The 288,358-nt window shown below is 40.7% G+C and overlaps 2 protein-coding genes across 2 annotated transcripts; one reads left to right on the forward strand and one right to left on the reverse strand.

The window, feature by feature from the left end:
• Positions 1-48,211: 48,211 nt before the first annotated feature.
• LHFPL6 (LHFPL tetraspan subfamily member 6) lies at positions 48,212-181,411 on the reverse strand. Its single transcript, XM_062514726.1, has 3 exons — positions 181,027-181,411; positions 61,812-61,910; positions 48,212-49,119 (listed from the first exon to the last, which is right to left on the reverse strand). The coding sequence occupies exons 1-3, from the start codon at positions 181,409-181,411 to the stop codon at positions 49,001-49,003; spliced, it is 603 nt and encodes a 200-aa protein (XP_062370710.1). The 3' UTR covers positions 48,212-49,000.
• An 18,404-nt stretch (positions 181,412-199,815) lies between these two features.
• On the forward strand, positions 199,816-255,076 carry COG6 (component of oligomeric golgi complex 6). Its single transcript, XM_062487656.1, has 19 exons — positions 199,816-199,944; positions 200,524-200,667; positions 201,011-201,082; positions 204,428-204,486; positions 214,987-215,098; positions 217,275-217,357; positions 217,593-217,663; positions 218,768-218,861; positions 223,365-223,493; positions 223,611-223,702; positions 227,998-228,062; positions 231,789-231,880; positions 233,538-233,655; positions 242,384-242,515; positions 243,064-243,231; positions 245,186-245,293; positions 246,707-246,760; positions 249,121-249,200; positions 252,706-255,076. The coding sequence occupies exons 1-19, from the start codon at positions 199,816-199,818 to the stop codon at positions 252,851-252,853; spliced, it is 1,950 nt and encodes a 649-aa protein (XP_062343640.1). The 3' UTR covers positions 252,854-255,076.
• Positions 255,077-288,358: the final 33,282 nt, after the last annotated feature.

Consider the following 288,358-nt stretch of genomic DNA (forward strand, 5'->3'; position numbering starts at 1 on the left):
CATCCAGAATGTGGTGGATGACACAAACCCACCCTCTGAGGAGTCAAATCCTACTTCCTAGCAAAATCATAGGCAGGAAAGAATATATTGTCATAGAGACTTGAGGAGCAAAAGGCACTGTTATCAATTTTCACTTGTAAATGCTTCACCCACACTAGTAACCAGAGGAATGGCTACCAGAAGGCAAGGAATGCAATCTAACCAGCATGTGACAAACACACCCCTACAATCCCTGCTTCCTCACCAGCCTCCTTCTGTGCCCTGTACCACAGCAGAACCCAGCCTGCTTGCTGAAGCTTGCTAATGCTCAAAGGAAGAAGTTGATACTGTTTATGTTCCACATTCTTCCATTGCTCAATCTCCAAATATTTCACAAGGTAGATCTAGTTTCAAAAGTTCATTTAAGAGAGAATTCTTGTTCCAAGCCCAGTTTCCTGTTGCAGCCTGAATCCCAGAGCAGATCATGTGCAGCAGTTGGCTCATGACTTCTGGAGATGCTGCACCACTGATTTTATAAACAATATATAGTGGGAAATGGATGAATATGTTTCTTATTTGAATAAATTAAATCTGGCAAACGTAATTCAAAACAAGAATGCTCGTTGCCCATGGTTTCCAGAGCATGCTGTGCAGCTTTCCCAGGGGGAACCCAGAGACAAATCTGTCTCTACACAAACAAAACTCCCTTGCACGTCTGTTGGAGCAACGCCAAACAGAGAGAAGGTTTTGATCCTGGAGTCTGATTCCCCACAGAACAGAGAGTGAACTCTGACTTGAATAATGGAAAGCAGCCTTGGCTCTCAGCAGCCAGGCTGCACACAAGGAGGCTCTGGTGTGGTGAAGATATAAAATTCCAGCACTGACAGGAGCTGCTGCCTGGCTTGTCTGGTCTGCCAAGAGGGGGCAAGTGCTGCCACAGCCACATTTGAGGGGAAGTTGAGCCCTGACTCCTTGTGGGAAAACTAAATGAATTCCTGTCAGGGACACTCGCTGGCAGCAGCAGGAGGCACCTAAAGAGCCCAGTCAGAGCATGAATTTGTTTATGCACATGCATCCCTGAACATGCTTTGGTGGATCTGAGCTTCTGCTCAGCGCTGTGCTCAAATGTTGCTCCTGCTAGCAGGGACAGACTCAAGGGCTCAGTGGGGTAAATCATCTTGTTGGCCCAAGTGACAAATAAGTCAGCTCAAGGGGCTGTGTTGAAACCCCTTCTGGGGATGTGACTACACCAGTCCAGAAGAACTACCTGACACTACCACTTCTCCAGGACCTGATGGTGGCTGTGGAGGTACCCAAGTGCAGCCTGAGCCATTTGATGATCACATTGTAGAAGAGCATGGTCATTCTTGGCTTTTGCAAGGCTCTTCCATGTGCTTAAAGTGGAGCAGAGTGTATTTTTTTTTGTCAGTATCAAGGTAAAATCAAAATGTATTATTGTTTTGTACCGTAGGCTCATGCTCCTGTTCTGCTCCTGCCCAGGCTCCCCTTTGCCTACTCTGCTGTTTTTCCCCAGGAGATGAGCAACTTGTTCCCTATCAATGTATCTCATTGCCTACAAGTGTGACTATTTCCTTAAAGACCCTCTCATTTCAACCCCCCTGCCATGGCCAGGGACACCTTCCACTAGACCAGGTTGCTCAGAGCCCCACCCAACCTGTCCTTGAACAATTCCAGGAACAGGGTATCTACAACTCTGCTGGGCAACCTGTGCCAGTACCTTGCCACCCTTACACTATAGAACTTTTTTTCCTAATATCTAATCTAAATCTACTCTGTTTGAACTCATTCTGCCTTCCCCTGTCACTACATGTTCTTGTAAAACTCCCCTCTTCAGCCTTGCTGTAGACCTACTTCAGGTACTGGAAGGTCATAATTAGGTCACGCTAAAGCCACCTCTTTTCCAGGATGAACAAACACAATTCTCTCAGCTTTTCCTCATAGGAGAGATGCTCCATCCCTCTAAGCAACCTGATTACTCTCCTTTGGGCTCGCTGCAACAGGTCTACGTCCTACCTGTGCTGCCAACCCCAGAGCTGTATGCAGAACTTCTGATGTAGACAATGGGGAGATGTACACTTCTTGCCAGATTTTTTATTATGGTCTTGGGAGATTTTCAGCATGGGAGGGAGTCTGTGATATTTCCAAGTCTGAATTTTACAGAAATTTTGAAGAGTGGCTAGTATAAAACATGTTTATCTGAAACTTGGGCATGAGTGTGCTGTTAGTGCTTGGGCATGGGTTAACCCTGCCCAGGATTTTTGGGGAGTTTGGATGAATGTGTCACACACTCCAGTGACCCTGTGAGAGTTTCTCCTGAAACAAATATGTCCAAAGGAGGTCAAAATGACAGTGACATCCTACAGCTGCCTTGTGTTCATCAGAGTCCCTTCTGCTGCCCATGGTGCCAGTGCTGCCTCTCTCCCCTGACTTTCCCAGAACTTCTTGTACAGTCGTGACTTTTCCATTTTCTCTGTGACCTTGTGATCAGCTTTAGTGGGCAGAAATATGGAACCAGTACTGGGCAGAGTAGCAGGCTGTTTCTTTTGATGTCCCAGTGCTCTGAAAGCACCTGGGATTTTCCATGGGATGGCACAGCAGTCTCAGTAGCTCCTACTTTCTTCCTGTTTTTCTAATTAGGAATTTTCTATACTAATAATAATTTTCTAATTTCCTAAGCTTTCTTCCTAATTTTCTATTTTTAAACAATTGATACAGCCTTCTGTGTGTGTAGCACTTCTGTGGGGTCATGTGTGTGGAGGAGAGGGGGTGTGTTTTTGTGCATGCACATACACACTCACACATACCCCACCTTAATTATGCCTCAGGTCACATCTATTCACCCCTGTGAGCCCAGCTTATCTCTTACTCCCATGAATGCAAATCCAAAGCAATTCCACTCGTATACCATGACTTCAAATAAGCTGCAGAACATTGAACTGGGCAAAACCAGACTGATTAGGTATTTATTTTTTGAAGATTGAAATAGAAGAAGTCTTTAATCTTTTAACAACCCAGCTTCTGGCCTTTGAACACTGCAGGCTGTGCAAATGTGCCACCTCCTTTGGGAAATGCAGCTTGCAACAATTTTTCACCATTTCACAATATTATTTGTTCAGGCATCGAATGATATAGACTTAAGGAATTAAAAAACTGGAAGAATACCACAGTTAGCATGGCCTGTTGCCTTTATAGCCTAGAGAAAGCTTTTACTTACAGACAATGGTGGCTTGCAGCCAATGTTAACATGACCTCTTGACCCACAGGCCTATGGAAAGCTTCCTCTGTCTTTCCCAGGAGGTGTCACAATGAGCTATCACTGCACTGCCATACAGTTCACAGACATACAAGGCCTGGCTTATGGATGGAATTGACTGCCAGAGACCTGGCATGTAAGTTTTCTTCAGCTTTCTTTCTGAAAGAGGGCATGACTGAGAGTCAAGAAGTCCTAAATATTAATGTTGCATCTTGGCTTGCATGGATTTTGCGGTTCAGATGGGTTTCTCATATCCACGAGTCTCGATGCTGGAGAAGATCTCTGATTCTTTAAGAGAAAAGGAGACCACTGCTCAGTATCTGAAACAGCATACAAAATCTCCACAAACAGTGGTGCAAGTGCAATCCCTTACTCCAGCTGCTTTACTGGAATCTCTGGTTCTACTTCCCATTCCACCTACTAACTTGGTATTAGACTTCACCTCTCTGCTTCCCCACTGCCTTCACTTCTCTTTCAACCTGGAGCACTACAAGCTATTTCTCACCACATGCCAGTGAAGACAAAACAGGCTCATGACAGTGGTTGAGATCCCAAAAAGCCCAAGAGGTTGCTATCAACAACACCTTTGTGTCAGCATCTGCAGCACTTATGAGGAGCAGCACTCAACAAAAGACACCTTCCTCCAGGGAGAGATCCACGTATCCTTTCCAGTGCTTAACAAGGGACCTACTGTCCTGAACACATAAGAACAAGGATTTGCCTCTTGACTTTGTTTTTCTTCCTCTAAGCCTACTGCAGGAAAGTTCTGTTTTATTTGAATGCAGCATTGTTTATTTATAATTTTGTCCTAGTTGTGTGACAGATAAAGAATGTTTCACCCAGCAGGGGAAGAGTAGTAGGCTGGAGAGTTAACAAATGCACTGCAGTGAAGCCAGATGGCCTGTTTTCATAAGGAGCCTCTGAAAGATGCTCTGCTGCATAGATTTCTTGTTTCTTTCCTTCCTTTGGTGTCCAAAATTCACTAGAGCAGTGTTACTGCATATTAACTCACCCACCAGAGCTTCACAGGTCTAAGCTCCACTCTGTATCTCATCTAACACCTCCTGTGAACAGAAAAAACACATGACCTGCTGCAATGACTCAGCCCCCCTCACCTCTCTTCAGAAGCAAAGTCAATTAATGACAGGCCCCTGAGCACCCTCTCAGTTTCGGGGTACTGAGGTGTGGGTGAGGTTCTTGTGTTTACCAGTGGCCCCTGGATGCCTTCAACCTGGCTGGGGCACAACCAGCCCCCTCTCTCTGCAGTCAATGGTTGCAGAGTGCAGCCCCAGCTCCAGGAGCTCCCACGCCTGTCAAAACATCCACACACAGCAAGGGGACTCAGTGCTCAGCTCCTGGGAAGCAGCTGACTTGAAAGCAATCTCAGAGCATATACTAGTGAAGAAGATATTTGCTGGAAGAGTATGTAGTTGTGTTTACATTTTCCCCAAAGGACCGTGCCCCCGAGGAGACAGAATTTTTCCTTTCTTTTTCAGGATATCATTAAAGAATGTTTCATCTTCTTCCTTATCTTCTTGTTTGTTTCTCCCTCCAGTTCCCCATTGGGATGCTTCCTAGTTTCTCAGAGCTTGCATGCACTTTCCTTTGGAAGCCATTAATACCAATTTCAAGCCTTAGCTTTGACTTGAAAGAGATGAGAGAGAGTCTCACTTTTCAGGCTCATGAAAAATGGGGCATGATATGAGCTGATTAGGTATTTGCAGCATCAGTACACCAGAAAGTCTGATAATAAAAAAAAAAAAAAGATGGGTAAACTAACTGCTGTTATACATGATATCACAGCATTTGTTACAATCAGCAAAGAAAATCTTGATATTTGAACAGGAATTACTTTAAAGATGGCATGTTTTTTCCTCTACTCAGCTTTGAATTGCATGTCTGAATACAAAGGGTTAAATAAAGGGAGGCTAAAAGTGCCTTTTTAAAGAATTAAACTTGAAAAGAGCTAAGAACGAGTGATTTATTATAATAGATAAGACAGCATAAATCACATGGGTTTGTAGAAGATTTTGTTCTCTTTTTCCCATCTTTGCTCTAGGGGAGAAGCTATCTGCCCACCCAGATATCCTCCAGCCTAGAAGGTGTTAAGATGTTCCTCCCAAGGCTGAAGGAAAAGCTAGAACTGAAATTACCATGGGAAGGGAGAGTTTTGAGGCAGGTATGGAGAGGCTGCCAAGGGTAGATATTAGAGAGCCTGGAACATAGGACAGCAAGGGGCTGCAGGAATGGCTTCAGCACGATGCAGAAATACCAGAGTTAACTTTAAAGGACTCAGTGGACACTTAAAACAGGCAGCCTAGAAATGGAAATAACTATCTGTACCAAAGATTGCTGGTGTGGTGTCAGCCCAGGCCCTTGTGGGGCATCACGCTCTGCAGAGCACAGGCACTGCACACTCCATGAGCCACTTCCACTTGTCAGAGGTGAGCTTAGAGAGGCCCAGAGCCCCTCATGTGTGAGCAAACTCTGCTGTTGATTTAGATTTCACTGTAAATGCTTTGAGGAAAAAACAAGTAAGGTGCTGTTTTGAAGACACAGGCTCTGCATTTCTACAAGTTGCTCCTGCATATTCTTGAAGGAAAGGTCTTTGAAGACAAGGACTATGTAAATTAGTGATTAATTTTATCCTTTTTTGAATTTGACAAAGAAGAAAACAAACAAAACAGCATACACACACACAAACACACACACACACATATATATGTATATATCCTTAAGTCTGAAATGCTGAAATGCTGAAGTCCAGGGCAAAACCAATTTGAGAGGATGTATTTGAAAACTGAAACTACTTATTTGGAGAAACTGCCTTTTGATTATTTTCAGCTTTTCAAAATAATGAAGAAATAAAGGACTGTGCTCAAAAGGAATTTGTCTGTCATGCACAAAATAAAACATGCAGCTGTCAGTAGTGAGGAAGGACAAAAGGCCAGAGCTGATACTTATCATTAAAGTCTTGGGGCAGTTACACACTGTCCACACTGTTTAGGGCTAGCTCTTTCCATACCAGATTTCTCCTGGAGAGAGACCATTAGAGAACCAAAAGAAATGCAGGGAGCAAAATAAATATTTAGTATTGTGGATGATCAGGGCTCAGACTCTTTCTCTGGATTTATTTCATTTGGCACTATAGATTGTTACCTGCTTTCATTTGAAGCTTTATATTTGATATACTTACCTGGGCTATATTTAAATTATTTTGCTAATTGTTTGATTGGATATATCCTAGTTATTCAGGGAATCTCCAAATCCTTATTGTGAGGTGAACCATTCATTCACACATTCCCAGTCTATCCTGTAGAAGCTGCTTTTTTTTTTTTTTCATTGCAGACTTACATATTTATTTGATTGAAAAAGGAAAAAAAAAAAGGCAAGGGAAGAAACTACATCTTCACCAATGCAGGTGAAGATCTGTCAGTATGTTTCCAAAATCACCAGGATGGAAGTTATCTGGTCCTTTCTTCACCTGGGAGTGATACCATCCATCAGCACTTGTTTCCTGGTGGTTTATCTATCTGATAGTTAAGTACTCTTTACTGACACTAGCAATGGTGATTCTGCAAGCTGTTCCTCTTCTTCAGTCTTCTCTTCTCTGGATTTAACAGTCTGTTTTACCTCAGCAGCCTTTGCTTGTCGATCTTTATTTCATTCAGCCTTAAACTTTCCCACTATTCTCCCCTTGACAGTCTTCTTTCAGATCCCCAACTTCACAGTTCGTGGCACCCAGCACTGGGCACTGCACAGCTTGACAGGGATAAAGAGAGTGGAAGAAATTCTGGCAGTATCCTGGAGACTACGTTGCTGTTTCCCCACTTTTTTTTTGCGGTGTTTTCCTCCTGCGTATGACACTGGAACCTGTGTTCAAAGCCTTCCATAAACTTTTAAAGATAGCACCCATCTCACAACTTCAAACAGCAAATGCTTAAGCTTGGAAAAGCTACTGTGTTTAGGTGGGCTTTGAAGCAGATGCCTCCCTTAAAGTGCACGTGTTTATGCTGAACTGAATCATGTAATTGTCAAAAGTTTTGGAAATATCTTGAGGACATTTGCCCAAACTAGAGCCCACTTAGGAGGAAATAAAAGGAGGTAGTCCTTACATTTTTCAACAATCTCACCTCTATTTCTGTCTCTGACTGAGAGGCAGGAATACAAGAAAATGTGTGGAAATGACAGAAATATACCCAAAGAACATTTGGGGTTTTATCACATTTGGGTGCACACTCAAAGACATATGAATTTCCCATGGTGTCAGAGCAAGATGATTACTTTCTGCTTTGTCTTAAAATAGGCAGTGCTAAATTATAATGAAAAGAGAAAACAAAAAGATGATTAATTCTTCTTACATTCTTTTCTATAAATATTTATATTTGTATGTCTGTACAGGCACATACATGTACACATGTTAATGAAAGGGATCTGGAATATTCTGTCATGTGCATTAGTCCATGTAACAGCAACATCAGGTATTTGGTTTAGTGAACAGATTTACAGAAACTTTTTTCCTCTTCTATGTAGGTAATCACTGATAAAGTAAATGTATGTCAGGTGTACTGATACCGTCGCTCACAAGGGTGTTGTTAGAGGTGCTGCAGCATATCAGGATGGTGTTTCAGGCATGAAATAACCTTATTCTAATTAATCCCTGTGCTTCCAAGCATAAATGAGTAGAGAAGCTCTGAAAAACTGTTTCTAAGATCCAAGGTTCTTCCTGGGAAATGCCAAATAAATATTGTTTAGATTGATGACCAGGTTTACAGTTAAATGATTTCTATAGGTCATGCCACAACATCATAGTCATAAAATTGCCTGCAGAAAGATGGGAAGACAGGAGTCTATGGACAGTTAATCTTTATTTTTTTTTATCTGTTGCTACCTATTCTTGGAGAAAAAGAAAGTGTTTATAATAACTTTTGTTCTGTATTAATATGTTATTCCTTTGGTCCCTTGGGACATGGGAGTTAAACAGTGGCAGTCTTACCCAATGTTTGGTTCCTCCTTGTTTCTCCTGTTTTCTAACTCCTGTGAATGAATTGTGAAACAAATAGTCAAGTGGTTTCCTTCCTTCTCATGCCTAATTGTTCAAAGAAAAGAGTCTGTTCAGGATTTGACTGTATTAGATTGTAGTGCAAATGAGATCATACAAGAAACAGAAGTTTCATTGCTAAGTTAAGAAACAATTTTGGTTATCAAAGTAGGCATGTTGGGCTGTTCCAGGTGCTTAAATATAGCTTTAGCTGATGTTAATATGTCCTTCATATAAGATACCTTTTGCTCTGTCTTCATTTCCTGGGAAAAGAAGGGTTAAGACAGACCAGGTACAACCCATCTCGCTGGTGCAATTGGACTCACCAGGTTTGCTGCTCCCAAAGACAGCCTGATATCTGATTCCCCTATTTTTCATGAGCTAATTTTTATTTTTTTTTCTTTTCTTTTTAAGACAGCTTTCTTAAGATTATTAGGAAAGAGGCACTTGGAGAGGAGGTGACTGCTTTCCTCTTTTTACCTGTATGATCACTCCTGGGTCAGTTCTAAGGGGAATATCTAATGAATATTGGACCTTACTGGTCTTTGGTAAAGTTTCACATGACTGAGGAGCATGCAGCTGCCCTTTACACCTCTGCAGGACCAGAGATGTGTAGCAAACAAATAGTCTTGATTATAACTGGTTAAAGAAAAACACCAAATTTTTCTTATTGCAATGAGGTGGGACAATCATCAATTTGGGAGTTTCCGGCCTGGAAATTCTTTGTCTTGATATGCCTATCTTTGCTTTACTTCTTGCCTCCTACCCCTGCAAAATATGTTACAGGTAGCAAAACCTGGATTCCAAACCTAAATGGCATTGGATACCAAAGGGATATTTTGTACCAGCACAGAGCTGTTTCATTTCATTTACTCCCGGCAGGTAGCACAGAATTATCAGGTCATACCAGCCTGCATCTCAAACAGGACTTTGGACAGGATTCCACATCTGTACATGATGTTTCAGCAGATGGTGCAAGAAATCTTCACAGCAGATAACAGGAGAATAATGGACCAGACAGTTTGGTCTCAACCTTCTGTAAGCTGGTTTGTGTGCTTGCATAGGGATTTCAACTGGTGAAGCTGCAGCTCAACCTGAATGCAATGGTGTTATTTAAAGAGGAAATTCAGACATTAAGGGACAGCTTCCTTTAGTCTCATCCTTTTCCTGTTCTTACATTTTAGCCAATCTGTTTCCACCTACCATAAAATCCAGATTAAATATTGAGCTAGTACATATACTTTGCCTACTAGAATTTGGTGAGAATCCTTGTTTTCATAAACTTGCTTTTGAGAAATGTCTTTTTGAATGATATTTTTCTAAACATGGAACTTGGTGTGTATAGTTTGAAATGGAGTAGGAATAGGTAGAAATTCTTCAGTATAACAGTTCCTCTTCAGAAACAACCTTTCTTCTCTGATGTTCATTTCATCATCTCCACCTGGAGCAGTTCCACTTCCTATAAACAAAGAATAATATTTCCTGAGTTAGAAAACAGCTGTCTCCAGAACCTAAAGTTGGGGTACACATATGGGTTGAGGGAAATGTCCCTGTGGCAGTGAATATTTAGTTAGTTATGCAAAGTTAAATAAGTCCAAAACACATCAGGAGTCCCTCTGCAGGCCAGGGGGAAAAAAATACAAGAAAGTATTAATGAGGCACAAAATCAGGTTTTTACATTCCTTGCAATATGACTCTTCTGTAATGGCTTTTGAAGCTCACAGATGCTCATAGTAACAGTGTCTTTCTGCACTTGGAATATCAAAAGATTTTATTTTAGATACAATGGTTGCTTTGGAAGTGTGAGTTATGCACATGCTAAAAGGATGTACTTCACAGTACATCCTTTTTTTGGATGTTTTCTATTTCCATCTCCTTACACTGTGAGCTGAAATAAAATGCAAACATGACCACTTAAGCAGTTTGAAATAATGACATTTGCTTCAGACCTGTCCATTCTGTCACAGTCTTCATAATTTTAGTTATGTCCATTTGAATATAATCATTAGGTGGTACCCTAAAACCGTCTGCCTGCTCCTGAGATTGCAAGACTTCAGAAGATTGCAAGACTTCACAGACCACTTCTGCCTTCAGAGCTGGAGGATGAAGTTAGAGGTGAATCTTGCCTTGCAAAAAATATAGGTGCAAATTCAGTGATACTCAGTGGCAGAGGTTTTACTCTCAATGGAAAGACATGACACATTATGCTTCCAAGGAAAACTGTTCCCTCTCAGACTTCCTACCTACAAAAAGGCTTTCTGCCTAAAACTGTTTGTTTGGGGGTTTATATGGAGCACTGTGGCAATCTGGAGTTGCAGTATGTTTGGCTGCCAGGTTCAATTTAGGCACATGGTCTTTCTACAAGGTTTTTCAAAATGTAATGCAGCATGAGGCTGGATTCCTTACCACTTTACCTGATTATCCTTAGCAGAGGCCATATGACAAACTGTCCTGCTTATCTGAGACACCAGTCCTGTATTAAGTTCAATAAAGCCACATCTTCAGATGGCACTTAAAAAAGTTTTCCTCCATAAAGCTTGGTTGCTGTATAACCAAGACACCTAGGGCACAAACCCCATAATGCTGAGTGCCTAGATAAGCAATTTCTTGCGCTATCAAGTAGAAACAGGTTTCCGCAAAGGGCAGTTCAGAAGAGACTGGCATTCCACACTGTCATGCAGAGAACTGTAGTCCAGCCTTCTAGGCTTTGTAGTTAGGTACTTAAAGTTAGGCAGAGTGGAAATATTTTCCTCATTGGAAATTGGGCACCACTCCCTGTGAGTAACTGAAATTCTTCTGTAACATGTAAATATATAAGCACTGCGCAGGTAGACATTTCATGCTTGAAAAGTGTCTTCAAGTTAGTGGGATGCCCAGCTGTCTGAAAATGCCTATTACTCTACATGACATGGAGAAAACACTCAGGTGGCTACACATCTCAGATCCACAAGTTTTCCATTGCTAAACTCTAATTAGCTGCATCTCCCTAAAGGACAGCTCTGTGACACACTCCAAATTACGTTGGCAGCCAGTTGAACGTTCAGGGTAAGAGCATGTATGGTTCAAATCATCAAAGTTGGGTTTTCCATATGGGAATTTCTTTCTCCGTGCAAATCACTACTGAAGCTTGTGTATCTTTGTATGTTTATCAAGGGTATTGTCATGCCTCGGACTTGAAAATGATGCAAACATCAGTAGGAGAGGAGCACCTTGTCTTTGAAAGAGAAATTACACAGTTTTAGGCCCAATGCTCTTTATTATTTTTATCAGTGATCTGGACACTGCAGTTGAATATATGTGAAGTTTGGTGAGGAGGTGCTCTGGATTTCCTTGATGATAGAGGTCTGGAGAGAGCCAGACAGTCTACAGCTGTATGAAACTGAACAAGAGCAAGTGCTGGATTCTCCACCTGGTATGGAGCCATCAAGGTTATATACACGAATTAGGGGGCGAGAGGGTGGACAGCTGCCCTACAGAAAGGGATCTGTGTGTTTGGGCTGATGGGGTATGTTTAGGTGGTAGGACAGAGAGGGAAAACAAAAAAAAGGGATCAGACAAAGGCACAGGCTGTTTGGGTTTTCTTGCAAAGATGTAATTCATTGTGCTTCCGTATACAAAGTGCAAGCTGTATCTCCAAAGGACTGTCCTCTGGAGAGCAGAGACTTCAAAAACAAGCAGGGTTATAGAGGGCAAACAACATGAATCTCCAAAACCAAGGGAACACAAAATGAATGCAATCCTTCTGGACAGATTAGTAAGCACATGGAAGACAATTTTACCTCAGTATAGAAGCCTTGAGCTATGATTTCCTATGATTCTTCTAACCCCAAAGTTTTCTGCATCAATATGCCTAAACAAACCTTACACTCAACATTCAAGAGCTGTGATAGGGCAAGAATTCTCCTCACCCATGTTATGAAGATCTGCTTGGTGAATAATCTCTAAGTATCACTCAATTCCTGATAAGTTGCCATACTTAGCCCAAGGACAAGAAACTGTCCAGAGATTTGCATATCAAATTTCTATTGATGGCTTTTACAATAGGACTTGGAGCTGGGCAGTTGCAGCACACATTTATAAAGCTTGCAGCTGTGTTCAGTGATAAGATAAGAGGTTCTTTTGTAGCCACCACAGCAAAATCTTTGTCAATGACTGAAATTACACTTCTATCTCATCATGAAAGATGCCTCTTCCAGTGGATGTGTAGCTGGCATGACACTATCATTTGAATTGTTTTTTTTTTTGTTTCTTCCATGATTATGAGAGGGAAAAATCTTGTGATTTATGAAGCAGTCTGTTCTTTTTTTTATTATTATTATTTGTAACATTAAAAGAAAAAATTAACTGCAGCAAAAGGATTTTATAACCATATATAAGCTTGGTTATCAGCATACCAATATTATTCAATAAATACGTAAAACAAATCACTCCAAGGCTGGAAATGGAAAATTTAACATTATGCTGCAGCAGGGGAGATTCTCTGCTATGGCTGAGTAGAAACTCAGCCTATATTTTATGATTATTTTGATGCTTGCAATTTTTTGAATGCTTCTTTTCTCTGAACCTGGAGGATTTTAATTTGGGTATTAATTCATTAAAAGTCTGTGACCTGTTTCTCATTTGCTTAATAAAAAAGGGAAGGACTGAGAAATCACCCATATTTGTAAATTCATCTATTAGGGAATGTTCTTTTGGGTTTTGTATACCATACACATTTGTTCTCCCCTAGCTTTGATTGGGCATCTAGCTTGAGTCCATCATGTAGCTCTGTCATTAATAACTGAGAGAAATAGTAAGAGGACAACTCCTTTCACCCATGCTGACACCTACTATTCTTTACTTTTGAAATCTCAGTGTCAAGACCAGATGAGCTAGTGACTTAATACATAGTTTGAATTAAATGACTTCCACCCAGAATTTAAAGAATGACTTTGGTTTCAGTTTATAGGGAAAAGGTCCGGGACTTCTGTCTACTTAGCCTACTGAAGAGAGCAAACACAGTGATACAATCACAGGTATATGAGTTCTTAGGGGATGTAACCTTTGATTATGTCTGCTTCAGTCTGTCAGGCAAGCATATAATGGCTGGAGGGTAGGGCTGAAGAACAGGCTTTAATTGAGAGTAATTAAGGAATGGAATGACATATCAAGGGTGGTGATCAGTTCTTTACTGCTGGCATTTTTAAATTAACTCCTAGCTGATTTGTTTTGGGGTTTTTTTGTTGTTTTTGTTTGGTTGGCTGGTTGTTTTTTTATTGTTGTTTTTTTCTTTTCCTTTTTAAACCATAGCAAGAATTAAGTCCAGGAAGCCCTTTGGTCTTGGTTTATACCTTCTGTTCCAGGTTGTATCAACCCACCATACCACCCACACTTGAATTAACAGTCACATTTATCTTGCTCAGCTTTATCAATTTAGCTTTAACAGAGTCAGGCAATCTATGGTAAATGGAGTGAAATAAGTATTTCCATACGTTGCTTTCCAAGACCATGTTCCTTTCATCATATTATAAAATCCCCCATATGATCAAAGAGACAAAAATTGCCTGTGATACTGCAAGGCAAATCATGACAAACTCAATCAAATGCTATTAGTGCAATTTAGAGGAAATTTCTGCTGAAATCCACATGAGAAATGACTAAGGATGCCCAATGTGCAAAATGTAGATTCCTGATATATAAATCATAGATTTTTATTTTTCTTATCCATACTAATTCACATTCACTGCAGTAAAAACAATACCTGAAGCCTTTTGTCATGTATAAAGACAGAGTCGGTAAGAACTGTGTAAATCTTCGTTTCTTTTAAATGGCTTGAAGATACTATTCATCTACAGATTATTAAATACACTTTACCTGGGTAAAAATTTAATATTTCAGGGTATGGAGATAACTACTGTATAATATGAATGACAAGTAACAGCGTGCCTCATTATTGCACTCCTACATTCAGTGACAAGATAATTTACCTGTTGTGCCCCTCTGCTGTGGTCCTCACACTGTAATTAATTTGAGCATTAGAGTACAGAGGAGACCTCTTGCCCTTTAATTTTGAATTCTCAGACTTCTGTTCAAGTAAGTAATACCTCATTGGGCCAGCTACTGAATTTTCAGTCATAGGTACACAGGAAGAAAAAAAAATCCATCTTTGCAGCCCATCCAGCAGCATGGCTCTGCAGGGCAAAGATTTGACCTTCTCTACTCTGACAGTGGGGAGAAATATTCTCAAAGAGATTATGTGAATATTATTGAGCCCCAGAGTCCACACTTCAGCTAAAGGCTGTTTTTTGGCAAGCCATAGGCAGGAAATTTCAAGACTTCTCCCATTACTTGTGTGAGTGCTGCCTGATGTATGCAGTCCAGCGCAGCATATCAGTGTGATTTCATGTTTTATCTTTATCTGTTCTCACATGGTCTAAGTCCCATGGCCTTTGCTTCAGCAAAACTCCAAAAAAATGGCTGTATAAATTTTGTTAGGACAAGGACAACGAGGTTGGCAAGCAATGGCACTGCACAGCAGACGCAGATAGTCCTTTAAAAAAAATTGGATATCCTTTTCCATCACTTCTGACACTTTCTTTCTTTTTAAATCAGGTCAAAAACCTGAAAGAGAAGAACAAACTCTGAAAACAGATCTGAAAACTCTCCAAAGGATTTTTTTTTTTTGATACATGGAAACAAAAGGTTCTGCTATTTCCAAATTGAAAAGTTTGATTTAAAATAAAGGTGATATTGAAGTGCATCTACCCAAGGAGCCATGGAACATATTACAATTGCAATTGCAATGCCTGAGATGCTCATTCTGCCCTTGGATGAGGCTACTTGGCAGATGATGAGAGCTCTATGCACTCAGATGAGACACAGAGCTTAGTCAAAAAGAAAATTTACACTGTGTTTTAACCTCAAACTGCTCACATCAAAACATTTCAGGGGATGACAGTGCGCTATTTTTGAGTATAATCAATTTTTACTAAATCAAATATATCTGGGATGTATTTTTCAGAATAAAAATAGAAAGGCAGAAGGGTGATACAAGGAAGGCCATACTTCCTCAGAAAGTTAATTATTTTGCTGAAACAACATTATCTCTAGAAAAAGTGGAAAATTCACAATATTCAGAATGACAGAGAACTTTTTCATCCTCCCTTTCCACAAAGAAATGAGATACTAATTCATTCCCGAGAGAACCAGGGGGATTTGGTTTTTGTTTTCTTTTTAAAGAAGGATGTATATTCAGTCCCATTGGAATTAAAAGAACATCTTCAGACCTGAATAAAAATGCATTCCGAAAGATGCCAAGAGGAAAGTTTTTGCAGAGCCAGCCTCTTCAAAAGCTTGTTACAGCTAGTGATCTCAAGCAAGAGCTTTAATAAGGGCTGAATTTACACACAAACATTTAGAAAGCAAATAAATAAATAAGTAAGTGGGGGGAAAGAGAACTTCACAGCACTCCGTTTAATATTTGGGTATAATACTACGAGCACAGCATCAGGATAAACCATGCATCTGTTTTATAGCTGGTTTATATTCTTCTCTTGTGTGTGCATTTTATGCACATAAAAATTAACAACCTTTGACTACCCATTTGTATTTATAACATCTGCAGTACCAATGGGTGCAGTTCTAGTTTTTCTGTCCCAGGCTTGCTAAGCATCCTAATTTGGAAAGAAAATGCCAGATAACTCTCCAGGGGAACATTCACTATGTCAACGTCTCTTGATTCCTAGACTTCCTAATTCTAATGTCACCAGTGGGAAGTCTGTAATGAAGGAAATCCCGATGGCAGTGAAGCAGGGTAAAGATAAAAAATGCCAGTCTTTGCTTTTTCTGTTTGAACCAGTTGAGGTTCATACCTAAATATAGTCTGAGGTTGGAGAGGCCTTTCTGCTTTGGGGTCAAGAATGCATTTGACAATGAAAATGAAAGATATCACTGAACAGGATGAGTTCAGGAAATTATTCACACTACAACTGTCACCACAATGGTCACAATCAGAACTGTTTGGATTCCCCCAGAATCTTTGTGAGTACCTGGATGGCAAAGACTCTCTACTCCAATATATTCTCTGAGGGCACTGGAATTCACCACTGCCTTACAGAAAGAAAACTAAAACCAAATCAAATCATAAACAAACAAACATACAAAAAACCCACAAAAACCCTCCAACCCAACCATACCAAACTGAAAAACCCCAACCAAACCAAAACCAACAAAACACATCAAAACCCCAGGGCCTTCAGAGAGCCACTGGCACAAATCCCTGAATTGAGCTAGTGAGACTATTGCTGTGATAATTTTAAGAGAGATTTTTAAAAAATATATAATTTTCTCCTCTGCTACAAATTGCTGCAGTGAAAGTGTTCCAGCTGGTGTGCAGCTGGTTCAATTCAACTATTTCCATTTGCAGATAAATTCTCTAGCTGGGAGGAAGTTGCCAGTTGTTTTGCTGATAAATTTAAGATTTCTTTTGAGCCTGCTGTGCTTTGGGGGAACAGGGGAGTATCTCCAGAGGGAAAATAAAGTTTCTGATGAACTTCATGCAATAATACACTGAAACTGCATCTTCCTGGGATTGCCACCAGGTAACGTTTGAACTGACAGGAATGAGAGAGTGGATTATGATGAAAAGCAGTTTTCAGGGAAGTGTTGATGTGGAAAAGGCCATGTCACTGAATTCAGGTGAATTTTGAGTCAGTTAAACTGGGAAATGCCCTTCCCAGTCTGTGGGTACATCTCAAAAGTGTGTTGTACAATGAGACTATTTGATAAGAGTGTCTTTGAGACTGCTTTTGAGATTGGCTGTGTCCAAAGCCTGTGTTTCTACACAGGCACTGGGGAGTGCACTGGAGCTGTCTCTGGAGCACAGAAGGTCTCAGAGCACTCCATAGGAAAAAACCAGCCCAGCAGCAGACCTCATGAATGAGGAGGTAATGGCCAAGGCCTCCATGTACCATAGAAATATGGATTTACGCAGAATTTCCTCAATTTTAGTCCTTCTTGTCAGCCATGGAAACCCTGCAGGTCTGCTTAGCTGCTATTGAAATTTTTCTATACGATACCAATGGCTCTTTTGCAGAATTCACATTAGAGAAACAAGAGCTATATTTTGGCCTGAAAATGCATTCTGCCAAGCAGGGGTTTCTGGTTGTTTATTTCAGAAAGATGAATAGCACACAGCTTTAAAAAAGCCATAAGCTTCCTATATGTATTTATTTTGTTCATGTTCACTGTGCTGTGGGATGAGTTTACCTTGGCTAACACATACAGGAAATTAAATAAAAACATCATGGAGAGGAACATCTCCAAAGTGGGCAGAACAACACATGTTGTTCTTAGCAATCAGTGCTGGCTGTGTGAACAGTGGAAAGGAACTAGGGCTTGGTGCTACAATCTTACTTCTCATCTTGGTCCAACATACAGTTAGTAAGTTAGAGAAAGAAAAATGTTAAAGCAAAGAAGTAAATTAGAGCCTTTTCTCTCAGGAAGAATGGAAACAGCCATTTCTGCAGAGGTTAAATCTCCCCTATTATTAAAAAGCAAAGAGAAATAGCTGCCAAAGAGACAGAGCTGACCAGTTATGTAAATGGCCAGTAGTTGAAGTCAGAGCCCACACAGCCTTTCCACGTGTGCTGTGACTAAAAGCTGCAGTCTCCAAGCCATTTGTTCTCCTCCACAGTTCCTCATACCAAATTAATCTCATTTTTAAACTTGCCATATTGCTATGCAAATTTTACGTTGGAGCAAGTCCTCCTACCCATAGCAGCCAGGTTGTAGCAGGAGTGGAGGAGAGCTGCAGGGCTGGGAAAGAGCAGCAAGGGGCTGGGGAGAGCAAAATGTTGCTTTTTTGGGAAATGCATCTATGGAGGGTGCTGCTCAAGTAACCTGAAAAAGATTCCGCACTCATTTTTCTGTTGAAGTAACTGAGGTCAGACTGTATCTGGTATGTACCCACAGAACTCTGGGACTCCCCTTAAAGAAACTTTTCCAACTCTGCAGAAGTTCTGGACAGAATTATACAGCATAACAGCTTTGCTTTTGCCCTTACTGCATTTCTGAAGTTGGCTGTTACAGTTAGTGCAAGGTTGCATTAACCAGGGAACAAGTTTGATTTCATGGATGCAGCTTTTTCACTCTTTTTTCATCTGTTGTCTCCAAGATATTTTCACCAGATACCAAGATGCTGTATTCCTGTCACTAATCCATCCAGACAGCCAAAGTCTGCTTCCAGCCCCAAATTTGAAATGACTGAGCTCTTTCTTTCTAGCCCTTTGGTATCAACTTAAGCTTCCTGACAGCAAATTTGAACATACTGAAAGAAGTTGCTCTCTTTCTGTCTGATGTGTTACAATCACCTGCCCCCGTGCTAAGCCAGGTTTTGGGGGCTGTAGTCAGCAAAACATAAAAGTACCTGCAGGGCAATATAGCACTGCTAAAACTTTTTTGACTTTAAGGTGTGTTGGAAATTACTTGCCACTTACATAAAACAGAATATGAAAGCCTCATAGCTCTGTTTTGCTCTTTCAGATCCCAATATTTGGACTTCATTTGATTTAACAAATGCTTCACTAGTCTAAGATGAACACTGAAAACAATGAATAGAAATTCCTATAAGCTGAATCCAGCATTTAATTGAAAATAATTACTATTAAACAATCTTCAGAAATTCATTTTTGCAAAATAAGAATTTCTCCTAGACTTTCCTATATAAACATTCACACTTTTGAAAATTCATGCTGTTAGATTTTCTCACTCCACAGCAAAAATTTTCCCAGGCTGCAGTTGGCAACTCCAGCAGTTTTCTCCATCCAGTGAAGCCAGGAAGTGTGAAAGCCAGGGAATTGTTTTTCCTTAAAGTGTGTTTCTGATCATTCACATATGTGGTGCTCAAGATTTGGGCAGAAGTCTGTTTTGCCTAGTCGAATATCAGAACTGGGCCTCCTGCCACTATCACATCCTCACAAACAGGTTTGGCTGAAGTTTTAGCACAGCTAAAATGGTGGAAAACAAACTACTTTTTATGTCTTATAAAACCTACTTTTTATGTCTTGTGAATTAATACCTGACCCTGTGTCTTGCCTATACCACCTTAGGCTGCAACTTCTTTGAAGCATAAAGAAAAAAAGCAGTTTAAAAACTTAAACTCCTTGAGGTTAATACTAATGTGGCAAATTCTTCTTCTTTTGGCTGCAGGCAGGAAGTCCAGTGAATGTCTTGAAAAGCAAGATTTTGCCAGCTTTACCACATGCTTCTCACATTTTTGATGACTGTACCATTCATGTGTCAGAAATAACCGCAAGGAGTGTGAGTACTTCAGGCAGTACAAGTTTTCAAATGGTTCTACAGTAGTTTTTGGAAGAGAACCATGCTCCTAGCTACTCCTAGACATATGCCAGCTAGCAAACAATCAGTCCACCCCTCTCCCAAACAAGTATTTTAATTAAATTACACTGCAGCAGGTTCAGCTGAAGTCCTTGAGAAGAGGCAACTCTCATACTTTGAATAACAGATGGTAAACTCAGAGGAGGAAGCCTGGTGTAGACTCAGCTCCTGATTCCATACAATTTGCAAGAAACTTTTGCCATGATGTTTCAAAGCTGTCTTCTGTTCTAGCAGCATGTCAGAGAAGGGAGTATCTTAAAATGCATGTGTATTTTTATCTCTATGTGCATGTGCATGTGTATTTTAGCTCTATGCACATTCTGCAATGAGCAGCTTACTGTAAAGCTGGGCTTTGGTATAAAAAAGGAGATTGAAAACATTAGAACCAAATTGAATCTAATTCCTTCAATACCAAGTTCTATGGAAGGGTCTTCCATGGAAACCATGTTTATTTAGATGAATGAAAAATAAGCAAACGGACCCTTTCTAAGTAGAAAAGACTTCTAAAACAGGAGATAACATGACAGGGTGGGATGTAGAGCACTTAGGGCTGCTCTTACACTTGACAGCAGATCCAAAGCTGTCCCCCTGCTTTGTCCACAGCAAGCCCAAGCAAACTGATTTTTCCTTAACATGATTCAGGGTTTGCCCCTTTATTACTTGAGTGAAACTTGTCCTTGCTGCAATTGATCCATTCTATTTATTTTCTCTCTATGAATCCATTTGTCAACATTCTGGGAAGGTTAACCTTCCAAAAAGTTTGCAGCCCTTCTCAGCTCATCTATGAAATGTCACAGTCCTGTTTTATAGTCCATTAGACAGGTCACCAGTGAAACCTCTGAGAAAATCCTGAGATGGTTCATGGCAGAGCTTGATCATTCTTCCTGACACTGAAACATTTTATACAGTCCACAGATCATCATATATTTTTGGTCCCCACCTGTAGGAGGATTTTCTAGGCCATATTAGCTTCTCTTTTAGGGCTTATATTTCAGTTCCATTTTATTTTTTCTGATCTTGTGGCCATGATAAAGCCCTTACCTATGCCTTTCTGACCCATTGTCAGGGAAATGAGGGCAATGCTTTGTTCTCCTGAGCCTCACAGTTGTGCTGCAGGGCTTCATCATATGAACATGAGATGTTCTGAAAAGAGCTTTGGCAGTAAGTGCTCCAAATTGATATGAGTCCTAGTGGAGAGCATTCATCTATACATGGGGAAAGAACAGGATTCAACTTTCATTTCATATGAAGGCTGAATTATTTCATTTTATTACTTCAGGCAATACAAGCAAGAAAACAAACAGTAAAAAGTTCTTAAATCAAGGCAATATTAACCCCCTCCCACCCAGCCATAACTCAGTTCAATTGCTGAGTTTGCAAGAACTTCATATGCTTTCCTTTGCCTCAAAACACCACTTCTTTATCCATTTTATCTCTCAAAATTTTAAGATGCTCCCTCTCAGTATACTTGCTAACACCTTGCACTGGACTCCTCTGCTACCCTCTGACTGACTTTGAGCATAATTTTATGAATGACAAGAGATGACCTCTCTCTTGCTTCCTGTACAGGCTGGTCTCAGCTGGCTTGTTCTGGTCTTTATTGCACTGTGCTTTATCTGCACAGCTCTTATCAGACATTTATATCACTTCCCTCATGTGCTGGGTGTATTGTTGGCAGAGGGTCCATTGTTCAATGTATCAAACATATACTGGAAAATTGCTTCTGGCAATGATTCTGGATATTTTTTGGTTTAGCAATCAGGCTGCAGCACACGTGATTTATGCTTGTTGCTTTGTGTGGGCTTGGGACTTAAAATGTAGAAAGACATCCATGCTTTTCAAACCAGAATCTTCAATTAATCCTTACCACTGCAGCCTTATACTGATACAGCTCAGAATGGGATTGGATATCTGACATACACCCAAAATGTCTGCCGTGTAGATCACAGGTTTTTTTTTAAATCCTCAGTGTCTTCTAAATCAAGAATAAAACTCCTGAAATTAGACCTGTTCCTTTAGCACATCTATCATCTGCATGCTCTTGCCTGTTCTTTCCTGCTCCCTTTGCCTCATGAGGATGAAAGGGTCAGGCTGGACATAATACCACCCTAAATACCATGGGAACTTTAGTAGAGACTAGACTATTTCCTCTCAAACTTTTCTCCATGGCACTTGATCTTAGCAGAGCTTTAGACTGAGGTTGAAGGCAACCTTGTAGATGGTCTAGCTAAAATTTCCCAGTAATGAACAGAATGTGCCTTGCTTCCCCTCCCATGTGGGAAGTCCACCACACAGTCTTACTGAGCCTGCTTTACACTAAAACACTTCATGAAGTCAAAGGCACATGTGCCCCTCTTAGGTTGGCAGTTATTCATCTTTGCTGCTGAAAAAGCATGTTTTACTCCTAACTTTCATTTGATTGGCATTAACAGCCTTACTTTGTTTTATATCACATTTTTTTCTGACACATTAAGAAAAATAATAAAAGCTTGAATATTTTCTCATCCCATTAGAATGTATATTGTCCCTTTATTTTGCATGCAATGAGCAAAAGGATTTCCTTACGTCTCTCATTATAAGGCATTTCTCTATTCCTCAAAAGTTGTTACTATTCTCTGTATCATTTCCAAGTTTTCACAACGTCTTTAATGTATGAGCTACTTATACAGATAGTTCTTTCTAAGAAGCATTGTTTGCAACTCAACATTTCACACTCACTGTCATCAGCAGCAGCAACATCCTCATCGACAATATCAGCTATTAAAGACCAGGTCATAAATTAAAGTAGCTTGGAAACTTCATGGATCTATGTTTTATAGATTGCCCAGAAGTATTAGAAGTGTTAAGGTCAGCCTTTTAAATGTCCTTATTATCTTCTCTTTCCAACAGATCAGGCTCATTGGAAGAAATGAACCACTGGTACATTTCTTACTACTCTCTGCTCTGTCCTCACAAGGGAAAGAGCTTTGGATCCCTGCTCCACCTGAGAAGGAGATTATCTGCCATGCCTAAAGGGCATGGCAGAGTCATAACGCCCCCATCAGAAAGACCTGTAACCACCTAGATCAAGAAATCCCTTAGTTTCTTGAAAACAGCACCTGTTTTTCAGGTACTGTGCTCTACAAAAGGTGCATTGTATCAGCACAATTTGGCTTCACACATTACATCACAAAAACCAGCACATCTAAACAAAACAATACATCTAAAACATTCTACTAAATGATGTCTCAAGCTGCTCACTGTTGTTTTTTCTCCATCTTTCCCGTTCTCCTTCCATTACTTTACCTACGCTAAAATTCTGGTTACAAAGTCTTTGGGAGAGGAGCTTTTTATGTCTTTGTAGAGGAGCTGGCACAATAGATCTGTCTGATCTAAACAAGACCTTTGAGTGATAGGCAAGGCTCATGAACAGTGATTATTGCTTCCAACCACTAGATAACTCAGCACTTTTTCAGAGAAGCTGACCTACTTATATTGTATATACAGGTAGTGCTTGCCACCTTTTATTAAATTGCTCCAGCAAACAGTCAGAGAGAGAAATGTGGAGGATACACAGCTATCCTGTAGGTCAAGATGTGCACTAAGAAATGAGAGCCTGCAATTATAGCACAGGTTTTGTACTGAGGCACTTTACTGAGCGCTTGAGATTGTCCTTATGAGAGTTGAGGGATCAAATGCAAAGTACTAACACTGTATCTTGTACCCAAGACAATTACTGGTTCAATGGACTAAAAGGGATGGGAAATTAATTATTCAGAGCAGGTCTACCTTGCCAAGCATCATTCATGTAACACAGATTTAGCATAGACCCACACAGAGTAACAAGGATTTGGCTTTAGTTCAGTTTTTCTCTGACCTCTGTCACTCATTCCATGGATTTCAGGGTCTCAGTTCATCTTCAAGGCCCATGAAAGGAGCTCCCAAGATTTTGAGGAAAATTATATGGTGGGCAGCATCTGAGGTTTGAAAATGCTGACAGACAGCAAATCTACTTACAGGCTTTCAGTCTGCTTTCCCCTCCCGAATTATAACAGAAGACATGGGGGAAGAAAGTAGAAATAACAACCAATAACAAGTGAGACATTAAAGAACTCCCTTTCATAACTGAGTATATTTTCAGAAAGGTAGAGGTAAAAAACAAGAAAAGGAATAATCAAACTCTATGTGCATGTGTTACATAAACTCAATAGAAGAAGGAAAAGAGACAGATGTCACACTGAAAAATAAACCACTAGGGTGCTTATTAAAAGTGACAATACTCCTACAGAAAAATATTGCTGCTTTGCTGCAACAGACATTAGACAGTTTTCCATAAGCAAAAATAATTGTCTTGGTATTTAATGTCAACAATTTACCACCTCCTACAGAGATGTCAGCAAATTCATACCCAATCCAAAACATTTTACATATGAAAACAGGAAGCCAAGTTAGGAAAATAAGTATTTGGCTGGATGAAATGTAATGGATGAAATGCTGCTAGAAAAGAGATAAGTTTGTTGAAACAAACTGGGTTAGGGTCCGGTGGTAACTGGGGCTACTGGTAAAAAATACATGGTACTACAAGCCCAGTTGCAGACCTGAGAGTGTGCTAAAAAAAAAAAACAACAAAAAAACCCAAAACAACAAAACAGGCCTACAAGGAATAAGACCAGGTATTCACAATAATATTTTTGGTTCCCTCACTTCTTTAGTGTTGAATGTTTGATTTTACAGGAGCAGAAATTTCACCGAGTTTTTGCTCATTAGCAAAAACCTGCGAGATAAAACATGGACAAATTGTTGTATGTTTCTGGAAATCATACTTCAAAGCTATAAATAAGATGCTTCTCTTGTGTATAACAGGGCTCCTGCATTTCCATAATGTGATAAAATGTCAGACCCATCTTTCTATTTACAATAATTTGGTTGTATTATATATGTAGAGATGTGTCTGGGCATTTTTTTGTCTCATTTTTGTTACAGGAAACAATGGGAAACCATAATCAACAGCAAGAGATGGAAAATACTAATATCAGCAAGAGTACAAGCTCAGCAGAAGGGGAATTTTCTAACTCGTAAATATGCAGCTAATATATTAATCACAAGGATACATAGCCCTTGGCCAGGATCCAAGGATGAATGATGCATTACTTTTGCCAACAGGGCACTCTTCACCTCCCCCAGCCATGTATGCTCCAAAAAGATGCTGAGAATGGTTCTAAGAGTAGTAAAAGCAACATAGCTACAATATATTTAGTCTATAAATATGAACTTCCATAGCGCACACCAAGTTTTAACAATATATATTATGGTTTACTTTCAAAAAGTGATTAAAGTATTTAATTATGTACAGAGCATTCTTTCAAAACCCCGAGATTATGAAGTGTTGGGAACACAGTGATCTATTTTGCACACAGGCAAAAAAAGATATGAAAAATTTCCAATAACACCATAGCTTGCAGGGGAGTTTGAATTTGCTTTGGCTGCACACAGTTTAAACATGATGTTGGAAGGTCAGGCAGTGCTCTTCTAAATAAATCTATCAGAATAAATGGAATTGCTTTGGATTTGCCCTGGATTCAATTAAAGCAGGATCTGGTCTATGAAGTTCATCACAGCCAGTAATACAAGCTAAAATGAAACTCCAGGAAGTCCTTTGCATTTTCTTCTATTTTATTATGAAATTATGTAAGAATGAAAAAAAGAAAACAGCTTGGTTTCATTAGGGACTACAGATTTTAAGAGAAAGGTTGTTTATTTGTATGTTTTAGGACCTCATTCTCACCTCATCAATTGTCATTTAATTGTAATTGCTTTGTAAATTTCATTAAGCAGTGAAGTAAAAACAGCTCTGGTCTAAAAGCTCTCCAAACTTCTCCTTCTGCTCAGATTGATATCTGTTTTCTTACAGAGGCAACAAGGACGAGGGACATGTGCCTCTGCAGCCCTAGAATTGGGAGGAAGGAATGAAGGAAGGAAGGAAGGAAGGAAGGAAGGAAGGAAGGAAGGAAGGAAGGAAGGAAGGAAGGAAGGGAGGAAGGAAGGAAGGGAGGAAGGAAGGGAGGAAGGAAGGAAGGAAGGAAGGAAGGGAGGAAGGAAGGAAGGAAGGGAGGAAGGAAGGGAGGAAGGAAGGAAGGAAGGAAGGAAGGAAGGAAGGAAGGAAGGAAGGAAGGAAGGAAGGAAGGAAGGAAGGACTCCTACACTCCTACAGAGCCTTTGGCCAGTTGTTTCAGCTGCAAATAATTATTATGCATGTCTTGTTAAGTGTGCCATATATCCTAGGATCTGTCTATGGAAGCCTTATAGTAATTTAGAGTAAAACATTTTAAATACATTGATCAGAGTTGGCACTAAAGCTCTTTTGAAATGGATCTGGATGGCAGTGTGACATGACACCATCTGGGTTCTTCTCCTGTTTGGACATAGAGTGGGTGTATGCTTTGGCACTGATGAAATAAGAATGTTATCAGTGCAGTCCATGTTGACACTTACCCAGAGAAGTTGATGCCAAATCTCCCTGAATGAAAACCTGGCCTCCTTGACATCAACAGGAACTTTGCCATGAACTTCAGGATGGCACACATTTCCCTTCTGTCTTGAGGTAGAATAAGCTGTAGTCTCGTATCTGGAGTAATCTCAGAGGACAGAAGAATTGAGGAACAGACCATGATACAAGTTTTCATGTGGTCCTCTGGCACAGATAAGACAGCAAGGAACAGTATTCTCCTAAAAATGTACAAGTGTAAAGCATTTATTGGAAAAAAGCTTATTGTATACAGTCTTTCTGCCAAGCAGTTCATTGTGTGCACAAGCTTGAAAATGATTGAAAATAGCCATAACTAGATGAAATGTAAATGTTTGCATTAAAATCCTTTATAACAGCAGGACTGGTAAGCCTACAAAACAAAAGAAGAAAAGAACAAAATGCTCTCACTTGGCATGACTGCTTACAGAGTAAACACAAAAAAAGGCAAAACCAACAAATACTACAGCGTGCTCTTCTTCTCCAGTTACATTTTCTATTTACATTGGCAATAGTCACTTAGCACCAGTACATTCTGACAGAGGAACATTAGTGATGACTAATGGAGGCAGGTGGTATGCACTTGAACTTTACAGACATCAAGCAATAATCACTCACATAGTGCTGTGGAAAATACAATAAAAATAGAAAATTCAAAATTACTTATATTAGAAGAAAAATAGCAAAACCCACCAAAATAAAGAAGATTCATGTGGCTTTCATTCTGGTAAAAAAAAGCTGCAAATGTGGACTTTGAATACGTTGACAGCTAATTAGCTAAACCATGGCAGTGCAAATCATGTGCTTCCAAGCAGTAGATGAGAAATCTCTTGCTGTAGTATGGAAGTTGTTAAAGGCATGTATGGCTTGAGAAGGGAATACCAGATTTGTGTTCCTTAGTGTTCTAGTTCTAGTTCCTTAGTTCCTGTTGTCATCAGCAATGCACTTTTAGCTTACACAGAAAAATGAGGAAAAAAGGGACGTTAAAATATCTGTAGAAGACCACCTTCTTTGAACATCAAACCTTAATCAGAGTATTTAATTGCAATCTTTGCATACCACACTTCATTGTACGCATCACTTTTCATGCTGGCAGATGCACAGTGCTTTCTGTGTGAGGGTTGCAGCTGCTCAACATCAGCCCAACAAAACTCCTTAAATATGTACAATTCTAATTCCAATAAAACCAGCAAACAGAAGTATAAATTAAAATGTGACACCCAAGGTGGTGCTCAAAGGACAAACAGCTTCTGACAGCAAAGCATAAACATTAACAGAGACTAGGTATAAGTGAAGGCAGAAGCCCATGTAGAGTCCATGCATCTAGCAGTTAGGAAAGAACAACTAATTAAAAGGAGGAGATTGAAGACAATCAGAATGATATCAGCCTCAGTTTCAGCCTCTGGAACAGTGAGTGGTTCCTTTCCTGCCTGATAGCCATGATCAGGTACTCCAGAGGGAGATAACAAAAGGAGTTGGAATAAACCCCAAAATGGTGGTGTCTCAGCACTAGATAAAAGAGTACAGTATAATAGTAACACAGCGTGAGACCTTCTATTCCTCCTGCCTCATGATGTAAAGACAAGGAAAATAGTAAGAAATTCAAATGTGCTTCTTTGCATATCTTCCAAATGACAATGCAGGGAATTTGTTGAAAGGAGTCCTTAGAGGATCCAGAGTGCTCAGAGAGCAGGAACAGTGAGAACAGTCTGAATTAACAATACCTCAACATTTCTAAGGTGTATTGAGGGTCATCCTTCAGAACTGAAGCTGCTGGTGGCTCTTAAAAGACAATTGCAATGAGACCCATGGAGGCAGCCAGTGCCTGTTTGCCTGCTTCAAGCATCTGATGCCTCTGCTGAAGGCACCAAATTGTTTCCTTGTCAAAGCCGGGACTAGAGCCTGACCAAGGGAGGATGGTCAGATCTACTGGGGTGCCACAAGCACTCAGCACAGCCATAGGATGTCACTGGGAATCATCTGCGCCCCACATTGCTCAGGTGGCAGGGAGTTCAGGAAAGGATGACAGGTAACAATATTTTTTTTCTTTCTGGATGAGATGCCATGTTCTCAAAGCCCCCCACATAGGGAAATGGAGCTCAGCATACAAAACCCAATCACATGCAAGGCTGTTACAATCTTAGCTGTGTTTTCAAGGAATCCAAGCACATAAAAAGCTAGCCCTAGGCCCATAAGTGAAACTAGACAGAAGTATACATAGATCCCAAGTTCAAGTAGCCTAGTATGCCCATGTCCATGCAGGTACACCCTCTTTGCCTCACTAAGCCTCTCATCCCTGTTTCAGCCCTTCCAATGACAATATCCCTATAAAATTCTCTATCACAGGGCTGTGCCTGGGCAAAGACTGAGAGAGTGTGGGTTGGCAAAAGTGAAAAACATGCCAAGGAGCCCTCTGGAAAAGGTACAGGTAAGCACATGTCAGCACTGGGGGACACTGGCCTAGATTTTTTCATGGGTACAGAGTTAATCTGATAAACACTCTTTTAGAAACATGCACTCCCAAGGAGTATAGATTGGGAATAATTTAATTTCAGCCTAAGGTAAGGAAATAAATTATGATCAAGCCCTTAAAAATCTTATTTCTCTTCACTCACATCAAAGAAGATTATCTAAGGTATAAGCATCTATCACTCAGACACTCACTATTAAGTGACATTCCTACTAGGAGGCATCTGACTCTAACTGAATGAATCAAAACCCTGTAATTTGCAGGAGAGGCTGCAGTGCTGAGGACTATGGACTGGTGTCTCAGTTTACTTACGAGCAGCAGCAGTTAGGAATTATTATATCCTTCTGCAGCATTCAGCTATAATAAAGATTAGTTAATGAATGTGCCCAACAATAGTTTAGAGAAAAGAGGTTATTAATCAAGTTGAATACTCCAACAAGTTCTCTCTATTGTGTTTTAGCTATAGGCAAGCACATCAAGCAACAAAAGACAGGGGAGCTGCAGACATGCCATCAGAAACTCCCAGTAACATTTACACTACATACCATGGCAACCAAGTTATTTTGGCTTTGTCTACCCCTGGTGTGTGCCCTTGTTTCACAGGCTTACTTTGCCACCAAGTTGGATTGCCAGGTTTCAGGGTCCTGCCTCTAAGTGAAGGCATCCACCCTTTCCAGCTTGACCTCTCCCACTCAAGCAATTGTGGGATTTTCCTAATGAACCCATCCATCTTTGCTTGGTAACAATTCAAACATGTAAGTTCTTTGAATGGGAGGAAATATCTTTAAAACATTTAGGAGTTTCAAAGCATTGGGATATCTTTGCTGAGTTAATTAATACCAAGCTGATTTAACAAAAAAAAAAAAAAAATCCCAAACCCCCCCAAAAAACCACCACCACAAAAAAAAAAACCAACCAAAAAAACCCCGTACATATGCAGTCAGTGATGCCTCCATTTTTTTTTACAATTGTGGATAAAAATGGTATTTTATATTCTTATTTTAATTCCAATTAAGAATTATTTAAACACATTTTTGTGAAGTGGAAAAATAAGTAATCCTCAAAAGAAATGTATAGAATATTTCTATTGGGGGGAAGTAGGAACCCATACTTCTGTGCCTCTTGCCACATGTCACCCATAAGCATGAAAGAGGTGATAACAGTTGGGAGGAGAGGCAGAGGCATTATATTTTTAAAGTCCTGTGAAAGGTCCAGTTGCTTAGATTTGGGAAGGAGTTCACTCATGACTATTCACAGAATGCTACCACTTGTGCTGTGAGAATTTGCCTGCCATTTCAAAAGTACATCAGTCAGAAAGCAAAGGAGAAACAGGGCTAGTGTAAAGTGAACAACTCTTTTTTTTTAAAGTCTTCACAGGGGAAAGGCCGAAGAAAGACAGATGGCTGCTTTCAGGTGATGCAAGAAGAATTCTTAGCACATAAAGTCATTTGTAAAAGTTTCTTAGCAGCCTAGCTAGAGTAGTTAGCTAAAAAAGATTCACTGTTTTGTTTTGAACATGACACAACTCTCCATGAGATTCAGGCTGTTCATAAAAAAGGGAGTCCTTACTATAGTAACCATAAAATGAATACATACTGCCAGTTGAAACTTCTGTGCCAAGAATTCCCTTCTAAGGGACCTCTAATACTCTGCATTACTAAAAAGAGACATTTTCCTCCGTAGGATTATGTGTTTCAGCAAACTGAAAAAAACTACTCTAAATTGTTTTCATACAAGAGTAACCTGATGGCTTAGAAGAAAATGTGGTTTTTCTGTGTCTTAAAATGATGCAGGACTCTGTGAACCTTGCTAATATATTTGAAATATTAAATAATTTTCAGGCTAAAAATAACTTTTTATTATCCAGTACTTGTAGAGAGGAGGAACCTTAATGGATCATTTTTTATCTACTCATTATTATTGCTGTTGTTGTTTTTAATGGTGTTACTGCTGTATTATTATTTCAAAATCTATTTTAAACCACAGTCAAGGCTGAGGTTTCACTGTAATTTGTAAATTTGAAAACTTGATTCATAAAATCTACATAATAGATTACTGTCACTGCAATACAGTAGAGTTTGCATGGAGGGAAAGACTCTTAACACTAAATGTTTTCTGAAAGGACTATGGAAGATATTTAGGATTAAAGCATGAGCAAGCCTCCTGCTCGCACGGCACATCTCTGTGGCTTCACAGGGGCCAGATGGGACAGCTTGTCAGGTAACACTTTCTTCTGAGGTTTTTCAGTCCTTAAAAAGGCTTTGTTTATTGCATACTTGGGCAAGGAAATGGGATCTTCTCTGCCCATCTGAACACATCCCAAGATATTTTCAAGGACATGTAGTGATAGGACATAGGGGAATGGCTTTAAAAAAAAAGAGGGTTGAGACAATCTAGCTTTAGACTAGATATTAGGAAGAAATTCTTTACTCTGAAAGTGGTGATGCATTGGCACAAGTTGCTCAGAGAAGCCATTGATTCCTCAGATGTGTTCCAAGGCCGGGCTAAATGGGGTTTTGAGCAACCTGGTGGAAGGTGTCCCCACCTATGGCAGTGAGGTTGGAACTGGGTGATGCTTAAGGTCCATTCCAATCCAAACCATACTATGATTCTATGTTAGGGCCTGGTATTTCATTTAGAGCAGGGTTTTCTCAAGGGTTTAACACCCTTTTGCATTGGCTATGAAATTCCTTTTCATCAGTATATGTCTTTCAGTGTCGGCTGCTGCCACACTGAGTCATGTGTGCAATGTCTCTGGTTCGAAGGGATTGTGGTGTGGTAGTAAAATGCACAGTAGCAGGGGAAAGGGAGAAACGTGCCTGTCCTTGCTGGGCACAGTGGGGTCAAGACACAGCTTGGACAGCTAGGTGGAAGGCAAGAATCTCCCAGACACTGTGGCATAGGCAGCCAGTTCAGTGCTAATTATTCACCCAAAAGTGTTAAGGTAGAGGACTTCTTCCATTAATCTGTTTCTCTCTGTGGAAGCCAGGTTAGACCAAAGCAGAACCAAGCAAACCAAAGTGCTTAGCTCCTTCCTTGCTGCCAAACCTTTGATGCCAATGCACTGAGTGCTTTGCATTATCTGGTGGGAGGTTGCAGAAAGCCAAATTCCCCTTGTTCAGGGATAGGTCAGGCCATGCAAGTGTTTTAGCCCCTCAGTCTCCATGGCAAGACAAATGAGGGAAAAAAAGAAACTTGTTTCCAAAACATCACGGCTCTGACACCAATATTTCAAGTGAGAGCATATAGCAAGGCCAGTTTTATTTCATGATCAGATTCGGTTATATAAAATCCTCACCCCTATGTCTATGGGATGAGCTCAGTTGGTCAGAACATGGTGCTAATAACACCAGGGTTGGGAGTTCAATCCCTCTAAGGGCCATTTGCTTCAGAGTTGGACTCAATGGTCCTTGTGGGTCTCTTCCAACTCAGAATATTCTGTGAATCTGCTATATAAAAGCCGGAAAACCCTCTTAATCCTCATGAACACTTCTCTGACACAGGTGACTAACATTTCCTGTTCCTAGGTGGGAAAGCCATAGTATAGAGATTAGTCCCTAACCATGCAGACTGAGTGAAATAAGATTAAAACTGCAGGCATTTTGCCAGCCTACCCATCTCTGAATCTCTGGGTTTACCTACTGCCACAAGTCTGAATATTTGCAGCTTTGTTTAACTCCTAAGGGTGACAGATGAATCTACTGACTGTATGATGTTTCTGAATGAGAATTTGTATCTGCTGATACAAAGGCCCCCATGGCATTTTCTTCTTTTACCTGCAGCACCCAGATTTCCCTCCTTTTGGTGTGCATCAAAGGCCGCCAGGAAACTTTGAGACAGGTTGAGAAACCCTTGGTGACCTGGTAAGGCTGGAGATCAGCCTGCCCTGGAGGTGAATCCCACCTGCAGCTGCAGAGCCTCCATGGAGAGGGGACATGCCCTGCCATAGCCACACAAACCTGGTCTCACCATACTCCAAAGCATGGTGGAGAGCTCCTGGTCCTCTTCCAGCACAGACACATGCATGGCCACTAAAGGAATTGTTGCTGCTTTCTTGGTTAACCAGGAACAGAAAAGAAAAAAAACTGGAGAAGTGACAAGAATTGTCCACCTAAGCTTTTTAAAAATTTGCTCTTCACACAGTTTCAGCAATTTCGTGTTGGAGACACATATTTTGTGTGAATATTTCCTGAAAAATGCAGAAAAAATATTTAGAGCACAGCCCAGTGTTCATATGGTATACTGGAAATGTTTGACAGACAACAATATCACATCCTCCTGGTTTTACTGTGAGTCCTTGGCAATGCTGCCATTGTTTGAAATATTGCTTGTGTATTAATAAAAAAGCTGTAAGGAATGACTGTCCCTACTCCAGCCATTGCTAAAGATGTTTATTTTTCAGTCCCTTGGACACTATCCACAGAGCAGACACCAAAACTCCCTGTTCATAGTATATCCTCAGGCTCTTTTGAGGTCCTCAGCTCACATCTGTGTTTCCTTCTCATCACTGGGCCTCTTGCATTGTATTTCTACCCTGGATGGATGTCCAGGCAGTTTCTGACAGGGAAGAGACACCATGATGTCCAGTCTGATGATGAAACTCTGCTGACCTGGGAGTGTTCACACTAACTAGTAACACAGAAAATATTCATGAAAATGGCCGTGAATCCATTTCTGGCAATCTGGGTAACACCACAGGCATAGTGCTCACTCTTCACAAAGATGGTATGTTGGCTATGGTCCTTTCAGGACCAAGAGGCAAAGTAAAATTATCAACAATGATGAAGCAGGGTAAATTAAACATATCAGCTAGGGCTTGATCAGAAAGACTTATCTTCACTTGGGAACCAGCCACATGGCGCCAGAACTCTATGGACCTGTCTCTTATTCTCCCTTTTTTTTCTCATGTTCACATGGGACAAACAAGTCTATAATGTCAAGCAATTAAGTTTTGCTCTTTTTGAAACATAAGTAGACCAGAGATGGGATATAGTTGCCAGTGACACCTGAATTGCAGTAAATTCTGAGCAAAAACATGATCCAAGAAAGACTTGACAGTGAATGAAGGAAAGGGCAAAGAATCCCAATCCTTGTATTTGCTGGCAGCTGAAAAGGCAGCAGACGTCTTCATAAAACAGCTTTGCCCCTCCTGGGCTGACACGGGGCTGTCAGATTGAAAGGGCATGAACGCCAACTGTGCTGCCTGACATGCTTCAGCAGGGGGAAATGCTGCAGCCTGTGTTTGGCAGTGTGATTTGCTGTCAGAGAATTTCATAGCCTTGGGGTGCAATTACCAAAAGCTCTGGCACCTGCTGTGTTCAATCTGTGCTTTGGTACAATCAATGGGTGGATACCCCAGGAGCATCCAGCAAGGGACAGCATGTGGCAACCACCCCATCCCATACAGAGCCAGCACTGGAATGTGGACATGGTGCAGAGAACATGAAGCAGGCAGTGGAAGCACTGGGCCAGGTTTGGCCCACGTGGCTGCTAAGCCTCACCAGCTGCGTGCACAACTGGGACAGAGGGAATGAAAAATGAATGTATGCAATAAGACCTTGAAGGTAAAAGAGTAATAGGAGGACAGAATGGGGTCCGGCAATCTTCCAAGGGAAAGGGTTTTAATCTGTGGATTTTGATTTATTTGAAGGCCTCTGATCCTCAGGTAAGAAACAGATAAGGGGTCTGCAAGATTTGACATGTGTACTGTGCATGTTGTCATCCCATCCATCTGTACTGGTCATGGCAGGAATAGAGTTAATTTTCTTCTTAGTAGCTGGTACAGTGCTGAGTTTTGAGTTTTGTATGAAAATAATGGTGGCAACGTGCTGATGTTTTGGTTGCTCCTGAGCAGTGCTCACCCTCAGTCAAGGACATCTCAGTGCCCCGTGCTCTGCCAGTGGGCAGGTGCACAAGAGGCTGGGAAGGAGCATGGCCAGGACAGGTGACCCAAACTTGCCAAAGGGATATTCCATACCTTAAAATTCCATGCCTAATATACAAACTGGGGGAGCTGTCTGGAAAGGGTTGATTGCTGCTCAGGGCCTGACTGGGCATTGGTAAGTGGGTGGCAAGCAATTTTACTGTACATTACCTGTCTCTTGGGGTTTATTCCTTTCTCTTTCTGTCTCTCCTTTTCATTATCATCACCATCATCATCACCATCATCATCACCATCAATATCAACATCATAATTATAATACTTTATTTAAATTATGAAACTGTTCTTATCTCAAGCCATGAGTTTTGCCTTTTTCCAATTCTCATCCCCATCCCACCAGAGTGGGGACAGTTGAGTGAGTGAACACCTGGTGGCCCTTGGTTAAACCACACAGTCCCAGCTGCTGGGCTCACAAATTTTTTCCTGCTTCCCACCTGCAGAGTGAACAAGCTTTGAAATGAGAGCTGTGCTTGCTCCAAACTGGGGTATCACTGAGTTGTAGCTACAATGTGAAGATTGCTTTAAGCTGGTGAGATGCAGCTGATGCACTGAGGACCTATAAGCAAACATGGCCTTTTACATGTGCAAGGACTCCCAGGAAGACATGAAGACAATGCTGTAAGTGAGATTTAGCTTTCTTTTACATTCTGCAAGGAGGACCCAGGATAAAGCTAATTCCACTCTGTCTTGTGCTCAGGTTCTCAGTTCCACTGCTCCTAAGCTCACTTAAAAGCACTCAACAAATAACGTATCAGAATATGTGTCAGATATTTTTTAATCTGAGAGCCTAGGAAATGTAATCAAAATAAAAATTAAAAAAACGCCCAAGCATGTAGTTCAGGTTGCTTGCTTATTTAATCTCAGTGGAATATTTTTCTCTGTAGTCTATGAGAAGAAAAAACAGGGGAGCAACTGATGATCTATTTTTTTAGACTTCTTTTACTGAAAAATCCTGAGTGATTGATGTTACTAAATATAAATGCTGATATTTACAGTGACCACATTAACAGATTGCTAATTTTTATGAGGCAAATGTGTCTGCAAAGAGCTGCAAAGAGCAGAAGATAATGAAAACTTTGGAATCAGATAGAGGTGACCAGAAGGACCATGAGTCAGTAGTCACTGTACGTGGACTCAAAGCCAGCACAATCTGGAGGAACCAAAACAAACTCTGCAGTATTTTTGGAAGGGGAAGGCTGGCAAGCATAGATTTACCTGGGCAACATGAAATGCAGCAGATGGGAAGATCCTGGGGGGAAGAGAAACTCAAAGGTGGGAAATTAAGCCTCATAGTCCTTGGCAGTCAACCAGGAAGTTGAGAAAACTCAACTGAGACTGTACAACAATGGCAGCAGCTTCTCTCCTGCCCCAAACACATGCTCTGAAAGTGTGCCCAAAGACACAAGGGACCAGATTCAGTGGACCAGTAGCTGCATGTATTTCACAGAATTTGCTGGGGGCTGTGGCGTACAGCCAGCCTTCTCCTCTTTGGCACTGGAAAGCTTCCTCCCATGAGGGGTTCTGTTCAGACTCAGACTGTGCACACATGTTGCCAGCAGACAGGCAGAATGATCCTTGCACAGCTGACTGGTTGCTTGCAGGACAAAGCTGTTGGTTTAGAGGGTCCAGTTTTGTCTTACAGCTTCTGGAAGGCATAGATGTAAGTGAATGGCTATTACTACCCTTGGTCAATCTCTTAGCTGGGTTCCTCAGTCAGAATAGGCTGAGATCTAAGCTAAAAGCTAAACTTTGCTGAGAATGGGGAGGTAACAGTTACAGAACTGGGGGAGCCATCATCAGGGTTCAGGGATGAACAAAATGTAAATGTATGCAGAGCATATCTGAGTGTGTCTTGAAAACCAGGATTCTGGGAAGGGAAGATGAGTAGAGCAGTTCCCATCCCTGGCAGGCATCCAAAGCATCTAAGATAGTCAGCTTGCTCATCGTGGCTTGGACCAGTGAAATAACAATGGTGGTGAAAGCAAACAGTCACCAGAATCATCTGCTCCCCTGCATCACCTTGCTTTAGTTTCCTCCCTGTACTGTGAGCTGAGGGCAAGGAACTCAATCAAAGTTACCATGGAGAGCAAATCAAGAAGAGGGTAGAACAAACTAACTGAGGGAAGGAGAGTTATTAACATGCAAATCAATGTAGATAAGTCAGGGGGCAAGGGGAATCTGAGTTTAATTCATTTAACAGCATGGAGATGCGCAGACCAGAGCTGACAAGAATTTAAACAAAGATAATGCCCATGTGTTATTGTGAGTTTGTGTGCTTCACAATGGCAACAGAGGACGGTGAAAGAATAGATATCCCTGTGGGCTGCAACATTTGCTAAAATCACTTTTCTCAACACCTTTGAGTGACCACTCCTGCATGCACAGGCATTCTGCCAGTCCACACAGAGTTCAAGTTCACAGCATCAAAAATGCCCAGCAGATTTCTTAGAAGGAAGGTTTATGGTAACTACTTCCAGTTAAGAGCACTCAAGCTGCATTTATTTGCCAAGTAATGTTGACTTCCTGATTTTTATGTGCAAAAGCTTTTGTTTCAAAGGCAAACCATAAAAGAATATTCCCCAGCCTCTCTTCTCAGCAACCTAAGCAATCCAGCACTCTAAATCTGTCATTGGATGAGGTGGGGGTGTTTTTTTCTGAAACCTGCTGTTAAAATATTGGCAGCACATGTCTGCTTTAACATCACTGATTCCAAACAAAAGGAGACACAGACATGAGAAGATTAAAAGACTAAAACAGGAGCATATTTTGATTTCCTGGAGAATACAAGATATGAAAGAGTTGTGTTTGCAGAGGACTGGCAGGATGAGGATTTGCCAAACCAGGATCAGCTGTCATAATAACCACATCCAGTCTGGTTTCAAGACAGACGTCACCTGGAAGGACATTTCCCCCCTCTGAGGAACATTGCAATAGAAGAAAAATTTTGGAAGCTATTGGTCAAGGAACATTCTGGAAGATGCAGATGAAGACCCCACCAGAAAGCAGTGATGCTTCATGGAAAAGTCAATTGCTTGATAGAGCTAGATTCATAGGTCTATTTCTGCCTTTGGCTTGCACAGGCAACTCTTGGCAATATTATATGAGCATTACCTCTTTTGCTCTGCCTCTCAATTGGGGAGAGCCACTAGGCACTTTCTCGAAGTCCATTGACTACTGCCAATGGAAAAAATCTGCATTTGCTGATGGAAGTGCCAAGAAAGATGCCCAAGCTTCATTAATGGCATTTATTCATTAATGTGGGCTCCTCTGCCTCCCTTGTGGGGTCCTTTTGCATGGTCCCATGGTGGAGCAATGCTAAGAGCTGCTCAGTGAAGTAAGCTTCACTGCTGCATGTCCTCATAGTGCTTTTCTAGAGCCCTGGTAGAGTTGTTTTCAGCATGGACTGCCTGGGCTAGGTGAGAAAAAGGAAAGCCATGGTGAACCAGACCCAGCAGAGTCCCATGCCCTGGAAGGGAGCAGGGCAGGAGCTGGGTGGCTCTGGAGACACACGCTGCAGTGAAGAGGGTGACCAGGTGGGAGACAGCATCTGGTAGGCACACCTGGCTACCCTAGGACCAAAGCCATCCCCAGATCAGCCTGCCTCTCCAGCTCCAGCCATGCAAGGTCCCACGTTCGTGCACATTTCCCTGGCTATGCTAGTAAGACATGTGTACATCCTAGTACCCTGGGGCTTTTATCAGCTTGTGCTCACTTTCAGTTTTTCATGCTCTGGTCCTTTTGGAATACCAAGGCTAGTTTATCTCAATTCTCAGAGTGGACATGCCCAAGGCCATGAGCCTCAGAGAAGTCTCAATATTTTTCATTTAGTGGTTTTAATTTAGTGTAGATGGGTGTATGAGATATATTGATATGAGAAATCTGTTCAGCCTTTTGTGCTGAACTGTAGGATGCTAAGAATAAGTGGGTACTTTGTCAGCAGCAGTAACACTTTAGAAGGCAGTCCAATTTTCTTCTTGCCTCCCTCAGGTTGCTCCTCCATTGCTAAAGCTTCCCTGCATGTCCCTTCATCGTTCAGCTATTTTTAGATGCCCTTCTCCACAGGCAGTTGATCCACAAATCAAAAAAAAAAAGCTATGGAATCTCCCAGTGTTATGGTGATTTTTGGAGGCTTAGTCCTGAACTGAGATCAGACAACAGTTCAGAATTCCTTGACTTTTTCCATTAGACATGACTCACAAGACAGAGCCCATGCTGTGCCTGTAATCCAAAGCCTCCTTAAGAAACCTTAAGTTCTGTCAGTTCCCAGAAAAGAAACATCTTTCAGGCCTTAGGAATGATAATGCATTGGGATCTATCATCCTTTCATACTCTGTGCAAAAAGCATAGTTTTCTACCAGATTCTAGTTTTTATACTGGTAAAGTCAACAGCTACATCCTCAAAGCATTGCAAGAGCTTATTTAACATGTTTGTGGCCATTTTCTGTTTAACTTGTACTAATTTTTGTCACAGAGGTGTACTAAGAAGCCAAGAGATAAAAGGGATCTGACACAGCTGATAATATGGGAAAGTTGCTGCTATATCCTTCAGCTACTTGAGGTGACATTGTTTCCCCACAAAACAAATGGCTTATCACAGATTCCATTATTAAGGAGAAAGTAAACAGTTGCCACAATGCATGCCTCTTAGGCATTAAAAAGGTCCTCAGGACATTTGTCAGCCTTACTTGATTTTTGGAGGGGGGTGGATTTTTTATACAATTAAGCCTGAGCAACATAGGAGTGTTTCTTTTTCCTAGAGGTAAGTAGGCAGGAAAAAAATAGTGCTAATATGGAAAATTTTCTTTCCTTCTTCCCATCTTTTTGTGGTGCTCTGAAGCTCAGTTGGTAGTCAGCACAGTTAGGGTGGCAGTCAGAGTCCAAGGCTATCACTTTTCCAGTTCAGCTGTTTCAGAAAGGCTGTCCAAAGTGTGCAGAAAAGTTATTAATCACTTTTCTTATTTGCTCATCTTATATGTTTGGTGGTCTACAGTCATCGGGTGTCAGGTACCCCAGCCTCTCTTTGAGCCCATGATGCAAAGGAGAAAAAGAAGATCTCCAGTTTACCACTGCTCCTGAGATCTTTCCCCATCCGCAGTGTTGTAGCTGGTTATATTATCAGCATGAGGGAATAATACCTGTGCTCCTTAAAACACTGGACAGCTTAAAAACACCTGCCCCAGAAGCTGGGCTGTGAATTGCTGTATAGCTTGAGCAATGTATTTAGGGTCTGTCAGCACCTTCACTCTGCACTGCCATGAAAGGAAATAAATGTTCAGATTGACTGAAATGGCTCCAAGCAGCTCAGAACATTTCTAATTGTGCTGAGGCAGCTCTGAATGGTCCTGCTGTCTGAGAGACAACAAAAAAGGAACAGCAGGCTTTGCTTCTAAGTACATTTACTTCTTGGCTGTTGAAATCATCTGTCTGAATGAAGTTCAGGCAGAAATGTTTCCTAATTATGTAGGCCAGTGAAGTACAAAGCACTGAGTGCTGCATTCACAGGAGTTTTGCTGTGGCTCCCAAAAGAAGCTGCCTATGAAATAGGCTGCTGAATCTTTTGTAAAAATCGTTTGCTTTAAAAAAAAAAAACAAACAACAAAACCACAAAACAAACAAACAAAAAAAACACACACAAAAAACAAAGAAACAAACAAACAAACCCCCCCAAAAAACCTCAAAAATCCCCCAGTCCTGAATTGTCTGAAATGTCCAGGTATGTAATGACAGAATAGTGGTGGAGTACAAAATGGAAAGGAAGGAAGAATGGAGAAGTGCAAGGTTTAATAAACATTTAATTAGACATCAATCTTCCTAATATAGGATAAGCTGGAAACAAAACCATATCTATTACCTGGAACAGAAGTTACTGAAAAACTGAGTGTCAATACATTGCTGATGTACATGTTTGGAATTTCTATACAGTTATTTTCATTCAAGTGCCTAAATTTTCATACCAGTATTGCTTAAAAACAAGTTTTCAGCTTATATTACTTGCTGACACCTATCATTTTTCAACAGCTTCTATCTAGTCATCTATTAGGTCTCTGATTTCTGGTTTCATAAGTGCAAGTTAAGCATAGCTATACTGCAAGTCACAGGTCACACAAAATCAGCTCCTGGAAACATGTGCTTCAGTGATCTTACTCTATTAGCTAAAATATCTTTCAGATCATCCTTGAGAGTCAGGCTGGCCCAGAAAGCTGCCCTATATTCACATTCTTTGATACTGAGAGTATAAGCAGGTGTAGCAACGGACTGAGGGGCCATGAAACTTCTCACCAGTACATGACAAAAACAGAGTAACTCTTCAGAGAGAGGTGAATACCACTGCTACACATTGACAGCAAATGCAGATTGATTAATATTTCATTGCAGAGCTAAACATTTAATGTTATTCCTCTTTGAAATGTCACTGCACATCTGGGCCTGGCTGCCTTTGCTTTCTATGTGCTACTTCTAAAAAGTTAATTTCTTCCCTCTTACTGCAGATGGGTCTGTTGCCCACAGTGTGACTTCTCCTGGTACTGCTTCCCCCTGGACTTTAAAAAGAAATAGAACAGGTATTAGTGATGACAACTATTAGGTCAGTATTGTTCAATGGTCTTCAAGACGGTGGGGTGTAAGAAATACTCTGGAAATGAAACACTTAAACTTTTGGTAATGGATTATCCCAAAACAAGGTACTCTGATCAGCTAGGGAGGAGCAGCTTGTAACCTTCTATTAGTGGCAGCCACGCTCTGCAGCAGCAAGCTGTAGCAGAGGTCTGGAGAGCGTGTGATGTGGAGAACAGAGCAGACACCCTGCTCACAAGCATGCCTTTGAGTAGAGGCACTTCCTGCGGTGGCTGTCAGGCACACGGACCTGCTGGAGCCACCATGCAGGAGCAGGGTGAAGCAGTTTCTGCAAGCTCTGATTTTAACCAGAGAGAGAGGTAGGTTTAGTTATTACTAAGGCACTCTAATGTCTTTTTAATTTCTGTGTGCACCATACCTATTAAGTATTAATCCCAGAAGTATAGGAAACAAATTATATGTTGACAGCTACTTGAAAACAAATATCTCACATTGCAATTCTTATTATAGCCACAGAGCCCCAGGCAAGAAGCACTTCATCATTTGAAATGTACTATCCTAATTATAGCTTGTGTTTTAATTGAGATTTCTTTTCTCCATTTCCCTACCAAAAGATAGCACCACTGAGTGAAAGAAAGTCCTTTACTCTTGCTATAAAGTGGAGTTACTTTACTTTAGGGTGGGACTTGAACCCTACTGGTAAATTGGGAAATATATTTCCTAGGTGCTGGTCCAATAGAAAGCTCACTGACACTTTTGTTGCTATATTATGGAAGAGAATAATCCAAATGCTTTATATGGAGAGTTCCTGAGCTACAGTGAGCCACAGGTGTAGAGCATCTACTACCACCCTGTAGTGGGTCCTCAGTAAACCCCCCTGTACAAGGACATGTTTCTACTTTCTATTTGTTATCATTTCCATTTGGCAGTAGAAGGAGTCCCTCTGGACCCACCCATCCTGGTAATATTAGCAAAGAACTGCAATCTGACATCAATAACAGATTTTACTTTATACCTTTTGAAAAGTTTGTTATGTTTGTTAATCCATTTTGTTTTTTCTTTTTCTTCAACAGGCAAGATAAGGATGCACAGCTGGCTTCCTTTGCAAAAAAAAAAAAAAAAAAAAAAGTTATTTCCCAAATACAGTAGTTTGTTTGTCTGAAAAATAAATACAAAACATTATTTTATAAGACCTTCTGATCTTTGAAGATCTAACTTCTAAATAAATACTAATTGCCAATATTACATGTCACATAGATTTTGCACTGGTAGAATCTTTAGTTAATTCTCAGATCAAAAGAAACATTTAGATAAGTACAAAACCAAGAGGATATAGGTATTTTTTGCTTATAAAATGTGTGTCTGTGTATGTCTGTATGTTTTCCATAGGGGAAAAGATAGACACTTTACCAAAACATAATATAAAGTCAGATAAAGAATAGCTACTGAATTTTTCCCATTGAATCCATACCTGAGTTAAGTCAGTGGACTATTTGCCACAGGCTCCTCTAACTTTTGGACCAGGGTCATGAAGTTTGGCCCAAGCCTACGGGAATGAACGAATTCCTTAACAGGAAACAAAGTATTCACATGAAAATTTGCTTTCCCTTTAGCAGCCGTCATGCTCTCAAAAACCCAAGGTTTTGAAAAGTGGTCACATCTGGCAGAGGTTTAGGGAACAAGATAAAATTCTTGGGCTTAGAGGCAGAGTAATTTGTAGAAAATCATCCACTCCTGTGTAGAAAGCCTGCCCATTTCTTTATTAAATATTCACTTCTTTGGTGACGTGCTTCACAGCATGACTCTGTCTACAAACCTAACAAATGTAACTTTATTTCTTTATTAAATGTACTAATGGCTATTGTGAGGACAACCAAAGCTACCTATAGCTCCTGGAGAATGACAAGAGGATGAAGATATTCATGCATGCAGAGCAGGGCTCCATGCAGTTGGCAAATGAATATGGAGCACACAAAACACCTTGGCTTCTGTCCTGGAGCTGGGGCTGGTGCAGAGGTGTCATACAAGGGCTGCTGCAGGAGCTGTGCAGAGGCATTGCTCTCTGCCTCAGGTGGCACTGCCTCTGAGAGGGACAAGCTAGATGGGAGCACTCTTTGTCCTTAATATGTTCTCTTGGGAACCCAGGCGCTGGTCTCCATGTGTGTTCAGTGAGGAAAATGCCTGTAAAGTTACCTGAGTGGCCACAGACTCACAGCCTCACTCCTTGGGCTGCCAAGGAGTCTTGCTGCAGACAGGAGCATTCCATAGTGACAGCAAACTTCCCTCCCATGCCCAAGGCATGAGCTGCTTTCTGCCTGCTAATATAGACCTGCCTTTTGTTTAGGCTTCAGGTTGGATGGGGCTTTTCTGTGCTCTAATGTTGCCTTGCCATTGCCACTCCAAGCCAACCTGATTTATTATCACTGGGGAGACAATCAGCCTTGGTGCACAAATAGAGATGATCATGTATCTGGTGACAGACAGAATGGCTACAGTGAGGAGCTTTGAGGGTCATGAGAAGTCCCTGTGTGATGGAAGATGCTTAGACCAGAGTTACTTATAGTTCATTTACTCTTAGATAGCCAGGAAATCAGGCAGCAATGCACTGGGCCCTAGTGATGTAGATACATATAATGAAGCTGCTCCATATGTCCCTTTCAGAATCCCTATCATTTTCCACTTACCTAATTTAATATGCTTGGCATCACATAGAACATATACCAACATACTGACATTCACAGCAGATACTTCTAGCAAAGTAAAAGGTCTCAAAATTGTCCACAGAAGGAGTCAGAGGCTGTCTTCAGTCAGCTAAAATATCTGTATAAATTTCAATGAACATTCTGTTTCTTAGTGAGGAAAATGAAAAAAGGCCATCTATTTATATCTTAGCCTAATAACCATCCTTCTGTCACTAAGACAAGTGAGTTTGGAACTATATCAAAATTTTCCTTTTTTTTCCCTCTGATCCATCATTATTTAAAGAATAATAATAAAAACACTAAATACTCAAAAGCATATATTTAAAATCCTGTCTTCTTAAGGGATTACACTTAAATGTCACTTCCAAAAAAAGACATATCTAATTTCATCATTGTCTCTCTGAAAGGTTAAGTACGTAGAGAAAAATTAATGCTTATGTTGATGTACAGATTATCTGTCTTGTCATTCAGTTTGATATTTTTCACAGACTATTTCAATGAATGACAGATAAATTGCAGATACAACTGATTTCTGGATTTTCCTTCAAGAAAAAGGAAGTAGAGGGGTTAAAACATCTCAGGAGTTAGAATTTCAAAACATTTTTAAGGGCCAGGGATTTTTGTCATAGACATATATTTGTGTTTTGGGAAGAGTGCAAACTCTACAGCACATAGTGAAAATTTGTTTGTTAATATGTAAGTCTTGAAAAGCAATGAATTTTTTGATAGAAATAGCTCTCTCAAACTCCAGACAAGCCTTCACATGCCTCATATTTATGCAGATAGGACTGACTTAATGCTTGAAAGACACAACTTGCATTTTCCCTCTCAGGAAATACTGTGTTCGTGCTCAGGACTGGAGTCTTGGCAGTGCACATTAAGCTGCATAGGGAAAGTCCCCAGCTCTCTGGGATTTGGGTGGGGGAAAGTGTTCTCCCACAGTCATTCCCAAAAACTAAACTTATGCAAATGAAGTTGCATCAAGTTCTTCCATCTCCACTTGCTCCACTCCAGCTTATATGTGAAGTACCTTTCCTGATATTATATTTATTCTGAACAAGTTGTTCTGACTCACCATGGTGTAATGACTGGATTTGTGACTGAGGGAAGAGCAGTGGAGGTTTGCGTGGATTTTAGAAAGGCTTTTGACACAGGCTCCCAGTTTTTTCACACCAAGTTTGGGCTAATATGGTCTGGATGGGGAGGTTAAAGCCTGATTAAATGATGAGGCTCAGAGGGTCATGTTTCCTGGTTGAATCTGGATGCCTGCAGTGACAGGGGTATCCACTTCTGTTCGGGAACCTGTCATGTCCAATGGCTTCACCAGTGGAGGAGTGTACTCTCATCAAGTTTTCAGATGATACCATGCTCAGATCAGGCAATATACTGAGGTGTAGGGCTGCCAGTCATAGGGACTGAGACAGTCTGGAGGAATGGCACAACAGGAACCTTAAGAAATCCAACCAGGACACTTGCCAAGTCTTGCACACATGAAGGAAGAGGGCCCTGCAGTGATGTAGGCCAGGACTTACTAAGCCTGGTGAAAGGATGGCTGTGGGGGCACACACCAACCCAAGAGAAGCCACCCAGCACCCATGGGGAGGTGGCAGGAGATGGAGGTGAGCTCTTCTCAGTTATTCTTGGTGGGAGGATGAGAGACAGTTGTCATTAATTTTAAAAAGAGGTCAGTTATAAGGAAAAGTCATTTCCTCTGGGAACAGTCAGGCAGTGGCACAGGCTGCTCAGAGATGATGTGCATCTCCATCAAGGAAGTTTTCAAAATTGGGTGAGAAAAACTCCTAAGCAACCTATTGCAGCCTTGTGACTGACCCTACCTTGTGTAGGAGGTTGGACCACAGATCTTCTGAGGTTGTTTCCCACCTGAATTATCCTGTGGTCCTACAACAACTTGTGATAATGAACAGTATTCTGCCATTTTTTCTACATATATATAGCTCCTGTACTAGTTGGGAGTGGCAGATGAAACTTGCAGCTCCCACAGTGTTTTTTTGGAAGTGGACTAAGACTTCTGACATGTGCATTGACAGTGGGCTCCAGAACACTGGGTGGTCTGGAACATGGGAAGTATTTTACTTCCCATTATTGGAGTATAATTACTCCAAGAATGAGATTTTGCAATAAATTTCCAAATGTATTTGTTGGGGGCAAACTGCTTTAACAGTTCTAAAATACAGCTTGATAAATTTATGAGCAGGATTATGGGGTACGATTGCCAGCAATGGCAGGGAAAGAATTCAATGACCTAAGACTGTGTACACGCTTACCTCTTTTGTTTAGACAGGTGCAAGGCCAAGCTCCTCATCTTCAAGAATAAATAAACTGAAAATTAAACATGGTAAATATTGTAAATATTTCATTGACACTTCCAACTGTGAAATCAAAAACAATCTTTTGCCAGTTCAAAGTTATTAGTTTGTAGCTGTGAGGCATGATAACCATTATAATAAATGGTATTTATATTCTAGTGCAAAATGGATATCAGAACCAAAATGTACATTTATGGACAAAACTAATTAAGCTGTGATTGGTTTATTCATATCACAGCAGCTGAAGGCTCTATGATAAACAGCTTCAAAGTATGTCCAGCATATGTCATAGGCTTGATTAATAAAAATTGACATTTTATTCAAGTCCAAATTTAAAAAAGGAGATTGTATACAAATTCAGTCATGCTATAATGGCATTGCATTGCAACAAAACCCTAATTTTCTTCATGAAGTAATTGCATAGTTCCAGTTTGTCATGATAAATCAATCCTGAACCCAAGCACAGGAAGATCTATAAAAAGGCAATGATGCATTGTCCAGGATATAACCTTGCAAGAGTCAAATGTGGAACAGTAACGCACATATTTATAGCCAGGTCACAGAAACTTTTTATAGCCAACCACAGTTTCAGTGGAAGGAAAGGCACATTTCCACAGTAATGCAGGTACAAAGGCAGCATTTTTCAATTGAGATACACCTGCCAAAGATCTGACTGCAGTCAGGGGAGACACAGTCACAGCTGTGTTTATATCTCCTTCAGTTTTAATAAAGCAGCAATCCACAACCCTAACAGGCACATTTCATACTTACTGTGAGGATATATGGGGTGCTGCTGACCTCCCGCAGCAGATTTGGGTATGGTCCTGAGTGCTCACAAGAAGGGATGAGCCTTAAAACCTGGAATCTGGAGGGAAGAGCTCCTGCTTCTGCTGGTGCTACTGGGAGAGTATGCAGGGTGGTAAATCCCCACTGCATGGTTGGTGTGCTCCTCAGCAGAAGTACAGTCAGATGAGATGGGGCTATTATGGGCTAATCTGGGAGCGGTAAGGTACAATTTTGTTTTCACTGCACAGCACCATAAAGCAAATAAATAGTGCTCAGCCAATAATGAAACTTGATAAAATTCCATTGAGTGAATCAGGATTGATCACTGTAAGCTGGCATTCCTATTTCCACATTCCTCCGAAAATCTGTCCAGTGCAGTGTACAAAGCACTGGAATAAAGCCAGATTTGTTCAGCTCTAAGTGTTACTAACCACCAGAATTGCAGCTCAAACATAGATGGTAACCTAAATATACACAACAGAAATCTAATACTGGGAAAACAGTATCAGAAAAACAAATTTTAAAGGGAATAACATTAGTTTAGTTATGATTAAATAAATTAGTTATGATTGAAAACCCCTTACAAGTTCCCATGAATTAAGTTAACATTGCTTTAAATAAAAAAAAAATAAAAATTGATTTTTAAAGTTTTTTATGTACAGGCATAGTGTACCATGCAGAGAATGCTGTCTGGTGGGTATTTGATCAGAGTTACTGGTGTTAAGGAAGTAAAGGTTTATTACAGCTGGCTAAACTGGGATTTACAGTTTTGTGTGAATTCTGAGTCTGCAGCAGCCAGGACAAAATGGGGAAGGTCTTGCTGAAATCTTACAGGACACCTGACAAAGCAGGCAAAAATGTGGAATATGCCTGAATGTCTCCAGTGGCAGTAGATGTCTATCCTCAGGCAGTGTAACTAAACCCTAAATGTGCCTGTGTTTTACAGGGTAAAAAGATACAGTGTGGTTATTAAAGTCATGAGTATTTCTGAGAATTTTTCCAGTGGGGATTTGGGAAGGAACTGTTTCATCTACTGGCACAACTATACATTGCAAATACTGATCAAAGAAAAGTTTATTTACAGAGATTTTTCAAATACAAACATAAAATAGCACATATTATATATATATTTTACAAAAATGAATATCGAAATAATAAACATGGTACAGCACAATACAACATCAATGAGCTAAACATAACAGCAACAGAAATCTATGTCTGGAAGAAGTTTGCTGTTAGTTGTATGTAACCAACAGAGCTCTACAGTACCATGAGTGGAATTTCCAATGGACGGGAAAACGTCCATTTACTGCATTTCAAAAAAAGTACTATAGTAAGGGTACATATGCCAAGTAATTAGGTTGCATTTTGTAATAATGCTGAAAACACAGAGTCTTAACAAAAGTTATATAGGGCTGAATAAGCAGTGGATAAATGTTTGGGGAAGAAAAATGTATAGAGATTATACAAAATACTGATAAAGTGGCTTATTGGTCCTTTTATTAAATTTAATGTATAGATTAAAAAAGTGTTGCAACACCAAGTCTTAAACCACCAGAGAGAAGTAAAAAAAAAAAAAAAAAAAGAAAATAGAAAGGAAAAGAAGAATCGCACCAAAAAAAAAAGTTTCCTCGCTACTTATTTTGTGCCATGGTCAACATCTGTGCGTGCGTGCGTGTGTGCTTTTGGGAGCGCCGCACTGAGGGGCTGCCAGGCGCTACCCCAGCACGTGGGCGCTGCCACCACCCCTCACCAGCCTGTTCAGTAATTGGTGCATGCAGGATTTCACCATTTGCCAAAGCAGAGTTTTCCTTGCTTATATTTGTGTGGAGCAGACCCTGAGCAGGCTCGGGTGAGAGAGCCTGTCCCTGCCCAGCCCGGACGGGTGGCTTCGCACTGCCCTTCACCTCCCTGCCACCCTGGGGCCGTCACCGTCCCGCTCCTGAGAAAAAGCACTTGAAAATTCCTTGTCCGTCACTGCTGTCCAGTAGACCCGGGTGAGCCTGGCAGGGCCCGTGCCCAGGCTGCCTCAGTAGGGGTATTGCTTCTGCTTCTTGCCCGAGAAGCAGGCGAGCCAAGTGCAGAGCAGCATGGCGGCCGCCGCGCCGCCGCCCGTGCAGTAGTAGGCCCAGCCGATGTGGCAGGTCCCTGCAAGGCAAACACAGGGACATGGGGGAATGTCAGACGGGGGAAATGCCGCCGCCACCACCCTCCCCTCCTGCCCGCCCAGGAAAACGCTCCTCTGAGATTTTGGCCCACTTGTCTCCCCACCTCCGACAGGGAACACGGGGTGCAATTCAGGCCCTGCCGCTGCAATGGGGGAGTTTGAGGCAAGATGTGGCCGGGAACTGCCGAGTGACCATAACCCAGGGCATGGGGCACCTGCTCACGTCCCCCTCACACACGGGCATCGACCCTGACTGCCTCCAAAGGAATGTGCTGTCAGGGGATCACCTGCATGGGGGCTGCTGTGACAAGGAAAGCACAAAGACCAGAAATAAAAGTAGAGACAAATTTCCCTATCCCCACCCGAGGTCACAACCCACTGTTTAAAACTTCACTGAGCTTCTGTCTAATGAGTGCCACAATATGGCTTTGAATCAATTTAAAGGCCTCAGCATCTTTATACAGTCAAACTCATCACCAGTACATGGTGCTGGGGAATCTCACAGTGGACCATAAAGTGATTCTTTCCCTTTCAGGCACTGTGCTTGCAGCAGGGGAGGAGATCAGGAAAACAGCAGCTGCAGCAGGGAGGAAGCCTCTTTAGAGAGCTCCAAAAGCAAGGAGATGGATGATGCTGCTCTTCAGGATTTCAACTCATCTCAAAAGTAAGTTTCACTTGGGCTGCATCATCTTTGTCTTTTTTCAGTGCTTGGGACTTGTTACCACTGAGGTTCTTCCTGTATTGTTGACACCTCGGGTGATACCACCCTGCTTTGAGCAGTGTGTGCTCTCACTAAGGCACAAGCAGCAATGCAACACTTCTTTCCCAGCCTTCCCAAAAGCAGCAGAAGCCATTTTTCCCTTCAGAGAACAGACAGTATCAACAAAGTTTCCATCTAGAAATAAGTGTCATGTTGGTATTCTGTCCCAATGGCATCCCCAAAGGCCAGGCTTGAGGTTCAGAAAATTATCAATTCAGTTAATCCTGCCTTAGGCACAAGAAACACAAAATGTCTGTTCATCTTAACATGTCCAAGGCATTCACATGCCTCAAGGCAGACAGCATTGCCACCGACTGTCTGCAGGGTATTGTCTGGCAGGCTTTGTAAGGAGACATTGGTGGGAGGCAACACTTATGCTCCTGATCACTTTGAATATCCCAGGCTGACACCACAGCAGGAAGCATAATACTTGTTTTGGTTTTTTTCTTCATAACCCTCACAAATTTTTATTTTAAAAAGGTCCAGTAAAATAAAGATCCTGATGTGACCAAGAAGACTTGAGGACTTGCTGCCTTGGCTTGAGCTCACTAGCCACTCTCCTTAATGTGCTGGAGCAGACAGAGAGATTTACCTGGCTCTGTCATCTAGTTGTGCTCTGTAGGTAGCACCATTCTTGCCTTCCTTACAGAAGACCACACTGAGAGTCTGACTTCCTGAAAAGAATGCCACCAGAAACTCTGGAGATCTGTCAAGTGCCTGGCAATGTCCCTGATGCTGACACTTGCCCAGTCATTCAGCAGTCCATGGAGAGACCTGTCTCTGGGCCTCCTACTGCTTTGCCTGTGTACACACCCTGTCCTTAGCTTCTGTTGGGAATTTCAAAAACAGTCTTAACCCTGCACCAGATGTTTAAACTCACTGGATTGTTGCATATAGGTAAAACCTTATAAAAGAAAGGCCCTATAAAATCAGGCCTTGCTCAGCTGAATTAACAGCTAGCCTGTTAAGTTCCCATGAGAAAGAATCTAAGAATGAAAATCAATTTGCATAACAACCTATTCTTGTGAGAAAAACAGGTTGAACCTGTGAAAAAGAAAAAAGTCTATGCCATGAGAATCCGTGAAGAAAATATGTAAACAGCTGTGTAAAGAGTCTTAGCACGTACAGACACAAGCACCTTCTAACCAATGAACTGAGTAGAAAGAAAGTTGTTGCCCAATTAAAATTAAACACAATAACTTGGAAAACTGGATAAAAATAGGCTGTAACACTAAAGTGGGGCTTTTGCCACTGAAACCTTTAAGTGTTATGCCCGTTGTTATTCACTGTTACTGTTATTCTGGATTGCTTTGAAAATGATCATGTTTATACCAGGGTAGGGTGTGCTACAGCATTTCTTGAGATGAGATGGACATCGTCTGATAGGTCATTTGAAATTGTGAAATATTCCAAAAACTACTAAAGAATTGTAGTTGCAGCTTGAAAAAGTAGCTTTTTTTTCATCATGATATTTCCTGGTAGAGTGGTAGAGTAAATAAATGTTAAAATACTACTTTTAAAAGAGTTTAAAGATTCATCTGGTAGCACTGCCCAAAGCTGTAACCCAAGCAGGACAGAATGAAGTAAATTTGACCTTTTGCATCGTGTGATTTCAACTTTTGTACTTTGACAGTGGGAGAGAGTATGTGTGATGCATATTAAGAGGAAAGAACTGTTAAATCAATGTCAGAGATGTGTTCAATGGATACAACACACACATTCACTCTTGCCTGAAGAGAATAACATTTATTTCTCCATACCATGCTTCATTTACCTAAAGGACTGTTGCCCTACTTAAATGCTCTGACACACAGCAGGCAGGCAGCCTCTTGATCTAACAAATGCAGTGTAATTCACAATTGTGAACTGGGTCAAGATGAACAAATGAAAGAATGGGAGAGCAGGGGAATGTATGAAAGAGCTAGGAGCTTGAACCTTAGAGCAATAATAACACAGCAATAAACTTGGCCATTATTTCCAGCCCATGTCAAGAGCAGTGGGAGGCCTTGGAAAGAATAGCTTGATCTGTACTTGGATGATGCTGAGCAGAACAGAATTTCAAGGTGCTGTGCTGAAAAAGAGCCTGCAGCATGGCAGGCACCTGAGGGTATAGGCCTTCGCTATACTTTTCATTGCAAGTATAGTTAAGGATAAATACAAGACCAGAGATAATCCACCTCAAAGGTACCCATTGTAATGAATGCCTACATTGCATAGCCACATGTCAAAATGAAAGAATGATGGGCTTTTTATAACACTATATTACACAAGGATGAAAACATTTTGGAGTTACTGTTTCTGCTTTGGTGTTCTCATTTTATGACATGTATGGCCTATTTTAGTCTACTGCATCCTAGAGATTGTTGGTTATCAATAATTGGGTAATTTAGTTGCAGTTTAAATTGCAAAATTATTTCTGCTTCACATTGATATAAACCACTCATTTAAAAAGGAACAGGAAGCTTTATAAAAAGCAGAGTTGAGAAGCTATTACTGCACTGACACAAACAGAACTGGCCATGTTTCAGTGGTAAGCAAATGTTGAAGAGATTTGGAGAACTGGGGCTTAAATTCAACCATCAAAGAGAGCAGTTTGCTCATGGAGCCTGTCCTTTCTAAAAGATTAGAAATCCAGTATTGCAGTTTCCTTCTTTTCTTTTTTTTTTTAATGTCAAAGTTCTAAAATAAAAAGCAACACTGCCTAAATACTTGATAGAATTAAAGCAGTCATTGAAACCATGTCAATTTTCGCACACATAGAAAAGCACAAAAGCTTTGTTGTTCCCTGAAAGTTGCATAGGAATACACACATATATATATTCATAGGTAGAAGAGTCCCTATCCATTGAGGGTGTGGAGATGCAAGCAAGAATGTGTACATGTTCTTGCTTCTAAGATGGGCTAGATCTGAGTTTGTGCCAAAGTAAATTCCCAGCAGCTAAAGTGCTCTTCTAGCTGATGGAGATGACATGCATCACAGCAGCTTGCTTCTCTGCACAGAACTGGTGTTGCTTTTAGCAAATCAGTCTTCACCTGACAGGTCCGTACTGAGGGAGAAGCTGTGGCTTCAGCACTTCAACACTTAGTTAATTCCAGATTTTTTTTGTTTGTTTGTTTTTAAGAGAGCATAAATAATTGGAACTCTTGGTTGTTCAGTGAAGCAGGACTGTCTAAATTGGCTCAGATAAGTTTGTAGCCAGCCATTAAGAACTTTATTTTCACCTTTGTTTTACTGGGATTGGCAGCAAGAGAGTGTGACGATGAACACTGAAATAACAGAATCATGGAGCTGGAAACTATAGGCATAGATGGCCATTTTTCAGGCAAGAGAAGGAATGAAAGACTGAAAACATTGCACTCTTTTTTTAAGAAGATTGAGAAAAATAATGATCCCTGAGGACAGAGTACAAAAATTATGGTAAGAACACTATCAAAAGAAGATTTGCAGAAAAGAGTCCCATGAAACATAAGACAACATTTACTAAACCAAAAGAAATCAGTAAATGCGGAAAGGTAGATTTGCAGTGATGAATAGGCTTACTATAAAGCATTTCCATTCCTTTACTGATTTCTAATGTGATCTTCAAGGCCAGGATATGCATCCCCTTGCTCCCCTCCTCCTCTTAAATATATAGGCAAATAAAGATCAGGACAAATTTGGAAGTGAGTAAAATTTGCCAACAGAAAATATGAAGATGCTTGATCTACCATGGCGCTGTGCCAGGATCCAGTTGCCAAAGCATAATTTTACCAGGATTTCTATTCATGATGTCTTATAAATAATTATCACATATAGTTATCAAGGTCTTGGAAATAACATATGGTTTAATCTAAAATAACCAATAATTGCCACTTATGAAAAAATATCCTGAATATGAAAGTGTCTTGGATGCAAACCTGTTAATTGCAAGACTTAGTATCTTAAATATTTGTACCTTTTTTTGGTGTTAATTTTAAGACTATCCTGCACTTGCAGTCTGGAGTATTTGGCAAACTCTAATCAATTAACCTTAAGTAAAGCCTATTTTCCAAGTTGAAGGAGAAAAGGTTTCAGAATTATCCAGACTGCAGAGAACAAATTATATACCTTCAAAAATAAAACCTACAATTCCTACTTCCAAGAAGTTGTGCAGGAATTCTAATTAACAGGTTCACATGAGAATACAGTACTATAGAGAATGGGAATTCATATAATCAATCAGGGTGTTGGAAAAGTAGTTAGAATAAAAAATAGAGTGTGATGCTAAGCAATATAATGGGATTTGGAAATATAAAAGACATAAATGAATGTAAAAGATAATCAGCTAATTAATAAGAAGGAAAAATTATTTTGAAACAAAGCCAAGATAAATTAAATAGCTGAAGATCTTTCTCTTGACACAGCAACAGTGAAAAACTGTCATGTGAAATCAGCAGCAAAAACAGGAAAAGAAGTTGAAACTTGGAATGCATCCAGAAGGAATTAAAGTAGTTATGTGAAACAAAAGATAACACTATATAAGGTAAAACTGCAGCTCAGCAAGCAGCCTGATACAAAATAATGAATTCAGTAGAGCTGGTTGCTTTTTCTGTTGCACAGATATGACTTTCACAACGGGTTTATCTTCTAAAAAAAATATGTTTTTTTAATGTATGCATTTTTTTTTTCAAGCTATTTTGGTTACTTAGAATTGGTCTGTAACTAAATGCATAAAATCTCATAAAGTTCTGAAGGGTAAAAAAGTGGGGAAAAAATTGCCAACTTGACATTCCTGAGTCCTGCTGTGTGCTGATACTCACTCATATATATGATCAAATCCTCCTTTCTTTGGAGGATCGCATAATTTTGTTTAATCAAACCTCAAATTTGCTGTAAGTGTGCATTTATAATAGAACAGTGAAGGAGAAACCAATACCCAGTGTCAATTACGATGTTCAAATTCCCAGGAGCAAATAGCTTATGTGCTGCTAATGAGGAGCTCTCTCAGCCTCCCGCAAGAAGTCAGCAAAAAGCTCACCTACTGCAGAACTGAAATCAATTTTGCCTCCCTTTGAACATACACAATGCTGAGATTCACACTGCATCAGTACCCCAGACTCCCTTCAGAGATGATGAAGAAGAAAAGTCACTTACAAAAGTGTGTTGTATTTCCTCTAAAGTAAACATGTAAAGTACAGCAGATGAACCCTGCTCTGGTAGCTCCTATTTTTCTCCCTTTTAACTGGGAAAGGATTCCAAACAACCAGTTCAGTTGCACTTTTTGAATAATAAAGAACACTAAATACTTGGTCCAGATGGTCTGAGTCCCTTTCTGGATGCTCCTGACTGCAGAAGGTGCATGACCATGTCTAATTCTGGCAACAAGTGCATGTGCCTTATCATAGAATGATAGAATGGACAGGGCTGGAAGGGACCTTAAAGATCATCTAGTTCCACCCCCTCTGTCGTGGGCAGGGACACCTTCCACTAGACCAGGTTGCTCAGATCATCCAGCCTGGCTTTGAACACTGACAGGGATGGGGCATCCACAGTTTCTCTGGGCATCCTGTGCCGGTGCCTCACCACCACAGTAAAGAATTTCTTCCTAATATCTAAACCTACTCTTTCAGTTTGAAGTGATTCACCCTTGTCCTGTCACTACATGCTCTTGTAAATAGTCTCTTCTTGTGTTAGAGAGAATGTATGTGGACCTTAAAAGCTTACAAAGAATGGAAGCTGGGCAGCACTAAAGAGGAAATGTTTCTTGATGGAATACTTCCTTTTACTAGCATGTAGTTTACTCAGTCATTTATCTAAGAACGCAGCAGCTGCAGCTCAAGTGTGCTTGTAAAGGTTGTGCTCAGCACCAGTCAAAAAATGAATGCATGAAATCTCCATGCTGTTTGCAGAGGATATGCAAACAAGAAAAATGCCTTTTTCAGACAGATTGCTCACAGAAAAACACCTTTGAATATTTTGTCTTTTATAGGATTCTAACAAATTGTCCTCACTTCAAAATCCTTTTCTTGATTCTTTGGCACTCTATGTCAACACTCAGCCAGATGATGAAATTATGCCACCTAAGAAAAATTAAATAGTTGACAAAGCCTTTTTTACATCCACACTGCTTTCTGTGGGGTTTTTATGCTGTTTCAGTAACTGCACTGTTTGCTTGGGAAGTGCTTTAAAGATCATTCACTCTAACACTTCCACAGCAAACATAATTATCAAGTCAACAGTTTTCCTTAAGATATTTCAAGCCCTCTAAAAGTGGCAAAGAACCTTACTAATAATGATTTTTTTAAACAAATATCCATCAGGAGAGAAATTCCTGAGAGTTTTTGAGGCCAATCCAGCTGCTTGTTTAGTTCAGGATGGGAGCCAGGCTTTTAAGTCTCTCTCTAGACAGCGACTTTGGCCAGGTGAGCCCTTTCACAGCAGTCTACAGACAGATGACCTGCCACAAACAGCAAGCAAAGGTGTGTGTTTGGAGCTATTTGCTTTGGTTGCTGCTGCAGCTGGACCCCCCTTGTTTAGGTCAAGGATATCTCTGGCTGTGAAGGCAGAATATTTTGCCGAAAAAAGAAAAAATGCCTTCCAATTGGTTCAACAAAATTCCCTTTAAAAATTGCATTTATCTTAAATTTTGTGTCTTCATTCTTTTTGGATAATAAGTACCTCTGGTATCACTTCATACATCTGGTGGTTGGGAAGCGGCAGCTGGTGGCATGTGATGACATGAATCATCTATGTTTCAATAAGTGAATCCTACTCTAGATAAACATTTTGCTGTTTGGGCTTTTAGGTATTGGTCTTGTAGTGCTGTTTCACCAGATGCCAGCTGAGGCTCAATTTTGTGAATTAAATTGAGCATGCCCTGACCTCTCTGGGACCTTCTGTGGAACTTGGCTGCCTCTGCACCTATTGCAACAGAAATCGGCGTGTAAAACTGAGCAGTTTCTACACGCACATCCAGGCAAATCAATGGACAAAAATGAAGTCTCACATTGATTTTAGACTTTCAAAACTAATACAAAGTGTTCAAACGTGTATACTCACAATGCCCCTTTAAAACAGACATGTAAGTTCAGAAGGTTTCTTCACACAGCTTAAATATGCCGAATGTGGAAGCTTTTGCAAATGTCTAGTGCAGTCTTCTTTTTTGTGCATACTCTCATGTTAATGCAGAGTCCCTCACTTTAATGAATTTTCTGATAAAATACTCCTTTTTCATCTGTTTTTCTAGTACATTACATTTAGAAATGAAAACAAAATGGTGTAAGCGCCTCTAGCTCAGCAGAATTGAATGTGTGCTATATGATATGCCATAATGACAGTTACTTCTGGGAAATTGCCTGCTAATTCCTTTTGCAGACCCAGGGATTTTGTAGATCTGACTCACTTTTACACCCTTCAGTCAGCAGCTCTGTCCTTCCTGCTGTGCCACGTCACTGCTTCCCTGCATGGGCCCACAGGCAAGTCCAGGGTATGAATAATACAACATAACAGTACCAGTTTGCATGGTGACAAGAGATTAAGATGATTTTGATCCATCCTCAGTGAAAGGCAGTCCCTTTGAGCACTGCTCATTCCCTACTCCAGTGTCTACCTCAGGCACTATTAGCCTCTTGCCAGATTAGAGTACAGACTTTGACTCAGTCAACGAGCAAGCAACTTGGCTGGTTTTAAACATAAACATCTCTTTTTTTCTTGCCCCTATTTATTTGTATTGCCCTATTTCTAGGAGTTAACACCCTAAACAGAGGTAGAAGATTTCTCCTGTTCATAATCTAGTGTTTCAGTGAGAACTCTGCTCCACGTGTGACTTGTGATCCACATGAGACACTGCAATAGGAAGCAGGGCTTCAACACCTCCATACAGGTCATGCTGACTGCTGGGAAGCTGGGAACTGCAAGCAGAACAACACAGCACAGACCTATCATGGCCTTAACCTCTCAACAAGATTTGCAAGAAGTAATTTCTCAAAGGCCTAATCTATCAATGTGCTTCTTTTCATGATGGCAAAACTATTTCTAGAGAAGAACAGGGAGCAAGCCCTTCTACAGGTGCACCAGCCTCTTTATGGAGGTCTTTATGGTGTCTATTTATGGAGGTTATTCCCTGTCCCTATTTGCAAAACAGCTCATCTATTGAATGTAATTTAATCAAAAAATTGAGTTGTCCTTGGCAGGGTATCTTCATTTGAAGAATAAATCCTCTTTGTCAGAGATTGAGCTATACAACCACTTTTATTTGATTGCAAAAAATTAGCCCAATTAAATACATAAAAGTTTAAGTAAATCCTTTGGATATAGTTCACTTAATAAAAACCAAATAAATATCCATTTTTAAAGACAGCAGTAAACTGCTGGGTATTTCCCAATGTCAGCTCAGGTTTTCTAGAAAAGAATACTAAAATCCACTTAAATTAAAGTCATAGTTATTTTTCCTGCAGCTTTTTTAAATACTACTCTGGAATCTACACAGAAATGTGTGTGTTTGTCAGGGTGGAGGGAGAGGTCCCCTCTTCACAATTATTTGGAGTGCCTATTGGTCTAATGCCTTTTCAGAGTGCCTGAAGACATGGAGAAGCATTTCTTATCTAGCACACCCACTAAAGATTAGGCCTTTTTTCTGGGTTCTTAGCATTGCTATTTATTTATTCTCTCTAGTTATGAGCATGTTATGGGAATAGGGGTTTGTCATGTTTACATTAAGCAAAAATTTTCATTTAATTACTAATTCTAGTATATTTCTGGTTACCATTACATATCATGGTGCTTCTGTGAATATATATTCAGCTGCTTCTCAAGAGAGTTCTTGTAGTGCCTCATCTGTATCTGCCTCTTGCTCTTCTTCATCCTCCTATAGTATAGATTGCAGCTCCTGGCTCTTATTTTCTACCTTCATCCTCAACAATTTTCCCCTCTTACTTTTTCTAAGTCCGGAACAAGCACCAGTGCTGAACCTCCACCTTTGTTGGCTCTGTGGTCAAACCTGTTGAGCTTTGACACTCCCAGCTGCACACACATGTTCCCTGTGGCCCAGGCTGCAGCACTCGCTCTGCCATCCTGGAAGAGAAGGCTGAATGCTGTCTGTTGATCAGCATTCCTGTGAACACATCTCCTGTGAGAGCAACTGTGAGCTGAATTATCCTCTCTGTGTCATCCTCATTGGCACCCACAGCAGCAGGGGTTGCAGGACCAGCACTCCCATCACTGCCTTTTCTCCCATTAGCACACCAGTGCAGGGTTCACAGCAGCTCAGATTTTCCGAGAGCGAATTTTGAATGCAGCATGGTTCTTCAGACAACTCATTTCACTCAGGAACGGAAAGCATATCATTGCGGCTTAATCAAATTAAATATTCAAATGAAAGCAATAATTACTTAAATTTGTCTTGAGACTTAGTAAGATTAAGTCTTTGAAATATCATTTTTGGCCTGTAGGCTATAATGAGTATGCCAGTCTCCAATGATTCAGAAAAGACCTAGAGGGTTGGGGTTATCACCAACCAAGAGGTATTTATGAAAGACGAGCAGCATGGTGATTAAATGGCCCTCGGACAGCACCTCTTCTTTACAGATGGTTTTGATAACACACCATCAAACAGATACTGACATTAAGTAAAAAAAGTATCACACCCAAGCATTTAAGTTCACTGCCAATGTATGTGGAAAGGAGATGTTTAGTGGCAAGGCTGCCTAGCAGAAATCACTGCAGCAAATTTCAGCTCTCATTATGATCTGTTAATTAATGTGTTGACATATGATTGCAGCAGATCAGTGAGACCAGCACTGCTGTCAAGCCTAGGCATGTGTCACACATGGGCTGTGTGCTCCAGGTCCAGAAAACACAGTGAGAGCCTTCACAGTTAATGCAAGACTTCTCATGGTCTTTATGCATACCTGGAAGGAAAGCTGTCAGATGACATTTCTCACATTGGTTTCTTCACTGACTTTTAAGGCAAAGTGACAATTTATGCAAATATCTGACTCATGAGTCGAGATTGAGACAGTGAAGGTGGTCTTGGAGATTCTGCTCTGACTGTGGACCCAGCAGTGTTTAAAGGTAACAGTTTGTAACTGCCCAAGTGCTTTGAAGAGCTCACACTGACACAACATCCACCTTCCTGAGACTCTGCAGAGAAATAACCTAGAAGGTAACACTCTTCTGCACCTGGGAACAAACATGGAACACAAGCTGGAACCCCAGAAGCAGAGCTGCTCACTTGCTTAGCATGGAAGAGCAGGAGCTAGCGTGCACCAGTGAGGTTCTAGCTGGCCTTTCAAAGGGAGTGCTGCTCAGTGGGCTGGCCAGGAATTACTTCAGGCTTCCACACAGGAGTGACCATGGGCAGTGATGAACCTGAATCTTCCCTGCAACAGTTACCATGGAGCTTTGCCTGGTCTTTCTACTACATCCTTTGACACACCTTTCCATGGAGCTGGGAATCTAAGTTCTGGAACATTTCTTTTCCAGCTAGTTAACTATACCTTTCTGTTCTTATTGTTCTTTCTCCTCTGTGTTTAGATCTTTCTATTATCACGTGAATAAAAAATTTGCAGGAACTTTTTATACTTTGCTGAAGAGCAAATTCAATATCAACAGCACAGAAGGATATTAGAGTTCAGAACAACAAGGTAATGTAATGCTTCTTAGAGCACACTACACAATCCCTGAGCAATCCCATAGGTGGTTGCTCATAAGACATCAGTGGCACTGTAGGGATGGGTGCTGATATTGGTTATGAGAATTTCTGGTTGCTTGCCAGATCAAATGCACTCAAAACACCACAGAATTGTGTAGGCGAGAGTGGCCTGGAGCATCTCTCCCAAAGAATAATTTTTTATCTTTCAACCTCAATTCTTTTGCATATCTTGACAAGGAACACCTCTGAGATGGAAGCAAATCTCCTTAATCCTGAAATCTGACAGAAACATCAGTGTAAAATCAAGAGATGATGCAGCAGGTTTGTCTTTAACCCTAAGAGACCATTTTTGTCTACTACCACTTTCACTGAGATTACTGTCAGGTGCTGCACAAGTCCTACACGCACACCTATGGAAAGAATTTCTAAGATTAACTAAGGTTTAGCTTGCAAGGGCTGGAAATGGGGAGCTCTGTATGATTCAGAGCAGAAGCTCTCAAGTCTGTGGGGGCTCAAGGTGCTCAGTCCCTCATGCTCCTTCAGGAGGATTGCAAATTCCCCTCTTCCTCAACTGACACAGAATCAGAGAGTACTTATAGAGAAGGGTATCAACAATTGCACTGATCCTTCCAGCTAAGCAAGGACTGGGATGTGCATTCAAACATCAGGTCCTGATCATCCCCATTGCTTAATCCTTAGGTTGCTGCTGCTTCCTTGTTTTCTAAAGCCCCTGCAGAGAAAGCACAGGTGTGAGCCCAGTTTGGCTGCATCCCTGGCTCTCATTCCAGATGCAGTGCAGTCAGCAGCAGTAAGACAAATAGCTTGTTTGGGAGAAGGCAAACAGGGTGCAAGTGTTATTTCCCAGCTTCCCAAGTATGTGAGTAACATGCAAATACACTCTAGGCTTGTGTTAGAAAGCATCCCAGAATTCAAAGACAGCCAATTGCACTTATGGAGAATTATATTGACCTGTGCTGCAATGGGATGCGTCTGTCTACCCTGTCATGACCACCAGGAGTGTTAGCTCCCATACTGCAAGACTATTAAATATGATTTATTTATTAAAATATGCATAAATACATACATATCTACATATATTTTCATTTATAATGTTCTTCTGGAAAACATTTCAGGAGATCCATCTGGAATCCCCTGCCTTGGCACCATTCCAGCATTATGCAATACGATTAGCCTACACACACAGCTAGGTTGGTTTCCAAAACTGTGCTTATGTCCTAGTTTGCTTTTATGGCCAACACATAGAAGAGTCTAATGCAGCTGAGATCCTCTGGTGATGACTCACCCAATTCAAACTGGTTGGAAATGTTACCACAGGTTTGTCTGACTTCTTCACTGTCCCAGCCAAGAGGATAGAGGGCACAACCAGAGCCGATCAACAAACCTATGGAGAGAAAAGGAAATAGAAGTTTATACATGCAATTGCCATTGGCTTAAACCCAGGCTGCCACTTGGGAATCAAAGTGTCAAACTGCAATTTGTGAATCCCAGATAAAAAGAAGTCTCTTCTCTTAAAAACAGATGAAAACCATTTGGACTGCTGCCTTCTGCTGCAATTTTAGAGCTGGTCTGTAGGCTGGAGCCAGTCTGAGTTGTTGAGCATCAGAAGCTATGCTCATCTTCTGCAGCTTTTATTGGAGAGCTTTTAGACTCCTCTTCTACTCTCCAGAATAGCTAAATATGCAGTTTGGAATACAAAATATGTGGTTAAATAGAAGCATGTTAATGAAAGCATTTACAAGCTGATTGCTTCAGATTAATTAAAACAACAATCAACCAGGGTCCACCAAGGTTTCATGAAGAAAACTGACAGTTGTGCTAATCTATTGCCATTTTGCTTTGTTTTTCACACTTTCAAAAGCAAGGGAATAATGGCTTCATACCACTTGATCAATGCATACTACAGGTACACATTCCACAATATTTTCTTAATTCATTCAGCTGAAACAACTGAGGTCTTGAGTCATTTACCTGTTATCATACTTGGTTTAACATTCACAAGAACTTTGCTTTCTCCGGCCCCAGTGCTGGCCTAAACATATGTGTTTTGGCAAATCCTGTCCCTTCACAAGACATCATAGGGAATCAGCAATGCACCCATGCACCATGACTATTTTGCAGAAGTGGCATTTTTATCATATTGCATTCTCAGCTGTCACTGCAGCAGCCGCCAAAAGGCCGATATAGCTGGCAAAGCATTTTACACACACAGCCTAGAGAGAACATTTCAATGTATGTTACAAGATTTAAATACTGTCTCCTTTGTGTCAGATCTTATTTATGAGATTGGAAACAAATCGCTGTGTAGATAATGGGCTAGAAGCACCTGACACTTCACAGGCTGTAAAGCAAGCAGGCCCTCCCGAGGTTTGCAGGGGTGCCTTTTACCTGCTAGGCAGAGCACAAAGTTTCAAGCCCTTCAGCTGTCACTTGCTGCCTTTGGGCATACCTCTTGACCTCATATAATCTTGCTCCTCCACTCTTGACAATAAGGAGCAGTGCTCCCTGGCAAAACACTTCTGCTGCCATGCTCCCAGTGCAGAAAAACCCTGGGTGTTGTGAGAGTCACTGTGGAAATCACACCAGTCTTACAGGAGTCCTGAGAGGGATTATGGCTCAGGGCCTGGAGCTTGCCATACCTTTCTACTCTCTCCATTCTCAAGATACCTAAGCTTCTCATATTGCTGCAAGATATGGAAATCATTTTATCATGTTCCTGATTTGCTCAAAGACACACCGAATAAGGCACTGAAGTCCAGAAGTGGTATCTCATCTTTCTTCAAAAGATGTTTAATGCTCTTAGCATTTTGGCTGTTAGCAAAGTAGCTCAGCAGCTTCTCTGCTGCTCCTCCAAGCACACCTGCCCATGTTTAAGCCAAATATTAGCTCCCTGGATCTTCCTCCACCAAGTTCAAATTTCTTCTTGTTGGTCAAGAAGAGCAACACTTCTTCCTTCTTATTTATTCCTTCCCTTGTTGAGCAGTCATTGCCTGCTCCTGTCTCCATATCTACACTACATAATGAAAAAGAAATCCCTGAGGCAGCCCTCTCTCAGATGGAGCATTCACCCAACAGCTGTGACAGAAGAAAAAGCAATTAAGGACATGTGAATGCTAGGTATTTTCAGAATTTTGCCTGATATGGGTTTGGTTGATTCTAATGTCCTCACTAATATCTTTCACAGTATCATTTAATTTTTTTCCCCCTAGGGCCATAAAGCTAAGGGCAGCTGGTAGAATCCATGTAAATGAGAATCACTTCTAATTAAAGTCTCAGAAAGGATGTTTCTCAGACAAGAGAATTTAGGCCAAAACTGGGTCTACATTTGTTAAAGACAGCCTAAGACTCTCAAAAAAAAGCCCCTGCTGATTCTCTCTTGAAATGTTAAAGTAAGAAAGGTGTTGTGAAGCGCTGACAGCGTGGGTGATGTGTTAGGAAGGGGCAGGACCCCATAGGACAAGGAGGAACATCACCACAGATGATGAGAATGGCTGGAGAAGGGAAGAAGACCCAAATGCCAGAGTCAGATTCACAGACCAGTGGACAGTGGCAGCCCCAGCCAGTCCTGCCGTGGCTCTGACCCCTTCCCACACTGCTCGGGGTGCCCGCGATGCACCCAGTGCCAGCCCGGGCAGCCACAGCTCAGGAGCTGCTCTGGCCCAAAGCAAACCAGCCTGTCTGGGCTGTTTGCAATCAACCTGTGTACTTGAACAGACTGTCTGGAAGACCTTGCAAATGCTCAAAGGGCTCTGTTGCGAGGGGCAGGGAGATGTATGCAGGGGGTAGGGGGGAAGGCAGGATTGCACCCGCCTGCCTTGGACCAGATTAAACGGCGGCCAGCCCTTCCTCACAAATAGGTCCTGGGAAAGCCTTCTGCCCAGTTCTTCCAGGAGAGCACAACAGCAGCACTGCAGGCAAGTGAAAGCACTATTAGCATAACAATGCTGCTCCTCCTAACCCAGAACAAGCTCTTACTCAGCCCTTGCCAATTACTCTCCTCAGGTGGCAAAAGCGTCTAGTGCCCATTGCATTCACAGACTGTTTGTTTTCAGCTCTCTTTAGGTTTTGTTGCAGCAACAGGTTGTTGTTTTGTTTTTTTCCCACGAGTATTGCTCACAGAACTTTCCACTGCCACTCTCCAAAACTGCTCGTCCTTTTCCAAACATGAGTACCTGTTCACTCTTTCTGCCTCTGACGCTACAGTGGATCAGTGATCACAAACCTTGGCATTTTATCTCCTTCCCTATTCAGACTCCTTCAGCCCCCTGTCACGTCTCTTTTCCCATTTCTGTACACCCATGGCTGTAAGTTCAAAGCCCAGTTTCAGTGAAAATAAACTCTGGAACTCAGTCAAAAATTCCTTAGCAATATAATATACTGCAATGTTGAATTGCTCCAAAGGAGCTCACATATGGATGCTTGTCCTTCAAGCCATTCCAACACCCTCTAACAACCACCTCACAGCACCCACCGATGACCTCACCATTAGCTGTGCCTCTTATTAAGAGATAAACCAAATAAGGGAAAACTATGTCAGAAAGCCTCCTTGTCCCAGTGACAGCTGGCTCTCCAGCTGGGTAGGGGCTTTATCAGTGCTGAGTTTCACTTATGGAGAACCAGTCACCAAACAGTGCATCTTCTTTTCCTCTTGCAGCCTGGGGTGACTGGGATGATGAGATCAAATGGGAAACTTCTGCCTATTGCCGCTGCTGCCACATGACCCTGAAGCATGACTGGCAGCATGCTTATGTGCAAAGGACAAAGTATAAAGCCACAGGCAAGCTCACACACTTAGTTGGGTGAATGCAACACCTTTCAGAGACCAATGGTGTGCCACGAGCATGGGTTTGTGTTCCCATCTGGCAAAAAGGCTTATATAAATATTTATTTTATCACAGGTACCCACTGGCCACAAGACTTAAAGCTGTTGCTCTGACATGTCCTTTGACATCACTGGTTTTCAGCTGGTTTTGGCTGACCTTCGAACAGTACCCTTGTGTGGTGCATACACACCAGCTGTGGATTTGTTTTGACAAAACAATTGTGTCCTCCAGTATTTCTTGCAGGCAAGGTTCAGGCCAGACTCAGGGTTTTGCCTTTAGCATAAGACTTCCACAAAGAGACCTCTATTCAGCAAGAAAAGGTTTTACCAGCTTTGCTTTATGCCCTGAGGTTTATTTATATGTATGAGCATGAATGTGCCATGTCCCATTGCTTTCAGCTGGTTTCTACATGACTTCAACAGGGCTGATGATGCCTTGGTCTGCCTGGGCACTGAAGCTGAGAACTGATATTTTGGCTCCCTTATTTTATGCACTGAGAGTGTGGAGTGTTCCTGAAAGCCTGTGGAGTTAATAGGACTTGGACAAAAGCCCCTCAGTCCCTTCCTTCCCTTCTAATCAATCCATCCCTGTTTGTAAGCAACTGTGTGGATCAGATCCTGCAAAAGAAAAAGGCTGCATACTATTACCACTAATAATTCATACATGCTCACAGGCAATTTATTTAATCACAGAGGATGTAGATCCTGCTGAACAGCTGCAAGCTCTATTGAAAGATACAAGTTGAATCCAAGTGTTGCAAAGCCAGTGGAAATCATTAAGCTAATTTTTCAGCTTCAGTAAAGAGCAGTTACTAGTTTAGCTCAAGAGTGGTATTCTGGCCTGCTCTACAGCTATGTTACCCAGGACACCACACCCTTCTTTACAGCTGCTTAAAATGCTTAGGATGCCTATAACATTTTTTTAAAAAGGAAGAAAACAAAAACCAACAATGTGCTGTAATTACCATCCTCTGTTATCTTCCATTATCCACTACAGTCGTGAAAAGAAATTGAAAGGAGAAGGAAATGTGCAGATAGGTAAATGGCACCTTCACTAAAGGGGCTGCAGCCTCGAAGTGTGAGGGACCCAGTCAGTGGGATGGGGTGAATCAGCAAGTAAAGGTGCTGGTAGCACTTGGCAGCTGTTTTAGATGATGTACCATGTACCACTGAAGGTGTTGGCACTGTCACATACCAGCTTTTCTGGAGAGGTTCCATATTTGGGAATGAAACAGGCTCCTTGCCCTGGTCTGTGAAACACTTCTATTGTGAATGCTGCATCTGGCTCAATGTGCTAGCAAGGCATGGGGAGACACATGCAGGGCTGACTGAGCACAAGCAGCCTTAGCAATCCAAAGCTGGAATTAAGACTTTGGCTTCAGTATTTAAGAGACAGCCCCTAGGCTATTTGTGTGCGTGGTCCATGCAGAATAATGGATCCGTTAAAAAAGTGATCTAAAACCAGCCTATGCGGCTAAGTGAGGAGCTACCCAGACCTACAGATTGCAAAACTGCAAACTAGGGGGTCAGACAGTGGATGCCTTAATATTAAATCATCCAGAGTAACCCTTTTCTCTCTCAGACTGCCTTTCTTATCATTCTTGCTGTAAGTATAATGCATGATCATATTTTAGCAACACTTAGCACTTGAAAGATGATCTTGTCTGTCTAGAGTGGTGCTTGTGATTGAAAATAATTACATATAACAGGTTCTGCATATGGTGGATGCGGCAGGAAAGGGACAATAATTACATTAGTGGCTTGGCACAGATCTAGGTCTCATCTTCGAAGTGATAAAGAAATGATTTGTGGCATGCAGCAAACAGCTTACTCCAAGAGGTAAAATATTAACCACTATTAATATCTTCAAGAATAGCCTGGATATGAGCAAGTCCTGAACAATAAATACAGAAGGATTAATAAACCAAGAGACGTTAACCAGATTTTGCTGCGGGCAAAATGACTGCGTTCATAAACACCAAGACCCATCAGCAAAAGCCAATGCACAACAAAGGAAACTTGCAAATCCCAGGGGTGAGCTGTCCTCAGATTGCTGCTGTGGCTTCACTGGGAGCCTCCCCTCAAGGACCTGATGTGCCTTAAACTACCCATGCAGACATCACATCATAAATTAATGGCAACTGTCCTGACCATTCATAGCTGAAAGCCCTGTTTTACAGCTCTTCCTCTTACTTGTTGAGGGCACAGCATTCCCTGATATCTAAGTGGCTCATTCTTGATTATTTTCTCAGTCCATTTGATGATTGCATCCCCCAAAAGCCTGTTAAATAAAGCCAAACCTTCCATAGTCCCCTACCTTCTTCCTTGCCTAGGGTGAACCCAAGCATATGAGTCAGCTAAGTCTGATGATGAAAGCCATCAGTTTGATGAATAAAGAGAGGTGGTGATGGCAGTGAATGAGGCACTTAGCTTTGGACTCAGCCTCAGAGTCTTCTGCCACAAAATGCATTTTAAAATGGTAACTAAGCCCGTGGTGGCTTTCCTTGTTTATGGGCTTGTTAAGAACTTTTTACATGCCTTCATTTTTTGTATATCCTCAGCTCCAGACAGTTATACCCTATGAATGCAGTGAAAGGGAGACTGCTGGGCACCATAAAGGCCTCCCTGCCCAGTAGTTAGATGGGTCTGCACTGCTGTAACAGGGACTCTGCGAAGCTGCTGAAGAAGGAAGGACCCCTTCATTGGGCCTTGTCATTGTAAAAACTCAATTTGTATTTTCACTTAGAAAAATAAAAGGAATTGGCCAGACTTGATATATGTACTGCAGAGAGAAAATAAAACCAAAACTGAAGGTTTATTTTTGTACGGTCACTTTTTAGTGAGAAATATCTGCTCCAAATTATCTCCCTCTTTTCTCTCCCCCATCATCTACTTTTCCCCTTTTATTTTCAGACCTGACCAAAAAGAAAACTTGCCAAATTTTTTTGTTTGTTTTGTAAGGAATTTCTAATGTATACTGTTCATCTGACAGATACTCAGGCCATATGGAGAAGCTGACAGACAATAATTTGGAAGTCATCACTTTCAAGACCATTTTAATGATGATTTTTCCTTTCACATTTTTTCTCTATTAGCCAGCCTGAATGTTCAAGGATGATAGAAAGTTTTCACATTCCCATCTGTCACTTGAAGGTATAGTAATCTCAACAAGCAAAACAAAACCAATTTTTAGATGCAGCACAGACTTTGACTCACTGTTTCTTGTGATTTAAAAACTTACCTCTCTGTAAAGCATTTACCTCCTATAAAAGTGACTCCAGAGTGTGAAAGTAAAATGGAGCTGGCACCTGAAGCTGTCTGCTGCTTTCATACCTTGGTCAACAATGTGGTGAAAGCATTGGTTAAAAACTGGGATGTGAAATACTTCAGTAGACAGTTTCTGAAGTCACTGTTCAAAGAAACCTCTGGGAGCTGATACCAAGCAGCAACTGAGTGATAGAAGAGAGTCAGAACAGATTAAGACAAACTCCAGAGCCTGGACAGAACAGCAGGACCCAACAGAAGAAAGAGAGGAGCACAGCCGTGCCAGCTGCAGGCAGCCTGGCTCCCATATCTGTGGGAGCCTCAATTCAGCCAGCAAGAGACAGAATGTCTTTATACTGACAGCTCCCAGCACTTCACCCAGAACACCCCTTCTCTCAGGATACAATTCTACCTTCTCTCAGCACCATCACTTTGTTCTTTGGCCTCTCTGTTGTTCTTCTGTTAGAGAAATGTTATCACACCAATCCCTGCCATTGCTGTCAGTATCTGCCCCTCAGGAAATCCAGACATGGAGCTAAAATGGGCTTTTATTTAGATCAAACACAAGATCAACGCTTTTTGGGCAAAAGTTCTATCTTTAGTTAGTAGTCACTGAACAAGGGGCATTTGACTCCTTCCTTATTGAGCCTGAGCTTTAATGCGCCTCATTTGAGAGAGGGTACAATCCTCTGAATTCACAAATGTGAATGAATTCAGTGAGGGACTCCCTCATCCCAGTGCCCAGGCAGCAGGGGCACACAGACAGAAATAATTCTATGCTGCTCCAAATTTCCTCCCATTCCTCCTATAAGGGTCATGACATGGGAGACAGCAAGTTAATTCAGAGTTTCACCCAAGATCAAGGTGCTTCTGCCACAGACTTGATACAGCAGGACATTAGAGGGATTCTTACGTGGAAAGCAACAGGAAGCATAAGAACAACACAAACCAGAGGGAATAAAATGCTACAACCTTCAGCTTGCAGATCTTGCCTCCAATAAGACTGCTTGATCTTGAAAGTGATGGAAATAGGGTTTTCAGCCAAGGGCAAAACCCCACCACCCTTTCTCTTCTGGTTCTGGGCTCCAGGTTTTAATTCACATCATTTGACTTTACTTAGCCCCCTTTTTCTGACTGTCAAGCCCCATAGCTTTAATGAGACTTTTTGTGTTACTCTGGGTTACTCCACACCACAAGCATGCACTGCCTGGGACCTGCTTGACTCCCAACCTCAGCAAACAGGCAGAGTGAAGAAATGCCACATGCCTACCAGAGCTCCTGGAAAGTGGGGCCAGTGGCAGAGGAAACCTAAAACGGTATTACAAATATGTGACAGCATCCAGCCAGCAAAGTTCTGTGTCATGGGCGAGTCACAGCTCCCACTTTCACTGTGACAGAGTATGGGGCAACGGAGGGTGCAGATGGGAGCTTTCTGATGATGAAACATCAATTTAGTTTGTTTTTTCATTTGATCAAAGGGGATATGCTCATTACTACAGAGATGCTTCAGGCTCAGAGAGGGAAATCTCCCCACCCAGAGATGCTTCCTTTCTAGATGCCTCTGGTGATATGGGGAATATCAAACCTGTGCAGATGCCTCTGCAGTGGCAATTGAGCTCTTTGTCAGTAGAATCAGGGGGGTCTAGAAGACATTTTTTCTCATCTTAAAGAATGCATAAACATAGGTATGTGACTAGGACACATCTAAGTTCACATAACACTGAAGACGGCAAAGACATTCACATGGGACTGGCAGACATGACATAGAGGCAGCAGGGAAAGCCAATGCATTTGGATTAGCAGCTGGAGGTGGAATAGCCACAGGCATCTCCAATGGCATTAGGCATCTGTAGGTCAATTACTTGAATCGTGTTCCACTGGTAGTACAAAGCCAGAGTGGGATTTAGCCATCCAAATGTCACCTTCTGCCAGTTTAATTGTTATTCAGTATCTTGCTCTTTTATCTGCCGCTCCAGAGCAGTGCAAAGTTCCCCTAAGTCTTCTGTCATACCTGCCAGCCCACACAAGGATTTTGCAGACCCTAGGGTATCTCTAACAGTGCAAGGCATCTAGATTTAGCCTAATGAGTTCCACCCTGGATATCTATTGATCTTAATGTGAGCTTAGAAATCTACCTCAAGGGAAAAATAGCTGTATAGTAAACACCTTTAAAAAGTGTATGAACCCGGCCCAAAGTTACTTGCACTTTTCTTTATCCCTTATCTTCTATCCTTCTGCCCTCATTCTGCCCTTAAGATGCAAATATCCCAATTCCTGTCATCAGTTCTCTTCCTTTATGGGAAATTATCTGAGTTTTAAGGAAGAAGGAAAAGATTGAAGGAAAAACTGTGTTTTGTCCTGAGTGTAAACCAGAATGCTTGACTTTAAAATAAAACAAATTGTTTGGAAAAAAGTTACTGCTACAAAATGGCCTTAGTCTGCTTCAACTGCTACCACTCAGAACTAGCTTTGGCAAGTCTCTGTGTCATTTCTCCCAGAGTTTGTCACACAATAAAATGATAGACAACAATTGTTCTGAAAAGTATGTGACATGGTCCAGTTAAAGGCAGAGTGAGTCTGCAGAGTGGAACTGAAATGCTTGAAGAGCTCCAGAAAACACTCTGGAGTTTAACTGTCAGCTCATTTTTGTTTGGCAAGCCATGATCAGTGCTTGTACATTATAAGCTTTAAGGAAAAAAAAAAAAACAAAAAAGCAAAAAAAAAAAAGTCTGAGCATTATCACATGCCATCAGACTTCCTTATGTGACAACCCATCTGTGTGCTCACCCCATCGTTTTGTGACTCAGAATCAAATGCTTGACAGTTCAAAGAGTCTAGAGCAGCATATGGCATATGGCATAATGTATTTAAATAGAAATCGTTCCATTAGAAACACAAGGGTGCCTACTGTAATTAATAAAATGCAGTTTAATAACTAACTTCACAAAATATATAACTCTCCATGTAGTCATAGTAGACAAGGCATATTCCTTTTCATTAGTATGAATTTCAATAGCAAATGGAGACTGGCCAAAACTAGACAGAACTTTTCAGAAGCTCAGTGCTTGAAGGATTTCCCAGTATGTGAACTGATCTCATGAAAGACTGTAGGGAGGGAATAAAGGAAATATATCCTGCATCAGTGAAGATGCCTAAGCAGAAAAATAAATAAATGGACAGCCATATTTCAACAACCTTCAAGACAAAGGTTGTTACAAGCATTAAATATGCAGCACCCTGACTCTTGAGCACTACTCCAGTAATTTCACTGCTAAATTGTAGCTGCTTTTGGAATGATTCAGTCATGGATTAAATCAAATAATTGCTTTTACATGTCTATCTGTTCACTAATTTATTAAAAAGCAATAGTTTGTAGATGATGAATAAAGCAACAAAAGATGTCCAGCCAATTCCTTCACTTTGGGAGCATATCCCCAAAGTTACACGGAAACTGGAATGGATGCAATGCATCCAGTGGGGGAGTGCTGCAAACCAGGCTTTTGCCTTTTCAAAAAAAAAAATTTTAGTTGATTTTATTTCACTTGAGCTGTCCATGGATTAATAGAAGATCAGCTATGGCATGTCTCGGTAAAACTTCAGCTATACTCAAGACTTTAAAGTTGTATTTCTAGTGCATGCTTTGCAGACCCCCTGGCAAGTCCCAGAGTACTTTCCAAGGAAGTTCACACATGCTACTAGGAAATCTACACCTGCAATAAAGACTGAATGGCCCTGCATTTCTCTTGGAGAGTCTCTAAGACCCCTCAAATCGAATGAGTTTGGAAATCACTTCTCTAGATAGGAAATACAGTAAGATAAATAATGCTGTAAAAGTCAGTGGCAGTCATCAAGCTGAGAACCACTTTTCACTTTATGTTTTTCTCACTGATGCTTCACAGGTTTAAGTCTTCTACTCTACAAAAATGTTCACACCAGCAGTGTGGTTGATACACAGGCCTGCAGCCATCAGCTGCATATCCACTGCTGATGGATAATGCTCAGACAGCAAAGTGCTGTAAAATACACGGGAGCTGGTGGAGAAGAGGTCAGTTTCATTTAGTGTTTTCATTTGCTGCTGTAGCTGCAGCATTTTTTTAGCAGCTTTTTAAATACCCTTTGCATTCATAAGGCTACTTGCAGAGCAAGCAGCTAAGCACATGAATTAATCTGTGCATGAACAAAGGTGCATTCAGGGCTGTTTGCCTTTGTGCTGAATTACGGTGGGAAATCAAAAGAAATGAAGTTAAATCTAAGCAATAATAGACTCCATGTGAAATCGATTGTTTGTTTGGCTTCCTCTATTAAACTAAAACCAACTATTACCCCATTCTCAGCTACTTTGTTTTCAGTAAGAGGGATGGTAAGATTCAACACAGCTCAAATTAAAACTGTGCGACACTCAAAATACTTTTACATACTGTTAGACTGTCTGTTTTGTTCTGCATGATTTCCACATGCTGAAAAGCTTGCATCATGTGACATATCCAAGAAAAAAAAGTATTTTGATTTTTAAAAATAAATAAAAGTACAACTTTTTCTGTGCTTCCTATCCAAAGGCATTCCAACTCAATAACTGACCCATTTTGCAGAGGGAAGAAGTACTCTACTGAGTCCATTTTCCTCAAATAGATCCCATTTTTCAGTTTGCCACAAAATGTGATAGATATAATTTTGGATAGGAGATGCAGTTTGTTACAAATATATTGCACATCTGCAGCTCAGAAAAATTTGGCACCACCACTTATTCCCTTCAGAGAGAATCCATATGGACAACCTTACCAACATCTCAAACATACTTAACTCTTTCTGTTAATGAAAACCACAGCATTAGAGGGAAGACCTGAGTAGATGGGTTTGCTTCTCCCTTCTCATGAGCCCACCTTTAAAATAATTCTGAAATGAGTTCAGTAAACTTTAGTTAAAAAACTAGGGCTGGAAGGGACATGAAGAAGCTATTTAAATCATCCTTCAGCCTCAAACTCAGGATAAGCTCTATTTGTACCTTCCAAAAGAATTGTTTGCTGAATCTGTTCTTAAGAGGCCCCTCACAAAGGAGATCCCACACCTTCTAAGGCATTCTGTTTTTGTGTCTCTGTGTCTAAAAGATACAGAAGCTTTTCACATTGTCTAACCAGTATTTTCATGTGGCAATTTCAGTTCACGCCTTAAACCATGGCCTCTGCTAAAACCCTACTGGGACTCTGAGAAACCATTTAACTTTCTTCCTTTTTTGCACAACCTTACTCGATAATAAATTAAACAGGCCAAATTTATTCAATTTTTTCCCCTGCTAGAACTGGCCATTCCATACAGCTTCCTCCTCCTTCCCAAAGGATTTCTGTGGCTGGTGGCTTCCACAGTCTGTTGGAATTTTCCTTGCAAAAAACAAAAAGCCATGCCAGAATACTATGACAGCAGTTGAAAAATGAATCAAACTTGTTGCTTGCAATGGAAAGAACCCAAATGAAATTAAGTTAAATGAAATTAAGACCTTGAAGATGATGATAATACCATGTAGCAAAACCCTAAAATGAACTCTTTGACTCTTGGATCTCATCTTTGTCCCTTCTTCCAAAAAAACTTTTTAGAAATTATGCTTTATGAGCAATGGAAGACTCTTCTAGAAACTCCACACTATAAAGGCTGTCCTTGGTAAAAACCTTCCAATGCTTTGATACCATCCCCAGCACTCAATAGTTCTGCTCCAATTTACAAGATCATTGGCTTAATGGATTAACACTTAGTGAATGGAGCATGCAATTCCTAGATACATGACATGAATTTTTATTTGGACCTAGGAGTAGGGAATGCTAAGGAGCAATATTAGTATTGGCTGGACCTCCTACAAGGATTGATAGAGAATTTAAGTAAAAAATTGAGCAGAAAATGAACAAGCTATGAGGTGAATGTTAGATGGCTGCAGGACTCACTAACAATGGACCATTTACAAAGTCTTCAAGGAGGGAAAGCCCTTTATTTTCAACTCTCCTCACACAGTAACTATTGTTTACATTCTTTTTTCAGAACCAGTTGACTCCTGTGACCTGTCCAGCTCCACACTGGCCACTTGTGCCACTGGTTCCTGCTTGAGTCTCTGCAATTTTTATCTCAGATATTGAATGAACATCCTGTGATTTCTGTGATGCAAATGGAAACACCTGCATGTGATCCCAAGCCAAAGCTGCTTGACAGAGTTATGTATTCAGCAAACAGCTCCTGACTGAAGCTGGAGTGCAACTTTTGGTGTGCAGGCTGAGCCAAGCAACTTACAGAGGCTGCAATCCCTCTTCTGCTCCAGGAGTCCCAGCAGCTGCCTCCTGCTTTCCACAGTTTTCACACAATGCTGTCCATACAGAACACTGATCTGCTGAAGCATTCCAAAATGTGAGCTCCCTTTATGGCTTGGACAGGGACTGCTGCAACCATGGTCTCATAAGGGTTGTAGGATATATTTTCAGATTTTGAAAGTAGTACACTTAATATGCAAAAAGCACAAGTAATTTACACTGCTGGAAATTGTTGAAAACCAAGTATATTTTATCATGAGAGAAATCCTATCCTCCTTTGACTTTGTATTTAAAACTAGAATAATACCCAGCAGCTGCTTTAAGGGAAGAGATATTCCCTCCCTCCTGGATCTGACAAGATTTTCCTTGTCTAACTAAGGTACTCCAGGGGCACCTCCATTGTGACAAAAATTATACCCAGAAGCATTAGAAGAGCCCTATAACTAAGTCAGAAAAATGGAGATCCCATTAGTCCTGTCTTTTCTAAAACTTAAATATTCATTTTGAAATTATACCATCACAGCTTCCAGGACCAGCTGTTAATATTTTTTTTTCTCCTGTCTCTTTTACTGCCACAGAATCCTTGTTTTGAATTATCAGAACAATAAATAGATTCCAGGAAGGAGGAGGGGGAAAAAGCATTCTTGTCTCCCTGAGAGGAAGAGATAAAAGTTTTATTTCTGAAAGCCGATGTGCCAATGGCAGATAATGGAGAATTTGGATTCCTGTTTAGCAGCATGGGAGAGTTCAGTGAATTTTATTAACAAAACAATTTAGATAAACTCTATGCATTATTTGTACTATTATCTTGGCAACTGCTTATTTAGCATCTTGAGCACATCAGGAATTTTAAAGAGAAATAGTGAAATCTTCCCTCAGACCATAAAATATTTGACAGAAGTGGGTCTGGGAAGTACTGAAGAGTTTTCTTTTTCTGCTTCTCCTTATTTTTCTTCCTCCAACCAAAAACAATTTTCTAATATCCTTGGCATAACTACTATAATTAAGCATAATTTATTTGATCCTTACACAGCCCCCTTAGGATTACTTCTTGCAGACAGCCAATTATAAACTCTTACATACTTTATAGCCCTCATTATGTCTGACAGAGGCACACTAATAAATAATGCAAAACCCCTTTTGTACCCAGTCTACCTTGAGAGAATAGGGGGGTCTGCTATGGAGGGGAAAAGCACATTGTAATCCATTCTTATTTCCAAATGGACTGAAAAACTTTCTAGCTTCAGCTTGCTTCCTTGGGACACTTTTTTTTTTTTTCCCAGACTGGACTCCTGTGGCTTGATTCATTACTAGATAAAAATCAAGTTCAAATAGAAGTGGACCATGACATACAGAGTGTCACTTCCGTGTCACTTCCTCGTGACACCCTGTCAGCTGCAGACAAGAAAGGAGGTCTGAAAGCAGAACAGCCAGGTTGAATACAAATGAATGAATATTTGGTTGTTGGCTTTTCACAGTAACGAAGCAGAAAGAGTCTGGGCTCAAGGAGCACATTTCACCCTGCTCATGCTGCTTTTCTAGTGCAACATCCAGACACTTTTAGTGCTCAGGTTAAGGCTCTAGAGGAGAGCAGAACAGCTCTGACCCTCCCTCAGCTGTTAGGATTTAAAGAGCAGCGTGAGCAGCTCGGCAGAGACATGGGGTTGAATATACATAGATAAGGTCCTGGTGGACTGCTTTATTTTTGCCTTTAATTGACATGGTACTGCTTTTTAAAGGCAAAAGCTGCAACTATGACTGAGAAATGTTACTACAGAGATCACTACAGAGACCTGGGGGGTCCCAAAGGTTACAGACGACTTCTGAGCCTGCCAGGGACTTCCATGCAACCACTGAGTTACTCACAATGCCTCTCGAAGCCTTCTTTTACCTACATAAGGAAGACAGGATAATAGTTCCAAAGGGCACAGGGATTTCTTGCCTCTGTGTGGTGCTTTGAGACCTTGAGAGAAGGTGTTAACACAAGATTTAAAAATCAAAACAGCAAGCAAATAAACAAACCAAACTTTTCCAAGGGCATAGCTCACCACAGCCTTCGCTCCCAGAGGAGTGGGAACAGCAACTTCCACAGACTGTGAAATGGGCTGCAGAAGCCTGGAGGTTCAACCCCTGGCACCAAAACTAAGCAATATTCACTGTACCTCTCAGCTAGTGCATTGATGGCCGCAGCAAATTACACAGCCTGAGATTCCAGCACACTTCCATGTCTACAGTATCTTTGATGTCCCCATGTGGCTCAACAAAATGTGGATTGAGTGCATAGAATAAGTCTGTATAGTACGAAGACCTTAGCTATGGTTAAGTTAGATCCCTGCCATTGAGCCCTGCTAAATTATGCAATTAAATCAGCAGCCCTTCATCACTGGCTGTGGAGATGACAACAGACAAGGGAAACAGAGACATTTGCCTTTGCATGCAGCTACAAGGAAATTATCTGCCATTTTAACTACAGGGTTTGACTAATGCACACCGAAGCACTCACCTTCAATTAGCCATTTAACCCAGCAGATCCAGCTGTGATCTAAAGAGGCTGAGATACCGCTAAGTGCTTCTCTCCCAGGAGCCGTAGGGAATGGCCAGAGGATGTGATAAGCAGGTATAATCCAACTGGCTGACAACTCCTGTGCTCCCAGGAATGAGCAAAATCCACAGTTATATTCTCCATTTTGTGTACCCCTCCACTTATGGAAATCTCAGCACCTACATACCTCATTTGGGAACAATATAACCCTGGGAAACCATGCAAAAGTGTCACTTGAAGATTTGATACTCTAACTCATGGTTTATGAATGTATCTTTTGTTTGCTTTTTTTTTTAAAAAAAAAAAAAAACACGAAATAAGCATAAATTAAATATTAGAAACTTTTTTGCAGTTTGCAGGGAGAAACAACAACTAAACTTAAAAGTGTAAATACCTGCTACTTTTGGTTAAGATGATTGCGGAAACAGCCTTTACATAAAACCTGATCAAGACAAGGTTGGGGTGTCCACAGTCTCAATATTCTCACCTGAAAAATCTGTTGGCAGTGTCAGGGTAACTTCAACAGGACCAAAACCAGGAACCAGAATAAAGCCATCTTCCCACCTGGCTGTCACTGAGGAATGGTTTGAAAGGCTTTTGAAAGGCTCCTCCCTGTCTGCACCCTTCTGCTCTTAACACTCCCATCATCTTCACTTCTTCCTCACCTGCCCCAACAGGTGACTGCCACAAGCATTTACGTGGCTGCTTTGTAGAATACAAGCATTTCTTGCTTCCTGAAGTCAAGGAACAACATAGACTCAGAAATGAAAGCTTGGAAGTGATATTTAATCCAATATAAAATAACAAAAAATAAAGATTGTGCCACTGTACTCTGCAGCAGATGTCTGTGTTCCAGGTCTCTGAGTCTAACATGCAGCAGATCTGCAGAAACTGGAGATGGAAATGTACAATTTGCATCCAGGCCCCTGCTCCCAAGGGGTGGTTCATTCCCTGAGGTAGTATGCTTTGCTCCCTGAAGCACATTGCTTTAATCTCTGCTGAACACCATGGTGTGTCCAGTCCAATTTCAAAGGTCTCCAAGCAATAAAGGTTTATGGCTTTCCAGGGGCAACTGTTCCACGGCATTCCAAGCTTAATGGCTTGCTCTGGTGTGATTTCAGGGGAGCAGTTAAATTGAGGCTTGTATCTTCGTCTCACCAGGAAAATACATCTGCACTCAAGAGCTCTCCTAGAAGAATGTTTTTGTGCATATATACACACTAAAGCAAGGTTGTTTCCCAGTACTGCTTGAGAATCTTCTGTCCCTTCATATCAACCTTTCATTTCCACTGAGGAGAAAAAGACTCAGCTTGCCTCTTGTTGCCCACCACATAAACACCCCTCTGTGAACACAACCAGCACAACAAACACCAACAGCATCCCTGGGCACAGCAGCATCCTCTGGAGCATGACAGCTCACCACTGCCTTTGGGAAGTGTTCAGTGCTTCTTGCTGTGGCCATGTGGAGAGCTGAGCAATGGGGCTTCTCTCTCCCTGGGTTGAATCCCAGGTGTTCCAGCTCACCACGCGCAGTGCGTCATTGCCTGCACTAACAGGCACAGGTGGCAACACAAGGGGATCCCAACAGGACTGCTCCTCCTCCCCACAGCTGCCAGCTACTGTACTGGTTAATGGGCCACAAATCATGCCTTCAGGATAAATTTCATGTCACAGAGGATCTTGTGTCATGCCATTTTTGAAAATAATAGTTAGGCATTCTTACACATGCCCAGCTACATCTTCTTACCCCATTTCTCCCCTTTTCCTCATGCAATTTCAAGCTAACATCAACCAGTTCAGGGAATTACACTGGCCAAACAAACAAACAAAAAACAAAACAAAACAAAAAAAAATCACCATTTTTATAGGGTTATTATTCTGCTGGTATTAACTCTCCAAGTTGGCATACTGATGGATAACGTAAGTGCCATGCCAAGGGCAAAGGACCACCCCTTCCCAATTACCAGTAAATCATCCTGAGCAAATTATCAAACCTCTTTGGAACCCTACATCCAACGACACAAACAGGTTGGGAATCTGATATGGACACATCAAAGGAACAAAGGGCATCTCAACAGAGCTCTGGCACCTGAACAAGTCCTGGAAAGGTCAGCAGAGCTGAGGGGACCTGAAATGCTGCCCACAGCTGAGAGTAGCTGTGGAGAAACACAGTAAATGGGGCTGAGATAAAGCCTTGGAGACAACTGCACAGAAATGAGACAAAAGAGGGAACTGAGTGCTGCAAATGTGACATTGAGGGATATTCAGAGACATACAAAATAGGAGCAGGATGAAAGCTGAAAGCTGAAGGAGCACAAACTTTCAAGAAGATGGGAATAGCTTCTATATTCAAGGCAGTTAAAAGGCCAAGGAGGAAAAGATTGTGACAGGAGCCATAAACTTAGATTACTTGCATCAATAAGGAAGAATAAACTGTTGTGTTATACGAAGGGGCCTTGCAGACAAAAGGCAATTGGTGTTGGAAAGGGGTTTCTTAAGAGATAATCCTGTCTCAGTTCTCTGATGTACAGCCCTGCTACCGTACTTCTCACGTTTGTTCGTTACAATGATCTGCCTAACTGCCTAATGAGCATCATTCCTCCTGTCATCGCAAAAGGAGTTCATGGCTGCAATAAAAAGCTTGGATGCAATTCAGCAATCCCAAACACCACGGCTCTAATTTATTCATTCATTTAGTCTTCAGTGGCGCAATGACACTGGCCACAATAGTATTACATGAGGCTGGTTTAAGTATCCAGGAGAGCTCAGAGAGCAGAAAATTCAATTCCCATTGCCATGGTGAGAGATGTATGCCACTGAGGAGAGCTTAACTCCCAGGGTAAGAAGGGTGGTCTCCTTGCAATATTCCTTTTGAGCATAGCCACTGTACTCACAAAGAGCATTATTAAAACTCAAAACTCATCGCTCTGACCGGGGGGGGGGATGGGGGGGTGACAATTTCTCCAAATCTCATTTTTGTGAAAATTCCTTCCAGAAAGCAGTAGCACTGAAAACATGCTGCTGAAAATCATCAAATAGATCATCTGTATAAGGCACTAAAAAAGTCCTCCGCAAATTTGGTCAAGGGCAATGTTTTCTAATTCCTTACAAACTGTGCCAGGACATGCCTTCTGAGGACTATCATTATCTGCCACTCAACTGACACTAATTCAACTGATTTGGGGTATTTCCCAAAGGCAGAATGATGTAAGAACATAAACAACTTACTTTATTGACCCTTCACATCATAAAAAGGAGTTGGGTGGACAGTTTGTAAGAGTAGGTATAGCTTCTTTCTGCTCTGCAGAGCCATGGCAAAAGGTGCCTTTGACACCCCCCTTGTAGTGCTTGCTCTGATGCAGTACCTCCAAGCAGGGGTGTACAAAATACCACCAGTGACACACTGCATACCCAGAGCCTGTGGTGCAGCGGATCAGGGGCAGCTGCATTGTACCCAGCTTTACATAACTCCTGGCAGGCCTATGAGCACAAGTCAAGGCAATGTTATTCATACAATTGTAAAAAACAACAGAGGTTTGCAAATGTTTATGTGTTCAATTATATATAAGCCTTCCCCAGTGAGTACATCTGTCTCTTTTTGCTTTTCTCTGTCAGTCAAAATGTCCCTTGAATGCAGAAGTTGAATGCTGCAAATGAACATCAATGGAATTCTCCTTCCAGCAGGGCCCATGAAAAGTGAGGACAGAAACATTTGTACTTGTATTCTCTTCTGAAGGGTTCTCTGGGCTGGAATTGCCTCAGTTGGCAGCTTGCTAGTTTTAGGGAGCCATTTTGCTTTGGTGAATACTATGTATGATTTTTTTTTTCTTCCAGCATTTGAAATCTGGGGCACCTGTTTATCTGTTATCACTGCCTAGGACAGATCCTGCAGCCACACCTCTTTCCTCAGATAGATGATGTTTTCCAGGTAGATCCAGAACACTGATGCTTTTTGATGGGAGTGGAAGGAGAGAAAGGTGGCATATTTTACTAAAAGACCACTTTAAGTCAGACAGTAGGAAAGAGCTGCCTGCAAGAGCAATCTGCCTGATAGCAATGGGAGAGAGGACAAGAGACTGTCAGGGCAAGTCAAAAGGTTTTATATATGTGACAGGTAAAGTGCCTGCCATGGGGTTACCGCAGCTCCATTTTCAAGGGCCAAATAAGGGCCTTATATTTAACAGCCAATGTTATTCCTGCATTTCATGGATATTTCCATGTCTTGGGACATTGGAGAGGGTCTGACTTTATGCAGGTACTATGGAAGACAAGAGGGATTTCTATGTCCCCTTGTACTCACTCAGTTTTTGCTCATCTTTCCCAGCTGTTACAGGGGACATGGGAAGCTGGATGGCTATGACATTCCAAGGTGGAGGTGTCCAGAGACACCCTGACTCAGTCTTTAATGGGGAGGTGGTATCAGCCACAGGTGCTGCTGTTCATCAGCAGGAAATTAAATGCTTAAGACATTCCCTCAGCAGAGTAATGAAAAACTCTCTTTTGCCCTCAGTAAAAGAGAATCATCATAAGGTTAACCTTTCCTTTTTATTTTAATAAAACAATTTTTCCTCAGTTTCTGTGCAGGAAGATCTTAGCTAACCCACTACAGGTTAGCCAGTGTGACTGATTTAATACAGGTGAAAGAAGCTAGAGACATAGCAAAAGAATGACATCATTATACAGTAAAATTTATTTCAGCTCCTGGGAAGAATATTGCATTCATCAGAGAGCAAATTAAATTCTTATGTCAGGAGAGAAAGATTTAAAAAGTTTGTGTGTCTCCTTCCTCACCTTACCAGAAGGAGAAGAGTCCTTGATGCTTGTCCTTGGCATCACCTTTAGAGTCAAGGAGATTACTGTGATCCACTTACACAGCACAGCACAGCAACACCCTTCCTAAAAGGCAGCAGTCTGCAGGCTGCACCAGGATGGGATATGCTGGGTGGGCAGCCCTGCTCTCTGCCTTGTGAAATCAAGGGTAGCCATTTGACACTCAAAGAAAAATTAGGTCAAATCACTGCATTAAAGCCAGGCCAGAAAAAAAACAGTGCTTATGAGGAACAATAGCTATGTGACCAATTATAGAGAATGTTGTGATGTGTGCAGGGGCTGTGTTAGATTTTCAGCTAAACTCTTGGGAGAAATGCATTATTTATTGGCATTACTTTGCCAATTATTTTAATGCAATATTTATTACTGCATTAAACAATAAGCCTTAGATCTTTGTAATGGAAGAGGAAGACGCTTGCTTGGTCTCAAAGCAGAGCACCAAAGCACAGCCAGGTCCCAGTTGTCCTCCCTCAGAAGTTTATTAATGAATGAACTGCTGCTAACAACCCCCTCTCTTCTTCTTCTTCTTCTTCTTCTTCTTCTTCTTCTTCTTCTTCTTCTTCTTCTTCTTCTTCTTCTTCTTCTTCTTCCCTGCCCTCCCCCTTTCTGTCTTGAACTTCCAGCAGAGAATTGAGTCTTTGTTATCACTCAGGCCGTTGGTGAACTTTAATCCCTTGCAGCAGCCTCATGCTGCCCCATGGACCATGTTCCAGCCCAGAGATGGGTGAAAACATTCCCTGTCCACCCTGCCAGCAGGATGGGCACCCAGGGCTGTCCTGTGCCTGTGTCTGCATATTTCTCAGGCTTCTTCAGCACAGAAATGGGCTGGGTATTTGAAGCCATTGGGATGGTATCAGAGGATTTAAAGCATTACAGGGGGAAAAATAGGTTTAATAGATGTTCCTTCATTTCTAGGCTCTCTCTCCATCATATGAGGCCCACACTAAGTAATACACTGGCAACAGTGATGTGGGAAGGAGCATAAGAAGCCTTGGTAACATCAAAGTGTTTCATTAATGGATCTTGTTTTTTCCCCTTGAACTTCTTTAGGACATTAAAGAATTGCATCATACCACAATTTCCTTTTCTAGACTTGAAAAATGCTGTGAGGGCTTCATGCTAGGCAACTCAATTACACTACTCATGCATCTCTGAAGCCTAATTTACAGGCATATTTTCAGATACATGGCTGAAGGATAGAAATGCAGTTTATTGGAGCTGTAAAGGGAAATACTGTGGGGTTAGTATTTACATTGCAGTGGCTTTGAGGGTTCAGTGGGAATGAGCTGGAGTGCAAGGACATTTTAATGTGCTTTGGATCACGCCTGCATTAAGAAAGAGATCACAATGGTTCTTATCAATGGTTATGGAAGCCAGATGCCAGTGCCTGGTTATTGAGGTTTTATTTCCAGGAAGCATGTAAATTCTGTATTTTATCAACACATCTCCTTTTTATAATATGAATGACAGATGGAGTTAGAGGAAATTGCATAATAAAATGAGTAAAAGCTGATATCAGTTTGAATTTGTTCAGACACTGATGATTATCTCATGCTTTGAATAACAGACATCTGCATGCCTCCCATTAAAACAAGAGTCTTCGAGCTACCATGTCATAGCTGCAAGTTTTCCTGAGGTTTTCAAATAAAATAACTGGTTTAACCACCAAAACCACCATACTGTGGTATCTTAAAAAAATTAAACAGCTTTGACTTTTTAGGACTCACTGGCTTGTTTGCATCAACATCAAAGTTTCACAAAAGCAAAACCCCTGTGGGATTTATAGCATGTAAACAGTCACATTAATCCCAATCTTGGTGAGAGATTGACACAAAAGAGTAGAAAGGAGCAAAGCACAGCTTAACTAGATCATTATATTCCACAATGACCAGCACATGGATTATGGAAATCCAGCTTTATTAAAGTCCTGGATATGCTTATTTTGGTAGAGAGCTGACATTCCCATTTAATATCAAATTCAGAGAGTAATAATAATAATAATAATAATAATAATAATAATTACATGGACTAGATCCAGTATGACCACCTTACGCAGGGAAGCACCCATGTTTTACCTTTCCAGCACTCAAAAGCACTGAGTAAAATATAATTTGCCAAAAGTAAGAGCTAGTGTTTTGAGACAGGGGAGAGGGAGAAACATGCCTGAACTTCACCAGAGCAATCCAGAGCAACCCAGTCCTAAATCATATCCGCTTGCACTGGGTCCGGGCCTAAGTCATCTTTAGTTATCACAGCTGGGGTCGTGATCAGTGGTTCAGGGACAATGAGGTTCATCTTGTTTTTTTCATTTCTTGAGGGTTACAGGCTGCTGGGATAGTAAGGCCAGCTGATAAGCTAGGTGGACTTGCTAGGCAATTTTAAGAAGAAAGCTGTTCTTCAGAGTAGCCTAAACCAAACATGGAAATTCAGAAAAAACATGTACAATTTGAGGAGGAGTGATAGGAACAAGAGCCAAAAAGATGCTTGTAAGTAGGAATGTTTGTAAACTAGGAAATGTAGGTTTTGTGAACTGAGCAGCAACCCTGACAAAAGCATTTATACAATTCTCTCTGGCACTTGGGGTGATTCTTTGGCAATGGTGCTGTGTAAGGCCATGAGTTAGACTCAATGATCCTTGTGGGTCCCTTCCAGTTCAGTTTATGCCAAGATTCAGTGAGATGTCAGATAACTGGTGTGAGCTAGCAAAGATGTGATGGAGAGGAGAATTCATGTGGAAACTTCCAGGAGGTACATGGGAACAAGAGATGAGCGCAGAGAGAAGCGTTTATTCAGTAGATTAATGTAGAGTCAAGAAACTAAAAGGAAATTGTGGGAATTTTTTTTTATGGATTTTTTTTTCTCTCTGAAGGTTAAGCAAAACAGTTGTCCCATAGGACTATTCACAGGATTAATCATGCTGTTGAATAAACCCCCCTTCAGGATGCAGGATTGCTGCATTTTGAATGTCCACACCATCCACCCTTCCGAAGCTTGAAACCTTTCTACATGAGCCATGTTGCCCCCTCCTAGCAGCAGCTCTGCATGGTCCTGGCAGAACCAGCTGTCCAGAAGCCAGCTCAACAACTCCTTACAATTCTGCTAATTCAGGAGTACTTTTAACTGATAATAGTCGACCCATTATGCCTAACTCATTGCTCTTTAATTTCATCAAAATGGAAGAAAATGTTTCTAATGCACATAAAAATTCAAGCCCTGAGCTTCTTCAAAGACTCCAACAGCTTAGTTGCTATGAATCGCTCTGTTATGAGTCATTATGAAATCTATAGGGCTGCTTTTTATCCAGGAACAATCAAAACCTTCATCGCAGGACTCCCTTTGTGCAAGATCTCCTGGTGTATTGAGCGGTTGCACATTGTCACACACAAAAAAATTCTGAGAATGATTTTTTCCTGTAATAGAGTATTAACTGCATTTGTACAATACAGAATTATATTATTTTCAGCATGGTTTTGTTTCCAGCCACACTACCAGGCAGAAAAAAAATACTTACCATTCACAAATGTCAGCTGAGAAAAATAAATCTAAGGCACATTAAATCATACAACAAAAATGCTGTAAGAAAGCCCCTTACTGCTCCATTCATGCCCTGGAGCTTGCTGATCATTACATATAAAACACATGCTTATTCTCATAAAATGCATTAAGATTTTATGGCACAGTGTCTTGAAATCACTTAGAAACAACCTAGAAATGTCATTAGTGGGTGACTGTGCTATGTGAATTATAACTTTCTCCCAGTATATTATTTCATACCCTGAGAAATTTGATCTACTCAAATCATAATTATTTTCGTTTTCATCTGAACATTAACCTTGCTCCATCTATGGGTGAGTAACTAGCCTGGCTCAAAGTCCATTCCCCTCGGAAAGCAAAGCATACACCAGCACATTAGGAAAACAAAGAGCCAGTCTCTGTTTCATGTTAAGCTGAAAACATCTGGAAAAATTGGTCTTGTTATATTTGGTGCACACTGCATGGCTGCTCTGAGATAGCAAGGCAAGCACCACTATTTGAGATTAAAAAGAGAGTAATGTGTTGTTTTCTGACTTGGCAAAGAAGATGCTAAATAAATCATGTGAATTATTCAGTGTTGAGAGACAGGTTATATTTCCTATTTCTGCTCTTTGCTCAGTCTCACATGACTTTAATAAATGCAGAGGTGAGTAAAAAAGCCCTTTCTTAATCTCTGAAGTATGGCCTTCTCAATATTGACTGTAAATTGGGTTTTTCTAGGTGAATGGTCAGAATCTGGGTCTGCTGAAGCAGCTGCCAGAATGACAACACAAGGTTAGATTGTCATCTCCATCCTCCTAAAACTTCTATGCTTGGCCAAGTATTCCCCATTTCCCTCCTCTTCCTTCTGCATCCTTCCAAATGGTGTGCTGAGACAAACATTCATGTTGGCAAATCTCTCTGTATCCTTGTATCACCCCAGAAGTCCTGGCGAAGAGGTTGCCTACCAAAGCTATGCACACGTGCTGCCAAATCCTGCTGAAGACGATTCAGCAGGAGCAGCCTGTTCAGCAGGAACAGCTTTCTCCTGGATATTTATGCCTCTCTGCTCAGAGCTTAGGTCTGACAAAAGTTATGATACCTGAAAGTACTCCATCAGAGTATCAATAAACATTCCCTAAAGCAACAGAATGCCTGACTTACATGAAGCCTTTCTTCACAAGCTCTTTAAACAGAAGATTACAGTCCCCTTGACACAGCATAAATCCTGGGTGACATGCTGGATGCCATGAATCAAATCAATGCCCCAAAGGCTGCTCCAGACAGCGGCTGGCTCCTGAAGGCAAGGGGAGAGAAGAGCCAGAGGAACACCCCTGCCCTGCTTTGTTGTGCTCATTCTGCACAAGAGCTACAAGGCCATTCTACACAAGAGCTAATCACCAACATAAAAACATTATTTCAGTGCCTCTTACATGTGAGAGCATCCTTTACTACCCTGCCCTGCTAATTTGTCTCAGGTCTCTTCTTTGGTTTTCCTCACTCTGAGAGATACTCTATCAGTATTGGGCATTTTGGGTAACTAAACCTGCTAGGATGCCTGCCTTTTGTCCTGGAACACACGTCCATCACCAGCTGAACACACAACAACTCCATCCATGGCCTTCTGCAGACCCATGTTTTGATGGACAGCGAAGATGACACCTGCCAGCTTTCACCTTCTCTGTGTGACTTTTGCTGTGTCTTTTTGTGATATGCTGGGACAAGGATGGATATGACCATTCTCTGGCTTAAGCCAGGGACATGTGAGGGAAGAGTTTGGATCAAGACCCCACAGGGCATTGCAAACACTGCGGGTCTGTTCATCAGAAAGGCTAATCCAAGAACTGGAAGAGAGGGATATTTTTTTGTTTCACTGGCTTTATTTTTCTCTCAATTTTTTCCCAACCACCTTCACAAATGCATCCAGGTTTGCATTTGGGGAAGGACAAAGACTCAGCTCTTGTTTCAAAGGTAAGGATTTTGTCTTACATGCAGCATGAGCTTCAAAATAAATGTTGTTTTAAATCACAATGTTAGATCAGGTGTAAACTTGAACGAGGGACTACAAGTTCAGCTAAGAAATACATGTTTTTCAGGTGCTTATTTGGCTTGCTGGATTCTGCTCCTTTTGCAATGATTGCAAAGTAGAGTTTGATAATTTCATATTATACAAATATAAATCAGTGAAGTATAAGTGGATCAAAAATAAACAGAAGTAATAATGGCAATAGATTGTATTTTGACTTCTTGTCTTTCAAAAAAGGTGATTACAATATCATCCATATTCATATTTCTTCCTTCAAAGAATTTAATAATGGCTGAAAACGCAGATAAATGTTATAGAATCAAAATTACAGAATCATGGAACAGTTTCAGCTGTAAGTGACCTTTAAAGGTCATCTGGTCCAACCCCCTGCAATAAGCAGAGACATCTTCAACAAGATCAGTTTATCAGAGCCCTATTCCACTCAACCTTGAATGTACCATTTTCTTCTGGTGTGAAACCAGAAAACTTGTTTAGTCAGTGTGGATATTTGTAATACATTAATTGTCACATTTCATAGGTATATGGCTTCCCTGGTACATGATGTTACAAAGACATTTTTAAAAAAAGAGTGTCTTGTAATGCAAGAAGAAAGTCTAAGCAATTATGTAAATGGTAGAAATTATACAAAGACATTGAAGGAAAAAAGTAAACTAAACCTATGCAGTATCACAAACGCAAAATATAATTTCAGACCTAAGAGAATACGATACATAAGAGACATAAGTAATAGCTGTACAGCTATGTAAATATAAAAATGTAGAGATATGGAATTCATATTATAATATCCTTTCCACCTAGAAAGTTGCAGTCAACTTAAGTCACATTTCTTTCTTTAAATAATGCAAGTGAAACCCCCAAAATGCGTCTCTAAGAAAAAGAAGTACTTGAATATTATAATCTATGGTGAAAAGTAAATAAGGAGAAAGTTAAAGAATTAGTGGGGAAGGACAGAAGAGATGCTGGAAGAGCAGTCTCTTTAGTTCAACAATACCAGAAGATTCATATTGATCTGGAAATAAGAAATCCATCATCTGTGGTGATAGTACTCCTGCTGCAAAAATAACCTTGGAGCAACAGAGACGTGGAATGCAATTATAGATGGTGGAATAAAATAGATTGAATTAAATTATTTTATACTGGAATCTCTCATTTGTCAAAGAATAAACTTTTTCCCTTTTCATTCTTAAATGTTCCTTAGGCTGAAGATCAAATCACTGCCGTAAAATGAGGGTGAAAGTTTCCCTTCTGCAAGGCCATGCCTCACAGTTAATTAACAGGATATGAGAATCCCAGGAACTCATAACAAAAGTTTAAATTTTCTTTCCTGGGGATAAGTGTCCTCTCAGTCAGATTAGCAACTCTTACCTGACTGATTCCTCTCTTCTTAGCATCAACTGATCTTTGTCATGTCACAACCACCACCCAAAGCTCACCTTTCATTTGACCCATGGTCCTTTTTCTTAATGCAAATATTGAGACAAAACCTTATCATTTAAAGTGTGAGAATATTTTGAATTCTAAGAAATTGAAATGAGGAAAACATGGTTCAAAACAGGATGCTTCCTCTCCTAAAATCTTCCACAGAGCAACACGTAAGTCCCTACAGACTAAAGTAAATTTAAACACCTTTTGCATTTTTATCAGACATTTCTTTTTAGGTTTTCAAAAAAGATATTGCTTAATGTGCCTAGTTTCTCTTTCTAGGCTGACACAGGGGCTAATGTGCTAAACATTTTGTGGACTCCTCACTCTTAGGTAGAATTGGCTCATTTTTTCCTCTTACTGAATTAGCTACATAAAAGAAAGAAGATCTTTTACATTCTACAATCTGAAGGCAAATGCAGTGAGGCAGTTGCAGTTTTAGAGAGCATCCTTCATTAAATGAAATCCTAACAAATGAAAGTTCAGCACTTAGAAATACGTGTCTTTTCAAACTGTCATGTAAAATCTTTTGCCTTTAACTTGTGCTATATCAAAGTTTCCACTTATATCTAGAGCTACAAACTAGATTGATTGCCAGTGTTAGAAATGGACGAGTCCTTTAAAAGCTTTTCCTTTAAAATCATTTTATGCAGTCTTCAAAGCTATAGCATCAGAGATATTAACAGCCCCAGAGGCTTTATTTTAAAGATCACATAGAAAAAAGGAAATATTTTAATATTAAAAAGTCTTTTATATAACCTCCTCAGACAGGGAGAGGGGGGAGAACCTCTGCTGAACATTTTCAAAATATGCAAGCCAGCTTTTGCAGCAAATCCTAGAGTTTCTTGGCCTGGATGTCAAATTGTATTACCTACCCTTCTGTTGCTCCATCCATGAGAAGGGAAGCTGAGGGTGTTACTGCGGTTGGCATATGGACTGTGACAGCATCAGTACAGGAAGGTGTATCCTGGAAAGTGCAGCAGTCAATATGCAAAATATAAATCGATTACACTTCTTTGTAGCTTTAATAGCTGTTGTCTGCCAGACTGAAGCTGTTCAGACTTGGTTACACATCCCTGATAGCACTTGGGTGATATAGTAGGAGTTGCTTTCAATAGACATTACCTATCTTCTGTCAAATCTTCCTCCTGTCAAATCTTTTAACCTGTCTGTGAAGCTTCACTTTCAGAAACCACGAGAATGTGAAGGGGCACTACCTTGCTGCAGGCTAAACTCCATGGAGAAATACTGCTCTATGAACAAACAGTTAAGTAGTAACCAATGCAATGTCAACAACTGAGGATGATGAAAGATTATCAGAATGCTCCTTAGACCTCTCTGATGCCTGACAACTCACTGCTGGGTGAGGTTTGAATCTTTTTGAAGCTTGTGCATCACAAATATTAAAGGGTTTCACATTCTGAATCTGAATTAAGCTTTAATTCAGACACATTTTTCTTGAGGAGTGTGAGTTGTGCTGCACAGGGAGTTGCTTCAGCACTCAAATATGTTCAGGAAAAGATCGTGAACTTGTGAAAATCAAAGCAAACAGCAGTTTGCACTACAAATGATCTGAGAAAAATGAAAGGAAGGTTACAGTGATTTCACAACCAAATCATACCAATTTCTACTTTTCAGTACATTAACATCTCTAAGACACTCTCAGGAAGCTTTCTGTCTAACTCTCATAGATATTATCATGTACGAGCAAGTATGCAGTATGAGATACCTTGCCCTTAACACTTTTTCCTCAAAAGCTAAGGTAGAGTTCATGATGAATGTGATGATGTTAAGAAAACACTTCTGTGACGCAGTAGATGTCAAGTCATACTCACTCATCTCAGTCCGTGTCCTTACTTGACACAGGTCAAGGCAATTGACCTGCAGAGTCATTGATCTGCAGTGGAACTGAGGACAGAGCCATGCAATGACTGCTCCAACATCCACGGTGAAGGGCCCTGTCACAGGCTGAGTGATTACATGCAAACCATCTCCCTGCTAGTCTGTAGCCCCTCAATCAGATGTCTCCAACAGAGAACAATGGAACAGGAAGGCACCATTTCACTTTGCTGCAATGCTCCTGTAGCTCTACCCTGCTACTCAAGGCTGAAACCACCCATTCTGACTGAAACACAGATTTATTTCTCCTGTCCTTATTTATTGTTGGTTCACCTTGCTTGGAAAATGGCCACTTCCCATCTTTGAAAGGTGTCTGATGTTTTCTAACATTGGCTAATGGGCATTCTTATCAATGGCTGTAATGTACTTGGCATCTCCATAAAGCAGCACACCTTGCTGGATCACAAGAGGAAACTGCAAACATCTAAATATTCCTGTCTTCTTGTCATTCTGTTCTCCAAGGATGACACAGAGAGACAAGAAGCATGGACTGTGCTGGGAGGTGGAGCAAGGAGTGAGAAAAACCCACTGTGCTATCTCAGGGGTCTCCCACCCAGAGCTGTCATACAAGCAATCCCTAATTCCAAATGTGCAATCAAGAGAAAAATGTGAATGCTTAGATGTGTTCCTTAACCAAGCCATGGGTCACATGGGTTTGCTTTGAACTGGAAGAGAAAAATGGGGTACTAGGCACCTGGGACTTTCCCATTCATGTAGCAATGCATCATCTGGATCTCCCCCTCACCCACTCTGCTGCAAAATCTGAAAGAAAATTTACAGAAAATACCTGAGAATCCAGCTTCATCAAAGGGGATCACAATTCTACCGCTCAACCATCAAGTACTTCAATTCTAAGAAGTTTTCCATTTCCCTTCTTTTTCCAAAGCTTGTGCCAGAAAATGTCACAAAAGACACACAAATGAGACATGGCAAATAAATTTGTAGAAATGCTCGGCTAAAAGATCTTCTCTTGGAGGTTAACAGGTCTCTGCTGAAGAAAGAAGGAAAGAACTTCTACCCCACAGTGTTAAAACAGATGTGCTGGGAGCAGATGCCTCAAAAATGGTAGGAGCTCTGGCCAGAGTGAGTAAAGTTCTTTGTCATGGACATTCCCAAAAGAGAGAAAATACAGTTCACAATCTGACAGGAAGCCTGCAGACCTCCACAAACTCTTCAAGTTTGTTCAAGATGCATATAGTACTCTAAAATTCATACTCTAAAAAGGTCTTGAAATATAATAGGTTTCTATGAAGCTTTAAACTTAGGATCTACATTTATCACACTTTAAATACAACAGATGGGTCCACATAATTAGCAGTTTATCTGCATATATTTGTAGATAAGAAAAGAAAATGCTTAATGAGCAAGAAAAAAAATCTATATTTTTCTAAAACTTCCAAGCCTTTGGGCCACAGTTCTATCTTTGTCCCAAATATAAGAATTCTACTGGCATCACAATGAGCAGTGCAGGTAGAGGATTCTTTAATTTTTTAAAAGTGAAGAAGGCTTTCAGATACTCTGCCTCCCCATCGCCACAATTTCTGTAATTCAAAATATGAAAGGACAAGAAAGAACAACTCTAGGAAAGAATTAGCCTTACTTCAAACACTGCTAGACCATCCAGTTTTAACTTTTTTAAGCCTCCACTAATTACACAGAGCTTTACAGAGCTCCTGCTATGAACCTGACATACTTAGGTTTCTGTTGTAGCCAATTGTTCTCAGAAGACACAAACCATTTTTGCTGGTATGCTATGATGGATGTGCCAGGCACAAGAAATACCAATGACAGATCATTTTACTTCTTTGCTCAGAGATCAAAATTAATCTTATCAAAACAAAACAAAAAAAAAAAAAAAAAAAAAAAAAAAAAAAAGGAAGAGAAGTCAAGAGATTATATGGGCTTATAAAAAATGTATGAAGGAGAACTTAACCTCGATTCCTGAACATTCAACCTTTTGTGCTTTAGACCAACCACAATTTGGGCTCTGGTATCACCAATATTCATACACTGACTGAAACAAGCCTATAGTTTGTTGACTTTCATTTATCCTGCCTTGAACTATATAAGCAACGGAACCAAAAGTCTCACATCAATGAGCAAGTCAGGCAAGAGGTAAGAAAATAGTTATAGTTATCTTACCCTTATTCAGATAGGAATAATATCCACCTGAATGTCACTATAGCTGAACTTTGGCCCCAAGAACACTGTGAGACAATAAAGCATTTGGGAGGAATGAGAGGAAAAGAAAGCTTGTGGGCTGTTTAGAAAATTCCATGGGTGCAAGAGGTAAAGGAAACACTCGTGACAGCTGGGGAAAGAGTTGGGGACAAATGAGTGCAACCAATTAATAAATGAGTCCAATCACTCTTGTAAATCCTTTTAAGTTGGTTCTTCTTGTAATGGCTCTATATAGAGCACAAAAGTGAACACTTCTCATATTTTAACTTGGAAATCAGACCAGTTTTTTTAATTGGCATTTTAGTAAAAAGAAAAAATTATACTTGAAATTCTGAATTTGATAGTTTCTGACAAACTTTAGAAGGAAAGTCAGACGTAAAGTTCAGATTTGAATAATGCAAATACCAAGCAGCAGGTACAAGCAGTTACAGACATAATGTGCTGAAGATGATTAAAGTCAAAAAGATGTATCTTCAGCTTCAGCATGACAATTCTTCTACCATTTTTTTTTATTTAAAGAAAATTAAAGGAGGCACTGTAGGCCAGCAAGGGAAACTGGAATAGTTACAGCTAAAATACCTTTTTTCTTCTCTTCACTCTTCTCTTCTCTTCTCTTCTCTTCTCTTCTCTTCTCTTCTCTTCTCTTCTCTTCTCTTCTCTTCTCTTCTCTTCTCTTCTCTTCTCCCTCTCTTCCTCCCTCATCTTCTTTTGTTCTCTCCCCCTCTCAAAAATCTCTTAAGCAATTGTATAAAAAGAGCAACTGAACAAAAGAACTATCATGTGAAACTATATCAACAACCAGTTCAATAGTTTTTGGCACTTATTCAGAAGAATTTGAATCTATTAAAATCTGTGAGTTTCAATGTATTGAAATTTTATAGGATTAAAAAATCTGAAGTTTTTTATTGTTTTATGTCAGGATTTTTCATCCATGATTTTGTTTCAATAAGTAAGTGATAAATACTATCTTTTGCATATTAAATGGTTTGATCTTGCAGAAAAACTAAACTTATTGATGATGATATACTCTTCCTAGGGAACAGATAAAACTTCAGCTAATCCACCACAAGAACCTAGTACAGAGCTTAAGAGGCTATTAGCCAACACGTGACAGCGCAGAGAGCAGTGCTTTTGCTGAAATGCAATTAAGACACCTCTGTAGACACCTCTTTTGACAAAGCCATGCATGAGGAGTGCAGCCTAATTCCAGGCCTGTGTTGTGCTGCATGTCTCCCTTGGTGCCAGTAATGGGGGAACCCACAGGCAGCTCCCATTCTGCAGCAGTGATTACACACCTGTGTGGCCTTGCCTTCATCTCACTGTGAGCAACAGGCTCTCACGTGAATGTCCCCTCTCTGTTTGGCATTGGAAATGAAGGATGGAGTTGTTTTCTCATAAGAACATCCTGTAAGAGCTGAAATGACTAAAATGGGGTGAGCACTGCAGAGACAGGGTCTGCCTGGAGTGCTGCACCTGGGCTGGAGTTCCACACTGCACACACAGCTCAGCATCCCTAGCATCTCAGCAGACAAGATTCTTTATGCTACTGCCTTTATACTGTTGGATCCACCAAATGGCATCTGAAGTGATTCTTTGCAGAGCCTGAGTACCTTTCTTTCCAGCGTTGTAACAAGCCAGCATCTCCCAGCACAGCACAGGTGCCTATGCCTGTGCATCAAAGGCCATTCTCCAAGGCAGCCTTCTGTCTTTAAAGAAATGGGTTTGAATGGAGCTATAGTAGGTCAGTGCCAAAGAACAGAAAGGAGAAAATAATTCACTGTTTTTCTGTACAGACGGATGTTGATAATGTTACAAACCATATTTCAAAGTGACTTGCAACTAGTGAAAACACCACATTTGCCACTTCACCCTCCGCTCTAAATTCCTATCAGCTTTTCTTCTCTTTTCACTATCAAAAGGAAAACACAGGTGATGAAAACCAATGTAAAGAAAATAATGTCCCTTTTCAGAAAGAAAAAAAAAAAAAACAAAAAAGAAGAAAAAAGGCAGGGATCAAACTGCTGGGAAAAAAAACCATCTGCTGCTGGGTCTTATGTCTCCCCACAGGAAAAGTTAAGACTCATTCCACCAGGACACGGTGAGACACAAGTCATGATTAGAGGAAGGCAGAGACTCACTGTGTTATTTCATTTGGCAGCAACAGCCGTGGGACCTTCCCCAGTGACAGTAAGACACCTGGATGGAGGGAAGCTTGCAGCAGCAGAACAGCCTCAGCTGAGCCAGCCTGCAGCTGTATGAATGGGTTTTAGGGTTAAAGAGGGGGTGGATTCAGTCGTAATTCCTCAGGACTGGGTTACAACTACTTATTACTGCAACTTCACGCACTCCAGGGGTTCTCAAATCCACAAATGCCATTTCGATGTCAGGCTTGCCAGAGTAGGCTAACACACATTGCAAAGCCTTGTAAGGTAGCTCATTCTGCTGGCACATATTCAAGTAGGTTTCCAGAGCAGACATCTCAAGTCCACGCAGTTTCAATCTCTAAGCCTTGGACCTCATTTTTTTCCCCTGAAGTTTGCCATTCTCCTAGGCACATACACAATATCACTCAGAATGTAAAATAACATTGTGTGAACTTCCCAGCTAAAGGCCACATGCTTAAATGGTGCCTCTGTAGCTCTTGGCTTCTTGGTCTGCTGCCATGTGAAAGAGAGATGATTATTTGGGGACAGTTTCAGGAGAGTTCAGTCCCAGCATTGCCAAATGCCACAGAGGATACCCTGATCCTCATGAGGGCTACTGACACCTTCAGACACAGCTGAGTCTGTTAAAGAAGTGCCATAATTAACCAGGCTCAAAGTAATTTATAATTAGAGTTCATCCAAAACCATCTTTTTACTTTACTGATAACTGTCTGCCTTAACAGTGACTAAGTGACACTACAACATTCACACAAAATCTCCATAGATCATGAAAAAATCTACTTGAGAAAAGTTTGCCATTGAAACAGGAAAGCTGTTACAGACATGTGATATTTCAAGTACCATAGAAATGAATTGTATCTATGAAGGAGAACTCATAGGAGACACAGTAAACAGTTTCCAGAACTTCAATTTTTTATTCTATTTTCTAGCTTGAGTCAAGTTCAAGAGGCACAAATGACTTATCAAAAGGGATCAAACTTGAAGGAAATCAGTAGTACAGGACAGGCTCAAAAACAGCTTGTGGAGAATCAGATTATTTTACTCAGGTCAGTCAGAACTGGCTAGTGAAATACTGATGTGGAATTCACAAAAAAAAAAAAAATAGGAGTTGAAAAAAAATAATGCATAGGAAAGATTTTGGAGGCTATAAAGAATACTGTCCAGAACACTTAGCATGTATAAGCCCTCAAAAGCCAGAGATGCTGACAATGATGTTTGAACAAATACAGAGTAAGTTTTAGCATTCCCTTGCTGACTGATGTATTTTCCTTCCAGCATTCAGTTTCAACACAGACAGGAGAGTCATTAAATGTCAGGAGAGATCCTGTTTTGGAAATGAAGATGTCTGTGTGGGTGTAAGATTAAATGTTCTCCCGTCTTTCAAATGACTCAGTGTCTGAAAGACCCAAATGCAATATTTTGGTTGAAATGCTGTTTAATCCAAGGCTAGCCATAATTTTAAGAGTTCATAAAGATCTGTGAAAGTACAAAGCCTGCTATATGTCTTTCTACTGACTTAGGACATTTTACATCCCTTCTGTTTGGTGCTCGGTTCCCTTGGCTGTGTTGTCAAGATTAAGTAAAACAGCACAGACAGCAGGATTTTATAATATTCTTGACATGGCTGCTACCACCTCAGTTATTGTTGGAAAGCTATTTGTCTGAAGTCTCAATCTGTTTAGCAAATGACAAAAACTTGAATCTGGGAAAAGGAGAGCAGAAGGAAATTTTCGACAGAGAGCATGAATTGTGGTTACGGGGTGCTGTTTGTGTACTCAGGATTTGAAGTACTGTGCAGCATTTTGTGTGAGAATGGGTCCACAAGATTCTTTATCCAGTTATAAGGTGCCTTGTATCAGAGCAAGAATTGCAACAGCCACACAGTGTAAAGTAACAGATAAAAAATCACCACATTTATTCAAATAGGACTGAAATTTTGAAAGCATTACTTTTTACTTGAAGACTTTGTTTCAAAAGACCTAAAGCAACTTCTGCCTGGATGACATGCCATCTGTCACCCAACAGCCAGCACAAAGCCCAGTGTGCACCTTGGCAAATTCAATTGGAATATGACCATTGCTTGGTGCCTGTCCTGGATCCCCCTGGTAAAGTCAGGTGATTTTGCAGTGCAAAGACCCAGAATTAATGAACGTGGAATGGTGACCGGATTTCTGTTCCAATAACTAATTGGTGAGGATCAGAGCTGCTCCCCCAGAGCCTGTCTGGACATGCAGGATGCATCAGGCATCATTAATGAAATGAGGGGGGCTTAACATACTTCAGCTGAGCCTAGGCCTGACATTAGGTGCTCACACTCTGAAATTCAGCCTTTCCTGACAAGATTTCACCAGCTGTGAGGCAACATAATCACTGCTTAATTTTGAAATTATTGGCCATGGGTTGTGACCTCTGAATTTCAGAAAAAAACCACCTGTGACTGGGATTTGTGGTGAGCTTCCTTTACCAAAACCATTGCAGACTGTGGAGATTAGAACAGCATGCCTCAGAAACTCAGCCATTCACCCTTGAGGCATTTGATGGATGGAGTGTGTTCTTGCGTTGTTAGGTCAAATCCACCAGACTCCAGCAGCTACTGATACCTGGAATAGCAGAGCAAGGATTGCAGGTGTGAGGCCAGAGTGGAGGAAAGCCAATCCCAAACCCCTGACATTCACAGCCCTGCATGAACTGCTGCAGGCATAGAAGGCCATGCTGCTGCCCCGAAGAGAGACTTGAAAGTGACCACCAGCCACTTGAAAACTCACAGCCCTTCCCCAGGCAGCAGCTCCGGGGCTGAGCTGCACTCCTCTTTCCTAGCTGGAGACAGAGGGCTGTGCTTCGTGGAAAGTGGGAGTTCAGTCCCACAGACTGCGAAGCTCCAAAGTCATTGGGCAAGCACATTCTGGAAACAATTACAGTTTCCTTTCTCCAGGGAACAAAGCTCTCAAATATTGTATTACCCTTCTTCCAGCAAACCCCGTGATATTTATTTTCTGTTACGCAGTGTATATATTATCTACATGAATCATTAGTGCTAAACAGTGTTACAAAACGAAAAAGCAGATGATAGTGTTGTCCAACAGCATTAAGCTATGAAATGAAGGCTGTTTGTCAAGTAAGTAAAGGACCAGAATTGAAAATGAAATGGTTCTGCAATAAAAGTGCAGAGAGAGAAACAATGAGTAATTATTTCTAGCAGGGTTATGTAATAATTGGCCCCTGAATAAAAAATTAAAACAACCTTGACTTGTTAAAAAATTGTAACAAATCAGGTGAAGTAAAAAATATGGTTCCTTGGGTTTCTTTAAAGTATTAATTAATAAAACAAAAAATCCCCAACAAATTTATTTCTGTGTCAACACTCTGAATAACAAGAAAGGCCACAAAAAAGCTCATTTTTTTGGCAGATTCACACAAGAGTAGGGTCAATAGCCCATCAGTTCACACATTCAACCAGGGCACCTCAGCAGCAGATTTTGTTCCCTCCTGGCCTCCCCTTCTCTGTGTTGAGGTCAGCCCTTGTGAGTCCCTGGGCTTGGGCTTGCATGGAATAAATAACTATTCAGTGAAACAGAGTGAGAGAGACTGTTTGGCAGGGGAAACTCCTATTTTTCCATCTAGTGTGACAACTATTTAAGTACTTCATATTTAACAGAACTTTCTACAAGTAGGACAGAAACCAGCCCCCCAGGAATGGTTTAGCTTTCCCAGGGTACAGAAGCTTGCACACCCTTGGCATTGAGGGCAACACCTGGTTTGGGCTCTCCCTGTTTCCCCCTTGGTGACCCTCATCCTGAAAACATCTTCAGCAATCTCAGGGCAAGCTCCCAAATATTTTAAGAATGACTAAAAGTCATGCTTTTCAACACGGCAACTACTCAGCAGGGGGAAGGGATAGGAGGGACAATGCTTGATGCAGAGGCTTGCATGAACTGGACTGAGTGCTCTACAGGCCTGATTTTGTCATCATCTGGTTCACTGGCTGCTGGGCTTTCATTAATCAACAGGAAACACCATGCTCGGCTAATTTGGAAAAGTCAGTCTGTTAGGAGCTTTTGCTTGTTTAGAAATAATCCTGGATGAAGAGAACAGCATGGCTAGAGCAAGTCTTAAAATCAGGCTTTCAGCAGCAACCCCTGTTGTCAGGTGTCAGACAGCAGGGGAGTCCCCTGTAATGCCTTTTACAAGCAAATCCTCTTCCCTAACTGCAATATATATCTGTATCACTGTTACTGCTTTCCTGACAATTCCTCTGTCTCTCCAAAGAGATAATTGAAATGTCCTGCTGTTTCTCTGAGTTTGTCCTTTGATGCCCATTAAATCTTACTCAGCTATGTATACCTTAGAGAAAATAAACTGCTATGCTGTGATTAATCATATCAGATCCTGGCTTATTTGGGAGGTGGAGGTATACTGAGAATGACTGAGGATGTTGAAGAGTATTAAAGCAAATTGAACAAGAAGGAGAAAAATGAAAGCCTCTGTGCACGGACTGGAAGAGGGGGAATAAATAACTGAAAACCAGGATTAGAACAAAAAGAACCACAACCCAAACAGAACCTCTTCCTACTACTTGCACAATGATGTCACTGAACATCCCACTGCTCTTAGGGAGAAAGTGAAAAGGAAAACACATGGAAATGATTAGTCACTTGAAGGAAGTGTGGATAAACATCACTTGGATAAACAGTGATGAATACTGTGTCAGCAAGGGAAGACAGTCTATAAGGGAAAGCAGAGCTTCATGTGAAAAAGGAAAGGAGAAAATTATGTGATTAAATTCTGGTACTTAAAATGAAGAGACAATAATGGTTGTAAGGGTTAGATTCCTCTCCTTTAAATAAAATCCCAAAAAATCTGAAAAGGATATTGGTCTAATCGTGCCTTGCTTTTAAATAAAAAAAGCAACTATCATCCTAACTGACTTTGAAATTCTGTTTTCAAGCAAACCCCACTGTTGTAACAGCTGCTTCCAGAAAATTTATGTGCCTGAAATGGTATATACCTGCTATGCTGCTCCACTGGCAGTGATCTAGTAGGAAAGCCACTGTGGAGTTAAACCAGATGGCAAGACAAAAATAGGAAGTCTCTGCAATTTCTTTAAATAAAGGGAAAAAAAAAGAGGGGGGAAAAATAAAGAAAAGAAAATAATAAAAGAGAGCGAAGTAGCAAAGTTTGGTGGATAATGAAAGGAAATGCAACTTGAAATCAATGTGAGACAATCACTCCTTATCTGCACACAATTAACAGATAACATGGACATCAAAGGCAAACTCTGTTTTTTGCAGTTTGCATACGCTTGTTAACACAGACTTCTTCATTTAGTAACTTTTCCTCAGTTTGACTCTTCAGATAACATCCCATGGCTTTTTGCCAGTTGTTGGAAATGAGAAACCACTAAATCCTATTTTTTACTTGTACGGGTCCTCTTGCCCTGCTTTCCTTGTTAGGCAGTTTTCACACAAAACTTTCACAAGGAGTGCTGTTGCTCAATAATTCAAAAGGTTTCCTATACAACCAAGGTTTGAATACATTAACCTACACACACTTGTGATGCCCTGGTGTTGCCACAGAAGGAGATGCAGTCCATGTCAGACCAAAGTACCACGGAGTTCAAAAGTCTAACACAAGCCTCCTCTGAGGTACTGTGAGCTTGTCTTCTTAAATTTTCTTGTCTTGTTTTCTCTTTACGGAAAGACCACCCCAGCCTCTTGTTTTCACAGTTACTTTTTAAACAGTGTCCAGTGGCCCTGAGAAATCCCAACTCCAGCCAAAACTGTGCCTCCACTGCTTCCAGTGCAGATTGGAGCAGCGAGGGTCATTGCCAGCCACTGACCATGCTGTGCCTGGCACAGGACCAGCACCATTGACCTTGTTCTACCTTCCCAAGAGGCTGGGTTCCTGGGTCACAGAGTCACATCAGAAAATAGGATCATATCAAAAGGCTTAGGACTGGTGCCAAAATGATACTTGAACTATTCTGAATCCCTGCAATCAGCTTAAATATTACAAACGAGCAAGATGCATCCTAATCTACATACCCTCTCCCACTTCATTTATTTTACATTAAGTGATACATTTCTTAAGTTGCTATAGAAATCATTTCTCTGAGCACCATAACTAATTAATCCCTCTGCAAACTGATAGTGTTGGTCCAGAGAAACTGCAAATATGATGCTTGTCAGTTTACTTGATAGTGCCTGATATACATGGCAAAACCTCAACTTTTTGGTCAAAGTTGCATCAACACTTAGACAAATTAAAGTCCTCTTGGAGGTACAGGGGAAATATGTCCAAGGCCATAAGCAAGCACATAAAAATTATTTCAACTTTATTGATTCCCTGAGCTGGCACATAGTCCCATGCCTTTCAGAGATGTGCTGCCACTGCATATTACAAACACGCCTCTTATTTGGTTCCACCTTCCCCTCAACAGCAGCTGCCTTGGCAGTAAACAGAGGATGTAAAACATGAATCCTATCCTGCAATGAACACACATTAGAAAAAAAGGCATTGTCCCCACTGGCCATCATGACATAACTTTCAAGAAGTCCCAGGAACAACAGTATTGTGAGGCCAAGAATTGCTAAATGATTAAAACTCAACCAGATGCACTGTGCAGCAGAAGCAGCAGCCTCTGTGGAAAATTCACGAAGGTTATCCTTTGAAAATGCTAATCAAAAGAAAAATGATTCGCTTTGGTACCAGCCACTCTTTAAAATAACAAAGAGTGTTCTCATTTGGATTGCAAGATTATTTGTATAAAGACAGGAAGAACATGGGTTTAGCATAACGATGAGGTCATGTTGTCAGAATCCAGCCCAGACAAACGTGTCCCCAGGGGCCACCAGTTTAAGGCAACAGAAAGAATCACCATGCCGGACTGCAGGGATTATTTTTTGCTCTGCAAACACCACGCTCCACTCTGCATCAGTGAAAACATTTTCACCATTCAGCAACACGTGGACTTTGGCACTGCAAACTCTGTGACTTTCTCGAAAGACCAATGAATAATAGGTGTTGATAGGTATTACAAGAAGCATGTGTTCAGTGTTTCAACCAAATATGGTTGGCTTTGACATGCAGGACTCTAGATGTGGGCACATGCCAAAACAGAGAAGACATTATCTTTGTTTTCTAGTAGGTCATCATGAAATTCCCAGCTTTCTCCATGCTTGTCATTCTTAAAGCCACTACCAACGAGTAAAAGAGAAAGAAAACCCTACTCTCAGACCTGAACTTGACCAGTATTTGAAAACTACTTTTAAGACAGAGCTTCCACGGAAAGCATGCATTGTTCATTTCTTAGGATGTGCACAGGCACAATACAGCCAAAGCCTGACTTCACCAATTGTTTGAGGAGACAAAGCAGGTTTAAGTGCAAAACTATTAAAATATATTACTGTATAAAGAAGCACTGCTGGGAGAGTGCAGTCCTCAGAAATACATCTCTGCAGAGGTGAGGCAGTGTCATGCTATGGGCTGTACTGGGATCTCCATTCCTGAAGGTATTCAAAATTCACTTGGACAGAGCCTGAACAACCTGCAGGAATTGTTTTGAACAGGAGCTTGGACTGGAGAACTCCAGAGGTCCCTTCCCATCCCTGTGAGTCTGTGCCTCTCTTAAACACTGAGCACCTGCACCTCTGCACAAATATCTGTTTAGCAGCAGAAATAGAGAAGGCGCCATTTCAAACAGGAAAACCACTTAAATGTTCTGGTTCCACATGAGCACAGTGTAACTGTTAGCTGCATGTTACAATTCAAGAAAGCAAATTGCTTAGGGTTGGAGCAATATACCCAAACCCACACAGTAAAAAAAAAAAATGTATAGTCCTGGATCTCAGGGCATTTCAGTTGATGACCTTGCCCTTAATCCTTTATTCCATGCTATATCAGAAGAATCAGGGATTATTAGAACATGACAGTTAAACAGGCAACGGTTCATATTTTGACCTCATTCAAAAGAGTTGTTTGAAGTGATTAACTTATTTGTGCACTGTAATTTCATTTACATACAGTGCAAAGGTGGAGCATTCTATAAAATGGAAGCAATTAGATCCTGTGCTTTTTTCCAACTAAGTGACCTCCATCTCATTCCATAGGAATGTAAAACCAGAATTAGGATGATTCTAGGCAGAAAAAACCCAAAACAAAACTATAATAGTAATTCATACTAGTTATCTCTAGATGAGATACTAAATTCAGATGATGAGGTGAATTCCTCTATCAAAGGGTCTTATTAAACCGGAGTGTGGGAATACCCTCCTGTGATAAAAGCACATATTAGTCAAGAAATAACTTTCAAGGATGGCTGCTGCCAATGAGCATAACTCAAGGACTGAAATTGATTAACTAATTTAAACACTAAAGACAGCTTTGGTTGCTATGGCAATAAAAGAAAGGTCAAAATCCTGATGACCTTGGAGGCTCATGATCCTCTGGAGATTTCAGAACCTAGTCTGGAAATATATTAAAAGATATAATGCTAGCCAGATTGCCTTGTAATAGCTTGGCTGTTTTTTCAGCTGGAAGACAGACCCTGCAGCATGTTTCACACTAGTCTCCAGTATGCAGCTAGCTCTGACTACCTGATTTCTTTTCAGCATCAAAAATCAGCTGGGACATCTGAAACCCTCAAACATTTCCTTTGAGCTCCATTGTTGGCATATTACTACTCTGAAATTTCAGTTCCCTTTCTCATCGAGCACTTTATTATCAAGTTCTTATTGCTAAGTTAGCTTCCTGAGTAGCTGCTCCTAAATCCGTTGTACTTTTCATCCTGCATACTACTTAGAGGTTTGATTCAGAGCCTTTTGATGCATAAAAAGCCACTGTAGAAAGTGGCAGAAAAGCAGCACCTGAACATCCCAGGAGAAACCAACACAGGCCACTGAGCTCAGTCATCTTCTCTATTTTCAGGATCTGAGGATGTGACCTGTGATACTCAGAAAACCTTCTGGACAAATGTTACACCTGACTGATCTTTGTCCTCCACTTTCTCCAGTAGAACTTCATTAGGATCCTCCTGCCTTTACCCACCCCAACCCAGAGATCAGCAAGGAACCCACAAACTCTGTCTGCATTGTGTCCAAATTCAGCTATCACCAAATAAGAGGCATCTGTGAGAATCAAGCAAAAATAAACCGTAACAGCCCTATTGTATAAAGCATTTGCCAAATTTCAGTAATTATATAGAGGAGCCTATTAGCCTTTTTTTTTGGAAAACATGGTCTTCATTTCAAGACATACTAAACAGTCATATGTCATGTTTGAGTGAAAACACTGATTTCTTTTGTCAAGATGGTAGGCTGTTTTTCTGAAGACAGGACTATCCCTACACAGAAGGGCTTCGCTGTTTCAAAATAGATGCTGTTTCTATGAGGAATTTGTCAGAACATCAAGATTAGCTGTTATTCCCTATTGCATTTGTAAGGACTCAGATTACATTCCAATCCTACTTTCTAGAAAATATTGAAGCATGCTTTCCTCAGTTTTTAATTAAGATGTTTATCTGTAATTGGTATTACATTAGTATTGTGTTGTATGTCTACCAAGGTAGAATCCACATTTGTTCTGCCTGAAACCACAGACACCAAAATTGCCAGCTGCAAACTGGCAAAAACCTTGAGACAAATGCATTCTTGATCATTTTTCTTTAGACTAGTCCCTTAAGCTTATTTATTTGTTATGGGGTTTCAAATATTTTAAAAGCTGATCAGTTAAGTCCTTCTTACCTACTATGGGGTTTTTACAGATTTCACAAAGAGTATAGAAAAAGTGATATTTGATGGGCATCATATCACAAGATATGACAAGAGGGAATCAGTCAATTCAGTGGCTGAAGGAAGTTGAAAAGATTAATGGTTTGAGGATGACACTTGAAACTTTGTGTTACAATGACACTCTAGACAGTGCCTGATTCACCTTCAGCATGCAGGCACAGGGCACCAGAGAGCATCAATTCAGCTACAGAAGTCAGTTTCTTGAAGGGAAAGCATCCAGTTGGCAGGCTTTGCTCTTCCTAACAAGAAAATACTCTGGGTCAGCTCCACAGGACATCAGGCTCAATGTTTGAGGCTAATATTTTTTATCAGGCTAATATTTTAATATTAAGTATTTTAATGGCTACATATCTTTACATGTCCTCTCTTTTTTCTGTTCTGAGTCCATGAAAGCTTTTGTGACGGCTGCATGCTATTTATTTATGTGAGAGCAGATTATAGCCCACTTGAGAATGTCAGTCTTGATGCACAGAGCTCACTCTGCATTGCTCCAGCAAAAGCAGGAGTACTGATCTTTCCACCATAAAACTGGAGAGTGCTGGGAAGAATTCACCCATAAAATTTATAGCTATCGACATATCCACAACCTTTGACCTTACTGCATAGTATTCATACGCTATAAACCTCATCTCCATCCACAGGAGAGCTGGTGTCACTGGGGGAATGAAGTTTTCCTTGATAACCACACAGGTATCCACTTCGTTTTTCGTTCTGCAGAGGAAGGTGTAGTGGTTTGACCCTTGCTGGATGTCAGACAGCCACCAAAGCCACTCTATCACTCCCCTCCAAAAGTGGACAGGGGAGAGAAAATATAATGTTTGTGGGTTGTTCATGAGAGATACCTCACCAAATACCATCACAGGTAAAACAGAGTCAAAATGGGGATATTAACTGGATTTATTACTAAAAAAAATAAGAGCGGGCAAATGAGAAGTAAAATCCTAAAAACACTTTTCCCCTACTCCTCCTCCATCCCAGCTCTACGTCCTACCCCAGCAGCACAAGGAGAAGGAGAATGGGGGTGGTCAGTTCGTCCCATGTTGTTCCTGCCACCACTCAGAGAGGAGAGTCTTTTACCTGCTCCAGCAGGGGGTCCCTTTCACAGGAGACAGTCACCCACAAACTTGTCCAGTGCGATTCCATCCCACGGGTAACAGTTCTCCATGAGCTGCTCCAACACAGGTCACTCTCCTATGGGGTGCAGTCTTTCAAGCACAGCCTGCTCCAAAGTGGGTTCCCCCAAGGGCCACCAGTCCTTCCAGGAAACCTTCTCCAGCGTGGGCTCCCTCTCCATGGGTCTGCAAGTTCCTGCCAGGACCCTGCCCCAGCGTGGGCCTCCCACGGGGTCAGAGCCCCCTCTCAGGCATCCATCTCCTCCACAGGCTGCAGGTGGATCTCTGCATCCCCATGGACCTCCATGGGCTGCAGGGCAATGTCTGCCTCACCATGGTCTGCACTGGGGACTGCAGGGGAATCCCAGCCCTGGCACCTGGAGCACCTCCTGCCCCTCCTTCTCCAGTGACCTCGGTGTCTGCAGAGCTGCTGCTCTCACATATTCCCACTCCACTCCTCTCTGCCCACAACTATATCTGCCCAATAACTTTTTTGGGGTTTTTTGTTTGTTTGTTTGTTTGTTTCCTTTTTAAATGCATTATCACAGAGGGCTTACCACTATTCCGATGGCTTCAGCTTTGGCTAGCAGTGGGTCCATCTTGAAGCCAGCTGACCTTGGTTCTGCCAGACATGGAGGAAGCTTCTGGCAGCTTCTCACAGAAGCCCCCCCTGCAGCCCCCTGCTACCAAAATATGGCCATGCAAACCCAATGCACAGGATTTCTAAAGCTTCTAAGGAGAAACACTGCCCCTGGTCCATCTCTGCAAATGCTATTTCTTACCACGGACCATCCAATTACTTTTATTTGACAAATACAGCCTTCTCAAGTAGTCAGACCCAAGCAGGGAGTACCTCTCAGTTGTTCTCAAGTATTTAAAAGAGCTTCTGCTTTGATAAAGGAAGTACCAGTGCTACAAACCTGCTTTTGTCTAGAACATTGTCTCAGTACCACTAGCAAAACTGGCAACATGTTGTAATCCATTGCTGGACCTTACCCCATCAGCGCCAAATTGTTATAATTTATCACTAACCCCAGGCAGTCCAAGTTTATTCCATTCAAGATGCAGACTGACATTCACAGTCCTGGGATATTAGATGGTTTTTGCCAGAGTTTCCCATTTTCAGAGCATGTAAGAGCTATACATTCAGCTAGCAAATCATGGTAATAATATTAAGACAAAAGCCATCTTACGCAGTTTAGGCACAGGCCAGTTTGTACAGCAGAATCTGATGCGTCTAAGCCTTGATTGATGCTCACCACATAAATTCCCCTAGTAATTAACCCAGACTAATGACTCCCAGCCATGCTTAGGAGACCACCCTCTTGCCCTCCCCAGCTACAGACTCATCATTTAAAGTCAAATGCCTTAGTGGCTGCTCCTGGCAGGCTGGGGAGGAATGAAAGCATAAACATTTCTGCAAGTGAGAGAGACGGTGGTGAGGTGGGAAACCACGTATCAGTCAGGCACCAGTTGATATGTTGTTTTGTAGGAATGGTATGGCTTGTTCATTTTGCTGATGTGAAATAGAAAGGAGGAGGTGGGATATAGAGGATGAATTGGTGATTGTGAGAATGGAAGAATTCCAAATGACAAGACAAAGTAGCTCTGAAAATCTCCTTGACCAATTTGCCTGCAACAGTCTAGCAGGCTTGATTGTCCATTAGGCTAGAAATTTCATCCTTCTCTGACAAACTGAGTTTTGCTAACCAGTAAGATGCTGCATTTTTAGAAATACGAAAATCCAAGAAGAAAGAAAAATCCCAAAGGTATTTCAAACCAGGAGAAATCACCCCTCTGCTACCTATACTGGGCTTCCCTCCTTTCCTCCCTCTCTCCCTTTTGCTGTGCCCTCTTAAGTAGCAGACACAAGGAGCAAAGAGAATAAAGGGTGTCATGCTTATGGTCCTCAGGATAAGAAGTGCATCAAGGGCATAACTAAAGTTTGCTGCCCTCTTGTTACTTGTTTTCCAAAGCCTGTAGAAAGAGAAGCATAAATTAGAGCAGCTCTGAAGTGGCTATCTTCATATCAGGGGCTGACAGTCCTTGCAATACTCTCTGGAAAACACTGGACCCAAGAATTTCCCATGGTAGCTTATGCTATCTATCTTTACCTTTCCATGACTTCCCCCAGCACAAATACAGACAATTAAACCCAGTACACTTAGCTTATCAGCATGGGGCTGTGGGTTCATGATTGAGAGGGGAAAAAAAGAGACAATAAAGAAAAAAAGGTGCTTTAAAATGCACTCCAAACACACTTTAAAAGCATAACCACTAAATTTTGTTCCTTTGTGCTCACCAGTCTCCCAGGACACAGTGTGCAATCCATACGGCTAAACCAGCAAGCAGCAACATGCATGTGGAAGAACAGGAAGGTATTTGAAAAAGTTTCGAGATGATCCTCCTACAGATGGGTCTTTGAAAGAGATGCAGCAGGATAGAAGCTCTTCCTGAACTTTAAGATCAAAATTAGGGTTTTATTGGGTCACATCAAAGACCCCCCCTAGATTCCTATCTGGCCATCTGAAGAAAAACAGAGCAAGTCTATTACAGACCCTTCTCCAGATCATTCCTCCAGGCTAGCAGACTCTGCAGCTCAAGGACTTTCAGAGCCAGAGGCAATGCCCTTATATTCAACAGCCCTCAAGGAGCTTTCCTGACATGAATTAGACTCATAAAAGAGACAGTTCAGCATTTTAAGCAATGCTATGCACATTTCTCACTACGTGGGCAAAGAAACACCTCCTTTTGTTTGTTTTGAATTCACTGCCTGCTAATACTTTTTGATGCCCTTCCGTTTTTTCTAATGAATAGGAGAGACTTTTATCCACTTTTCTTTCTTTCACTTTTTTTTTAAGTCTTTCTGTCTTTTTAACCTTTTCAGTAACCTCTTTTCCAGGCTGAAAAGTCCTACCAACTTAACCCTTATGTAGTAGTTATTCAGTAAATTTTACCACATATTACAACTTCTATTAAATGCTACATTTTTTCACATTCTAGTCCATGTTTTCAGGGAAGGAGGGAAAAGAGAACCAATATAAAACACAATATCCACAACCTGTGGAAACCACAGTCTAAGTGAGGGTCTGGTATGTCCTGGAGTCTTTCTCCCACACAGAATCGGGATTGAGCCATCCCAGCCCCTGCATTTTAATTATGCTTCCAGGACCTCAACAGTCAACTATGAGAAAACAATATACCTGTTATTGAAGAGGTTTAACCCATCTCCATCTTAGCTCCAAAGAACTTTCTGGTACTCTTTCCCCACAGGCCTTTGGTTCTTCCAGTGGCTGTGGTATTCTCAGTAAAGCTCTGAATGGGACCCCCAGGAAGCCTTATTACTTCTTCAGGCTCAGCACCTTCTGGGTTACCTCTGTGGTTACAGTAGGTCTGTCTCTCCTCTAGACATCAGCCACACAGATGGCTCCACACCTGTTTATCACTCATACAGTATTATAAAATATTATACCTGTATTACATTTCAGCATGCTTCATAACCAAGAAACATGAAAGGTTCCATGAAATCTTTTCTTTCTCTTCCCAAAAAATCTACTTGATACAAAGAGATTCCCATTGCTGCCCACACCTTGCCCCCTTCTCCTCTTCTTTCCATGCAAGTTCAATTCCTGAGGCAATCTTCCTTGCAAATGAGTGAGTGTCCACTGAAGGTGTTCCAAAGCATTATGGAGAGCTGGGAATTAAGAAAAACAGAAAGTGCAATAAAATAGTATAGACAAAACGTGAAAAATATTGATTGTGGGCCTGACATTAAAATATTTGAAAACTGTTCTTTCTATGCTTGGAATTGCCCATCACCTGATTTTGGACAAAGCTTTCATTGAATATCTTAGTTCAACTTTCTTTTTACTGTTTGTGATCAGCTGTGTATGCTTGTGATTGCTGTAGTGGTGTCTTTCAACAAGACAGATTGAATGCTTGTCAGAGCATTAAGTATCATCAGTTATTACTGTGGCTATATAAAGAGATTTGAGGGCCCTGGGTCTGTTAGGATTTTTACATTTAATTGTGTTCACCTTGAGAAGGAGAGTTACACAACTACTCTACTTCCACACAGCTAGGATTTCTTGTGAGCAGGAACTAGCTCTTTGGGGGATTCATTTGCACAAAGCCTTAATAATAAAAGCAAAATAATTTGATCAGAATAACGACATTCTAATGAAAGAAAATTTGGTTGTTGTAAGGAATGTGGATTCCACCTTGACAAATCACCTACATTCTTTCTTGTTGATTTAGCACTGTAATAAAAGACGGTCTGGGTTTTTGGTTTTTGGGGTTTTTTTCTTTTTTTCTCCTGGGTTGTAATAATTTACAACTGTTTTTTATTTCCTTTCACATAGTGCCCTGGAGCTGCCTTCAACCTTTTCCCCATAAGCAGTAAGAATTTGGATCCTCTGTTACACAGAAATAAATGGAATATTCCTTGTCCAGTGGTGTGATAATTGGTGTGAGGCCACTCAGACTCAAGGCAGCCTCTGCATTCCCTCCTCACTTTGAAGATTGCTTTCCTCTCCTGTATCACCAGCAGTTTGCACCGTCATCTACGAGACAGGGAATAAATGCATCCTCCAAGGAACTGCTCTCTCCTCTATCACAGAGAAACCAGGAGACGCAGGGAAGTGTGGAACCTATAGCAAGATGGGCACAAGCACCTAAAAGACACAAGTCCTCTATGCAGCAGCTGAGAAAAAGGCAATATGTTTCCCAAGGGCCTCTTTGGAGACACTAGGTTAAAAATGACCCCTGGCTACCATGGATTCACAGCAGCATGGCTAGTAAGGGCACATGGATCAAAAACACCAAGAACCTGGCTTCTGCAGGACCTCCAGCTGGAAGTCCGATGGCAACTTCTAACCCCAGTGCCTAAAGATTGTAGTGAAGCCCTCACTCCTTTTCACCTGCACCTGGCCATACCTCACTTTTAAGAAGTCTCCATGGAATCTCCTTAAGCACTGAACAAAGCAAAGCCTACATCAGGACTCCATGCCAGACAAGGCAGAATAATTGATCACTTTTGTTTGCATCACTCCTTTGTCCCATCTCTCTATCCTGTCATTGCAGGTAACAAACCTACCACCCTTAAAAGCCAAAGGGTTAACAATATGCATTTCAATCCATATTTGACACCCAAATGAAGAGATTTTACAGTAAGGGCAAGGATCAGAGGAGATTAAAAAGACTCCACACCTCCAAATACCAAATGCCTTTGATTTAGAGTTTATGGCAGTGTCAGATTTTGGATTAAAGGTGCCTAAAGAGTCCATAAACTCTACAGAGAAAATATTCTCACTGGCAGACAAAGTAGACCCAGTAGAAGAGAGTAAAGAGTGTATGCATCTACTTCCATAGTGAAAAGATCTTGCCTCCCCCTATATTTTGGTTTGATACACCATTTCAGTAGTAAATAACAACTGTAAAATCTCAGAAGTGCACTGCTCAGGCATTCTTGCATTCTATATGAGGGAAAACCATATTCAGCTCTTAAACAACTGAGTATGGAATTGTTCCATAACACTGAATCCACAATGTTGAAAACAAGTTAATCTCACAAACAAAAGACAAGGCTACGGGAAAGCAACTCATCCCTGTGCTGTTACTAATGATAAATGTATGCACTCTCAGCCTTGGCAATACAGTGCACTCTCCCCAGGTGAGTAATATGCTCAAACAACCAGCCTTGGAGACAGGAAATGGGCAGTTTATTTCATCTGTATTTAATGGTCAGCAAACAACATATTACAATTAAAGCAGGTCCCATCTTTCATGATTTGCACAAAGGATTTTAATCCCATGGGCCTACACTGTAAAGCAAGAGGGAAATTTCTGAAGAACTTCATTAGTAGAAACGACCTTTTACAAACTAATTAAAATATACATGCACTGGCTGAGACTACAGCTTGGAATGCAATTCTTGCAAGGGATTAAGAAACTCCTCTGCTCCTTGTTTTTCTCCTGTAGGTTAAGAAGATGCAGAATATAAGATGTCCCCTCCCTTTACAGATCTTGTAGACAGTCAAGAATGGAAACGGGTGAAGAAGCCTTCAAACCTACTGGCCAGTAACATGAGATTCTTTACTGCTCATTCAGGGCAGCAGCAAATTGCTTCCCAGGTGTCTAATCTGGGGCATGCTGCTGAAGGTCATGGATGCATGCTCACAAGACTGCAGATAATGTCCATACAAAAGGTGGAAAAGAGAAGAGAGGCACCAGGTCATCATGAGACCTCCTGACTACTCACTAACAGCTCTTTTCTGCAATTCTACAAAACTTCAGGAAGATCCAAGGCACTCTTCACAGGAATCTCAGATTGGGGGCAGGGGGGAGGAAAGGGGTTTTGGTCATCAGCTCTTCTTTCATGAGAAAAGTTAGGAAATAAGGATCATCTTGGGCTTCCACCATGAACAGTAAAAGTATATGGAGAAACACTAAACATATTCATTTGTTAGTTATGGGTGAAAAATATCCAGGTTTTGTAAAAGTAGAAAAAAGCCAAAACCAGTATTAAAAAATCCCACAAAAGTTACTTAATTTAATTTTTTTCTGCCAGTGGAAATCAGATACTTTCTGAGATTGATTGTTTTTTGTATTGATGTGCATTAAGACAAACTAAAGAATTTCCAGTGCTGGTGCAGAACAACTTGTCCTTCAAAGTCACACAGAAACTAAAAAGGTGCTTCTGGTTTATGTCCTTTGATTTCCTGTTTGTTGCAAGTTTTCAGTTTTTGTCAGATAATAATGTTGCATAACAATGAAGACTGCCTGCACAAAATAGAGTTAGTGATATTTACAGCAAGAAAGAACCCAGTAGCAAAATTTCAATCTCCTCAACTAGTTACAGAGAAAGTAGACCTCATCACTCTAGTGACTGTTTTCATTTAGTTCTTTTGCACAACACTCAACAACACTCCAAAAAAAAAAAACCCAAAAATGTGTTTGATATCACTCAGACATTCCTCAGTCCAACAGAGTACATGCTTAAATTTCTAATATCTCCATCTCTCCAAGCCAGTCAGACAGTCAGATGCAATCTGGAAGCTATGTAGTCCTATTAGTCTGGCACAACACTTGAACCAATTAAGTAGAGACACAGCAGCTTTGTGATTTCCAAATACAGATGGAGAATCTTCAGTTGGCTTCAAGGCTGCACATACTGACCCTTCTGTACATTGGTGAGATACCTAGAGAAAGAGGGAAGTATTGCAGCATGTACAAATAGAAGTCTAGAATATGAGTTTGAATGGCTCCATACTGTGCAGAAACATAAAAGCAAATATCTCACCTGGCAAGGGGTTTGCATTTTTTAGTGAAATACTCATAGGAACAACAGACTGGACCTGTTTTCCAGGAGTCTAAAGAACAGGCCAGCAGTTATATTTAGTCTTGGTGCTATTAAACCAGTAAAGTCTCCTTTATGTTTTTCCCCTAGTCTCACACTCATTTTCTCATTTCCTGAAGTCCAGCTGAATTCAAGTTTTTATTACATATGCTGTGCTGCAACATTCTTATTTTTATGGAAGACTTTTCACACACACACACACACAGAAGGGTAGACTACACACACACACACACACACACACACACACACACACACACACACGCTGCAGTTGCTGTATATACTGGGAGAGGATTCAGTTCCACGTGGATGTGCTCACCTGGTCTTCCTTTGCAGTCAACTGACAGAATTTCTTGGTGCACAAACTGGAGTTTCTGCACCAAAGCAAGATTATTACAATCAGCCAGATGAATTAGAGCCCAGAAGCATCTTCTTCTTATTCTAGAGTGTACATCAAAGTCTATTTCAGACACAATCATAACGCTGCAAGCATTCAAAGCCAGGATAATGAGTCCCTAATCTAATATTTTAGCCTAAGTATTTTTGTAACTTACTTACACTCTTTCTAGGGCCACCAGTTCTCAGTTTGACTCCATCTCATAAATACACTAAAAATTCCACCTCCCTCTGATATTAAGTACACTAAATATAAGAAAGGTAATTTGTGAGTAGGTTTTTGTCATTAGACAGCAACACATGGGTGAGATTCTAATAGGCTTCTGGTTTGGCAAGAAGGCAGAAAAAGTTGGGATTGAGACTTCTGCATATAGATAAGGAAAGGGTACCTCTTCTTGGATCCCTTCTTCACTATGGCTCAACACATCTGCAGCCTCTCTGAGGAGGTTCTGCTTTCAGGATGTACCTGGCAATCAGAAAGTCACAAAGGTGGTAAGAGGTAATAGGTCCAGCTATAGGTCCTGCTCCCTCCTAGCCACTGAGTCAGGGATACAGTTCATCCCTGAAGGGATGTACCAGGTGGGTTACCTATCTTCTGGCCTTCCTCATTCAAGAGGGATGTACAACACTGAGGCATCTTAGGATGTAGAGGAATTTATGGGGCTTTTTGGTGCATTCTGAAAATACCATTTCATACAATTTAAAGAGAGTTTCCAAAGCAATCTTTTCAAAGTTGTCAAAGCTTGGAAAGGTTTCCTTTAGAAAGACTGAAACAATTTTCAGAAACTGTCAGCCAGACTTTAATTATCCAATCACATGATACGCCTGTTTGCAACAGCATCTACCATAGTGCTTTCTTAAGAGCTACCAATAAATAATGGATGGCTCACTCATTGCCTTAATTCTCTTTAAATAAGTAAAGAGGCACTGAGCACACCAAATTACTGCATCATTTCTGATGTCCTAATGGAGTCCCCACTTAAATCAGTTTGAGATAGGAAATCAGGGAAGTGCAGTGATCAAACAAGTTTTCCAAGCACTACATTAACATCAAAAAAAAAAAAAAAAAGCTCAGGAGTGAAATTATTTTACCATATTATGAAAGGCTTTTCCTGAGCCCTCTGAAGCTATTCTGGTCAACCCTTCACAACTGCTGCATTCTGGGTCTCAAGTAGCACTAACAAGTAGCAGCTTATAGTAGCACTCATCTTGACAAACTTTGGTCATCTGAAAATTAACCACTTAATCTAAGCTAATCATCAAGCATCCCCCTTCAATCAGTGAAGTGAAACAGGTGCCTGGAATGAACAAAATTTCACCGGACTATTATAAAAGTGATGCTGATGCTGACTGCAACAGCAAAAATTGTTTATAAGGATTCAGTTTCCTACTACCCTAAAGTCAATTTTTCACACTTTTGTGGTCCAGTTTGCCACTTCTTAATCCTTCCATTACAGAGATTTATGGGCCCATGCTTTTAATCCTGATTTAAACAACTGATGTGACAAGTGTAAAAGGAGCCTTTCTGTGGACCAGTCCTTAACCAAGGAATAATTGTACAGCTGATATTGGAAAGCATCTCATGAAATTATTTATCCCAAATAATAATTATAATTTAGCCCAAATGTTACATTTTTTAGCCCAAATGCTCTGCTGAATTAGGGTCAGCTAGACCAAGTTGTCCAGGACAGTGTCCAATCAGGTTTTGAATATTTGGCTACAGTCTTGGGCAATCTTCCTCAAAGCATGACATAACCTTAACTCTCATCCAGTGACTTTGAAGAATCTGGATCCATAAGTCATTTTGTATCCACGAAAACCCACACTACTTCCAAGTGGTCTGGCCCAACCTCCTCCACGCTCTCTTCTGTGACCACCAGTGCTGTCATTCTGGTAGGTGCAGCAACAACAAAATCAAGATCATAGTGTATTTAAAGACATTATTATGCTTGGTAGTGCCAATATTCCATTTGATAGTTTTCCTGGCAAGTTCATCCATGATGCAAGTACAGGAGCTTTATGCTGACACAGAGAGTGGGTGGAAACACACAGCTGGACCTGTAAGGGAGGACCACACCATTCTGTCAGAGAGGCAGAGGGAAGATCACCCAAGCCTTCACCTTTCAGCGTAAACCAGCCATTAAATCAGCTCAGCAGGCTTGCAAAACCATATCCTTAATTTCCACAAGAGTCTCTTGTGAAGTTAAAAATGGAAATAATCCATTCTGTTTCTCTCTTCTAGCATGGTCCCAGCAACAGCTGTACCAACACATCCAAAGGGATGGGAATTACAAATTCAGGAGCAGAAACTACTTAAACCAGGTCTGTCATTGAAGTCAGCATCTTGGCAAATGAAACCTCTAAACACACCTCTTTAGGATGAAATTAATTGCCCTTTGGAGGTTCTTTTTTCTGTCTACAGTGACAAAAGACAAATCCTAGGTAACTAACTCAGCTTAGGCAGCTAGCATGTAGACAATTAAAGGCAGCTGAGATAAATCCCCCTCCTGTAGTTGGGGGGAACTAAGAAAGCTTAGCCTTCAAATGCTCTTGCATTTTGCACTTTTCACAATGAGAGCTGAAATACCCAGCACCTTAGCAACCATCAGAGGCCATTTATTTAAACTTGTAAAAGCTTTTGACCAAGTCCCACTCTAGAGACTTACAAAAAATGAGTAGTCATGGGATGAGAGGTAACATTTCATCATGCATTGGAAAGTGGCTAAGAGGCTGAGATCAAAGATAGTCAGCTTTCTTTTACTGTAGCAAAAGATTAACAGCAGGATGCCCACAATTTCCACACTAGAGATGTTTGTTATTGGATTTTTTAATGATACAGAGGCAAGAGCAACAGCTAGCACTGAAGGAATTATTTATGCTAACCTTTCAGCAACATGGGCAAAAAAACCATGAGGTATTTTGTATGACACACGTTTCCAACTGATAAAGTTTTGAAAGTGATCTTCCCTTCAGCACCAACATGAAGCATCCAGAAGTATCTTCAGGTGCACCAAATGGTGAGAGGATATTAGACGAAATTCACTTAGAGCATCAGAATAGACAGTTCTTTGCTCCTGTGCAATGTTGAAGTGGGCCACTAGACAAAGACAAAGACATAAGGCTTTGGCACAGAGAAGACAACAAGGAACACCCACAGATTCTCATTCTAGTATTTATTGCTTAATGGAATACCATTAAATTAACAACATTGTGAAGTTTCCTGTGAAAGCCAAACTTCTTCACCTTCTGCCACTTTGCTATCTAACCTAGGTGATTGTCATCCAAGCCTCCCAGTAAAATCAGCAACTTATTTTCCTTTTAGTGCCTCATAACGTTAATCTGCTTGAATTGAGTGTTGCATGTGGTGATGTTCATTGGCTGGGCTGCTCTTTAGGCTCATAATATACCTTGGACCCCAGTAAGACAATTCTGACAGACAAAACAGCCTATCACAAGGAGAAATTCACATCCAATTCCTTAAGCTGCAGAACCATCACAACATAGCAAAGGCCAGTCTATTGCTGAAGAATGGCAAAGTAATAACATAGAGAATGTTTCTCCCCTGTTTCATGTGGCTGGACACCTCTAAAACATTCTTTTCAGACACAAAGACAAAAGCTTCAGTTACCCGTAGGGTATAATTAATTCTACATCATATTACACCACAGGAAGCAACAAAGTTGTCCCAGAACCCAGAACAAAAATTGCCAAGCTTTTTAAAATACAGTCTGCAGGTGGATACATGAAACTTGCACTAAAATGATGGGGCTTTGCCATCTGAAATGCATAAGCCTATACAAAATCTAACTACCTGCTGTAAATTGAAGCACCATAAAAATAAAATTGAACAATTACTTTTTGTGGGCAGTGTAGATTGAGCTATATATCAGATTTAACATGACTCCAGTAAAATTCCACCAAGCACAGCTGAAAGAATTGCAGTCAGCACCTGATTTAAACTTTGGACTGAGGGTACAGAGGGGGTTCAGGAGATAAAATTATCAGAGGGATCATGCCAGTGGCAGGGGGCACGGAAAGCCATTGTGTCACCACATCTATTCACGATCTTAAAAGAACTGGAGGAGATCAAAGCGAGAAAAAAAATAACACAACAGGGAAGCCACAAACGATGAGGTAAAATTCTGCTGCCAGATACACACACAAGATGCCTACAGATTTCACTGTTCTGGATGAAGGGAAATGAAAGTGTTCATGCTTATAATAGCTCGTCTTTCTTTCACTCCTTCCTTTGATATCTCTCCTTAAGCAAAACTGGAACTGGACAAAATCATTCTTCTCAGGAGCAATGGAAGGACTTCAGAGAGAGTTCTCTACCACTAGACAACTCTCCACTAATTCAGAAGGTGCCTCCATTTGTTCTTTATCTCGTTTTCTAAATTATGCTGACAATCCTGCTTAGGCAGCGATAGCTGTGGCTGGGAGTTTAGGGGGCTTGGATTTCTGGTTTGGGGCTCTGTAAGGATTCTCTGTGGGATCTCACCTGGCTGAATGAGAGTGTTTTGTCACTGCAGAGGCACAAATCCTCCAAGGCAATGATGCTAGGTGCAATCTTATCCCATCTTGCAACAGAGAGAGATGTTTAATACATATCTAACAAACCAGTGTGCATACCCCTGAGCTCTACTACATGTCATATGGGCTGAGCAGACTACATTGTGCTCTGATCTGGAAGCCCTTACAGCCACATTACTGAAGTAATGTCCCTAAGATCAGTCCTGCTGCAGGCCTTTGACTTAGTACACTATGAAAGAAGCCATGTTAAACTCAGACACAACCTGGCACTAGAGCAGTTTTACAGGTCCTGAAGCCATGATGCTATTCTGCATCTGGCCAAACCAGAGAGAAGGCACAAGACCTCACCTTAGCCTGCCCTCACCTGCATGAAAATGTTGTTCCTTGAAATCCAATGAAACAATTAGCCCAAGGAAGGCTTATTCGTGGGAAGAAAGCTTGGCAGAAACAGGCCTTGTGAAGCTGAGATGGAAGCATATCTATCGCATGCCACTGTGGAACAATTCCCATCTTAGCCCTGACAGTCTATCTCCAGCTGGAAAAGCTCCTGATCCCCAAAGGACTTTGTCTAAGACAACCACCACAAAATAAATGCAAACTACCACCCATAGTCAGCTGCAGGCAACTTCAGCTTCTGCCCACATGTACAAATATTTCCATGCCAAAGTATGCAGTAGGTTTTTTTGTTATATATCCTGGCCAAAGATAATCCAAGAAGGGAAAAATAAAACGGGGGTGTGTGTGTATGTTAACACTCATTATCATTTACATTCCTCACAGCACTTAAAATACCTATCCCTCCCCAAGCTTTTGGCTGTTCATAGCTGTGATCAGGAAACCTGTTTGCCCATCCTCAGAAACTCCTGGGATTTCAAAATTGTTTCCTTTCCTCCTTCAGAATTATCTCAGTACTGACTCTTGAAAAATCACGAAATGGGGACACCAAACCTCTAAGCACTCTTTCTCTACAGCAGGCAGCAGACAGGTTGGTTAGAGCTTCTCTCTTGGTTAGAAGGTTGCAACTGATGTCTCAAAGTCAAGAGATTCAGATCAAAGACCTGAGCCAAAGCTTCTCACATCTGATTCTGACAAAATGAATTTGTTTCCCCAGAAAGCCCCCAGCCACCATTGCTTGCTATGTCTGTTATATTGGAGGCAGGCAAATGTTTTTACATCTGTTTTACGAACAAATTAGCTAAACTGCAAGAGAAAAGGTTGAATTTTCTAGGGTCATCTTGAAGATAATGGTAAGGCATCTTCTCAGCTAGAAAGATGCTAAATGTGACTTTGTGACCCTTTTAGAGACAATTGCTGCTGGTGAGCACTGCAACAGTGACCTCCAGCTGACCTGCCATCAAGCACAGTTTGACCAGGTCTCCAGGAGTCCAGAAGCTCTGCTTCAGGCCATTTTAGCCAGCCCAGATCAGGGAATTTATGTTCTGTGATGACCAATGAAACAGCGCCATCACTGAAGGTCTGCAGCCTGAGGCTGGAGTTCGTAGCTTGGAGCAATTGTGTTTTAAACCAAAGGGCAGTTAGTTCCTCTCCTCTACCTGCAGTGATTTGTGTGCCACATAGAGGGCAAATGCAGGGATTCCCAATACCTTTATTTTTTCCCTCCTTCCTTGCTTTTGGGTTTTGTTGTTTTTTTGGGGTTTTTTTTCAGCCTCGCCAGTTCCCTGGCTCACTTTGCTATGTATTTTCAGAAACACCAGCACCAGCACAAGGCTGGGACCACCAAGAGCTGTGGATGGGAACTCCCTATATCCAGTGAAAAAGACTCATGTGAAACAGTCTGGGCTGGAGAGCACCTAGACCAAGAAAGGCATGTTCAAGCCTGATAAGAAAAATTTTCTATGCCTGTATTTTAAAATGTATTTGAGACACTCACAGATTTGAGATTGATTATTTCTGAACAGCAGGGTAGAGTCTACAATGGACTAGACTCTCACATCAAGTTTGGCTTTGGGAGTTAGCTTGGAAGTTTATGTTAGTATACTTTCCCAAAAGCTATTAAATCTAGTAAATGGTAGTACAGACTATGACCTGCCCCTCAAATAATAGGGTACTTAATAAAGATTGTCTGAGGTGCTATCTTGCTTGTTATGTGTTTAGGTAGCAATTCAGAGACCTACAAGAAATATATTCAATGAAGTGATTGCACCCTATCACAGTTCCCTTTGAAGATACTTTTAAAAGAATTAGTAGGTTTCAATACTATCATGGCTATTTAAGATTGTGTTTAAATGCCTCAAGGTCAGATCTGACCTTTTTCTCCCACACAGGAATGTAAGACCTCCATCACACCCCAGTGAGAGAATGCACATTTTTTCCCCTACTTAAAAATCCATAATGCCATTAAAAATGAATGTGTTGTTGTTAAATAAATGTATGATGCTAAGATTAAATCTAAATCTGTTTGCATTTCCTGCCCTCTGTCAATTATTAATATTGCCCATAACAGAGAGATTAATACCTACACAGTGGGGTATAAATATTCAGAAAACAATATAAGCTTTTCCTTTTGAAGGAGAATTGTTTGCTCAGGTTTCACACCTAACAGGAAGCAATTCTGAAAGAAGGAGCCTGTTTTTGCACCTGTCAGCACATGACTGAACAGAATGAGCTGCTGCTCAATCTGCTCACAGGGAACTGGCAAGGGCATGGTCCATCAGTAGATAAAACCCATGTGTTTGCACCCACAGAGTCAATATGGGAGGAGAAATGCATATCTGAGGACAAGAACTGGGATAGAAAGCTCAACAATTAACATAGCTTTCATGCCCCTGTGTAATTACCACAGATCAAAGAGGACCTGAAACCATCGATTTCACCAGAAACAGGAGGAAGCAGAGTAAGCACCAGCACTAACAGCTCCACAGCAGGCACAAAAGCACCTATTGCAGCCACAGTCATAGGGCTGCAACACCAACACAAAGCAGCCAGAAAACAAACTTTGAAACTAAAGAAACTAATTTTGACACTCCGAGGTCTGTCAACATAAGGGCAGAAAAGCTGTTGTTTTACAAAGCCAGCAAATAGGGTTTGCACTAATACAGCTTGTATTTGTTACTCAAGAATGTGATAAGGGAGAAAAACATCAAGAAACACTCATTCTATTGGTAAAGACATTAAATACAAAAGGCATATATTAATAGAGAGAAGGGAGAAAGGGAAATGTGTTACTTTAATTTTGCGTTTACAAGCTGACTTCCCTTGCATGCATCAGCTGCACTGGTAGCAGCATTTTCTTTCTGTAAAGAGCATTCCATTTAAATCCAGCAGTGATGAGTTCCGTGCTTGGCACCACCAGGTGAATGTGTTTTGACTTTCCATCTGTTTGCCTGTGAGAAACCAACAAAAACTTGGTGCTTTGCAATTAAGAAGCATAAAGATCAGACATTACATGAAAAAAAACAAACCAGGAGACATTGCTTGGAGCACAAGTAAAAGGCGAGAAAGAATAACTCTAAACCATGAAGGTGACACACAACAGCTATAGCTCTTCAAAGTTGAGAGTAAGCACTTGTCCACTGCATTATTCCATTTCCAAGACTGTGTTTGTTTGGAAAGTGATGCCTGTGTGAGCTACACTCAAGGGTGATGTGAAGGGTAATAAAAGTGCCACGACTACAAATCAGCATATCAGTATAGCATGTGTGAAATACAGAAGAGGAAGCAACTGCAAAGCAGGAAAAAATTCCAGCAGGAGATAAAGGACAATGAAACAGAAAGTGCTTTTGCCTGTATCTTGTGTTTTGTTGATAGCACTGCCTGCTGTCACTTTATCTTTCTGGTCTTTTGATCTGCCAGGTGAAATGTTCATCTGCTCCATTATATTTTTACACTGACTCCACAGAATTATAACATACTGGGTTGGAAGGTATCCAAGATGCAATGGCCAGACCTTGTTCTGAGGCAAGATCAAACATATTTTATAATTTGTGCTAATTCCAGGAAACTTTGGGTTGACAAGCAACTTCTAGACTGAACTTTCATTTCATCCTTTTAAGTATGGTGAGTCCAATGTGTGCTTTTACTTGAGTATAAATAATCGTAGCAGATGTCAATCCTTACTGGGATCATTCCATTTCAAAGATTGTTATGATGGTCTATTATTAAAAAGCTGCATTAGCTGCTATATATTTGGTGCTGATGAAGCAGTGGCTTTTGCTGGTTTATACTGTTTCCTGAAGATCAGCCCTTTGGCTGTGCACACCAAGAGACTAATAATGGAGTTTATATTCACCAACTAATATGTTGTTTGGCACATCCATGGACTTCTACGTACAATAAATTAACATCAGAGCAGAAAGTGATAAATTGGTCAGATTAATCCTGTGCTTTACTTGAGCATCTTGCCACAGATAATATTAATAAACAAGATAAGAAATAAAAACATGTTTAATGCCTTTAAAATAATTTCCATTCATCTGGTTTTACAAAGGACTGTGATCAGTTACAAACTGACTCTTTTATATTTAGATGGCAATAGCAGTTTACTTTTGATCAGTCTGCCTACAGATTAATTCAGACCTACTGAGAGGCTTTAGTGGTAAAGCTTCTGAAATTTCTGCTGCATGCTGCTACTGGATGTTTATATGTATCTGATCAAAAATTACCATGAAATATTTCTGATAAGTGTTTATTAAAAGCTGGAGCATGGCAAATTGCTAAGTGTACTACCTTAAAGCAGTTTAAGCAGAATATGGCTTCTTCCTACAGTGATATATCCACAGCTATTCCAGATGAAGAGAACTTTATAATCAGAGAACTTAAGAGAACAACCAGTTGTGTCACATAACCTCTGCACTCTTATCTGCTGCCTGGGCCAAAGACAAATGTGCAGCATCTAGTGAGTCCCTGCCTACATCAATAGCTGTCACTTTAACTGTAAGTGCTCAGCCTTTATTTTTTCCCATTAAACTTCTCTTTTACTCAGAACAATGCTGCCTACTTTTATGAAAAGCTTGAAAAAAGGCTTCCTCGGAAAAAGCATAGTGAAGTGCACCTGGTTCATTCTTGTCTCTTGTGAAGGCGAGCAAAAGAGGCAATTTTAAGGCTGCAGCAGAGTCACTTTAACCTGGCATAAATCCAGACAGCTTAGAAGAGGTATTCTGGAACTCTCCTGGCTCTTCTTTCCAGCTGTGCCAAGGTTCTGGCTCTAGAATTCATATTACTGCATGGTGGGGCTCATCTCATCAAGTCAGATAATATTATTTTCCTTTGGGTTTTTTTGTTGTTTTTATTTTTTTCTGTCCAAGCTAACTTCCAGTCGTACGATGTACCTAGCATGTCTGTTAGCGTGGAAACACGTAATCACAGGATGATTATGTGCAGCTGCTTTTATTGAAGAGCTCTGGGAATCAGGGGTACAAACCCAAATCTGACTCCAACATGGATTCAAGATGAACATTTATACCCTTTTCGTTATATAACTATATATTAATTATTAAACCCATATTGTTCTATTGTATACATTGATTTTATCCAAGCATGAATTCTCATAATTTTCAGCAGGTCCCCCAAAACATCCTTTCTCGCGATTCTTATTACAATTAAACAATAACTATTCAACTACCAAACAATCGTATCATTTATCATATGATGCTTACACAGGTGCATTTTCACTTGATCTAATTCATTCCCAGGGCCTAGGTCCCATTCTCAGGCCTACCAGACCCAACCTTTCTTACCACGCCCTGAATCGATATAATTCCCATGATTTTAGAGACATTTTAACCTTGTACTATCATGTCTAGCATTGCAAGTCTCTGAAAGCTTATGTGCTGCCCAACAGAGGTGCCAAGAATGAGCCTGCTGAGGCAAAGAAGAAGATGGGCCCATCACTCTCAGAGGTAGCAGTGATGAGAGTGATCTCTCTAGGATGAGAGATCCTTTATAATCACAGTTTCACATTCAAAAGGCAAAATCCTGTCATGAATGCAACATTCTCAGTGATGTAGTGTCCCAATTTAAGAAGGCAAATTGCTATATCGAATTAAAACATCTACCTTTTAGGTATAGTTGTGTATGATGTGATGACTGTGGCAAGAGAAGACTAAACTCAGTGACACAGGAGTTTCAGTTCAGTTTTACAATTTTGTTATTGCCACTAACAATACACTGTTACTAACTTCAGGATTGGTGTTCAATTCTAGTAATGACTGTAATAGCCTCCTGAAGACCAAATATAATTGCAATCCATTAGAGACAGAGGGGTAGGAATGGAATTGAAGCTCTAAGCCACTGGTTGTCCCCACTGCTCTATTTTTCACAGCTCCAAATATAAACTTTCTCTAAAAGTATCCTAGGACCTACTCTAGGGGTCCTAAGTATCACCAATGCAATCATGCAACACCATTTAGCCTGCGCTCCAGGGATTTAGGAGTCACAAGAACCTAGAGACAAAAAATCCTTGCCTGAAGAAACTATAGTCTTGGGTCTCCATTATCCAAAGTCATGCTAATGGGTGCAGAGAGCATGGGTCCTGGGAGCCACATGGGGGGGTTCTATAAAGTTTAGTTTATACCAAAACTGGAATTAGTAATTCAGGGAAGGCCAAGGAAATTAATGTCCTATCAATTTTGGGGATCAGATGGCTTGATCCCAAGAAAGATATAAAGGAAAAAGGAATTAAGAAGTATGGGAAAGAACATATGTGGAAAAAATGCCTAAAGCAAAAAAATGAAGAGCTGGGAAGAAAGGGCATAGGATAAAAGAATGAAAAATAGCAAATGCTTGGGAGTAATAAAAATAAGGATTTGGGCCAAAATGTTTGTCAAACACTCTAAGGAGAAGCAAGACTTGACAGTAGTTTGTAAGAGCATAATGCAGCAATGTGACAGGATGGGTCTGAGAGCAGCGATAAGATCCCAAAGAGGGTGAGCATCTGTCAGAGTCACTCTCTGTCCAATTTCATGCTCCAGAGAGAGTGGGGAAGCTCAGGCCACCTCATTTTCCACCCAACCACCTCAGGCTGCCACCGTGAGGCACAAAACTTTCCATGTTGTAGGTATTTATTCCTTGAGCTTGTCACCCCATAATGAACAAGGACCACAGCTAGTCATCTGCTTATTTGAGAGGGCACCAGGATCCTGACAGCCTGCTAAGCAAGCAGCAAAGCTAGGGAGGAGTGGAAAAGGTGTGGAAAGAAATGTGGGAGATCTCACAGTTAATATGGAGTGGAAGCAGTGATATAGCTATAGCCCTACTTTTATTTTCACTTGATGGCACAAAAAGGAAGGTGAGGAGACTCTTTTAAATGAAACATGACATTCCCTTATTAAAGTCTGATTTAGACTTCAGCAGTCTTTCTGCTTTGTACGCATTTCAGTGCTCCCACACCATGAGCAGCCAAACAGAAGAAATTTAATAAAATAAATTTCAATGGTAATTTCCTGAACAATGAGGGCTTGTTTTCTAAGCATACAGTCCTTTTAGTGTTGTTATCAAAGATGACAGGGCTAGCCATGTTGTAAAAATGTAGAGGAGAGACACAGCCTCATTTATAGACTTAAAAGTCCTGCTAGGCATCTTTGTTTCCTGAGCAAACAAATCTCTTGTGGGGACTGCATGGAAAAAAAATCTCATTATCCACTTTTGTGGGGGCTGCCATTGCTGGAAACAATTCCCTTGCTGCCGGTTTATCAAAAGCATCTTTGTCCAGCAGTGGGCTGCTGCAGTCCCACCAAAGTCCCAGCATCCGTTGTTTCAGTCTGATGCAGGCAACTTCCACTCACATCAAAAGTGGAGCAGAGTCAGCATTCTCTGACACTTGTGGGGTGACCATAGGTAACAAATCTGCTGCATTCCTGGCCTGTGATCCTTGGAGTCACAGCCTTTGTTTGGGTCCAGGCACAGAAGTAAGTAACCCCTTCCAATCATTTACAGTAATCTCTCTTACACACCATGAAGGAAATCCCAAGCAGAGTATTTATATTACATATATACAGCAGGTGGCCTTACCTTTGAGGTAAAACTAGAAAACAACTGAACAACCCTCAGAAATGTTACTAATAATGATTCCAGACAAGGAAGTGTGGGTTTCTCTATCTCATCAGCCTGCCGCTGCAGCTATGGTTCACCGTAATAGGATTCAAAGCTCCTACTGAGATTGTATCTGCCCTCAAGGGTAAATAAAGTCAGAGCTGGAACTTCCTGACAAAACTTTGTCACTGCCTTATTAATATTGTCAGACAGTGCCCAGAGAATGAGCAGCACCAGCAGCATAGCAATTTTAAGAAAAATTTCCCCATAATGAAAGTAGCAGCAGTAGCACCCAACAATTGCACAAATATTGTTGGGGGGCTTTTCCTCACTTACTTTTCTATGGAGCCCACCTTTCTCCAATACACAGTGGGACACCACTTTGTTGTTGCTGAGTTCAATGGAAAATGCACATTTGCCACATAATTCAATATTATATGCATTTAGGTCTGACCCAAAGCCAGCTGATATCAATGGCACAGCTGCTATTAAAACTAGGAAGGACTGTAGTTTGGGCTCTTGCAGAGAAGTGTTCCCAAGGATAAAGCTTTACTGAAGATTATCAACTATATAATGAACAGCAGCACTGGAGGTGATGTTCTTTAGAAAGTAACACTAGGTTTTCAAAATTACTCACTTTAAAAACTGTGGTTTGGTTCAGGTTTGCAAGTCAGTGTCTACCTATGAGCATTCATTAATACTTATAATCCCTTCCAATTCATGTGTGTTTATAAGGATGCTATTCTGGTCTTGCCTCAGAGAGATCTTTGGGCCAACTCCCAAAACTGCAATGTGGTAAGCACACTGCTTAAAAAAAACCTCTCCAAGGTCATGAGTTTATGCTTAGGTATTTTTAAATTCTGCAGTAAAAAAGGCATGATGCTTGCCAGACTTAGAACATAGCTCAGGGTTTATAACTGTCACCTGGAGTGTAGATTAAATAGCAAGGTTCTGTAGCTCCCAAACCACCTCTCCCACTCTAGCCAGCTCTGAACATGCTCTTCTCTCCATGGCAATGCCATGGGGTGCATCAGAATATCATGGTCCTCAGGGAACAAAAAAAGATACCTGCATGCCATGAGCAGGTACAGAAATGAACACATGCTGCAACTGGGACCAGCTTTTCTTTCTGGCTGAGAGGCCATGGAGATGAGAGGCAGGACAGTACTGCTGTGAAAGTAACTGCCAGTGCCCCTGGCTCCTGCTCAGAAGAGCTTTCTCTTTCAAACTAGTGCCTCTTGCAGATATGCAGTTTTCTTTATAACTGCATGACAAGGTGTGTGCTACTAAAGGCAAAAGCTAATTCATCCCAGCATCATCCAAAAGCTCATAAAAGCTCCTTCACTACTAGGCTGCCTTGTTTCTTAGTCGAGGAAGAAGTAAGTCCCTTTATCCAGTGGGATTAGATCACAATGCCTTCCACCAACTCTGCTGCAACAATCAGGCTCTTTTCAGAGCCAATGCTTTGAGAATCAGGAAAGTAAAGAATTCAGTATGTTGAGATATGGTAGCTTTTGTACTGGCACTCTGATAAGAAAATTATTTAATACAGATATGCAGCTGCATCCTTTGAATTCCCATATGCTCTTCAGGCAACTCGTGTCACACAGAAGGCCAGTTCAAAGCCTAAATGCAATAAAGACATTGAATGGTTCTTACCTGATATCTGTCTGGGTCTTGGCCACTTGTTTGGAATTTTAGGTGTGTTTGGGGGACTTTGAAGATATGCTGGTTTTGTGCTGGCTTGCATGCTGAATTCCTTGCAGTGAGGAACCCTTTCTGGATGTCCAAAATACCAACATTTAGCATGGTTGCTATTGAAGGAAACCAAAGGTCTCCCAGAAGATTTCTTTACTCATGCATACATCATCAGTGCATAAAAGGGTCATAAAAAGGGTATCCTTTTGTGACCTTTGTCAAAAAAACCTTCCGGGCAAAGCAGTTTGCAAAGGGTTGTGCGGGGAACTTTGACTGAACCATGTAGTAGTGGTTTTCCTTAAAAAGTACAACTCAACTCCAATAAGCTTCTCCACAAGCTCACTCCTCCTGTCTCCACCCACCCTCCTGTACCACTGTACCCACAAGATTTGGGGGCCACAAAGACAGAGGCCTTTCTTAGAAAACTTTGCAGGGAAGTTTGCAAAGACACCAATGACAGAGTTGCAGACACAGATCTGCTGCAACCTCTCTTTCAGGTTCAGGTGCCCAGCAGCCCCACAAGCTGCTTCCCCCTGAACTGTTGCATACTCTTTTGAAGAGACCAGGCTATTTTGCTTTCCTGGAGACACAGAGGCAGGATCTATATGCCCTACACTGAATGATCTAATGTAATCTGGGGACAAAGCAGCTATTAATCACTGCTATTGATATACAGCAGCTTTATTAATAGAAAAACTGCCAGCAATGTCAATTACTCATACATGTATGTATGCATATTCTATACAAAGAATGGAAAACAGACTTCAACCTTCTATTGGAATTGTAATTGGTATAATAACTTCTGAAATGTGGGATCAGGTTTTAATAATGTTAAAATATTGTTTTGTATCACTCGCATGCCCTAATTTATCTCTGCCAAGCAGCAAGGCAGGCCCAGAGCCATCTGAATGCTGTGATTAACTAGCTTGCTGACTATCTGTGTATTAACATCAGAGCCGTGATCGTTTCCCAGTGCCATGATACGTACAGAAGAGGATAAAAAATGAGTTGATCATAGGTTATTAAGGGCAGATGGGATATCTGATGGCAAGAGCAAGCTCCTTCCCCACATCTCCCTTGCACAGAATTTGGAGCACATGGTGTGATTTAACTGTTTAAACTCTTTTCCTCCTCCAGTTGAGTGGTTACCATGTTTCAGGACTCTGCCCCAGACTCCTGCACTACCTGGCAGGGTAAGAGGGCTGGAGAGGGCAGCAGGGATAGATCGGAGTCCCAGTGAGCAGCTGTCCCCCCCCTCTGGATGAAAAGCCTCTGAATGCCTCTGCATGTTGGGTGCTTTCCCCTCCTTTGGCATGCTGAGGAACCAGTGCTGCCAAGGAATACTGGAGGGATGGTAAGAGAACAGGTTTCACTGGTGCCAGTGCCATCACACCACATGGCTGCTTGTGATGTCAGAGGGCTGGATTTACTGATCCATGTGTCCCTTGTCCTTCATGTAGGAGATGAATGGTATTTAGGTATGGAAGATGTTCAAGAGCAAATCCCATCTTCTCCATGAATGCTGAATGCTGTCACTGACTGAGAAGTCCATCTCACCTAACAAATCTTTGATTTCAAGACACAGAAATAAACCTAAGAAGCTTCAAAATGCAGGGCTTCCTGATGAACAAATTACAAGTTTTTCTTTGTTTGCCATAGGTGTTTTTCCATTAAAGTCAAACCAAGTTTTCCCTGTGTTAACTTACATGCCCCAAAAGCCCAAATTCTGTGAAGGCTTAATTACAGTTTCACACTGCCAACATTCTCTGGTGAATCTCCTTGTAAGTCGAACTTAACATATGTTATCAGCAAACTTAAGGCCCTGCAGCAACAACTACAACAAAAACTAGGCCCCTGCACAGCTATCCTGCACATCTAGGAGCCTCCAGGAAAGGAATACAAAACATTTTCAGCCAGCTTTCATACCATCCAAACGATGTAATTTATTTACAAGCCACCTTGCATTGCTGTGCTCCTGCCACAGACACCAGGCTGCAGACACAGAGGTATCAGCCCAGCAACAACCTGCTGGCTGCAAGGACTCCTCACCAGCATGGGGTCAAGCATCCCTTGGCTATACATCTGCCACATTATGAACCTTGTGACTCATAAATATTCCTTACATTTGGACTAAATAAAGGAGAAAGCTGCAGCATGTTGAGACAAAGTTTTTCTATACGCAACCCTACCTTCTCAGCACAGAGAGGCAGCTCAGCTGCTCTTTCACAGCCTGAAGTATCCATAACACCTCTACACCCACCAGGATCAGAGAGCTCATCAAAGCTGACACATTAGGGCCCTGTGTGCTCTTGGCAGAGCCGTCTTACCTCCCTAAAACTTAGTATACCAAGCCACAAAAGGAGCAGAAGGAAGGTCTTTTATAAATATATATATGATTTCTAAATTAATCCAAACAAGCTTTCTTGTGCAACTTCATTTTTTTTTCACACAAGACACAGAATAGCATAGCTGTGTGGAAAAGTCCCTAGACGAAACAGGGGACACCTTTTTGATCTGTCCACCCCTTCAGAAGAGACTTGGAAAATCAATTTGGTGCTCGATCACACTTCATTTTTGTTATCAAGTTGAAGACAAGAAGAATTTGATGGTTATCATAGAATGTTAATAAATTGGACCTTAAAGATCATCTGGTCCCAACCCTCACTGTCATGGGCAGAGACATCCCCACTAGATCATGTTGCACAGATTTTAAAGATCCTTTGGAGCAGGTGAAGGTGGATTCTGATTAGCTGGACCACTAATCTTATCCCACATGACCATACAGACACCTTAATATGATTTTTAACTAACATTGTTCTTAACATGAATACCTGTCTTAAGTTCTATACAGCATTCATTATGGAGATATGAAAGCAGTATGGCTCAAGGGAAAGGAGTAATTCTGAAGTCTCAACAGGCAGTAAGAAGCAAGATTCTTCTCCTCTCTAGAAAGTTAATTTCAGAAATCCTACAGTGAGGTTAACAGGATTAGTTTTCCAGTTGCCACTGACTTTGCAAGCATAATACCAGATGAAGACTGGAAAGAGAGGAGGGGGGAAACTGACTCCTCAAAATGCTCTTTAATTGCAAAGTATCTGAATTGCTTAAGGTGTGACTTGTTGACAGGGAGAAAAATATATCAAAGCACAGAGGAGATACATCAAAATAGCAAAATTCAGCTGAATAAATCTCAAAGGATGACAGAGGATCCACTGCTTAGAACTCATACAGAGGGATTTTTTTGTCTTGCTTGCATCTTGCATTAAGCAGTGATTTCTTTTTTTCCTTTTTTTTTTTTTCAAGACCAGACAGAAATTACTCCACACAGATCAGGAGCTGGGATTTAAAGCTTACTGTTGGTGCAGATATAATATCCATGAAAATCAGCTTGAATGGGAGGTGGCTGCTTGCCTACCCTTGGAGGTGCACTACATTATCCATGTAAATACTATTCTGAAGGCAGATGAACTTCCAGCAGATCAGAAGCAGTTGCTTTAAAAATACGAATATGTCACGTAGTTTCATATGCTGATGCGAGGGCTGATCCCCTCCTTTGAATTCCCTGCCCTAGGCTAGGGTGAGGTACCAGGCTCATACAAACCTGCTTCAGAGACCAAGACAAAGAGAGGGTGAACTGTTTTTCCCTTGGGAATTGCCTGTACCAAAGAAGTTCACAGCTAAAAGCTATCTGGGAAATTTCTACTGACCAAGTAACACTTCCAATTGCCTGAATCAGCTCAATTCCTCCATGCAAAGTTACAGGTCCACCTACTCATTAACAATGAGCAGAAATCAATACTCTGCATTGGCAACTGACATCCTCCATCTAAAGGATGAGCTGTCATTGTTGTGGTGGCTCAGTGGCATCTGAGGTGAGCACAAAAAAAAGAAGCTGAAGGTTGGAGAAAAACTTGTTCACCTACAATTGATGCAAAAAAGCCTCTTTTAAAATAAAGACAAGGGGAGTTCTGAGCTCAGGCTTGCTGCAGAACAGTATTTGCTGTCTTTCCCTCACCCACTTACCCCCATGTGTGGATAAGAATCTATCTGAAAGCCATCTTGCCCTGAGGAGGAAGCAATACAGGAAAAGGCAGCAGTGGAGAGCCATTTCTGGCATGATGGTTTATCAGAGGAGCTGGTTTTCACCCCAACAGCCTCACTGTTCCTGTGGGACAGTAAACCACATGTCCCATTGAGCCTCTATTTGTACATCATTCTAGTGGCTTCTGCATATTCTGTATCCATGCGGTGGTCCTTCTTCTCCTAAAACTCTCTACCAGAGAACACCTGGGGGGGATAGTTTGTCACCATCACTTTAGGCTTGCAGTAATCACAGCCCAAGTGACAATTCAGAGGAAGAGCAGAGCACTCAGATCTACTCTCAGAGACACAAAATGGTGCAATTAATAAAAAATGATGGAGCAAGCCTAGGCCATTTGGTTCATCAGAGTTCACTTTGCTTTTCTATTTAACGCTCTATTTCCTCCAAGAAGGCAGATTATGATTTACCGAGTAACACCAGTGTGTTTCTATCTCGATGGCTTTAACTTGGAATGCCAACTGAAAATATGATTTGTTCTTTTTGTATGTGCACAGAGACCTAGTTTTGTGGTGAAGTCACCCTGTACACACCACCTCTCCTTTCAGTCCCTACCTGCTGGGGGCTACTACCACTCTAGGTCATACAGATTCTTTTACCATCCTCACCACACTCTAGCCAAATACTACAACCCACCCTAGAAGTCCTCTGGCACTGGACTAAAGAAGAGGAATGTGCAGGTGTCTTCCAAACTCACCCTCCCCATTACTGCTGAAACTTGGCATGCAATATCCCACCCACTCAGAAGAATCATCTTGGAGTTACTCCTGAACTTAAATGCCATGATCTGGAAATAAGAAGGAGAAAAAAAAAAAGTTTTCACAGATTTCCATTGAAAATTAACTTCCCCAGTTTTCCATCTGACATTCCTCAGTCAAATCCCAGAGAACTTCTTGACCTGCAACTGCCTATTCATATCAAGGAGTGCATGCAGCATCCCCAAACTTCCCACTGTGTACCAGGGAAATCTGCCTGCTCCAGATCTACTGTATTTTCTCCTCCCAGTCCCCTGAAGCAGCTGACAACTTTTAACAAGGAGCTCTTTGTTCAATCAAGTGCTACACTGGATATTACCAGAACTTTTAAAATGGATGTTTTAAAATTCTCCACTGCCTTTGTAATGGCATTTCTCCCAGTCCTCACAGGGTCCTGTCCCTTTGCCTTAATGGACACAAACTTCTGCAGCTCTCCCCAGAAAAAGGACTAAATTCCGTTTCTTTCAGCTTCAGAAGACTGGCTACAACAGCTGAAAATGAGGAAGTCTGAGGAAATCCAAGGAAGTCCAAGCAGGTGCCATATCCTGCTTATCTGCTCCCTGACCATAGCATATATGATGAAAACAATGCTGCACTGAAGAGTAGCCAGATATCTTAGCAGTGTCTCAGGTTTTGATTTATTTCCTGGAAACTGATTTCTCAAATGTTCAGTTCTTTTGGTAAACCAGGCAACTGCTACTCCAAAGGCTTTTCTTTGTGAGCTGTTCTCATTAGCTTTATATGTTTCATGTTTTTACCCACCATTTTCTTCATATTTTCACATAAATTCCATTTGCTGTGCAGTGACCCAGTTTCACAGCACATCTGACATCCCTTTGATTTTTTTTTTGCTGCCTGCTCTTCACTCACAGGTAAGAGCAAACATAAGAAGTCTGCAGCTGGCTTCTTTGTGCAGGTCATTTAGACAGATTAGAAACACTGATGGAAGCACCAACTCTGCTTCTGGCTTCAATTAATACTTCCTCCAAGTTTGACACAAGTCCTCTCTATTTTTTAGCAATCCTTTGCTATGTGATACACTGACTGCCTGATCTCTTCAGGCTGAATAGCAACCTGGCAAGTGGCACTTCAGTAGGTTGCTGCAGAACCCAAATAACGTGTCCTGCCAAGTCCTATCATTACCCAGCCTTCATTTTTTATGTATGTGTATACGTGCTTGTTAGGGCAGAGGCACTAGAAGGGAGAATAAAACTAACAGAAGGGAGAGGACATGTCAGCCTTAAACGTGCTTTTCCTCATGGCAACAATTGAACAGCTTCCAGCAAAAATATTTAGTTATGTTCATTGTGTGCAGGCTTCAGTACCTTACTGTCTGAATGCATTTGTTAAGTCACCCCAGTAAAGTGGATGCATGCGCATATTTATTCATTTCAGCTGAAATGTTCAGGTGTCTCACGCATTACTGATTACTCTGGGGATGCAAAAGTCTCTTCCTTCATTTCCTTTCCACTGCCTGGGGAGAGATAAGAGTCTCGGAGGCAGCAGTGGTGGTGTATGACCCGGTGATTCCCCTCTAATCAGCCTTGCAGCAGAGGGAGATCATCCATTTGCTCAGCCACCTGAGGGCAAAGCTGCAGCTGGTTCAAAGTGGTTGACACTGGAAACAGAAGGTGCCTTGGTCACCTGGGTCAGATAACCTCCCCTGAATAACGTCCCCTGACTGCTTCCCTTGGTGTGTAAGTCCCAGCCTGGAGGTCTCTGCACTCGCCCCTGATGTGGCTGCAGTTCGGTCACCCGTGGGGCTGCCCCAGTCAGGGGGGCTGTGCACCACGGCCAGCCCGAGCCCCCTCCAGCATCAGCTCTGCACACCAGCACAGGCAGCACGCACAGAGATGACCAGGAGACAGCTGTCTTGGGAGTCTCTCTTCTTTCCTCCTCTAGGAGCAAAGCCATGTTCATAAGGGTGCTTTACGTTCTCCCCCAGCTCCATGTGTTTCCAAGCCTCACACAAGCTCTCTTCAGTTCCCTTTTGATCCGCTGGGTTTCTGGAGCAACTCCTCCCTTGCTTTGCACATTAGCATTCGCCAGGATGTGGATGGGGATCCTACAACACGCTGGGATAACAACACACTGAAGCACAAGACAGCTCTGCCTTTCCGAGCATTTCCCCCAGAGCATTCCTCTCCCTGCTTTCAAGATCTCTCATCTCCTAGAAACCCTCAGGCTTTTTTCTTTCATGGCTCTATACTCTTTTAATATAAGCATGAATCAAATTCTGTTCTTTGTCACTCACACCTCCGGACCCAGAGTGGCACAGGAGATTTAGGAAGTTACACTGGATTTACACCAAGATAATGAGAGAAAAAATTGCCCCTTTGTCTTTTCATGTTAACTGCTTCCCATCATATTTTTTATTTGTGGCAGTATTATTGTTAGATTTACTTTGATGTTGCTGTTTGAAATTCATTAATCTACAGCATGCTTTAAGAAAGCTCTTTGTATTTGCTCTCTACTTAGAATATGAAATTACTTTGCTTTACAAAATATGTTATAATATTCTAAATTTATGACATTACTATTATCTGAGGTATCTCCAGCCATTCATGCATATTCCACCTTTGTTTCAGGCTCTTCAAAGTTAGTACAGCTAATTTTACATTTCCTTCTCTTGGCATCAGTTGTACATTTTACTGAATGCTATTAAATTACAGATCCCTACTCCTTTTCCTGGAAACTTGCTGGCTGGCAGGGTAAGATTAGATCTGGTTATTATATGCAAGGTTGTTTTTTTTTTAACAGCTAAGCTTTAAGGTGCAGATACTATATGAAGCTTCAGTGTGACGCCATCCTTAAAAGCATTTTAGAAATTACATTAAGTAAAATGATGTCACTTCTAATCAGAATTTTTATCCCTTTCTTTCCTGATTAGTGCAGCCTGTAGCAGATTTACTAAATATCTCTGCTAGCTCCAGCAGCTTCACCTCATGGCATCTTGAGTCAGCATTTCTGGCAGAAAGCACAGCCATTGAGTGAAATTCATAATGTAAATTAGCATTCAGCACTGGAACCAAGGAGGTCATTAGCAAATGTTTCCAAGTGACCTGTGGCAAACCCACTTCCTTACCAGGCCTGCTTTAGGAAAAATCTTAATTATTCCCAGAGGGAAGGGGGAAAAGCCTCCTGATGTTCAGCGGGACAACTTGGCAGGGGCAACAGCAGCAGCTGTGCTGGGCTGTGCCGGCGGTGTCCACGCCAGCATGTCCCACAGAGGGCTATCCATGCTTCTCTCCATGCCCAGTGGTCCCTGTGACAGTAAATAACACAAGCCTAGTGGAAAAGAGCCACTCTCCATGGAGGACACCTCTCATCCTTGCATCCTTCAGAGGAGCACATCCTGACACCTCCCACCTATTCCCCATCAAGAAAAACCCAGACAACCTCATGTGTCTGTTGATCTTTTTGAAATTTTGGCAATTCCCTGTGTTTAAGATAATATGTACTGTAGTAACTCAATCACGTGTGACCTAGTGGATTTGTCAATTATTGGACTTTTGAGAATTTTCTCACTAATTTTACACATGCATGACTGCATTTACCCACATCAAAGCTTTTATTTGTAACCTAACTGATAAAACCAATAAAAACCCATCTACAGATTTGCAGCCTACAAATTCATCCTCTCGGAGGTCCCTATGTAAAGTCCATGCAGTTGCCTTCATAGCTTTATTTCCTTTGGAAGCAAACAGAGTTATAATTTTTTATATATATAATTATAAACAAATATAATTACTTTTTAGAAAATACCTTCTGAAATATTTAATGTCAGCAGCGAGCTCATTAGCTATTATTTGCTTTGCTGGGAAATGCCAGGTGCAGAGCAGATTGCCATCCCTGGCCAAGTCAGGATGGGGAGATCATCCAGCCCAGGACTCCGTGAGATGGGCCAAAGGAGAATGCTGGCAGACTAGTACGACTCCAGACACACTGAGATATTTATGCAGAAAACATAGTGTTATCCTGTAACAAGAGTTTGTAGCTCAAGGACTTCCCAAGTCAGAGAGTGTCCACATAAAGGTTTAGAGTCACTATTCTGCAGCATCTCCTTTCCCCCACCGCTTGCCCAGGTGCTGTGGCCTCGGGGCACTTGCATGCTGGTGGTAGCTGCCAAGATAAGCCGGTGCCAGGTAAGGTCAGACCCTGTGTGCCAGAGCAGGTTAGAGAGAAGATAAATGGGATATCTCCCGAGACAGACCAAGGCAGATCAGGCCCCTCCCTGTGCCATGTCTGTGGCCCATTGAGCTGCTAACAACTTGGCCCTGCAGTGGTGTTCAGTGCTGAAGGAGATTCTCCTGAGATTATGTAAAATAAAAAATACTTTGTTTGCTGCTGGCTATTTCTCCACAGTGCCTTCACTGAAAGGCTGGGCTAGAAGCAGGGAGCTCCCAAAGGTAGTGATTAGGTTACACCAAGGATGGATGGATGGATGGATGGATGGATGGATGGGCAGGCTGCTTGCTCATATACCCTTCCACTGCCAGTAGTGTGTGAGCTGCTCTCACCAGGGCTTCCCATTTAGTGGTGATATAGATTTAACTTTGGAGGCTCTTCACCCATAGCTGTTGTTTGAATGAAGCCTGTGCTGTCCATGTGGTTGGAAGTCATGCAGGGGACAGGCAGTAATTAAAGCTGAATTTTTGAACCAGAGGGATTTCTCCTCCTCTTCCACCATTTCCTCAAGCCTAAGCCCTGGGTCAATGTTTCCAAAGCAGAGATAAAAGGGCAGGTTCCTTTCCCTGAGTTTATTAACAAGAGTGCAAAGGTGGCAGGACAGGACTGATGTTATTGCTGAGCTTCCAGGTGACTTGGGATGGCTTCAGGACTCCAGCACTCACTGTCCCTCTGTGCCTCTCCATGAGCAGGACCCCATGCCATGTACAGCACCGACCCAGAGCCTCTCTCCCACCCAAGTGACATCAGAAGGACTTGGCACCCAGCTCCCCATAAGGCACGTGAGAAGCTGCACACCCTCCTGCCTTACCTTCTACCTTACAGTCAGAACACATGTCCTAAAAGATTCTCAGAGCACCAATTAAATGCATAAATTGTATGGAACAACACAGAATGCATTTACAGCTTTGAAGGACTATGATAATTTCAGGCAGATGGCAAGACAGAAATTAGCACTTCTTGCAGCATGCAGCCAGAACAGATGCAATACATAATGAGGGTCAGGCAGCAGCACATGGCTCAATTCCCTTTGCTCTCCCAGCAAACACAGAAATGCTAAGTCACTGTGTCACTACAGATTTTGTTGCTGGAAACATGACGAGTGTCAATTGTCAAGGTAAATTAGTAATGCTGCATAAGAAGGAGTTGGAGGTAGAAAAGGAGCTGCGAAAGAGGCAGCTCTAGAGACACAACTTCTTGAAGCAGTTTCTCTAAACTCTTCCTTCTCCTGTATGCATATTGCTGTTTGTGAGAGGGGCACAAAATTAGTAACTCCCTCTGAAATTTGTTTGAAATTCGTAATGGGAAATATATTAAGTTAATTAAAATTGTTAAAAGGGCAGTGATTTATGAGGCATCTGACTGCAGAAGAATAATGCACCTACCTGGCTACCTGTCTTTGGTCCATTTCTTCAGGAATTGCTGTATTTTAACTCATGAAACAGTAAAACATCAGAGCAAAGCAATGGAAAGTTACTGTGTGCTTAACTGTGCAAGAATTATATTCGGGAAGGAAAGAAGTACAGGCTTAATTTGTCAGCAGGTATAAAAATAGATCTTGAGGCATTATCTGAATTTAGGAAAAAATTTTAATGGGCTGCCTGGGGCCCTCCAGTATTTTCATTTTTCTAAGTAAATTATGGTATATTCATTATACAATAGGTGACTACAAGAGTGGAAGTGTTTCTGTGCATTCATTTGGTGGCTCATTCACAATCTGAAAAACAAAGCAAACCAGATGTAATGAGAAATCCCTGTTTAGGTGGTTAAGTTCCTTTTTCTTTGTTCTGCTTTTCTGCTGGCAGTATTTGAAACCCAAATTTGCATGAGTGAAAAATCTTCCTTGGAAAATCTAACTCACACTTTGGGGTTCTACTGCCTTGCCAAATAATTCAAGCTGCTTAAATGGACTTCCAAGGTAGATGCTCAAATGCAGATTAAAATGTGAATCCACTTCCCAGAAAATAATGTAATTTATATATGAGAAATCTTCAGACCTTGAGGTAGCCAAAGTGACTTGGCTTTTAAAGGAGATTACCTACAAAAGGCTCCGGCTACCATTCTGCTGGAGACTGCATGCGGGACTCTTAAAGCCCCAGAACAAAAGATCAAAGACTGCCTCAGTCGAGCAAAATATTCCAGTGCTGGGCAAATAACTTCTGCTCTGCAAAAAACATTTTCCCAAATGCCGTAACACAATTTAGATCTACTAACAGGTGCAAACACAGGCTGGAAAAGTGTGAGAAAACATGTTCCATGACTTGTGAGAATGTTTACCTGAGCACATTCAGCACCTTTGAAAACTGGGGTACAGGAGCCATAATGCTTATGAGAGAACAGACATAACCTTAGCACAAGGCAATGCTAGTTAATGGCAGCACTTTCAAGGCAGGAGCCTTTGAGGTAGAGCTTTCAGCTGTTCAACCACCAAACAACCCTAAAGGGGCAGCTCTGCAGATGTGCTCCCCAGCTGTGCCCCTAAAATTGCATCTCCATCCTCTCACCAGGCCCCACATCACTACAGAGGTGATCTTATCTCTGAACACAGGAGAAAGGTGAGGAGGGGCAAGGTAAGGAAATGTTTATACAAGAGACCTCACTGGTGGCCATTGCCACTGGAGGCAACCTCACCCTTGATAGGGGCAACAGGTACTCAAAAGTCCCTCTATTTGCATAAGCTGTCACAGAGGCTTTGTACTTTCCTAAATCACCCTCCTAGCACAAAGACCTCAGGGACCAGATTCCCATCCCGTCATTCATGGAGAATTTTTGCTGTGTAAAATGAGTGCAAGAAGGCTCAAAATGTGAGTGAGGTTTTAAATAGCCCACAAGTCATGAGGGAGACTGCAACATCTGGCTGCTCTTCTTCCTCCATCTCAATCAAGTGCCAGATATAATTATGAGGACAGGCAATACACAGACAGGAACAACATGAGAGGAAGGCAAATCTCTTCAAACCTGAGAATGAAATCACAGCACTTTCATCCCCCAAAGGTTCAGGCAGTCCAGTAAAAGTCACATCTAAGAGGCTTTGAATCTGTGTCACTTGCGCTATCAGCCTAGCACAGAGCATCAGCGCTGAAATAATGACTTTCCCAGCAATCAGCACCAAATCATAGTAGAAGAGAACTGAAGAATTTCTACAAAAGAACATTACCCGGAGAGCCAAATGATAAACCCCACAATGTTGACACAGTCTTCTTGCAACTCCCAACAAGCACATTTTGCATTCCAGCTGACTCAAGGCATGTCCTGGGTAGTGGATAAGAGCACTCAGCATGCCTCAGAGAAGCCTGACTTTGAAACAGCAAGCTCCGGAATACTCACTGGAGAGCTAACACACGTCTCCAGAACAAGGAGCACAGTGGGGCCTTTCTGCACTGCCCTGCCTCTTCCACTAGTGCTCACAGCAGGGGTGGAGGCAAAAAAGAGGAACAAGAAATTAGTGCAATAAAGGGCAGCCAGCCCTGCAGCACCAAGATTCTGCAAAAATCATCGCGTTTAACCACAAGATCATGAGAAGTGGCTCAAAGAAAATCCCTTTGGCCCACTGTACCTGCTGGCTTTTGATATAGTTTGTATCATAAAGACAAAAGAGAACAAGAATATTTCAAAGAAGCATGGTTTATTGTCAGGTGCACAGGAATGGGTTAAATCATAGTGCAAGATAGTGCAATGGTTGCGCATTTTATAATGATTTTTCACAGGTTTTCTTCCCGTTGTCACTTGCAGTGCCTTCCCTAGGGAAATCATTTCCTCACCTCTGTGATGATGGCATGAATGAAAACTGACCCCTGCCTAGGAAGCCACATTTAATTATATAAGGTGATTGCATCCATAAAACAAAAGCCATTTTTGCCAGAATTCCTTCATGTCTCACTTTTATTCCATTTTACTACATCTGTGTTTTTGTCTATCACTATCCTAGTAAATTACAGGGTATTTTACCTTTTATTTAATTTGACACTTTATATAAATCTAATTCTCTAATTTTCAGGCTGTATTTTCTGCATCTTTGTGGTTGACAAAATTTTATCTTTAAAGTATGATAATCTTCTAATTAACCTTTGGCTATTACAGGCCAAAAATCTCTTTCCAGTCGCTCCTACGCAAACCCAAAATAATCCACCAATAAGCAAAACTTAGCACCTTGACTGGGTAAGCCTGAAAATGCTTTGATGAGAAATAGTTTTCTTAGATGCAGATTGATTCTCAAGTGAGCCTACATCAGTAAGCTTAAGCAAGATATGTACTTTTATATGTGCAATACACCCCACCAGTAGAGAGACTCGGCAGAGAGTTACCACAGAGCAGTGCGAACATGGTAAATTTGTGCACAGGCTTTATCTTACCTGGGCAGACAAAAGCTTTTATTATAACCCCCATCCCACCAGTAAGTCTTGCCTATAAATATTAGTCATGCAGCACAGAAGAATCAATTTTTATGATGACGGCAAACTAAAGCACAAAATTGAGCACTTATATGCAGGTTGCCTTTGGGCCTTTTGATGATTCACAAATTAGTCCTGACCCTCCTGGATCTAACTCTAAATACTTGACTTCAAATGTTTCTATCTTTCCAGTACCTCTTAACATAGCTGGAATTTGAGCTGCCTACCACTTGGAAATTATTTGATATAGCCTCTGAGAACAGAAATATAGATGTTTTCAAGAATAGACTCTTCCAGTTCCTGTATTCAAGGGAGAAAGATTGATTTTATTTAGCTTCACATCATAGGAGCAGATTTCTTCACTTCTATTCAGACTGAGTAGTTCCTTTTTTTTCAAAGTAGTTCTGCTAAAATCTGGGTTGGTTGTCTTTACTCTGTTTTAAGAAGAAGCAGACTACATAATCTGAATTATTTTGTTTTCACATATAGCTGTTCCTTCTAATGGCGTAATCTGATTTTTCCCATTTTACTAAGACAATTTACTTAGGCCTGTTTATGTTGTACTGAAGCTCGAGGCATATAATCAAAAGTTTTATGCTCTTTGTATAGACATGATCTGTCACCCTGGATTAATTTTAGGATGTTCTGAGTAGGTCTTTGGCAGGTACAAGGCCTTTTTGGAAACAGTAACAGCTTGTCTGAGTTTCACAGTTGGGCAAGAAATAGACACATACAGGACATTTGTGTGTCTTTTAGTGGGATGAGATCTCACTTCGTCTCTCTTTCCTCCACAGTGCTAGGCAAGTGCAAAGATATTTTTAATGTATCTTTGTGAGGAAAATATTACATGGGAATATTTTGTTTGGATTTACTTGTTAATATCTTTGTTTTCAGTGACACAGGCAGTTAGGATATAACTCAAAGCTTCTTTCTGCTCAATCTGGTTAGGTATGATAATTTTCAATCTTTGGTTCATGAGTTTATTCCCTAATCAGGGCTACAGCACATGTCAAAGCTGTTCACTTTGAATGAAAGGCTCTTCCAGACTGAAAACTCAATTTACTCCTGCTAGTGACATTAAGATAAGCAGTCCCTCAAGGGGTCCCAGTCCTTATCTGATACACTGTGTTATTTGCAGGCTCTGGCAGACATTAAGTGGAGTTTCATGTACACACACTTGGGACATGTGTACCCTATTGAACAGGCCCATTCATTTGCACATCAAATGAAGCTTCCAAGTAGCTCAGTTGAGCCCTGTTCACTTGCTGAATATCATCCCTGTTACAAGAGGCTATGATAATGGCATGCCTATATATCCTAAAGACAAAGGATTACTACTCTGCAGGAGGTGGCCCCTGCCTATCGTCTTGTATAATAAATTTCCTGTAACAAACTAATACCTTTTTATACCCATTTTTTGAAAAATGAGTTATCCCCTAGGAAAGCTTCATGAGATATCCTTCACAGCCCCCAGCACAAAGCTGACATCAATTACTGATGTTAGTAGCACCAAAGAAGGGTGCTGTGCAAACCCAGAACATGTGTCCATACACAGCGTGCACATGCTGGTGTATGCTTTAGTGGTGTATGCCTCCTACCATTCCCTTTCTCTCCTGCTATTTAACCTGATCCAGTCTCTCCTTCACCTCCATGCTACAAAAAGCCATGCTGCTAAGTCTGAATATGGTTTTGTGCAGACTTTTTCTGGAATCCTATGAGCACACATTGCTTAATCACGTGGAGGAATTAAGAATATTAATACAAGTATATTAAATTCAACATTGAAATTGAAGTCAATCAACCAAATTAAACATGTAAGTAGGAGCTGCCCTTGAGCCTGGAAATGGCCTTCTTTCCACTTAAAGGAGAATTAGCTGTGAAAGCTATCTACCACCAACATACGGAGTGAACCAAGAGTGCAGGGACCACTACACTTGAAAAGGTTTTAAAAGACTAAACAGGAAAATTCTTAAGTCAGAAACAGATATTTTTTCTGAGTCTTAAAATCAGAAAAAAAAATCCACTAGGGAGCTGGACTAATGAAACCTACAGAGTGTTGCTTCAATTCACCACCTAAATATACTACCAGAAACATCAGACAATGTAATAGAAAAGAACAGTATTTTCCTGGGGATTTTTGAATAATCTCCCTACACTGAGATTGATGTTAGTGTCATGGAATGATGCAAATGGTTCAAATTACCTTCAAAAAGGTGATTTCTGTTGCTAAAAATAGTTTCCCAATTTTAGAATAATTTTTGTAGAATCATTATTAGACAGCCTAACATTGCCATAAGGAGCCAAGACCACATGCTATATGAAAACTGAGTTTGGCTTTACATAAATATAGTGAGTATTCCTGACAGTGGTGGGAGTCATTGTCCTTTTTGATGGAAGAACTGATGGCTCTAGGACTAGATAATTTGCACTCACTTGGCCATGGGAAGCCTTAGATTTCCTCTCTAGGTGATTTGTCACCTGGAGCTCAGGATGTGCACTACAGATCATGAATGTTCCCAGTGTAAGAATTTCTGAGTAACAGAAGAAACACAATAGGTTTCCTAGGTAATTAGGAGAAGACATAAGTAGTAAAGGACTGAATCACAGTATAAGCAATAGATGAAATTAAATACTTGTTCCAAGTGGACAAGGACTAGAGCAATGTCAGATTATAATATATGCTAGATCAAGCTTTATGACAGCTGTGATGGGGATCAGTAAAAATCACACCTCAGAGAATTTCAGTGCTTCTTTTTTGGTTTTACTTCAAGTCAGATGCCACAACTTGTTGCTTAGAGTAACAGAATGCAGTATTTCCTTTCTAGAGGAGAAGACTGTACATCTATCCATAGCACAATCCTGAAGTTTGGAAAGTACACACAGGATCTAGCTTTTTAACAAAATATCCCAGTACAGTTAACAAACTGTCTTTTCAGTTTTTCCCAAAATCAAATGGTGTCACAGTCTTTTTCCATAACCTGCCAAAGCTCATGAGAAGGGATGTCAGTGTCATGACCTCCAGCTATTGGGAAAGGATGCTGAGGTACAGAGCTGTGAAAAGATTTAATCACAAGCATCCAGGAGCTGATCGGAAAAGAAAGAAATCCTGATTTCCAGGCAATCATTTCTCCAATTCTTGGGCTTGTGTCCCACGCAAAAGGTTAACTTTGATATAATGTTTCAGCCTGCAGACTTCTGCTTCCCAGCCATTAAATTGTGCTGTAATAAACTTTTGCAATATGCAGCATTATAGGAAACTTAACAGGCTTAGCTCTCGAGCGAGAATCATGAAGACAGTAGAAGAGAGGGAAGAAATGCAAGGTGTCTGGCTTTTTGAATATTTAAGAAAAGGTTCTTCTTTATTAAATAATACATATGCAGAGAGGAATTCTGAATTTTCAAGGTCAGGGTGGAAGGAGGTCTGTCTGGAGAGCCACAGATTCCTGATCCCAGCCCTTGCCTCTGCCCCGTCTTTGTCACTCGGCCTTGTGCAGATCAGGGGATTGCAATTGATCTCCAACTGCAATTGATCTCCTGAGGCAAAAGGGTTATTAATACTCACCCCTCTTGTAAAAGAGTCATGGCAATTGCTCTTTTTATTCTTCACAGTATTGTTTTGATATCCATGAGGACAGCCTTAGAAAATATGAATGGCTCAGCTTTATAGCAAAACGGTTGCTGGTGGTTTAAAAGAAAAATTCCGAACCACTTTTCAGCTTATAATGAGCATTGCAATGCAGAACGGGCAGTGGCAAAAAGTCCAAATGAGAGACAGAGAGGATCAGCCTCCTTGTTATTAGGATGGTTTATGGAGATATTTGGCCTGAGATATAGTCTCTTTCCTATTCTGCTGGTAATTCATGTGTTTAAAGTGTAATATAATTGTTCACAGAGACCATGTTACACTCCTTTTCAAAGCTCTAAACATGTTGGTTACCTAACAGGCTTTCTGTCACACATGAGTGAAATTAAAATTCCCTTCCTGCAGAAGAGTTACATTACCTCTTACATTTGTTTTAGAAGAAGGGATTTATTTTGTTCTATTTTGTTCTTCATTTACTCTTGGAACATCAGCTATCAGCCTTAGGATGGCTAGGGAGCATACATCAGCCAATGTTGCATTTCATTGCCTGGAATAAACACGGAGAAAGACACCTGATCCTCACCCTGTATGATGTGGACTTGGGTGTTGACAAAGTCCACACTCTTAAAATAAAAAACCCTCCATCCTGTCTGTACATGGAATGGAGCAGAGGCACTGCATCACCTTCAAAGTCTTCCGAGAGGCAGAAGGAGGGAAATATTAAGGCTGAAAAACTGTCCCGATATACCCCTTTTCCAATTATTTATTTTGCTTCCCTCCCCCTGCCAGCCTACAGACAGTTGCTTTAACAAGCAGTGCCTTGCACTGATAAAATACTAGATTCCTAGGATTTTCTCTCCTCCTTTTGTTCAACAGCAGATTTCAGCTAATCAGGATTCTGTGTGTTCACATTAGGCTTGGCTGTTTGGGTCACTGTACATCTCTGGGAGATTTAACTCCTTCTTCGATTAAGGGAGCACACAGAGATCACTGGAGTGGGAAGAGGGGAAGAGAATAGCCTGAAACATCACTCATGATTTGCATTGCAGTGTCATTTGCAATCAACAAGAGACTCTGGTCCCCTCCATCTAAGAAGCTGGATTCCTTCCCACTAGACTCAGTAATACACTTAATTCTAACAACACTCTGGCACTTTATTTTCTTTCTGGCAGTGCTTATTCTAAAGGTCAAAGTCCTCACTGACTTTCTCAATTGGCAAAACTATTTTATCTAATTTTTTTTTTCAAACCACAGAAGGCACAGCTCTCATCTGCCCTGTGGCATTTTTGCAGAAACAAAGGAAATACAGTCCACAGGGCAACCTCTGTAAAAGAGCACCAACAGAGACACCCCAAACCAGTCCTTTTGAAAAAGCTGTAGCAAATTAACAGACCTGCTGGTTGAGAAAATCAACGATTCAGATACAGAGTGACTATCAAAGCAAAGGGTCCCACAAGTTCCCACCCAGGAGGCAGAAATATATAAATGTTTAGTATGAGTGACATTTATTGGTGTTGGTTCTGATTAAGGGAAACAAAAACAAAAAAACAAAACAAAAAAAAAAAAAAAAAAAAAAAAAAAAAAAAAAAAAGAAGGAATGGTCATTGAAGTCTCCACTCTGGCTTTGCAACTTTATTGCAGCATTATTTTAAATCCAAAACACTGCCTGCCAGCATACAGGGAAGAAGGTGAAACTATGAAAAGTTCATTCATAGTTCATTGGAAGCTGAACTATGCTCTGCCCTTAGATGTACGTTAAGTGCTGCCACACTGAAGCCAACCGAGGCCAGAATCTGGCCTTATAAATCTTGGTAGGTTCTAAGCTGGCACATAATATATTATGAAAGAAAAGCTCCGTTTTCCCCAGCTTTGAAAAAGTAATAAAGGCTGGTGACCACTGCAGATCCTTTTGCCCCTGCTGGTGAGATCCAGCAGACTCTGTTGAGGTCTGTAATAATGCACCTCAATTTTGTTGTCTTCTGGCACTGACTCACCTGAGAAAGGTAATAGCTATTTAAAGAGTTTATACCTCATAATGAATGTAAGCCAGTAAAGTTCCTAATTTATTCACACAGGCAAATTAAAAAGCTTTGGCTTAGTCTAATGTGTCACTTCTTGCAGCATACCCACTGTAGCTAATGAAATGTTACCGAGTGATGCTCTGAAATCTGAGGCTCGGGATGAAACAGCCTCAATGCAACATAAAAGACAGAGCCCCCTGTGTAGGCAGATAGTGTTCCCCACCAAGTGACTCTCCACACCCCTGTCTGCATTTCTTATTAACTTTTTCCAAAATGTTTGCTTCAAAATTATTCACCTGGAGGTGCATGCAAAGGAAGGCGAAACTCCTTTTTTAAACACATTGGGAAAAACAGTTCCTCACCCTCAGCTGGTTTTGCAAGCCACTTCAGTATTTACCTTTGGCAAGGGAGGAAGGGAAGAGTGTTTGAAAGCCTCTGTTTTAGCATCTTTGCCTTCCCTGCTGCTGGGAGGTGCAGACTTTGTTCTGACTGTGGGCTGAGCAGCAGAGTGCAGGTTTGAAGAACACCTTTCCTCTTAGCCAAATCTGTTGTTTGTTAGCTGGTGGCTGCTGCTTCTGCTTCTGCTGCTGCTGCTGCTCCTGCTCCTAAGATTGCTGAGTTTATTGTTGCCCAAAGCAAATGAGTGAGTAGGAGGAAAAGTAGGAGGAGGAGCAGAAAGTGCATTAATCTACTCTTTGCTGAGTTTGTGGGGGTAATAAAGGCAAGTATAATTCCTGTAGGCACTCAGTATCGCGATGAGCACAGCAAAAGCAGTTGGGTAGCACATACTAGCATATCAGAAGGACAAAGAAGGCAGAGGAGATCTCAGATCTTCACAGCCCAGCAAGCCTCTCACCAGGGTGTTCTGTAGTACGGGTCTCACTCAGGTCTGCCCTGACTCCGTGTTGTCTTGCAGGTCCTGTAGCAGGACATGGTCCCATACTTACTCCATCAAGTCAGGATGTGGCCTTGTCTCCCTGCAAAATTAGACCTCTCTTCTGCAAAGCACAGAGAGTCAGGTCTAAAATATATATATTAAATAAAAACAAGAAATACGAAGGTATTGACTTATCTGTACACACATTTGCTCCTAGAGACATGTCTGCTCATAGATATATTATTATCTCAAATTATTTTCTTAGGCAAGACTATCAGTATTCTGTATACAAGAAGGAGAATGTAAAATGTAGATATCTATCTTTTGCTGTAAAGGTCACTTAAAATTATTTCCAAATGATGCAAAATTCATAAAAATGGGGACTCATTCTGTGACCAAAATAGTTAATGTGTTTTTTTTAATAAACCTCTGATAACTTTCCTGCTGCACTGGCCATTTCTCAACGTAGCTCTACTATAATAGAGACCCTTGAAGGATCCAAAAAAGACAAAGAATTCAGGAAGATACAGTATCTTTTCTTAAACCAGCTGATTCTGTCGGGAATATAGGCAGACATTTTAGTATCCCAGCTTTTCTTCAAGAAATTTCCAAAGAGAAGTCAAGTGGTTAGCCCAGCAGTGGAAACACTAAATGATAAAAAGCAGATTCATTTGAGACTGAAAACCTGCATTGATTAATGTAGAAGGAAGCCCACAAGTCCTCTGTAAAGTCAACAATGGTTGGGAATGCAAAAGAGGTAGGGGAGCAGGGGGGACACAAGGCATAATTTCTTTGGCTTCAAGGGAAGCAAATTGCAGGTAGCACCCTAATACTGCAAGTTTCAGACTCCTATCTCTGTGTAACTTGCAATTACATGATTTATTAAGGAGTTTTTCATGCTTAAGTTGACAGAAGGAGATAAGCGAGGTCATTGAAACTCCACAGCCACTTCACACTCTTGAAGTGTATTTGGAATAGTGGCACAAGAATCCGCACAGAGATGAAGGAGCATTATTTGTTTATGTTGTTACTGACTGAATCTGCTGCTGGCATCACCGTCTAAAATTTGAAGTGTATTTAAAGTGGAATTGACTCAACCAAAACATCCAGCAAATCCCCAGAGATACAGATGCAGAACAACAGTGGCAAGCTTCCAGCTGCCATAGCAGGCATTCAAAATCCTCTGGAAATAAATTACTTATAGGCTTTAAAAGGATAAGAAAGGACTGCCAAGCCAGACAGATCTCACGGCCTGTTCCTGAAGGCCCCAGACATGCATGACCTCAACTGATTTCCAATACAGTCATCTTTCCAGAACCAGGCATTAAGAGACATCTGCCTGTGTTCAGGGAGTTGACTGCAATTGCTGCCTTCTACCCCAGCACTGTGGTTTACACGAGGATGTATTTGGTTCAAACAAAGGGTCTGCCTAGCCCTGTTCCAGCCTCCAGCAGAGCCACACACCATATCCCTTGCAAATTAAGAAATGAGTGAACATTTACATTTCCCCATACACATTATTTCAGCTTCTTACTCTTTTCAACTGAGCAGGTTTTCTAAACCTCACGTGCTTCACCTGCTTAATGATCCTTTGTAAATCTCTCTTTCAAGTACTCTCTTTCAGTCTCTCTTGAACTTTTCAATTCATAACATCCTTTGGCAGGTAAACCGATGGGTTCATTGCCTGTTATACAGAGAACCACCTTCTTCTGGTAGTTTTGAACCTGTTTCCCAAGCAGTCCATCTGAGGGATGTATATCCTTACCCAGGATGAAACAGTGAATGTTTAGCCCTTATTCACCTTCTCCATATCCAGGATTTTGTAGTTGTCCAGTGTAACCTAACTATGTAGTATTTCCAGTCCCAGTCCTAACTTTGTGCCTATTCCTTGTCCCCACAGCCAGGCAGAGACCATAATTTTGCCCAGACATCTGCCAGATAGGCACAGGTGAGCTTAAAGATGGAAGAAGTCCTCGGCACTGAACTTCTGCAAAGGAGAAGAAGTCAAACCCAGCCCCATGTTCTGAGAAGCCTTGCTAGATGGCACATGCACCAGTCACAGTCCAGGTTTTGGTGATCCCTGGCCACAGGACACAGCATTGCACACCTCCTGCCTCATGAGGCAAGGACTCATCTCTGCAGTATGACCCAGTGCAGTCCTTCTCCATGGCCCTGGAGACCTGCCAGCAACAGGGGCACCAGGCAGCAGCAACCTCCAACACAGACAAGAGTGCACTGAGATGCTGCTGAGATGCCAAATGGCAGGATGGTCCCTTGTCCCAGAGACTGCACAGTCCAAAGTGACAAAAAAACTGGATTGCAGCATATAAATGAGTGAACGATGTTGGCTATGTTTCACGTTATATGATTTACATGTGTGACATGAGTCATATAGATATATATCCCAAATATTTTATGGATACACTTTGCATTCCAGACCTATTCTAAATACCTTTGCCTTGGCACAATATCTTTGTTTGTCACATTCTATGTTTTATTTTCATAATTCCCAAGAAAATTAAACTATTCTCACCAAACAGATCAGCTTTTCAAATTTAAAAAGAAGACAAGTGTTTTCTACAATACAAGCTTCCAGAATTATTGTCTGTTGTTCGTGAAATAGCTGTACTTTCATTAGACAAGACAAATTATCTATAGCCCCAGGAAAAATTAATTTCATGGGATGCAAAGGATTGAAGACCTATTGATAGAGTACAATATATGCTTGGCAGATGTCCCTTGCCTAAGGCATGAAATGGCCTGACTATTATCTTGTCTGTGGTTCAAAAGTAATTGTACACATTGCACACAGAGCAAACACCAAGTGATGATGGCTATCTCTATTGACACAATTCACACCTTAAAACTAAAAGTGCTGGGAAAAGGATTGTGAATTCTAAAAGGTAACATGAATTCATTAACTGCAAAGAACACACACAGTTGCATTTAAGGAGTAGAGCTGTGACAGTAATTGCTGAATTGAATATTTTTTAAAAGCCCTTTTGTTCCTATTGGCATCAAAGCTATTGTTGAACTGTGCTGTACTGTCAGCAACGTGAATATTAGGGGTTTAGATCCATGCATGAAAAAGATCAAAGGCAGTGATGAAGGATTCTGTAATTATTAGTAATTGCTTCCCAAGTGGCCATTTTTTATAAAGATTCTTCATAACAAAGTATTCACTAAAGACTACGGGTTGAACTTATATTTTTATAGCAAGCACATGAGCCCATGGAAATTATTTCACACATTATCATCATAGCTGGAAACTACCACTGATAAGAAATAAATAATGCTACATAAAATCTGGGTATCATTATTATGATTATTGTAATTATAATGCAGATTGTAATGTTACATTTTCAATTAGAACTATTTCCAAAAAAAAAAGGCAGTTTAACTAGTTTTAGATTGAGTAAAGTCTTAATTTCTCTCATTCAGTGTTCAAGATTCCTTCAGTCAAGTAAAATATTAATGGTGCACCACCTGTGAACTGCCATTGACTCATAAATGGTACTTTCTATGCTCAAGTATCCATCCATTTAAATGGATGTGAATCCTTACAAGGACATATAACTACAAGCACAAGTATGAAGAGAATTATAACAAACCCTAAAAAGGGTTTAAAAGCTCTGTCATGCCCTCTTCTCACATACCAGTACCCATCCTCTTGCCAAATACGTGCCTATAGAGCCTTACTTCGTATTTGACCCTAAGGTTTGCCTTGGAACTGCACTTGCTTATTCCAGGACTGAATTTGTCTTGAATAAATAAAAATCAGAACCACGGCACTATTAAAAATAATGCATACATAACAGTAGTAGTCCACTAGGTCTCACTGAAAAGCACTGAAAATATTTAAGAACTTGAGCGTTCTGCTGTCCAGATGTGGCATTAGGCAGCTTTCTCCAATCTTCTGCTTAGCATGGAGATTGAGTATACAATGTACACAGCAGCTACATCTCAGTCAAGCCAAGCACCAGGAGGGAGCAGCTCCACCATGAGCTGGTGATTCCTGTGTATCTCCAAGAGGGACATTTGGAGCGCCTAACAGCAGCTGTACAGCTCCAGCCCTTCTCCTTTCCTGCATGTCAAAGCCCAAATGCAAAGGGTCAACACCCTTACCATAGAGTAAGAAAGATGCTGACAGGGGAAGGAAAAAAGTTTGTGCTTTGTGGTGCAGACACCACAACTTTGCAGAACAGGTCCATACTTCTCCTCTACCTCTGATTTGAAAAACAAGATGTAATTTTCAGTGCCTGAAATGTCCAGTTAAAACCACTCTAGGATTAATTACACTCTTATGCTCCTCAGGGTAAAAACCTTGCTGTGTCTGTCTGCAAAGTCCTGTTTGGATGCCAAGCAAATTAATAAAGAATAATAACAGTGGTGTCTGCACGAAAAGCCATCTCATTCTACCGAAACCAATGGGACAACTTAGTGCCTTCCACTATGTGCAAAAAGCAATATTCAGTGGTTTGTTTATGACCTCTGAAGAAAAACACATACAAAACCCCTTCAAGATATACTTCAGTGCTTTTTGTTTCAGTTAGGTTGCTTTGTTGAATACGTTAAAGTAAAGCACTCTACTAACATTGTCACATGGCACTACTTCTTATATTATAATCTGCTATACCTCACAGAACAGCCTCCTTTACCATGCCAAATAAACTAACTCTCTTGCAGTTTTCCTTCGGTCGTGGTTCAATCTCCCATCTCACTCATAAGACACATTAGTACCATAATATATATATTTGGTCCAGAATAAATACTAATTTATCATAAAGGCAAAGTGTGAGCTCTGCCCTGACATATATCAGGCTGTAACAGGAGACTATAGTCACTCCAGTAGCTTCAGTATTCTCCAACATCTCCCTCAATACCATCTCTCAAAATAAAGTCTTTTTTTTCACTTTCATCGCTGCAAATCAGGAGTAATATCACAGAACTTTATGTTTCCCTTCCGGTAAGGAAGAATCAGGACTGGTGTCTCCTATTCATGAGGTAAGTGGGGAAACAAATCATGTCACTGTTTTATTTTTGTTTCATCTAATTATTCAAGATACAGATTGCATTCATCCTCCTTAGTGCCTGTCTATTTTCTGCACTTCTCCACCATAGCTTACCCATTATTCAGTAGGGATTTTGATAACTGTTTAATTTACCATGACCTGTGTACATTTTCCGCCACAAGTTGCATATTCTGTGCCGGGGAAGAGGGCAGGGGGAAACCCCAAAGGGGAAGCACTGAGAAAGCCCACCAGGATGCATCTTAGATGACAAGAAACTTGGAGGCCCATTCTCCTTTCAGCACAAGGGAGATTTACACCCATAGTTACCATTATCATTAATGCAGTTATACACACAATTTGTCCCATATACAGAGAAGAAAATAAACTTGAGAGAGCAGAAGTAAAGGGTATTTGAGGGGGAAACTATTTAGTATGTAAAGCTTATGGCTGCCAGTTGGTAACAAATGTGGCAGACAGAATAATAGTAATAATAGGAAAAGACACCTACATATCTGAGTTAGAGTTATTGTAATATGGTATATGAACAGAGAACTAAACCATCAAGGAAACCACTAAATACCATTTTGAGGATACAGAAAGAAAATATACTTAAGACTAAAGAGAAAATTAAAAGGAGAGCAAAAGTAGAACTAGGAACAAGCCAGCAAATGCAGCAGAGAAATATGGGGTGTTTTCACTAAAGGAAACAGCAGATCTCTAAGAATACCAGCCAGCCTGGGAAGTGGCAGAAATAGATGGGACACCAGCAGTGAGAGGCAGAAAGCACTGCGATATTTCCATCCGTCAGAAGACAAAAGCAAACACATTCAGAAGAGACTGGAATAAATTAGTTTACAGCATAAGTGACTCAAACTGTTCAATATAGGAGTGTTCAGGTAATGAGATTATGGACCAGAAATAATCACAGAGGTTAAAGCCTACAAATCAGCACTAAAGGAGGACTCTTAAGTGGTGGATCTTTGTCATTCAGAGACTTCACTGGCTCAGACACGACAAAACATAGCCAGAGGTGCTAGGATAACACTGATGTTGCAGACAGACATAGCATATGAAAGTATATGTCATGGTGTACCACCTTCCACTTCTTCCTGGTGCCAAATTCACTGGCACTGCTCCTTTATATAGGGAGATACAGCAACACAAATAAATACAGGTGCAGCTGTACTAGGAGTTTCTGTAAGACAAATATAATAAAACATAATTACACAAAAAAATGCATTTAAAAACTACTGTATTAATTGATAAATAACTCTCAGTGAAGAATCACCACCAAAGTAGGGTGGCTTTCAGGCAAGTTTCTGACATTCATGAAAGAGTACCTTGAAGCAGAAGCACCAAATACCAGAGCATAGACAGTGATAAAGCCTTCATTATCTAGGACAAATACTTAGGGTATAAAGAACAACCTCTGATTGATGAGCTGTTCTCTCCTTTGAGTGTAGACATGGATCAGGTATGCAGCTATCTTGTCTTGCAGATGGGTGAATGCACCCTGAAAGTCTTGGTCAGGATCACAAAGGAAGTCTCTGATCTGAGTCCTGGTCACAGGCATCTCCTCAGCTGCCTTGTTCTACCCCTGAACTGTTAAAAAACTCTTTCACATGAATGGGGCTACATGAGTTTTAAGTAGGGACTTGACCCATTGTATGCAAAACAGAACATAAATCAGGAATAATTGTTCTAGCATAAAATGTAGAACCTGTTTAAAATAGTGCTGAATCTTGGTTCTGTAGAAGAAATATTACTGAGTCTAAAGACTATAGCCAAGAAAAAGCAAAGTAAATCCAGGTTTTGGGAGATATGAATTATGAGGAAACACCGATCAGATGTTGCTTCTATAAATAATAGTAGCTCATTAATTCTCATTTTGCTAATCCACACATTTAAAGAACTCAACAACCCCTTTACCCCCAAGGGTACTCATCCCACTTCTCAGCAGAGTTTTAATTTATGTCAGTAACAAGATCTCATATTTCTAGGAATTCATTACTTTTAAAAACCCTATTACACTATTTTATTGGCAGGCTCGAAGATATTATCATAAATAATTGAAACTCGACTACACTTGTTCAGGCATTAACAAACTACATTGGCAAGGCATCACACTTGAGTCCTTTTTTTAAGCATATTATTTCATTCACGGCATAATTTTATGCCTATGGAGTGAGACTCAAAGAAAGGTCTACTGAATCCAGAATACGGGGCTTACATGCCACACGTGAGCTGAATGATTTGTTGTGCAGACACAAGTTTCACTATTAACTGCCAAGCCTTTTTAGTGAACCAAGGATGCTGTCACTATCCATGAGAGCAAATTCACAGTCTCCTAGTGAATATCTTGAAACCAAATTAAGAAAATCAGTAATGTGAGCCTGATGTTAAATAAGGCACAACCTGTAGTGCCAATATTAGCATTCATCAGGCAGAGCTCTATTATGCAGGGATGATCTGAAGTGTGAAATGCAGAAGGATAATCAATCAGGGGAACAGACCTTCCACATGGACAGCAGGCAACCACCTCCTTCTAGAGTTGTCCTATGGGACATAGTGCAGTGGAGCATAGCAGATGACAAAGCATTATGCCATGGTGTCACTGAAGTGATTCTTAAAAAGATTGCAAGGTGTTTTCATGCCCTATGAGGCCAGCTTGGAGGAGAAGAATCATATGTGTGACATGGGTGTACTCCTAGATCATCTCCCGGTCTTAGAAGAGACTGACTGCTACCAAATAAGGTTGTCCAGAGGCAGCAGGATTCCTCTCACCAAACTTTAGCCACCTAAAACTGAAGCATCTTATATGAGCTAACTGTTCAGGCTCTCTCTACATCGACCAGAGGCACCTCCAAACTACGTATTCTCTCTTAATATAGATGGGATGTGACACAGGTGGGACCAAGCTCCTAGTGGAGAGGCCTATCTCCCCTCACTGCATAGAACACCTCAACTGATGGCTGAAACCATTCACCTGAAAAACTGAAGGAAGCAAAAATTAAAAATAGGAGCAACAAACTCGTGCGAGATTGTGTCTAGGACTAACAGAGTGAGACAGATAACTGCAAACTCTGTTTTAAAAGAGGAGGCAAAACTACCCATGATTTTAAACAAAAAAGAACAGAACTAAACAATGCAAGTTAAGTCTGAGCTGTTTATATAAATACATAAGAGCAGCTTAGAGAAGAGGGGGAAACAGTTATTTAACCTAAGCTTCAACACTGGCCCAAGAGCAAATAAGCATGTACTAAGAATACATAAATTCATCCTGAAGATTAGGAGAAGACTTCTAAACCACCAAGGGTCTGGATCAGCCTTTTGGAGTAGTGAGATACCATTTTTGGAATGTCATTGCCTGTAAAAAAGCTGCTCTGCTATGTTTATGGCATGCTTTAAGACATCATGAAGTGTTTAAAATTGCTTGTGCAACCCTTGTTGCAGTGGAGGGTACACAAATATCAGGAAACTATTCTGAAATAGAGTATTTCAGAAAGATCCGCTCTAATGTGAGAGACCATGCATGTGTCAAAAACAACTCCACATTTAACTCTAAGTGTTAGGATAATTTATCACAGGGGTTTAAAACTGGGCTCTTTTTGTTTGACTGCCAAGTTTCAACATGAGCTTTCCTGAATGTCAGGATCTGACTCTGCATTGTTATCACTGTCACTGAGATCATGAAATTCCCCTTGTGCCCCACTGGTTCCATAGAAAAAGCAAGTGACTGTGGGCACCAGCTTCACAATGAGCAGCCATGCAGTAGAGGCTAACTTAGCAGCCCATTGCAAATTAGAAGTGGGACAAGAAGGCTAAAATAGTGCACGCTAAACTTCAGCTGTCATTTTGGTATTGTGGCTTTGATATTTTTATTCTTCTGAAAATTACATAGTTACCTGCCAGTGTCAGACATCAGACTGACTTCAAGCAAGCAAACATACAGCAGACTAAAGAAGAGATGTATAAAGAAATAACACTGCAAGGCATTTTAAAGGAGAGATTTGAAATCCACTGGGTCTCTGGAAGGGGTCTTAAGTTTGCAGACATGTGGAATAGTCATCTTAATTGGTGGTGATTAATAACATGCTGAATGGATTCTATTCACTCTGGGAAACCAATGCAAGTCTTTGTAGCTTGGTAAGATTTCTGGAGCTGCTGACACCTCCTGCTCCATTATTTGCTAACAGAAAGATTCCAGAGGATCAAAGTCCCTGGGAACATAGATACCCCTGCCATTCTCCCTTTTGCAAACAAAAAGCATTAGATATTGCAATCCACAGTGAACATGTTCTTTGTGGGTTTTGCACCCACAAAAAGAAGATGGTTACATCTAGAAGACCGTGTCTTAAGTTTACAATACAAGAAAGGCAGATAAAATAGTGAAGCCACTAACACGGTATAATGGATCATTTTGGTGTAGTATGTTAGGAGGATGCTAACAGCATCATAAAGTACCCAAGCAAAATAACAAAAACACTTCAGCTGATACGGGTCTGAAAAATGCCTTTTTTATGAGAGTATACTTTGCAGAGAAAAAAGCCTCAAATTTTCACAACCTCACTGCAGGAATTAACAATCAGCTCTCAGAGAAAAGTGCAGTGATGTATTACGGCATTCGGTCTTGCTGGGGAAGACAAACTGTATCATGATTATATGCAAAATTAATCCTGAAAAACTGCATTAAAAATATCCATGACTTGAAATTTCAGATCTATTTTCTTCCCTCCAGAAAGTACTGTTTAAGTGTTGAGTACAGGAATCCCACTGACAAGAACTCCTGAATACAAGGTTCATACAATCCCAGAAAGAAATAATAAAATTGCTTCACCTGTGCTCATTAAATATACAGTGCAAAAACTCTGACTTTGGAAATCTCATCAGCAGGAAGCTTCTTTCCTCCTTTCTTCACTTTTTTTTTTTCTGCTCCCTGAGTATTACTGAAATCTCTGCATTAACCACCGAATAATGACAGCGTTCTGCAGCCTTGATGTCTGACTAAGGATTTGGTCACAGAGGATACAGGGTAGGGAACCTAAAAGCTGCCACTGAAAAAATATATTGTAATAGAAGTTATTTCCTTTCTAAGCAATTAAGCACCTAACCTTGTTTATCACATGTACTACTCACTTGCAGTGTGCACTGAGGAAAATCTGGCTATGAGAGACAACCCTGTATCTGTGATGATCATGTCAAAAAAAAAAAAACCAAAACTCAGATTCAGCAAGGCTCAATTAAAACTTCTTGCTCTGTAACTCCAACTGCTGCTTCTCAAGTGTTCTGGCTGAAAACATTCCCTTTCCACATTCATCATCACCTGCATTTACATATAGTGTTACATGCTAGCCCTTTTAGGACACCACAGATGCTCTGACTGAGGGTCAGGCCTTAAGGTTCCAAATGCACAGACATAGTTTTGGTGATGCATGCAGTTCCTGGCTTCCTCCTCCTCAGATCTGGGACTGCTCATTCCCACTCCCACTGCATCCTTTCAATTGTGCCAGCACAAACATTTATGCAGCCATGCTGAGAATCAAACAGGGGAATTGATCCAGCTAAAAATAACTATTTTTTTTCCATGTCAGATTTCAGGCAGAGCAGTTCCTGACGTGGCAGGGTGGTGGAAAGATGGTGGGCAGCAGGATCAGGATGTGAGGCTGGGGGAGCAGGATGACCCCCTGGCATCTGGTTATGCTGGCTCAAGCGGATCAGAACATAAGGTACAAGAATTTCCTGTCTGACTACTGAGCTTGCTATTTATTGCACTCGTCTTTCAAGCAATAAATGGCTTGAAAAAGAAAAGAACATGAGAACTAGATGCCCACAATATTTTTCCAAAGTGTACTAGGAAGCACAGGCGTGACCCAATGTGCTTACCTCTCGAAGAAGACAGAAATTACTAAAAGATACATTAAAATCTGAAGCACACAGGTGACATTGCTGGTCAGTGCAAAGAAAAGGATAGAAAATATGTAAAAGAAAATATGTCCTTAACCACTTTGGGAAAGACAGGAGAAACAGCAGAAGACCCAAAGTTCCAGGCTGACCAACATGGTGTCATTGGGGTATCCAGGCTTTAATTACTTTCCAACAGCCCCCTTAATCTAATAGAATCACAGAATTTGTAAGGTTGGAAGTGACCACATTGGGTTATCTGGTCTAAGCTCTGTGCTCAGTCAGGGTCATCCTTGTGCAAATTGTACTGAACTGTGTCCAGGCAGTTCTTGAATATCTCCAATGAGGGAGACTCCACAACCTCTCTGGACAATCTGTTCCAGTGCTCAGACACCAGCAAACTAAAGAAATTCTTCCTTATAGTCAGGTGGAACTTTCTGTTCATTGGTTTCTGCCTGCTGCCTCTTGTCCCATTGCCCGGCACCACCAAGAAGAGTCTGGTTCCATCTTCACCTTTCCTTCGGATTTATATACATATACATATTCATATTCATATACAATCCCTCAGCTGTCTCTTCCCAAGGCTGAACAGGCCCAGCTCCCTCAGCCTTTCCTCATAGGAGAGATGTTCCAGTCCCTCAATCATCTCTGCAGCTCTCCACTGGAGCTCCCTGTCTCTCTCGTGCTGTGGAGCCCAGAATTGGACACAGCTCTTCAGATGTGCCCTCAGCAGGGCTGAGGAGAGGGGCAGGATCATCTTTCCTGACCTGCTGGCAATGTTCTTCCCAATGTACCCCAGGGTCTAATAGACCTTCTTGGCCAAAAGGACATGCTGCTCATGGACTGCTTGTTGTCATTCTCCACAGAGCTGCTTTCCAGCAGGTCATCCCCCAGGCTGTCCTGGTGCATGGGGTTATTCCTCCCCAAGTGCAGGACCTTGCATTTGCCTTTGCTGAACTCCGGACAGTTCATCTCTGCCCGTCTCCAATCTGTGGAGGTCCTTCTGAAGGGCCACTCCTGCCAGCTTTGTGTCATCAAACCTCCTGAAAAGGCATCTACACATTCACCCAACTTATTGATGAGTAAATGAAACAATACTGGGCCCAGAACTGAACCTGGGGGGACACCACGAGTCACAGGCCTCCAACTGGATCCTGTGCCCCAGATTATGATCCTCAAGGATCTGCCATTTAGAATCCACCTCACTGTCCAAATATCCAGTCCACACTTCCTGAGTTTCCTGGGAGGATGTTGAGAGACACAGTGTCAAAAACCTTGCTAAAATCAAGGTAGACAATGTCCACTTCTCTCCCCTCATGCATCCAGGTAGTTTGCACAAGGTCCATGAATAGTGGGCAGTATGTCTTTGTAGTTATGAATCTGGGCTGAAATGCACTTATTACTGGGATGAGTGAGGCAGCACTGATTTGCTAATAAAAATGCCAAAAAAATGTGACCAAGAAGAAAGGAGCCTTAAAAAAAACACCTTTCAAAAAGTTATAATTTCTTACAAATTATTCTTAAAAAGCAAGTTTCGAAAGCAGTTTTTGCTGTCCTTCCCTCTGGGAGCTGCCTTTTTTATTTCACAGTGGGTAGCTGAGTGGCATGATGTGGATTAGGGCAGAGCAGATCCAAGTCACATTAGAAACCACTGAGAAATAAGGCTGGCTCATCATTGTTTTAAAGGTAAGCTCAAGGAGTTTTTCCACTATTTGGATCAAAATAAACAGATTTTATCCTACTGTTAAATTAATTACAATGTTTGCTTCTTTAAATGACAAAATAAATATACTTTTGGAAATGGTTAGTAGCTCGAAGTCACACTAATTTTAAGGACATTGCTCACACAAAGAAAGGTATAATAATGAAAAGGAAAGGCAAACTATTACCTATGTGGACATACAATACATATATTTTTAGTGACAAAACTGCTGATAAACTTTTAATTTGATATTTTATTTTTATTGATTTTAGCAACTATAGATCCAAGTCACATCCATGAAGAATTAAGATACACTCAAGGCTAAAGAAAAATAGCACATGCTGGTCAAAATAATTTCTTTGTAAAGGGCACTGGGGCTGTCCCTATGCACCCAGAAAACAGGCAGGTGCATATCTGGATTTTGGTTACAAGAGAAATGAACCTGGAGAAATCCCACAGGAATCAATGTTATCATTTTAGCAATAAACAGGTATGTAAAGTGTAATTTTAGCCAAAAGACCTACACAGATTCCAGTCTCTCCACCACTCTTTACAGCATCAAAAAGGATATATTTAATAAGTAGCGTGATAAGGAGTATCTTTTTTCTGCCACAAACCCTGCCTTGGAGGGGGAGTTGAAAGCACTCTTGAATTTTAAGCAGCAAGAACTTCAGTAGGATGTTCTCTCTGGCAACAGTTGAAAAGGCTGAAGAAGACATTCAAACAAAAATGCATCAAATTCCAGAAATTTGACAAGACCAGGTTATGAAGCTGAACAGGGCTGTTTAAAACAGCTGACAACTCTGTTATTTCACCTGCCCTTTTCACATTGCTAGGGAGAGTCTGCCACACATGTGAGAACCAAGTCACATCACTGCATGCCTGATATCATGCCAGCTCTCCAGAACTGAAAATGAAAAAAGTCTATTCTGTTTAATTGCCAGGTGTCAAGCAGACTCATTACAGTGTACAGAAAGCTCTCTGTGCAACAGATCAACCTGAAGAGGCTTATCTGTGTGGCTGTTGTCTACACAGTCATAAATAAAAGCAGATGGAGGAGGCACTAAATAATTATGACTGCAAGATAAATAAAACGCTGGGTAAGTAACTTCAGAAGTATAATTTAAGAAACTTACATAAATAAAACATATCAGCATTTTCTGTGATATGTTTTCACACTGAGGTAGTTCATAAAAGTAAAATAATCAAGAAAACAATGAAGTATTAAACTAAAAATATTAAATATGTGCGACACACACATAATAGGAAACAGGTACAAAGTCATTGTGACTCACTCTTCCCACCAGCAAATGCAAATTTTCTCTGTCTTTTGCTAATGCATGTGCCAATTAATCTTGCAATCACATTATCACAAAACCGTGTTGTTTGGCACTTTTTCTTATTTCACAGAACATAAAAGAGTTAACCCTGTTCTTTACAGCCACAACTCCACAGACGTCCAATCACTGGGACGTGCCAGTGAGACACTCTAGCTGTGCTAGGTCTTGCCTGGCAGGCCCAGCTGTACAGAATTTCCTGGAGTTTTTGCAGTGAGGTGTATGGATGCCTTGGTCCTCCTTCAGCTATCAGATGTAGGCTGTGGTGCTCAGTGTATCAAGGTCCCACTCCTACAAACAGTAAATTTTCCATCAACTTCCAAGCACTGATTTCCCACCAGGTGCCCCAGGCACAGACACCAAGGCACAACAATCAATCATGCTGCCATGCTCTTCACACAATAAACTCGTGCATGGTGCATGGGCTGTGCATAGTGTGGGTGCCTGCGTGCTTTCCTGTCCACCCTCAAAATGATGAAAGGGAGAAAATCTGTTTCTCTTTGCACTCACAGTGAGATATGGGGGCATTTATTAGTAAGACTGTTCACTCTTGGCTGTGGTGTTCAGCTGAGCATCCCTTCTGGAATCAAAAGATAAAAAAGAAAGAAAAACTTCACAGACTCCTGGAGCCTGAAGGTTAAAATGTAGGAAGACAGTGTGTATATGGGCAATTTTTGTGCAATGCTTTGCAGCTGTGTTCCCCTAACATGTCTATAGGTAAAGACTACTTAAGAACATGAGGGTTTGAAGTAAGTGCAGTGCTAATCTAAAAAGCATGTTCAGTCCACCACTGGTCTTAATTGTTTCTTTCTTTGTAAATATGATGCCTGTTGCAAAGTACTGTTTGTTCAGTGCCAAGTAATTTGCAGAGCTATTAATTGCTCCTGTGACAGATCCAGTTAGAAAGTGGAACAAAATAGCCGAACAAAGCTTTTGAAATAATATATAATCCACATTGCCTTAACCCTCTAAATACATATCTGCATAATAGAATAAAAGTGCAGGTATTGTATATTTTACAGATACATAAGATGACCACTTATACTCTTATGAGATCTTTGATCCAAAATCTTCTTTCTGATCTGTGTGGCAGATGTATTACTTCCTTGTTTTTCTGGCCAGAAGTTTACGGGACTATTGTTCTTTGTACACAGGGAAAATAAAATGTCCTTAAAAAACACACGTAAAAAAATGGCTCTAACCTACAAATATAACAATGGAAAATGTTTTATTTTCTAAAATGGTCTCTCAGTGGGTGTGACCCAAGACCTCAAAAGATGTCACGGATTCGTGCTTCATCACCCACAAAAGGTATCTAAGCACAGAAAGCTCAGCCATGCTTTTCAGCAATCTAGGGAGTCAACCAGACAGGAAAGGTTGAAAAACAGTCATCCAAAGAAGCATATGTAATCTTTGTGCATAAAAGACGCTATGACCTCTTTTGAACCATGGGATAGTAATCATTATTGCAAGAAAAGCTTCACAAAGAAAAAAAATTGGCCATGTCTTTCAGTTAGGACATGCCTTCTGCACAGCTGGACTACACAAAGCCATTTAAATATTGTTAGCTAGGAGCTCAACAGGGTAAACTACCTTGAGAATCAGTCTGTGTCAACTTGTGACCAACACTGCACAGTCACCATCAGCTCAGGCTGCACACAGTATAAATTCCCATCTGCCTCAAAAATGCCAGGCAGATAATCCATTAGTCATAAACTACTGTAAGGAAGCAGCACATGACAGCTGAGTCAGTGACTATGCTTGAACCTAAGACTTGGAAGGCCTCTATTCAACACTTCTGTAACTATAACCTTCAGTAAGTTTCTAGCCTTCTAACTGTAAAAGGGAAAATATTCCTTACATCTGTGCTGAGGCACTGTGAAGATAAAGACTTTCCAGAAAAATACTTCTATAATGTACAATATGGAATTCTGTCAATCAGCTTTGCCAGAGATTACTTCAAACTGTGTATTCAAATAGTGAAGGAAAAAAAACTATGCAGTCTTAATCTCCCTCAAATCTTTCCTATTTTTCCATCCTGTTTTGCCCATCTCATCCATCTCACAGACTGATTAGCTCAATTAGAGATGCGCCTGTCCTCTCAATTTTTCTTGTGAGCACTTGAAGACAGGCTGCAATAAAAAATCTGATTGCAACTTGTGAATTCACATTCAGAACTGCTGAAACCATAGACCTGTGGCAACAGTTGCTTCCCCTTCTCATTTATCCACTGTTCAAGATCTCTGAAAACCACATTACCAGTCCCTTTGGTTTACAGCAATCCCAGTCTATTTTCAAAGTGGACTTACATTCCCAGTCTGGAAACATCACCTCTAAGCATGTTTGAACAACAGAAGACTCGCCATTGTCCTTGTGTCTTTAGAGGTTAACAAAAATCTCTGATTTTTAAAGACAATCTAAGTAGTCTGCATTTAAATGGGAACAACCACTACCGTAATGACTAAGGAATTCTTGCTGAATATGGCATAAAGTACTTCAAAGAAGAAAGGGGGAAAATGTGAAGTGGAATCAAAGACATATAATGTGAGAGATATGAATGGTTTCCAGATGTTAGAACAAATCCAGGTCACTGTGTCAATGGATCAGTACACAGGTCGCCATGTACTAAATTCAGAGCTAAGTGGAAGTAGTGGAGGCTGTTATGCTCTTCCCAAAGTCTAAATTAAGACAATTTTCACAACAAACAAGCAGAAAAATACAAAAAGTTAAGGGGGAAGAAACTAATCAAGTCCAACCCAACCCCTTTTCAACCCAAACTTCATCCCCTCCTGGGTTTTCTCTAGCTTTGGCTTTAGTGTTTGCAGTGGCAGCTGATGCTGTGTAGATTCTCTTTATCATCTACCTTTTCCCTGTTCACTGGGTGGTTTTTATCAGAACAAAAGTATGGCAAAATATTTGTAGCTTCAAAAATAATTAAACAATTAGTTCATGCTTCCTCACCACCTAAAAATGATGTCCAGCTTCCCCAGACGGACTGGCTACACTATCCTTCTGTTGGGAAATCAAGAGACCCATCTACAGAGAAAGAGTCCGTGGCATCTTCCTACAGATACTAGGTGCTATTAAAGCAAAACTACTGCTAATCCCTCGAATAGGGGTCTATTTTATGGAACAAATAAAAAGCATGATTTCTGAAAAGGCATGCTATTTGATCTGATGCTTTTCAAGCTGGATCCTAACAGCATTCGCTCAGGCTGAATTAACATCTTTTGAAATTTGTAAAGATTATCGCTGACCTATTTAAAACAAAGACAACAAAGCTAATGGGGAAAAGAATTAATGCTGGTCTCTTATTTATACCACAAAGACAGACAGTCACAGAGCCTAAAATCACAACCAGGTATAAATTTTGACCATTCTCATGAGAGCCACTGAGATGAAAGCATTTGCTTGCTGAGCTTCATTGGCTGAAAAACACTTCACAGGGTACATTTAAAAATACTGCTTATCTGAACTGTTTCAAGAGATTAGTTTGCATATTCAATATATTAATGTTTTCCAAGTAAGAAGATTTGCAGTGACTTATTACAGGACATATAACTTGGCAGAGCCCTGAGTCATTTAAGCTGGTACCTTAGTCACTAAATGCCAGCTATACTATTAGACACCACCCCAGAGTCTGTCGATGGGAGTAAGCCAGTTTTGCACATCCTCTTCCAAAAATCCAGTTTAGAATCTGTCTTTCAACAGGATATTTCCCAGTGGTTTATATTTTCACTGTCACTAGCATGTCAGTAAGAGTACATATCTTTTGAGCTCTGATTAATTTTGCCTTGACACTACTGAAATGCCAAGTATAACTTTAACTCAGGTTCTGAAATGTTAACCAGTTTTGAAATATGCATAGATTGCATATATATCAAGGGCTGTAAATACTCAGAGACATCTGTCAGTATCCACATGGCATTGGGAGTCTTGCTTCTTTCTAGGCCCACTGGGTCAGGTGAACATCAGCACTGGTAATGAAAGATGTAATCTTGAAATGAAAGGATGTGGCCTTCTATCAAAGTCTTCTAAGATAAAAAAATATGATGATATACCTCTTCTGAGATATACATTAATTTGCGTTCTCAAATAATATTTCGATTTTTTACTTTTTCAGAGCTGCCACTGGCAACATTGGTAAAAAAATTTGTCTAAATACTGATGTCAAAAAAAAAAAACAACACCCAAAACATCCCCAGAATAATAACCCTTTACTGAGTTGGAAGGGACCCACAAGGATCACTGAGTCCCCTCTTAAGTGAATGGCCTGTACAGGGATCAAAAATCCAGTGTCTTTGATCTCTGCATAATTAGGACATAATTATAATGTGATTTCTGTGGTTTAAACTTCTACCATTATGCTAGGTATAAAAATTATAGGAATCTCCGGACTTCAGAATATAAAATACTCATTAATTTTGTGGAAGAGGAAGAAACTTCTCCCAGAGCAATGTTATTGATGAACAGTCTGCTACACTGTATTAGGTCTGGAGCATTTGGTGCTGGAAACACCAAGACTCTGTACTTCAAACCCTCATGCTAAGACAGAGAATAATATGTATTCTTATATTTCTTATATTCAGCTTAGTAGGGAAAAAAGCTCAGAAACTATGAGCTACGCCTTCATCCATAAACCAACCAACCAATGTACTCAGTCAACCTGGAAAAAACAAAATGAGCTTTCAGTCTGTAGCCAGAGGTTCATGTACTCTAAACTGTGCTCTGGAAAGACCATTCCCATAAGAAAGGATGAGGCCACCTTTTCCAGCCAGACCCAAGTCAGGGCTGATTTCAACGGCACCGTGACCATTTGCACTGGCTGGGTACCCGGCTCACCTTTCAGATGTGGCAGCTGGAGCACATAGCTCTTGCAGCAACCACTGCCCTTCAGAGACACAGTGGATGCTTGGAGTCACTGCTAGCAAGACTCCCTTGCTTTCTTGGCACAGCTAAGCCTCCTCCTTCTCAGGGAACTCAAGACGCTGACTGAGCTGTAAACTACAGTCAGCCTATCCACTAAAATGATGTTATGTCAGGGCATGAATGGGATTGACCAGTCCCATCAATGGGGAACTTCCAAGGAAGTGGGGTTCCTTGAGGAAGATTCCCAGCAGATATTCTCCCACCAGGGACTATAGAGCACAAAGGTCTCTCCTGTAAAGAAGTTGGGGAACTACCCAAAATCTCCAGCTTTCCTGAGGTGTTTAAGAAAAACCTGACTTGTTTCAGGATGCTGAAGACTGTGCACATTTGGAAACTCTTTGCCTACGAGGGCACTGTGGAGAACTTAGGGTAGAGGAAAGCAAAATGTTCCATCAGTAAAACTGAAAGGACAAGAACCAAGACCTTCTGAAGGGAATAAGGAAATGTTTCATCAATTGGAAGTCTCATTATGAAAATTATTTATGGTCTCCCAAGCTTGGCTGTCCTTGTCTTGGCAGTGAGACACAGATCTGTTGGTCTCTGAGTCACCTCAGAATGTGGAGCTCACTTATAAGAACTTTAAAGCTTCATTTTGAATTAATTTTTAATTTGGTTCTTTTTTAAATTTTACTGAGAAACTGCAACATTACTTTTGGAAATTCAGTTTGGCAGAATGAAAAAGGGCTAGCATTGCAGAAGGGCAGGCACTCTGTAAATAAAGACCTTTTAGAGTGCACCTGAAAACCCTTATACTTCTATAACCTTTTATACTTTGGCAAAACCACTTATAGTTGTACCAATTTGCCCAGCATCCATCTGGAGAAAGTGTTGCTCTGCACTGGGAACAAGAGATGCCGTGCTGGGGTGCTTGTCTTGCTTCACCCCACCTACCAAAGACTGAGCATCCAACACTAAAACAGCTGCATTTGCTGTCTATGTTCCTGCACACACACAGGAGTAACACATACACACTTTCCTACCAAACCAGCCTCTTCATCATTTTTGATAAGGAAACTCACACAGACTTGCTAAGCAGTCTGGGTTGCAGGCTTGTCTAACAACCTTCGGTTGTCAATCCAGCAAGGAGTCCACTCAGTATGCTTTTAAAATGAAGTTGTGATTAGCTTGAAAGAAATAAAATTTGCCTCTTACAGCAAGCCCTTTAACTGCACTTTTGACAATCTTCAATGATACAGAAAGGGAAGGAGCTCCTTTTTGCTGTCATATGTGAAAAACACTTGCAAGCTGACCTGGCATCTCATATACTACTTTTGTACAGAAATTTGCAACAGTGTCTGAATTGTCTTCCCCCACTTGCTCTGCCAAATTATTATAGTACAAGCACTTCAGAAAAAAAAAAGCACAATTGCTTGAAATTACACTGGAGTCAAATGTTGATAAAAAGGTGTCACAGAGGGAATGAAAACTAACTGCTGTGAAATTTAATGAAACCCACTGTGTGCCAAGGGCACAGGCAGCCAAACTGAATTTTAAAAAGTGCCAAGCAGAGAAGCTTGTAATCAGACTAGCCACTATGTTAGATGAGATAAGCAGAATGACTTTTTTCTATCACTAGATCAAAACAGACTGCAATTCTTATGCATGAGATGAAAAGTTGCAGTATTTATCTTCCCAGCTTCCTGTGTTCTTAGCACCGGATCTCTGGCTTAGTGGCATGAAATGGAATTTGCCATCTCTAGTGTAAGGCTTGTCCCAGCCCTCACACCATTCTTTCCTGACAGTTTTTATTGCAAATTGTTATGGAAAAGAGGAGCAAACTAATCAGAGTTGTTAACGGCTCAGCATAAGCTATCTTCAGCCATGGTGTCCCCTTCCACAGCCTGGGCAATGAATTTAAGTCAATAGAGGAAAATAGGAAATGGAAGATGATGCCAGCATAGGAGGACTGTTCAACAGTGCTCACATGGAAAACTGTTGCCAAAGCATCACTCCATTACATCCTGTTAAGGAATCATTTTACTACTTAATTACTATGACAGCATTATTTTGAAATTGTGCTAAGAAAATCCTGATCTCCCAAACAGAACTGCTTGCAATCATTGTGGGAGTAATCCCTCAAACTCTGGTTAGGGACACGGGACAAAAAAGCTGTGCAGCCCATCTTTGCTGGAAACGGCTTCAGTACGTTCACTGCTTCAGTTGTTCAGGGGCTATCAGTAGTCTTAGCTCTGGGCCACACAGACAGGCTCAGAGTGTGCACCTTTACCTCACTGATGAGTTACAGCATTACAACCTGCTTGAACTTGTAGCCTGGCCCAAATGGCCAGATTCTCCTTTTAATGGTCTTCTGGTGAAGCTGGAATACTTTCTGGAGAGAAAGGTTCTATCAAGAGAGATTTCCAGTACTGAACAAAACTCTCCAAAGCCAGCCGTTGTGTTTCTTATAAAAGAATCCCTCATAAAAATGCCCTGACTTTTATCACAACCTCTTGATTTTGCAGAATGTGCCTGTAATGGTTTCGGGTCTTGTCTTGGCTGTAAAGAGTTTTATGCCATTATTTAGTGCCATTTGTCATGTTTTCACTGCTGTGCCAGAAAAAGAGCTTGAAATCTAACAGAATTCCTTGAAATCTAAAACACACTATAGCACAGAAGCCTTAAGTTTCATATTTTCTTGCGCATAACCCATGCAGCCCATGCACCCACATCTGAAATACCCTCTGCAAGTCAGCAGTACCGAAGAATCCATCTGTCTGCAGGTATGGCAAATGGAACTTTATAAGGAGGTGAAGCTCCTCTCCTCTCACATCCTTCTCCATTCCCACTTCCCCTGCTTCCCTACCCACACATCCCCCTGCTTCTGACTGCTCCCTCCTCTGCTCACACCTTTCTGAGGATGGAGTAAAAGAGCTTTTAGGAGAATAAAGGTCATCTGAACTTCACCCCTGAAAGTAATACATTTGTCATTTGTTACTAAGCCAACATTTAGAAGTCTCCCTTTACTTTACTCCCTTTACTTACTTCTCTACAAAGCACACAAGTAATGAGTCAGCATCAGTTCTTATCATATTAAAAATTAAATTAAACCACATCTCCCTCAATTTCCCCATTCAACTTTGTTTCAGTTAGGACTTCTTTGGAGCAACAACTGCCATTAAACCACATCTCCCTCAATTTTCCCATTCGACTTTGTTTCAGTTAGGACTTCTTTGGAGCAACAACTGCCATTAAACCACATCTCCCTCAATTTTCCCATTCGACTTTGTTTCAGTTAGGACTTCTTTGGAGCAACAACTATCTCTGCCTTTTCCCGTACAACAATGGATTTCAAGAGTTTCCTACATTATAACAACAACCATTAATACAAGAAACATGGTACACCTGGGAAAGTTTGTACAAATTTGCCAGACAGATTGTACTAATCTCCAAATGACATTCAAAGCTCTTAGTCACGTAGCAGCACCTGGGCCGAGTCAGAGCAAATTTTGAAACAAATAAATTTTCTCTCACAGATACACTCACAAAGGTCCATCAGCTCTACCCTGGTATCTATAAATTCCCCAAACAAAGCACTTTTTAGTACATCCTAGCAAATTCCCAGTGATTGGCAGTCAGCTGTACTGTGCCTGACCTGAATGACTTGTGATGCTCTGAATATCAAGTTCATTCTCAATTTTAAAAAATTGTAAAAGTATTCATAAATAGGCTTTAATATGGCTGCAGACTTGGACAGAAACCTGAACTTGTGAAGAAGTCAGGTAGTGCACTCCTCAGAAGCTGTAAGGCCATTTCTTATACATCACTATGTTAACAGGTTTCATGTCCTTTCAGAGGATGCTATATTTCAGAAGCAGCTTCTGTTATCCCAGATTGACCATCCTGGCTTTATCCTAATACTGTCTCCAGCTCCATATCACTTTGCATTTACTAGAAAACTGTTCTTCTCAAATTAATGATACCAATTTATATCACAAAGGCATCTTTATTGGGAAACAATGCAAGACAACTGAAGTGTCAGATTGCAAAAGAAAGGGTCAAATCTTTACATTACTATAGAAACTACATAGTATTTATCAGAATTCTGTATTAGCTGCTTAATTCTCTCTGAAGGTCCTTGGATTCTGCTACAAGATAAAATAACAATGATTTCTAATAAGTAATTGTTTAGGTTTTCTTTCATTATAATTTTTCTTCATATTCCTACAAACTACTGCCAAGTTTACACAGAAATCTATTCGCCTAGTAAAGAGCTGTACCTGCAAATCAATTCAAAGTGGTCAGTCCTTATAAAAGATTGGGACTTATCAGTCTTATGCAAGAAAATGTCTACTTAGCTTATGGTACAGCAAACCTCTCAAGAAAGAGTTGTGTTCTAAGGTGTTAGTCCTGATGCAATTAATAATCCATACCTGGGGAATCAGGTAGAATCTGGTATCCCAAGAAGGTCTCTGCACTGCCACACAGCAGCAACCTCCTCCAAATCCCTCTAGTCACAGTAAGTAGCAACGGCGCCAAGCTCCAGATCCTCTCTTCCCCTGAGTTTTATTGTGGAACACTGCTGTTGATTTCAACAGGTCAGGCTCTAAGGAAAAGCCAGTCTGGAGGGGAAAAAAGTCTGCCTCTGCTCTCAGAAGTACCTGTGACATCAGAGGACTGACAGTGGAACAAACAATGTAAAGGAGATCTAATCAAGCTTAGTGAATCAGCCTTATCACCAGCATTGTCAGGGTGCAGTGACCATGACCAATTTTTCATGCCTGAGAAGATATAGGACAGCTTCTAGAAGGGATCTGTCAAGTGCAATATTGCCCCTCTGACCTGTGATGTCTTGTGGTGGCAGAGTCATCCCAAAAACAAGGAGAGGATCCTTTCTTGGTTCTCTGTGACTCAAGGCTCTCTTCATATGATCTGAATGCCACTTAGGACCTCCCACTTGTGCAGCATAAAAAGCTTAACATCACTGAAGTCAACAGAGGTGTTCCACAGAGCCAAAGAAATCCTTGAGCAAGAAGCCAGCCAACACAATGGTCACCACAAGCTAAGCAGCTGTGGTTGGAGTTTTGGTTGTACAAATACATCCTGTGTTTATCAATTACACCACACGCCTTCCTAACTGCTCGCTGCATGGAATCAATACATTGGCTACTCTCGGGTTCTACGCCTCACTTCCTTGAAATGATGGAGTTTGAAAACTGCTTTATTTTACTTTGAGAAGCCAAAGTTAAAGTTCTTAGAAGGTAAAAATGTGTATTGGCTAAGTAAAAGGATGTGAGCAAGGAAAGGAAAATACAGGTTGAATACCGTGAAAAAATAAAATTCCATGTGGAATGCACAGTAAGCTGAGTTTCCTAAGAGAAATGAGAAAAAAATACAAATTACATATTTAACACCAGACTGGATAAAATCCTGGAAAATACACCATTGGGAACAATTCTGTCCTGTCTGTAGGGTATATGACTTCACTCGCACTGGAAAATATTGAAACATTTTGATGCCTAAATGCAGTTCCCAGCAATATTCAAACATCCACTGAAATATCTCAGGAAGCAAAACATGCCAGGTCTTTCAATGCAGAAACAAAATTGCTAACTCAAACCCAGATTCTTCTGTGATCAACATAAATGTAAAGGGTCTGAAATGAAGTACCTCTGAATTTACTCTCACTCCACACCAGCAAAATAAATTATTTGGTCCCCTGCCTCATGTTTTCTAAAGTTTCATTAGGTTATGCAAGCAAAACCTTTTGAAACGAAAAGTGTCACAGAAGTGCTGAGCACCATTGTTTCTTTCTAATAAAAGAGGGGATAAAAATGCAGGAAAACTGAACTTCATTCCACAGATAAATAAAACAGCACTCCGGGACTTCTTTAGATCAAAAATTCTGTTCTTAATGCAAAATTCTGCTTAAACACAACACAGCTGCAGCAATATTCAAAACATCACTTTTATATTCAACATTAATAGGACAACAAGAGAAGTATAGAGATTCTTCCCAATATTTTAGCAACATTTTTTTCTTTTTTTTTTTTATGCATCAGCATTTCCATTTTAAATGTGCTTCCAAAGAACCTAAAATCTTACTTGCAGAATTTCCTCCAGGCTTAAACTCTGCATGGGGCTTTTTCTTCCTCTGTTTTTAGTCAAAATTTATATTAGAATTAAATATAACTTTCAAAAAATATTTCGAATACAAACTGAATATGTATTCAAAACAATTCAGTATAAACAAGGTAATTCACTAGGGTAGCTCTTCAAGGAGAAAGTCATTGTGAGAACCACACCCATTTTAGACTAATGTCAAATCCAATAATCCTAGAATAGAAATAGTGATGTAATTTGTACTGTCACTGACTTCAAAGGTCACACAGAAATTTGCAGCCTATAAGGACCCTGATGCTTTTTCTAGGAAGAGTTTGAAACACCTGAAGAGTTATCTGAAGTGGCTGAGAACAGAATTAAAAAACTAAGACAGCTAAGTATGAAGGTTACTCTCCACATAATTTGTCTTCTTCAAGTTACATCTCCTCTCTTTCAGCATCTTTACAACCCCTTTCCTGCTCTGCATTGCTTGTGATCTTGCTGGCATGGATGGCCTCCTCAGAGCTACTGATTCTGCACCTTAGGATCAGTAAAGTCTATTGCTGATCCCTCCTTGCTAACCTGTTTTGTTAAAATGGTTGGTGTTAGCTTAAATAGCAAACTTTGCTAACCAGGTTTCCTTCAGTGGGACTCTATGGAAAATTTCACAAAAACCTGTGCTGTTACATCAGTCAGGGCAGCAGCTTTTAGCAAGGCTGCAGAGGGAACTTCTGTGACCAAGGTGAAGGCAACCATGCAAAACAGTATCATCTCTTGAAAATATACAGGATCTAACTCTGCACTTTTCTTTACTTCTTTCAGGTAAGTACCTGCTAGCTTGGATTCCCTATCAGTCAGACCTGATGGCCCATGCATTCAGGAAAGATTCAAGTAATACAAATGTCTATCTAATTAAGAGAGTAGGAATCTAAGTAATGTCCTTTATAAACTGACAGAGGACATACATTGCATCTTACATTCAGGCTTCAATTCTGAATTTGTCTTATATTTTTAACTCCTATCTGAATACAGAAGAGAGAGAGCTGGCTTATCTTCAATAAAACATATGCTACAGAATCTTTAAGATAATTTCACTGTCTAAATTCACTTGTCCTAAACATCTTCCCAGACAGTTATACTTACCGGCCTTACTTATTCTGGACTCCAAATCTAAATCCAAGAATTTTCCTCTATGCTGTACCACAGTATGCAGTGCTGGGAGGCAAAGATTGAACATAGGCAGAAGCAGTCAGAGGATTCAGTTTAGCAAGTCAAAGTCTAGCTGAAAAGGGATGAAGCTGCAAAATGTTACACTGCATTTAATCCTTTGGTGGATGGCTAGAGAAAACTGGAGAAAGAACTAGTGTGAAACACACCAGCTACAAAGCAGCTTCTATACAGGTTTTTCTGGTAAAGAAACCACAACAAAGCACAATTTAAATGGATTAAAAGCAACCTAAGTGTTGGATCTTAAAAGACAAAAAAAAAGACAAAATATTCCTTGAGAAAGCATAATTTCACAATTATATATTCTTGGTGCTACATTTTTAGCATTTGCATTAATGATCTGGAAGAAAAGCAGTCAGAGTAATTCACCACGGGAACAACTTATGGAGATCAGGCTTTACTCAAACTTAATTAAATTCAGACTAGAAGTTTTTTTTTCTCAGAGATACACTTTAATTCAAACTGAAATTATATGGAGGCTGTCCTATGACCCACTCTACTACAAACCTCAGACTAAGCAGCCACAGCTGACTTTATTATTGCTGAATCAACGATCTTGTGACATGAGACACAATCACTCACTAGCAACTTTTAACAGTGTCACTTTCATTGTTTTCTTTTCTTCTGTTACCTTGGTGAGGCTTTGGTCCTTTCATTTGCCTCTCCTGCAGTGTCTGTATGTGCACACAGACACATATGCTAGATTGGTACCCAGGCTGCAGCTTGTCTTTGTCTAGGATGAGGATTGCCTTGTCATGTGTTTACAGAAGCACAGCGAAATTATTGAAGTTTTGCATCCGAGGAGAGGAAGGTGTGACAAAACAGCCCTGAACAGCTAACTTGCATGTGAAAAGGAGCCTTGGCGTTTGGCAGAAGTAATGACCCTGCCTTGCCTCTCCCCAAAAGTTAGTCTTTCAAAAAATATTTTTAGGCTGAAGAGAATGAAAAAACTAAAAGGACATTTTTGCTTTTTTTTTTAATGCCTGTTTTTTTTTTTTACAGGTACAAATTGCAGGAAGAGATGGCAAGAGTATGTATATATGGGGGAAAGGATGAAATTGCTTGGGAGAACCACAAAAGAGTCTGGGGTTACTGTTTCCTTGATAGAAGTCTCTTGACTATCTCAGATCTTCCCTGTTCTTGCATGGCTTTTCTCAGTTACATTTTCTCCCTACAGGCAGAAAATTATGCTGATCTTAGTCTGCCAGGCAGGAAGCAGAAAGCCTCACTTGAGCTGTCAGATGAAATAATGGTTACTGTTCAGTGCCTTTTCCTCCAGCTGCACACAAACCTTTCCCAGAAGTTTGTTGTTCCTGTAGTCTATTGGAACTACTGTCCCTAAAGCCTCTTTCTTAGCCAGCCTCAGAACCAAGACTGTTTTGCTCCGCTTGAACCCTAGAGCTGTCTTTAACTGCCAGCCACTTTTCTTGAAATACAACTTTGTTTCAGTGACTCCATCTCTCCCAAGAGCCTCTTCTTATTTTTCTTAACTGTTTCCCCAAGCAAACCCTTTGGGGGAGAGCTTCTCTACATGACCCCCAAGGGCACGACCTCAGTCCTTTACATTTCAGTATCATCTCACCCACAAAGTCAGTTCAGCCATTAATATGCCAATAGCTTGCAGATTTTGTTTGGACCTCTCTCCTCAAAATATTTTGCTCAAAATCGCAAAGGCTTTCTCTGAGATTTCATCAAAGACAGGACAGAACCAAATCATCACCCCACACTCAACATTCTCCTCATCTGGAGGGATCAGTGCATGTTTTTCTGCCCTCTGCACCCAGCAAACACTTGTCCTGAGTAACTTATGGGTGATGGCACACACATGGAGAAGGATTCTCTAGCAATTTCATGTAGTCCGGAGAGCATTTTTCACAAGACCACATTTTACCTTCTGAGACAAAATCATTAGTTGTTAGGAACTGTGTCCCCTTTTTCTCGAATAACCAAATGCTCCTTTCACCACCCCCTGTTCGAAGAGCTCCAGATTTTCTAACCAACAATTTCAAGGACCATGGTTTTGGGAGTTTCAGCACTTCCATGAGATATAAGAGAAACAAGACAGGGAAATAAGGAGAGGAAGAGTAGACTCTGCTGAAAACTTTGCTCATTTAATGAAGGGAGTAGCAAAACTTGTGCTTTGTCAGAGTGCAATCATCAAATACTTAAGATGATGGCAAACATGGCAGCCACGCGTGTACCCCATAACCATGGAAAGGGTTCACTTCTCTCACATAGCACTTAGAATCAGGGCCATAGTGTCAGGTTCAGAGGTGTCTCAGCCAGCAGATTGTTCCATGTTCTGTTCCCTCGGATCTGTACCCTGAGCTTGGTTTAGTTTTTCTACAGAGCAAGAAACAGTTCTGAGCTAGTGAAGATTTCATTCTGTGTACCACTGACCACTTTAATGAAAAGCTTCACCTTGGCAGCATAATGCTCTTTAAATTGACCATTCTTGCAGTACTTGTGCCTTTTGATCCACTGCCTCTCATAAAACTGGCTAACCTTTAAGTTCATTATGTTCTTAAAAATATTGCTGTGCTCTTAAAATCATTGCTCTGCATTTAGAGAGTGAAACTGTTCACCAAATTAGTATGTCATATCTGAGCTACCTACCTTCAAATTTCTAGTTTCTCCATTTAAGTGGAATTGACTTGCCACAGCACAATGAAAAGAAGATCAATAATTACAGACTCCAATTTGCCATAGATTTGTTAAACTTCACTCCCTGCTGTCATATCCTCAATAGTTCTGGTCAAAGCTACATCCTTGCAATCTGTTCTAGCAACATTATATATGCCTCAGTCTTCCAAACACACAAAGGAAACCAGCTGGAAACACTGCACTTAATGTTATCAGTGAAGAATGTATCCATCTACATGACTGTGCCCTCAAGAGGTTGCAGACAGCCTAACTTTCACCTCAGTCACCATTTATTTGAAGCAGTCCAAGAGAGATGTCCAGGAAGGGTGGTCTGAGAGACCACAGCAGCAGTTTGCCAGCTGTGGGCTGCAGACCACTGACATCCGCTACAGCAAAGGCTGGCCTTGGGGAGTTCGACACTTCTTGTCACCCATCACCAAATTGCCTCAGAAAAAGCTAAAAGCATTGTTTTTCATGCAAGCAATTACTGTAATGGCTACAGAGCTGCCACGCAATCATGAACAGGATAGGAAGCAGCTCCCACAATTGAAAATAGGAAGAAAAGTCTATGATGCAATTTTTCTAGTAGGAACAGAAACTTGACATGTTTCATTTCAGAGACACCTAAAAATACATGTATACTCTGCAGCCAGGACCATCTGTAAATGCCAAATACAGACTGAGTACATAGGATCAATTAATATCCAAAGAGCCCTTCTGACTCTGCCTAAATCTGCAATTTCTTGCAGGTTCTGCCATTCAATTTTTATCAAGAGCATATTTATGGTAAAAGCACTCATGAATAATTCACTCCCTTGAGCTGCCACATGCAACTTGGGGAAATCCCAGCTATAAAACCTTGGCACCATTTAGCTAGCACAAGCTGCACTACTTTTTTACAGGTGTTATTCCACTGACCTACTTGGAGTTATTCCTTCTTCACAGTGCAAGAAGAAAAGGATCAGGCTGTTCACTTACCACCACTGGTAAGCAAACCTCTCTGCCACATCTTCATAGCAGTAAAAATGCTTCCAGTGCTGAACTAAGTTCTAGCTCTGGCTCACCACAGCTCCAGTGGTTTGTACATCTCCCCTGATCTTGGGCCTCCCATAATAATACATTATCCATTGGCTTACTTCCTCCTCAATTCTGTGTTTTTAAATCATGTTGAGAAACTTACTTGGATCCTAAACAAAAGGAACACAAGTAAAGCCATAAACTAGCTACGCTGAACCTGTCTTTATGCTGGTTTCTAACGTCAAGAGAAATCTGGTTTATTCCAACACTCATCCTCTGCCGCTGGAGCAGGAGCCCCAGCAGGGTATGAGTGCAGATGCCTCAGAAAAGAAAGTGAAACCATTTAGCCATCTCCCTGTCCTAAAAGAGAGGATGAATAGCATCACTCAGTGGCTGCTTATCTTCCTAGGCTTTTCTTTATATAAAGCTAGGTGGGAGTTCTTCTTCACAATTAAGAAAAAAAAATTATAAGGGTTTTATTTTATTAGATCTCTAAGTGGAGACTATCTAAAATGACAATGACTACACTTGCCACCAAGCCACATTAAAAGCCCACATCATGGTATACAGCTACACCTACAACTGCATTACAGGGAACAAAGAGCTGGCATTCCTTGTTTGTAAATAAGGGGAACTGCTCACGGCTATCTTGACAGAAAACAAGATAATAATTATAGTGCCTAAGTTAGATGTCTGAGTAAATGCAGTCATGTCATTTAAACAATTAACCTACACTGATTTATAGAAGCTAAGGATATGATGAGGGATGTAAGAAATTTCTCTTTACCCTAACACATCCCTTCAGTTTATCCAAATTACTGGCTTTCATCACCTGGCCTTTCCCTTGTGCCCCCACAGTTAGGTTTTAAGCAGGTCAAGAAATGACAGTCCTCACTTTGGTCTTTTCTTACACACTTCCAGCAGTGTTGAATGAAATGCTCTTGCATTTCATTCAACCATAAAAGCCAGTAGAGGGGAAAATTAGACATGCTGTGTAACTAATTTCTGAACTGTAAGCAAAGTTGTTGGCAATTTTATTTTTATATCACAGGTTTATATTTCTTTGAATTGCCACCTACTGAGAATAAGCACTACCTGCTCTTGCCCTTCCAGACAGGATGGGATGCTGCCTGGTCAGCTTGGACAGGCTTCAGTTGTTGCCATGGTGTGCTTTGAAGGAACCTCTCACCTCCTTGTCCAGGAGCCATCATCCTGCCTCAGAGAAGGGTGAACACCTTCAGCCCACACCAGTGTCATGGGGAGCAGGGTTCCTCCCGCATCCCCCAGCCATGTGCCCACTGCTGGAGCTGCCACGTTTGCTGGGGTAGCTGTAAGCAAACAGCTGTAAGCTCCCCTGCCAGCCCTGCTCCACAGGCACACAGGGGAGCATGGTCACGAGAAAGGGACCAAACGCAAATTAAAACCAGATGAGCCGAGACAGCAGTTAGAAAGAGGGGGTGGTCAAAGCCTGTGACAGCTCTAAGTGAAAATAGTCAAGACAAAGAGGGCTTGCAGATTGTCACCGAACTGAGAACCTCCTCCACCCCCAACCGCCTGGCTGGAACTGTATAATGGAGCAGGTTTCAAGAAACCGCAGCTCCCAGCAGATTTAACTCTCCAGCAGCTGCTGCACTTTCAAATTGTCAGACAGATTAAACACAGGAATGCCTGTGGGTCGCAAAGCTGAGGGAAGGGTGAAGTGATGGGGTCAGTTTGCTCTAAAGTGCAGAAACTACTCAAAAAATTGGAGACAGGACTTCCCGTGGCCAGGAGGGAGTTACACTGGTATTATCTGGCTGAAGGCTTGGCACAGGGCCCTTTCCCAGCCTCAGCTGTCCTCACCAAGCTGGACAGTCAGTGGAGTTTTTGTCTTGTGCTTCCGTAGAAGCTGCAGTCACGGCATGTAACCAGACTGCCCTTGCAGGGAAAGCGCCTGTTTGGAGGGGAAAAAAAAACAAGGATTCCACTACAGTCCACTCCTTTGGGGCATGAGCCAGGATGCCTGGCTGGGACCAGATGCCGCAGAGCACCCAAAAAGCTGACACCTGCACTGCCCTAGCACCCAAATCTCAGAGAAACACGTTGCCTTATGGGGGCAAGTGCGTGTGTGTGGTGGAGCGCTTGCATCAGGCAAAAGTGAGTGCCACTGATCCACATGTCACCGATGACAAGAGGGTGATGATTTACTGGGAAAACTGCCCTGTAAAAAACATGCTTGTGGATCCTATTTGTTGTCTCATACCCTTCAAATACTCTTACAGTTGCAAAGACATCATACAATTACAAGTTAGAAAAAGGAGTGGGGATAATTCTCCCACACACTGTCTAGCCCACGGAGCCAACAAACCTGTGGCACCATCAGCAGGCAGCATGGGTCAGCCAGCCCAGCAGAGCTCCTCCCAGGAGATGGTGGGCCACCTCCACCAGGGATAAACAACCCACATTTCAAACCTGGGCCAAAACCTTGTTGCCAGATCTATGCAGCTGCAGAGAGCAGAGTTGGAGGGAGCTCTGCCAGTAATAGGGGTAAGAAGGAGAAAGAGATGTTGTTCCCACACAATACAGCCTCTCCTCTGCCAAACCACAGTGCTTCATGTGGATCAGTAGCCCACATGCTTCTCCAGGTACCTCCAACTCAGCTATTCTGTGCTGCAAACTACAACCCACAAAACCCACAGAAGTCAACTTGCCACACAGCTCTCAAAGATCACAAAACGACCAGACAGGGACTCGAGCACAGGAGAGCACAGGACACCACTGTGTCCTTGGGCCACATTCAGACAGTCACACAAGCAGCTCAGTCGCTGAGGAAACCAAGTGGTCTCCCTCGCTGGGAGAAAGTTTGATTCGCTCCCTCCTCTTCCCAAAGACCAGGAGAGTCTCCACACCTGCAAACAGACAGCCTGGACATTCCCATTCCCTAACCACAAGAGCACTTACCCCCCAGGAACTGGATGCCTCCTGCCACCCTGCCCACAGTCCTGGAGATGAGCTCGGACACACAGCATCCCATGAGCGCTGTCAGGGCTACCAAGAGAAGCAGCCCACAGCCCAGGCCCGTCACCACCGTGCAGATCCTCCACTCGGCGCTCGGGATGGCCTGGAAGGAGGCATAGCGGCCACACTGCTCCACCATCACGGTCATCTGGCGGCTCTCATCCCGCACCGGGTAGGAACACCTCCGGAAAGTGCCGAAGGAAACAGACTTCTCCAGCTGAGACCCCAAGAGCCAGTAGGGCATGAAGAACCCAACGCAAGAGGCAGCAGCGCAGAGGAAGGAGAGGAAGGCCCAGACGATGCCAGCACAGGTGAGGCTGGAGGCCATCTTTGTATCTGCTCCAACACCCCTCACAATGGGAAGACACAAAAGTAACTCTGTGTTTTAGGGGAGCTTTATGGATAATCTGGAATCTCTCAGCCTTGACAAATCTTCACACTGGGAGAAGCTCGGATCGTAACAGCCAGGGGGATATTTCCTCCCATCATGAAGTCAAAGGTCCCTAATTAAATAACAAAACACAAAAAAGGAGAAAAATACAAGCTCAGTAATGCTGACACTAGAAAAAAATAATTTGTCTGCCAGAGTGTTTTTCCTTTCTAGAAGATTTCTGAATAAGACATGTCACTTTTCTGTCCCACCCTTGCAAGCAGACCCCACAATCGCTCTCAGTGATACCAGCTTCTGTGGTCAGTGTGATGTGGTGGCAGGCAGCCCAGCAGGCACAGGCTGCTGTGCACATCCAGGAACACTCTGCAGCCACCTTCAGGGGCTCCCTGTGTACTTGCCTCACTTTTCTCCACTGTAAGTCCCAGCCTTTCTAGTACCAACAGAAAAAAACAGATGAGGTCTTGCTTATCTTTAGTTAGCTAGACCTTCCTCCTCCAATGCCTGGAGAACATACTTCACTTTATAGATGGTCCCGAAGCTTCAGGGCAAAACCATCCGCAGCAGCTAAGGCATTTCAAGACTCTTGTGATGCAGGGAAAACTTATTAATACACCCACAAAAGAAGTGATATGATATTTTTTCCAGCACTCCAAGTTGTTTGGCATCCCTGTGCAAAAGGAGCCTTTTATCACTTTGATACCCCAATATGCCAGGAACCCAAATTCCAGATGGACTTCTGGTAAGTGAAGACATTGCCACATCTTTAGGACTCACCCCTTCACAACCTCAAGGAGCACACAATTAAAACACAGAGGTCTCTGTTAATATTACTGCTTGCATTCAGTCCAGCTCTTCTTTGCCTCTTCCCAGTTCAAAGTCAGCAGCCATAACCCCTTTGTATCATTCTCAGACAACTCACAGCCTCTCAGCTCAGTATCAGTGTGCTCAAGTGTATTTGACTGTCACAGAAACCTACATGCTGTTCCCAGAGGCTGTGAGTGTATTTCTTGTTAAATTCATGTTGGATCATTATTCTAACAGCATTTGTAAATTTATGATCATTTCTCACAGTTGCTGCCAAATTAATTCTGATAGCTATTTACAGGGGCTTTTTTTTTCTGATTAGATGCCAATCAGTGAATCCAATTCATGAAAAGGCAATAAAATGAATACTACTTCAGCACAAGAAGGGAATGTAAAGAAAGTTTGTAAGCGAAATTAGCCATGTGCACTACACAGAAGTTTTGTTTACTTTTAAAACACTAAGAAAAGGAAGTCTCTTCTGTAATATTAAAAAGGCCTATACTGCTATGGAAGAAGAGTACATCTGTCTACCCGTAGCCTATCCACAGAAATGCCTTTCAACCTGCAAAATGCCAAACCCCTGGGGGTAAAGAGAGGGGCATGTGGGGAGGGCCGGCACTATTTCTTCAGAAGCATCATCAGCAGAAGGATCTGTCTGTGTCTTGGCATGGCACCAAAAGTCTAAGCCAAAGTGGGTCACAGCACTTAGGGGAGATCATTCCCTGAATCGCAGGAGGAGGTACGGCTGGAAATAGGGGACAACATGGAGGGTCCCGGGGTAGGACACTGCAAATCCTGCGGCTCCAGCGGGGCAGCAGCTTTGGCTCTCCTGAGCTTTGCCAGCTCACAGCCTGGGCGCTCTCCCGGGAGGCGTTCTCGGCCCTCCGGCCCCGAAACCCCGCTCCCCACCCTCCAGGGGTAGGAGGGGGCGGCGGAGAGATACGGCTTCCCCAGAGGGAAGGCGGCGGCCGGGAACCAAAACTCGCCGGTGTGATGCCAGGGAAAAACTGCGGGAGAGCGGGCGCAGCGCCCGCGGAGCCGGCAGGGTGGGGAGTGCCGGGCGGAGCGGGCTGGGGTGCAGGGGGACTGGGAGGGGTAGGGGATCCGAGAGGGGCAGCAGACGCGGGAGGAGAGGGGTGGTGATGACAGGGGGTCCGAGAGGAGCAGAATGGGAGAGAAAGGAGAACGCGGGCGGGGCCGGGGTGGAAAGGCAGAGGTGCCCCTCCGAGGGCGCGGAGAATCCGAGTGGCCAAGAGGACGGAGAGCCGGGAAACTGCGGGGCCGGGAAGGGAGAGCGGTCCGGGGTGGTAGGGAGATACGGGAAGGACGGGGGCCCGGGAGAGGAAGGATTCGGGAAGACAGGATGATGAGAGGGCTGGGAATCCGAGCAGGGAAGGGAGTGTAGAGGGTCCGGCGCAATGGGCAAGGGATGCGGCCAAGCTGGGTGTCAGAGCGGGGAAAGGGAACGCAGGAGGGAAAGAAGGTCCGGGGATGCAGGGGATGTGGCTGTGCAGGGTGGGGAGGGGTCGGGGAGGGAAAGGACGTTCTGAAGGGGATCCGGAGTCATGCAGGGGATGCAACATACCGGGAGCGAGGGAGGGCAGGGGCTCGAGGAAGGAAGGGCGTGCAGGGGGTCCGCGAGGGGCAGGGGATTCAGCCGTGCAGGGAGTGCGGGAGAGCCGGTGTCTGGGAGGAGCAGGAACGGCGAGGGGTCTAGGAGTGCCAGGACGGGGTCAGAAGCTGTGCCGGAGAGCGAAGAGCTACTTACGGACACGCCGGGCGTGGAAGCTGCCCGCCGCGGCTGCCGGGAGCACATGGACGCGGGGCCGGCGGGCGGCGGCCGCCTCGAGCCACTCTACCCGCGGTCCCGGGGCGGGAGTGACGCGGGTGCTCCGAGGCGGGCGGGATGGGGACCGGGACCCTCCCCAGCCCGGCCCGTCCTTTCCTCCGCACGTTCCTCTCTCAACCCGTTCGATTCCGCGGGAGGCAGTGCACTCCGCCGCTTCTCCTCCCCCTTCCCCGCCACCGCCTCCCCGGGCGGGACCCGCCGCGGTCGGCGCAGTTGCGGGGCCGGGGGCGAGGGGCCGGGCGGCGGCGGCGGAGCGGCGAACGGGAGAACGGGGGAGCGTCCCCGAGCCCTGACGGGGCGGGGCGGGGCGGTGGTCCCGGCCCCGCGGGGTCGCTGCGGAGGTGGGTCCCGGCTTCCCGAGCCCGCCCTGGACTGCGACGTGGGGAGGGGGGGGGGGGGGGGGGTCTCGGGTCCCGGGGACGGAGCGGTGCGTCCCGGAGCCGGGCTCGTGCGGGGGTGGAAGGGAGCGCTGCGGGGTCGCCGGGCTCGGTGGCTCAGCGCGGCGTGAAAGGGGCGGTGAAGCCGGGGACGGAGAGAGGAGAGTGAGGAGGAAAGACAGCGAAAAAGTATTTGAAGGAAAGGGGGAAGGCTGCAGTCCTTCCATGGGAAAATATGGGCTAATCTCTTGACGGCGTGCGTGTGATAAGAACTGTGTCTGTCTCTGCATGCGAGCTGCTGATGCAGCATTTTGATCGCAACAGTTCCCAAGTTGGTCTACAGCGAGATCACAGTACCAAGCAGCTCTTCCCGAATGGGTTAGGTCAAGCGGAGAGACAGAAGCTTCAGCCCTTTCCCAGAGCATCTTAAGTGGGAAAGTTTTAAGGAGGGGTGCTTTTCTGAACAGAGAGCCTCTGGGAGGAAAAAAAAAGCATTTCCCAATCTGGTTTTTCCTCTACTCCCAGAAACATGAATATATTTCTCAGATATAAGACAATTTTATGACAGGTTTAAATTATGTCAGCACAAGACATGCAAAATCTCTTTGGTAATGTTTCTTTTACATGCAAAATCTCTTTGGTAATGTGTCTTTTACAGTCCTGGCATGTAATTCAAACACCATTCATTAATATTATTAATGCTAAATGGAAGTGAGGTTTATTGCACTCAGTCTGCATTTACACCATTTAATAGTAACAGCAGCTATTTTCAGAATTAAATTACAAAGCTGCTTTATTATATTTTTTAAATTAGACTTCCATTTTTTTCCCCATAATGCAGTTTTTAAATCAGAACATTACTGAAAATGCATATTTTCTCAAGGGATAAGAAATGGATTGGAAAGCATCTAGCATGGTCAAGTTATCAAGTTAGTTCAACCTTAACATTTCAAGTGTATTGTAGGAAACATGCTTCAAAAACTCAAAGTGGGTTAAATATAGGCTGAATATATGAATATATGCTAGAATATATGCAATAAAATACTTCACATGGAAGGCAATGAAGGCATAACCCCAAAGCAGCCATACCCGCAGCTGACTACTCCTAGGCTACATCCACCTGTACACATCTATATTAGCAAGTGATGTGGATCAATCTGGTGCTGGATCTCACGGTGTTGAGGGCCTAAATGACGTTCACACTTTTTAATAGTTTTTTCTTTAGTTTCACTCCAGGCTGGGTCTGGGAACAGAGCTCCCTGAGAACTTAGAGCGCATCTGATACACTCCTGGCACCTGTCTTCTGCTATATTGCTATCTGAACCCACTCTGTGTACTCGCCTCTGCTGGGTAAAATAAAATGTGGTAAGTGAGGACGATCTGGAGATTCACTTCAAAAGCACGCCCTTGATCCACACCAAAACATGAAAGTGAATGTGCCCACAGGGTGTCTGACAGAAAGGGAGCTGGTATGACTTTCCCAAAGCTGAGAGCTGAAGCCTGCTCCACAGCATACCATTCCAGCATCCTCCCCTCAAATCACCTTTCTGCCCGGTGCTGCGCCTCCACCCCCAAGCATGCATGAGCTCTCAGATCTCCACTTCTGCAAGGAGCTGTGCACTTTTTGGAGTGCAGACACTCCTTGTTTACTGCTCGCATGCCTTCACTTGGCTCAGTGTGGTGTTTTACCCCCTGCTGTTCATTTTACCAATGCCTGAAATGACCGGGACACTAAGCTAATATTGTGTCATCGGAACTCTGCTCTCAGTGTAAAGAAAGGGAAGAATTGAGTACTGCTATTAAATAGTTGTTTAATTGTTTAAAGACTGAGGCCTGTCATCATTTTCTTAGCCAAAGGCCTGGCTTATAATGAAACTGTGATAAATATGTCTAAATTAGGCATGTGTTGGGATCAGACATGGGTAGAAATTGCCTGGCATTAAAATGACTGTGGAAAAAACTTCTGTTTCACACATGGAAACTGTTTCTCAGTTAAAATTGGCATTGGAAGCCTAGGGAGAAGAAAACAAGCCTGCATTTATTCATGCAATTTATCTCTTCCATGGTATATGCCAAGGTCCCCAAGTCAGTGTTTGCTTTGCTAATGGCATCTCTACAGCAGTTCATTTATTTGCCTTATATGGCCTGTACAGTCACTCCCTGAGCTGCTGCCATTCTGCTTTCCCTCATGGAAACTGTGCATTGAATTCTGCATCTCTCCTGAAGCTTCTCATTTTGCCTACTGTCTCTGAATGCCCCCACAAGCTGGCTGCATGACTTAGCCACTTGCAGGGAAATCAGCTTTATTTCCCAATCCATTTTCTGTCCAAGGAGTTTTGTTTTGATTACAAACAAATTAAACACATTGTGTATATAACATAACATCCAAATTCTCATTCCATCTTTTCCTAATGTTTAAAACTCATCATGCTTCAACTGTGTCATCATTTGATTTGCCTTTTAGGATCATTGTGCTTGGAAGTATATTACTTGGAACTTAGCTGAAATATTTCTATCCCAGTCTAACCTGTTTAAAAGAAAAGGGGAGTTATTACGTTGTGCTTTAGGATTCACATTCTTTCTTGCCTCCACAAAAGCAGACATCTCCTCAGAATATAGCTACAACAAAACACATGGTCCCCAGGGTCTTATACTGAAATAGCAGCTGGTTTTAAAATCAGTCCTGGTGTTTTGAATTTTAAAAGAATCCACTTGTGAAAAATCTTCATAGTTGGTCAAGGGAGCCTGAGCCACAGATTACCCTCTGCTGCAACCACTGAAGTCAGACTGAATCAAACACCCATGAATACATTGTCAGAAAACTACCCTAGCAGGGAGATGGAAAAATATGCTTATAGATTTTACCATTTTGCTTCTCCTCAATCCATTGACTAAGCTGCTGTTACAACTGGGGCGCTACAGACTTGATGGAGCTAATCAGCACAGCAGAATAAAGACAGAAAATCCTGCCACTCTATCTAAATCAATCCTGGCTAATATACACATCACAGGCTCAACCACAGACTCTTTCATTACAGTATGACTTGTAAGACAATATAAAATGCCATAGGGGAATATGTATGTTCCTAAACCCCAAGGAAAATGAAGCAGCTACCAAACCTCTGTCTCATTCTTCAGTCTTTGACCAGAAAAAGAACCAAGAGAGTTTTGTCTTCCAGGCCACCATCTGTTTTTGGTTGTGTGGTCTGCAGGAAAATGATCACACCAACTTGGTTCCAAGCATCTCACAAAACTGGATCTTCAGGTCATGTCTGTGCTCCATTTTAAATCAAAAAGGAAGGTGTATGTACAACAATAGACTTGAGGCTATGTACTGGAAGCAACAGAAAGGCAACCCAATTATTCAAATACAGTCACTAAAAACCAATCAGACATGTACTGTTAGTGAAATAACCTGATAATGTGTATATTTGCCTGAAATTATGTCCAATCTTGTAGCAGGTAGGGGGAAAAAAATCAACTAAACAGACAGAAAAAGGGAACCTACACTCCAACACCTGAAAAATTTTCAGCGGAAACAAATTCAAGTGACCAGATCCTATCCATATGCATGGTGTCCTTCCAAGTCAAACAAATTGCATGTTTTCTACTGTCGATGGAACTAGAGACCTGGGATTTTGAGCTGTCACATCCAGACCTGAATCTTAGCCTATAAACTTAGTTCTAACAAAAAGATCCTCTCTCTACTTTTATTCTAATATTAATATTAGAATTAGAATCCCATCATTAATATTTATTTTTCTGGTGGTTCTCATGATGGTAAATTTTGTGAATTCTCTTGCTAACAATTTATAACAAAACTTGCCATATTTCTGAAGGACAGCTGTCTTTACTGGACACAATGCTGTTGTTGCTAACATCAGTCTTTTAATTTTTGAGTGCATATAAAAATAGCATGTCAGTGTAAAGCAAAAGAGGAAAACAATCTTTATCATTTGCCATAAACCCTCCATATGTTGTTTCATCTCTATGAAGTTATTACTTATCATCCATTATATAAAAACCACCAGGTGCTCTACATTTTGCAAGGCTCTAAAATAGTAGCTACAGCTATTGATTTTCTCTTTTGTGTCCTGTTGTTGACAAGCCTGGTGGCTGTGGGAGAGGCCAAGGAAGTTTATTCCACACCAGCCCCTCAGCCAAAGGGAGGAATGCCTGCTCTGGCCTTGCAAACACTGCCAAAGTGACTGAGCTCTGAGATTACACGTCCCAGATCTGTCCTTCTTAACCAAGGAATTGTCTTAGCCCTACATAAACCCAGGAAAAACATGGCTGGTTTCAATCCTAGATTTCCACTATTCTTAATTGGACTTTTTAAAATAAGGAGCATCTGGATGATGAACAAGTGACTTCCTAGTAAGAAATGCTCATCTGCTGGCAGCCTGCTTTCTGTGCGTGTAGACCCAACACAAATAATTTAATAGTGTCACCTTACTTACGAGTGGGACATCTGCCCATCTTCCCCAGACGCCGTTCAAGAAAGATGCAGGCAATGTACAAAGAGCAGGTCATGCCGCGGTGCTTTGTCACACTGAGCGGCGTTTGGAGACACGGATTTGTTTAACGACACGTGCGGGTGTAAGAAGGTTTTTCCTTTTCCCTTTAAAGCCTCATCCTGGGATCCGCTTTCAGCAGCAGGTCACCGTTCCCGCGCAGGGCCCGGAGCGCTGGGGTGTCCCGGCGATGGTGCTCCGGGGGCGGCGGGCGCTGCGCTGCTCGACAGTGACACTCGGTGGGCGGCGGGGAGGAGCAGGGCTGGGGGCGGCCGGGACGGGCGAGCCCGGCACTGGGGGGATTCTCGCACCTCCCGGCCCCGCGGGTCCTGCCCCGGCCCCTCCGGAGCGTTCGATGCGGCTGCAGACGAGGAAGGGCGCGCGTGTGAAAAGCGGGGGGCAGAGAGCGGAGCGTGCTTCTTTCCGTTCTCCATAAAACCTCTGGGATTTGTAACCGCTCTGGGCCACTGTCCTGAGGCTTCTAAGGTGCCTTTGCAGAACCCAAAGGTGACTTTTACCGGCACGGTTTGGTTAATCTGGGTGTGTCTGAGAAGGGGGCTCAAGGAATTGTCTTGTATCTCCCCCACCCTTTTTCCACAAAATTGGAGCGGAGCTGCCTCTCCCCGTGAGTTCCAGCAATCACTTGCATCTAGGTTACCCTATTAGATCACATTCCCAAGGATATGGCTAATTATTTCTGGGGTTTTTAGAAAAGAAAGCTGAAAATCCTCTAGTTGGGGACAATGGCCAATTCATTTTCCAAATGGAAGCTCATTTCCTCCCCTCCCCATCACATCCTGAGGACTGTACAGAACTCAGGGAGTCCACGAAGCTGGAACTTCTGAAATCTCACAGAGATTCATTCACAGAAGAATTGTAATGCCGGCTCTTGTCAGCTGAAACCCAAACAGAACCCACTTTCGGGTGTATCGACGTTTGAAACGTTCTCAGTGGGGGAAGAACCAAGCTGCTTTTTTAACAGTTCTCCAAAAGCCCTGTAATTCCTCAGATCGTCATTCCAACCCTTCTTGTGTAACATTTGCTAATTTTCAGTCAGATGGAACTTTTACAGTTAACCAGGACTGCACTGGGTGACTGAGAGTAGCTTGGCAAGTTATTTTCAAGAGTTCCCTTACTACTCTGGGTTGGATCATCAGGGCCCATAGACTTGGGCATGTCTAAATGCCATAGCAGGTCACTAATCATCTCCTCTTTTTTTATGGGGGCTTCATGCATCTCCTGTACATGCCCTGGGAAAATCTCTTATCCCTCTCTGGGAAGGCTCAGCACGGATAGTGTTCTCTCGATATAGTACTGTAACAAAATAACCTACTCATAGATTGTGCTTTTATGATATAACTACATATTTCAATATTCCTTTTCCCAATGAAAAAGCTAATTAGCAAGGTCGTTGCAATTGCCACTTATAAGGGGGGAGATAGTAATTCCATTAATGTGCTCACAGGAACTTCATTTATATTACCTCTTAACCTTTACAAGGATATTACAATTTCAATAATTAATTGCCTTTTGCCATTTAATTTGCAGTTTACCATTTTCAAAGGAAATTACCCATTCAAACAAGGACTTTTTTTTTTAAGGAAAAAATTCTTTAATATACACCATAAGCTGGCTTTAGAGAAACTGGCTATTTGCTAAGCCATTTTCATGTTTGGGTAGAGAGGACTCTGTGCTAGCTCTGCATATTAAAGAACTGCCCATTGCTTGGGTCTTTCGACATTTGGAGAAAAATGAGGTAGAATGGGGCTGACGCAGGGACAAAAAGGGAATTAATTCTTATCCTCTTCCTTCAAATACTCAAAGGCAATGAATCCTTCCTCTCTTATTGATGAAGTAAGAATTTACTTTCTTCTTTCCTTGCAACCATCTTGTTTCTTCAACTGAAGTTAATTTATGCTGCAATACCCATCCACGAGGGCTTCTCTTAACTTCAGTTACTGAAAAAAATAAAGGAACTTTGTCTCAACCTCATAAAATACAGAAATTCTGCCTGTGAATCACCAAGAACCTAGGTATATCCTCAAGACAGTGCCTGACAGTGCCTGGAGAATGGAGCTCTACATATGTATTCCTGCTCACATTCAAGTCTCTTCTAAAACAACTACCCAATGAATCAGACATAAACCATATCCCTGTGGTAGTATGCTGGCATATCTCCACTACTGATAGTAGAAATTGTGTCCAAATCCCATCACACTGAAATAAATTTAGATAAATATTGGTATCTGAAAAAGTAAATAAATGCCTTCCAAATGGGCATGTCTGTGACAAAGTGAAACACATACTTCTGAGAGAGGGATTTGCATGGGAAGATGGAGAGAAGGTAACAAAATTAATGAAGAGAAGAGGCACAGGAGAAGAGGGAACAGAAGAAGCAGGTATGAACTAGACTGCAGCACTGATTTATGAATGAAAATGTAATTTATTTTCTAATTCAGGTGCAAAAATTAAACTAGCCCTTGGGCACTTCTACCTTTTCAACTGGCAAGTCCATGATATGTCATCCAAAATTATATGCATCTGCATGACATGTCACATGCCTACAGGCACCAACTAGATCATTTTGCTGTGAAAACAAGATATTTTCTTTTTTTAGTTGTAAAATCAAACCTCCTGGGTTTTTTTACCCCTTTCTTCCATGAGTATAAGGAGAACCTGGGGTTACACCAGGATTCAATCACAATATTTCATTTCCACAGTACTGAAGCTGGGTCATACTCTTCGATTATTTGCAGAGAAGTCAAAAGTCACTGACAGAAAAACAGGAGTAAAAAAAATTGTCTACTCAACAGTCCAGTGCAGAAGTTTTCTATGCAGTCAGGGGAGAGGACTGGGTAGGAATGTGAGGAAGAATTGCCTTCTGAAAGTGCCTTTGTTTCCATGCTCTGATAGGTTAGCTATGGATTTTACCACTGACTTTTAGGTGTTAGAAGACTGTTGAGATGTGTCCCTCTGAAAGTTCTTAATTTTGTCTTCAAGTGTGTGGATAATCAAGTTGAAGAGAGCAAGAATAAATTCAGGTCACTTAATATTAAGAGCTCCCTATATCAGCAATGGATCAGCAATTACACCACAGCAATATAATCCACTTTTTAACCAGTGAAACAAAGGCTAGCTCCAGGCCAGCATGGGCATTTCTTGTCATAACCTTCCTTCAGTGAGGCACGAATATGTTAATTATGTCAGTTAGTGCAGCAATCTGGTTAAAGCACCTGATGCTTTTCTTTGAGATATGACGGTGCCTATATTATTAGTACTCTAGACTTTATCACATAAAAGGACATGTATGGGACAGAAGCAGAAAGAAGCCTCTAATCATCAAAATTAAGGTAAAAATATCCTTTCAAAACCTCTAGACTGGAAGTTCACTCAACATAACACTTGCTTTTTGACAGGCATGCTTTGTGCATGCACAACACGACTTTAAGATGGCATTGTTTAAAAAAAGTTGACAGTGATGGGAGATATCTATTCAGACTTGTAATGCTCTGAAGAGAGCTTTACCTGCATGAACAAGAAAGTCGTTGCTAGTTTGCATGCAAAAGGAAGCTTGGGGTCTATTCTGGGGAACTTGATAATCTCTTGTAATTAGTACTGTAATTGGAGGTTGCTGGAAATGCTCCTTGAGCTTCTGCCAGGGAATGTGAGTGCTTCACAAAGCTGTTGACACCTTCTGCACACCCAGCCTCACCAACCTAGTCAGCTGCAGTAGATGCCAACATAGAACTCCTGTGTTGTCAAAACTCTCACTTAAGCAGAAAACACACGATACTTTTTCCTTTCAGTGTAACCACAGAGTGACACCAGTACTACCCAGCCCATCACCATGTTCCCCCCCCCACCCCCCGCGATGTCCTGAAGCCCACTGGTGATCCCAGGACACACTAGGTCACCATCAGCCTGCCAGCTCTTGGCAGAGACTCACTCCATCCCCACTATTTCAGATTGCAAATGGATAAATATGAGCCACATATACCAGTGTTTAGAAACAACACTTGCCTGCCCTTGGGGACACAATTATTTGCTTCTAGTGCATCAGTCATGGGGATGCTAGCTCTGTAATAATGCCGTGAAGGAAGAAATGACCACCAGAAAGGGATGCCAGGTAATTTTAGCAAGAAACTGAAGGTTTAAATGTATTTCATCTGGAGGTGAGTGGATCTTTGCATAGAAATTGTTTGCAATTTGCAGTCAACTGCGGTGACTGCAACCAGTGTCAGGCATTAAGTAATAAGTTATTTTTATCCACAGCAGCTCTCCAGCATCTCTGAGGGTAATGGCATCTCGCCAAGGCTTTGGAAGGGCCGTATGAACTGACACACAAAGATGAATGGTTGAGGCAAGCCCAGATGACATTTCTGAGTCAACTTTACGGAAAGACTCAAAACTAAATATACCAGGTAGCTCCCTGCTGGAGTTGCTGAGAAGCTGTTTGGCTACGCTCCTGACAGATGTCTGGGAGTGTGACTTCTGGCATTTTGGAAACTTTTATTTCTCCTGAAGTAGCAATAAAGTTCCATTAAATTCACCCACCAGAATTATTATGAGCACTAGGAAAAGCTATTTATGACACCCATACCTGTAAAATTAGGTTGATGTTGTATTACTGCCATGAAAATTGCCATGATCATCAATATGCTTTCTACAACTTTTACTAGCAACATCCCTAAAGTGCTCTTTCACAAGACAATGGCTTTTGTGGTGAAGCTATATCATTTTTGCCTCATGCTCCATTACTGCATTTTCCCTCAAGAGCTCCTTGTGCGTGCATGGCTCCAGATACACCTTTGCCTGACAAAATTGTTAGCTGCCATTTAAAAGGCAATTTCCACATAACAGATGTCCCTGACCATGTAATCTTCTCTGCTCTGTGCCACTACAAACATTTGTGCGGGATTGGCTGGGCTAGCAAGGTGAGAATTCTATCATCTTATGCAACTACATCCCAATCAACAGCTACCAGATCCAGCAGAGCAGTTGCTAATACTAAGGACTGTACTTTGGATGCTGACTATGGTAAAGAAATTGCCTGGATCTGAGAGAAGCCTGTCATACTACCCTGCCTGCGTGGCAGAAGTATGTGTGTATAGCTGCAAAAAGGACAAGAGGGCAGAAGACGTATAACAAGAGGAGCTTGTTTAAAAGGAGCTTTGGAAAATTCAAATAGGTTTCAAAACACAGACCAGCCAGTCAAAGTAACAAAAAAAAAAAAACAAAACAAAACAAACCCTGAAAACAAAACCAAAACCAAAACAAAACAAAACAAACAAAACAAACAAACAAACAAACAAACAAAAACGCTTCAGAATACACTTCATTTTACATTTATGCTTCTCTGGTCCTGCCAAGTGGAGTTATACTCTCTTCAAGTCCTGTATGAATCCTGAATGACAGAAATATATGATACATTTATCACACATTTTCAGTAACTTGGACTGTAAAAACAAAGTGATCAACATGGTTGGGTTCTGGAAATAACAAAAATGTTGCAGTGAAGAATAATCATAGTTTATCATTAGCTGGGGAGTCTTAAGGCAAGGTCTGAGTTTCCACAAGAAAAGCCTGTTCACAAGAAGCATACCAGAAAAGTCAAAGGAAGAAAAAACAAAGAGATTTGACAAAGATCCATAAGACATGGACGGTTGACCCACATGTCTGGATTAAAATACAGCAGTTGGAGTCTAAATTTGCAGCAGTTATGGTCTTTGTTAAAACTTGTGTTGCTGATGTACTGACTCAAAAGGTATTTTTCTAATGCCATCATTCTTACAATTTATTAGATCTGCCTTTGGCTTGTCATGATACACATCGTGACCCTGCCATAATCTCTAGAGGGCTTTATTGTCAATCAGCTGATCTGAGGGCCCAGTAATTTAGGTAACATTCTCTGTATTTTCTGTGCTAGACAATGACTTCAGCTGAGATCAGGACATAATGAAGGGTACTGTTTCTTTGTCTGATGGTGAATAGTTGTAATCTTCATTCAGTTGTTTGGGTTGTTTTTATTTCACCTATATAACAGAACACATTCCAGAGAATTTTCGCCAGCAGAACATGGACAGTCTTTGCTTGAGAAGATAGGTCAGCAGGTCTGGCACACATCATTATGATGTGTTATGTATCCTGTTTCTATTTTTTTTTTTTTCAAAAATAATCGTCTTTGTTGCTATATTATTATATGGTAAGAGTAATCATCTATATTAGAGATCTTACAATCATATTAGTGAGCATATGAAAAGGAAGATAAGCTTTACACTTCAGCCACAGAGACATGGTATCACTAAGGTGATGCAGTTCATCAGCCACAAGCAGACATTTGTTCTTATGGTTCCATATCTAAACCATTTTTCTTTTCTTTCTTAGGTGAAATTTGGGCCCTCACTGAAGTGAGTGGCAGTGCCGTGACCAATGTACTTGACCTTGCTAGGGACGTGGCCACATAGTTTAGACAATCACTTCCTTAGAAAAGTCCTTTATTCTATAGTGTTCTAGAATCAAATAAATTTACACCAAACCCTATTAATTTTGCTGATACAGTACTTCCCTTGAAATCAATGGTTGGGTTTTTTTAGCAGGAGATGAACAGGAAGTTTTCATTGGCTTGGTATGTATTAAAGTGCACACTGTACTGCTAGTGTTATCTTTTCAGTGAGTTATAACAAACAGAAGTTTTATAGCTCTTCAGCCAGGTGGCTGATTCAGCATCACATATATTAGAGCCACTACTGCTGACTGTGAGGCACAACAATAAATCCTCAAGTGAGATAGCATGAGCTAACCTAAAACTTCAGAACTGTACATTCTCCTGGACCTTCAATGAACACAGACAGATTTCACTGCATGACTACATGCTGCTGTCAGGGTGACTTTGGCCAAGAGTCATATCATTCAGAGTCATATTTCCAATTTCCAGATTATGTCAACATTGTCTGAGTTTTAAAAAAAATTGTTAGCTCCGGAAATGGATTGATTTGGTCTGGTGAAAAGATTCTGCAATATTAACCTCTAAGAAAATAAGTCATTAAAAAATCCAGCTCTAATTGACTTAAAGACACAGAATATTTTCCAGCGCTCCTGCCTATCTGATAGATTTTCTAGTCCAACCTTAGCCAAAAAAAAAGGACATTAAAATACTGGAAAAAGCCAAGGAATAATTTAATGGCAGAGAACTAGTGAAGATTATAAGGCAGTGTTGGATTTCTTTTTGGGTATGCTGTGTGCAGTGGAGAGCCTCACAGAGCCAAGTTCCATTCACCTGATCATCTATAGTGATGTCAGCATAAAGGGCTGTAAATATTTTCACAGGGATGGCATAGTTGAGCAGCAATATATCATAGCTAGCTTCTGTCAGATACTCTTCTTCACTCCAGGACCTATAAATTGTATGCAAAACAGCATTGTCAAATTCTTTTTATCTATTTTACTACAAGAAAAATACAACTAATTATGGACATTTGTTATATGATCTTTCATATCCCTGACTTCTTAATGCTTCCCATTTCTATGTGCTCTGTGCATCATATTGAGGCAAAATCTCAATATGGCATTAGTCCTTCCTTCCTTCCTTCCTTCCTTCCTTCCTTCCTTCCTTCCTTCCTTCCTTCCTTCCTGCCTTCCTGCCTTCCTTCCTGCCTTCCTTCCTTCCTTCCCTCCTTCCTTCACTCCTTCCTTCCTGCCTTCCCGCCTTCCTTCCTGCCTTCCTTCCTGCCTTCCTTCCCTCCCTCCCTCCCTTCTTTTAATATATTTGTACTTTTTTTTCCTTCATCACAGAAATCTTCCTTTCTCACTCTCATTTGCCTACCACAACACCCATAACAAGGGCTATTCCTTCTTCTTTGTGTTTAAGAAAATATTTTCTTTTTGTCCTGCTCTGTCACTCCTCTTTTGCCACAGGGTAGGGAAATACATCCAGGCATGTCTTTGACTCAGTCAACCTATTCATTCACTGAAGCTTTATTGCTACTTAGCCTTTTGTAGAACAAATTCAGGTTACTACTACAAACCTTTTTCTGTCTTTGTCTTCAGAAAGTGCATGTAGTCCCAAGCATTTGAAAAGACAGCAGCATTTACTAGTTTTGGCTACATACACAGCAGGTGACATTCCCGACCACACCTTGTTCTGCAGGCTGAACCATGCTCCTGTCTGTGCACCAAACAAGTGGTTTGTGAACACTTTCACCAGCTGCAGAGCAGTAACAGTTGTCAAAGAATTTTGCTATCTGAGGGGGAAAGCCCACAAAACCAGAAACCACCATAGTAAGGAACTAAGATAAGAAAATTAATAGAAAGCACCCTGTGCCAGACATTTCTTTGCTGACACCTTTAGTTCTGCTCCAGTGTCAAGCTTTGGTAAGGGAACATGCAGTGGAGTAAATTACACACAAACTGTCTACCATTGACACCCAGAAACTGATAACTGAAATCAAAGTATCTTCTAGTAGTTACAGATCACAAAATCCCAAGCATCTTATCCCACAGTGTATATCCAATTGATTTAATAGGATGTTAGCTGGTGGGCAAGCAGACTGGTAAGAATATCATGCCAACCCACTGTTGTGATGCACACAAGCCGTGACACACCAACGGAGTTCTAGATAGTGACCTCATTGCAGTCATACTTGTATTTTTGTTTAAAAAATCTGTTCCGAGGAAAAATCTGCCCTGCAAATATTATTTGTATCAGAAAAAAGAGAGGGTTCCTTTTTATAGCTGCATCGAATTTTCCTAAAAGATTAACAAATATATAAGATACAAGGTACACTGGTATCCTCATACCAACATATTTTAGACATGTCAGAGGTAAAAAAGTACTCCCTTGATTTTTTCTTCTCATTTTTCAAAAGAACACATGCATAGATAAACACATGCTCTTTCAAAGCTCCATTGGTGCCTGTCAGCCCAATGTTTTACATTAGCTGGAAGCATTCTGGCTCAGGAAACACATTCTTGATGAAATGCACACCCATGAAGAAGCATCTGAAAACAGAGCTGGTTGCTTCAAAAGAAAACGCATGTAGCAACTAATAGAGGGAATTCTTTCTGGCTCCTTGTATGTTTGTGGTATAACTTGTTGGACAAGACTTGGCAATGGTCGTGACTTCTCTGACATTTTTGCTTCAGATGTTGGAGCCTTCCTGACTTCAAGGTGTGCCTTCACTCTGTCAACGCATCCATCAGGTTAACAACACTTGAAGTGTTGTTCAAACAACTAACAACACTCAGCTTATAGGTGGGAGGGGATCTTTCTAATAAGAGGATTTTCTTGACATGTTTAAATATTAATTGCTTATACCTGGGATGACTGCAGGCTGTTTTATCTCTTCTGACATGGAGAAGGGAGATCCTAGCTCCTGGAAGCTTATTCAGAAGTAAAGGACATCTGGCAGGAGATAACATCAGTGTAATACGGTGGATGAGAAACAGAAACTAAGGAAAACAAGGTGTTTGAAAATGCTTGAAAACTTTCTTGCTGACTAGCCAAGAATAGAAACAAGGCACTACACAGACTGTTCAGAAAAGCTGGCCTTTTATGTAGAGGATCCATGCTAGGAAGCAAACAAACAAAAATTAAATAGAATAAATATCCTATCACTGTCTCCATCACGCTAAGATTTCAAGGGCTCTGGTCATACAGTTTTTCCATGAGGTAAATGACTCAAACTAACAGAACAAATAATTAAACCATTCAGAAGCTCAATGCTCTACCTCGGGCATAAAGGCAATGTCTATTTGACTTGCTTGCAGTTATTTTCAGGAAGGGTCTGCAGTAGAGCAATGTGAAATCCCCAAACTCCCGAAGAGTTAAGCTACTGCTTCAATCTTTGGGTTTTGACAACACACCATCAGACAAATGGAAAGGTGATGATGTTTTCACATCTAATACCATGGTGGAACCCATGTCTTCTTATATAATAACTGTGCACTGTTAGTCATTATCTTTCCTAAAGGCATCTTATCTTTGTCTGTGTACCTGCTTTCTGTCCTTTGGAAAAGCCCACAGAAATCCCTCCGCTGCACCCCAGCATTTCAAATGGGACAAGTGACTACACAAGAGGTCACGGCCTTGAACGGCAGCAGGGGAGGTTTAGGTTGGCCATTAGGAAGAATTTCTTTGCAGAAAGGGTAATTAGGCATGGGAGGGGGCTGAACTGTGAGGTGGTGGAGTCACCGTCCCTGGGGCTGTTTAAGGAAAGACTGGACACGGCACTCAGAGCCGTGGTCCGGTTGACATGGGGATGTTGGGTCATAGGTTGGACCCGATGATCTCAAAGATATTTTTCAACTGAATTGAAATTTTTCTGTGATTTTGTCCTTTGGAGCTGTAGGAGACCTTGGGAGTTCACCTCTGTGTCAGTAAATGCACAGCAGAAACAAGACAGCTTCCTCATTTTGACACATATTGCAGCCACTGCAGTTAGCTTATACAACAGAGATCTAATTTATTTTTTTTTTCCTTTCTAGCTGTGCTCATAATTAAAGCAACTGTTTTGTGAAATAAATACAGCTATCGGGCATCACCAAGTGAATCCTCTACCATCGACTCCAAATATTTAGTGAGCGAATAATTATTGCTTATTAATAATTTAATTTTAATGTACTTCTATTTCATCCATAAAAACAAACGAAGAAACAAACAGGAGAACCCCGAGGGCCACCTGGCACCAGGGGCGGCCTGGCCCTGCAGCCGGCCCGCCGTAGGCCGGAACCAAACGCTCGGAGCGCGTTTCCGCCGGAGCCGCTCCGTGCGCGGCGCCGCGGCCCGACAGGCCCGCAGCCATGGCCGATACCGCCGCGCCGCCGCCGCCGCCCGCCGCCCCCGCGCCGGGGCTCCCGGCCGCCCCCGGCACCCACCCGCTGTCCCGCAAGCTCAACAAGATCCTGGAGACGCGCCTGGACAATGACAAGGTGGGTCGGGCGGCGGCGGAGGGACGGGGTGGGGGCCGGATGAGCCGTCAGGGGCCGCGGGCCCCGATAGGCTTCGCGGTGGGGAGGCGAGTCGCGCCGTGCCCTCAGTTCCGCTGCGGCGCTGCGGGCGGCCCTTTGCAGCATCAGTTGCATATAATATTAGTTTTCGCTTCTCAGGCAGCATGCCACGCTCTTATTTTATCCCTTCAGATCGGAGGGAGGTTTGTATTACTTGCCTCGGAGGGCACTTCTCAAGCTTTTTGCAATTTAAGTGTTTTCTTGCTGTGGATAGGTCATTCATTTGCAAAAAAGTAGTCTTATTGGTTAGAGCTACTCTAAAATTGATGATGAAGTTTTCTGTTAGAAGAAGAAAGGCTCAGCAGATATTTTAATTTGTTAATCTGTTTGTGTATCTGTTTGCCAACAGATGTGTGGTGTGTTAAGGTAGCTTTTCCTCTAGTACAGTTTGTTAGGTTTGCTTTATTTTTAATAAGAACACGAACTTGGGGGTGGGTACATATTATTTAACCTGCTTCTTTGTAACTGCATGCAAACTGAAGGTCCTTTTATATTTTCTAGGAAATGCTGGAAGCACTCAAGGCTCTCTCGACCTTTTTTGTGGAAAACAGTTTGCGCACCCGAAGAAACCTGCGTGGAGACATTGAACGACGAAGCTTGGCCATAAATGAAGAATTTGTGCACATATTCAAGCAAGTCAAAGAGGTAATGTTTTGCAGCATAGCTAGCTGTTTTGCAAGAATACTGCCATGTGATTTAAAGTTTTAAAAAAAGAAAAAAGGATTAAGAGAGATTTTAATTTTCCAGGACAGATATACTTTTACAGTAAAATTGCTTCTTTTGTTGGGAGTGTTGGGTTGGATGTTTCAAACAAATCCAAGTCCTGAATGAATGTTGATACTTAGGGTGCATTACTCTGCCCTGACTAACAGGGAGCCTAGAGCAACAGTGTTCCTTTTAACTGGGGCATCTAATTGTGGTGGGAAGCCTGGCCTGGGTGTCCGATTTCTGATTAAAAACATAGTTACTGTTATTTGAACTTATTTAGGAACTTGAGAGTATAAATGAAGATGTGCAAGCAATGAGCAGCTGCTGTGAAGACATGTCCAGTCGTTTGAAGGTAATGTCTAAGTGGAAGTGCTTTGAATATTTTTCCTTTTGAGATATGACTACACTCTTCTGAAAGGATGAAAAGTTATTTTTGAGGATTAACAGCAATACCAAGGTGCTTCCATGGTATGCATATTATGTTACTTTAGGATATTATTATGCTTCTTTTTACTTGTTTAGAAAATGTATCAAGGAGGTAATTTTAATTTCTTCCAAATTGCAGGTCAAAATGTAGCCCTATACTTATTTTGAGAGTGGCAATATGATATCCATGTCTATTTCAATGGAGAGAAAATATTTTATTAGATTGGATGTGTGTGAGATTTAAGGGTTAATTTGTGTATTTCCATTTAAAATGGCTTTTGCATTGACTGTGTGTATTGAATTCTATGTTCATATGTTCTGTGTTTATATGTTCATGTGAATACCTCAAGTATATTCATAGGAAAGTGTCTGGTAATTCAAAGAGGGAGTCAGATCTGGTGTGCATCTTCAGTTTATTGGGTTTTTTTCTTAGCATTGTCTCATAATGCTGATATGCAACAAAACCAATTCTGTTTCACCTCAATCCTGAATCCATAATATTCCTGACAAGGCTGGGGAGTGTAGGAAATTTGTATTTTATGGTGCATTACTAAATCTAACTTGGTTTTAGGGGACAAGTTCAAAATTCAATGCAATGATGAGCATAAATGGGTTATGGATGCTGAAGTGTAGACATTTTGACAAAGGTAACCTGTTCCCAGCACAGCACATAAATTGTAGTATGTGAATAAGAATCCTTCACTAAAACAATAAACCTGTGAAAACAGTTGTTTTCCTCTCCATATGTGTGTGTGTAGAGGTCAGATGTCCTCTTATGTAGATAAATAGGTTTCACAGTCATTGTACAAAGCTTGTAGCTTGATGCTTTGAACTTGTACCAAAAAATGTGGGAGTGCAGTGTAGCCAACTGCAGTACTTAATTTTCAGTTTTGGAAGGAACTGGGTAATGTGCCTCAGAGGTCTCAGATGTCTTTGAACATTGTTAATGTGGATATATTCCCCAGTGCAGTTCAGGAGCTGTTAGACTAAGCTCTTAGATGTGGAAATGAGTCAAGTGTCCATGCAGATTTTTGCCCTTTTCTGTCTTTAGATCATGAAGCGTAACTATCACCTGTGATATTTTTTTTTCTTTTCCCAGAGTAGAGCCACCCTGCAGAGATTTCTTTTTCTGTTAAAGTCAGTAGGTAGTTTTGTTCTGTGCCCCACAGGAGGTTTCCTCTGGAGTCATGTAGAACTCATAACTTGTCTTGATCCAATCCATATTTTCTTTGTATGAATGTAAAGTTAATAAGCTCATGAACTATCACTCAGTTGAAATACTCTGGTACTTTATCTGTAATAGGACAGGAAGACTTGCAGGCATGTGCTCAAGCTGGATAAGAGGACAAAAATGAGCTAAGAAGAGCAACTAGAAGATACAAAGAGGAGGATTTGGGGCATATAGCACAGAAAAGTGTGCGAAGGGAGCAGTATATTAAGAAAGCAAAACAAATGCAGGACATGAAAGGGAATATATTTGGATAAGCCAAAAAGCTTTTTAGCTTTGTTATTTTGTAGGTTGATAATACCATCTGATCCAAACAACCATATATTGTCACATCTGATTTTAGGACAGTGATTTGATAAATACAGTGGGTGAAAGGGAGAGAAGGAGCAAGTGCTGAAATGGAATTCAGTGGGGTTGAAGTATAATGAAATTGTTAGCTAATATACTGAGGTGGGGAGGAAGAAAAAATACTTAATCAAATACCAACTTTCTGATTTTTCTAGCATGTCTGGCTCATTTCAGTTACCTTGTTAGGTTAGATGTAAGCTCTTACATTTCATACATAAAATAATGACAATATCTGGCATGTATTTGAATGCACATATCTAAAAACTGGCTTCCTGGTATATCTGGACAGATTCAGAAAAAATGCTTTTCCTTCTTTTCTGCTCTCCTACTGTTAGCATTGTTTGTGGTAATCAGTGCTTCTGCCCAGAAAGTACTCAAAAGAAAGCAAATTGCTGCTTCTTTATTTATTAAAATTAGCAGTTAAGTTGGACATGAATTGTTACAGTCCTACTTTCACCTTTTAAAGCATTCCTGTACCTTGACTGCTTTTCTGTTGTAACTAATGTAGTGGCAGATAGAAAGGCTGACATGAAGGAGTGTGTATAGATACTTCTGTTAAAACTCTCAGGGGTCTCAAGGCTGGCATCTTCAATCTGGCAAGCTGTAATTTGGCTGTAATACTGTATTGAAATTATTCACACAGAATGTCTTTATTGCCACCTCTTCACTTGCAGCATTATTCTATACTGAATGCATTTTGATTTTAGTGGGTTTTTTTTGTTTTTTTTGTTTTTTTTTTTTTTTTTTTTTGCTAAATCATCTCAATTTTTCTGCATAAGGGATCACTGGTGGCATCCAGTGTGAAGCCAAAAATTCCAAATGTCTTTTGGCTTTTCACAGAGCAATAAGCATCAGAACTCTCACTTCAGTTGTAGCAATTCTTTTAATTACGCAGTTGCTGTCTGATGCAGAATTGTTTCTGCATGGATTCCCTTGCACTGCCATCACTCAACATTTAGGACTGTGATGAAGTTTCTAAGTGAACTGCTCTTAGAACGGTAGAATCGTTTAGATTGGGAAAGACTTCTGAGATCATTGAGTCCAACCCAGCACTGCCAAGTTCACCATTATCCCATGTCCCTCAGTGCTACACCTCCACATCTTTTAAATACCTCTAGGGATGGTGACTCAACCACTTCCCTGGACAGCCTATTCCAGTGCCTGACCACCTTTTCAGTGAATAAATTTTTCCTGATAATTGTCCCTGGTCCATGCAGCTCTGTAAGCTATTGGACTGTAGAGCTAGGCTTGTTTTGACTAGAAGAGCTGTGTTCATCATCTTTTCTAAAAAGTGGGCACTGGTACTGGGCAGTTTAGCATCCAAAGAAATTAGTTTAATATTTTAAATTTTGTAACAGCAAACGATTTACAGTTGATGGGCAAACAAAATAATCAGAACTATTTCTAATGTTTATAGTGTTTCTTTATTAAATATAAATTTAAAATAACTGTGTAAGTATAAATGTATATAAATATGAAAGTATATATGGATATGGACTTTAAAAGTATTTTTTAACTGCCTAGACATAGGGAGAGTTAATGAATACTTGTTTCAAATAGGCCTTTTGTTTCAAAGGGTATACTCTTTGAATTGCTTATACTCAGCTTCGAAAGTATTACCTATTTTAAAGATCGTTTAATACTGTTGATATATTTATGTTTTTCACATGCTTAACCATTCTGATTGTATTCTAGGCAGCAAAGGAACAAACACAGGACTTGATCGTAAAAACCACAAAACTCCAGGCAGAAAAGTATGTATACCACCTTATTTATTTGATAGAATTTTCTTTTAGGTGTGATTCTGACACATTGACTTTGGGTTTTTTTTTTTCAATACTGTATGTTTTTAGCTCAATTGCACTCTTAGCTTATTGCTAAATGATACAAAAAGGTAAGAATGTGTGTTACTGTTTGTTTCAGCAAAAATTGGCTTTTTGGGGAAAACAGTCAGTTACATTGGTAGCACGTTACATATGAATGCGCTTTGCCTAAAGTCTGTTGATAATGTAAGTTATATTGTGTCATAACAGATATGGACCAACTCAATTTCTTATCAGTTTGACAGGGTTCTTGTTATTAATGCTTCATATCCAGTGGAAATCTTTCTTTTTTCAGGGACTGTATGAGGGAATGGAAAGTTGGATTCTAACCTACTCTGCTGTATTTAAAGCTGACTGTAAAATACAGGAGTGCTGTTCTATGCGTCTAGCACAGACCACTTTTTCCATTTGTTCTCCAGCCTCCTGTGGAAGAAAAGATTTGTATTTTTATTCTTGAGAAGGGGATAATAGCCAATGACAGATTCAAGCAATCTTTATTGTTTTTATGGCTAGGTTGTATGGTTTTATAGCTTCAGGTTTTCTCTGTGTAGAAGAATGAATCTCCTTGCTTTATGAGCATTCTTCAGAAACTTTTTTGCAGTTCACTGGAGGTTAGAAATAATTTTTTTGCAGTAGTAAGTTTGTAGTAGAATTACAGTTTTGGATAGCTCTCGGTAAGCTTTCAAAATCAGTAGGTTTATGATATGAGCTTCAGTAGGAAGTGGATTATGTCTGAATATGAATTTGGAGTCTAATCTGTACATATTTTAAACGTTGAGTGTAGAATAACTGCATAAAATGCAATGCTGGGTCATATAAAGTGAAGGACTTGGTAAAGACTCTTTAAGTGAGTGAGCAGAAGTCTTAGAAAGTATATCATCTTGAATATGAGTATGTGAAGTGGTAGGACAGAGAAGTGGTCATATATTTTGTAGTCTCAAAAAGAGGAAAGCTGTTTGATTCTTTGTTCTGAAGCAGAATGGGAGATACCAAGACCAGTCCCAAGTGTTGTATGTCTAATTGGCCTCAAATTCCATTAAAGGAGGTTATGCAGACTGTACATCAGTACCTCCCCAATACAGTCCTTACTTGCTCTATAGTTTACTTAAAAGATTTTCTGCTACTTCCTTTAAAAGACTGAACATTCCCCTGGTGTGAAGGGGAAAAGTGTTAAGGAAGTAGCCTGTCCTTCTGTGTGACTTTGGAGTGCACATATAGGAAAAAGTTTGGAAGTTTATTTTTTAAGTATACCATGAAGTACCCATGAGCAGAAGCCAAAAAGTACTTGTGATTTTTAGAGTCTGAAAGTTATGGAAAATTCATAATACCATTTATTAGCAAAGTCGAATTTTTTCCCTGCCTAAATGTATGAAAAATTGTAAAGACTGTTTGGTTCCATTTTGGATGTTTTGTTCTTTTAACTTGTTAAAGGACTTTCTGTTCTGATGCATTCCTGTGGTTTACATCAGGGATGTGAAGAGGCATCTGCTTCCAGATGTCAGGGGACTCTTGAACACCAGAAATTTTGCCTCTGAAAAAATACAGGTCTTAAATTGCTGATGCCTTCAACTTAATGTGATGTTTTTTAGCCAACAAATGAGTAAGTAGTGAAACTGGAAGGACATGACTTGTCCGTCCTCTGAGGGTTGTCTTCAAATGCTTTCTGGTTGAAATGCTGAGATGGAAACGGAACCTGTTCTATTATGTTCTTGTATTAGGCTTAGCATTTATGTGATTTACTTTAGCTGACCATGTTTTTATAGCTGGAAGAAATGTAGCATTTTATTCAATGATCTGAAACTGAAGGGAGACTAAACTTCCAGATGCATTTAATGCATTTATGGTAACTAGGGATTTAGATTATTTTCCTTTTTTTGCCATACTTGAAAAGGAATGGCTGTCTCAGTGGCTCTGTGTGGATACTAGGTTTTTTATACTAAGTAGTTTTGGCACTGTATTATCATCTGTATAATTAGTTGTAGTTCAAGATGGTTTTCTGTTTCCAAAGCTTCTTACCTGAACTCTTGTTGATTGTCCTAGTCTCTCAGATTTGTGGTTTGAAGGTAGAGCTGCCCACCTGGAGTTTCCTGTAGGTAGTCCTGATGAGCACTTTGGGACTTCCCATATTGGTGAAATGTGTGAACTTAAGACATCTGGGTAAATATTTGGGATAGAAATTTAGACATTTGTCTCAGATTTAGGTTAAAAGTTCTGCATTCTTGCATTTTTGCTTTGCAGCATTTTTTTTCTTGTTACTTTGCGAGCTTTTGATCTGCTCTGGCATAAATGCTACATATAGAGTCTTAGATAACAAAATTTTAAATTGCATTTTTATATTTGTGAGTAACTCAGAGTTGGTGCATTTCTTTGGTCACTTAAGTTAGCTTATTGTGAATTTATTTCTTCTGTAAAGTCTAGTTAAAACTGCTGTACATGAGAAATAGTTTTCCTTCACACTATTTAAATTACGCTATCTGCTTAGCATCGGAACTAGGATTTTATTTTTCCTTTTTTCTTTAAAACTGAGACTTACCATAGCTTAATAGAACCATTTAGTATGAAATAAAGTAATCCAGACATCCAACCCATCTCTTCATAACAAAAGGTTGTTATTGCTTCTCAGCAGCATAGAGTCTTGAATAGAGTGTTCATTTTAATGTATTTCATAACAAACTTCTGTAATATAGAAAAACTGAGTTAGTTAATTTAGACAATTTCTGGTAATTGTTAAAATTCTGCTTCCATTTCAGTTATCTTCAGTAGATTAGTGTAGTCCTTGAGCACACTAATATTGCTTTTGGGTTGCATTAGGTTTTTTATGTATAGTAATGAGGAGATTATTTTCAAACAATGAACATCTGTTGTGCTTTAAAAGATGTGTGTTTGTTTAATTGCTATTGCTAGTAGGCTGACAGAAAAAGGATCTTGCTCTTTGAAATGAGATTTTTATAATAGCTTCCTCTGACTTATTGGTTCTCTGGTTTTCTTGTTCTACTTGACTCCAGTTTTGTTGGTTTTATTTGTTGTTGTTGGATTAATGTTTGTTTGGGTTTTTGTTTGTTGGGGGGTTTTTTGTTTGTTTTTTAGGTTTTTTTGTGGGGTTGTTTTGGTTTATTTTTTGGTGTGAGGCTAAAAACTTGCTTGCAATACTGAACTACTTCATCTTGCATAGGGAAGAAGCATCCCAGAGTTCAGTAATTCCCACACCAAGGAAATAATTTATTTAGCTCCAAATACTCTTTGCAGAATGCCAGAAGCCTGGCTTCATAGTAATTCTACCAGCCACTTAATAATAAGATGTTGTGCGAGGTATTGTGTTGTTTTTGAGGTTAGCCACAAGTTACAGTCATCAATGTAACAATTGAGAAGAGAGACTAGAAGGTAATACTTTCAATATTAATTCTCATGAAATTAAGTAAGAGCAGTTATGTAAGTGTATGTGTATGCTCAAAGGCTGTACTGAAAATAAGTCTGTAGAAATAGTAAAGTTGTTGAGAGCTAGAACTAGTGTTCTAAAAGTAGGAACTACAATACTCTGAAAACCGTTATGAAGAAATGGAAATGGCTCAGACAGATTTTTCTTGAGGCACGCTACTGGTTAAGAGCTTTTGTGGAGATTATGCACTTGAACACTTTACAAACTATCTTATTTTGCTATCCTCTCTTAACTATGTTCTTAAACAGAGCAAAATTTGTGTTTTGATGTCAGAATCATTGTCAGGTTCCAAAAAATAGCCCGGGGATTGTTTTACTTTTTAAAATACAATTAAGTCTGATTCCCAGACAGGAATGTGTGTACTTCAGTTTGTTTTAATTGAATTACATTGCATTCAGGCTTGATCTTTATTTAAAAAATAAGAAGCATCATTCTTGGAATGTAGTCAATTATTTGACTGTCGCCTCTATGCTTAATATAACCTTAGAAGTTGTATAGGAAAAATGTTTCTAAGTGAACAGCTGCTTCAGCAGTGCTACATTACTGGTCTCTCATCCATGTCTTCTTGGTGGTGCCTTTTTCCTTTTGTAACAAATATCCTTTTTGTCATAGTCAATTTGGAAACAATGCAGGAAGCTCAGCACTATTTGTAGCAGGTTAGAGAGGTTTGCTTTTATCAGCCTGTGCTAAGAAAAGTGATGATCTGGTGGTTTGCATTGATGAGATGTGTTTCATGTATTGACCTTTTGAAGCTTTTATTTACATTTATTCCCGTGAATGTGCTTCATGAGAAAAATGAGTGCTTGGCTAAACTTAATTATAATTCCATGTGGAAGAGGGTGAAGACTTGAAATCCTGAGGCTCATTTTCTATCTTGATTTGTACTAAAATAAAGTATAGGTGACAAGGTGCAGCAGAAGAATAAAACCAGCTAAAATGGATCTGGAAGAAAAAAACCATAACTAACTTGTCACATTCTAGTTATGACCAGCAGAGAATGTGCAAAGCCTTATTTTCTTGCCAGCTTTTCTTCCTGGCAGCTCTGTTGAGACATGAAGTATTCTTGGTCAGTATGAAATGAGGTTTGGTTTTACAGGTTGAGAAACATTCACGAGAAATGCAGAATCAGTTATATGGTACTACTTCTGACTGGTGCTTCTCTGATCTGCTCTGAGAAGAAAAGCCCAGGAACAGAAGGAACAGAGAGCCTGTGGTCTTCACTGGAAATTAATTTTGGCTGTATTGTTTTCCTACTATCTGATTTATTTCTCCTTTTGCTGCAGCTTAAGCTTATTTGTTATTAAACTTATTCCAGGTGGATGTAGAGAACAATGTGTAATTTTCATGCTTTTGGCAACATTTTTGATTTTGATGGTAAATTTGAAGCTAGACTAAGCAGGTTCCTGTCAAGTGGCTTTATATCAGGTTTTATAAAAGATAAATGGAAGATATCAGTCTGTTTAGCATGGAAATATCAAATAGCTCATATCTACGAGATAGAAAAGAATATGTTCATTGGAAATACACTCCTTTTAAACTTAATCTCTGTGCACAACTTAGAAACCATGAAACCATGGATCATGGATCTTAACCGTTGCCAAACACTGATTTGTTGTGTGTATTTTTATATCTATATCTGTATATATCACATGACTGCTTCAAAGCTCTGCATATGAAAACTTTGTCAAAGTATTCCATAGATGTCAACCATCATGTTTAGAGGAAGCCTTATCAGTATAAAAGTAGAAAATTATTGAATTTCTTAAATTTATTTACAACATATAAGTTTTTTTATTCCTTTGTTTGGTAATTGGTTTGGTGAGATTTTAATCATTTCAGTGCAGATGTGTTGCTTAACTTTAGATTTAGCCTTTTCAGTTCTTTCCCATCTATTTTTGTCACAGAATGTATGAGATGCAGCGTGCTGGCTGCAGCATTGCAGGCTGTCTTCAGATAGGTGTTACAAGATGGGAGAAACCTTCTAAGTGCAAGTCTACTCTCCTGCTGCCTTTGCAGCAGGATGATGACTTTGGTAAACTCATCAAATGTTCAACATATAACTAGTGCATTATGTTTGCATGTTGTGTGTTGCTATTTATGGAGCACTTACCACAAAAGCTCGTTCTTTCCAGTAAAACCCTTTCCTTGTTTTCCAACCTAATTATTGAATATAAATTGACTGTTTGCTCACCTTGTCCTTTGCCTTAAGAGCTGCCTTCATCTCCTGTGATAAATTAGTTTTTCCATTCCCATGATCATCCTGCTAGCTGTGGTCTAATGGGAATCCATTGTTCTTGCACTCAGATGATCAGGATTGTGATCTGTTTTCCAGATGAGGTCTCACTAAAGCCTTCTTTACTATTACTGCTATTTTCTTTTATCTGGGAATCATTAGACAATTCACTGGATTTTTTATGTCGTCCTAATTTTTAGTTAAGGAGAATGTTTTATAATTACGTTTTATGATGGAATGGGTCACTGAATACCTCCTCACAATATTTCAGTTCTACTTAAATAAAAGATATGTTTGATGGATAAAATGAAGAACAAAACATTTGTTCTCAGAATTGACAAATGCACTTTTGCACCTGCACTTACTGTTAAGAACAGTTTTCCTATGCTTGTGTTACATAGTCTTGTATATTTGCCTTTTGCATGACAGAAAAATAATTTTGCAGCTTTATACAAGTTGTTAAAGGTGATTGTTATTTACTTATGAGTTAGAAATACTCCATTGTTCTGAGACTTCAAAAATGTGTTGAATCCTCACTACCACAAATGGAAAGTAATTTCAGAATGACTGCTCTGATTCATCCTAGGTAGAAGAAACTAGCAGATTTTTATGCTGTGTGTGGTGGCAATATAAAATTAAGCTTTGGAAAAGTCTGATGCTTCTCCACCTCATTTTTGAGCTGTCTAGGTGATAATCCTAACAAACAGTGCACATTTGTATTTAGTTCAAAAGAAAAGTGCATGAAGTGCATAGTTTTCCCAGCCTTTTGAGTTCTCTTGCAAAAGAATTCAGTCTCCCTGGTAACGATTAAAACTGGGGAAGTTGCTCTTTGTTGGAATTCTGTCCTTTGCCCAAGTTCTAAATTCTACCAACACTTGGACCTTCCCCTTTTGCATCAAAGCAGGATTCCCATAAGCTGTTACTTTTGTTCCTTTATACAGGATTAACTTTAAAAAAAGAAAAAAAATAAAATTTGGGTAACAGAATAGTATGGCCTTTACTCAGCTGTACTGCACTGCCTAGAACTTAGAAATTACATCTACAGAAAGGCCATTGTGTCTTGAAATGTCTGTTTGTCTGCACACAGGTACTGACTGCTGTGGGTTATATGTAGGACAGCCTTACACTGGCTTTTGTTCTTACCTGCATTGTGTTTTGTAAGTCACTTACTGTAGTGAAATGATTATAGCAACCTTGAGTGACATTTTAATCCATTGCACTGCCTTAATAAAATAAATTAAATTCTAATTAAATAATCTGTTAGCTTGTGTGTGAGGAAATAAATATGTATATAAAATTGAATATAGATTCAAGTGTATTTGTCTCAGTAATACTGTATGCTGCCAGGCAAAAATCAAAGGTATGTAAAACTTAAATATTTTGTTCCTGATCCATCATCTAGGATGTAGGGTTTCTTTCTTGTGCAGATTGATAACCAAGGCAACTTTCAGTCGTCTCAAGAAGAACTGGCTAACCTGGGTTCTGAAACTGAGTAACTCTTTGAAATCCTGTGTGCTTTGTAAAGAGCTCAAGAGGAAAAGCTTTATCAAAATTCAAACACATTCTTTTGTTTAGGAGAGATGTTTGTTACCACTTCCCAATCACTGTTTTGAGAAAAGTGAATGAAACATTGCTGCCACCTTGAGGTTGTTGTCTTGTGAGTAGGTTGAGAAGTTTCGTTCACCCAATGTGCTTGAGTTTAATGTATTGACTCTATTTTATAAAAGTTAATTATTGGGAGTGCACAGGGTCCATCAGTGTGCAGTTTTGCCAGGCCTTAGCCCAAGCACAGCCAGGGGTGGGAATAGCTTTAAATCGGTGTTTGATCAAACCTTGTTCTCCATAGCAGCAAAAATGGACAGAGGACTGTGAAGAGTGAGGACTTGCACAAGGAGAGATATTGATTAGCAAGATTGTTCTTTATTTATAAAGGAGGGGTAAAACAAGGCACAGGGTTCCAGGATGGACTCACAAGCATGCTGTTTGTACAGTTCCTGACTCTGTTCCTTCTTCACCACAAGCCTAATTCCACCTGAAAACTGAGAAAACCATTATGCCCAGTACACTACACTTCTTAAAATCAGCCTTTCTTCTACTCCCAGTTTGGGGGAAATATTCATTCAAAAAATCTGAAGAGCAGAGGATAATAATAAATGGAGATCTTCTGTAAGAGAACCTAAAAGTTTACGCACTCAGGACATACACAGGCTCAAAGAACAGAAAAGTTTCTCAGCATCCCATTTGCTCCTCTCTTTGTGGAAGATTTGTTTCAATTGAACCCACAGAAGGCCTTGCATTTGCCTTCTCTTGTCTCTTTGCTGCCTTCCTTCTCTTACCTAAAGGGAGGGGTAATACAGTCTACTTTCAGCTTTGTGGATTTATATTAAATTGAGACTTCCATCCCAAGAGGAGAGACTTGGAGCAACTATTGAAGTTGATTCACTTAAGTTAATTTACCTTTTCTGTTTTTCTACCAAATACAGTGATGGTGATGTTGAGGCATTAGACTAGCTCAGCAAACAGTGTGAAACAGGAATGCTTTGTTGAAAGCAGCATCATTATGTTAAAATTTAAGTGTCCTTGGCTGGTTTTCAATTTGAGGAGTCATCTTGGTGCTTCTAGGGTTTCCTTGAGTTGTATATTTATAATTTTGATTATTATTAGTGGTAGTAGTGACTGACAATGAAATGAACTCTTCTTATACCCCAGAGGACTTCCAAAGCGTAGTTTTCATGAGTTTCATGGCAGCAGTGAAGTCAATGCCCCCGTGCCTCTGATGGCTCCTGGTGCTGGCACACCCCAGTCCCTTAGCACAGGCTGTGGTAAATGGAATTAGAAAATACATGTCATCTCCACCCCCAAGAAGTAAGAACTTCTGGATTTTTTTCCTGCCAGATTTTTTCTCTGGTTTGATTCACAACATGATGCTGTAAACAGTGGTCCTGGCACAGTGGGAAGGTCACTATATGAGCAGGGATGGCTGAGGCAGCCTGAATAGCATGGCCTACACATCATTGCACCGAGTATGTTAGTGCACTGCCCCATCTTTCATCCGTGTTGTGAGAATTTCATAGTTATCCTTGGAACATCTCTCACAGACCTAATATTGATTTTAAAATATTCTGTTGTTACTATCTTCTTGTTTGTTTCTTGTATGTTTTGTGGACCACTTGTCTTTTTGTCTCTTACAGCATGACTTGCTCTCATCGGATTTCACCACATAAATCTTTCTGCTGAAAATTTACTGACCATGTTTAAAACGATGTTCCTTTCCCCTTCCACTGTGTTGGAAAGTGCCAGGACTTTTCATGAGTGCATCTGTCTGTATAGTTAGTTAAAATAATCTTCCATCACTCTTGTTCCTTCCATGAGAAACTTTTGGCTTCATGGAGACCCAAAATTTGGAATTGTAGAGTTTACTTAGAGAAAATCAAATAGTTTGATTTTAAGCATTGCAAAACTGTCACTGTAAAGATAAAGTTGTTATATTTGCCTAGGACCCCAGTGGAACTTGAATTACCAGTTCAAGGTGTAGTATTAAAGCATATGAGTTTTTTGGTTTTCCTTTTTGATTAGGTCTCTTCTGTGTAATTTAGAAGTATTGGCTTGCTTTTCCCTTGGATTTTCATGGATTTTATCGTTAAAGTACTGTTGAATTTTGTATTACTCTCCCTCTCACTGTCCAATGTGCTAGAGCATTGACAATTGCAAAGCATTTAATCTGATCTCTAAAAGAGTTTGTAGAATTGCAGGGTGGGAAAGTCATCCCTGTCTACAGAAGGGAAGCCAGTTTTCCAACCTTAGTAGCCAAATGAAGTTCAGACACTAGCTGGATAGTAGAGAAGGGGTAAATAAGTTAAATCTTACTTTTCCAGCTTTAATTGTGCAAGGAAACTTAATTATACAGTATATAGAAGTACACTTGCTGTCGTACCACCCTGTGGTAACCATGTATTTATCTTGTAGTAATTATGTCACATTGAAAGATGAAATTATCTTAAAGGAATTGAGCTTTATTCTTCTGCAAATAACTAATTAGTGTCTTCTCAATGTCCTGAAAGAGTAGTCTTTATATTTGGGAATACTGTGTGCTCAAACCACAGTTCGAGCAAATTATCTTTTACTACAGGAATCCCAATCCATTCCATTTGGGTCCTTCATTGGTTGTAAGGTGTGTGACAAAACATGTACAGGAAAATGCTGCCCATGAGATGGTGCTTGCATACTGCATCCCAGCTATGTTTATTTCAGGAACAAGAGAATTAACCATTGCATTGTGATTGCTTGTGACATTAGTAAATTGAGATCCCAGCTGTATGGTGTTACAAAGAAATGGATCTGGTCTGTAGAGAAGTACATTAATCTGAGGCTAATTTTGTGATTTTGGATGCTGTAGGCTTTGCCTTTCCTTAGTGAATTTGAAAGGAAATAAATGCAAGCATTACAACTGTACGAGTACAGAGTATCTGGATTAGATAACTTATGATGCAAATGCTAAAGGAATATTATTTTAAAGGACTTAGTAATTTTCAAATGTGTTAACATACCTCTCTGTATTGTCTTTACTGAATAATCTATGTAAGCTTAATAGAAAGTTGTATGTGAAAAAGCAACTCAAGTGTTTGATGGCAAGAATGTGCTATTGTAATTTAGTAATACCAATTTCTGATGCTGGTTATATTTCCAAAAATATGAATATGAAAAATCAGTCTTTGAGATAAGCATAAAAAGCTAATATCCTCTTCACTTTGTTTTATTACAGTCAGAGATTAGAAATGAAAGCACAAGTTGCAGATGCCTTCATAGCAAAATTCCAGCTGACACCAGATGAAACGAATCTGCTTCGAGGCACGAAAGATGAGCCAATTACTGAGGTAGCTCAATGAACATTAAAATCTTTGCCATGAACTAAAATGTAGAAATACCCTAACTGAATTGTACACAAGATGCTATTTTCACTTTGCAATTTAATTCCTTATGGAGGAATGTACCTTTTAACAGAATGGTAGATTTCTGATGAGTTTGAAAGGTGTGATGCAAGATTCAAGTAAAGAGACAGAAAATCAACGTTCAATTCTAGATTGTGTAATGATGTAATGCGTTTGAGGCAAATGAGCTCTCATGTAAGCAGTTTGAGGCAAAGGAGTTCTCATGCGGTTCTACGCTTCAATAAGACCTTTACGAAGTCTGAATTTTCAGTGAAGACATTTTAAAACTTCATGACACTCAAAGCAAATGGGAAGCTTGTAGCTCTCTAGTACTCCCACTGTGCATGTGTGTGTACATTTTGCATATTCATGTATAGAGGCATTTAGTGACTCGAGACAATGTAAGCTGAGGCTTTCCCTCAATGTTATTTGGTTGCTAAAGATACTAGGTGCCAATTACTTTGGCCACCTTCCTAAGCGAGTTTTGAAATGTGTTATGGTTTGAATAAGAAGACACAGTAAAAGGAAACTTGCTCTGCAATAAAAGCAAACTGAATAATGAAAGAATTGAGTATACCGAATAGACATTTTTGTTATTGTAGTTGCATGGAAAGCTTCACATAGTGTCTCAGCAGGTAGTCCAGATTTACCTGATTTTCACAGGCATCCTGTTCGCACTAAAAGCATTATTAAAAACATGGAACTGATAACCATAAACAGTGCTAATGAAAGCATGAATGGAATGTGCTAAATAATTGTGCACTTGACTAATTGCTGTATACTATTACTATTGCCACGAAAGAGCATTCAGGTTTCTAGGAAGTGCCCATTACAGGAAGCAGTGACAGCAGTGCTGTGCCAGTTACTGCATGATTGGTTTGGAGCCAGCGGGGGCTGGTCTTCTTGATACTTTGTCTAAAAAATGTGCAGAAGTAACTGAGATAAAACAGTTGTTCTGCTTTAGTTGGCAGACTTCAGTAATACCATGTGTGTGCATTTCCCCTATGACAGAGTCAACCAGTGTGCTTAAAACACCTTAGGCAGACTTCTGGTTTGGAAATTTTCTTTTTTTCCCAAAGAAAGAGTGCTTTGGGTTTATAAACATAGTCTTTAACACAGTTGATGCAAGGCAGTAGATTAGATTGCTGGCCTGTTTTACTTAGAATATGTCTGTTTTTATGTGACTTGAGCCAGAACTCTACTTTCCTGAGCAAACTGTGTTCAGATCACAAAAGACGTAACAAAAAGTTGTATCTGAAATAGCTGGTCTCCTCCAGAGCATTTGAAATATGTTGTCATAAGAAGAGATGCTTGAAAGTGTGACTGGCTTTTCATTTGCATTCTGAAACTAGCAAAGTAACCTTTTTAGCTGTATGTCCTTGTCTTCTAGGGTTTGAGTTTTTGGGGGTTTTTTCACTGCTGATGTTGAGTTACTCTGCAGAGAAAGGTTGTTCTTAGTCCAGTCTATTGCAAATGGGTTTTATTTTTTTTTTTAATAGTTACCCTATTTTATGAATACAAAAAATATCAACCTGTAATCATTGTACTTTGTTTCATTTTGCTCCTTCATTGCTAACAGTACTGGAAGACAGTGATGTAATGCATAGCAGTGTCCTCAAAATCTCCCTAGTTACCTAATGGATGTGAAACACACATATTTCACAAGACAGGATAAAAGCACATCTTTAGTGCTTTGTTTATTTGGCTTCCCCCATTTCCCCCCATTTCCCCCCATTTCCCCCCATTTCCCCCCATTTCCCCCCATTTCCCCCCTTTTCCCCCCTTTTTCCCCCTTTTCTCCCCCTTTTTCCCCCCTTTTTCCCCCATTTCCCCCCTTCCTTCTTTGTGTGTGTTTTTTTGCTTGGTTGGTTTTGTTGGTTTTTTTTTTTTTTGGTGGAAGAGAAGTTTGATACAATGGGAAACTAAAACATCCTAAGGCTCTTAAGATGGAATGAAAGATAAGTGGCAGAGGCAGGGTGTGAATTTTAAAAGCAGCATTTGGAACACAGACCAGCAAGAAACTTAGGAATAGAATTGAAAGAGGGAGTATAGAGTGCTAGAGATTTGAATAGAAATTACTGCTTTTACACTCTGCTTGTATTTTGTTTTTAAATTGATTTAGGATTTTTTCAAGGCTTTGGGACGAGTAAAACAAATTCATGATGATGTCAAGATTCTCCTCCGAACAAATCAGCAAAGGGCAGGGTGAGTCCTACTTAAATGAGTGCAAGAGAACCATTTACAATTAAAAGCAGAAGTTAAAGCAAGATCTCATTCTTTGCTTCATATGACAGAATATATACAGAAGTATACAGAATATTTCACCAAAAAATCTTTAAAATACTCAATGTTTTAATAATGGTATGTTTAATTTAACTTGCACATGCTTTTGCTAGTCCTGCCTAAAATAGTATTTGCAAATAAACTTTTTGTCTTGTAGCTTGGAAATTATGGAACAGATGGCTTTACTGCAAGAGACATCTTATGAACGACTTTACAGATGGACTCAAAGTAGGACTAAGAATGTTTTTATGTTTATGAATATTATTATGATGATTCCCTTAATTCCTTCATGTGGATTGAACTTAGCACAAACCCTTTCTAAGATGTATTAGCATTTTGGTTTCCTTCTTAGGGAAAGATGTGTTTTGAACCAAGTTAATTGGCAATTCTCTCTTTTTTTTGGCCAATTTCATTATTATCTTATTATTTGTGATTTTAGTAGATGTTTTTCCACAAAGAGCAACTACTACAAACATTTTAGTTGTATTGAATTTCTTTTCCTTGCAAGTTAGAGGGAAGTTGTTGGTTTTAATGATTTAGTAGAAAGATCTACTTTAGTGGTAGGAGTGGTGGATTATTTTTAGAAAAGAAAAAAAAACCAACACCTCCTTGTTTTTTGCACATGTACTCTAGATGTAGCCATCCATATTCAATGTAACACCTTGATAGTGTCAAATATAGTTTTTTTTTTTTATTAGTTCCCTATTCTCCGAAGCAAGAGACTGTCTCACTGACAGTAAGATTCATAGGGGGAGAAAATGGTGCAATGTGATTTTTATATTCATTAGCTGTTCTTCAATGGACGCTGAAACCTCAAATAATAGTTGTGGTTTTACCCTTACGAAAAGTCATAATTTTTCTGCCAATGTTTGATTTTTATACAATTTCCATATTTTTGCCTGGAATGTACAAGATTATATAGTTATTTTGACAAAAGAAAAAAAAATAACAGAACCAAATGATGAAACAGACAGCTTGCTTAACTACTTGCTCCATTTTTTTCTTAGTAGTTTACCTGAAACGTAGTAAACTGTACAAAGGAGCCCAATAAAATTCTTAAGGTTGAATGAGTCAACATTTGTATTATGGGCATGAACAAGTAGTAAGTTTGCCTTAGTCATTTTTATTGTTGAAATTCGTGATGAACATCCATTTTACAGTACTGCTTGCAGGGGAATTTAATTGTATTAACCCTGACTAGCCCGGGTAGCAATTCTGAAGTTTTCAAAATTAAAAGTCTTTGAGTTTTTAACTCATTTTCTTGTTTGACAGCTTGTATAAAATGTATTGCAATGTAAAGAATTTGCTTTTATATGTGTTGTTGTTTTATAGATGAATGCAGGACATTGACACAAGAATCATGTGATATTTCTCCAGTTCTTGCTCAAGCCATGGAAGCCTTACAAGATAGACCTGTCCTATACAAGTAAGTAAATGTTTGCTGTTATCTCTAATAGAAGCTAGTATTTAGAGCTCATAAAACTATAAGATGGCCATGAATTACAGGGCCAAGGCTGGTGGCACTTTGGTCCCGTGCCAAGTTCAAAACTACCCAGAAACTTAAGTTATAAAAAATCATATTTCAGCTGCTTTAAATTTCAGAAGTCTTTTTTGATGTCACTGGAATTTTTCTAACTTAAAAGTTTCAAACTAAAGTAAAGTGTCAGATTGTTTAAATTTAAATGAACTGTGAATTTCTGTGCTCTCATTCTAGGATTTTTCTGAAGTAAAAAATCTTGTGTCATTTAAATTATATCATTTAAATCCCCAAACTAAAAAATTGGTAAAGGCTAATAAGCTTTTACTGAAGTGCCTGTGTCAGTAAGAATGTCTTCCATTATGACTTATACAGTAATCTATTAAAAAATTCTACATATAGACCTCTAAAGTGTAGAGGTATTTATATATCTATATCTGTGTAAAATACTCCTGTTGTTATTCCGAATTTGAAGTGTTGTTAAGTAAATGAAATGGTACTTAGGAGAGTGAACCACCAGGTGGCACTGTAAGAACTGTTTATTGGGGTGGCCATCCCTGAAGAGGTTATTTACACTTCTTTGGGTTTTGGGCTTTTTTTTTTTTTTAATATTATTTAATACATTCATCACATTTTGCAACCGCTGAAACTTACTTTCAGCCACAAGTATCCAGGACACCAGAGTAACAGGCAGCCTTTCAAAAACTACCCTTGTACATGATTCTGTAAAGCCCTATGGAGCCCTTCACAGGAAAAATGCATAGGGCATGTGGACCTAAAAAATGCTGTCAGTGTGAGAGAAAGCTCAGATGTGGACATGCGTGGTCATCTCTGCTGGTTAATGTGAGGGAGAGGTGGTGTCACTTGACCTCCCCAGCTGTTGGATGTCATGTGTTGCAGTACTTTGGGCCGTAGCTGGGACTTCCAGTCCTTTCTTGCAGTCTCTCCTCTACACCCTCTTTTACAGCTGCAAAGGATCAGTCACTAAGCTGCTCACAACATTTTATAGGATTCTTTTTAGATACAGTTTTATTTTCTGTAATAAATACTTTGTTGAATTATGATACTTTGAAACTTCATATAATTACTGCTTTTGCTTTCTGAGTTCAAGGAAAGAAAACCCCATCTTGTTTATTAAATCCACTGCTGGCTAGTTTAAAATGAATCTGCAAAAGAGAATTTTTTTTCTGACACTTCTATCATAAACAACAGTAATAGTATGAACAAAGATAGAACTTGGTAGGTAAGACCTTTCCTCTGCCAAAAGGGTAAAAATAAACATTATTGTAGGTGATGCAGCCATGTGTCTCTCATCTTGGATTATCAGCCTTAATTACTTGCTACTGTGTATTATCAAAATTGCAGTAGTGATGCTTTACATTTTAAATCTCAAGATTTAGTTAATTCCCTTCCAGAAATTTTTCTTTACCTTTAAGTAACAAATTGCTGAGTTCATAATGCAGAAGTTACAGAAAAAAATAATTTTAAATTGTTTTTTGCTTTTTGTGTATTAGCACTGCTGTGTGAACTAAACACTTTTGCTCCAAATCACTGCCCTTGCATCTGATAAATATTGTGATTTGATTGGGTGAAAGTGAATAAGATGGAGAAAGGGAAGAGTTTAGAAATAAATCTACAAATTCTTGTTTCCTTATTTTGACTTATATCTTGTTAACTAAAAGTGTCAGAAGGATTGCACCATGGATGGACTTCTTGGAACTGCAGTCAGTAGGGATGTAAAATAAACATTTCAGATTGGTTTTCACTTCCTGACTCTAACAGAAAAATTGAGAACTAGAAAATACATAGACATAGCTGAAAGCAGTGTTCCTTTTCCATCATCCACTCAGGTTTATAAAGTTTTTATCTTCCTCTTTCTCCAGTGATTATTACTGTATATTTAAAACATTAATGCTGGGTTGAAAAAAATCCAAATGCTGTTTTCTTCTCTGAACATGAGTATGTGTAATAACATAGTAGTAAGTACTGTGTTCTAATGTAAATAATAGTTGTTGCTGAATTTTTTTGAGATGCAGGATTTTGTAATGGTTATACCCTGATCTACTGAGAGTAAAATGAAAATTGGTAGTTTCCTTTTTAAAACAAAATTATCATTATTGAATGCTGTTTTCAGAGCTAATAGCAGTTACAAGATCTGTTTTACTGCTGTGTATTTAATGATCTATTGTATAGCTGTTTATTAGAGAGGAAAAAAAAAAAAGCTAACTAGTTTCTATAGATGCTTGACATTTTTAACTCCACTACTGCTCCTTCTAGACATTGGGCCATTGTCTTCCACTTTTAATTGCATTATTTTTGTAAATAGTAATTAATTAGAATTTTTTGTTAGGCTTTTATCACTTGCAGGTATTTACTCTCTGACTTAAAAAGTACAGTGTAGAAAAGAAAAGTTTCAACAGAAATTTCCAGATTCTTCAGTGTACTCTTTCCCCACCTTTTTCAAATAATGATTAGGATTAAAAATAGCAAAACTGAAGTTCCTTCTAATTTTTTACAGCACAGTAAAAATCTAATTGAACTTAATGTCAAACATTTTTGAAACCATATATTATTTTCTTTTAAATTTTGTTTTCCACCTCTATCAAATGTGATTGCAGTGCTTATTAAATGCAGACTTAAGTCAGTGAATAGCATTCTTTTTATTAATATTTCTTAATATATATTCCTCTGCTGGATATCATTGGCAAGTGACACAATGCTCAATTTTTGACACTTTTCACTTATATTGGAAAAATAAACTGTAACGTGTGTTTTCTTTCTCTCCTTTGTAGTTTGTTGTTCAAAATGGTTGAATTGGTTTAAAAAAAAAAATAGAAGTGTTCTGTGGCTTGCAAATATAACTGGGATCTTACCAGTGTTCATTTCCCATCCTTCACTTGCTTTCATTCTTCAGTGCCAACAGAAACGTAGCCTGCTCCAGCAGTGAGCCATGTGTAAGTTATTGGCACCTCCTCTGCCACCAGCAAGCCATTTGAGATAATGCATTCTGGGCTGTAATTGTTCATCCATTAAATATCTAGTTAAGATTGCTTTGATTAAAATCAGTGAACAGCTATCAAATGAATATATGTCTGTTTCTACTAGTCATGGTGGTAGCCTAGGAGGAAGAATCCTTGTGTTGCAGTGCAGTAAATTGCTGCTTCTGTCAATCAGCTGGACCATATGCAAACAGAAGTCTCAAACCTGTCAGAGATGCTTATGTGTACAAAAATTGAAGAACTGGGTTTTCATTTATTTATTTATTTATTTGGGGTAAGGGAATGGGAGGGTCAAGGAAAAGTTCTCTTTAGTATCTGTTCAGAGGAGTCAAGAAAATCACAGATTATGCTGAATTAGAAGACACCCAAAAGGATCATGAAGTCCAGCTCCTGGCCCTGCACAGGACCATTGCCAAGAGTCACACCATATGCCTGAGAGCATTGTCCAAACACTTCCTGAACTCTATCAGGCTCATGCTGTAACCACTTCCCTGGGGAGCCTGTCCCAGTGCCCAGCCATGTTCTGGGTGAAGAATTTTTTTTTTAATACCCAGCCTAGACTTCCCCTGACACAACTTCAGGCCACTCCCTCAGGTTCTGTCACTGCTTACCACACAGAAGAGATCAGTGCCTGCCCTTTCTCTTCCCCTCATGAGGAAGTTGTGAACTACAATGAGCTGTCCCCTCAGTCTCCTCCAGGGGACCTCAGCCATTCCTCATGTGGCTTCCCCTCAAGGCCCTTCACCATCCTCACTGCCCTCCTTTGAACACTCTCTAATTGCTTAATGTCTTGTTTATATTGTGGCACCCCAGACTGCCCCCAGAACTCGAGGTGAGGCTGCCCCAGTGCAGAGCAGAGCAGGACAATCCCCTCCCTTGCCCAGCTGGTGATGCTGTGTCTGGTGCACCCCAGGACACTACAGAAGCAATCACTTTGTTTCCTTCCCTCGCCCCCTTTTCTTCTTTCAGTAACCTCATCCTGACAAGACTACAGCCTCTGCCAATGCTCCTGTGTAGGAAACAAAGTGCCAACTTCTTTCAGTCTGTTTTGCAATGGTGTCACAGGAGGCATGCTACAAGAACTGTTCAAATTCAGTAGAAAAATTCCACATACAGTAATCTGTCAGATAATTAATTTAGCCTGGAAAGTAAGAACTATCGAACCAAGAAAGAAGAAAAGGATGGTGTCTATATGTATATATGTGTAAGACTATATATTGCAGCACCCGTCTGCAATATCAGAAGTCTCGTCTCTTCCTATACATTTGCTCTAGAGCAGACATCAGAAATTCTGACATCATCAGATGGTTTTGAATGCTTTATAGTAGAAGCATTGATCCAAGATTTCTAGAACTATAAAAATGTTTACTTGTATTAGCTGTGAGGCTGAACTAACCAACTGTGATGAGGCAAGCTGGGTTTTTTTAAACCTGTTTTCATGTTTCAATAACAGATACACATTGGATGAGTTTGGGACAGCTAGAAGGAGTGCTGTGGTCCGTGGCTTTATCGATGCTCTTACTAGAGGAGGTCTGGGAGGTACTCCCCGCCCTATTGAAATGCACTCTCATGATCCTCTGAGGTACAGTACTAACAAGAATGTATATGAAATAATTTTTTTTGGGGGGGTGGGGTTGGTGTTTTGAATTCCTGACACCATAAACCACTAATTTACACAGAAATTTCTTTCTTTTTGTAGATATGTAGGAGACATGCTGGCCTGGTTGCATCAAGCTACAGCTTCTGAAAAAGAACACTTAGAGGCTATGTTAAAGCTTGTGACTATTCCAGGTAGTACTGGCTTTTAAACATAAATTGTGAAGTGATAGTAAGTCTATGATAAGTAAGAAAGTGTGATTAATTTCTTAGGCTGGGCTTCAGTTACAAGTCTGAGTTTAAATTTTCCTAAAAATAATCTCAGAATAGCTGGTGGTTGCATTCTTTCAACAGAAGGCCCATAACAAAAGAAGAGTATTTCAAAATGCACTCATTTTATTTTACTGTACTTACAATAGATTTACATTAAATTTACAAGCGGACATTTTAGAGTGTAGTTGAGAATTCAGAAATTGTTTCTAGTGTATATGAATGCATATCTCCTTGAAAACATTGTATATTATTTTGAGGATTTTCATTATGCCTTTGCTCTTTTGTTTAGTACATTTTTAAAAATATAATTCCTTGTTTCTATAAGTCACTTCATTCTATGCTAAAAGGAAAATGGAATTTTCATCTGTCATTTAACATCATTCCAAGTTTATAGAGGTTGATGTATGCTGCTCACAGATAGGTGCTTTTTAATACCAAAGCTCTCCTTCATTTCACAACTGCAGTTTCTCATGCTTAATCTTCAGTCCCTTTGCTTTGTTTTCAGTAGATTGAACCTATACTTTAAAGAGTTTTATCCTGTAGAAGCTTTAGTATGATTTGCCACCATAGTTTTAGAGAAATATATTTTTTATAAATTAAGCATGTGTACTCAGTTGTGACAAACTCATTGTAAGAACTTGCATTTCATACGTATCTGGTGAGCTCTTCAGATTCAACATCTCAATCCTACTCTGCATTTTTAAATGAATATGTATTCTGATTTTCTTTGCCACTGTAAGTATTACTTTGCTTTCCTAATTAATGGTATATGGGAAAGGAGGCTGTTAGGAACTGTTGTAAATCAAACTGGAGGAATGCTGTTTTTTAAGTACAGTTCAGTGTACTATAGATGTGAATTTAGTACTGTGAACTTGACAGAATTTCAGGGAGACAGGAAAGCAGGCCTCAGGACAGTTTTGTGGTAGAGAAAAAGACATGTCAGTTCTTTGTAGATGACTGATGCTTCCTCTGTAACTAGCGAGCCCTTCAGGAAAAGCTGGGCCCATGGAGCATGTAAATGTGTCTCGTTCTGCTGTGGGCTGGACTTTTGCTGCTGCACTTTGTTCTGAAATTCTCCCACTTCTTTGTCTAGTGCTTTGCTTAACTATGCAGTTCTTTGGCCTTCTGACAGAATGTCAGGCTGAGATGATATGACCATGAAGTGAGATCTATTTAGAGCATTTCATCCACAGAGCAAGATACTTGATAATATAGAGAAAACAAATGTTTGGGGGAGAAATTTTCAACAAAAAATCACCAGGACAAAACCTTTTTCTGGAGAGACTGGTATAAACAAGAGATTCAGTATTTCAGTCTGAAGGAAAAATATGTTTTCCTAAGATCTCCAGGTGTGGATCTGCTATCGCTGTTGTACAGTTTTCAAGAAATGTAAAGAGGAATTCTTACTTTCATACTTGGAGTTTGGGAGGTGGTGTCCATAACTATTCCTCTGTGTTTTTGGGGAAAATTTTGTGATGACAAGGGTAGTGATATGATAAGGTCTATAAGGTAAAACAGTATTTAATAGGGTACCACTGGATTTAACAAGATACAGTTAATGCGCAGTGCAACCCCAAAGTACCCTGAGATTATATGTTCTTTATAAATACAGGTCCTGAGTTGAGGACAGCATCTATGGTGCTGAAAAACTCAAACTGAATTTTCTGTACTGTTGTGCAGTCTTTAGGTGTCTGGCTGTGCAGGCTACAGTAAAAATTGAGTTAATTTCTTGTAGCCATTTAACAAGTGGACATCTTTTTTATTTGCTGTTAGAAATAAGGACAGAGATTTGCATCTTCAAATTAGTTAGTTCTTCCTAACAAAATTTGAGATGTAATGTAAGCATTTCTGAAGGCTTTCATTACAAACTGTGATTTCTTTCCATTCCCCTATAGAGGGAGCCCAAGCAACTGCCATAGGTAAAACACCTACCTGGCGGTCTAAAGTTAGGTCAGTCAGATGTTTTCACTTCAATTTCAGCTTGGGTAGTTCTCTGCAGATTTGCACTTCTATTATTTTCATTCAGGTGTGTCTGTACTGGGTTCAAATTTCTGTTTAAGTTCTTCTGTAAGCTGTATGTAATTTCAGGACCGTAGAGAGTGTGGTAAATCACAGCTATACAAAAATTTCCCTTCTCATAAAACAACCCAAAAAAAGGCCACACATATACCTGTTGGTGCAATAACAGGTGGATTTGGTCACACTGGATCAAAAACTGTATGTGTGACACTTGTTTTTTGACAGACATTTCCATCCCAGTTTTTACTTTAAAGTGACCAAACTGTGTAGCCCATAAGCAGAGCATGCAAGGATGGCTTTTTAGAAGTTTAAAAATGTTAAGCTTGCAAAAATTAACTGCTTCAAAATAATCTGACTAAAAATGCTATTCCATTTTTAAGTGCTGAAAACATTCAGTAAAGTTTAACTCTTTTGCTGGACAAGCATAAAGCATGTGGTTTTCCTCTTCAGAGTTTAGGTATTTGCTAGCAGGAGTCTCCCAGTCATACAGAAATCTTCTGCCTGAAAGGAATGGAGAATTGCAGTAATTTTAAGAGATGCAGTAGAAACCTATTTTTTGTGGAGTTGCAGGAACCCAGATGGAGAACAGAAGCTAAACAAAGTCCAAAACAGATCTCTCCTCTTATAGAAGGATACACAGAGAAAAATTATATATGGTGTAGCAAGGATTTGGAAGCATATCTTCAGTTATGAGCTGTATTCTAAAAGCTATTTTGGACCTTTGAGGATAGCTTATTCTGTAATTCTTTTATGTCAAACTTGCACCACTTACATAACCCATTCTGCTGAAAGATTTCACTGCTTTTGGAATCCAGATATTCTAATTAGACGTGAAAATACATGCGAAGGCACAAGCATGTGGTATCTCAAAATTTTTATTCCATGTCCTTTGGTATTCGAACTTGTATATTTTTTGAGCTAAAATTTTCGTACCAAACAACTTGTTTTTAAGTCAATCTGGTCTAGATACACTATTGCAAATATGTGCTAGGTACTTGTTACATTGATGAACAGTATAAGTGTGACTGTTCCTAGTAAAGAAAGTGTAAAGTGCTAAGGTCTATCTGGGAGCGAGCCATTATGTAAAAGAGCATGCATTCTGTGGTTTATAATCTTGCTTTTTGCCTTGATATCAGTACTCAAGTATATAAGCATATTTTTATTAGTTTACCAATTCAGTATGTTGAAATTCTTACAGCCACCACACTGAATTCAGTTGTTACTGGTTATATGGCTTTTCATGTAACTTGGTGTAGAGAGGCATTGGCACAGATCTCTGATATTTCATTATTTTTTTACTCTCTGAGGTAATCTGAAAGTAGTCCTAGTCTGAAATAAGCAAAATATAGCTTCAGGTCACCTGATTTCTGTCACATGTCACAGTCAGTTTGTTTACTTTCATTGCATGGGTCCCATCTGAAGATGAACTCCTGTTGACAAGTTTTAAATTAGAATTAAAGTATTGCTTTCTCCATAAATCTGTTCTGAGTTGTTACTGAAGTGAGAGCTTGAAGATCTGTTGCTTTCAGCTTGATTGATTTATGACAGCACTGGTTGCCATGCAACAATTCATTTGTGTTTCGTGATAAGATAGGGCAGTCTTCTCTTTTGTACATCGTTCTGTGAAAGATGAGTTTCAATTGCTGCTGGGGAGGAAGCATTTGCCAGTGCTGCAGCACACAGTAGTGTGGAGGTACACATGTCACTTCATTTGTAGCAATGCCATGAGCTCGTCAGTAGCAGGTGCTGGCAGACGCTTGTATTTGTCAGTCAGGCCTTTCAAAATGGGGTATACTGCTGCTCCTTGAGCATCTCACTGGCCTGGTTGTTTTTTGGGTGTTTTTCTAGTTTAATTTCATGAAGTGCTAATATTGAGCCTTACTGAGACAGCTTCTTGCTCAATCATTTATTCTTCCCCTTGCTGCTTCTACCTCAACCCCCCATTCACTGTGTTGCACTGGGAAGCAATTGCATAGCAAAAGGTAATGACTCCAGGACTGTTTTGCCATGCAGCTATTTCTTAATGGCTAGATTGGAAGTACAGTGGAGGTGTGAGCTACTTGTGTGGAGAAAAGAACACACAGTTCATAATGCTTTTAATGGAGGAGTGCCTCCTACATTTGTTTATTTGTTTTATAGTCTTGAAGAAAAGGGAATTACATTTGCATAATCTTAGCATATGTTTGCATTAACTATAGGTGTGGAAGAAAATATTCAAGAAGTAGTTGGGCACATCACAGAAGGTGTCTGCAGGCCTCTGAAGGTGAAGTATTTTATTTCCCATAGCACTCTAAATACAAAAACTGATCTGTCATGTTTTTTCAGACTTGTTCTCCCATCTCTTCTGTATATTTTCATTGTCCTTGGTTAAGAACTAAATTGTCAGCTTCTGATGGATTTTTTTCTCAAATTAAAGATTCCTTTGTTCATAGATACGTGCTTTATAATAGTCATATAGTGAGCGATACTAGGATGCTATATTTGAGTCCTGATTTTGGTTTACTTTACCTATGTTGAACAGTGCTGACGTGCAAAAATGCAGCTTTGTGATAACTGTATGGGAATAACTGTAGTGGGTCAAATGAAAAATCAATGTAATTTACTCACCTGTTTTTCACAGTGATCCTTATGCTTAGGGAAGAGTGTACAGGTTATGCAGTTGTGTCATACCTCAGTAGGATAGTTACCTTGCCTGCTTGTGAATATACTAAGGACTTACTGAGCCATAACTTCTTTGTATATAATAGATCTCAATAGATTTTTTCCTTGCATGAACATGTCAAATTGATATAGAATGTTGATATTCACAACATATCCTTCAGGAGGGAAGTAAACATTTCAACTCTGTTGTGTGAAAAAACAGTTCTTTTGTGGTTTGTGGGATTTTTCTTTCCTTCAGTGTTTTGGGTTTTTTGGGTTTCTTTCATTTAATAACTACAGCTTTTGTATTCTAAAGACACCATGATTTTTTTTTTTCCTAATTACCATCTTCATGCTACCTCAGTTTTTCGTATTTGTCACGTCTTTCTATACTTGTCTTTTTTTCAAGCTACAGCCTTAGAAAGTTTAGGGGCCAGATTTGATAGAAATCATTAATGATGATTCATCAAATGATTGACTGATTTGCCTATTGGATGTGCTTCACATAAGCATCAAGGTTATGAAGCTGATACCAATTATTGCCTGACCATGAAGTGTATAAATCCAAGTGTTTTTAAAGTAAAATCTACCTTACCTAAATGTGATTATAATAAATTTCTCTTAGGATTCTGTAGCTATAACAGCCATATCCAGTTGACAAATACTCAGTCTCAAATGTGAACTGCTAGTTTCCAGATACTGTACATAAGTTTCTCATAAGAAGAAGGTAGGGTCTGGTGAGAGGTAAAATTCAGAAAGGTGCCATTTAGAAAGTCACAGAATTTCTGAAAAATTGAGGTTAGCAAGGACATTTGGAGGTCATTTGATCCAAACTCCCAGCTCAGGCTGAGCCACCTAGAGCTGGTTGCCCAGGACTGTGTCCAGGTGACTTTTAAATACTTCCAAGGAGGGAATCTACACAGCCTTGCTGGCCAATCTGTGCCATTGCTCAGCCACTGCACAGTATAAAAGAACTGTTCCCTGATGTTCAGATGGAATCTCTCATATTTTAGTTTTGTGCCTGATGCCACAGAATTATGATCATCCTTCGCAACCTTTTAGTTTTTAGTCTGTTGGAAGACACCTGTCCTTCATGTTTTTGGAAGATATTTCCGAACTTTCTGTGCTCTTGAATCAGTTCTGTTAATACAGACTGCTGATGTTTGAGTTCAGTATTTCTGTGCATTCTAGATTAGGAATAAAATCAAACTCCTGTCTAAACCAGAGGAAGTTTTGGTCTTGGTCTGACTGCCTCATTTTGATTGCCAAACTCTTTACACTTAGATGCTGCTAGTCTCTTTAGAAATATCCCCTGAAATATTGTTGTTACTGTGCTAGTAAAAATAATTAAAAAAAAATCTTAAAAGAACAATTAAAGGCTTCCCATTGTATTCTGTATTTTAATAGAATGCAACTTGAATTAATTCACTGCCAACCTAGACTTTCCAGTAAAAAGTATGAAACACTTATTGTTTCCCATGGGGAAAGGAAAGAAAAAGGTAGAAAAAATCTCCCCTGAGAAATCCCCAAGCAGAAGAGCCTTCATACAATGCAGAATAGGTAATTAGATAATTGCAAGCCACCATGTTCAGAGTAGCAACAGTAATAGATTTAGTTTGGAGGAGTCTTTTCTACAATACACTGTAGAAGGGCTATGCCTACATGCAGTCTAAATTGCCCACATTTCTTACTGATAGTTGATCTGTGTTTTAGGTACTTAAGTAACTCTTGAATACTCCCTAGTGGTAGATCTTACCACAGGCTTCTCATTTCAGATGGAGGTAGGAGAATCATAAAAAACATTTAAATTTAACTCCTTTTCCATAATATTTAAGATGAGTTCAAAACAAAATGTCTTTGATGCCGTGTGTGGACTGCAGGTAGTCTTTTATGGTCAACTAACACGACATAGAGGACTAAAAAATACTAAGAGCTCTAAGTCCAGAGCTTCCCTGAATGGGTTAGGTTGCATTGCTTGCAAATATTGGTTTCCCAGTGCAGTGAAGACTTCTGTATGGGAAGCAGCAGTTCTTCTTTTCCCACTTTGTCTTTTTAATTCTTATTTTTCTCTCATGACGTTAAAATATTTTTTTCCTCTCCTTCTGCCTGTTCTGTCTTTTTCAGTTTTTATGTATTTTCTTTATTTGTAGTTATTCCCTTTCTTTTGGTCAGTATTTTGTTTCCCCTCTTTTTCCCGTGCCTGCCTTATTCTGTTTTGCTATACAGCTAGAATATATTGGGTATTCATACTCACAGGACCTTTTAGGTGACACTGGAGACATATATTTGTATATAGACCTTTGTATATACAAATACATTGAAGAGCAGTGTTCACTTGTGTGTTGAAATAAACTTCATGCATTAAGTATTTCAAATAAGAGTTAAGAAGTATTATTTGGTTTTGGTCTGTGAATTAGATGCAAACTGAAAGGGTTGAAGAAACATAATCTTAGTTGGTTCTCACTGCAGCTGGCTCTGAAAAGAAGGGACTGCAGCACATTGTGTTCTACTGAACAGCTAACAACTTGGGAGAGTGTGTGGTGGCTACTGATTTGTGTGTAGCCCTTTCACACTCCGGCATGTGAGAGAGCAGTGCAGTGATAAGTCACTGTCTGTTCTGCTTCATAAGTGCACAAAGATTGAGCCTGGGGCAGCTTTTTATGCATGGATTGAGACTGTGTGTACCATGGAGACAAGACATCAGCTGTCCAACTGTAAAGACTCTTGGCACCATATTGTTGTGTAGCCAGTATCTCCTGGTTGAGATACACAGTCAACATAGCTGGTTATTAGTTATAAATATATCTAACTAAATACTGGTAGGAGATATGTACACTCTTCTTTAAAGGCAGAATTTATTCATCTCGGTGAAATTTGTTTCTTAGGCAAAATACCTAATACTTTAATGTTCTGAATTTCTGCATGATGCTGGAAATGTGCTGCTGTAGTTTAGTGATTCTGGAGCATCGCAGCTACTCTTGCTATTCAGTGCTAGGGAAGATTCCAGTATGTACTGGTATTAATCCATCAAATGATTTAATTATTTTAAAATTTCCAATAGCAGCGGAAGTCTGTAGGGACTGTAGGATTTTTAGAAGGCTTTTTGGGTTTGTGGTTTTTCTTTTTTTGAAGAATGCATATACTTTCATGTTTTCTGCCCAGATGCTTGGCAGCCCAGAAGCACTTCAGTTCAAGTTGAACACTAAAGTTAACCGGACATTCTTTTTTCAAATTTATTTCTGATTGAATTTATTTTCCAAAAATCAGAGATACATTGCATATAAAGTCATAGAGGGCTGGCTTTTGGAATTTATCACCTGAAGGATGTTTGTATTTGTTCATGCTGCAGGTTAGAATTGAGCAAGTGATTGTTGCTGAGCCAGGAGCAGTTTTACTGTACAAGATTTCTAATTTGCTCAAGTTCTACCACCATACAATCAGGTATGCAAAATTACAAATTACGTTAAAAATGCCTTTTTTTCCCTAATTGTATATGTATGTATGTAAGAATATATCTGTTAGGAAGAGTACTTCTGTTACTTAGTTGTTGCTCTGGACTATAACATCAAGAAGAGGCACATGTGATATCAAGCAGAAACCATTTACCCATTGCCATTCTTTAGTTCCTATCAAAACTGCTTTGGAATAGAGTATCAGTTTGCCACAATAACTTTGTTGTTTTGTGCAGATTCAAATAGTAAACAAAAAAACTCTATGCAAAATTTAATATGACAAAGTCCTCTTTGAGAAAATGTTATTAAATGAAATTTCTTTGGGTTTTTGTTTGGGTTTTTTTGTTTGTTTTTGTTGTTGTTTAAATAATTGTGTTTTGATAACTTTTTTTCCCCTAATTGTGCACTTCCTTATCTCACTGTTGGAGACGCGCTGATCACCTTCCAACCTTCCAGCTGCCACCAGGAATACAGAAACTGGAGAAAAGCCAGAGCTGCTAATTTATATATAATTTATATGTTGTAGCATATGCTGTAGTTCATGTTGGTTAGAAATAGCAGTAGGAGAAAAATCTTCCTCCACAGCCCTGGACCGAACTGCTGAGAATTTGAAATATTACTAGTTGAGCTTCTCTGTCTGAAAATACTTTGGATGTTGGGCAGACTGGGATAAGTGGTTCTTGGGCACCTCCCAGTTTATTTAAAATCCTCAGTTGTGATGGTAGGTTTATTGTAGAACACAAGTGAAACCTGTTCTTAATTTTATTGTCCAAAAATCCTGGAAGATTTTGGCATTGTTTCTCTGTCTTTAAGGTTAGTGTTTCTCCAGGGTTATAAAGCTTGGTGCAGTTGAAAATGTGATGTTAAAATGGAAGGTCTTAGGCAGTGTTTTCTGTTGGTTTCTGTCTTGTTAACAGCACAATTTTTAAAGACCACTGAAGTACCTTCTACCAGCTAAATAATTTCCTCTGCCTAGGGAAGCTGCACCTCACTAATGAGAGGAAAAAGCAGTTTGAGAAATGTTCTATTAAACACAAGATTACAATCTGAAAATTCGAGATAGAGGTTTTGTCCTATTATGACCTGATGAATTTTAACTGACAGTTTGTGGCTTCAAAGTATAATTCCTAACATCAGAGGGAGGGTATACCTGTGAGAGGAGCACAGTCCTGTAGTGCCATTTAAGGGTTATGTGGTGTCTGTGCTAAGTGTGATCGTTTAGCACTCGGAATAGCAAGGCATGAATTCTTACATTTTTGGAGGTGCCCAGCATCTCAGTGAAGAAAGGAGAGAAGTAATGCTGTCGCTAACAGACAGTATGATAGTATTGCTAACCCTTTTTTTAACATCATTTGATTTATGTAACAGAAGTAGATTTACTGCATAAGACAGCAAAAATCCAGTAAATTTTAGTACTCTACAAAGAAGTTTGTGCAAGTTTGATAGGCTGTATTTTATATTTGCTTAATGATGTACTTGATGATCCTTGTTCGTACAGTCAGCTTATCCCTCAGCCATTATGGAGAACTGTTCCCTGCAATTATGTTCTAAATTTTCAACTTTGAAAAGAATCTTTTTGAAAATTGTATCTGACTATCATGCCTTCCCCCTTTTAGATTCAATAAATAATCTTAATTTTTTTCCAGTGGTATTGTAGGAAACAGTGCAGCCACACTGTTGACAACAATTGAAGAAATGCATTTGTTGAGCAAGAAAATATTCTTTAATAGCCTGAGTCTTCATGCAAGTAAACTAATGGACAAGGTTTGTTTCAAAATTGTACAGTTTTCACGTTTCAGAATGTGCTTGCATTTCCCTTTTGTTGAGTAAGATCGCTAAATAAATATCTGTTTTATATGTCAGCTTTTCCTAAAGTTGAAGTCTTGTATTTTCAGTATTTTAGTCATAGGACTACATTACAAATTTGCTGTTTATATTTTGATTCTAATAATAGTGGAGGTTTTGTAAATATGTGGCTAAAATTCTGCAGTTAGCAATATTCTTTTGCAGAACAGCTTACATCTTTTTAAAATCTCGAGAAGCAACAAAAATAGGAAATTTTCTTAAGCGCAACGGAGCAAAGTCAGGCAACTGAGTTGTATAATTTTTATTAATGCTTCATCAGATCAGTAATTAATTGTGCATCATTTCTTTTTTGAAGTTGCAAGGTATATCCCAAAAGGGTAAGCTAAGTAAAAGCAAAATTTGCACTTTTCTGTCTATTATAAAAGTTGTTCTACCACATGAACATTGCTATAACATTTGTAAAATACACTTCTAAATTATTTAACCTCCAAAAAAATGGAAAAAAATACTTAATTTTCCAGATACTATTCTTTGTGCAGACTTGTAATTTGCTGACCATTCAGGTTTTCTGAGTTTTGTCAGTATTGTTCTGTGGTTCCAAATGAGTTTTCTCATTCAGTACAGTCTGTCTGGTCCTAATTTCCTGTCTTTCTGCATGGACCGGGGAATGACTCAAGCAAGCAGTTGTTTCTCCTCTCCCAGATATCCCAGTCACTCATTTCAATGGTTTCATTTGTTCATTGGGTTACTCCTTAGCTGCTACCACCCACAGTCCATACTGTTAAAGTTCCCTTAATGCATTGTTACTGTCGGGTATTTTCGTTTGGATGCAATATCATATCAATAATAGTTCCTTTGCTATTAATGTTTGTTCAATGATCAGCTAAAGCTGAGTTCCTAAAACATACAATGGACAAGGACAGCATGAATTTACCAAAAAAAACTTTTTCTTTCCTAGTGTGCAAGCTAAAATAAAATGTCTGTGTAAATTTTCTTTATATGCAAAGAAATCAGTGAGGGACCTTAGCAAAAATGTATGACTGCTCTTTGCTTACGAAGTGCTTAAGAAAAGAAATTTTCTTGGCTTGAAAGCGTCTCTGTATTCATCTATTTTGTGTTTGTTTATTCTGTTGGGTATTACATCTCTACTTAGGCTCCAGCATGATTTTCCTACTCATGTAACTCACAGTTTTTGAGGTTTTGTTTTGGGCAATACACTGTTTTCAGTTTGGAAATGTGTAGAATTCAGAAAAAGAATGATAAAGGAGTTATGATTCCCCAGTCCATAGTGTGTGTTCTTTATGTTGTCACTGTGGCAAGGTTGTGTAGTCCTCTTTGCCCTCTTAGTTCCCCTTCCTCAGCCCCCCGTCTGGATGTAACTGGTTCTAGATGCTGTCATTGTTTTACAAAGTAGTCAAATTTGCTTTTACTGGCCTTAAATGAAGGCAGTGATTGCACTGCCACCTTCAGTGCTATTTTATTACAAATAATGAATGGCATACCGAGCCTACCATGTAATGGGAAAAGATCATAATATTGCTCTTTCTCAGAAACGCATTTATAAATTAAGTCTGAAACGTCGACAGTATTACATTGCCTGTGTGCCCTGTGAAGATCTTTCCTCGCAGTATAATTGAGGTCAAAAGCTTAAAGAGATTTAGAGGACTGTTAGATATATGGGTAACAAAGGCTTCCACAATTATTTATTAATCTGCTTCAGGAGATAACAATGAGGTAACTCTACATCTGAAAAGAAATCTTACTGTTCTACTGTGTAGTTCTTGTAACTGAGTTTTAGATAGTCCTGTGTAGCACCTTGTATTATTACCCTCTGTGAGTGGTTTGCTGAATTGATAGAATGATGTCTTATCTCTTCATGACTGAAATTAGTTTTGCTTCATAAAAAATAAACATTTTATAGCCTGATTACACTCAGAGAAACATTAGTTTCCATGCAATAAAGACCTTTCTTTTATCATAAATTTACTTCTCTTGTTACTTAGTTTTTTGTGTGTTAGTGTACAGATAAGCAGGTTTTATGCCTTTTCATTTGTCTTTCTATGTTTAGTAGTGAATGTCACAATGCCTTTACATTTGGAGGAAACCGAAGGTTGCTTTTTACCATGCTTTTTTAAAATACGTGTTCAGACCAAAATTTTGCATGTGTATTAGTAGGATTTTCTTTCACCCTAGCCTTTTTCCAGCTTTTTGCCAGCTATGCATGCACTGCAGTTGCTTCCAGATTTATTTTTTTTTATTTTCAGAGAAGATTAAACCCCTGGAAGATAGATCTTTTGTGATTACATATGCAATTGCAAAGGCTTCATTTCTGTTCCTGTTGTGCAGCTAGAGAATATTCAGTGGGAAAATTAGTAAATTACTTTTCACTTGAACAATCTGGAAGTTGTGGTTTCTTACTTCAGTTTAGATTATGCATCTTAAGGTGTTGATAAGGCTGTTTCAAAGAATAACAGTTGTCCAATACTTTGATTAAAATATGATTCTTATGATAATTGGAATAATTTTGGAAATACGTTAAGTTGCAAATAGGATGTTCTGAAGTAAAAGTACTTCCATTTATATAGGTTTAAGTGTCTCTTCTGTTTAGATTATTGCAAAATAGCGAATGGCTTGTCAGGTAGGCAGTTTTAACAATAGTGTTTCCTCAGTATCCTCTGTTGTTGCTGATAATTTGCTTTTTTAATATCTACCTTGTATTGAGTAGTCAGTAGATCAGAATACGATGTAAACAAATCTTTCACTTAAGTGTAGCTAGTTGGGAGCATTTTCTAGACAGAGCAGGTTTCATTAAATATGCTAACTCCTCAAGATCCCATCCTTAGGATGCAGACAAATGACAGGATGGTAATTTGATGTCCTCATCACCCCAGACAATTTAGTTCCCTAGATTATTGATTATCCTGAGTTGAGCATTGCTTTCAGTCTTCCTGGGATTTAATTTCTAAAGCACAGTGGGAAACTGAAACTTCAGGCTGTTCTTTCTAGGACAAGAAAATAGCTTCCTCTTCATATCTGTTTTTGACAAGAGTCCCATATTGCATAAGGAGTGTCACTAGTGTGGAGGTGTATGGACGCTTTTAGGCAGTCTTAGATCAGGATTCTCCCTCTTGGTTGTCAAGCCATCAGTGTAAATGATAGAGGGAAATCCCTGGTTACTTCAGAATACTTACTGGTTTGCCCAGAAGTGCTTTGCTATGAACTTTTTCTTCGTTACATAAGAAAATCTCAAGCATCCTGATTGGAATCTGAAAGTAAAAAACTCAGCAGCTCTCAACTTCAAACTGTTTGTTCTGAGAAACCTTTTTTTTTATGGTGTTCTCATTCAGGCTTCTCAGGTAGCTGTGTTTGAGCTGAAATCCACGTGACAGAAATATTCAGCAGACTGCTGGAAAGTGAGTCCATTGTTATCAAAGAAATGCAGTACACAAGGGATTCTCTTTGGTTCTGACACTTCTTGAAACCTGTCACAAAGCTTGATAACAGAGTTGCAAAACCACTTTGCTTTTCGATTTTAAAATGCCATTCACAACTTGAGATTCTCAGGCTGCTGTAGAGCTCAATGTTGACATCCTACAGAAGCTGTGCATCACCAGCCACCTCCTGTGTCACTGAAGGTTTGGTGCATCAGCTCTTGCTGCAGACACTGTCTCTCTCCTTTGCCTTAGTGGCTCTTACACTTCAGAGCCAGTGTTGGGCATTCTTGCCAGTACTTTCTAGCTCTGGTAGCAATTGATTTTCTCTGGTTCTTGGTTGAACCAGAATCTTTTCTTGCCACTATTGGTGTCCTTATGCTGAAAAAAATGTGTTTGTATTTGTTGCTTTTTAGCTTTTTTGGACCCAGCCATCGGTCTACCAGCTGTGCAAGTAAAGTGGATCAGAATTACTATTAAAATCCTTGCATATCCTTTTCCATGTTTCTTTTCACTCTGTGCTTATAAATCAAATGTATAGGAATTCAGGATTCTGCTTGTGTTACTCATGTTCTGGATCTAAGAACAGCCCATTACAGATGACCATTTTACCCGTGATTGTAAACCAGGAGAAAATAGCGAATGAAAATAATTGTCAAAATAACAGAAACTGTTCCAATGGAACTGAGAGTAAAGTTCAGAGTACATAATGGACTGGAGTGGATGGACTGCTCTTTCAGCCCTCTCAGTATGGGAGTTATTTAATATCATGAATCCACTGGTGAGGCATTTTAACAAGTGTGTTAGATCAACTGATAACATAATGTTTTATTGGACCACCTGTTAAATTAGAAGAATGGGAATTTTCAAGCCCACATATCCTTCCTCCAGTTTCACTAGTGTTCCAGAGCAATTATTAAAGGAAAGAATAATTACAAACATTTAATAAAATGGAATGAGAGTTATCATAAGGGCGCTAGAGAAGGATTGTGCCAAACTCAAATCATCCCCTCTCTGAACTGTTAGAAGACTATTAGTAGAGTATCCAAAATTAAGTGGTGGGATTATTATTCCTTAATGCTGTTCTTTTTGAGTAGATGTATACTAATTAAATGCTGTGATTGCATTATCTTTTAAGTTTGTCAGTGAGAGAGATATTAAAACGTTGCATGGGAATAATTGTGAACTTGTCCTTCATAATTTGATTCCTTCCAGAATGAAACCTATTAGGTTTCTGGGAAATCAGATATGGGGCAGATTGAGTAAAACTGATTATTGTTGTTGTGATCTGAATGCTGTTGTACTTTTAAATGGATCCATGAGAACAAAGCAAAATTAGTTATCTTTTCTTCCAAGACCAACTTGATAGCTGAAAAGACAAGAATGCCATTAAGCATTCTATTTTGTTGACCTCTGTAGGAGGTCCCAATAGGACCAGAAAATCTTAAGACATCTTCTCTGATAAGACATGCACTCAGGTTTCTTGGGGTGCTGGTGAATATTGTCTCAGCTGAGGAGAATGGACTCTGCAGTTGATGCTGCTTAGTGTTAACTGACAGCATGAAAGATTCATTATATTTTTACAAGGTTCCTCTCTGTAGTACTTTGGATCCAGCCATTGGTTTTTAAGAGGCTGTATTTAAAGCTGATTAGGCTCTTATAAAAGCCACTAACCTTACATTTGTTACTTGTAAGTAGGGCTTTCTCTGTGGAGTTCTTTGTTTTAAAATTACCCTCTTGTTTTATTTGGTAGTAGTATCACAGAATTAAAGAATGAATGAGTTCAGCAGGAAACTAGAAACCATCTTGTCCAACCCTCTTGCTCATAACACAAAGTGTCACCTAGAGAGGTTGCCCAGGGCTTGCTCTAGCTGAAGTTTTAATATCAAAAAGGATAGACTCAAAAACCTCACTGTGCAGCTGTCTCCAGTGTTTGACTAACCTCGCAGAAAAAAATTGTTTTCCTGTGACTTAATCTGTGTCCATTACCTCTTGATCTGTTACTGGACACCACTGAGAAGAGTTTGGCTCCATCTTCATCCCTCATTTCACATGTTTATACACATTTATAACATCCCCCCTGAGCCTTCTCATCTCCAGACAGAACATAGCCTCTCCTTGTGTAGGAGGTATTCCATTCCCTTCATGAACATTGTAACTGTTAACTTTCTAATGTTCAGGTACCATAGTTATATAAAGTTCTGACTGACTGTGCAGTATTTTCAGAAGAAAATTTGCCCTTTATTAAAATGTAGCCTTTTCTGTAAATGAGGAAGGGAAATAATTAACATAGATGCACACTTCTTGATTGTTGATGCTGCCTTTTTCAGTGTTTTCCTTTGCCCTTTGTAAACTTCTGTTAGACATCCTTTGAGCTACTTGCTGTCATAGACACAGAAACCTGCTCTGGATTATATGTTTGGAGGAAGATTACTGGCTTGGTATCTGGTCCCCACTGATTAATAAGCAGAAAAGAAGATACAAATTTTTGTACTAAAGCTTATGTACAACTTTTGGTACCCATTTCAGAATTCATTTCAGTTTTGTATATTGGATTTTAAAAATTGATAATTTCTTGGGTTTTTTGAAAAGCTGTTTGGCATCATTTCTATATGACTGAACTGGTAGTTAAAACCAAGCAGAGACTTATATACTATGTTGGAGTATGTTTTAATGCAGTTGAACTTGCTGCTGCTGAACTTCACTAATCATGTTTTAGTTAGCTGCTGTCTAGCTTGCATCTGAAAGAGGTACTTCAAAAGTAGAACTCAGCATGTATTTGGAACCTATTTTTCTGGAAATAAGATCAATTATAATGATCTCGTAGTGCATGTAAAACATTCAGGTCATCAATTATTTTTTATTAAAATAGTGATTGGTGCTCATGAGCTTGGGTCTGTAGGTTCCTCTATAAATCTGAAGTGCCTCTTTTAAATTTTCTTTTTTAATTTTGAAAAACAAGCCCTCACTTTGTATTCATTTGTCAAAAGTTAGAATTTTCAAAATTAATATAGCACCACTTTGATTCTCCTTCCACTTACTGATAATTTTTTCTCTATTGTAGTAGTCAGGAATTTCAGGGTAACCCAAATAAAATGTAGTGATCTGAATCTTTTTTCCTTGCCATGTTTTCTTTCACTGTGTTGTTCCTTGCTCTTACCTAGGAGACAGTGCACTGTAAAGGAACAGGCAAGGGAAAGATGAAGCTAATTTAAGAGCTTCTGAGCACTAGCTACGTCAAGAGACAAAAATTCTGTGCAAAGCAGCCTGAAATTGTAATTGCCATGATTTATGTGTGTGTTGGAAGTGAAAACTCCATCAAACTCTAGTGTCAGAATAATGCCAAAATATCACTGAATGTGGTCCAGTCCAAGTCTGAGAATGGTGTGTTCAGGACACAGTCAATACCCCTAATGATAACAAGAAGATCAAGAAGAGAGTTATTCAGTGCTGTAAATTTCAGTAAACTTTACAACTGATCAGCGCTGAGTTAGTGCCTCTTTTTGAATTACTGTTACTTCATTGCTAGGATATTTGTTTCATGCTTTCAAGGCTGCTTGGGCTGAACAACTGCTCTTTGAACCTGTTAGATTTAGTTTTTCGTTAGTTCCTTGAATTCAGTATGTTCTCTTTTTGGAAAGTGAGAATAGAGGAGCATTTTATATTCAGAAGGATGAAAAAAGTTTTTGTGAAATCTGTCATGGTAACAGTATGGGGACATGTATGGTATCTCAATGTTTCAAAGCACAAAGTGTGAAAGTTCAGACTGGTTTCAAAGAGAGAGTTGTTTTTTCCTTTCTTTGCTGGCATGTTCATCAGGTGTAGATTCATTTCCAGACGGCTCTGTAATGTTCTGCTCTGAAGATGTTTGCTGTGCTGTCTTCTGTTTCTTTGGCCATCAGCCTCTGCCCCTTGGATTTTTTATTTTTTTTTTTTTAAACTTGAAGATTCAGACATCCATGCCATTCATCAGTATTTCTCCTTCGGAAAGGTATGGAACATGTTGCCCATGACTTGGAGCCATCCCAAGCTGCTGCGTTTTCTTTAGAGCTGGAGTCTTAAGAGTACTGCAGAAGTGCACGCTGCATTGCTCCGCTGTGGCCAGATACCCTGACTGAGTCACATGGGCCAGTCCCATCCAAACCTCTCCCTGTGTCCTTCTGGACAGATTATGCCTTTAAGTCTTAGCTTACTGTGTATTGCTGAGTGTCTCCTTACTCCCACATGGTTCAGCCACATCTGTGTTTGCCCTTGCATGGGCAGAAGAGAGGAAGGCAGGAAGTGGATTGTTGGCAGAAGGAAATGGGGTTGTAGTAAGGCTTTGGAGGCAGCAGGAAGCCAGTTTGAGGCAACATTGGGGACAAAAAGATGCAGCTGTTTGGACTAGAAACTAAAAAATGTGTGTTGGGAAAAAGTGATGCTAGATTTTCTACAAATGTTCTACTAAGTGTTTAATGAGTATTTGCCTGTTAAAAAGAAAGGGCTAAAGTGTGTGAGCCTGGGTTAAAAATAGCATAAATTTCAGTCCATTTCAGGGGGTCCAATTTTCATAGTTTGACATGGAAAGTATATTTTTTCCTCTAACATGCACAAACTTTCCTTCTTTATTTTTTGAACATCTGCATTGCCTGCTTCTTACCTTTGCATTTTGTGCAGTCTCATTGCAGTTCATGTAGGTGTACTTGGGTTAATTTGTGTGCAGTTCTTTTGTGTACTGGCAGTTTAAGGTACAAACTTGCTGGGGATTGAGACTGTTGCATTTGTGACTGCAGCTTTCATACTCAGCATCACAGGAGCTGTGCAGTCTTGTCAAGAACTGCTGCAGCATGGCTCATCTCCCAGAGCTCTGCCTGCACTAGATTCTGAAGTGTTTGCAGGAGGTCCTGCTCAAACTGAACTCAGTGATGCCAACAAGGTGACTACTCTTTAGCCCCTAATCTTGTAAATGTATTTTTTTTCACTGCCAAAACCAGTAGTGTTTGGGTCTCTCCAAATGGTAAAATAGGCATAGTCTGAATGAAAAGAGAAATTCACTGTTGCTTGTTTAGAACTGAATGAGATGATTATGCTGAAAGTTGCAGGCAGTTATTGTCTGAAATGTGCTAGATTTGTCCAGTGTCAAATTGAAGTTCTTCTCTGTGTGCCTGTATGTAATTCTGTTGTTAGCTGATTGCATTTGTGCCAACAGACTGGATGGTATTTGTTGTAAATGAGATTAATAAAACTCTCCACAAACAGATAATCTTGTTCTTCAGGTTGAGCTCCCACCTCCTGATCTTGGCCCAAGCTCTGCTCTAAATCAGACACTTAACTTGCTACGGGAGGTTCTGGTGTCTCATGACTCATCTGTTATTCCACTGGATGCCCGTCAGGCTGACTTTGTGCAGGTACAGGAATGTTTGACTGCTTTGTGTGTTTGAAGAGGAGGGAGAGGGACAAAAGAGAATGTGTAAGTTAGTTTCAGTGCACAAAGATCGATGGAACATTAATCTTTTTGTCTGGCTCCATTTTGGAGCTCTCCGTCAAACCGGAGTGTGTAATGTGCAAAACAGGGTGACTAACAGAATGGATAATTACAGTTGAGTATGGAGTGCTACTCTTAACACAGTATCTAAATTCTGTTATCCAATTACTATTCCATTAAGTAAATACACCCTCAAGATTGCACAATTACCAATTATCTAATCTGGGTTATTCTTCCTCCTGCTAGGCTGGAATCCGTTCTTCTCAGGTTTTTGTACTTTCCCCATCGCTGTGGTAGGTGATCACCTGCTGACAAATCCAGTAGAAAACTGCTTTCACAGTTGGAAACTCTCATTCCTCTTTATTCTGTTTTGGGGAATAAATATGTGATAGAGACAGAATGAGGTTAGAAGCCTCATGTGACATGATTTCCTCCCTCCCTTCCCTCTTTTCTGTGTGTTTGCTATTTTAGGTCCTGTCTTGTGTGCTAGATCCGTTGCTGCAGATGTGTACTATGTCTGCTAGTAATTTGGGCACAGCTGATATGGCAACCTACATGGTAAATTCACTTTACATGATGAAGACTACTCTGGCTCTCTTTGAATTCACTGACAAACGTCTAGAAATGTTGCAGTTTCAGGTAAGCTTTAGCAGCCCCAAAAGAAAATGAACTTATTACTGATTTTTGCACACTCTAAGTTCTGATGTGAATATATTTATCTTAAAATCAACCAGAAGCTAACATTGTCAAAATCGGGGAAATGGGATGAGGGCTTCTTATCAGAGACCATGAGCAGATAGCATCTGTCATTTTAAACAGACAAAAAAATTATTAAAATTTTTGGTTTAGTTTGGTTTAGTTGCAGATAAACCCAGACCTATTAACATTTTCATTATACTGATCATTCTAATACTTATCTGCAAACTGTATGAGAAGAAGCAAATGGAAATTGAAAGCTCAGTCAAATGGCTGACTGTATTCCATCATACAGTTAGCACTAGTTCATCATCTCTTTTGTACTAGAATATTGTTTAGCTGAAGTTACTGCTTCAGTCCTGCTTTCTAGCTCTCTTTTCTCATTTGCTTGGTTTCCCCTCACATCCTGGGATAGTAATTCATGCGTGGTACAACTTTGAAATGGAAGTGAAAATTTAGAAACTGTTGACTTAGAAAAACTTGGCCACTGCCCATTTATATTTTGCCAGATGAATATGTCTGCAGTATGTCGCAGGAGAGCCTTTGGAGCTGGGGGGGCTTGAAAAAAGTTACAAATTCTTATTTGAAGGGATCAGCAAGGATTGGCTGTGAGCCATTTTTCACTTTCTACTTTCTAATCAGAATTTCTAGCAACTTTTAGCTCTGAAACAAACAAACATAAAACCTTACCAAACTGTCTGGGGTATTTCTAATTTCTTTTATCAGAGGTCCTTTCACAGTAAATGTTGCAATTGATTTATTCTTCAAAAAAGCAGCAGAGCTGAATTGTACACGTTTAATACCATTTAGTTTCTTCAAACATTTTACAAATACAGGAACAGACTGAAAAAAATCTTTAAGATTATGTATAAGTAGGTTATTCAAGTGGAGTTAGAATGGCATATTTAATAGGAGAAACATTTTTCATAGAAAAAGAACTCACTAAGACAGTTAAAAACTCCAAATTGAAATATTAAGATTTCCCTTCTGATTTAAAAAGGAAAGTGTTCTGAAGTTGTTCTAAACAATTTTAGGAAGTAAAAAGGTGAACTCTTAAAGTATCAGACAAAAGAGTCTAACATTTTACTAGACTTAAATATATTCTAATTTTGTTTCTTTTCTTTAGGATTGGAAGAAAAAAAATTGTGGGGTAGTTATCAGTAAAAATGAAGTAATGATGTATATATATGCAAATGTCTTTTTGTGACAGCTCAAACTGAAAAATGATTGCTGCTGCTGTGACTGGATTTAGGGATTAGGTTTTCTGTAAAGTAAAGATTATATTAAGAATGTAAAATACTCCTACAAGTGTTTTCATATGAAGATAATTAAAACAAAGTGGATAACTGTAATTTCACTGTCTATTGTTCTTTCAATTGACTTTTTTAAAATACAAGTTTATCAGCCTTGAATTTAACATCAATTCTGAGTATGATTTAGTTTCAGGTTTATTTTCCTTATGAAAGACTGTCACTTGTTTAGTGTAAAACTGCCATGTTATTGTCAGTATTTTCAATCAGAGTTAAATGATTTCTATCACATATTTTCAAAGAAGTACATAAAAATAAAATTATATAGGATTTTTTAAGATCAAGGCTACAGTCTTCATTTTTTGGTGGTGTTGTATTTACAAATACCAAAAAAATATATTATTTTATTAGTCAGATATGAAAGAATTCTCTGCATTTTTATTGTTGGTTCCTTGTAATATGAAATATGTAAATGGGTAAAATGATTATCCTTTATGTATTTGTAATATTTCCTTGTGTGTTGATCACTCTCCTCATTTGCGGCTTTTTTTCTTCTTATTTGTGTTTCTAGACCATTTAACCCCAGAACTTGTTACATTTAATATTCTCGCACACTCTTTATAAATACCTTACACTTACCATTTCAGATCGAAGCTCATTTAGATACACTCATAAATGAGCAAGCTTCCTATGTGTTAACGAGAGCTGGTCTGAGTTACATTTATAATGCTCTGCAGCAACACAAACCAGAACAGGTGAGCTTACAGAATTTTTGTTGAGGGGGTACCACACACTTGCCTACTAGTAGAATTCTGGCACTAATGATTTTGCAAATTAAGCTTCCTCTGAAATCAAAGGTTTGGTAATGTTGGTTTTTCACACGGGGCAGAACTATTGGACACAGGCACCTTGCAGCTACAGCTTTTTTTACTGTGTGTTCAGCAGGCCTAGCTGGGTTGGTGTGCAGCAGTCCTGTACTGCTTGTCTGGTGCACACTGTGTCTGAATACCAGCACTCCCATGGCACCTAGGACATATTAGACCTGCTGTGTATGTAAGCAGCATTCAGCTTCTTCATTGCTTCCTGTGGCACCACGCACGGAGTCCATAGATAGCTGCATGCATTTGGTAATTGCTGCTTTTTTTTTCTTCTGGGAAAAACTGGCAGATGAGTTTAGTAGTAGTTTGAAGTAGTTTCTTCTTTCATCCTTATTTGTTGCTGTAGCTATTCTAGTACCAAGACAGTGCGATTCTCAAAGTGAAAACTTGAGATTTCTTAGAGGAGCTGAAAACTGGAATTCAGAGCTCACGCTCTCCCTTTTTTGTGAAGCACAGTTGCAATGTGGTAGGTGTTAATACAGCCCTTCTTCCCTTCAGCTGTGCCTATGTCCTTTTGTGATCTTTTGTAGAAGTGAAAAACAGTGTTTTCTGGAGAAAGCAGAACTCTATTGGAGAGCTTTATGTTGTTTCTTCAGCTAATAATTTTGCATAAAGTGCCCAAACTCAACAGATTTCTATGTATAAAGATGAATAAATAAATGTATAAATAATCTGATTAATATTTCAACTTAGTTTTCTATTCATGAGCCTATCTCCTGTTTTAAAATCAATTTCAAGTTGACTAGGGCAGGTTGTTAATGGGATGTAGCAATTTCCATTTCTATCTGTACAGCTGCCTGGCTACAGAGGTGATGTCACAGAATTTGCTCAGGGGTTAAGCAGCATTTGTGCACTGTGCTGCCATAGCAGCACAGAAGGTTGCCTTAGAAGCAGGTCTGAATTCTTCATGGCTAGATGGAGAAAAGTTGTTGTCTCTTAAGTCCGGATTACCAAGGGGATGTAGCCAGTTTGCAGTTTCAATTTTTATTCTAGATCTTGTGAAAGGCTGTTTTTGGCTTTATTTAATGGTGAAGAAGGAAGGAAAAAATTTGAAAGGACATATTAAGAATTCCATATTCTCAGTTTCTAATTTAAGGGAGTGGTGGAATACACATGAGCTGTTAACAGCCTTTCAGTACAGAAATGGTGATAGTTTCCAAACATTTAAGATCCTGTAGCAGGAACAAATAAAAATTAACTACTGAACTGATCGTAGACTTTATTATTTATCTTTTTCTATATGTCAGTACGGTCTTTTTTTATACCCCCTGTCTGATTCTTGATTCTTAGGGTCCTCTTTCAAATTTGTCAAGTATGGATTCCGTGTCCCTGAAGGTTGCCATGGTAAGCATTTATAACTTCCATATTATGGTGGTGATGCTGTGACATGGTAAAGAATACTGTTAATTATGTGATTAAAAGATACTCATCTGTAGTAGAAGATATTCATCTGATCAGTCCTGCTCTTTAAGAATATCTGGATTACGTGGCTGGGAATACTTTCTTAGTTTGTAGTAATTTGACCACTTGAAGTAATAAATGCATAAATTATTTCTGAAGGGGAAGTAATAGAATATTATTTTCTAAGCCTTGAGAAGCAGATCTTGACTTACAAGAATGCTGTCCCATGAGTCATCTTAAATTGCTAAAAGCAAATACTTAGCTCTAATTAGTTTTAATTACCAAAGTTTCTTTTTTTTTGCCTCTGTGCTTCGAAAAATGGGTTCTGCTATAATTTATAATCTTAGTCTTAAGGCTTTGATTTTATGCAAATAGTTCAGCACTTTACTCAGAAGTTAGATTCTGTATGTCACAGCTACATTTTTTTTAAGTTGAAAGCTACAATATATTTTAAAGCAAATTATCAGTTGATATTTTTCTTAGTGTGTGAGTCTCTATTTTGCATAGAGATAGCAATATCACAGTTCAGTAGGCAATAATGTATAATCTATCACTCTTCTTGCTTCGCCAGGTTTAGCTTTATTCTAAAAGTTTAACTGTAAAGGCCTGCTCATACAGCAATGTATGTACACACCCATGGAAAAAAGGGGATTTTAAAAGATTTTTAAAAAACCTTGTGTGGCGAATGCATCCCAATTATGACAGTGTAATCAATTTTTTTTCTGTTCAGAATTTAAACCAGCAATTCCCAAGCTGATTGGGTGAACAGAGCTCTGGCACAGAGCACTCAGTGGTTTACTCGGATCAGTGTGCATTCTTATTAAAACTTAAGAATTTTGCATTTAAAATATCTTCTATTTATCATGGTCTTGTAGACTAACAACAAATTTAAAGGCTGCGGCTTGGGGACCTTCTCTTTAAGTTATGCATATGTAACACTTGCTTATAGTGGTACGTAGTAATTTCCCTTGAATTCTTAAGAGAAGAATCCAGCTGTTTTATTTTGTTCATTACTTAACATCTGCTTCTGTGAGCACACTTTAACCAGAATGGAACCAAGTATGCTGAAATCAGACCCACATAAATCCCATCTGTCAACCTAACCTATTGGCTTCTCAGCGTTTAAACTAAGGTTTAAATTTTCCAGGTCCCAGTCTTTTAAGTTGTTCATACATGCTTGCAAGCGCAGTGCTTGTTAAGTCTGTACCTCTCTCAGCAAAAGCTCCCTTGCTTTCCAAACAAGGACAGAAAACCCTAATAAATTAATTTGTAAGAACTGTGACTTCATTACTTATTTTTGCCTGTGTTTTAAATGGTGGGTGGATGTGGATTTTGGGATTTAATGCCTTGAGAATATTCATTCAGTGAACAAATGAACAGAAAGGTTGCCATCATTAGATGAACTTACTTAGGGCCTTGTCTTAGTGAGTAATTCAAGGATGAAGATGATACGGGTTTTTTGGATAATCTTTTCAATGTTTGGTGACATTCCTGATAAGATTTTTTCTTCTCACTCTCTTATTGAAATGCTTCTTAGTGTAATATATGTTCAATATTCCTTATGTTTTCAGCTGTCAGTAGTCACCCATTTGACCACACAGTCACAGAATGGTTTGGGTTGGAACGGACCTTAAGAACCATCTTGTTCCAACCTTCCTGCCATGGGCCAGGGTTACTTTTCACTAGACCAGGTTGCTCAAAACCCCATCCAGCCTGGCCATGAATGCTGCCAGGAATGGGGCAGCCACAATGTTTCTGATTAACTGTTAGATGAGAGGAACGTTTTTTCTTAGAATCAAAGCACTGCTCTTCTTATCACTATATTCTGTGAGAAAGAGAAGTAGGCTCAGAAGTAGTTCAAGAAGCCTGAAGTGGGTGATTTGCTCGTTGTTTTTCCCAACATAAGCAGTGACTCCCTGCCAAAAAGTAAAAAGAAACATGCAAAAGAATCAACCAACGTGTAATTTGGGCAGAGTAGATAGTAGATAGCTCTGAAGCTGTCTTGTATTCCCTCTGCATTAAATAGACTTGGTGTGATCTTCAGCAATGTATAAGTACCTGCACCAACTGTATAGGAAGCTTAGATGGATAGAAGCTGGGTTCTCATTATTTGCCCTCCATTCATATTCCTCAGAGTCAGAAACAAAATTTTGGTGGCAGGGGTGCTGAAGTCAATAATTTGTTTTGGACTGTTAAGTTCTGTCTTTTAATGTAATCAGAGATGTTTTTAGAAATTGTGGTTTTACAAATTTTTGTGTAATAGCAAGGTGTTAAGATGTTGATCTCATGTTCTCTTCTCGAAGGCTCAGTTTGATCGCTATCTGTCTGCTCCAGATAGTCTGTTAATGTCCCAGCTGAATTTCCTTCTGAGTCCCACTGTGAAGTAAGTACCTTGCCTCTGAGTTTCTATTATGCCTGAATAGTGATCACAACGATGAATTTGATTAGGTTTTTGTGAATCATTATGAGAATTCAAGTTATCAGCTGTGATGATATTTGCATTGTCGTTCAGGTTGCAATTCAGTTTTGTTATAACTCTCTTTTTGGACAAGCAGTGAGGAGTATCTAGTTCTGTAACTTTTGGTAGTAGTTACACTTGATTTAAGAGACACCATCAAGATGAGTTAATCTATTTTTACATACTGTGTCAGCAGTTTTTTGTCAACTTAGTTGTGTGTTTTACAACTATATTGTGAGCTTTCCAAAGAGAGGTGAAATTTATAATTCTCCCATATTTCTTTTATCCCTACTGCTTTGTCAGTTCTAGAATTTTCACCTTTGTTGTCTTCTGCTGTAGAATATTGGCATTCTGTCTCAGAGAATATTTTGCTGAGATTACTTTTCACCTAATGTATTTTTTGGGAGATTTTTTTCTTTGAAGTATGGAAGTAAGAACTTTTTTATTTATCTCTTACCTTGTTTTTTGAATATAACTGAACCCTAAGGCTAGGGAAAGTGCCACGAATGTCTTTCCAATTAAATGTGAACCACATGAAGACTTTCTGTAGTACTTAAACTCAGAGAATTATATGTTGCACTGATCAAAACCTTTCCTTGACATTATTTTTCACACTTTTGTGAGGCGTGCAGGTAACCGAATATACCAGAAACTGAGACAAGCACATTTTACATAATGGTAAAACGCTTCTTTGGAGTTTCATTACCAGTGCTTGTCCTCAGTGGGGTTGTATTACAGCATCTTGCAATTAAAAATAACGTGTCAAGGGAAAAATAATTATTGTTGGGAATTGACTAGAGCAGTTCAGTTGGAAGGCAGCTAGTCCAGCTGCCAGGTTCTCATGCTGCACTGCTCAGGTTCTCCTCATCCAAAGATTTCTAGTGTCACACCATACAGGTGGAGCATGGCTGAGCACAGGGAATGCTAGTGTTTCTCAGCTGGCACTCAGTGTCTCTGCCAGATTTAATATTCCTTCAGCTCAGCTGGTAGAGCTGACCCTGTTGTGGGAGAGCTTTACTCTCTGTATAGATCAAACAGGGTAACTGGACCAGTAATGTCATTGAAGCATTGCAACTTCTGCTTCTCAGTGTCAGGGCATTAAACCTGTATTTTTGCTCCTGATATATTTTCTTAAATGTAGGGCTATTAAAAATCATAATGACAATAAATGTATTTTGAAAGCCTCAACTTTTCATTGCTAACACACGGGCAGTTTTAAGAGGTAGACTATGCTACCATAAAGACTCTGTCTCTGTGAAATTACTTGACCTTAGTCAATCCTTCTGTCAGATAAACCAAGATAAACTGGTTATGTAGGCAGTCTTAGCCTTTTCCCATTGATAAACTTTTTAAACCTCTCAGCACATTTTAAGCTGAATTCCTATTGTCTTGCAGTAGTACAGTTGAGAGGTAAGAGGGAAGCTTTGTGTGAGGATGATTGCTATAGCTGCTTCAACTCAGCTAACATGCAGAAATTTATTAATATGCTATAATTAATGCTATAGGTCAGATTCTGCTTAGAATGAAAACAAAAGAAATAAATCAGTTAGCCCATAAGCCTTCAAACAACCAGCTTTAAATGCAAACAATCCTTCAGGATTTAAAATAACCATTTACAGAGATGCTTTTAGAATCACTGTCTTGATAGTCAATATTTTCAATAGTAAAAATGCCTTGAAAATTCTGAATTTTCTCAAAATTCAAGCAAAACATTTAACTAGTGCTATAACTTTAATCCCTGGCTATAGTAGTTGGAATTGTCAGTTTTGAAGACATCTTTCCTGAAATCAGATAATTGAGAGCTGTAACCTATGAGATCTTTGGTTCTCAGAATCAAATCACATGCTTTGATAAGGGACCAGTGTATTATATACTCATTGGTAATATAATTTTTAAGCTTTGCAACTGTGAAGAACATTCCTTCCAACATTACCAGTGCATACTCTTGTCTTTCAAATTCCTTTGCTCATTTAAAAAGCCTTAAACTATGTATTCATATGGTGGTTGGTCTTGAAAAGCTCTTTTCATCTGTGTTGGATCACAGAAACTGAATGCTGGAATTACTATTTTTAGCAAGTGCTGCCATTTGTGTTAGTAATAAATGTATCACGTTGTTATGGCAACTGAAATCCTAATGTACTGATTAATGACACTGACATTATTTGATTGAACAACACGTGATTCTGTTCAGTCCTCTGAATATTTTAACAAACATTTTTTATTTATTCATTTGGTGCACTAGATCTACACAAATTCAGTGTGCAATGCTTTCATAAAAGATTGTCATGTTACAGTACCTTGGTGATCCCAGGCTGAGTTCAGAGACAGTTGTCTTACCTGAACACCCTGTATATGTTTCCCTTGTAATAGTGGGTTTGGAATTGCTATTGTAAGGACAGTCTTTTTTTTCAGGTGTTCTTATAACCTAGTAATACTGGCAGTTGATGCTGTATGTGAAAAAACTGGATACTGTGTGTCAGAATAAAATGCAGGTTTGATCTTCTGATCTGCTTTCTCATAGCTTCTGTTCCTGTAAAGACAAAGATTTTTGTACTTGATCTTTGAAATTTCTTTAACTTGCCAATTCACAGCAGTCTGTGAATTAACCCTGATTTTAGTGGACGTAGTTTTGTTGCCTTTGTTTCTCTGCTGCATATTACAGCAGGGCTGAATCTGGATTTGTGGTTGCCTTGGTTTCCTCAGCTTCTACTGGAGTTCCCATTGCATGGGTTTGGCTGTAAAATAGTTTTAACTGCTGCTCCTAATAGATAAAAATTCATCTGCTACTGTAAGCACCATCACCATGATGATTAAAGTGAACTGATTCAATAGGCAGTGTAAAATAAAATTACTAGGTTGTCTTAAAAAAATACTAAACTTTCCAGTTAAATTTAGCTTTCAGTCTGTGTGCATTGTTATTCATTTATCTCCAGAAAAATAACAGAACACAGACTTCATAGCGTTGTTGGTAAAAGGTTGTGTTTTAAATCTCTGACCGCTATCACTAGGTTTTGTCTCATTATGGAATTATAATGGAGTCTTGCTGTCAAGATAAGGCAAATAGAATATATTTGCTAGTAGATGAAAAAACGTGTGTATATACAAAGGGCAGCGAGAAGCCACTGGAGTTAGAAGGTAGATCACTAAGTTTAACAGTCTTTTAAAAGATACAAGTGAGTTTAGGTGGGAAACTGATGTATGCAAATGAAATCCTTCTATTAGTTTTTGCTTGATTGTAGAAATAAAGAAGCTCCTGTCTTGGTTATCAGGTCATATACGTGAGTTTACCTGTGTATAATACAGTGAGATAAAAAAGCCTTTTTTAAAAAAATGTAATGCTTATTTTTAATGTATGTCTTTAATTCCTTGTATGTATCACAGTTATATTCTCTACAATTTGCAAATTATGTTACTTTGTTTTGATTTTTAGAGAACAGATAATAAAACAGTCAACAGAACTGGTCTGCAGAGCTTACAGTGAATTATATGCAGCTGTGATGGATCCTTCAAATGAATACAAGGATCCAGAAACCATCCTACACAGATCTCCTCATCAAGTTCAGGCACTCCTTTCATAGTCTTGCATCCCCCAGATTTATCAGAATCCATAATTCTGTATTTCTTGAGTATTTGCATTGAATTATTTTTCTGCTTTGAATTTGGATGTGTAACAGTACATTTAAAATATGTAGGAATGCAGTTTTCTTTAATCTGCTTGGCAGAAGTCTAGTCTTTCATGTGTCTTTGAATACTTTCAACAGGCCAGAAAATAGAATATAGATTGATAATTATTTTAATGTATTTCTCTGATGGAAGTGGACCTTGACAATGTGCAATCTCTTTGAGAAAGGAGAAAAGCTTTTCTTCCTTGCTGTACGTAATCCTTTCAACTACAGGTTTAACCAGTGTCTCTTATGCCCTCACCAGTATTTTTATTTGCTCTATTGTCTGTTCTCTCATTCTTTTTCTCAGCCTGCCATCAGTAAACACTGATAACTGGAATTTCAATACAACTGATACACTTTGAATGACTCATGCATCACTTTTGCAGCTCATAAATAATTTCAGAGTACTTGATGCTCTTTTGCAAATCCTGTTGATTAAATCTTTGAGGCAAAATTTGTGGGTTTTTTTGGCAATCTATTATCTGGTGTTTTCTGTCAGAAAAAGAAATGTTTGAACTACATGCTTGTAGATAACCTGTAACTTAATGCTTTAAATTATTTTTATAATTCTGTTTTACTGGAAGGATTTTGGTTTAGTGCAATTGTTTTCAGTAGGAATCCTGGTATCAGTTGAAACTTGCTGATCTCCTAAGGCAGGGACCAGTAACAATGTAGGTTAAGAAAGTGGTTTGCACAGCAGTATGGCCATTCCTCCCTCACATGTACATGATCTTAATTTTGTTTGTTTTTGTGTACAGAAATGTCCATCTGCTCTAGTACAAGTATTTACTCAGTTCATAATCCACCAAGAGATTTTCATGGTTTACATGACTTGGGATTTATGTGGGAGAGCTGGGGTGTGTAGATGTCCCAGTCTGATGCATAGAAAGCCATAAGGGAAGCTTTCATTTCTTTCCTCTGGTGCAGGCTGAAGCTTCCCTGTGTAGAAGCCCTGATATTACAGAGTTATGATTTAGGGGACTTCTGCTTCCAGGAAAAGAGGAAAATAAATAAGTAGGATATTTGTTCTCCATTGGGTCTTGTGATAATTATCTGCAAATTCCTTCAACACAGTTATTTTTTAGGAAAGTATTCTTAAAGAGAAACCTTCAGGAAACAAATAGTAAAATGGATTTGTGACTAGGTTTTTTTGTTCATTTGTTTTTAAAGGATAATTTAAGCAAACTGTTTTGTTGGAAGCATTTAACTTTTTTCTTCTCTTTGTTACTGTAGGAGTGCCACAGAGTTATTACAGTTGCCTGAGTTTACTCTCACATTATATGTGGGTTATTTTATGTACATCAAGGGGGAGAGGAGCAGTCATTCATATTGAATAACTTATTTTACTTTTATTAATAGTAATAGTCCACATATAAAATACATACTTGATGGCAGCCAGGTCTGCAGTTTAGTGTATGCTTGCAAAAGAGCAAGACGTAAAGAGCAGTAGCAATTCATTTTAGCTTCTTGGAAGACTCATTGCACAAAATGCATTCAGTGCACTCAGAAAGCAGCTTCTCTGGTAATGCCACAATAAAGCAATAGCTCCTTTTCCAAATGGGAGTAATTTGTTGGTATAAAAAGTGTAAGTGTCACTGCAGTTCTTGGGCCAGGCATAAATCTTTCTGTAAATATGAATGTTAGATTTATTTTGTTCAAAATCTCTAGACCTGTAAGACAAAAAATTTCAGAAGCTTAGAAAAGCTCTAATGGAAGAATACCAGGTAAGGCTCTTTATATTACTCAGATTTTGCATTGCCGTAGTATACATTCAGGTGGCTGTTCATTGTTGTTTAATAATGTTAATATTGCTTAATATGCCTGTAATTATTATCTAATATATGGAAATTACATCAGCTGTGAAAGGACTATAAATTAGCTTGAGATGAGCATACTCATAAGAGTGAACCTTTTCCTGAAGTAACACTCAACCTCAGTCTCCAGTAATCAGTAGCTTGCATGAGGATTAGTAAGAAGTTGCTTCCTATCTTTGATTCCATGTAGACACTTACTCGTGATTTTGTCTTCTCTTGGTAAAAATGCAAAAGCTATTGAAGTTGTAATTTAGGAAAATTAAAGTCAGCCACTAATTTGGTATGTGCAATTAAAGTTAACGACCAATAGTCACAAATAAGAAAGGACATCAATAAAAATATTTGACTTACTGACTCTGTCTTCCATGTTGTCTCTTTCTCTTACTTGCCTTCCTATGAGTAAGGAGGAAAATGTGATAAGATTATGACCTGCCTTTTCCATCTTGGCATTTCTGACCCTTTTATTTTACAAATTCCCAGGATTTCCACACTAGGAACCTTGAAGCTGCAGTCTCCTGATTAGCTAGAGGGATCCATAAGCAGTGCAGTAAATGAAATCACTCCGGGTGTCGGTACCTGGCCCGTTTGTAGACCAGTTACTGCAGCTCTGACTTGAGTATCCCATGCTTGAAGAGATGCTCCCATGGCTGGGCTGAGTCAGCAAGCCCTTCTGCTGTTGGTCCTTATTGCTTCTCCTGGAGGGACGTGGCTTTTCCTGGAGGGAGCGACTCCCCACTCTGTGCTGGGCCGTGACTGGGGAAGGTGGGAAAAGAGAGGGGTTTGCACATTGCCCGTAGTAGGCAGCACTCCCTATGTGAGACACCCTGACAGCCCTGTTCTGGGAACACACGTGTTGTCTGGTACAACGAGCACTTTCCTGGGAAGTGGGAGAGCTGGGTTCTAGGCCAAAGGAGTTTGGAATCAATATATCCCATCTTCCTGGCAAGCACCCAGCTCTCAGACTGTTGTATTACAGTATGAGATGGGGCAAGTCTGTTTCTTCTCTTTTGAATTCAGCAGCTGTGTGTAAATTAGTGGAGATGGAATAAGCAAGGAGTTTGGCCCTGTGGAACGTACCTAAGGGTTCTCTGAGACCTCTGAGGTCTGGATCTTCCTCTGTTTATTACATCAGGACCTTATCTTTGATTCCAATACATGAGTCCCTGAAACAGAATCAGGTTCCCAGGACTTTTATCACCCACAGAATATCCAGTGAGCAGGAAGATACAGAGTTGGGCTTGGGTTGGACCCAAGGTGGTTCATCTGCGCTGATAGCAATTCCTATGTGTTCACTCCTACGTGTACAATTTCCTCCTTCCTGCTTTATAAATGTGCACGCCACTGAGGAAATACAACATAAAAGTTGTTTTAATTACAGCGAGCAAGCAGCAGCCCAGCCATGATGATTTTTTATTTTCTATTACAGGAAAAGAGAAGCTTGCAGAGGTTTGGAAAGGTGATAATCTGTTTTGCAGCATTTCAGAGTGCTCCTCCCTGTTCTCTTAAGATTTATGACTCTAGCCCTGCATTTTGTCTGTTAGACTCAGCTGTAATTATTTTTATTAATGTTTTGAAATATGTGTTGAGGGAAAATACTTTCAGAACTGCTAAACTTTTCCACTTGTTTAAAAAACTAACTGTTCTTTGATCCCTTTGCTTGGCTTGCTGAGTCACTTTGTGGGCAACCCAGGGGGTGGGACGCTTATAAAATTTTGAAAATTAAACAAAGAGGTCAGACATATTTCCATGAGTAAAACACACCCTCCAGAAAGGAACATGGGTGTGGGTTTATTTGAAATCCACTGCCACCTGCTTCTGAGGGAAAATATGGGAAAAGATACATTTGCTCATGGTGGGGACACCCATCCAAAATGGCCTGGGTAGGGTTAGAAGCTGCAAATGGATGTTAAATTGATGTTATATTTGAGAATTTCAGAGGATTTGCAAAAATCATGTAACTCAACTCACATACTGAATTTACTTGTTAAAGATTTCCAGAACTGCTACATCTTTTCTCCACCAGTCTTAAGAACTTTGCAAACCTTATTTCAAGCCAATCCGGCAACTGCTACACAAATTCTAACCCTTGAATATTTAGAGTAAAATGAGATGCTTTGAGTCAGCCAGTAGTTGAACTCAGAGCAAATGTGTTTCTTGAAAAAATTTCAAAAAATGGGAAATGAATATAATTTGAACTTGAATATTTGTTCCTGATGGGTAGGAGAGGTAATGTCATTCATATGGCAAGGCTGATCTCTCTGATGGTCTACTACACAGTAGGAAATCAGTTTCAGTGTTTCAGAATCAAACTCCTTGGAAGCTTTTTAAAGGTGTTCGTGTGCTCCTGTGCTGTGCTAAACAAGGCGGCCAAGCTGTGATCCAGTGGGGATATCCATGCCTGGTGTACATTGTTACCAAATACTCAAAAGGTGGGTGAACCTCTTGGCACACAAAGATCTTTTTCTGATACCCTAGCTGTCTCCATCCTTTAGTAAAGAGCCACTTTGTGCACAGCTCATGCAGGTCTGAAGTAAACACAAGACATTGCTTCTGGCTTGGTCCTCGACCAACTGTTTATCCACCCAGAGATGGTGCAATTTGCAGAATCCTCTGGTGCAAAAGCTAAGGAAAGGCAAAACACAAAGGAGCCCTTCACATCTGAAAATGCACACTTCTCTACATTATTGTGCATATCTTGTGTGCATTAAAGCCTAAATGAGGGTACGACCCCTTCACACTACAGTTGTTGCACTGACTTTGTATATGATGGAAAGATGAACTGCAAAGGCTTTGCTCTTAAGGAGTTTGTTTTGACCACCTTGCTTTAAGCAGTAAGGAAACCTTGATGGAGCAAGATATGGCTGAAAGGTGTTTGATAGATTACTGCAGAGGAGCTGATGAAAGAGACTGTTCCATGTTTCATATTCAGACAATGAAGCTTTCACTTGCTGCCTGGTTCACAGATGTGGCATTGTCAAATTGCAGGAAAATGTCTGGCAGACTGTATCATTGACTATTTTAGGGAGGAAAAAAAATCAGAACACACTATTTATAGAAGCCACACAAATAAGTACTGAGTTCTTATCAGCCAAAGATAACATTAGTTGTGATTTATCAAAGTAATCTTTATTTTATGGAAAATGGATAATAGGGTATAATTTAATCCTCTGTGAATGTAATGTATATTTCAAAGGGTTCTTTTTTGTCAATAAAACCATTTGTTGTACTTGTTAAACTAATTAGTCTTGTTGCTGTTGCTTAGGACAGGATAAAAGATGCCCATTAATGAAAAAGGGGAGGAAAAGATGGGTTGAAAGTTTGTGAAGTATTTTGTACTCAATGCAAGCCAGTTTTAGATCAAAACAGATTTTACCTGTCACTGCAAGCCTCTGTTAACTGAGTTTGTGCAGATTATATAGTTTTCTAATTTAATTAAAGAAAATAAAGGATTACCCCAAAAATTAATCTAATCTCTCAGTGCTTCACCTGCTCCAGGCATCAGGGTCTCCTCCAACTTTTTTGGCTACCAATGCTGGCACAAGTTACCTACCCCAGAGCTGAGCGCCAGCAGAGAGGGTGATGTTCCTGGCTGCTTCTCCCTCCTCTGCATTTTTTCCACCGTGTGCAAACACATTCCAGGAGTCACAGGGAAAGTGAAAAGGGAAGAAAATTGAGCTGTCTGGGTGCATCCTGTGCCAGTCCCTAGCCAGCCACACACCTTTTGCTGGGTGAGGGCAAGTTTTGCAGGGGCAGAGCATGGGGCTGAAACTCTGTTGAGTCTTGGCTCTGAGAGGTGTCCTGGCAGCAGTGCCAGGCTGTAGAGGCAGGACATGAGATCATTCTTTGGATCTGCAGTTGACCTTGAAAGATCAAAATGTCAGAAGTGGGCAAAAGTCAGAAGAGGACATGTATTTTATTATAATAATTTTTCTTTCATGTTTTGGTGTCCTTGTTTGTAGCCTGGCAGCCTGATGAACTTTTAATAGGAATTTATGAATGATTTTCAGAGAATGACTCCTAAAAGACAGGCTAAGCTCTTAAGGTCTTCTCCCTTAGAAGTGTCTCAGAAAATGTTCCTCAGAAGGATCAAGTTACGGGGAAATCCTTCATGGTCTTTTTGTGGTTGTCTGTAGCAGTTTTGCATGATTATCCCAGTTTCTTGATTCTCCTTGTACCCTCCTTTGTAGAAACTGTCCAAGTGTAACATTTCTCATCATAAAGTACTGCATCCCGTGGTTTCAAAGGACCTCCTGGACACAGAGGTGAGAAGCCTTGGTCACACATCCAGCTTCCAGGGCCCCACTGGAGAGACTGTAGAGCAGATCTGCCCCCTCCAGCCCTGAGGACACCTGCCTATTTCAGCAGAGAGATTTACACCTGTACAAAAAGCACAGTTCCTCTGCTGCCTCCGTTACCTCTGTCCTGAGTGCAGCTCACAGCTTGGGATTAGGCTGTCCATCTTCTCAGCTGAAAAGAAAGAACAGGAATATTACCAGATAAACAATTTGTGTAGATGAAGTAAAACCTCTATTTCAGCAGCCATTCCACCAGAAATACAAGTGGCAAGTGCAACCCATCCTCCTTTGGATATGGTGGCCCTGCTGTCTCATACCTAAATAGTCTGGGAACAACAAAACTTCATCTTTCTGAAGATATATCTGCACCTGTGGCTCAGAGAGAAACCTGTGTCTCAGGTCTGGTGCTCCAGTCCACACCAGAAGAACAGACCAGGTGTCTTCTCATGGCAGCCCTGCTAGGACTGCAAGGCAGAGCTGAGGTACCCCATGGGCATCCAGGACAGTGACCCAAGCAAATGCCAAGATCATCTTGCCAGTACTTTGATGTGGAAAGGGCTCTGAATCTGAGGATGCTCTATCCTTGCTGTGCTCCCTTTAGTTGCAGTAATAATTTCTTGAACTACTTGAACACACTCATGCACCATTTGGTTATTTTATAAAATACACCAATTTATGTTGATCCTTTTCTCCAGGTCTTCTTGGCAGCAGTCAGGAATATCACAGTAGTGATAAAAATGTGTAAGTTGTCTAATTAAATGTGATCAGTTTAGAAAGTTGAGTTTTATGTTTCTATATCCAGAATGACAAAAATACTGAAAACTGCCATCTATACCCAGTGCTGCATCAAAAGCAGTGTGGCCAGGAGGGTGAGGGAGTTGATTCTGCCCACTAATCTGCTCTTGTGAAATCCCGCCTGGAGTACTGTGTCCAGCTCTGGGGCCCCCAGCATAAGAAGAACATAGACTTTTGGAAGGATCACTTCCCTCCCCTCTGACTGCTAAGGCCGAGCCTGGGGAGAGAGGCAATTTCCACACAGGGAAGTGCAGAATCTGTTGCAGTAATCCCTACTGGGCAGAGGAAAATAGTGACCTTACTTTCAAGATTACGTTTTAATGTAAACGCTGAATGACGTGGCTTTTACTTCAGGGAATTGATATGGACTGAGAAAATTGCAGGAAGGTGAGATGTGGTATTTTTCACTGGTATTTTTTCTGTCCTGCAGAGCCTGTGTTGTCTTTCACAAACATGTGAGGAGGTGTCTGTGGTTGTGAACATGTTCTTCCTTTTTCTTCTTGGAAATCCACTCTCAATTAGTCTGGAACATTAGATAAACTGGTGCTAATGAAATAAAAGGTTTTATTAGGTTACATAATGGTATGCAGTGACTTAGGGAACAAAGTCAAATATTTACTCAGGCTAACTTTAGGAAAGGAAACAGCTAAATAGATCACAAGTGAAACAGCTGAAAAGAAAAATTGCATCTGTCAGGTAGATTTGTAAATTAATTAGGGGGAGAAATAATATAAGGGTGTTATCTGGAGAGCAGCTGACTTTTTTTCTAACTTTCTATTGTAAGTCTTTGCAGTTACCTCCAAACACCAGCTACATGACTGAACTTTGTATCAGCTCCACAAAAACTCAACATGTGATTAAGACCAATTGCCTTCAGGGCGATGTAAACATGTATTTGACTTCCACAGGTACTTGAGATCCAAAGGTCCAAAGGCACGTCTTGTTGAGGGCATGGCTCACCCGTGATGTCAGGGGCATAAGACTTGGTGATGCTTTTCTGACCAGGTCAAGGAAATTGCTTCAGAAGAGATGAACTGTGCTGTGGAATTTCTTATGTCCCCCCACAGACACCACAGTAGTGACCAGTTTGGAGACAGCTATCTGCTGGAAACTTTGGGTTGGCATAGCTTCAAATAGCTAGAGATCCCAGCATGGCCTAAAATACCCTTAAATACCACAATCCCAGCAGAAACAAAATAATTAGGTGGGCACTCATCCATCCAGGTACACACACACACACTCCTGTCTGTGTTTTTCTGGACAGAATGTGTAGGCTGCAACCTATCCCAGATATTTTTTGAGCAATGTCCGTCTCAGCACGTCTGAGATATCATGAGACCTAAACTCTGCAAGTTCCAGCCTGGAACCGAGCTCATGAACAGCCTGCTGCTCCACACTCCTTATTCAACAGGTGTTTACACTGAGTGCAGCCACAGCAACATGAGTTTGTACAGCAAAATTGAGGCTGAGACCCCCTAACTGCCTCTGTCTCCTCCATCGGAAAAACTCAACAGCCACTGCAAACCCCAAACTCGTGAGCAGAGATGACTTTACATGATTTAGTAGGCATCATGTCTCCCATCCCCTGATGTCATATTCTCTTACCAGGTAAGTAAGTACACGGTTCTGAGCAGCACCAGCATTTCTGAGACTGATTTTACTGATTTTCTGGATGCAGAAATGCAGTGGATTTAAAATGTGCTGTCTGGGTGCTGAGATTTACAGAAGGAGAATGTTTTTGGCTTCCCACATACACTTACCCTGGATGCATTTTCTGTAATCATGATGTTCTTGGTCTAGAAAAGTTGCTAGAAGTGTTGCCTAAGTGGAAACCACAATCAGCTCAGAGCTCTGTTGGAGGTGACTGAAGTGGGTTGAGTGGCAGAAGGTGAACGTGGGACTGCCTGATTTTTTTCATAGTTTGTTTTTTCCATTGAGTTCCTAAGGCTGTAGAAACTTCAGCACATGAGTAATCCTACTGCATGTATGTATTTCAAATTCAGCAGGTGAATTCAAAAGAAGGGCACATGTGCTCATGTATGTTCTTGTGACCTCCATCCCACAGGCATGTGCAAGGCTGCAGCTCATTTGAAGTTTGGTTGTTGAGGAGAGATAAAATCTTGGAATAACTGCTAAGAGTGTACCGTCACACCTGAGGTTTTTATCTGGCTGCAATTGAATACAGAGAAATAATGTTCTTTTGCTATTAATGGCTGAATCAAACAAATGTGCTTAGAGGAAAACTCCAATTCCAGCTCTCTCCATGGAGAAGACCACTGACAGATTGAGTTTTTAGAAAACCAATAGGAAAAAAAAAAACTTTCTTTCTGCATTTTGGTGTGTTAAAAATACGAGCAAAAATCTATACATGTGTATTGGTCAGTGTTCATACTTTCAGAGAATCTCCCATTAGCCTCAGTTAAAACTAATCTATTAACTGCATTTTTATCCCCTCCTAAAAGGAAAAAGAGACTAATTCAATAATAAATTTTGTAACTTGGGTATTGATGTTGCTTGGTTATAAGAGTCCAGAACATGGAAATCCCCCAGTACACTTGTTTTCCATTTATCTGTTTTCTAAACCATACTTTTCAATAGTCCATATATTTAAAGCTTAATCTTCAAAGCATGTCCTGATTTCTGCTATGCAAATGGAAATACATGGGGTACTGTGAATTTAGATCCACATTTTTATATGATGCCTACTCTTTCTAGTTTCAAGACATAATACAGAACATTTGCAACTTCTTTACAACTCTCCTATATGCACATTGTTATTTTAGAGTCAAGCTGTTAAATGTGTTGCCTGTGACTGATTGCTTGTGAAAAGTCTTAACTGCAGCAATGTTCAAAAGCAGGTTTTGGTCCAAAGAGCCTGAAGGAGAAAGAAAGCAGGAGAAAACAATGTGTGCAGTGTACACTTCAAATGCAACAGAGCAAGAGTTAGTTTAAATACTTTAATCAGAAGGTATAAGCAATTTGGTTTGGCAGTTTGTGTCATATTGCCTGCAGAGTCCAACTCCTGAGAACAGGAAACCCTAAAATCACAAGTCAGTAGAGATTCTCTAGAATCAGAGGAAGTGTGAGGGACAGGAGCAAGGAAAGATACAGTTTGCAGAAAGACATGACATGGAAAATGCTCACAAGAGGGAATGATTACTTGAGGCAGAAATTAAGATACCAGTGGCCCAGAAAACATGACAGGAAGCTGCTCTGGACCTTGATGGCAGAGTGAAAAGACACAGGAAAAGCTGGCAAGCTCAGATAAAGGAGGAGGTTGCCGCCTGGGTGATGGGGACAGGGATGGTGCAGAGGCTGCTGGGACACAGGGAAGGAGGGAAAGGTATTTCTGTGGATAGCAGGGCACTCTTTCTTCCATGGTTTCAGAGAGGCGGGGAGGGGGAGTCAGCGTCAAGATCAGAGGGTACTCGCTGAGCAGAGAAACAGAGAGGAGAAATTAACGGGGAGCTAGTGATTATTCTGGAGTGAAGGATCCTGCCATATGCTAGAAATGGCAAGCAAGAATAAAGGCTTTTCAGGTTTCAGATAATGACAGTTCAGACAGGCCCTTCTATGTCAGAAACATCAATACAGTGTATTGCACATGTTCACAAGCCAGGCACAAAGAAAACCCCCTTCATTTAGAAAACACCAGAGCCACGTTCACCTTTCCATAAGCCTCCAAGCCACCCAGCTGGCATGATCCTTGCTCCTGTTTGCAGTGCCGCAGGCTGCATGATGCAGCCTGGAGGTGATAGAGACAGGTGGATCTGTGCCTGTCCATGTGCACAAGGTGGAGGGCTCTGGAGAGCCTTGGAGGATGCTTGGGAGAGGCAGTAGGGATGCACTCTGCCAGTGGGACCCTTTCTGCTTTTGGCACAGGCACTAGAGGTTAGTGAGCTCCATGGGAAGAAAAATGGAAGTGAGCAGAACAGATGGAAATAGTCCTACCTGAGCCCCAGCAACCCTGATGCCATTTCTTGCTGATGGTGTGGAGCGGCTTGCTGGAGCAAGGGGACAAGCAGGGGAGAGGTTTGCAGAGCCTGTAGTGGAAACCTGAAACAGCAAAGCAGGAAATCTGGGTTTCTATAGTGGCCGCCACCACTGGTGGGGAAGTCACTTAATCTCTGTGCTTCAGTTCCCCCATCCTGGGTGTTGTAAACACTCAACTGGAGTCAAGAAAAGGTGCTGGCCCTGGAACAGACACGTGTGAGGAAAGGGCCTCTCTGCTGCCTTTTTGCATCCAAAACCACAGCTCTGAATAAGCAGGTAATTTAGTACCCTGATGCTGTCAGTCTAATTGGAATCTTTCCTCTCTCTTTGCGCCCTGTTATCCAGCCATAGGATGCAGGAGAATGGCAAGGAGGAGGCTCTTGACTCTCCTTGTGCATCCCCTTGCATCTGCTTGCAGCAGGACATTAAATCTGCCTACCTGCCCTTCTCCAGCAGTGTTGCAGATGGATGCCAGATCTCTGCCTTCATCTGGCATACCATTTAGCAAAAATTTTGAGATAGTAAAGTGGTAAGAATAGTTAAATACTAAATGAGGTCCTAAAATCAGAACAAACAGCCTGGTATCAAATTATTCAGAAGTTAGCTTGTGTCTAAAACATGGATACGTGCCTGTGGAGGACAATTCCAGGATTATAAATGCCTACAGGACCACAGCTTTGGCCCTGTCTAAGAATTCACCCAAAGTAATTGCAACTTTAAGTCTTTTCTTATGTGTTTGCTGCTGTTCACATTTATTGAGATTATTTCTTCATTTTCCACCTAGACAGGTGAAATTTTTCACTGAGATCTGTGTCTGCTGCCTAAATAATTGTTTCTTGTACATTAGAGGCAGAACTGACTTTCCCCAGCCTCTTATACTGCTGGTTCATCCTACAAAGAGATTTTTAAGTTGGTCATGAGGAGTAGAGATGGGGAACAGGAGTAGAGATAGCACAAATATTTACCCTTACCTAAGTGGTCCTTACAAATACTTAAGATCCTTTACCTAATAACTGAAGATTTGTTTTATATTATACACCCTTTTTCTTATTTTCGTCTCTTCTGCTGCCCTTATCTTTTCTATATCAAAGCTATCTTTGTCTTGTCATTTTGACTTGCTCCATTTGTTGCTAATGCAGTTGCCCTCTTTCACCTCAATTCCCTTTTGAAGTCTCCTTGCCTTTGTGCCCTTTTCTAGGAGTATCATCTTCTATCTCAAACTGCAGATTGTATCTTTCAGCCTTCTCCCATAGCAGTTGATTTTAATCCTTAGTCCTAGTCACTTGTGATTAATTGGATTGTTTTCATAAAATCATAGGCATTTGCACTGGGAATTTACCCTGTGGTAATCTGGATTTAGGTAGCTTCACTCTTAGTTGTTACTACTTTCAATCATTTGCTTTTCACTGTGAAAAATCAGGTTCAGGCTGGGTTTTCCTCTAACTTTATTTTGAAGAAGGTGCATTAAGGTGAATTCTCTAGAAAAGGGGATTTCTTTTTTAGCCTTTTCCTTTGTTTTGTTTTTTTGTTTTCTGATTTTTGTTTGTTTGTTTGCTTGCTTTGTTTGCTTCTTTTAACAGCCACAAAACCTAGAAGAGAATGTATTGATTGAATTTCCCCCTCTTCCTGCATCCAGCTGTTGCTCAAGCCCTTTCACCTGTTTTCTATATCTTGGCTCCTTGCCCCCCGGAGCTGCCTGGGATTTCTTTACCACATGGCACAGTGCCAAGTAGTGCCTTCCCTAAGGCCTCAATACCAAATCTCTAATTGCCCTAAGCACCATGTTCTTCCTGTGCTCATTAGGCTGCATCTTCACTTTTCAGTGGCTTTTCTATTTCTTGTTCAGTACTGCTTTACTCCTGTAAGTACAGGCATTTCAGATTATTGATGACCTTCTCAGGCTGTCTGTACTTGTTTTGGTGGGGATTTTTGTTTTGTTTTGGTTGGTTGTTTTGTTTTTAATCGATAGACCCTGCACCTCATAGTGGTGGAAACAGCCATCCTGTAAAACTTTGGTCCATCCTTGGATCTCATGCAGATGAGTGTGTGTTCTCCACACCTGACAGAGGATACAGTAGAATAAAAAATGCTATAGGGAATGGCAATTAAAATCATGGGGAGAATGGAGCAAACTGCATATGGAGAGAAACTGAAAAGGCTGGATCAACTTGATTTGGAGAAGGCTGAGGAAGTTTATGACAGAAGCTTACAAAACATAAGCGGGACAGTAAGGGGAATAACAAGCTGTTCACCTCATCCATCAATAACAGAAGTGTGGGCACTCAATGAAATACAAATAAATTTCTAACAGAGAGTAGCAAGAAAAATCTACCATGGCAAATAGAGAAATTTGGGAACTTGTCACTGAGGGTTGTGGAGATGGACAGTACCATGAGATGCAAAGGGACTGGAGAAAAAAAGTAATGGACAACAGATCAATAAACAGACCCTGACGAAAAGAAGCCAGGACATGTCCTCTAACCTCCTTAATCCTGTAATTGCTGTGTGGGGCATTACACGGACAGTGGGGCTTGAGTGGCACCAAGGCTTGTGTGCTGTGCCCAGAGAGCCAGGACAGACAGACATTGAGCTGAGCTGAGCTGAGCTGAGCTGAGTTGAGCTGGGAGGGCCTTTCCTGCCTTTCCCTCTCTATTGCTAGAGATCATTAAGCAGCAGGAGTAGCACCGTGCAGAGAGAAGAAAGACGAGCAGGGGTGGACGAGCCTTTTGGGGTGGATGAATGCATGCTCAGAGGATGGCAGAGTTAGTAAGAGTCAGCAAAATTCCAGAGGGCTCAAGTGAGACTGAGACACTGGGATGCCCAGCAGGAGAAGGCAGAGGGAAGATGTGATGCAAATGGGTCTCCTTCTATACCAAATATCTTGTTAGATAAAAATTGTGAGAGAGGAAAACTGATTTGTAGTTTTGCCCTGCTGCAACTCATTGTAGGTTGTAGTGATAATGAAAATAATCCTGAAAGGAAATACATGGTGCTCCTGCAAACCTTTAAGGAATAGACCTGCTGTGTGTTAAGGAGAAAATTTGTTGTACACAAAAGGATACTTTGTGATTAAGGCCAGTTTCTGGTTTTACCCAGCCTTCCTGTGTGGGCTGATGAGGGCTACTCAATCTGTAATTTTAAAAAATAATATCTATTCCCCCTGGTCTTTAGCCTTGTCTACCCAAACTGTGAGCAGTTACAGCCAGGGACCATCTCTTTGTATCTTGCACTTGAGAAACATGATTTAATTTGGCATGTAATGCTACTCTGTAAGCACTTTTGCCTTTGAATGGATGTGCTGTAATGTCAGAGTATGGAAATCCAGTAAATGCATCCGTAAGTGAGCAAGGGAATCATAAGTGAGCAAGAGAAGCATTTTTCTGTTGTGGATAATCAAGCTTTGGGAATCAGAAACATGGAGGTTTTAAACTGCCATTGAGCATGTGCAAGGTGAATATCAGAAGTTTGTCATAGTGAATAAATGTTGTGCAAGACATAATATACTTCATGTTTAGGAAATCTCCAGTCCATAACAGAGCTGGGGACCTTGTGTGAAGGTGAATCTCTTACCACTCTCCTTCATGAAATCCTCATCATCCTGCTTGGCCCTTCTCCTGAACAATTGTAAGCAGGAAGGGAGTCAGCTCAATTTTAGATCTAGTCCAGGATGGCAGATTTGCAACTCCAGTTTATTTGTAATGTAGAGAAAGTTAAAACATGCAAACACATAATCAGTAACCAAAGGATAATATTTTATAAAACATTTTTTTTTTTGGTGCAAACCTCTTCCCATTGTCAGCATTTCTGCATGATTCCTGTTTACCTTTTGCTAGGGAGTAATTTCACAATCAGCTTCAGCTACCTCATTTTCCAGAAACCCAAACTGAAACTTAAAATAAAATTGACTTATAAAAAGAACTCTAAAATATGCACAACATAGTGGGGGGGAAAAGGAGGGAAAGGTTTGCCTTGAACCCTGATAAAGAGGTGAAATGTAATACTACCCTGCTCTCTATTTACCCGTTCAACAGGCAGCTGTGTTTGGTCCAGCCAAGTGAAAACAGCAGCAAAATGTTCCTGTTTATATTGGGACTCCTTTAAATCTGCTTTGGCTGCTCTTTGCTTAGCTCTAATTTATCGAAAATGAGACACTGGGAAAGAGTGGTTCCAGTTGAAAACCTTGAGGCAGGGATTTTTGCAGCACCGTCAAGTGGTGCTGAGCAAAGTTGTCCAAAAAAGCTGTCCAAGTCTCAGGCAGAGCCAGGCATTGCTGATGTCCACACACCAAATCTGTGGGAATATGGGGGGTTAAAGGCTAGACACAAGCCCGAGGCTGTAAAAACAGGAGTTTTTACTTGACTTCTGTTTTGTGGCAGACGTGTTAGCATCTTTCTCTCCTACAGAAATCTTCCATCTGCCTCTGTTAGCTAAGACCCACCAAGAGCCAGGCTGTCATGCCCAGCAACAAGTCCCTTCACCACTGACTTCTTCTGGAGCAGATCTGTCATCTAAAGTTGGTGGTGTCTTTTGAAATGTAGCTCCAGCACTCATGAAGGCAGGAAAAGAGAATCCAACAAACAAACAAACAAACAAATGAAAGCTCCTCAATTCCTTTCCCCCTACTATTCAACCTGTCAGAACATCAGCACTGGAAAAACTGGATGCTTTTCATTCCAGCAAGGGGAGGGGAGGCATTTTTATCACCTTTTCACATCATGATTGAGGATAAAATTAAAAAAAAAAAAAAAGAAAATTAAAAGAAATGTTTCAAGTTGAGTGAATCCTCTGGAGGTGCTGCATGTTGTCAGATTTCATGAAGGTTTTCTGAAACTTTTGAAACCTTTTCAGATTAAAGACTTGCTTGGAAACTAATGTCACTCTCTCCTTTTACCCAAGGACTGTAAATTATAGCCTGAAATTCACAGTGGTTGGACAACAGATATCCCCACCCCAGGATGTCATTTTTCAGTGCACCGTCAGCAAATTTGCAGATGACATCAAGCTGAGTGCTGCAGTTGGCACACAGAAGGATGAGATGCCCTCAAGTGGGACCTGGACAGCCTCAAGCAGTGGGCCCAGGGGAATATCATGAGGTTCAACAAGGCCAAGTGCAAGGTGCTGCACCTGGCTTGGGGCAACCACCAGTATGCACACAGGCTAGGGATGAACAGATGGAGAGCAGCCCTGCAGAAAAGGACTTGGGGTGCTGGTGGGGGAGAGGCTGAACACAACCCAGCCATGGGCACTCACAGCCCAAAATGCCAAATGTGTCCTGGGGTACATCCAAAGAAGCATGGGCAGCAGGGCTAGGGAGGGGATTCTGCTCCTCTGGTCTCATGAGACCCCACCTGGAGAGCTGTATCCAGCTTTGGAGTCCCCAGCACAGGGAGGACATGGACCTGTTTGAGCTGGTCCAGAGGAGGCTCGTGAAGATGATTAGAGGAATGGAGCACCTCTCCTTTGGGGAAGGCTGAGAGAATTTGGGTTGATTTGCCTGGAAAAAAGAAGGCTTTGTGGGGACCTAATTTTGACCTTTCAGTACCTTGAGGGACCTTACAAGAAAGGAAGGGGACTTTTCACAAGAGGGACAAGACAAGGGGGAATGGTTTCAAACTGAGAGAGAGTAGGTTTAGATATTAGGAAAAAATTCTTTACAGTGAGGATAGTGAGGCACTGCAACAGTTTGCTCAGTGAAATTCTGGGTCCTCCATCCCTGAAGGTGTTCAAGAGCAGATTGGATGGAACCTATGGCAAAGGGATTGGAATTAAATGGTCTTTAAGGTCACTTCCAACCCAGTCCATTCTATGATTCTGTGACCCTATGACTGTCCTTTAACCTGCAGATTATAGAAGCCAAGACTGCATATATTTGTTGGGCTAAAGTTGCTACCTAACCTTTGCACTTTCAGTCAGTCTGTTTTGTATCTGCACTGTTGATTTTTGCTTGGAATAGTCAGCCACAGTTGTGCATAGTATTGTGATTGCTACCTGCATAACCCCTGTGATTTCAGGTTATCTGAAGAACACTGTGCTATTGAGATACTACTCAAAAAATGCAAATATTCACTGTGGGAATGCCCAGAAAAGATGGTTTCCCATCTGACTTCTATTTTTGCAAAGGAAGATAAACACTAAACAGTGGAAAGAACAAAAACATGGTGGGAGTTGAGAGCATGAGCCAACAGAAGAAGATAGAAAACTTCTTTAGATGAAGGTTTTTGCAAAACAACAAATACACTTGCCTTTAAAGCCACAGACGTTGTTTTCACATCTCACACAGGGGCCTCAGACTCAATGTAATCTTACAAGGTATTTTTAGATGAGGGTGGCTATTGCTGCTATCAGAGTGTCTAACCTCAACTATCCCTTAGTCTGCCAGTTCCTTGCTTAGCTTTCAAATCTCTTGCCTTGGCCTTCTACAATAGCTCAGATTTCTGAGTCTTCTGTGTATAAGCAGATTTCCCCCAACTAGTTAGTGCAGTCTGTAAAGAAAGTCTGTGGGCTCAAAGCAAGGCTTAAACAACACCAATACATACAAATCCAGAGGTGAAAGACAGAAAGTTGGAAGAAAATTTAGAAGGTCTAGCTATGAAAAGGTGAACAATTCCCTTTTTCTTTTTCTTCTTCTTCTTCTTCTTCTTCTTCTTCTTCTTCTTCTTCTTCTTCTTCTCTGTCCTTTTTGTATCATTCAGACAATGTGGACTTTTTCAAGGTGAAGTTTCATCTATCATTAGATATCTATCATTATCTTATTAAGAATCTGTCATTATCTTCAAATTGTTGAGAGCTTCAGAACTGAAAGGTTGTGGTCAGCTAAAAGCTACTTTGCAAAGCACTCTTGGTGCAACAGAACCATCATGTTATGTAAAAGAGAATAGGAATTCAAACCTGAGACACATCCAATGCAACAATTCTGCACTTGGAAATAATTTCCATCAATGAATTGATGGTCATTTACAGGGATGGGACTGGGATCCAAAACAGAACTAGCAGACAAAGCAGCTTGCTCAGTGGGGCTAAGCCCCTGCCCAAAGTGGAGAGAGGAGATGGGGAAATGCAGCAGCATGAGGTCTAAGCAGCAAGCCTTCAGCAAGCCAGTCTTTAAAGCAGACTGGAAGGTGTGTCACTGTGTGGCTGAAGCCATTTCAGCTATAAAAGTTGCCACCAAACTGACATATGATTGATAGCTGATAACACCTTTTATCTTACACTACCTGAGTCATCCTCATTACAGTTAACACACCAAGAGCAGCTTGTAAATTAGGGGTGTAATTGCCTTAACGTTCCAACAGTCAAGAAAGAGAGAATGAAACTCCCAAATTACCCCGGTTTCCTGGAGATGTGTCTCTTTCTCACAGAGTGTGTACCTACAACCGTGAGTCAGCTACCCCATTGTGGTGTCCAAACTTAAGTAGAGAAAATTGGTTTGGAGGCCATTCTCTAAAAAGTCATCAGTGGTGGAGCAGGGTCTGTGTCACACAGGGATGAGTCTGTGCAAGAAAGGGTACGAAGGCATGGAAATGAGGAGCTGTGTCTGCAGCAAGGACATGCCTTCTTCTGGTACCATGTTTACCAGTAGATCTCCTCTCCAGTGTTCTTTTCAAAGTTTTTGCAGTCCTCCCCAGCAATGTATCCAGGTGTTTTCCAGAGGACAGTGGTGACAGGAATGCCATCTGTCACAGCAGGCTCTTTCAGTTTCATCCATAACCCCAAAGGCAGTTTATTTCAGCTGCCCAGCATATACATTGCAATGATAGATAGACTGGTGCCCATTCTCCTTAGTGGAGATGGAGCCAGCGCCTAGGTCCAGCACTATGGATTAGAGAGAATCTTCAGAGGGTAATCCAGTGTCCCCAGATATCATACAGCTAATAAAACACAGGGTGTGCATCAGTCCTGCTGCATCTTCCTCCCTCTTTGTTCACCTCCTACTGTCAGGAATGTTGATGCATTTCCTATATAACCACCCAGTTCTTTCAGACCAGAAAAGTGACTGCTCTTCTCTTCGAGGCTCTGTAGAACTGCTGCCAAGAAAAAGCAAAGATATGTCTGGTGCTGCAGTGAACTACGAAGATAAGGATTGCTTACCTCTCCTTTCTGAGAAAACTGGGGCATCACATTCCCTCTTTAATCTCAGAGCTTTGTGATACCCTTCTTGATTTCCATAGTTTTTCAAAATGTATGAGGGGTGCTGGGGAGAGCTTAGAATGGGTACATTTTTGTACTCTTCCTTAGGCAAGTGTCACTACATCAGAAACAGGATCTCTGGGCTGCACAGGTCTGTCAATTCATCTTCTTAACATGCTCGTATTTATTTCTATGCCAACATTCTCCACTCGATAAAAGAGCTTTTTCAAATTTTACTCTAATATATTCACAAGCAACAAACATATCTACTCTCTGTCTTTGGTTTGCAAGACTAAACAAGCTGACAGCTTTCTCTGTCCGTTCATAGAAAAGGTCTCCTTTCCCTCAAGCATCCCACACTGTGATAACTCTGCTTGGAGAAGCCAAGCAATTCCTATGACGTGCATAGAAAATTACTAGGCATGAAACATTTCTGAAAAATACTGTGGTTTAAGACATCCCATAATCAGCATTTTTTACTTTTCCTTTTTAACACATCGAGGTTACCTATTAAAATGGATAGATGTCCTAAAAATATAATTCTTAAAATGAAATTTCAAGAAATAGAAAATGCATAAAATAATTGTAACTTTTTTTAAAAATCTAAGCATTTTCAGTAAAAAAATTTTAATAAAGCACACAACCTTATGTTACAAGTCAAAATAGCATTATGAGTTTCAATGATGCTTTAAATTAAGCTGATTTATACATGTGTTATTTAATATTTCTAAGCAATATTTGCCTCATTTAATATAGATTTCAGGTTGCTTTTGGCAGTTTATATATAGTAGCTAACTCCTTAACAGATTTGTGAATGTGATTAATTTATTTTTAGTTGTTTATGGCAAGTTAATACGTTTCTACAAGTAGCAATGATGGTAAATTTTTCCCAAAGCATGGCAGTTACAGATGCAAGCATTATAAAGACTAAATAGTGTGTATCATCTTATAAATTTGTCCTTGAGATAATACAAAATGAGGCACAGTCAGTTAAGATATTAATCCTGTATGTTTAAAGTCCCTGACAATGAAACTATTTTATGAAATAGCTTTTAAGGCAGTTACAAGAGCGGTTCTGTCTCCATTAACACCCACACACACATTAAGCAAGCCTCCATTTCACTTTGATAATTTTAGAACTGGATAGCTTTGTTATGAAGCTGAGAAGGCAACAAACTCTGTATTTCTTTTGTGCTGCCTGCAAAATGGGGGAGATGATCTCCAAAAGCGGGTGTCCCTTATACAAAAGTGAGGCACGGACAGCAGGGTGATGCCTCTGTGCCTCCTGGGAAGCTGCTGTCGTTTTATGGGGGACCATCACTGCTGGGACCCCCAGCTAATATTTTGCAAACCATTAATGTCACAGAAATGGTCTGCTCACGACAGAGGTGTGACTGAGCACAGAACTGCACGTCAAAGGCAGCATCACACCTGCCCATTCCAATTCGTCCTGGAGGGTGTGTGTACGTATTACATATAGCTACGTACATCTATGTGTGCACAGCCACATCTGCTTAAGCATGGAGCTCCAGTGAGGTACTTAAACCCAAAGCTATGGTCTGAAGAGGTAGGGAAAGGCTGTGGGGAGAAGCAGACTTTGGCAGGACGTGGCTACAGCAGGTTCTGCGAGTGCTTTGCCTCTTCTCTCAGCCTTGCCTGCTCTTACCAAGCTGCTGCGCTGCCCCCGCGGGTCCCCCCGTTCATGGCTCTAGAGCTGGGACTCTGGAAGCGCAGCTTAGGCGAGCGCCTAACTCCCAGCGGAGCTCGGGCAGGAGCTGCATCTTCAGACTTAGCTCTCTCTCTCCCTCTCCCCTTTCTCCTTAGCTCTTACAGCTCTTACAGCTCATTAACTCGCTGATTTCAAGCTTGGTCTCAGAAGATTCTTACAGAGGCAGAGCAGTAGCTGAGCTGCAAAGGCGATTTGTGTGTTATTATCTGAAAGGAATTGCTGCTGATCGATTGACAGGAGGGCAAACTAAGAGACAACAAATTCTTCTCTCCTTTCTCTTCCTTCCCTCCCTCCCCCGCTCCTTCTTTTGGGCAGTAAGAGGGAATTGGCTTGTGCCACTCGACGAGAATAAGGCGCCAATACGGGTAATGAAAATATGCACAGCTCTCCGATACAAGATGAAAAGCTTAGGCACAGAAGCACTCAGGCTTAAGGGGAAAGCCTGGCTCGTAGCTCATGGGCATTCAGAGGAGCGGCTGAGGATTCATCCTCAGCGGCTGCAGTTGATGCTGCCTGGTTTCATTCGCTTGCAGATGAAGCAAGTGCTGCTGTGGCAGGAGACGGACTGGTGGTGCCAGAGCAGCGTGGCTCTGAGGACGTGACCCACGGGGGTCTGTGCCCCGTGTGTTGCTGTCAGACCCCCAGGCACCTCTCTGTTCCTTTCACGGCCATGAGGAGGAGGGCTATCTGGAGAAACTGTCATGCATCTATGCCTGTGTCCACCTCAGAGTTTGTGGTGACAAAAACAGCAGGATAACCTCTTCAGAGAAATACCACCCAACAATGCTAGAGCTGCTGGATACGCAGAGCAGCCGCGGGAGTTTGTCAGTTAATGGTTCAGGTGCTCCTGAAGCCCCAGGTTGACCCCAGTCTGACATTTTTCTCTATGTCAGGATGAGATCCTACTGTCAGGAGAAACTCCAACATAACCACAGTGCTGAGGAGGAGTCACCTCTCTAGAGAATTAGCTGTCTCAAAGGTTGTCCCAAGGCAAAGCAGAAGAGCTACTGGTTACCACTGGTTCTGCTGGTTTTTGTTCTGGTGTCAGCCAAATCCCTTCCGGATGGCACAAGAGGGGTGGGTGCAGAGGGGAGGAACTTTGCTTCAGCAGGGGCCGGAAGGAGAGCACAGAACAGCAGGGTGGGAGTCAGGTGTGGAAACTCAGCTGAACAAATAAATTAACATCCTGTCCCCAGCGGGAAAAGTGTTTCCATGCTGCTTACAAAGCCAGCAGAGAAAATGGGTATTTCTGGGCCACCACCCCTTGCAGGGAGGGATGGAGGGCAGGCAGCACAGAGGGAAACCCTGCAGCGCCAGTGGCTGCCTCTGAGCAGAGGAAGTCCCTATCGTGGTGGCCCTTGCTCTGCCCTCTTGGACAAAATTATTTAGACTATTCATTTCCTAATGTTTGCTTTAGAGTAACAGATGGATGCACCACATTGTATTTACCTGTGATTAGCCTTGGTGCCAAGTACTATTACCCTGTATTCCCTGTGTTGAAATGTAACAGGGACACCAGTGCACAAGACAGAAAAAAAGCCAGATTTTTTTCATGCAGGTTTACACACAGGAGGATGAGCAAAACCCCACCCAAGCAGGGTGGCACTTCAGCAGCTCTTAAGCACATCCGCTTTACAGCAGCATGTGCTTAAATGATTTGCTAAATCAGGCCCTTCAAGTGGAGCCAAAGCCATTTCAGGAAAAATGTCCCAGTGCCAGCAATCAGACAGGGACTAGCCAGATCCAAATTTTTTGTGTTAATTATAGGAAGGTATTTTATCTACTAGTGCATTCTTTCAAGTCATACAGAAAACTCTTCCACAAGTAATCCAAGAGGTCAAAAAAACATTTTGCAAATCTTCCAAGATGCAGAGACACAATAAGAGGAAATAATTATTTTTTCCATTAAATGGCAAAAACAGAAAGAAGGGTGCTACTTCTCTGGAAATTATATTGGCTCTTCTGCTCCTTTGAGGCTCTTCTAGGAAGCGGGACTGGGTTCTTTCGGTTCCCTTTGAAGGGGACAATGATGCTGAATTTCAAGCCATTCATTTGCAGAGACCAAAGACAAATATTTTCCTGAACTTTGACTACCTGAATCAGGGAAAAAAAATGTTTATAAACAGACACTGATGTTATTGATGACATACTTGGCTGAAATCACAAAGGTTTATCAATATTCAGGGTCTTCTGAAGTAGGGTTTGTAAATGTCTAATATGTGTGTAAGTGAGCTATTTCCTGTAAATCAATGTACCTCACTTTAGACTTCAGCTTAATAGCAAACATACCCTCCAAAACAAATGACACAATCAGCGCTTTATCTCTACATGAACGCTGTCCTATACCATTCTGCTCTTTTGTTTTTTTTCTTTCAGCAGAAAATTTGTACTCGTCATAAGCTTCAATTAAGGTAAATGAGCGCTATAAATCTGGAATCCCTGAATGTATAATCAGCAAACAAAGGCTGGTTTCTTGGATGTTTTTATTAAGAGGCTGTACCTTAATGAATAGATAGCAACAAATGCTAGAGATGACAACAGCATGGCAAAGTGGGGGCTTGCTTTATATGGTTTTAAGAGTGCTTATTCTGATAATTTAGGAGACCAGAAGAATAACATGGAGCAAACACACTAGCTCAGAGATCAGGGAAAGAAAACAACCCCATTTCTTCTTGTCCTTCAGACCACAAAACACAGATGAGTAGAGGTTTCTGAATTCTGGATTTCTGTTATAAGCAACATTTTCATGGCCAGTCCCCCTGCCAAGTGGTATAAAAAGACAATATCCTGAACTTGTTGGAGCCCATCCAGTTTATCAGACCTTCACATGCCTTTGTCTGTTTTTCAGAGCTGCCATGTGGAAAGCACACAGTTGGCCAAAAGCAGCAGAAGCTGATTGAACTGGCTCTCACACCACTGGTCCACAGCTCTGTCTTGCCCTTCCTTTCCAAGCCAGTGCCAGGATCTAACACACATAATTTGTCCTACAGAGCTTCTGGAGTAGACCTGTTGTGTCATTTCTCAGGCACAAAGTTGGCAGAAGGCAGTTTGTCTTTCTCTTTTATGGCTCACAGGGTGCCCAGCTGAATCTCCATAAAGTGGGAGCCTCCATGCCATGAACTTTCCCTGTTCTATGAACTGAGGTAAGCAAGGAGCCCAGCCCTGCTCTCCCATGGGCATTGGCACATCACAGGGTCCCTTGGGAGATTGACCCTTGGGCCCTGCTCACTGTCACATGGACTGTGTCACATGGAGGCAGGTAAATATGTGATGTGGTGCTCTTTGGACAAGGGCTGTTTGCCAACCTTTAGAAGAGATTGAGGCTCTTGTTTCACAACTGAAAGGGGGAAAGTGAAAACATTTTGGAGTTGGCGCTGTCTGAGTACACACATATCTCTTGCTAAACGGGATGTTGAAATTGCTAAGTCTTCAGTAGCATTTTCATCAGTAACGTAGTGTTACTCAGAAACCTCTTACACAGCACAAAAGGAAAAAAAAAACTAACCCCAACAAGCAGTTAGGGCTTAAGACCACTTTGAGATGTATGAATTTGGAATTATCTTCTCAAATTTAAAATGGTTGCCCAGAGAGAGGGAGGAGATAGCCTGGACCATCTCACACATCTGCAACACTACCCAGGCAGAACAGAAACTAAACCAGACCTCTCTGAGCAGATGTGTACAGAACCTTCCTGCCAGCACTGCGTGTCTGTGTGGATTCTCTAGTGTCCAGACAAGAATGAGTTTATCAGCCATCACCTCCCTTCATGATAATTCTCATCAGACGGGAAGAATTAAACCACTGGATTTATACATTATGGAGATAGGAGAGACACAGATATGCCTGTTAATTTTTTAAGATTATGTATTAACCTTAGGAAACAAGAGTTATTAATCTGCTAGAGTAGAAGATGGTACAGCAGCTATTCCTAAAATCAGAAGTTCTTACTGAAAAACCTAGCAGCATGTATTCCATTAGCTAAGTGGAATCTTTGCCATACAAACAGCAGAGGATTTGCCTTCTCCTCTCCCTGAGGAGCACAAACACATGCACAGCTCCCCACTTCTGTGATGTCAGAGATCAAAGACAAAATCTCCCTGACCTTGAGTGGAGCAGTCAGGTACCTAGAGAGCTCCTGTCCTGTCCTGTCTCCTGTAAGAGAAGGTGGTCTTCAGCATGGTGAACAAATGTAAGTACAATCCACACATGCTTCCCTTGTCAAAATCCTCCATGCATTTTGTGCAGTATGGATGCAGGATAGCCACCTCCTGGAGAACCCTGTGTGTTTGTCCATGACAAGGTCACCATTGTTGTAAGGCATCACACTGTCCTCCTGTGCTAACCCTGCACTGGAGAGCTGGACATGCAGCACCATGCTTTAAGTCTTCCACTCTTTTTTCATCAGACACCTGTTTTTGTGCCTTTCACCCAATGAAAATGGGTCCCAGCGAACTCCAGGGACATTTCCCCAGCAATATGGCTGGGACAAGAAAACCACAGGGCCACAAGGTGCACAGAGTATGTGAAACCTGCTTTCATCAGGAACTTTGGCTATGATTTTTCATGGGTCTGAAATTCACCATTCCCAGGGGACGGCCCCAGTGTGCTGTGAAGGGACAGGGTTGCAGATGGACCAAAACATCCTGGGCCACTCCTCCTCCTGCCAGCTGGGCACTACTGGAGCCATCCTTGGGTCTGGGAAAGTCTAATGCTCTGTCAGGAAAGTGTGCTTGAAGGCCTGAAGCTGTCCTTTGTGAAGGCTCCGTGCATGGCTGAGGTGAGGTTTGAGGTATGCTGGGAGAATTAGGAATTCATTCCCTTGCTGCAAGCTTGGTGAGGGGGGTGTTCTCTGTAATATCTAAGTGCTGCTTTATAATAATAAACTAATTACTTCAAATGAAGTAAGGCTCAGTGCAACTAGAGAATTAAACGCAAAATATAATCATGTCTTGTATCAACAGGACAGCAAGTAATTGGCTACCTTCCTGCAATTTTCACCTCAGCTCACCTTGGTACGCAGTCACTTCACTGCTCTGCCTCAAACTTTGTTTCTGTGCCAAGTTAATAAGGGTGCAACATTTTCCATTAATTTTAAGAGGTTTTGGAGCAAGCCCTGCACATGTGGGAATTACAGCTGCAGTGTGATGGTGGTGCCTGCTGTCTCTGAAGCTCTCATTCACAGAACTCCTCACACCAGTCCATAGGCAGGCAGCCAGAAATGCACTTGTTACCTCCTTGTAAATACACCTGCAATGTGATTAAAGCAGCAGAAATGGATTTTTGTGGACTGATAGTCACTGAAAATGGCAATGATCTTCACAGACGCAGACTACTGGGTCTGACCCAGTAGAGCAAGCTAAGGTCAGATCAAACCATTCAACTCCATCAGTTCATGAGAGTGTTTCAGCAGTGCTGTGTTTGATACCATTTAGCAAAATGAAGAAATTAGTGTATTTCTGACAGTTTCAAGAAACTGATGCTTCCTTTTCTAGTCATATTCCAGGGTACTTTGGGCTTCTCTGGGTTTACTGCATCCGTCTGCCTGGAAAGTTTTGAACCTGCCTTGGCGGTTTCCTTGAGCAATGTGGCAACAACCATCTGGGGAATACTTTCAGTTACTGATCCTGGTGTCTATTTCTGGAGTAATTTACTGAATACATAATATTTCAGTAATCACTGAAGCAGACCCTGGTCCCCAGCTGCCAGTTTACAGATCCTATGGATTTTCTGTCCTCATCTCTCAGTTAACGTTTAAATATTGAATGGTTATTCTTTGTTGATAAATATTTAAGTGAGAGAGGTATATTTATGAGGGCTCTTACCAGAGAGATGGCTGAGGAGAATTAAAAAGAGAGAATTTGATTTGGATCCAAATGTAAATCACAGTGAGGAAATGACCTGGGTCTCTTATCCCTTGGGTGAAAAGCCACAGAACTCTAGAATTAAGGAACAAGACTATAGCACTGTAGGCAGCCAAGACCTTTGAGGGTATTTGTTTGTTCATTTCTTAGGCAATGTCTCCCTTGGGATCCACCCAAGGCAATCAGATACAAATTCCTAGAAGGACAGAGACCCTATCTGTAAATGAGAGTATTCTGCCATGCCTTACTGCGGCTGCTCCCTGACAAGAGGAAACAACCTCAAGTTGCTCCAGAGGAGTTTTAGATTGGATATGAGGTTTGGGCACAGGCTGCCAAGGAAGTGGTGGGGTCACCATCCATGGACATATTTAAAAGATGTGCACATGTGACAATGAGGGACAGGGTTTAGTGGAGTTGATGGACTGAACGATCTTGAAGATCTTTTCCACCCTAAATTATTCTACAATGTTATGGCAACACCAATGGCTTTTCTGTCCTCTTCCTAGGCATAAAATCAGAGGAACTTCATTTCCTCTTTCCTCTAGCTGATTATGGAGCTTTCTTGGCATTTCCTTGCCACCATAAGCATTAGCTTTTCCACTGTGCTGGGATTTGTATTAGTTTGGGTCTCTGTTTCAAAACACAGTAGCCCTGACTACATGCATCTTACTGCATCTGTATTTGTAAACATGCTGAAAGGTGCACAGGATCATGTCTTTGGAAATAGCTGAGCATCTCATGGTTCTGTGGGACATAACAAGAGGAGGAAAGAGCAAGGCATCTCATTAATAATTCATGTAGAAGTCTAAGGGGGAGATAGAAGAAAAATGGTTCTCATGAGCAGATCTGGTCAGGACCAGTAAGACTGCAGTTAAATTGATTCCCTAAGGGATATTTTTTTTTTTTTGGTACTTGAGCACAAGTATCCAGGTATAGTTTTTCTTTGAACTGCGCCTCAGCCATGTGCTTGGAGTCATCCTCACCTGCCCTCTGCGCCTTCTGGAAAGTGGGACAGCTTCAGCTGAGAAGAGTACAACCCTGGCTAAAAGGTAGTCAAGGTGGTTGCATCGCTGCAGGAGAAGATGCTTTCAGCTCAGAGCAGGCAGGGAATAGAAGATATCTGCCCATTCTTAGGCCTGTAAAATCAGTCCAAGGCCCCTTGGCAACTTTTCACCACCAAGATGTGGTAGAAATGGAGTTTCTTGATCCCAGCTTGGTTTTATCTGACTTGTTTAACACACAAAACATGGCCATCTCTAGAGCGACCCAGAGACAGAGATCCAGCTAAGTGGGATTTTACATCATAAATTTATTCATGGGAGCAGATTAGTGAATTAGTCATATATTTTTCAAGTGCTGGTCCATAGTATCTCCAAGTCCCAACTGTAAAAATCAGGATAGTTCCCAGCTTTTGGAACCTGTTTGGGAAAGAATGAATTTCTTGTGAGGAGTGTGAAGTCAGAAGCGAAAACAGTGATTTGGTGTATAAACACACATCTCAGTGAGTTCCTGGGATAGAGATGTTAATAGGTGCCATGGATACAATAAAGCAGAGGACTTATATCCTGGTGAAGTGATATTTCTTTCTGTTTATTCATATTACACTTATTATAACACTATCAGCATGAAGAAGGTTATAATAATGAGGGCAGCAGAGATAAGATCATGTGCCTGCACAGGCTGCTGGTACCTTGCACACAGCTTGATCCTATTCAAAGGCTTAAACATACTTAAATCCTATCCAAATCCTTTATCACTTTAAGCCTCTTACAGCTTTAATGCTTCAAAAATACACCCTGGATCACTCAGCCTGACAAACTGTAAAGAGAGGAAAAGCTGGACTTTTGATAAGTACCCAGGGCTTGTGCCTTGCACACTTAGCTCAGGGTCCTCAGAAAATGCCCAGTGGCCAGGCTGGATTCCCCTGGGACCAGGGACAGGAGGCAGCTCCCTGACCCCTGTCTCTGAGAACTGGGATGGTTCTGGGCATCATGGGCATGGGAACATTTTCCTCTCCGAGAGAGATGAGATGGAGGCAGGTTCATGGTGAAGTAAAGGAAAACCTCTTCATGGCAGTGGGCTGTTTGAAAGGGTGAGTGCCCCCCTGGTGCTGACACCCCTTATCTTGGAACAGGCACAGTGCCAGAGATCCATATCACCAGCATTTTAGGGTAGTGATTGCAGGAGGGTAGGGTTTATTTTCCAGTCAGTGTGCTCACCCTGCTTGGCATGACAGAGACCCCATGCTGGCTAGAGCCTGTAGCTTTGAGTGGAATATGAAGAAATAAAAATGTCAACAACAAAGTCACTAATTGGAACTGGAGTTTGTTCTGCAGGGAGATCTCTTTTCACCTCTAAAGTTTAGGTGCTGTGAGTTGAGGGAAGGCATTATTATCTACCATAGTTTTTTTTCCAAAGACAAAATAAGAGGTTAGTAGGTTTGACATTAAAGAATGCTTTTAAAGTGTTCTTTTGCAGTATATTTTGTTGTATATATCCACCAAGTGTGGGAATAAAATGTCATGCTTACGGGTTTACTCATCATGCGGCTTCTCTAGTTTCAATGAAAATAATTGATCCCAGACAGGCACATGCAATAGTGCTTTGGAAGGAACCACATACTGTACCAAATGCTGCATACTGTACTCAGATCAGACCTTTGTGTCAACACATATGAATGATTTACAAGGCAAAATACAGAGGAATTCTCTCCAGGGTAACACTGAGGTTACAGCAGTTCATTTAGCAAAGACAAATCAGCTTCTGGCCTGGGAAAAAAAGAGCTTTATGATCTGCTTGTGGGGCTTTTCTGGTTCAAATATGAGTATGCCAGCAGCAAATGCTAACAGGAAGAGTAAGACACATCTCAGAGATCGGCAGTGACCATTTTCCAGCACAGGCTGCAGACGGCGCACTGGGGACGAGCTCCCGCTGTGCCTGAGCAGGGACAGGGCACACAAGTGATGCTGGGCTCCGGCTGCACCGCAGCACTGGGCATGCAGGCTGGGCTCCCTCCCTCCTCTCCCCATCACCTCCCCATCCCAGCCTCCATACAGTTGTGGCCCAAAGCAGCTGGGGGTGATAGGGCTGCTGGGATGACAGGGCGATGGCACCCACACTGCCTTCCTACTGCTGATGGCAGGCACGCATCAGGAGAGAACGTGTTTGTGCTAGGTGCCTCCTCCCCACCCCTGCTCACTCTCACTACAGCACAGCTTCTTCAGTCTGCAAGTTCAAACTGCTTGATTCACCACTAAACTTGTACCATCCTGCAAAACCCTCATATATTGTCAAGCCAGACGTGTCAGAAATTGTTCTGTGGGCTAATGCATACAGTGTACATCAGTCACATCATGCATGTGCCAGCCCAAACTGGGCACCTGCCAGATGCATCTGGACCTAAACCTCTATTAGCTAATTTGAATTTTTAACACCAGGATGCCTCAAGTCACATATGAACCTCATACAGCACAGCCTCATCTGAGAAGCCTCTTTAGTGCCCTGAAATGCTGACTTCGTAGAGGTCAGATCCCTGAAGCTATTTGGGCTGTATATAGGGAAAATGGCATCCCTGCCTCCTTAGTGTTGTGTCACACTCCTCCTCAGGGCAAAGATGCTGTGCTATGTTAAGTCTCACCACTATTCTGCCCTCCTGTTGGGAATTTGTCTCTTCTCAGAGAAGCCCATGGGCTCATCCAACTCCTTGATACTCTATGACTGATGGAGGGGCAAAAGGACCTCTCAGGGCCAGAAGTGACTCCATATGCACTGAGGGTCAGAGTTACAAGCTTGTTGTCCAACAGCAACAAACTGCAGGAGCTAGAGGGTCCGCAGCACTGCACATCCAGGTTTGATGTGTTTCAGCAATGACCATGACCAATTATTAGTAGCAAATTTGGGAAAATTTATATTTCCCTGAATTGCTTAACATTTACATAGTCTTTCTGATGGCATGTACAGCCCAAACAGATATGGGGAGTTTTTTTATTTGTTGGCTTGCTTAAACATTAATTTGTTGTTTTTGTCATAGATAATGTTTTTGTTTGGGTTTGGTGGGGTTTTTTGGTTGAAGGATTTTTTGTTGTTGGGTTGTTTGTTTGTTGTTGTTTTTCCTTTTTGTTTTGCTGCTGTTGTTGTTGTTGTTTATGTTCATGTGCTTGTTTTGTCTTTCTTTTCATCCCTGCTTTTTTATTTCCAGCCCCGGGGAGACAGTCCGCCCTTGCAATATTTCTGATGTGACTTACACACATATGATGGAGAATTCTAGCCTTCATAGGCAATTCAGCACATGAACTACAGATTTCCCTTCCTAATCAATTGCCCAAGAAATCCCAGCTTTTGAAGATGAGCAGATATATTCTTTACAGGTTGTCCTAGAGAAAGGGAGAAGTAGCCTTGTGCATGGAGTCTGCTGAGGAAACCAGCATTACAAACCCAAAGATGGGTCTGTCAGGCAGGCTTGTCCATCTCCAGAAGAATTCGTACCATCCTCTGTACCACGTGTATTGGCACCTAATAATCTGATCCTTTAGTACTCTGACAGCTTGGGAAATCTACCTATGTCCATCTTTTGAGCTTGGTTCTGAGGATCAAGTTTGTCTGTATGTATCTTTGTAAGACTTTAACACTTGGGTTTCTTTTGCCTCTGTGTGGATGGGGATGTGCGTGTCTTTTCTTTTTTTTCTTTCACTCTTTTTGTCCTTACGTGTGAACTTCTGGACCCTTAGGAAGAGAAAATTCTTGCATCATCTATAGACGTGAAAGTCACCTTCACAAATGTCATGTACAAACAAACAAGCACAATCATGGCACTGTCTGTCAAACTAGATTTTTCCATCACAGCCATGTGCTGAAGGGGGTCTGGGTGGGAGGGATGGACATGCCACTTTCTACCTTTGGTCTGAACTCCTACTGTGACGTGTGAAAGAAATCAAGGAAGGGAAAAACATCCAGCTGTTTTGCTATATTTAGACATCTTATGTCTTTCTCAAGCTGTTTGAAGCATCTACACGTAGAGCTACTGGCACTTGAGCAATCTGTGTCTGGGACAGCCACAGGGTGTTCATGACCTGTGTGCTGGGGCTGTGATGGGGATTTGCACAACCTGGGCCAGACAGATCCCTGGTGCAGAGCAGGGTGAAGCAGATGTTGTGAAAGTCAGCTGGATGGCAGTAGGCTGAAGGCAAGTGAGACCCTAATTTCTCATCTGTTACTTCTCCTGGACACAGCCCAGCTCCCAGTCTGGTACGGCATTCCTGTCACATTGGGGTTTACCCTGAAGAAAGAAGTGCTACACCAAACCCAGGATGCAATGGTGTGAACATGGCAAAATCAGAACTACTCAGCTTCCCCATCAGGCCCTTCTCTCCTTCTTTCAACACCCATCAAGTGCTAGGCAAGTTTTATTGCAAATATCTGTTTTCTAAAAATGACTTGACCATTCATTATTTCCATTTCTAGAAATCAATGAGAAACTGAGAGCTTGAAGGGAAGCTCTGGCCTCTTCATGCTGGTGCCAGCAGCAGTGGTAAGCCACTTGGACCTGAAGCAAGCACAAGGACATCTGTTCCAGCCTCCTCATACCAGAAGCCACAAAAGTTCCTGCAGGATGCTTAAACAACCTTGGAGACTTCTGTAGCAAAGACTCAGATCCTTAGAGGCTTCACTTGTACCATACCCAGAAAGTAGGAGGATCCTTCTACATATTCGGCCCCCTGTCATGGCCAACCTAGCTGACAAATAAAAGCAGTCTGTTCCACTTTCCAACAGCCAAAGATAATATGATGGCAATAGAGATGCATCTCAAAGATTTGGAAACAAGAACTTTCTCCTAAATTGAACTGACAACTTTCCTGAAAGAAGTAAACATAACTCTCCATTGGCAGCCACAGTTTAGGAAGCTTCTCTCGTGTCTTGGTTTGCATTGTGCTTTCTTCCAGGGCTGGGTAGAAAGGTGGATTTTAAACTGAAATTAAGAAAGGCAAGACATCTGAGGTCAAGAAGATTACCAGTGAAATTTTATTTAGCTAGACAGATCACTAACTACACTGTACAGCAAGAGCTCCCGTCCAACTGGCTTGGCCCAGCTGTTGAGGTAACAGGCAGTCTTGCACTTTTCAACAATGCTCTGGGTTTATTTCCCAGCAGAAATACTTGAATTCTGTCCAAGCAAGCGACTGAATACTGCCTCTCACTTTTCCCTCTAGCACAGGAAGACAAGCAGGCCCTCTTGGAAGGGAGCTCGCGTTTCTTTCTGCCTTGCTCTCCCAGGGCATGTGAGCTCAGCCACGTCTTATCACTCCAATCTCTGCGGGCCTGAGCCTCTGGGGTTAAGAGAGTTCAGGACCACACAGAACCAGATGCTACATTAGAAGGATGAGTCCGAAGCTGAGGCTAACGCTGAGAACTGCGCAGTGGCAAAGCAGATACTGCATTAGCTGAGTGCCATGATGCTTTCAAACATCCTTTGATAGCATGATGCTGGGTTTCGTATTTTATAAGCACAATTTGAGCACTTTAGTGAGAGATTTTGCAAAATTCTGCTAATCGGTTGCAATAACACCTGTGTTTCATTTTTTTTAATCAGAATGTTGCCCTGTTGCTTATTTCACCATAATGATCTTATAAAATGGTCTAAAAAGCTTAAATGCACTATTCTGATGTCAAGGATCTTGGCAATGAAAACATAACTTTACAAGTTGCTGCCAGACAGTGAGCTGAGGAAGATTCACCATGACCAGCAAGGAGACTAGATATGGCCTTCCCCAAAAGTCTTTGGAACATAAATATTTTTTATCAGCTGTGTAAAATACCAGTGCAATGAATGTGTGTGAGAATGCCGACCAGGCTGCAGCATGTCTGCCTGACCACAAGGGCAGTCTGGGACTAAGAAGGCTGTGATGGATATAGGCTGGGAGTCTTCTCCTTGGGACAGGCAGCAACAAAGGGTTTCTAGGATTTTTCAGGACAATAACTTCTCTGGTGTCTGAATGCAGAAGGACACTCATGGCAGTCGTGCCCCCTAAAGCCTGATTGTTATTGTTCTTGTTTACTTAAGCACCTCCTGAGTTCTAAATAAGTAGCAACAGATGCTAGGCAGCACTAGGGCTAAGAAATGGATTATTGGTAGCTCAGAGAGATTCTCCTAATGCTGGTCCCCTCTCATGTGGGTCCACTACTGCTCCAGCTATCAGCAGGGAAAAGTTGCATTTGCTGCAATTTATTTTATAACTCCTCCCTGCCTCCCCCACAATATACATTATGGAAAAAGTAAGAGGAGGCAATACCCTACATTCACTGAGAAACAGCAGTGAAGTAGTCTTATCAGGGGAATTTTCAACAATTTCAAGGTCTAGTTTAGCATTTCATTTTGACACTTGTTTATCTTGATTTATCAGGGGAAAAGGGGACCAGCCAGCTGTGATATTCCAGAAGGTTTTACTCAGCTGTGATGATGGTGAGAAGTGTGTCAAACCAATAGCAGAAGGTTTGATGATGCTTTCATTCAGTAAATCATCTGGTAATTGTAACACATAAGGCAGGTTTGAGCCACACATGCCCTGAACAAAGGTCCCTGTTCCTCAGCACCCCATCCCTGCTAGTGCAATCCACAGTTCCTCAGCAGAAGTGGAACATATGCAGGCACTTTCTCAGATGTACTCTCCCAAATTCCAGCTGTCTATGGCTCAGAGAACAGAAGCTGCCCTTATTCATGTCCTCCATGAGCTCTTCTGGTATGAAGTGGTGAAAATTGCATACTGATATTTCCCTCCCTCTTCTCCCTTATCTCAAACTGAAGTACAAAACACAAAGTTCAAGACAGAATGAGGCGCTCATGTCTGTGGCCTCAAATGGTAGCAGGAATACTGGGAGAAGGCTGAAAAAGAAAGGAAACCAAAGTATTTGGCTATGCAACATTGTGATATTTTTACGGCATGGCAATTTCAGATTCAGCTCCCTCTTGCAAATTTCAGGAGTTTCAAAGATTATGTTATATTTATATTTCCCTCAAAAATATATCTATGTATTTCATAGCTGAGTACCATCTCTCTAAAGAAGGGATAAGACAAATACTTAATGACCCGAGCGACTGATTACACCTCATTAAGAGCAACTATTGTATATCTAAAAATCCAGGGCAGGAGCAACCTACAGGAAAGCACATTCCTGTAATCCTTAAAAATAATCAACAAATTCCCAGAAATTATGGAATGATTGGAAGGCTATACTGATTGAATAATTAAACCAGAACATATGATTCACTTACTCTAATCAGCAAAAATACATGGAGAGAAACTTAAAAAACCACTTAGCTGCTGAATTGCTTGGCCCAGCGGTAGTTGACGCTTGTTTTTATTGGCCATTAATTAATGGATACATTTAAAAAGGCTAAATATAAAAGGGCCCCTTACAAAAATTGATGGCGGCAAGGCGAGCACCGTGTTTCACCAGGACCGCTGGAGTAAAGGTCTCTGGATGGTTGTCACTGTCACTCCAGCTCGCTCATCTGGAGCCTCTGCTGCCATTTTACCTCTGCCTGCTCCGGGCACAAGAGCTGTAGGTCTCAGGATTGTGTGTTCCTCAGAGCCACGGAGAGCGCTGGGAGCAGCCCAGGGCCGTGGTTGGGATGTGACCTACTGGTGCTCTACACGCGGCTTTTCCTGCGCCAGCTGTGGAGATAATTTAATCTGTCCATGGAGCTTTGGTCACACTTGTCTGCACTTCTGAGCGCTGGCAACTGTGCTGCCTGGTGGTGGGGTGGGCTTCAACCATCTCCGCGTGTATATATAACTGGGCTGTGCCAT

The sequence above is a fragment of the Cinclus cinclus genome, chromosome 2 (genome assembly GCF_963662255.1).
Source record: "Cinclus cinclus chromosome 2, bCinCin1.1, whole genome shotgun sequence".
Taxonomy (NCBI): Eukaryota; Metazoa; Chordata; class Aves; order Passeriformes; family Cinclidae; genus Cinclus; species Cinclus cinclus.

Coding starts and splice junctions, on each gene's coding strand:
- COG6 (XM_062487656.1), top strand. CDS start 199,816: ATGGCCGATACCGCCGCGCCGCCGCCGCCGCCCGCCGCCCCCGCGCCG. Junction 218,862..223,364: donor GATAGACCTGTCCTATACAA/GTAAGTAAATGT, acceptor TTTCAATAACAG/ATACACATTGGATGAGTTTG. Junction 233,656..242,383: donor CAAGTAAACTAATGGACAAG/GTTTGTTTCAAA, acceptor CTTGTTCTTCAG/GTTGAGCTCCCACCTCCTGA.
- LHFPL6 (XM_062514726.1), bottom strand. CDS start 181,411: ATGGCCTCCAGCCTCACCTGTGCTGGCATCGTCTGGGCCTTCCTCTCC. Junction 61,911..181,026: donor AGGCATCCAGTTCCTGGGGG/GTAAGTGCTCTT, acceptor TTCTCTCCATAG/GTTTGTTGATCGGCTCTGGT. Junction 49,120..61,811: donor TTCCAACCAGTTTGAATTGG/GTGAGTCATCAC, acceptor TTTGCCTTGCAG/GGACCTGCCACATCGGCTGG.